We start from the raw sequence: 260,802 nt of genomic DNA, 5'->3' as shown, positions 1-260,802 counted from the left end.
TGGTATTTTTTTCATTTGTTCGGAATATTATAACGGATGGAGTAACTCACTGAGACGATGAGAGGCAAGCCTAGTTCAAGTGCGAGTGGAAGTTACTTTACACAATACAATAATAAGTTGAATTGTAGGGCGCTAACATCCCAGTGCAAATATATAGCCGGCGCATTTTCCCCTCTTTTTGGGGTAGGGCGCAAACATCCCAGTGCAAATATATTGCGAGCGCATTTTTTCCTATTTTTGTGGTAGGGCGCAAATTTCCCGGGCGCAAAATTCTCGCATTCAAGGAAAATATAATGTCCGTGAAGTTGACAAGCCACTTATGTCACACTCCAATTTCGACTTTAAACGTCGCTAGTGCTACGTTAGTGTTCGATAGTGACGCAAATCGTTAGTACTCCAACTGCATGCCAACACGCCCACTTCTAAGAATCATCTCAAAAATGAGGTTAACCGTTAGAGCAAGTAAGTGCTCATTAGTGCCATTAACATTAACGTTAATGCCTCCATCGTACGGCCCTTTGAGTAATAATAACACCACGTTTTCTGCTAGTCTCAATGCGTCCCTATATTCTCGCGAACATTCTGACGTGCCCAAGTTAGTTACTTTTTTTTTTTTTTTTTTTGGAACTATTGTTTATTTGTTATTGTTTATTGTTAGTCTGCAGAGTAGTCCTTACATTAATATGCCATTGTCCTTGATAATCATTGCGTATTTACAAGCAGTTTGTTATTACTGTTAGAAGATATCAAAAAACAACAGATAAAATCTACTACTTAACGGTTCATATTTTTCTTTTACAGTACATAAACGATTAATAATAATAATAATAATAATAATAATAATAATAATAATAATAATAATAATAATAATAATAATAATAATAATAAGAAGAAGAAGAAGAAGAAGAAGAAAGAAGAAGAAGAAGAAGAAGACTATTCCAGCATAAAAGTTATCAATTGCATCACACTGACAACAAGCGACGCATATTTTAACTTCATAAAAAATCGTTTCTCACGATTTTCTGGAAAACTACGTATGATAACATCTTCATTATGTCAAGTTGTTTATCTCAGTGTGATATATGTCTTACCTCTGGACAATATCACAGTAAAACAAAAATTAAATATTAGGAGTACATCGTACTTTTGGACTACATCTCATTAACCATGGGAAGATTGAGTAGTGTATACTTTAGGATGTAAGTTTCAGCTTAACTTGCATCATACATTCTTAGGATTACAAAAAGGAAATTTGTTCGTTTGCATTTGAACAAAATTCTTAGGATTACAAAAAGAAAAAAATAATTTTTCCGAATTCCGGAATTTTTCCGAATTCCGGAATTTTTCCGAAATCCGGAATTTTCCGAAATCCGGAATTTTTCCGAATTCCGGAATTTTTCCGAAATCCGGATTTTTTCCGAAATCCGGAATTTTTCTGAATTCCAGATTTTTTCCGAATTCCGGAATTTTTCCGAATTCCGGAATTTTCCGATTTTACTTTCCGGATTCCAGAAAGTAAAAATTCCGGAATTGGCCATCCCTACTTTATTTCAAACGGAAAACGGATGAGGAAATGTTATGAATAATAGGAGGGAGAAAAAATAGATGTGATTAGAGAGAAGTAAAATTGAACTGGTTGGAATATTGTCTGTGAAGGAACTATATCATGAGAAAGGTGTTAACTGTGGAAGGAAAAAGGGGAAGGGGCAGAAAGACTGCGTCAAGGCGAAGAGATTAGCTGAGACAGGGTCGGCTCTACCGTATGTGCAACACGTGCATTTGCAGGGGCGGCAAGTTTTGAGGGACGGAAAAATCTTTCATAACTATATTATTTAAAATAAATATTTCTTGTCGAAAGCAGACTTCATGATGATGGTGATTAAACTTACTAAGCTGACCTTCTATTTGACTATTACATTCATAAATCATATTTAGGTCGCGTTAGTTTAAGGTCGCATGGCCATTGCTAAAGCAAATGGTCAAATAAATGCCAGTATGAATTGCTTGTTTGTTGTCGAATACAAGAACTCAATTCTCGAACAGTATCGAACACCTGTACTATTTAGTTAGTTATCACAGTTTTGATATAAAAACTAATCTTGTCTTTGTCACAAACAAGTTCCTTATCATTGAAGGTGGAAATGTGTGTGTGTGTGTGTGTATGTGTGTGTGTGTGTTTTTAACAGCTGTAGAAGGGAAATCAAGAAATAAAGATAAAAGAGCTAATTGCACTGGAATTGCAAACTAATATGTTGAGATTGAAGCTCGATATTAAATCTATAAAAAGATTACCATCTTTCCTCTGCAGATGTGTTTCCTTTATTTTTCACTGACACAATAGATTATTTAAAGAAAAAAAACAGCCATAATGAAATTTTATTTGTAGCGTTTAGGACTTTCTGAGTTCGAGTGCTTTTCCTCCGTAGTTGTTTATGATGGGAGAGCATACTTAAAATCCTGGCTTTTAAGATCTGTTCTTTCTGGAGAAAGGGGGCGGCAAATTGCCTAGGGCCGGCCCTGAGCTGCGGACCGTAATGCACGGAAGCCTTTCAGTTTCCAGACGTCGTCTACCAGGAATAATAGAGTACATAGGATGGTTATGATTAGCGCATATCAATTCCCATAGTCTTCCTAAACCTGGAGGGTACAAATTTTTAATAGATTGTGTCCCTTTACTTGGTTATTCACGCGACTCCAATTAGATAACTAAAATGTAAGATATTGTGGCAGCATTCCCGAAAAACTCTAGAATCAACCTTCGTTTCAGCCTTCTCAAGAAATCGGATTGTGTTCATTTGGAATTATATTTAGCCTAATATTATGCGAGGAAAGGTTATCAATGAGTCTTCCTAAATTATCAAGTTTACATAGAAGAAATGACTTTTTAAGAGGTCACTCATTTTTTTCAGACATAAACTATGTTATGTAAGTGTCGGAAGTCTTACAGAACGTCTGTGTCCGTCTGTCGACGCCAGATGTCAGGGAAAACATATATATATATATATATATATATATATATATATATATATATATATATATATATTATAACATGCAGGGTTCGATTCTCGTTGGTCCCTGTTCGGGATGACATTTTTATAACATGCAGGGTTCGATTCTCGTTGGTCCCTGTTCGGGATAGGCCATTTTTGTGACCCACAGGGTCTGGTTCTTGTTCGGTACGCCTTTTATTATTATTATAGTACTGGGTTCGATCCTCATGTGTGCGTTGCCAGAGTAAAGACTTTAATTGCAGTACATAGATCCTGCAGATCTATTGGTGGGGTCGGACATCTACCATAGTCCGGGATTCGATCCTTTGTTACTAATATGTCTCCTTAAATATGTTATAACAATTGCATCATTCATTTCAGCCTACCATATAGCCACTGGACACACATCTTAGGAATTCGAACCAGAACGTTTTAGAGAACCAACATAAAATAAATTCTAATTGTACATTTAGCGCTGATGCAATTTACTAATACACGTATTATTAAGTTGCATAGGCGCTAATCACTCGTGCTGTAAGGAAAGAATAAATTACATTATTTCTTAAAATTAATACATGTAAATTTAGATTATGATTATTGTTTTGAAAGGATACTCAACTTTGGATTTTTTCTTTTAATTAACACTTCAACCTGTTACGTTTAGTCGAAAAATAAAAATATGTAAAATGTTTGTGAATAAAATCTCCGTTTTAAAATAGCAATAGTTTCGTGAGATACTCGTAATTGAGTGACCTTGGTGGTGCCTGTGGTGAAGTGCGCGAGCTTTCCGCTCTGTGTCGCTAGTTGTCGCTGCGGCCAGCTGCCTGCTGCTTAACTGGCAGACGGCACAATTTAACATAGGTACTGCTAGAGTGAAGTTCGAAAACTTGATAGTGGGAATTGTGAAATGGAGGTGTTAATATTTGAAGTTGATACTACAGGAACCAGAGGATTTTGGCTGCAAGGAGACCAAAGGAATATCTAACCACTAAAAAGGCTCTGTATAGAAAACAGGTTTGGAGACAGAAAAAAAAGTGAAATGAAAATGAATGAAATAGTTTCTGGTTTGTATGTTAATGATTCTTATTTCCATTAGAAACTTCCATTTCATTTTTCTTATTGTCTTGTTTGAAAAAGGAAATAATGAAAAGGAAAATAAATGAAAGAAACTTGGATTCAGTCAACTTACGTAACCATTAAATGCCTTGGTTAAGCTATTTGAATAAAACCCCTTTTAGATTTTGCTTTTAATTATAAATTAAGTTTCAGTAGCTAACCCTGGTCATTCTTATTGGGTAGAGAATTTCAATATCATTTAAAGTTTCGATAAACAGTGCTTTATTGCGTTTAAAGTGGGGATTTTATATCTAAAGATTCTAGTGTTAAACAACTCTTGAAAAAAAAAAAAAAAAAAAGTTAATGTGTGTTACTTTCTCATTGGATGTTGTATCTGAAAGTTTAATTTAGTCCACTGCAAGACTTTCTTTATTATTTTTCGTTCAAGTTATTTGTTACAAATTTCACAAAATAAAGTTTGTTAGTTGTTATCTGAAATTGGGATTTGCAGTAATTTGAAACTGATACGAACCTATTCTACCCTTCTATCGTAACTATCGCGCTCACTCGATGTGTGGACGTTAATTGTCAGTGCTGGTTGTTTTATTTTCAGGAATTATTTTGCAGTAAAGAATTTTAATGCTATTTATATTCCTAGTGGGTAAAACAGCTAGAACTGGGAATTGGCGGATACATGAAATTATATATGTGTATTTCATTACGCAACACATATATAATTTAAATAAGGTACCTATGTTAAATTGTCGAGTGCAAAAATAATTGAAGGGTTTTCATGAATAGGTTTTCTCTCTTTGAAAGTTTCTGTATAGCAGAGTTTCTGTGGAAGGATTTCCTGCTTAATGCTTTATTGGCAATTTGTTTATTGCAATTGGTACTGTTTGTATATAGACGTTAATGTGTTCGTGCCTCTTGCATTGTTTATGGCAGGTTGCTAAATGCGTAAAACTGATAGTTATGGAAGTCGCATGCTAATGTGGGAGGAAACTTTATGGAAGTATATTACAGAAACATAATAGATATAAAATTCCCAATTTATATTGTAGTGTTTATATGTATATATGTAATTCCTCTCTCCCCGTTATATTGTTTTGTATTTAAGAGTAATATGGCGCAGTTTAATGATATAAGGGCTGGTTTTGTACACGATAATGATCAATCTAGCTCTAGTGGCGATGAGTTTGTGGGGTATCAATATGAAAATCCCTTATTTGAAAATGACCTGAGCGGAAGACAAATTCCTAATTATAATAGTGCTTCTCCTAATATGGGAAGGGGAGCCTCCAATGTGAGAGGGGGTGGTCGGACCGAAATGGTACCTCCACTAACCCGTCAATTTCAATTCAATTTTTCAAGGCATGCTTCGGATAGCATGTATAAAGTCTTAATGGAGGAAATTAATAGTTTACCAGTAATTGATGGAGGAAATACAGACTTGACTTTCAAGTTTTTGCTTCGTTTAGATAGTTTTCTCAGGGGACGGGATTTCCCGTTGGATTTGGTGCTAATCGCTTGTCTTTCTCGAACAAAAGGGGAAATTCAGGAGATGGTACAATCTCTGATTGGAAGTTCCCTCTCATGGGAGACTGTTTGTAGGCGAATAATGTTGCGTTTCATCTCTACTATTGCTAGAACTCAATATATGAAGTTATATTTTTACACTACTATGAGTGAAGAGGAAACACTCTATGACTTTATTGATTCTAAATTATCTATAATTAAGGTTTTGGATATGAATTTTGATGAGCCTACCATTTGTAGTCTAATTGTAAATATGGTTACTCCTCGAACGCATGAATTTTTAGTTGAGCACGGATTTCCTAACACTTTTGAAAACTTGTTAACTTTAGCTGCTAGGTTTGATGCTTTGTTCCGATATAAAAGGGATTATTATAAGTTAAGTAAACGAACCTTAGGGGACAAACAAAATCTGGTCGCAACACAAAAGTCACCTAATATGTTGAAGGATCGTGGCATGCGTAGCTCAGTGGTTCAGGTACCGAAACAAAAATGTTATATTAATCATCCTAGTGTTCACCAGTTAGGTTATGAAGACGACTCAATTAGTGGAATGCAAATGAGGGAGAATAGTCAGGCTACAAAAGTAAACAGATCTTTGGGTAATAATACCCTAAAATGTAAATGTCCTCATTCAGATTTAGATAAATTCAATAGAGTAAGGGGTGTTCAATCTCAACCACGGTCTAATGTGAAAATAAATGAATTTGGGGAATCTACTGAATCAAGTATAGCTCATACACCTGATAAAAGATTAATGAATTTAATTTTGGTGTTAATTTATATAAAAGGCGAAGCTGTACCTTGTGTAATAGACACTGGCAGTAGTAATAATTTCATTAGTCAGCGATATTATCAACATCTAAGTAGTATGTGTCGTATAAAAAGTGAGAATGTGAACTTACGAACTACGGGTCTTGGAAATACTCAGATTCTCGTAAAACAGAGAGTTCGTATTTACTTCCGCATGGGACGTCAGCAGTTTTGTGAACTGTTTTATATCATCGAGTCGGATGACTTTGATATTCTTTTGGGTAACAGTTTTCATACAAAGTATAGTGCTGTTATAGACTTACCTAATAACTTATATAGAGTACAAAATCGAAGATTAAGCGTACCTATACAAGATGCCTCCCAGTTGTCGGCAGAAACTGTGCGCTCTTCCCTTTATACTTCTAGGGGAGAGGATCGTGGAAGGCAACCACCATGCAACCTAGGTTCGCTGGAAACATCTTCTACTCCTAGTACTTCTGCGAGTTTTCAACAACAGCATGGATTGCTGGAAGCTGCTGCATCCACGTCACATGGAGCTGTTCCAAAAGAACCAGACCCAGAGTTGGAGTTTTGCTATGATCATTCGGTTCTTCATCCAGAGAGGATTACCGAGGAAAATTTACAAGGTAATTATAAGGTTTCGCCTGAACTTTTACAAATAGATCCTAGTTTACAGAAATATGTTGATAAAATTTTAAACAATTATCAAGATGTGATATCGGATAAAATCGGTAGAGTCAAGAACTTTGAATATAAAATAGAAGTAACTGATAATACTCCCATTAGACAACAACCTTATCATCTCCCTACCTTTAAACAAAAAGAATTAGAACAATATATTGAACAACTTGAGAAAGATGATGTTGTAGAGAGGGTAGACTTTTCACCTTTTACTTCCCCATGCTTTCTTGTAAAAAACTCAGATAAAAGTAGTCGTTTGGTCGTAGCGTACGGAGAAATGAATAAGCGGGTGATTTGTAATAATTTTCCGTCTCCTAACATGGAGAACGTTATATCAAGTATTTCTAATCACTCTATATTTAGTAAACTGGATCTCCGATCCTCTTTTTTTCAGTTGACCTTGACGAAAGACAGTCGTTCTTATACTGCCTTTGTTACAAAAAATAAAATTTATCAATTTAAGGTTTGTCCTATGGGTTTTCTAAATAGTCCATTTGTGTTAAGTAATTTAATGAATAAGGTACTTGATGGGTTAATTGGAAAGAATTTGGAAGTATTCTATGATGATATTCTATTGTTTAGCTCTAATGTCGAAGAACATAAGAAATTGTTAGAGGATGTTCTCTCCCGTTTAAGAAAATGGGGTATAACAATTTCCCCTAAGAAAACATTCTTGTTTCAACAATCTATAAAGTACTTAGGGTTTCGTTTTGAAAAGGGAACTATGTGTATTGACTCCGACAGAATTAAGGCAATTCAGGATATTCCAAAACCTAAAAATCGAAAAGGAGTGAATAAAATATGCTCATTTTTTGCATTTTACTCTAAATTTGTAAGAAATTATTCTGAATTGATAGCTCCTCTACAGGAATTACGATCTCCTAAACGAGTATTTAAGTGGACCAAAGATCATGATATTGCACTTCAAAGATTGAAGGATGAATTTTGTTCTCATGTAATTTTGAAAGTTCCTGATATGAACTCAAGCTTTATTGTCCATTCGGATAGTAGTTTGCGTCATTATTCGGGAGTTTTGAGTCAATATGATGAAAATGGTAATTTAAGACCTGTTGCTATGTTCTCTAAAGCAATTCCCCCTACAGATTGGAGTAAAAATGTCTATGAGTTGGAACTTAAAGCTCTCACTCTTTGCTTAGAACGATTTGAATATTATCTATTCAATCCATTTGTTGTATACAGCGATAGTAAAAGCCTCTCTTGGCTTCTTACAAATCATAAAAGACAACGTCGGTATGGAACTCTTTTGGAGAAACTTGCACGTTTTAGGTTCAGAATAGTCCATATCCGCACTAAGGTAAATTGTATAGCTGATTTTCTCAGCCGTGTTGGCAATCATTTGGAATTTTATACGAAAGACGCAGATACTGTTGAAGTTGTCAAAGATCATGGTAAAAGTGTAAATGTGTCTTTTGTAAATTTTTGGAAGTATCCTGATTTCAGTATATCCTTGAAAGAACATCAAAGGAAAGATCCAGAGCTTCAAGAGATTATAACCAAACTCGAAAGTAAGCAGGAGGTAAGAGGTTACAAATTACAAAATAACATCTTGCTAAAACGAACAAAAGGTAAATCTGGTCAAGGTTTTAGAGCTGTCGTACCTTCTTCTTTAATTAATAGCATTTTAGAGTATGCTCATAATTCTTTAGTACCGGGAGGTCATATGGGAATTAAGAAAACGATACAAAAGGTTGCCTCTCGCTTTACATGGTCAACAATGTATTCAGATATAAAGAACTATGTGAATATTTGTGAAATATGTCAGAAATGTAAAGATAAAACTAAGAAACCTATGGGAAATTACTATACTAGAAATGTTAAACATCCGAATTACATTTGGCACATTGACGTAGCTGGGCGTCTTCCCAACAGTTCGGGATATGAGTTTATTTTGATTGTAACAGATTCTTTCAGTAGATTTGTGTTTTTAGAACCTTTGAGACAATTAAATTCTAAGACTATTTGTAATAAATTATTAGATCTTTGTCTGAGATTTGGATTTCCAGGTTCTATCTTGCACGACGGCGCGACATATTTTGTATCAGAGTACTTTTCTCAATTTTTGTACTCTTATGGTATTCAGGATGTAAAATTATCCCCTTATAACCCGTCGCCGAATAAGGCGGAAAGAACCATAAGGTCGGTGAAGAATTTAATTCGTGCATACGTTGATAAATCACAAAGAAAATGGGCCCAATTGTTATCTAAAATCGCGTTCACTATCAACATTAGCATGAATGAAATTACTGGTTATTCACCTAGTGAAATTTATATGGGAAGAAAGTTTTATCATCCTCTTGACATTAAATGGTTATTAGATCTAGAAATTTTGGACGATGACGTAAATAAAGATGAGAAATTTGCTATTATCTGTCATAATATTCAGAATTCCTGGAAACGTAGTGAAAAAATTTACTCTCAGAAACATATTCCCGTTAATATACTTGTAGGAGATCTTGTCTTAGTAAAAAGAATGTTAAAATTATCAGTGGAAAAGCACTTTAACCCTAAAATTGCTCCTCCTTGGGATGGCCCATTTGAGGTGTTAAGTAAACCTACACAGAACACAGTGTGGTTAAGAAGTGTAGAGAATCCTAATATTAGGTTGAAACGCCATGTCTCCTTTTGTAAAATCTTTAACGTTCCTCCTAATGCTCAGGGTAATAATAATTAAGATACCTTTATATATATTTGAATTGCTTGGTATTTGTATTGATATTTATTGTTATATGTCTTGTTATTGGAATACTTGTTGTGTTTGTTTTATTCTGTTTTTTCCTGCAGGAAAATCTTCATTGTTGTTAAGGGCTTGGAGTTGTGGTGGTAGAGCCCATCATCATCATCCGTGTTCGTCGCGTGATTGTCGTTAATATGTAATGGAGTGGATAATCTAAGTTTGTAAGAGGATTAACCATATAATATTGATCTTAAAGGAAATTTGGTAATGTACAAATTATTTTTATTTTTCTCCTCTTGTTTTGTATTATAATATTGTTTGCCTTCTACAGGGGAGGGGGAAATTAATGTGTTACGTTTAGTCGAAAAATAAAAATATGTAAAATGTTTGTGAATAAAATCTCCGTTTTAAAATAGCAATAGTTTCGTGAGATACTCGTAATTGAGTGACCTTGGTGGTGCCTGTGGTGAAGTGCGCGAGCTTTCCGCTCTGTGTCGCTAGTTGTCGCTGCGGCCAGCTGCCTGCTGCTTAACTGGCAGACGGCACAATTTAACATAGGTACTGCTAGAGTGAAGTTCGAAAACTTGATAGTGGGAATTGTGAAATGGAGGTGTTAATATTTGAAGTTGATACTACAGGAACCAGAGGATTTTGGCTGCAAGGAGACCAAAGGAATATCTAACCACTAAAAAGGCTCTGTATAGAAAACAGGTTTGGAGACAGAAAAAAAAGTGAAATGAAAATGAATGAAATAGTTTCTGGTTTGTATGTTAATGATTCTTATTTCCATTAGAAACTTCCATTTCATTTTTCTTATTGTCTTGTTTGAAAAAGGAAATAATGAAAAGGAAAATAAATGAAAGAAACTTGGATTCAGTCAACTTACGTAACCATTAAATGCCTTGGTTAAGCTATTTGAATAAAACCCCTTTTAGATTTTGCTTTTAATTATAAATTAAGTTTCAGTAGCTAACCCTGGTCATTCTTATTGGGTAGAGAATTTCAATATCATTTAAAGTTTCGATAAACAGTGCTTTATTGCGTTTAAAGTGGGGATTTTATATCTAAAGATTCTAGTGTTAAACAACTCTTGAAAAAAAAAAAAAAAAAAAGTTAATGTGTGTTACTTTCTCATTGGATGTTGTATCTGAAAGTTTAATTTAGTCCACTGCAAGACTTTCTTTATTATTTTTCGTTCAAGTTATTTGTTACAAATTTCACAAAATAAAGTTTGTTAGTTGTTATCTGAAATTGGGATTTGCAGTAATTTGAAACTGATACGAACCTATTCTACCCTTCTATCGTAACTATCGCGCTCACTCGATGTGTGGACGTTAATTGTCAGTGCTGGTTGTTTTATTTTCAGGAATTATTTTGCAGTAAAGAATTTTAATGCTATTTATATTCCTAGTGGGTAAAACAGCTAGAACTGGGAATTGGCGGATACATGAAATTATATATGTGTATTTCATTACGCAACAAACCTCATGAATAAAAATTACATTAACGGTAGCACTTCACTTTATATAACCAATATTTAAGCCCATTTAATACGAAAGACGCGGATGTCGCGGTTGACACGAATTATTGTTAGGTTTCGTCACATTGCTAATTATTTCACTTTCACAGGCACTGTTCACTTACTTCGACACTAGAAGGGGAACTGTATTGGATATTCAGGGGTGATGTTCTGTAAGTTGAGGGTTGCTCTCCTGTCATCTTCCTTAAGGTGAATTGAGTTGCATGCCGATCTCCAGCTCCTTGTCGGGAGGACTTTGATTTACACTTCTAAACAAACGTTTTAAATATTTCAAATCTTCATAACAATAGCACTAGTTCGATATTATTACATTTTGAATTTATTACGTTTCACACTTGACAAAATTCAATGTTGTTTAAGTTATTTCTTCATTTCAGTTATGCGCACCATACTCAACGTGGTTGCTTCCCCGTAAGTGTAAGTCAGACTACTGCACCTTTTCTTTCCGTCTCGTCGTGTTGCTAGGCAAAAGAATCGGTTTGCTACGCAGTTTGGTGATGTCAAGAGCTAAAAATAGCCATGACAGCCCATAGACAGGAATGTTTTGAGACGACGTTTGTCCATTGTGCTGAATTTTAGCTCCTTATATGGGGAGGAGAGAGGAACTCTGTGATTTCCGTTGGAGTCGAGACGTACATACATATATGCACATTCGTTTGTTGGCTGAGAGAAAAATTCTTGGAAGCACTTTTATGCGAGGTTCATTTGAAAAGTTAAAAATTTCTTCTTAAAAATTGACTAAGCTGAACTGTATGGTTACAATATATATATATATATATATATATATATATATATATATATATATATATATATATATATATATATATGAGAGAGAAATAAACAGAACTCCCGCTTTTCTTATATATTATCAAGCACACAAACGAGAAAATTATCAATTTCTTGCAGGTAAATATTCAAAATTTTGCTAGAAATGGACGACCAACTTTGGAACTTAACTCATATTTAATTTCTCTCTCCCTCTGCTGCAGCCCGAAGTTATAGATCTATTTCATTATTGAGAATGAAAATGAAATATTCTAGTTTGACGTCCCACGACTATTTCCTTTAGATAAGGGAGTCTCTCTCTCTCTCTCTCTCTCTCTCTCTATGGCCTATGGAACCCGGAGGTTTAATGCCACGTTCACAAAAGCTCTCTACTGACTTCTATCCTTAGCTAATTGCATCCAGTTTCTATTTTGTATTCCAATCTCTGCGAGATCCATCTTAATATTGTCCTCCCATCTGCGCCTAGGTCTTCCTAATGGTCGTTTTCCGATTGGTCTTCCAGTCAAGACTGAAAGCGTTTCTACTTTCTTCCATTCTAGCTACATGACCTGTTCACCTAAGCCTCCTAGACTTGACGACCCTAACAATGTTGGGTAAACCATATAACTTATGTGATTCCTCGTTATGAATTTTCCGCCATTCCACATTCCCGTTCCTTTTAGGTCCGAATATTCGTCTCAGGATCTTGTTCTCAAATACTTTCAGTCTATGTTCTTGCCTCAGAGTAAGTGACCATGTTTCGCAACCACACAGAACAACAGGCATGGTTATCGTTTTGTATATTTTAAGCTTCAAATTCCTCGAAAGAATTCGCGACGACAAGAGATTTTGAACCGAATAATAACACGAATTCCCTGCTTTTAGTCGGCATGTAATTTCTTCGTGAATATGATTTTCGTCTGTTAATATTGATCCTGGATATTTGAAACTATCCACTTTATCAAAAGTATTATTTAATATTTTAACGCATCCATAATAATAATAATTATAATGTGTGCAACATTCAAGTCGTTGAACTATATATTTTTAGTACGTAGAATCATGTAGCTGACTTCTAATCGAAGACGAAATGAATGGCGGGAATAAGTAATAAACACTTTCTGTTAGATTTTTGTAGTTTTGAGAGTTTTGCTATCTACATCTCTACTCGGCAGTGAGTGTAAACTAACTCTTGAACTACTTCGTTTGTTGAGGCCGCGGCATCTCAGTGGTATAGCGTTCACTTCCGGTACATGGGGTTCTTGGTTAGATCCCAGCTAGCGCCAAGTGAGTTTTGTGGTGGAAAAACACCGTGTGCGCGAGTTTTCTTGGTGTTCTCCCGTTTTCTCGCATTTTCTTCATTTCACCATTTCATTCATTTTTCATCATCACTGTCGCCTTTAGCCCAGCCGGCGTAATCGTGGGACGTAAGACAAAGATTTCATTTTACTTCGTTTGTCTATTTGTAAGGATCCGCATAAAGGTTGTATAGCGGATATGTTCGTCCGTCCGTTACTCCACACAACTTTTGAACAAAAGCTAATTTTGAAATTATTTCTGACAATAGATAACCAGAACGATTTCGTCGGCCGTAGGGAACGGTGGCTCAGTGGTAGAGAGGTTACCTCTGGTGCGTAGATTCCCTTGTTCGATCCCTGGCAAAAGTATGTTTGTGGTGTTAATCCAATGTTCTCGGGATTGCTGCCAGAGTGAGTGTTGTTGTGCTGAGCTTTCGTTACCATACAGCGGCACCATCTTCAGAGCTATGTGTTGGAGTGTGCTGGTCGTACAATTTATATTGTGGTCTTTAAGAATCGCTGTGTTTCTATTGGTTGTTTTTGTTGGCCAATGGCGTGCTCTGATTTTGCTGGTAGAAACTGCTCTCTGATTGGCTGATAGTTCTTTTCGTACTGAGAAGCTGGTTCCAGATGTCAGGTAGATGATAACCTTCGTCTCTGTTGATGGATGGCTTGTATGTACGGATGAATAAAGATTCATGTATTTTCCTGTCCCAGAACTGTTTGCTTTTTCTTTAGTACTTCAATTTGGTCCCACATGGCCGTATGATTATATTGTATGCAGTGTTCGGTTATTGCAGATTTTTCAGGTTGCTTAAGTCTGGTGTGTCGCTGGTGTTCTTTCATTCTGTCTTCAATGTTCCTTCCCGTTTCACCTATGTAAGTGGCGTTGCATTCACAGGTGATCCTATAGATGTCTGGTGTCTTTAATCCCAATGAGTCTTTTGCAGTTGGTAGTCAACTCCTGATCTTCGGTGGAGGGTCTTGATGTTGAATTTCTTCAATAGTCTTGCTAGTTGGTTGGAGGTTTTTCCCATATATGGAATAATTGCAATATTTTCCTTGTCTGCCGTGTTGTCCTTTTCTGTGGTGCAATTTGTGCTACTGTATTTTCTCATGGCTGTCTTGATCTGTTTCGACGAATATCCGTTGAATTTGAATACCGTTTCCAAGTGAGACAATTCAGTGCTTATATTATCTGGATCTGCTATTTGGTATGCTCTGTGTATTAGAGTATTTAACACAGGGTGCGAAATCATTTGAAAATGGTGGGGGGGAAGAAGTTCAGCGATCCACACTAATGCTTCGCGGAGCCTCCAAAAAATTGAAATATTAATGGATTACTATTATTATTATTATTATTATTATTATTATTATTATTAATAATAATAATAATAATAATAATAATAATAATAATAATAATAATAAATGTTCAAACTAGTCGTAATCGTTATTTAAAAATACTTTAATGTTATTTATTCATTTAACCAAAATTGGTAACTTATCTACTGCATTTAATATACACTTCGGTGCGTATGGTCCAGGGTTAGACTCTAGTGGGAGCACAGTACCCTTGTGTTTACCATCATATTGAAGACTGCATTCACGAAAATAGCGGTAGAGATCTATAAGTCAGAAATAATAGTCCCTGAGAACCGATGTCCTAACCAAGCATTAGAACTACTAACTTGAAGCGCTCCACCTGGCAAGCCATAGATCCTCATGAGCTGTAGAGTCAGAGTATAGTTTTTATTATTATTTATGACATTCTCGTTTCTTCGCTAAGTACGTAGTGTTTCAGTTTGGTCGTTCAGATATACGGTCACCTTTGTAAGTCTAAATAATACTATGTATCTATATTGTATTATTAGCAAGAATATATTATTATAAATAATGATTTCAATACAAATACTTGATAGACAACAAAAAAGCCGTGTTGCCTCAGTGGTAGAGCGCTCACCTCAGGTGCGTGGAATCATCGGCTGGATCCTAGCTCGCGCCAAATTCTGCTTGTGGTATACAAACAATTGTGTGGGGGTTTTCTCGGGGTCTTCTCGCTTCCTTCCACTATCCTAATCTGCCATTATAATTCATCTCATCATGACCGTCTTCCTTAGCCGTGGTGAATATTCATAGGACGTTAAACTTTAGAAAATAAAAGCACAAACACTATAATACGATTGATTTGCTTATTTAAGTTTAATGACCCTTTTCAGCAGCGACTTACAGTTGAAATGTGGACTTACAGTTTAACCCTTAATATACCAAGCCCAAATTACCAACGTAGTTTACCAAGCTGATTTCTTTTACATTTCTCAATATTTTAGTGTGTAAGGTAACTCAAGTTAAGTTCTTTGGGTGTCTAAAAATATATTTAAGGTAAATAATCATAGATGGCATGAAACGACTTGTTTATTTTAACAGTACTCATTAATTCATTATTATTTCTATTTTTGTATTTATAAATGTGATTACATGTTTTTAGCAAGCGTTTCCTAGCTTTCTTTAAAACTGAATCATCTACAAACTGAGTAGAAAGTACACGTACTCTTTTGCTTTTCTTTGGTACATAGCTCACCACTGCAATATTGTCTGAAAATATGAATTTTGATGAACACAAGTCTCTTCCTTTTGCAGTTTCCATCATTGCGGGAATGTCAGATATTTGTTGTTCTCAAAGTTCCTGTCATGGTAATATTGTTCTTCAGTAAAAATTGAGCTGTTTGCACAGATGTAAAGAAATTGTTTGTAGTTACCCGTCTTCCAGAGCCAAACAGTGGTTCCATCATTTCACATACTACACGGTGTCCCAAATTTTTCTCTCGTGCCCCTCCTGGAATCTTCCCAGTAAAGACTTGCATGTTGAACAAATATGACATCTTCACGTCTGAAGCTGCCCAGACCTTGATCCCATATTTTCCTGGTTTCGATTTCATGTATTGTTTCATTGGACATTTGCCCCGAAATGGGACTAATTGCTCATCCACTGTAATTTCCTCAAAATGTTCAAATAACTTCTTACAATTTTCTACAAACCAATTCCAAATTTCATTTATGGCTTCAAGTTTATCTTTTTCCTTTCTTTCAGCACGTGTTGCTTTATCATCAAACCTGATAAACTGTAGGATATGTGCAAATTTATTCCGTGTCATGGCAGCAATAAAAATTGCAGGAAGAATACTTTCATCTGCCGTCTACATTTCAGAAATTCGTTCCTTCCGGCAGCGAAGAGCTCCAGCGATCAGTAGCACACCAAAAAATGCTCTCATTTCGACAGAATCTACATTGGTCCACACTTTCATTTTGTTTGGAGGATTTTTTGCATTGAAACCCTGAATAACACGTGATGCTTCAGCATTAGTTTGGGTGCAAATTGTATCTACAATTTGGTCATCAAGGAACATATTGAAAACTTCAGACATTGTGGTTGCAAACGTAGCTGGTTGTTTTGGGCCGGGAGACTCTTTCATAATATTATGTTGACGACGGCGAGTCACTGGCAGCATTGCACTAGTCCATTTTCGTCCTGTATTTGCAATGAATTCCTCTTCATCAGTATCACAATCTGATGGTTCACTAGCAATGTCACTTTCCTCAGAATTGACTTCAAGGTTGTCTTCTGATTCTGACACACCTTGTTGTGGAATGAAGTCCTCATCAGATTCACTCAGGAAATCTTCTGGGTCACTGAGATTACATTCATTAAGTATATAAGCAATATCATCATCTGAGATCCGCCTACCAGCCAATTTTCAAAAAACTTCAACATTCACAATCTGTAAAAATCCAGTAATATAGTAATTAAAATATGGAACATAGTTTACCAAACGGGGTCCTGCCGGGACCCCAGTTAAATTTTTATTTTTATCTTTTTCCAGAATGAAAGCAATGTATGTTTAATTATACAGTATATGTCTCTAAGGCATAAAGGACACATACAAAAATCAAGAATAAATTGGTTCTTATAGTTGCAGCAAAATCACTAAAAATCATTCACTGGGGTCCTCGCTTGGTATACTAAGGGTTAAGGTGAAATCCGAACCACTGTAATCGTTCAAATTTTTGTCCTGCGGCATCTGTGACTGTCGCCATACTTTTAAGTGTTGCATCTGTAGATACTGAACACCTGGTAAAGTTCTCCTAACAAACATGCAAAGTTGTGAACAGCATTCACAACACCAAAAACTCTTTCAGAAACAAGATCAATTCGATGTGCCATGCAGTGTACGCTAATTAGGCACGGGTTGACATTTCTTCTAATTTGAGCAGCAACACCTTCGTTTCTCCCAGTAAACACTGCATCCCCGTCCGAACTAAATCCAACCAGTTTTTCTATAAGATTAAAAATATCTATGCCATCTTCGGAAAATGCTTGAATAATTTTCTCTTTAAGGGATTTTGCATCGGCATTTTCTACAGGCGCTAATTTATAAAAACGACAACAAGGTTTATTTTCTTCGTCCACATATGTTCATATAACAGCAAGTGCTTATCCGCAAACATGTTTGTAGGTTCGTCCACTGAAATTGAAAAACAATCTGTTTGTTTGAGAAATTTTACCAATTTTGCATGCAACTGGTACGCTAGAGAATAAAGGTCTTCATCTCGTCAACAACCGAACAACCGAAAAAGTTAAACACCTGATCCTTTTACAAATAAACTACGTTTTTTAAAAAACAGGCATGCATTTACAATTATTGTTTGTCTGAAAACTTTCATTATAGACCTACTTATATTTTCCTATTAATAGGGATGCATTCGAGTCGAGTCGAGTCGAGATTTAAGCCTGTCTCGACTCGTCTCGAGAAAATGTTGTCTCGACTCGAAAATATGTTTCTGTCTCGACTCGTGTCTCGACTCGACAGTCTCTGTCTCGACTCGACTCGAATTCGAGTCGAGACGTCTCGAAATTCGAGTCGAGACAAAATGTACGAGTTAAAATATACGCACACATCAGCCAGACCATCATGACTACCTACCTAATTGTCAGTATGTCGACTTTTGGCATGGATAAAAACGGCGACACGTCTTGGCATACACGCAATGATCCTTGATAGGTCGCTGGAGAGAGCTGGCACAACATGTGCTCACTCAGGTCACCTAATTCCCGTAAATTCCGGGAAGGGGGGCGATGTGTTCTGGCGTCACGTTCAATCACATCCCACAAGGGACATCACTCAAATGTCCGGCTCCAATTTCAATTAAACTTTTTTTGCTGATAGAAGGCATGTATGCATCATTACTTGTGATGACAAATTTTTGCCATGGTGCATGTTTTCTATTTTTTTTTAATAACTTTTAAGAGTTGTGATGTGGTTATTAGAGATTACCACAGAAGTCCCTTACTACCCTTTGTAAACGGAGCGTTAATGAAGAAAAGTGAAGAAAAACCATGTGGATACATATAAGTCCTGGGAGGAAGTTGTATGGTAGATATGACCTTGATGGCAGCCATCTTGAAATCCGCCATTTTGAATTAAGGTCAAGTTTTCAAAATGGGAATAGGGTAATATGATACATAATTTCGGGCTAGAATTTAATTAGAAAAATAATGGTGAGGTTAGTTTTAAGATACACCCATTTGGGGGAAAGTTACCGGCATATTAATTGTTTTTACTTACTGTGTGCGTAAGACCCTTCTCACTTTCGTCTCAAGACCTGTAAATCGATCGCAAGGGCAGAGCCCGGTTTCGCACTAGTGTTTAGAAATCTTTAAACTCACTTGAAGCAATATTTGTGGATTATTGTATTGTATTTTGCCTTTAATTAAATTTGAACCCACTTCATGATCTTGTGTAAAGTATCACTAAAAGAGAATTTCTGTTTTTATGGAGAACGTAAGCATATCAATTATAAAAGGTGAGTAAGGTGCGTATGTATTTATAAGAAAGTTTATTTTACGAGTCTTTTGTGGTTCCGCCAACCTATTCTTTACTTGTTGTTTTTTTTTTCAAAATACTCATATCTCATAAATAAAAGAGCTATTATAAAATCTCTTACCACTATTCTTTAATACTTATAAAATTTTATTTATTGTAAAAGCACTGGCGAGATATTTCTTATCGCCCACTAAAATTATGGTGGAGCTCCTTCGTGGCTAACGGTTAGCATACTTGCCTTTGGCGTGGGAAACCTGGGCTTGATTCCCGGTGGGAGTTCATGAGGTTCGGATTCCACGTTAATCAGTAGGTCCACGTCTCACATAGCCTCGCTGCTGAACGGGACGATAAAATCAGAATCAATTCAACTCAAAATTAGGGTTTTGACTTTATTATGATGTCGTTAGTTTAAACGCCCAACTGCCCAGTAATTATAAACATTGACTACATTATAAAATTGTAATTTGTGACGACTAAAATATCAGAAATTAAAGATTATTCTTTGGGTTTTGGAACATTTTGAAAAACGTGAAAAACTGGTACTGCACTGATACAACACACCTTTTGGATTTGTCATTGTGTAAAGTGATACAAACTAAAGAAGAATTACAACTTTATGAAATTGTATTAGGACTTATTATTTAGAAATAAACACCAAATAAGTGTAATAGTTCATATCCATATCAAATACCAAGTTTATGATGAATCAACTACACAAAGTAGGATCCAAAAACGCTCATTGCAATTTGTTCCATCCTTCAGTCGAACCAGGAACTGAAACATAAAGAGTGACATTTTCTTTTTAAAGATACTTTGTCCAGCTAAGTATTGTGAAGGTTTATGTAAGTAGAAGGAATTGCATTCCATTATACAAGAGCAATTTCACAACTTTATGTACACATTACTAAATATTGAACACCCTTGTCCATATGATTAGCGTACGCGTCTTTGGTGCGGGAGACCTAGGTTCGATTTCCGATGGGAACTCCTGTGGTTCTGAACCCACGTTAATTTGTAAGTCCACGTCTCATATAGCCTTGATGCTGAAAGGGACACTAAACTCTAATCTAATACTAAATACAAATATTTAAAGAATGATGATGAAGCACCAAGATGACGTGAATTTGGCTATCAAATCCATTTTGTGTTTTCAGTTATTTTCTAGTAGTATTTTTTCTAGGCATCCTTTCAAAAGACAGTGATGCAAGTTTCGTAACTGCGAATTCCTGTTAGAAGCCATGAAATTATCCGATTAGATGCAAAATTTCCCGTCCACTAAAATAGATACCGTAAATTTACAATATCTAACACTAAATAATTTTGAAAGATATCGCTTTCGAGGGAAAAAATGAAGTGAAATCTTTGAGTTTTACGTCCCACGGTTATGCCGGTTAGGCTAAAGGAGAGGGGTGATGATGAGAAATTAGTGAAATCGTGGAATGAAGAAAGTGGGAGGAACGGAAGAATCCCGAGGAAACCCACGCACACGGTGTTTGTCCACCACAAAGTTCACTTGGTACGAGCTGGGATCGAACCAGGGTCCCCAAGCACCAGAGGTGAACGATCTACCACTGAGCCACCGCGGCCCCGCTTTAGAGGGGCCATGACGTATAGTTGAACTCATTCTCGTAGTATGAAAGGCATTATTTATAATTATGCATGATAGGATCACAAACAAAATTTAAAAATATTATGTGCACTTTCTTTTAACAAACATTATATTGTCTTTTATGGTGTGGAAGGGAATGTTATGTTCGAAAAAAAAGTCCTTAACACGATTCTTGTTGCTACACACTGCATGTTTCTAGCCACAGAAAAGATGCAGCGATAGGTAGGCTATTTTTCAATTGCTTTACATTAGCTTGATGTTTCAAGTCTTTTGTGTGTTTCTGAAGTTCACTTTTACCACAAAAGAACTCAATATTAACATGTCTTACATAGCTTTGGTTCGATTCTCAACACGGACTGCAACTACCCGTTAAATTGTGCATCCGAAAGGCACTCTTTGTTAAACCTCGCTTATCACCGCTCATCTTAATAATATAAATAACTTCACCGCGAAGCAAATGTTGCATTTCTCTCTTTCATCCTAACACAAAACAAAACTAACCACAGCTGTGACACGAAGGAGCTATTTCGAAAAGAAACAAGCTGTGCTTCATGGAGATGTGTACCAAATGATAGAAGTATAAAGTATTGTTTTCTTTCCTGTTTATTGATATCAGTTGGTGTTCTTAATGAGTTTACTCATTAGTTTAGAAAGAGGATATATGGAATTTGGACATATGTTGTACGTATTCTCCTGAGAAATTGATGAGACCAGAAAAATTATAAGGACAGATGGAATAGGTTTAAGCGCATCTACGCGACTTTATCAAATATTTATTCTCCATAATGGTACCACGCGGAAAACTTGGTATAGGCCTACTTTTATCTTTGCCTCCCTCTGTTAGCTGTTTTGTATCATATATATTGGATGGTTTTGATATTTCTTCTGATCATTAAAACAACAATGGTACCTGTGTGCGTGCAGAAATGCAAAAGCACAAGGTAACTTCCTATTTGTTTTGGAAACAACAAACCCATTTCACGTGTGCAAGAGAAATTGAGCACAGCGAGATCGGGTGTTTACTCACGGTCAGTTCGCAGCAGAAGTCCATGGTAAAAATTTGGCTATCTCGAAAACACTCGCAAAACCTTACAAATACAAAAGACTGCGCTTCAAAGAAAGTTTAGACACAGATGTTTCAATTTTCTTTTAGCATCGTTCTTCAGCAAAAGAGTCGGTTCATTGTATTCGAAAAAGAGAAGGGAGAAAGGGTGAATTTATATTTTATGTGGGGGGTAACGTTGTAAGTAGTATAAACAATACATACCGTTTCCGACTCTGTACGCATACACTAGCCGCGGAGTTCACACACACACACACAGAATCAGAGTCCTCACACACCAAGGGTGAGAGCTGTGCCACTGAGTCAGAGCGGCCACGGGGCTAGGTCGAGTCCACTTTACGTTCATAGTTTCTTAGTAAGATTTTCCTTAATGAGCTGCATAAAAACAAAAGCTTTCGAAATGCATTAAACAATTAGCTCGATTTGAGTGTGAACTTAAAGTTATATCAGAGTGTAAATACGGATACGCACCAAAGCTCGAAAACTTAATACACTATTTCTCCTATATAGTCAGCATGTATCAAGCAAGCATTCAGCTTTCATTTGAGAGGATGGAAATCGAAGGCTCCTGAACAACTATGTTACTAATGTGCGGAATGTATTTATCTTACAGTGAACTGCTTTGATGCCAAGTGGCCTAACTCCAAAATTGAAATTTTCCAGGAGTGAAAGTTGAAGTTCGATATCTTATGGACAATCCATATTTCTTTTATGTTGGGAACCAAAACCATAACTACTGTATGTAGTTCATTGTTTTATAACTTAGTGTTTACAAAAATCCTTTAAAAAAATACCTATTCATAGAAGTGGATGGTACTTATCTGTACTAGTTCTTGGCATCCAAGCAGTCCATTTATTGTAATACTAGCTTAATATACCCATTCTTCGCATGGGGGCTGTATTTGGATGTCAACACCTGTGGAAGTATCACCATTTATTTCAGTGACCGCGAAAACTATGGATTTGACACTAGTATCAATCAATATGGGCTATTTATACATGTCTCGGTATTCCTCACCCGCTGACACTCGGCCCGCATACAGTAGTAGCTGAATTTGCAAGTCATCGCTGATGGAAGTGTCACCATTGATCTCAGCGACCGTGAAAACTATGGATTTGACACTAATGTCGATCAATTTGGATTACTTTTACAACATGTCTCGCTAAACGCCCCCCTGAGACCCCCTGGTTCCAATTTTGACAAAAACGCTTCGCCTTAGACTGGGACCTGGACCAAGGTATCTGTGACCAAAATTTGGTAACTCTCGGTCAACTTGTCTGGTCCCCAGGTCGGTCCCAGTAAACGCCAACCCCGAGACCCCCCTGGTTCGAGTTTAAAAAAAAAACCGCTTCGTCTTGATCTGGGGCCTGGACTAAGGTACCCGTGACCAAATTTTGGGAACTCTCGGTCCACTCGTCTGGTCCCCAGGTCGCACAGACAGACAGACAAACAAACAAACAAACTCTTTATTTTATTTATATTAGATAAGATATACTATGTAAAATAGTCTCGTATCATAATATGTGATGTACAACAAATGTTACATTATATATTATCCGTAGCTCGTGAAATGCTGCAACATATTAAAGCCTCAGAATAGTTGGGCAAGCGAATAATCCAGAAGTTACGTAGCCCTATTGCGTTCATGGGAACGAAAACACAATAATTATAACTATGCTAAATTACTATAGACTACCAACTGCTCATTCAGAGAATTTATGAAGTTCACTCTATCGCAATAGTTTTATACAAACTAGATTTAGACTACGGATAATAGTTTTATACAAACTAGATAATCAATTATTATTATTATTATCATTATATTTGCAGTACAACCAAATACAACGACATTAACTATTAGTTCTAATTAACTGAATTGAGCTGAAAATTAAATCTTGATCTTTAAAGATTAACTATTAATTTTATGCGTTCTGTACCTTTCTAAAGGAATAAAAGCTGGAATTGGTTTCAAGGCTGTTTCTGAGTGAATACTTTCTTCAAAATAATATTAAAAATTATAGAAAGATTTTCGAGACATTCGAGTCGAGTCGAGATTTTTAAGAGCCGTCTCGACTCGACTCGTGTCTCGACTCGAAAATTCGAGTCGAGAAATACGTTTGTCTCGACTCGTCTCGAATTTTACAAAGTGTGTCTCGACTCGAATCTCGACTCGAATTCGAGTCGAGTCGAGTCGAGATTCGAGACATGTCTCGACTCGAGCGCATCCCTACCTATTAAGGTGTCCCCCCTTACAGATTTTGGTGAGGGGGAAAAGCAAGTGTAAAATTTTTGGTGGGGGGGGGAAATCCCCCGGGATTTCGCACCCTGATTTAACACCCCCATCTTCTGTGCAGGATGATGAAAACTGGTCGCATCGAGGTGACCTTAAGTTTGTGGTGGTCAATATCGTGTCCGTGGCTTTTCTCAGAATTCTCCCGTTTCCTTCCATATTCTCATTCCACCAATTCTTCCATCATCAATAACTTGCTTTAATCACCGTTTCCCTTAGCCTAAAGGACGCAATTCCACCCATTCTTTACTATGTTTAGCAGAGTTCATTATTGTTATTCTTTTAATTAACCCACCTACTTAATTGTCTTTTCTTATTATTAAACCACCTACATGCAGTGGCGTATTTAGGATTTTCTTTCGGGGGGGATACTATGCACAACATGTGAATAAGCACATATTTTTCCTTTTGGGTACCGGAGTTCCTCCGTGGCTAAGCGGTTAGCGTACGCGCCTTTGGCGTGGGAGACCCCGGTTCAATTCCCGGCGGGAGCTCATGTGGTTCGGATTCCACGTTAATCAGTAGGTCCACGTCTCATATAGCCTCGCTGCTGAAAGGGACGCCAAACTAAAATCAACTCAACAACATACTTCCTTACTTTTGGTGTTACTGACGACGGCAGACTTAAATCATAACTAACAACAGTCGAAAGTATGATAGGAGAAACGAAGGAAAGTAACAACTAAGAAAAAGAAACAGAACAGAGCACCAACAGAGCAAAAGAAAGAAAGAATGCAGTTCTTACCTGGAATTGACAAATACAAAAGCATAAAGAAATGGAAAGTCAATAAAATTCTTAGAAATGGTAGGAAGGATTTATTGTTGTACGTGGAATGCAAAAAACTAAGAAACGAGCTCCTTCGTGGCTAAGCGGTAAGCGTACGTGCTGTTGGCGAGGGAAACTTGGGTTCGATTCTCGGTGGGAGCTCATGTAGTATGGATTTACGTTAATCAATAGATCCCGTCTCATATAGCCTCCCTGCTGAAAGGGACGTTAAAACTCACAATCAACTCAAAAACTAACCTATTTCGGAGTGGCTTGAGCCCGATAGCCCCGTAAATACCTCACTGCCTATGTGTTATGTCTATGGGTGTCCTCGATAAAAAGAAAAAAAAAAGAAAATATTGTTTGTAAATAAAGGTCTCGTATACATGTTACTTCTTTCACGGATGACGTAACGAAGAATCACCGACCTATCTGGTGATCCCGATCATAGTACAGTGTGTGATGATGAAATTAGCAGATACTTCGCATTTTTTCTCCAATGTGATCGTGATCCCGTGTGTCAACTCTATAGCTTACTTACATTTTGTTCATTTAGTCGCTGGGCGTCGCGACAAGCAGTCAGCAAGACTTATCTGCTGGTGGCTTTGCTATCGTTTGAGGGGCGTGGGTAGCGAAACGTTGTTGTGCTTCAGTTGCGATAGGGGATACCGCGGTGGAAAGGCTGGAAGTCTGCATGCGCTGTTGAATTGCAGGCTGTGTTGCTGGATTTGAACTGCGTGAATATAGTGTTTCCACCATGAATAGCGGAATTGCTAGGCTTACTGTGACTGCAACTGGGATTTTAATACTTTTAGGATTCAAAATTGCAGTTCAAGTGTACTTAGTTGCAGTAGCTAGTTATATTGTAACAGGCCGGCGGTATAAATGGATTCCAATTTTACGGAAAACACTTTGGCGGGATATCACGTAAGTACCTCTCTCTCTTTTTTTAATATATATAAAACGGGCGTACTGAAATTTTGGATAAGAAAATTGGGTGTATAACAATTGAAACTATAATACAGAAATACTTTGCCTAATTTGCCAGTAAACATGGACTTGTTTACAAACAGTTACTACGTTTTGTTTACAAATTTGCGGGGCAAGGTAACTCAATGGTAGGCCCAGGGACCTCTGGTCAATGTTGCCAGACTTGGTACAATTGTACCAAATTCAGCCCTTTTTGTCATTCTTCGGCCCGTTGGAAACCCAGGTTCGATTCCCGGTGGGAGCTCATGTACCACGCTGGCATTTTCAGCCCCTTTTGTGGAAAAGTTGGTACAATTCTACCCAATTCAGCACCATTTAACAAATGTCACATTTTTAAAAGTGTCAGTAAGACTTTTCTTACATCTCACGTTACTCATACTGTGTGTTGGATTCTTAAAAAAATGCTGTTGAACATTCGTTCTGTGACGCTGTACCACATAATACTACGAACTTTGTGTGGAAAATTCATAATCCGAAGTCTATAGGGAAACAAGTGAAGCTAGATGGGCGCATGAAGCGGACGAGAAAGAAGCAGGGTAGTGGACATTTTAGCTTGAAAAAAAAAAAAAAAAAAAAAAAACACGTTAAGTGTTCGCTATTCTGATTCTGGTTACTTTGAAATTGAGGCGCGTTTGGTTTCCTTATGAAACATACTAAAGATGATGACTGTTTTCCGTTTTAATTTGCGGCCTTACAAAATTTTCATCTACTTCCACGGTTGTTCGGGTCCTCCTATTTGAATGTTTTTTAAAAAAATATTTTTTAAAATGAACACTTTCTTGATTGGAACCCTTGAAAGAGGGGGAGTGTTCTAGAACTTTATCTCTTTTAGTTTCGTGTTTTAGAACTATGTATTACACTGGTATAAAATAATGAATTCAGCCCTTTTTTTTTTTTCAATTTGGTACTATTTTTCAGCCCACTTTAGAGCTAGGACTATGGCAACACTGCCTCTGGTGCATGGCGTCCCTGGTTCGATCCCGGCCAAGTAAGTTTGTGGTGAACAACAATGTGTCTGTGAGTTTTCTCAGGTACTACAGTTGCCTCCCACATTCTCATCCCCAGGGCCGTGTCGTGGAAAATCAGCGCCTGTGGCGAGAATATACGAACGGCGTCCCCATTAATATATTCCAAGCAATTTTTCCTATCTTTTTCCATTTTTCTCTCCCGAATTTTTCGCCCCCTTATTTCGGCGCACGGGGCCGTCGCCCCGCTCGTCTCCCCCCCCCCACGATACGGCCCTGCTCATCCCATAAATTCTTCCATCATTTACTTTAATCATTCGTTTCCCTTTGCCTAAAAGGCATAATCATGTTAAAATGGAAGGTTTCATTTTTTTTTGTTGTTGTTTATAACCTTCCTGTCTTTATAATGGGCTAACACATTGAAATGAAAACTATTTAAATTTTATTTTTTAAAATAGGTCGAATCCCTGTATATTTTGGACCAAAGGAAGACATTTTGGAATTTCTTTTCTTTTCTTGGTAATGGGGGAGGGTGGTTTAGCGGTAGAACTCTCTTTTTGGTTGCGAGCGAGGACTCCCGTTGTTGATCCCGGGTCATGTGCGAACACTTGTGTTCGCGGTTTTTTTACTCCTAGATTCTTCCGTTTCCTTCCACGTGACAAAGTAGTTATGGTTGCCCGTAGGAGTTTATTTCTTATCTGTAAGTAGAGTTTGTTTACTGTTTGTGTAATTATCACGTGGTGACATGTTCACCAGCGTGTGAGTGTGCTGATAAGCTGTTTCAGTTATTAAAGTCACTGATCCTAGCAACAACAAAAAAAGAAATCAGTTGTCATATTCAGAGATTCTGAAAAAAAAAACTGGTGTTCGTAGTAGTAGAACGAGTCGTAATTTTTTTCATAGCCTATAATAATAATAATAATAATAATAATAATAATAATAATAATAATAATAATAATATAATCCGTTTATAAACTTATACCTACTAGTTGACGATACAGGTGGATACTGAATTAATTTGTTCCCTACGATGCCAAACACCTTAGCCTTTGCCTTATACTTATAATAACGGCATTGAAGAGTATTTTTTGACCTTCGTTATGAGTACTGTTATTCTGTTTAAAAAAAAAAAATCTTGAAATATGTGCTTATGCCTCGAAGAGGCTAATCTGCACGTTTTTACGTTGTTTCCGGTGAGGCGCTTTTCTGAACGAAACGCAAGTAATGTTTATCGGGGATGTCCGCAGGCAGGTTTTAGAATGCAGGTCACTCCCGTGATTATTATTATTATTTTTTTTTTTTTTTGCGGGGAGGGGGGAAGACGATTTTTAGTGAAAATGATGCATTTGAACTGCAATTATGACATAATGCGTTTAAGAACGTTAAAAAACATTCCGGAATTTGACAAAATTTATCTTTGTTTTGCTAGAACCAACTCCGGTCTCCTCTAGTATTTGGGGGGGGAGTGGGAGGAGAGTATGGTAAATTTGATGCCATTACACTGAAGCACTCCAAGGGTTTTAGGACCCTATCTTGAGCAACAGGAATTACTTCACAGAAGCGTACCCATGCGGGTGATCCATTGTGTCCAGGACAACTAAACTTAGTACCTAATTCGACATTCATTTGTATGTTTTCTTAATAAAACTACACTTCTCTACCAGATAAATGCTTGATGGAGTATAAAAATTTGATCTTCCACTCCATTTGCACCCCTCAAACCCTGCTCCCGCCAAGTGAACTTTGTGGTGGACAAACACCGTGTGCGTGGGTTTTCTCGGGGTTCTCCCGTTTCCTCCCACTATCTTCATTCCACCATTTCATTCATTTCTCATAATCACCGTCTCCTTTAGCCTAACCGGCATAACCGTGGGACGTAAAACTCAAAGATTTCATTTCATTTTTTCCATTTGTACCCTTCATGTTCTTATAAAAGGGTGCACGGTGTCTCAGTGGTTGAGCGTTTACCTCTGGTGCATGGGGTCCCTAGTTTGAACCCCGGCAAAGTAGGTTTGTAGAGGATAACATTGTGTCCCTGGGTTTTTTCTGGTAATTTCTATTTCCTCCCACTTTTTCATTCCACCAATTAGTCCATAATTCATTTACCTTAACCATCGTCGCCTTTACCCTAAAGGGGCATAATCGCGGGACTTTATGCTCAAAGATTTCATTTTTGTTTTTATAAAAAGAATCTAGTTCTATATTTTTTCTGAAAATATAGATGGCGGTTCTTATCGATTACTTAAGTCTTTTTCAGGTGGAGAAATAGCACTACTTCAATACTATATAGACCCCAAACTGGGATCTCTCACAAAGAAATTTCTGTGTACGCACTTGCTTAGGCGGCGCTACAGTGGGTGCAGCTGCATCCACATTAACTTCGATTTTGGAGCCGCGGTGGCTCAGTGGTAGAGCGTTCACCTCTGGTGCTAGGGGTCCTGGGTTCGACCCCCAGCCCCCGCCAAGTGAACTTTGTGGTGGACAAACACCGTGTGTGTGGGTTTTCTCGGGGTTCTCCCGTTTCCTCCCACTTCCTTCATTCCACCATTTCATTCATTGCTCAACATCACCGTCTCCTTTAACCTAACCGGCATAACCGTGGGACGTAAAACTCAAAGATTTCATTTCATTTCATTAAAAAAAATCATTTTTTAAATTTCAACTTCGATTTTCAGATTTCCCACAATAATTATTTCTATTTTGTATATTTATTGTTTCCTATGTTTGGATATATTTGAGGGACTTCTTAAGTTTTTCATAAGTTACTTGCTGTCATACAGTGCTCTTCTAGTTTTTTTTTTCTTTTAAATAAGTAAAACGTATAGATTATTTTTGAGATCTTAAAGTTTCAATATTGCAGACTATTCTGGCAACAATGTTAGGATGTGTTGTCTCTTCCCAGCTTGCATCCACATTACCAAAGTCCTGGCCCTGCTTATGCACTTGTAACGTCACTCGGCCGACAAGGGATGGTAAGTTCCTATCAATGAACCAGTCCATTATAAGATAGGCTACTATATTGAAATTTGTCAGGTGTGAATAAATAAATATTCGAGATAGCTGGCTTCACTAAGATTATAACGGTCTGGACCTGGCTTAATGTTAGGAACACGTGCTGGTCTAAAGTAAAATTGCATTTGTTTCATTTAAAAATTATTGATTTCTTATTTAGAATTCAACTACTGTGAATATACAGGGTGTTTGAAAACAACACAGACAACATTTAGGAGGTTGTTCCTGACACCAAGATAAAACAAAAAGCATAGACCAACCTGGGTGCACAAATGTTTCCTTTCGGAGCTATAGGCCGAAAACATGAAGAAATGAATTTTGAAAGTCCATAGCCCCAATACTATGGGACCTATTGTTGTGCGGTCAAGACTGCACTTAGCAACTATGTGCCTTATCCAAATGTCCATGTTTCACTATCCTGCGGTACTTACGCAACAGTTTTTATAGAGGTAGTTGGTGAGTACTTCAAATTATATGCCCGTGGCCAAACTCCCTTTATAAAAATTGTGAGTACCTTAGGATTCTGAAACATGTACAGTAGAATCTTGATTATCCAACACAGTTTTTAAGCTATTTCTCAGCCTCTGTTCAACCGATCTGTTTCAAATTTTGGAGAACGTAACTAGATAGCAATAGAAGCTTACTCTCCAAATTTGCTGTAAATCGGTTGAATAGGGGCTGAGAAATATTCCGAAAACTGTGTCTGATAATAGAGGTTGTACTGTATTCTTGGATAGTGCACACACTAGTTCCTAGGTTGGTATATGCTTTTTGTCTTATCTTGGTGTAACTATTTACCTCCCAACCCAAACGTCGGTATTGTTTTGAAACACCCTGTATATAGAACCATAATGATAAAATGATACACAATTTCACAAAGATAAAATTACCAGTTTACCAATTACCAGTTTTACAAACTTTTCCCATATTTTGTCGTGTTGTAAGGAATTGTTGTTATTTATTTACACATATATTGTACCCATGGTTTCACTTACAATTGAAATTTCGTGGTGAATACGTTAATTGTATGTGCATGTGGTACATTATTAGCCAATTCGGCTGAAGGCCAGATTCTCAAAACATTATTCGCTTCCTTTTATGTTCGGAGGTCAACTTGTTTCGTCGAGGTTTTTTCGCTTTCTCTTAACCACTGGACTGGAGGATAGCAATGTGAGAGAATGCTTTATTTTTTTCATTTTAATCAGTGGAACGAAATGTTACCCACAAAGCTATCCATTGATAAGAAAGAACCTTTCTGAGTCATCCTTGGTAGAATGAGTATAGTGTTTCATCTTCTTTCTTTGCATTTCTGTTGGCGACTGCTGTGCCTGGATCCCAAACCTATTTATTAAATAGGTCAAGGTTTCGTGTCGCTTTTGTTTAAGACAAGTTCTGCAACAAAATTTCTGCGCTGTCTTGACCAGTAACATATTACCGAACGAAGAGTTTAGACATTCTAGTTTTAGTCAGGAGGTGGCTATATTCAGTGGCGAATCTAAAAAGTAAAAACGGGGGTTGCAGCCAGAACCCCTTCCAAAAATGAAATCTTGGAAGTTTTACGTCCCACGGTTATGCCAGTTAGGCTAAAGGAGACGATGATGATGAGAAATGAATGAAATGGTGGGATGAAACGAGAGGCCCCGAGAAAACCCCCACACACGGTATTTGTCCGCCACAAAGCTCGATTGGCACGAGCTGTGATCGAACAAAGGACCCCAGGTACCTGAGGTGAACACTCTACTACTGTGCCAACCAGCGGCCCCCAACCAGAACCCAGACTATGCTGACAGGGAACGGACATCCAAATCAAACCTAATCCATTCGATAAACATAACAAAGATATGTTCATGCACAAAAAATTAGGTGTCATGGACAACGTAATAAGTCCTGGACCCCATTAACTCTGTAATTATAAAGAAAATCGTAGACTCGCAGTGAAATAGCTATTGTGTCAACACTGTTCATTGGAAAGTCATGGTTTATAGTCCATTCTCTTTAGCATGAAACAAGCTTCCCAGAGGTGCTATGTATTGGGGCCCATAACATAGAACGGAATAAATATGAGGGAAAAGCTTGTATACCAATACACGATTTCCCCTCTTACCTATTTTGTCTACCAATACAAAACTTGGTACACGCATTTCTTATCCTCTATAGTATTTTTCGAGATAACACTTGGATTGTGTGGTTTTACCCAGGGTCACTCTAGAGGAGTCCAAAGTTGATGGGCTTTAGGAGATACAGCTACCAGAACATCACATGGAAGTACAGAATAGTCTTCATACAGTTGGAGGTAGAAGCCCTGTAGGACCTCTTATAACGACAAAAGGTGAATAACAAATATAGGGGTACATATTAAAACTAGGGGGAATAATCATTTTCCTTTTGGGTGCCAACAAATTTTAATGAATTTGACAAATGCAGTATTATTTTTGAACAAAGAGCATAAGGAAATGAAAAGTCAACGAAATTCTTAGAAATGTAAGAAGGATTATTGCTCTACGTGAAATGCGAAAAACTAAAAAAATATTTTGGGCCGATAGCCCCCCTAAATAGGCCAATGCCGCTTTGTATATCATTATTCTATTTTATTTCTTTTCTTCTTTTTTACCAGAAGGCTTGGAAGAAAAACAGAATATAGCCAGTGGCGGATCCAGCCCTGAACCGGGGCATCCCAGTTTTTGACCGACAAAAATAATTCAAGCTATTATTTATATAATTTTGAAAGTTTTTAGTAAGCGTTGCTTTATAATGTATTCTTTATTGGAAAATTTTTAAAACATTAGTTATAGCTTCAGTTGCAGTTTTTCTTTATGCAATGTGTAAAACAATACTTGATGACTACTGTGTCACCCAGGGGCGGACTGGCAACCATAGGGCCCACCCTGCTAAACTGAAATGAGGGCCCACTGTATAAAAACGTAAAAAATGAACAACAGATTATTTAAAATTATAAACTAGTTAATTTTGACATGATTTTACCCGTCTGCTGGAAATCCGAAAATAAAGACTGGTGTTTCAAAAAATGCCATCAATTTCAAAAAAAAGCAGTAGAGGAGATATAGACATTCGGGAAACGTTAATTAATTTTGAGGCAATTTTTATTGCGTTTTCATGTAAAATAACATATCTGAAACTTTTTTTAAAGTAACCAAACCTGCAACCACCCTACTTTACCAAGATCCGTATTTTGTCATAGCTGATCTGGGACTCCCCTCCCCCTTGATGCGTAAAAAATACCACTTACTTCAGTCGGGAGTCTGCTCGCGAATGTGCCTCAATCTCTCTCTGTACATCCATGTCCAAAATGATTGTCGCATATCTATAACTGTTTTCTTCGAAGAATATAATTTGATAATGATGTTGCAGGACACTTTTAATACTGATACTATGTGTATAATCAGGAAATTATATTTGTGGTAAATTTCACAGGGAAAGAATTATAAATACGAAAATTAGAATGAGTAAAACAAAATCTTGCTAAATGGAGAAGAAAGTTTTACTTTCGTTTTACTGGTTCCTGTCACCACGGCATGGCGCGTCCTCAGGTTGCGGATCGAGGAGAAGGCCTCTAGATATAGAGGTTAGCTGCGAATATACTGAATAAGCAGTCACGGACAGACGACTAGGAGTGGTCCTCCAGCTTGGGGGTTTGGGTAAGGCTAACACCCTCATCCTGTAAAAAAAGGTACTTGTTCAGAAACATTCAGAAAAGCCTCGGACAAGGACTGATAACTTGGCACGACATCAGCAAAAGAAAATGGATCTCGCAGAGATAGGAATACAAAGTAGAAACTGGTTGCAATTAGCTAAGGATAGAAGTCAGTGGAGAGCTTTTGTGAACGCGGCACTGAACCTCCGGGTTCCATAGGCCATATAGTTAGTTAGTTAGTTCTTATTTACTGCTCTTTTGACATGAAATTTGCCACATACATGTCTTTGCCGATTATACACATACTAACATTATAAGAAATACCGGGCGAATTCGTTATCAAATTATATTCCTAGAACAACATATTTATAGACATCCAACAATAATTTTGGACATGAGTGTACCTGTCTTTTTGGCGAGAAGAAAATGTTGTAACCCACATACACAAACTCGTCTAAATATTGCTGTATAATCTCGAGGAAGTACGCCCCGCTATTAGTAGACAATCCCCCCCCCCGCCAAGCGTGTCAGGTGAGTAGTTGTGGGCAAACTACTCGCCCAAATGAATATTCATGAGTGTGTACTTTTTTGACATTTTAGCACTTCCTAATGCACGTTTAAAAAAAATGGATACACCCTTTTACGCATACTAATGACACATAATGTATGCAGGTGCATCCGGAGGTAACATGACATATAATAAATGTTTCCGGTTAAAAGAAATGTTAATGGGACAAGCAGAATACAGAAAAGACCTTTTCGGAAATAAAATATGCAGATCACACACGTAGAACAAGGTAATTCATTAATATTCAGCACATGTAACGCGACAGCTGCTGGATCGGAATGAGTGAAAGAAAGCACTGGAAAACTTCCAGATCTTTTTAATTTATTATTGTTGGAATAGGGGAAAGAACACACTCGAACCTTCTGGAAAGATTTAAGGGTATAAAAAATACTGATGCATTTGCATGATGTGTACATTTAGAAAGAATACAGCAGGAACATCAAGTGTTAAGTTTGCGAAGAAGATATTTTACTACTAGGAGAGATTGGAAGATTGGTAAGTAATAACGTTGTAGTTTTCTTGTATTATACTTGTTCATTTTTATATGGGAAAGGGACATATTGTAATTGTTTGGAGTATAAGGGGGACGGAACTGTTTGGTTTTATCGGGAATTGATTGCGGATTTTCCGGCATTGAAAAATGATATGACTCGGTGTACTTTTATGGAATTATAACTTGACTAAGATATAGTATAATGTAATATGAAGGGAATCAACATTAATGATTGCACCGGGAATCGAACCAGGGCTATTCCACGTGAAAAGCCGTACGACAAACATTTTGCTTAGCAGATGTTGTTACTCATATGTAGCTATGAATTGTGTAAGACATAACAGGTATATAAAAATATATTGTACAGGAAGTTAGCAGAATGCGCCCCGGGAATCGAATGAGTATTCTCCCAGGTGGAGAACCGTACGCTAAATTTTATGCTTGAAGTGTGAACTTATTACTTATATGTAGCTATGAATTGTGTATGACATAACAGGTATATATAAATTATATTGTACAGAAAGTTAGCAGAATGCGCCCCGGGAATCGAATTACTATTCTCCCACGTGGAGAACCGTACGACAAACATTTTGATTGCAGTGCGAACTTGTTACTTATATATAGTTATGAATTGTGTAAGACATAACAGGTATATATAAATTATATTGTACAGGAAGTTAGCAGAATGCGCCCCCGGGAATCGAATGAGTATTCTCCCAGGTGGAGAACCGTACGCTAAATTTTATGCTTGCAATGTGAACTTGTTACTTATATATAGCTATGATTTGTGTATAACATAACAGGTATATATAAATTATATTGTACAGAAAGTTAGCAGAATGCGCCCTCGGGAATCGAACCAGAACTCTTCCACGTGAAAGCCGTAAGACAAACATTTTGCTTAGCAGATGTTGCTACTTATATGTAGCTATGAATTGTGTAAGATATAACAGGTATATATAAATTATATTGTACAGAAAGTTAGCAGAATGCGCCCCCGGGAATCGAACCAGGGCTATCCTACGTGGAGAACCGCACGCTTGCTTGCACTGTAGACTTTTCTCAGTTATAAATGGTATATTTTACAAACTTATATTGGATAGGTAGTTAACAGAATCTGCACCGCGAATGGAACCATGGCTCTCTTACATGCAAAGCCAATATATTTGTAATTTGAAAAGTCGTAATACGGTAACTAATTGCATTTTTTCTTTTCTGTTTTAGGTGCTGAAGCAAATAAGTGATAGAATCGAGAAAAGCAGAGAGCACGAAAGACGTGGATTGTAATTGGATCATCACTTAAACAGAGATAAACTAATATTTGGTAAGTATTATTATTATTATTATTATTATTATTATTATTGTAAACTTTTGTGTTTTGTTTCATAAACGCTAGTGTAACAATGAGGTTATATGGCGACAGAACGTTTTAACGTTACCGCAGATTGAACTTAAGGGTTTTTCATGTTGAAAGCTAATGCAATAAAAAGAGACCCGAGATTGTTTGAACATATTACCCAGGGCGAAATGTAGTAGTGAAGTTGAAAGGGAACTTATATTTTGTAATTGGAAGTCGTAATACAGCAAGTAACTAATTCTTAATTTCTTTTATTGTTTTAGGTGGTGAAGGAAATAAAAAATCTTAATAGAAATACTGGAGAATAAACCTTATTTTCCTGAATTGTATCCACGAAACTTGTGAAATTTGGCGAGTAGCAACTCGAGAAATTTCACTTCGTGGATACGAGTTTCTTCTTTTCTGGCTTGAGAGCAAAGCGAAAACAGTTATTCTGGCAAGTAGATATGAGTTTCTGCTTTTTTTCTGGCTTGAGAGCAAAGAGAAAACATTTTGTTCTGGTATGAGTCTTATATACTCATCTACTCGAGACATTTTACAAGTAGGCAACGTTGAATGGTTAATGATTGTAAAAATGTTGAATATGAAGAAAGTGGTAGGAAATGGAGAACCCCGAGAATATCCACAGAGTGTTGTCCATCACAAATTGTCACGGTCTTGGGATTGAACTAGGGATCTTCGTGCCAGATGGGTGCACTCTACCAATGGATCAAACTGTTTCCATTTAAAGAAGTATTCCGTACAGTGATAATTATGAATGTTGTCTAATATTTTTGTTGTAGGTTTTCGTGCTCATGTTGTTAAATAAAACATTTTTTCTACTAACATTACAATGGACAAATGATGAAAGCGAATATGTATAAGAAATAATAAAATATTAAATGGTCGTATAAAATAATCTCTAATATTAAAAGTTAAATAAAATTGAATTACTCGCACACAACTCGTATTCAAAAATCAATACATAAACTTTTCATCCACACCTGTATTGCCCTCCTATAATGCAACTAGATAGTTCGTTCGTTTATTATAGTTTAAGTTGAATGCTTGTTCCGATGAAATTTCAAAAAAGTATTAACAGTCCAGATAAAGAAACATTTCGTCTTTTGAAAGTTCATGCATCGTTAATTTTAATACCAACAGATGTTTCGTGAAGTTGTTGTTGTCCACCAGCCCCACTACCCATGGAATTTTTTGTCCATCACAATTGCACATGTTCTGAGATTAAGTCACACCAGTGGACAAATGTGTTGATGGCTGGCTGCATTAGTCTGTTGATACGTTGGATAGTACGAGCCGTTGTTAGAAATGCTGTGTCGTCAGCGAATTGATAGACTTGGACGTGAGGAGATACATTTTGCAAACACTACCTGGTTCACTTTTTCCAGTTTTAGCTACTGGCATAAGCATACAAACTCATCATCTGAGAAAAATAATCGTTATATTTGGTGGTCAATCTCAACCATGGATAGTCTCAGCTTGAAAACAGAGGCTGTTTTCCTTAATTCTTTTGCACGGTGGGAGTTTTCAAGTTTATTTCACCTCAGTATGTTCTTATTTTCTTCATTATGTTTAAAGTTTTACATTAAATTTTAAAAAAGGTTCCAGCGAAAACATTTATTCCAACAAAAGTCTACCCAGGTTCGATTCCCGGCGGGAGCTCATGTGGTTCGGATTCCACGTTAATCAGTAGGTCCACGTCTCATATAGCTTCGCTGATGAAAAGAAACGTTAAACTCAAATCAAATCAAGTCCAACAAGAATCTTATACAACCATCTAATGGCCATATAATTTTGAATGCATGTGTATAAAGCTGTAAAATTTAAAACTGTAATCCTTGAACCATAGGTGGTGAAGGAAATCTATCCTTCTGGTCCTCTTAAACATTAGTTCAAAAAGAACAAAATAAAATTCGTGTAACCTGTGTATCACATAGTATACTAAGAATCTCAAACAATTATTAATACTACTGTGGGATTATAAAATATTCTTCATCGTCTTCAAATCGTTCACCTCTGGCGCGTGATGGGTCCATGGTTCGATCTTAGCCCGCCAAGGGCTTATTATGTTTGGCACACAGCATGTAAGCAAGTTCTCATGATTCTAACATTTCCTCCCTGAGAAAACAATCCATCTCAAGCAAAAAATTTTTATTGTTCCAAAGAAATCATGAAGTAAATTAAACCTTCAATAAGGATTATTTAATAATAATTATAAGGTATAATCATAGCCTTGCAATGATTCTATTACAAAAGAGAAAGATCGGATAAGCTATTTAAGCCAATAAATAAATGTAGGAAATGGAAGTACCAGGAGAAAAGAGATGTCCACCACAAAGTTCACTTGCTCGGTTTTTAAATCACAAACATCAAAATCTCTTCTACCACTGAGTCACCGTGCCCTCCCCCATATCCGACTATACTTCACTGTGGGTCTACAAGTTTCAAGAGGTTACCGTACAATGTTTATTCTTTTTAAAATCATATACCAAGTAAGGGTCTGCACATCCTGAAAATTGTTGGAGGGTGGATTCTGCACTAACAGTGACTGCGTTTAAGCATTATTGAAGTAACATTATTCTAGTTGCAATAAAACGACACGTAATTTTACAATATTGTCATCTATATTCTCAGCAAAAGAGTACACTATCTTCTTTTTATAAGACATAAAGAGTACAAGCGTACTGTAACATCGAGTTTTCTCTACAGTATATCACACATTTCTCTCCTACTGCAACCATAATTCTCTTAAGAAAGTGTTGAAATGTTTGTTGGGTTATAAAGTTTTAAATGTGGTCCGCATCCAATGAATCCCTCGCGTAAGTATGCCCTTAATTCAATCCATTCTGCATACAAGATTATATGTAGTATTCATTTAAAAGTAACTGTGTAAACAAGAATGTTAAAGTCTTCATATCATAAACTAAACACAAGGTATCAACCTCAGTGATTCCCGTTCAATCGACAATAGTTCATCATTTACTTACGTTGGTAATGTCTCTAAAAATCTAAAATAAAGTATTAAATAGTTTCAGTTTCCTACCATATTCTTCTTACACTAGTTTCTTCATATAGCATACAAACAACTAAGATTATTTTTTTTTCTAATATCAGTTTATTTCTTTAAAATACATTACTCTCACTGACAATTCAGTTGCCAGTAATTCAGTATTTTAGCTCGTTATTTATTTACATGTGTTAGTGCAATGTTTGTAATCTATTAAATTCTTAATATTACAATACTACAAATTGATCCATTTATAAAATAATATAGATAACAGTTCAATTCTATGTAACAATTTGTAATTTCTCAACTTACATCAAAGTATTTAGCCCTATATATATATATATATATATATATATATATATATATATATATATATATATATATATATATATATATATATATATATATATGAGGTTAAATATGTTCTTCTATTCATACACAATCAAATGCATATGCTACAGTGTCTCAGTGTTCATTTACAGAATTAAATAATTGTTTATCTTTCTCTAAAAACATTTCTACTATTTCTTTGATATAACAATCACACTCTGTAATGTATTCATATACCAGATTAAATTTTTTCTCCAAAGTATAAGTGTTCTTAATATTATAACCTTTAAAATGCTTCTTTAAATAAAGTTTATAGATTTTCTCTCTCATTTCACGTTTAATTAAGATCGTCCACACCTTTTGTAATAATTCGTAATCATACTGCAGCAAACAGTTGTGATCTTTTTCATTTTCATTATGTTCAACACATGCTTCACATAATAATGCTGAATTTGGTGTGTACTCATTAAATAATTGTATAACACATGTATGACTAATAGTTTCACTAGTACACTCGCAGTCATTAGCTTTCAGTTCAAAACAGTTAATATTTAAAACACTGTCATCATCATCACTTTCCGGGAGTATTTCATCATTATATCTATTATAACGTCTAAAATAATACACTTCTTCTATTTCCTGTGTTGGATATATGATTCTCACTTTATCACGTAATTCATCTGGCAAATCGGGGTCAGACGGCTGAATTAACAGTATAGGTTTTTCGTTTTCACGCTGAATTTCTTTTTCTCTAGGTGAAACATAAACAGTCTCCATGTTACTCATTTTTCTGCTCTTCAGCAAAAACAAATCAAATAAATACTTTTTCAAGTGTGATACATCTATTTATATACCTACAATAAAAGCTTCTGCGCATGTGTAAAACACATTTTTTTCCTTACATTTAATAAAGTGTTCTATGCATTCTGTGTCTTATATTACAATCAAATAATATTTTATTCAAATTCTCTGTTTAATAATATGTTTCAAGGCAATACAAAATAAATCTTTCCCAAAATCTTTTTCTAGTAAAATTTTTAATAGAGTGGGCCTGTATTCAAAGTCACACACAAGATCTCGGAAACGTTCAATAAAATTCCATGTAATCAAAAACAAATGTCCATGCTTTTTTCTGTAAATTGATAATAATTCTTTACGAACCTCAACTTTTGTTATGGTTTCTATAGCTTTCCGTTCAAGACATTCCGTATCCAACATCAAACAATCATGCTTTAACTGTCCACCTTCCAAAAAACCGCATGCAATACAAATACAAATATCGTCTGGTTTCCAATATATTATACACTCATTTATACAATCCAATGATGTACGTTCCACAGTACACTCACATAGTAACTTCAAAAATTCTTCCAACTCCCAATTCTGCACCGGGGAATTACTCACTGTTGGTGAAGGTGTAGGGGGATATTCTTCTATTTCGTTTTCAACATCAAGTAACGGGAAAACTTCTGTTTCCAATGGCGGAGGTTGTGGGCTCACCACCGGTTGGGATGAAACTTCTGTTCCCGGTAATACATCCACTTTAGACGGAGTAACTTCTGTTTCCAGTGGTGGAGGTTGCGGGCTCACCACCGGTTGGGTAAAACTTCTGTTTCCGGTAATACATCCAAGTTGGCCGGGGTAACTTCTGTTTCCAGTGGTGGAAAGTGCGAAATCACCACCGGTTGGAATAAAACCTCTGTTCCCTGCAAAGATGACAATTCTGTAAAATCACTTTCACCTCTTGTACTAAGATCCAACGGTTTCATTGAATCCATGTTTTAAAACCAATCTATAACTCCTTTTCACTAAAAACACCGCTATATTTCAACAGCAAACAATTCAGGAAAATAAGGTTTATTCTCCAGTATTTCTATTAAGATTTTTTATTTCCTTCACCACCTAAAACAATAAAAGAAATTAAGAATTAGTTACTTGCTGTATTACGACTTCCAATTACAAAATATAAGTTCCCTTTCAACTTCACTACTACATTTCGCCCTGGGTAATATGTTCAAACAATCTCGGGTCTCTTTTTATTGCATTAGCTTTCAACATGAAAAACCCTTAAGTTCAATCTGCGGTAACGTTAAAACGTTCTGTCGCCATATAACCTCATTGTTACACTAGCGTTTATGAAACAAAACACAAAAGTTTACAATAATAATAATAATAATAATAATAATAATACTTACCAAATATTAGTTTATCTCTGTTTAAGTGATGATCCAATTACAATCCACGTCTTTCGTGCTCTCTGCTTTTCTCGATTCTATCACTTATTTGCTTCAGCACCTAAAACAGAAAAGAAAAAATGCAATTAGTTACCGTATTACGACTTTTCAAATTACAAATATATTGGCTTTGCATGTAAGAGAGCCATGGTTCCATTCGCGGTGCAGATTCTGTTAACTACCTATCCAATATAAGTTTGTAAAATATACCATTTATAACTGAGAAAAGTCTACAGTGCAAGCAAGCGTGCGGTTCTCCACGTAGGATAGCCCTGGTTCGATTCCCGGGGGCGCATTCTGCTAACTTTCTGTACAATATAATTTATATATACCTGTTATATCTTACACAATTCATAGCTACATATAAGTAGCAACATCTGCTAAGCAAAATGTTTGTCTTACGGCTTTCACGTGGAAGAGTTCTGGTTCGATTCCCGAGGGCGCATTCTGCTAACTTTCTGTACAATATAATTTATATATACCTGTTATGTTATACACAAATCATAGCTATATATAAGTAACAAGTTCACATTGCAAGCATAAAATTTAGCGTACGGTTCTCCACCTGGGAGAATACTCATTCGATTCCCGGGGGCGCATTCTGCTAACTTCCTGTACAATATAATTTATATATACCTGTTATGTCTTACACAATTCATAACTATATATAAGTAACAAGTTCGCACTGCAATCAAAATGTTTGTCGTACGGTTCTCCACGTGGGAGAATACTCATTCGATTCCCGGGGCGCATTCTGCTAACTTCCTGTACAATATATTTTTATATACCTGTTATGTCTTACACAATTCATAGCTACATATGAGTAACAACATCTGCTAAGCAAAATGTTTGTCGTACGGCTTTTCACGTGGAATAGCCCTGGTTCGATTCCCGGTGCAATCATTAATGTTGATTCCCTTCATATTACATTATACTATATCTTAGTCAAGTTATAATTCCATAAAAGTACACCGAGTCATATCATTTTTCAATGCCGGAAAATCCGCAATCAATTCCCGATAAAACCAAACAGTTCCGTCCCCCTTATACTCCAAACAATTACAATATGTCCCTTTCCCATATAAAAATGAACAAGTATAATACAAGAAAACTACAACGTTATTACTTACCAATCTTCCAATCTCTCCTAGTAGTAAAATATCTTCTTCGCAAACTTAACACTTGATGTTCCTGCTGTATTCTTTCTAAATGTACACATCATGCAAATGCATCAGTATTTTTTATACCCTTAAATCTTTCCAGAAGGTTCGAGTGTGTTCTTTCCCCTATTCCAACAATAATAAATTAAAAAGATCTGGAAGTTTTCCAGTGCTTTCTTTCACTCATTCCGATCCAGCAGCTGTCGCGTTACATGTGCTGAATATTAATGAATTACCTTGTTCTACGTGTGTGATCTGCATATTTTATTTCCGAAAAGGTCTTTTCTGTATTCTGCTTGTCCCATTAACATTTCTTTTAACCGGAAACATTTATTATATGTCATGTTACCTCCGGATGCACCTGCATACATTATGTGTCATTAGTATGCGTAAAAGGATGTATCCATTTTTTTTAAACGTGCATTAGGAAGTGCTAAAATGTCAAAAAAGTACACACTCATGAATATTCATTTGGGCGAGTAGTTTGCCCACAACTACTCACCTGACACGCTTGGCGGGGGGGGGATTGTCTACTAATAGCGGGGCGTACTTCCTCGAGATTATACAGCAATATTTAGACGAGTTTGTGTATGTGGGTTACAACATTTTCTTCTCGCCAAAAAGACAGGTACACTCATGTCCAAAATTATTGTTGGATGTCTATAAATATGTTGTTCTAGGAATATAATTTGATAACGAATTCGCCCGGTATTTCTTATAATGTTAGTATGTGTATAATCGGCAAAGACATGTATGTGGCAAATTTCATGTCAAAAGAGCAGTAAATAAGAACTAACTAACTATATGGCCTATGGAACCCGGAGGTTCAGTGCCGCGTTCACAAAAGCTCTCCACTGACTTCTATCCTTAGCTAATTGCAACCAGTTTCTACTTTGTATTCCTATCTCTGCGAGATCCATTTTCTTTTGCTGATGTCGTGCCAAGTTATCAGTCCTTGTCCGAGGCTTTTCTGAATGTTTCTGAACAAGTACCTTTTTTTACAGGATGAGGGTGTTAGCCTTACCCAAACCCCCAAGCTGGAGGACCACTCCTAGTCGTCTGTCCGTGACTGCTTATTCAGTATATTCGCAGCTAACCTCTATATCTAGAGGCCTTCTCCTCGATCCGCAACCTGAGGACGCGCCATGCCGTGGTGACAGGAACCAGTAAAACGAAAGTAAAACTTTCTTCTCCATTTAGCAAGATTTTGTTTTACTCATTCTAATTTTCGTATTTATAATTCTTTCCCTGTGAAATTTACCACAAATATAATTTCCTGATTATACACATAGTATCAGTATTAAAAGTGTCCTGCAACATCATTATCAAATTATATTCTTCGAAGAAAACAGTTATAGATATGCGACAATCATTTTGGACATGGATGTACAGAGAGAGATTGAGGCACATTCGCGAGCAGACTCCCGACTGAAGTAAGTGGTATTTTTTACGCATCAAGGGGGAGGGGAGTCCCAGATCAGCTATGACAAAATACGGATCTTGGTAAAGTAGGGTGGTTGCAGGTTTGGTTACTTTAAAAAAGTTTCAGATATGTTATTTTACATGAAAACGCAATAAAAATTGCCTCAAAATTAATTAACGTTTCCCGAATGTCTATATCTCCTCTACTGCTTTTTTTTGAAATTGATGGCATTTTTTGAAACACCAGTCTTTATTTTCGGATTTCCAGCAGACGGGTAAAATCATGTCAAAATTAACTAGTTTATAACCAGGGTGGGCCCTATGGTTGCCAGTCCGCCCCTGGGTGACACAGTAGTCATCAAGTATTGTTTTACACATTGCATAAAGAAAAACTGCAACTGAAGCTATAACTAATGTTTTAAAAATTTTCCAATAAAGAATACATTATAAAGCAACGCTTACTAAAAACTTTCAAAATTATATAAATAATAGCTTGAATTATTTTTGTCGGTCAAAAACTGGGATGCCCCGGTTCAGGGCTGGATCCGCCACTGGCTATATTCTGTTTTTCTTCCAAGCCTTCTGGTAAAAAAGAAGAAAAGAAATAAAATAGAATAATGATATACAAAGCGGCATTGGCCTATTTAGGGGGGCTATCGGCCCAAAATATTTTTTTAGTTTTTCGCATTTCACGTAGAGCAATAATCCTTCTTACATTTCTAAGAATTTCGTTGACTTTTCATTTCCTTATGCTCTTTGTTCAAAAATAATACTGCATTTGTCAAATTCATTAAAATTTGTTGGCACCCAAAAGGAAAATGATTATTCCCCCTAGTTTTAATATGTACCCCTATATTTGTTATTCACCTTTTGTCGTTATAAGAGGTCCTACAGGGCTTCTACCTCCAACTGTATGAAGACTATTCTGTACTTCCATGTGATGTTCTGGTAGCTGTATCTCCTAAACCCCTGGAGCTTCGCACCTACAACTTCACTGAAATACTGACCACATTTAGTACTACTTTCTCATATGTGTCTGTCAGCAACTCGATTCACCGAAACGTAAGGTTTACTTGTTAGTTTCTTTATTATTTATTCTTAATGTGTTTTTACTTACACCTTCAGCTGGGAAGAGCAGAAGCAAATCTATATATATAAAAGAGAACGTACAAAATCCTTTGTCCGCTCATCACGCTAATACGGCTGAACCAATTTCTTTCATTTTTGGGGGGTTGTTAGGATTTGGACCCTAGATGGTTTTTATCATATCACTTTAATTTTCAATTACCAGTGTCTTGAGATAATTGACCATTCAGGTGTCCATACGTACAAATCCTTTGTTATTAGTTCATCATAGGTAAAAATAAACGTATTTATATGCAACCCGCATGACCGTGTGACTCGGCGGGTTAACATAAATGACAGGCGCTATAATGTTAACATTTACTGCAATTTGAAAGCGAAAAAGTAAAAATTATCTAAGTAACAAAGTTTATTGCGTTCCGGGGTGACCGCAGCGAAGCGGGGCGGGTTAACATAAATGACAGGCGATATAATGTTAACATTTACTGCAATCTACTATGGTTTTTATCATATCACTTGAAAGCGAAAAAGTAAAAATTATCTAAGTAACAAAGTTTATTGCGTTCCGGGGTGACCGCAGCGAAGCGGGGTGAACGCTGCTAGTAAACCCATAAACTAAAATGTTATACTTGATCAATGCAGGGGTGTACCTACTTTTGGGCCACCCTGTATAATAAGAAGGTAGACAATTGAAAACTTATTGCAAAGACATAATAAAGAGCTTAAAAACTATGTATAGCACGTAAAGTAAATATGGATAGAACATTGTGAAAAGTCAAGTTGTTTGAGTAAAATCAATAATAATGATAAAGTATATGCATGTTCTTCGAATTACCCAGGGCGCCCCACGCGCAGGGTACGTACTTGAAGTATCTCTCATCTGGATTTAGATTCTCCAGATTCAATTTAACACGAAACGTAACTTTTGACCTGATCTTGTGACACAGTCTGGCCCTTAATGGCAAATCGGATAGGCCATTTTAATTTAAAGATGGCGTCGTTTGAACAGTTTTTTTTTTAATCAACTTGTTACATTTGTTCTTTTCGCGTGATTATACCTACAATTTGTTTTGTTCGCTGGAATTGGTTGTTATATTCCTTTGACTTCCTTCTTGCACTTCATGATAAAACGTGTTTTATCATCATCCATGATTAAGTAGAAAAAAACGTATTAGTATACCGTTTTAACCAAGACTGACTCAAAAACAAAAATTCTTGAAGATTTCTTTTTCAGTACCTGATTTCCCCCCCTTTTTTTAAAAGAAAAACAGAGAAGATATTGTATGAAGAAGCACAAGGAGAAATAATACTTAAAATGTCCTGACCATCACTAAAGGGAAACAGAGAACAACAATTGTGTGTAGTGTCTGTCAGCAATGTAGTATTTCATCCGTGACCAGCAGTTGTTACAAAGAAAATCAACTTTGAATTGAAATGAAAAAAAAAAAAAAATGCATTCAATCAGGTGCAACGGGAAACTGCTTCAGTTTATGGTTTTATAAACAATCTTCGGTTAGGAGGGCAAAGGATATTAGCTTAGCGTAAAATTTTTCTAAGACAATATATTTTTTAAAAAATATATAAACCTGTTTAGACTTACTTTATGAAACAGTTATATTGCCTATAACAATACTAAAATGTTATATATAACTGTTCCCTACAGTAAGTCAAAACAGGATTGGATTTTTTCTTCTTCCGTAATTAGTTACTGGAATACCCATTTTTTTGCACGGAAGGAACAGGTTTACGGAGAATAGCTATTTGAAGCAGCACCATTATACCAGATTTTGCTTCAGAGTGCATATTCTCCCGACCTAACAGTTTCAAGTTTCTAATTAATATATTAGTTGTACAATTTATTAAAAATAGATATTTAAAGGCATCGATTACCCGCTTTACTGGATAAAATTTAAAAAAAAAAAATACAGAACTCTTTATCTTATGTGTTTGGTACCCGTGAAATATGCTGTTTTTGTGTTTAGTGGCATGGATTTAAACGGCATCGGAAGTATCAGTGTTCATCTCATCGACCCTGAAAACTATGGATTCGATACTAATATTGATCATTTTTAAATACCTCCACCCAATGGCGTATTTAGGAGGGGTGGCTTCCGGGCTTAAGCCCCCCCCCCCCCGAAATCTTACTTAGTATAGTAAAGTAAATGAAATATCTTGCAGAATTTTCACATTTCCAGGCAAAGCCCCCCCCGAAAGTTAGCAAAGCCCCTCCCGAAACAAAATCGTAAATACGCCACTGCCTCCACCCCTCCCCTAACTCATCAAAGTGAAATAATAAAAACCATGCCAGGCCCGAGTCTCATCTATGTTGAAAATTTGATCGAGATCGGTTGGGTAGTTCAAGAAATTAAGAGCCACAAACATAGTAACTTTCAATTTTATAATATAGATTAAATTTAGAGGAAGCAATTGCTCCCTGCTTTTCCCAAATGATGGCCTTGATTTGAATCTCTCTTTTTCTTGTATAGGATGCTATTTGAATCGAAATTACGTAGTCACTAACGCTCTCGTCTTTGGTGCGAGCGGTCCCGGGTTCGATTCCCGGTGGGGGCACTCGGTAGAAAAGTGTCAAAAACTTTTTCAGGCCAGCGGTCCTGAATTAGGTTTTCCTGTGTTTTCCTCATTCACAACAGGCAAATGCTGGGATGATATCTAACATACCCAGGCCGCTTTCTTCCTGCCCTTTCCTCGGATAGTGTGATATCCGAGGGACGTCATCCCTCATATGTAACGGGCTAACATGGCCTTAGATGCCGAAAGCCCAGAAATCTAAATTCTAATCCTAGTGACGGGATAACATGCCCATAGATGCCGAAAGACCAGAAATATAATTCCTAATCCTAGTGACGGGCTAACATGGCCGTAGATGCCGAAAGCCCAGAAATCTAAATTCTAATCCTAATTCTAGTGACGGGCTAACATGCCCATAGATGCCGAAAGCCCAGAAATCTAATTCCTAATCCTAATCCTCGTGACGGGCTAACATGGCCTTAGATGCCGAAAGCCCAGAAATCTAAATTCTAATCCTAATCCTAGTGACGGGCTAACATGCCCATAGATGCCGAAAGCCCAGAAATATAATTCCTAATCCTAGTGATGGGCTAACATGCCCATAGATGCCGAAAACCCAGAAATCTAAATCCTAATTCCTTCCTTGAAGCGAAATTATTTGAGAAAAGGAAAAACTCGACTTAATGTTTGTTTATTTATTTATTTATGACTTCTTTTACGTGGTGAAGTTAAAGCTCTGCAGCCTTCTCCGAGCACTTAACCACGTGCATACATTCTTTTTTTTTTTAAGCACCAATACGTAGAAAATATTAACAATTAGAAAAGAAAAGTATTGAACCACATAAAAAAAAACTATACTACCTAAATAAAAAAATAGTTAAACACTTCAAAAACAAAAATTGAAAATAATATACAATAGAGGAAACAAAATAACATGGAGAAACCTAAATTGCATATTGCATATAGCGGTACTAGAAGTATGAATATATAAGCTGTACAAATTAGCATAGGTTACCTATTGGTTGTGTGTTCATATGTGGGTTAACTATGTTAAAGAATTAATTTGAAGCGATGCAGACATTATTCTTTTCTTGAAAAATTTAAACAAATTCTCCTCTTAGGATATGCAATAAGATCAAGGTGGAATGATAAAAACTCAAGTCTACCCAAGTGGTAACCATTTTTTTTTTTAAATGAGCGGTTAAACCCTTTCTTTTTTTTTATTTTATGAAAATAAAATGAGAAATTTAAATATGGAAATCCACTCCCTTGAACAGGAATTATCGAAAATGCTGCTGATAATTTATTTTTAAAGAGAAGTTTATACACGGACTTTAATCTCCCTAACTATAAGGACTTGTGAGAAACTTTATGTTATTTCTATCTACATGCATTTTGAACTCCTCAGCGTTTAGGATAAATGTTTCAATGAAAGTGACATAAGAGCGGAGACGGAATCTATTGTTGAGATGCTGAATCTAAATCGAAAGAAAAGAGGAAAGTCTTCCTATTCCTCTCTTACTATCATTGTCGTCCATTTGATTTTTTCAAGAATTACCTGATTTCATTCACAGAATAATTTTCTGAAATTATTTTGACTTGCCCTGTATATCGTACGAGTTTCACCGAACTCATCTGATCTGCATCAAACTTGGCATTCTAGTAAGCCTTGACCTGCTTTTATAAGGTTGTGAAATCCTATGATATGCAAACGTTGGGTTCCTAAGTTGCACGTAAAATTTAAAAAAATAATAATAAAAATCGATTTTCTTTATAACTCTGCGTTAAGTTTCAACTAGTTGCTGTGATATCGGTCGATAGAAGTATGGACAGCAAGAGTTCCCATACTTACGCATAGTCAGTGGCGTACACAGTGGAAGGAGGTTTCTGGATTGTTAACCCATCGTTGAGCGAGATATAATGCAAACATTAACTTTTGCTATATTAAGACATGTCGGCTATACATGCATTTGAAATATGAAGTTTTGAACTTAATCCTCCCACTTCACCCTCCTTCATGAAATTCTGCGTACACCATTACGCATAGCATAGCTTGTAAATGCAGAAGACTTAGTTTTCTTTTTGTTTTGTCTGCATGTATTAATTTAAATTTTCCTTTCCTTTTGCTACATTGAATTTCCAATGGGTAACAAGTATCCTTGAGTGCACACGATTTACTTGGAAATATTTTATTACCGAGTTCGTAGGTTATTAATTACTTTAATGATAATTGTTAATTAGCTTAACAACTACTATGACACATTTTTTGCACGCCTAAAGAAAATGACAGTTGCTTAGAATTAGCCACGGGTATTTGCATATACATTATATGTGCATTTTGTCGTAATTTCTCTTTTTATAGGTTGTGTTTTATTTCCAACTTACGCACACGCAAAAATACAAACTTGAGATTTATGAAGTTCTTAAATCAAAGTAAATCTGGCATTTAACCCATAAGTACTCGCGCCCGTTTTTGTGACAGCAGTACCCGCGCGGGGGTCCAATAGATATTGATATTTTTTGATAGAAATTGATATTTATTTCAATAAAGATATTTTTTTTAAAATAATTAAGGCAATGCAGCATAACTCTAGACATGTTTTTAAAAGTATTTGCTGCAATTAGACTTTTTTATTCGTTTTGAGAGACATTTTGTTATATTTTTTCATCAGGACTGTTTTTTTTACAGTAAAACAGTATATATATATATATATATATATATATATATATATATATATATATATATATATATATATATATATATATATATATACAAGTAATTACATTTATGTGAAAATATTTGTTATTACTCTAATCCTTCAAGAGAAGTAATCACCCAACAAATATGTCTACTCCATAGTTTCTTTTTCAGTAATTATCTTAATATGCTTACCACAAGTTACCGCAGATTCCTGAAACCAATAAACATTTTTTTAGGTATACAAAATTTTCACTCGCAAAATTAGTTATAAAAAAAAAACTTTTTTATTCACTAAACACATCATTAGTAATGAAGAACAGTTCAAAAAGTAGTTATAATAAACATTGCATATTGAAATGTTTTGCAAAAATAACCAACATATAAACAAATTAGTCCGATTCGGTTTGCTCAGGATACAAACACTCCTGACATTCACTTTCCATGTGGTTCAGATACATTGGTTTCTTACATTTCACACAGGAAGAGGTTGTTTTTATGTCCTTGTTCCTTGGGCATATCACACATCTATTCTTCTTTCCTCTCACATTTGCATCTCCGTTCTGTTCACACACTGTTACTTGTGTAATTTTCTTTGCAGATTCTCTGAGTGGTTTTCGAATACAATCAAAGGCTGATCCTTTCAAAGCTTGTGGTTTCTCAAGTACTAATCCACCTTGTTTTAGAAATAGTCTTCTCGGTTGATTAATTTCTACATTGTTGAACAGAAATATTACTTGTGAATTTATCCCTGCAATGTCCAAAAGTCTGTAGAATAACACCAAGGGCCATCTACTTCTTCTAGAAGTTGAATAAGTGCCGCACTTTTCATCTATGACATCAACTCCAGATTTAGTTGCATTATAGAACGTTACGATTTCAGGTTTTAGCTGGTTTCCAGTTTCAGGGTCGATTGTATCATCATGGTGCATACTTGAAATGAGTACAACACTCCTATTTGTCTTGGGTGCATAAGACACTATGGTTGCACCCTCTTGAAAACCAAATATACTGCTCTTGGGATCTCTCTATTTTGCTACAAATTCAGGTGGGAGTTCGTTCTTATCCTTTTTCATTGTTCCCACTTAAGATATTTGTTTTCTAATCAACTGATACACGAAAGGGTAGCTGAAGACCCAGTTGTCTGCCGTTATATACCGTCCTGTTCCTTCAATGGTTGTAGCCAAACGCAACACAACGTCATACGACTTGTTCGATACAACATATAGGCTCCCTTCTGGTTGTGCTCCAACATAGATCTCCATCGTCTTTACGTAAAACATCTTTGCATCTGTCATAGTATATATATTTTAGCCCATATTTGGCCGACTTGCTTTTCATATATTGTCTAAATGAACACATCCCTCTAAATGCAACAAGTTGTTCATCGACAGTAGCACAAGAACTTAGTGAAAAATTCTGCTCACAGTTGTGTACAAATATTTCGAAAACTTCCCTGAATGCCGCAAGTTTATCAATTTCACGCCTCTGTCTCCTGTCATCAACATTATCAAACCGAATGGCTTGCAAAAGGAAGTTGAATCTATTCAAACTCATTGTATCATAAAATATTTCAATACCAAAACCATCCTGCCTGAATAAGTCTTTCAAATTTTGATGGCCAGAACGAAAAGATCCAGCTAGAACTATCAGTCCTAAAAATGCCTTTATCTCCGTTTTGTCCATTGGTTTACAGTCTCTTTTTCTTTTATAAACATCACGTGTTTTGGCTATGAAAACATTTGTATTAGTCGTGATTATATCTACAATTGGATCACTTATGAAAAGTTCAAAACACACTATAGGGCTTTTTGCTTGCTTTGCTGTGTTCACCGGTCCCGGAAGTTGTCTTAGAAGATTTGCAGTTCTTGTACGAACATCATTTACAGGACGAGTTTTCTTCCACCGTGTAAGTTTGTCTTTGCCAATAAATTCATTTCTATTTCTACAACTTAATACTATATCTCCGCCAAGCCCTTCAACAACAGCTTCAATTGTTGCATCCACGGTACTACGAAAATTGTCATAAGTATTTGCAGAAATTACTGCCTCCGAGTCAATGTTCACGTCATTCACTATATTTTCAGGTACAATATCGCTAGCATTTAATTCTTCCTCCACTTCTATTTGTGTTGTCCCTTCATAGTTTGCAGTAGAATTGTGATTATCAGTAGTATCTTGCGCTTCATTGTTTCTAATAGATTTATCGTTCTCATTATCTGAAGCTTCACTTGCACTTGGAACATAGTCCGGATCTTTGTCCTCGTCATCTAACTCAGAATTAGTGTCATGATCGGAAGCACTTACATGGTCCTCTTCACCATTATCTGAATCAGGTACTTCAAATTCTTCATCACTCAAGTCCTCAAAAAGATATTGCCTGATTCTAGCTGCCCTTTGGTCTTCTGACTCCATTTTATATTACTTAAATATTAACTAAAATATCCAAACGTTAGATTAAATCACAGTTCTTACTTTCTCATGAAAATTAAACACATGTTAAAAATGGACTGAAATGATACGCTTGTACTCGTGCGGGGGTCTGCCTTCACCCCAATGTATTAAAAACAGTTACACTAATACTCACGCGGGGGTCTAGCTACACTCCAATGCACAATACTCAAAGAAGACACACTGGAAACTGCCAGAGACTGACGTGACAGCTACCTCACGTAGCCATTTGAAGGTAGTGACCTGCGCGTCAGTGCAGCCAAACTACTCTGACTAGTAACACAAAATTTATCTGCTTGGGGGTTTGTGTAAGGGTTTTAAGAGCCTGCTTTACTAAAAATAATACAAAATTTATCACTTTTCTTTTGCTTATTTTTCATAAGTGAAAGGAGATAATGAAGTGCAACTTACCACAATCGTAGATAATGTTATTCTACAACGGAAAATATAAACCTGAAGAATGTTGTCAATATTTTTCATCCTGAGCATTATACTTACCTGCTAATCTCAATAGCACTACAGGTAGTCTATCAATGAAGGATAAAATTCTCATAATTTCTCTCATACGAATAGCCTCCATTGAGGAAACAATTTTTGATTGTCCATGTCCTGAGAGCAACCGGATAGATCACCTCCAATAACGAAATTGATTCCTAATTTTTTACTCTTTATTTCGTGGCCAAGATAGATGGTAATCTATCAAGCAATTCTTCCCAGACACACGCATAAATAGAGTAAATATATAAAGCAGTTTTTGGTCATCCAAACTAGTTAATAAATTAACATGACAAATGGCAGATTTTTTTTTATTTTTTTATTTTACAATATTAGAAGGACTTCATTTCCCATTCATCTGGATAGGGCGGCACGATGGCTCAGTGGTAGAGTGCTTATTTATGGTGCGTGAGGTCCCTGGTTCGATCCACGGACAAATAAGTTTGTTGTGGTGGACAGCATCGTGCCTGTGGGTTTTCTCGGCGTACTCCCGTTTCCTTCCACATTCTCATTGCACCAATAATTCCATCATCATTCACTTGCCTTAATAATCAGTCTCCTTTAGTCTAAAAGGACATAATTGTGGGACGTTAAACTAAAAGATTTTTGCCCATTCATGTGCAACATCATTTTCTTCATTCTTAAGAGGCTTCATCCCGGCGAAATTAAAATACCGCTAATTTTACAGTAATTATGTGATATCTTCAAATAGATAAAAGATAACCGAAATGTGGAACAAGAGCGCCCTAGACAATATTATTTTGCGTGAGAAACCGTTATCACGACTCACTTATCTGCTTTCGATTTCGAGCCATTTTGAAAATCGGCATTTATTTTCGCGTTTCTAAACAGCTGAAAACGGAAAGCCACTAGGTGACTTCTGATAACGGTACCTCACGCAAAATAATATTGTCTAGGGCGCTCTTGTTCCATATTTCAATTATGTTTTATCTATTTGAAGATATCACATAATTACTGTAAAATTTGTGGTATTTTAATTTCGCCGGGATGAAGACTCCTAACTTTAAATATTTGTTGTAAATGCCTAATTGTTTTGTAATAATGCAATTGCAATTTTTAAAATGACGAGTGATGATAATGAAAGAAGCGGATGCTCCGAGATTTCTTCTTTTCTTTTGTTCGTTAAATTTACTTGATTGACTTCCTCCTCCTAAAAACTGGAGAGTTCTCAACACATTTTGCCTAGAACAGAATTCTTTGTGCTTCATTCTAGCGACGCCCGCCGACAGAAAATGATAAGTGATGGTCCAACGTCTGCTGGCTTGAAACTTCCGGTCCACGTCAGTTGGGGGGGAGGAGAAGAGTTATTTCACAACCCAGGCAGCTCAATTATGTGAATGATGTGGCCACAGGGTGGAAGACGAGAAAAGGAAATGATCTCTTCTCTACTTGCTGTCTGTAATAAGCTATCGTGGCGAAGTTACAGTTTACAGTTACTTAGCTTAAGTTACATGATTGAAAACAGAGATTGCTGTGGCTTTGTATAGCCTATTTTTTTTTTTTAAGAGTGCATTTATGGCCTGTGGCAGGACGGAATCTTGATTGATTGATTGGACTTACGGTATTTTGTTTCGTGCACTTCTGATATTCAATCAAATTCAATGGATGGATTTGAACTCCGCCCAAAGACAAATTAGAGGAACCAATCAATAATCAGATGACAGTGGCGTACGCAAGAATTTATTTCGGGGGGGGGGGTCCAAACTCAATGGGATGGTATTTTATATTAAAATTTCTAAAATTGCCCCTAAAATTAGGCTAAATTTACACAAAAGTCTAAATTTCGGGGGGTCCGGACCCCCAGGATCCACCCTGTGTACGTCCCTGTCAGAGGATTATACAGGCTCCCACCCAGAAAATTTTGTTGGGAGGGGCCCAAGTTTTGAGGGAGAGGGATCTGTACCGTGCCATGGAAAATCAGCACCCGGGGCGAGAGTATACGACGCCTTCCCCGTACATATGAGGTCGACAGACCAGCCGCGAAGCACCATCATGGTTGCCTCGAAGCGCAAGAAAATTTTCAAAAATAAACCCTGCTTTTTATTGATTTTGAGCACTTTTTATTACTTTTCCTTCGATTTATTATATAACTTTTAATTTTTTCTTCCCGAATTTTGCGCCCCCTTTACTTCGACTCCTGGGGCCGTCGCGCCGCTCGTCCACCCACGGCACGGCACTGGGACGGGTTCAATACTACAAGCCACTACGTCTATGTGGTTTTGAACGGGTGTTATTCTGCGCCCGAAATAGAGGCCTGCGCTGGCCAAATTTTTCGGCCCGAGCCCAATCCAGCCCGAATGTACGTAGGCCCGGCCCAGCCCGGGCCGAAACTTTTTGGAGATTTTCGGCCCGATAAGTTTTTTTTTAATTCTTGGCCCGGGCCCGATAAATTTTCGAAGTTTCATTTTGTAACATTTTTCAAGGGCACACTTCTTCAACGTTTGCCTTTATTCTAATTATCGTTTAACGAATGTCAATTATTAAAGAATTGCAATTAATTGGCCCAAGCCCGGCCCGACCTGAAAAGAAATCAGTGTCGGCCCGCCCAAGCCCGGTCGGCCCAAAGAAATAATAGAGTCGGCCCACGGGCCGGGCCGAGCTTCGGGCCAGGCCCGGCCCGTGCAGGTCCCTAGCCCGAAAAGACGATAAGTAATTGTAAAATACTTTCACCTATATTTTCAAAAAAAAAAAAAAAAAAAAAAAAAAAACTAGATTGTTTTTGTAAGAGGAGTACAGACGAAGGGTAACATTACGTTTTCATGCTACATCAATCATTTCCCTGTCAATAAATACAGTTTTATTGATAAAGTGTACAAATTTATGTCTAGTTAAGAAGTTTTGGAGGATGTCCGGACCCATTGGACTCCCCTCTGGGTATGCCCCTGATCATACACTGTTAAAAGGGGGGAAAACTTTTTCATTACTGAGAAAGATTTTTTAAGCATGATGCTGAAGTGTTCAAGTAAGTATCTCAATAGCGAATAAAACTACAGAACTTTTAAAATTGCAATATTGATTCAATTTGTCATTTGGGCAACGTTTCAACTCAACGTCCATATCTTTAGTCTGAATTATCGCGAATATTATAGCTTCATTAATACTCTCCTGAAACACCGAGTCAATCGTGACGGGCACATATCACCTCATTGCTGACGTCCCCATTAACCCCCTACTCATTCATTCATTAATACTCGTTCATGTATGGAATAATGCTGCCATCTCTTAGTGAATGTTTTTCTTTAACACACACTTTAAGTTTTAGTATTGATACTTTTCTATAACTATTAAAAGGTGTGTTGTAGAATGTTCTTTTTCGGTCTTAATAGTTCTTGGAACCTCCACATGACGTCACAGGCACCGAGTCTGAGAGTATTAAGCATGGGATGGGGCTTCTATGTTGCAATACTCAGTAGCAGTGTTTTTTTCTAGGCATACTTTCGGGGAGGGCAGTTTCCCTCCTGGAATTAAACTAAATTACAAAAAAATTAGTATATGTATACAATAAAAATTACTGTATTAGAGGGGACCACGGTGGCTCATTTGTAGAGCGTTCAGCTCTGGTGCTTGGGGTCCCGGGTTCAAACCCTGCTCCCCCAAGTGAACTTTGTGGTGGACAAACACCGTGTGCGTGGGTTTTCTCGGGGTTCTCCCGTTTTCTCTCATTTTCTTCATTCCACCATTTCATTCATTTCGCATCATCACCGTCTCCTTTAGCCTAGCCGGCATAACCATGGAACGTAAAACTAAAGTTTTTTAGTGTATTAGAACACCACCATAATATATCTCGAAGTGTGTTCTCCAATACAGCGCTCACATTTTGGTTTCTAACCCTGCTCCGAACAAAATTTTGTAGTCAATCTTCTCTCAAGGGAGCATTCCGATTTGGTGAATTCAATTGCTGGAAATGATTGCTAGCACTGGATTCAGTACCAAAAGAAACAGGGAAAAAGGTGTTTAGTGGCAGACCGTATACAGGGTGGGAGATAAGTGAGGGCAAAATGCGAAGGTTAAACATAGAAAATGTCTAGAAATGACATGTTATTTTGAAACGAGTAGAGAGATTGAGGTCAAATGTTGAGGAATGCATATAGAGCTGAATAAGTGTAATGTGAACAGTACTTTAAGTGCTATTTGTATGTAACTGGTTGTGAGAAGAGTCACCAGTGTTACAATCGCTACGTTTTGTTGGAGGGGGTCATTCATATATCAGAACGTTGAATGAGACAGGTGTCTTTGGGCAAGATACCATGCCAGCATTAATCGAGAGGTCCAGCCCTCATTTATTTCCCCCACCCTGTATACGGTCTGCCAGTAAACACCCTCTTTTTCTTTGTTTCTTTTGGTGCTAAATCCAGTGCTAGTAATCATTTTCAGCAATTGAATTCACCAAATCGAAATGGTCCCTTGTCAGTAGCTTGAAAAGAAGCGGGACTCGGCTCATACTGACGAAATAGCCCGGTCTGAACCGCAGTATAATTTAAACATTTTTTAGTCGCAAAGTTAATGGTGACTGTTGCGAGAGCGCAAATGATTATAATTTTTTCCGTCTTTTTTTTTTCTTTCTTGATATAATTCGATTAAATATATTTGATTTGTCAAGTTATGGACCATCAGTTTGGCGTTGTCTTTGATAGTTCACGTATTACTTTGGAAATTATCTGGAATGTATATTTAGTCTGTTAGGACTATCGTTGAAAACATAATGTGATGATGGTTTGGATATGATGAAAGTTCACATGACAAGAGCATGATGTGTTTAATGAAACTAATAAACATGTGCTGCGACCAGATGGTACGGACTTTGATAACATGTCGTAATTGAAATTTCTCTACTTGTAAGTTTTATATCGTCTGTGTTTATAGTTATTACAACTAGCACCCATGTCACTGTTAGAACAAGTTAATAAATGAATGCTTTTATGTGTGGTTTAAGGTTTGCCTAACACCATGTCCTTGTATCAATAAAACATAGTGATTTAATTGAGCAGGCTTCAAATGAATACATTTAGGTCTACTATTTTGGGAAAGAGGTATCGAGCTTTACGTTCTTATTATAAATGTAAATTGATTAATTATAATTAATGGTGGCCGAATCAGCATAGACTTCATACAAGACTAAATTGACTTGAGTATCATCACCGGAGATCGAACCTGAAACCACGCACCTTAGCTACTTTATCACGAGGGGAAACCGCAGCTATGGAAAGACCGTTTTCTTCGTTTCCTAAGGGAAAACTGTGTTAAATATACAATATATGTTGGGGAAGGCTTATACCCAGAAATGTTTGCTGGGAAAATTCCAATGCGTCTATATAATATTTAACCTGTCTTATTCTGCAGTCGAAAAGACAATAAATAATTGAGCTCTTTCGTGGCTAAGCGGGTAGCGTACGCGCCTTTGGCGTGGGAGACCCGGGTTCGATTTCAGTCGGGTGCTCATGTGGTTCGGATTCCACGTTAATCAGTAAGTCCCGTCTCATATAGGCTTGCTGCTGAAAGGGACGTTAAACTCAAAATCAAAATCAGCTTAACGATAAATAATTGTAAATTTATATTTTTTTAAGAAAAAAAATGGTAGAACTTCAGTAGATTATTTTTGTAAGAAAACAAATACTACAGATCAAATATAAAATCATATTTTCAGCCCATATCAATGATTTCTCTGTTAAATAAGTATAGTTATTTTAAGAATTGCTACAAATGTTATTTAAGTTACGAAATATGACGGGGGTGGACCCCGTGGTGCGCTCCTGTGTTGGGGAGAATCACTTTTAATCGGGCGGCCCTAATATTAATTTCACCAAAGGAGAATTAGGGAGTGAACATAGCAAACATAGGGGTAAGTGACGTTAAAATAAAACTCGATTAATTCTACCAGACAGAGAGCGTTACAATTACAATTTTAAAACTTACTCGGAAACAGGAGTGGATCCAGGGGGAGCGATCGGGGCGATCGCCACCTCCCGCCCCTCAGAAGAGGAACTTTCTTATTTTATATACTATAAATAAAACCCATCCCAGAGTTTGGAGCTTTTAAAAGTAGCTCTAAGTAGCAGTATTACAATTCTCCCCCCCCCAGAAGTTCGTCCTGGATCCGCCCCTGCTCTCGAACGGCAAATATTGTAGTTGTTGACTATGTTGCTAGATTATTCCATTACATTTATGGAAGTCAATTTTAGAAATGATGCTGATGTTGAATCAAATCATTTGACAGCTTTGGATGTAAACATATAAACAGGATATGCGCTTATCATCCAGGATGCAAAACTATTCACAGTTTGTTGACTTCTAAAGACATAAAAAAAACATGCGTGGAATACCTCCGTGCATTTTTGTTTGCAATGACGTGTTTAGCTTTCAAATACATTTTCCTTTTTAATTGTGCGATAGAGAGCAAAATTGCAAGCACGTTTCTTTTACGTATATGTTTCTTTGTCCCACGATGAGTGAGGATTTACTTCGCACTTTAGGGGCTGCAAGTTCGATTCGAGATAAGGCACAGTGACTTGGTACCACTGTGCTTACCTTTTATGCAAAAAAAAAAAAAAATCGATTTGATTTTACAGTTCATGAGCTTGTAATAACAATATTGTTCGTAAACTTTGTTACCTTATTTATTTTCAATTTCTCATTTCACCAATCCTATCATTTTCCATTCACTTTAGGCCATCATCCAGCTGCTTTTGCGAACGGAGCATAGCTGAAGAGTATTAAACTAATATTACGTTTTTGATCCGAGGCAGTGGCGCAACCTGCTATGAGCTCGAGGGATTCAACTCCCCCACAGCAGCGCTGCAGAAAAATTTTGATGAAATTTCCAAAAAGTCATTATTGCTTATTCTTTGTCCAGTATCTTTAAAAAAAAAAAATGCAAACTCTCACACGCGTATCATGCGTGAAGAGTGCTCTTAAGATTGGTTTAAAGGGACAAGTTTTGCCGATAGATGGTACTACAGTCTTCGTATCTCTCCCATGCATTTTTTACCTTTCACGAAAATTCACGATTTCTCTTACAAATTTCAACCTATAGACTTCAAATTCTCAGAAAAGGATCTTCATAATTTATCGAAAGCAATAATCTGTGCCGATTTTTTTGTTTAGAATTTTCTTCATTGTTGAAATGGATACCAAAACATTTAACAAAGGAATTGTTTCAACAATGAAGAAAATTGTAAATTAAAAAAAATCGACACGGATTGTTCCCTTTAATAGGTTATGAAGAGCCTTCTCTAAAAATTTGAAATATCTAGGTTGAAAATTGTAAGAGAAATTGTAAATTTTCGTGAAAAGTAAAAAATACATGGAAGAGATACAAAGACTGTAGTGACATCTATCGGCAAAACTTGTCCCTTTACACTAACCTTAATCTGCATTGAGGTATGAGTTGTCACGTGCAAAATATTATCTTGCGATAGTTTTCTGTTGTCTTTTTCGAATAACTGGACTTGCAAAGAAGCCAAGGGGATTTGATATCAAATTGTAAACATGGGGAAACTTCTCAAATTGTGAATTAATTGTTGAATATTGTTCTGAATAACTTTAGTGGTTATCAAAATAGGGTATATTTCATTGATTAACAAGAATGTTATGTATGAAATTGTTAATGTGTAGAGGTTTATGTTCCAAATGATAATACATTTTTTTAACCTTTCTTACATAATTTTGTGAAGTTATACGTGAACAATAATTGAAATTAATAACCTGTATGTTATTCATAATACTGTAGCATTTAACTGTAGCATTTATTTTTATAGCTATTAAAGTGTTTGATTTTGGAAAGCACCTGCACCTGTATCATAGGGTTTGAAAATTTTCATTAGTTCACGACTACATTTAAAAGTCCGTCGTCATAAATTGTAAACTGTATTTTTTGTACATTTTATTGAATATGAATAGTATTGCAAAGTTTATAATGTATCAATAAACCTAAAATAGATTGATGTATACATGAATATTGAATTAAGTCTAAGCACTTTACAAAGGAAAAAACCCACTAAAAATCTTAAATTAATTTCTTAAGAGTAACAAATGTTAGTAAAGAGTGCGTCATCATATGCAAAAATAAAGATGTACAAAATAATAATTGCAGTGCAAGTTTTAAAAATTGTAACCGTTAATAATAGGGAATTCGTGAATTTGAATTTTTATTAATAATAGCGATAACTATTTTTATTAATAATAGGGATTAATAATAGCATGTTAATAATAGGGATAACTAAATTTCTTGTAATGGGGAGATTTCAAACTTTCAATTTTGACCATGTAAGATGGTGCAGCACGTCGTTTGCAGACTATTGTATTAGATATTCTTGGCTCCTCCCGAAATAAAATCCTGATTGCACCTCTGATTCCAGGTCATAACAGTTGGAAACAACACCATGGCCCTCAGCCGTAACTATTTTCGCAAAATTTGTGAATCGCAGTGCAAGCAACCACAGTACGGTATTATAACTGTTACAAAATGAAATGAAAATTTTGCGTTTTTTTTTTTCGTCTAATATCCTTGTGGTGACGCTGCCCAGGCCCGTATCCAGGGGGAATCTAGGGGTGCCTCCCCCCTAAATTTTTGCTGGCCCCCTAAAATTTTTACAGTAGGCTTGCAAAAGAACTATAATATGGTTGGATCCCCCCCCCCCCTAAGTTTTTGGGCTGGCTACGGGCCTGACGCTGCCTCTAGCATGGTTTCATATTTTCCATGGGAAGAAGGGTAGATTCCTTACTGGTAGTAGTAGTTCCACATTTTTCACCTCTTGGCACTGCACGCGTTCCCAACACTTTTCGCTTCGAGGGGTTTTCTTTTTAAGATAGCATGTCCTCTTGTACTCTGCTGATTGCCTACGCAGCGTCGGACTTCCGACTAGGCAAACAAGACAACCTGCCTAGGGCCGCAAAAGAAAAAAAAAATCTTGTAGTTTAACATCTTACAATCAACAATTATATTCTTTAAACTAAGGGAGACGGATGAGTAAGTCAGGGAATGATGATGGAAAAATTGGTGGAATGAGAATGTGGGAAGATACTGGAGCATCCCGAGAAAACCCACGGACACGATGTTGTCCACCGTAAACTTATTCAGGGTTCAAACCAAGAATCCCACGCACCAGAAGTGGACCAATGTGAGCCATTGTGTCTCCTTTCTCCGCGCGAAAGAAAAAATCAACGTTTGGAAAATTATTTTTTCTAAATTATCATTGTAACGCTTTACATTTTGTTTAGTTTGGTATATCTCATTATTACTCTTAAATAAGAAACCTAAATTTTACCAGAACGACTTCATAGTTCACATTCAACTTTGGTTAGAAACGTTGCGTAGCGTCATCTGCTAAACTCCGGCCCCAATGTTCATTACAGTTAACGGGCACTGTTCGTAGTTTAAGGGAAATTTTGTAGGAAAATTTAGCAGAAGCGAGGTTTTGTGAGACATGCGCCTGCTGATTAACGTGGAATGCGAACCACACGAGCTCCCACCGGGAATCGAACCCGGGTCCCCCACGCCAATGCTCCTGAATCGAATTTGTGGCTACATGCATAGAAAACCAGTGATGCAACCTAGCAATTTGACTACGGTATATATTCGAACATAAATATTGATTATGGATAAAGCAGGGGAAAACATACCTTAGTACCACTACATTAAAGAAAAAGAAATAAAAAACCAAAACAAACACTTAAATGTTTCAACGTGTGTTCTGAGATTTCGCAGGAAAACTGTGTCAGGTGGCCTGAGCGAGTTTAGTTTGCTTTTGGCGAGGTCATTTCGTTGCAGATTTTCGCAACATTAAGCCAATGCTCTTCGTTCTCCTCGCATAGAATGTTTACATCACTGGTTCACCAACAAGAAGGAAGAAAATATGTTAATAGATTATAATTTCCATCCAATTAAAATAAGGAAAACTAGATCTTCCTATATGCTAAATTTAGTTGTGTATTATCAACATTATTATTATTAATATTAGTAACAGTTGTAGTAATTCTTGTGTGTAGGGTCAGTGAGGGTAATTATGGGACAAATTTCACAACTTTTCATGTCACTCAGCTTATAATAATTTTTAAAGCAGTTATCCTAGGCAGCAGTTTATAGTGCCAATAGAGTAACAATTTGCTGCCAAGAGACTTCCTGTCATCTCATAAGTTGATAGTAAATGTCAAATTTGTGCTGTCTCATAATTTCCCTCCAAAAGGGTAATTATGACACACCTGTTGTCCTTAGCTTTCTGTATGTGATATTGAAGTGTGAAGGAGTCCAACCTTGAGGCAAAGGAGTCTTCGTTATTTTGTGTTTATTACATAAAGATATACAAATATTTGGCTGAGTTACAAGGAAATAACTAAGAAAGATGTTATTCTATCATTTTTGTGAGTTGACTATAATAAACTAATAGGCTATATTAGCTAGTTTCAGGTTACAAAACAGGCTTATGAAACAAATTTAGACCAAGTTCTAGACTGTTCTGTAAAAAAAAAAAAAACTTAGGCTACTTCTATTTCTTTATGTTTTAGTATATTGATATGCAGGCTAGGCTATTTTCAATAAAATAATGTAGGTCTACAACTTTGAAAGTTAGTAAGAAACAAAATTATGTAGTTCTACCTAAACTACAGAATATAGCTTTTTTTGAAACTTAATAGGAGACAGGGATAGATTCCAGCATACGTCTCATAATTACCCTCACTGACTCTAATCTTTCGGTTTACAAAAAAAAAAAAAAAAAAAAAAAAAAAAAAAAAAAAAAAAAACCTACTCATGAGGATTTATAGTAATTAGTACCACTTTCTTCATCTTAATAAGCAGGGCCGCGCCCTGGGATGGGCGAGCTGGGCGACGGCCCCGGGCGCCGAAGTAAGAGGGTCGAAAAATTCGGGAGAAAAAAGGAAAAAAGATACGAAAAATTGTTTGGAATATATGTATGGGGGCGCCGTCGTATACTCTCGCCCCGGGCGCTGATTTTCCACGGCACGACCCTGTTAATAAGATCTATTAATCGGTATAATTTCATCTTTGGACATTCAATATCTTTCCGTTAAAGTAATAATATTGTATGTTTTTTTTTTTTTTTTTTGTTGTTGTTGTTGTTTGTTTTAACTACATATATGTAACTTTTAAGAGTTTGAGTAAATATTTTTTCTGGTTCTGCATTCTTGGATCTAATGCTATTTCCCACAGATTGTTATGCAAGACGAGGCTGCAACTTCATTTAGCCCATTTCTCCTCGCACGTGGACATGCATAAATGATCTGCTTTTTGCAGTGATTGCAAAGCGCAAAATTCACGTTATAGCAAGGTAATTACTTCTCACGTTAAAGTTTTTTTTTTTTTTTTTTTTTTTTAATCTCCCACTCTCTCGTACACAAGCAACTGTTCCTTATGGTTAAGCAACCAACTGGAAAGGGCATTATCAACAGCAAGTTCATCAACTTGGATCAAATCCAATTTGTCCTCAGAAGTTCCTGTTTGCTCAGGCACTAAGAGTGCATATGCTTCAGAGGTTATAGGTGACAGATTTCTCTACATAAACGATTACTAATTATCTAAGAATTGCTTTGTCATTTGGCTACCACTTCATACGCTTTGTATCCTGGATGAGGTTGAACTTTCTTCCCCACTTTCAGTTGATTTGATGCACGTAATTTCTTAAGAGTGCTTTCAACCATTTGGTGACTGTAATCAATTTGAGACCGCATGTTAGACATTTTATTTCGTTATGGAAAAAGACACAATAACCAGTTGAAAATTGCCAGAACGAACTTAAAAAGAATAGAGAGATGGAGCGGGAAGGATAACTGTCATTGTTCCTAGATGTAAAAGTAAATATTTTTATCTGCACCTCCTCCTCTTTCTCGCAAAAATTAGCAAAATATCATCTCTCTATGACTTACAGTTATCGGCGAGATATGGCTGCTTAAATATCTAGAAATTCGAACTTTTGGGGCCAATATCTGGGGAACGATGGCCAGCTATCCAGTAGACAATTAATCAGTGGCCACCGGTTACTATTTGGTACCAAGATGTTCACCATCCTCTTAAGTATTGATCAATACCAATATGATCTCTGTGTGACTTACGGTTCCCGAGTTTTGGCTCCTTAAATCTCCCGAAATCGGAACTATTTTTTGGCGAATATCACGGGAACGGTAAGTCATAGAGATGAAATTGGTGTTAATCAATACCTAAGAGGATGGTAAACATTTTGGTATCGATATTAATTGGCGGCCGCTGGCCAACTAGCCATTGGCCAAACCAGTGACCAGTTGAACAGTGGCCACCGGTTACTATGTGGTACCAAAACATTACATTTACCATCCTTTTAGATATTGATCAACACCAATATGATCTCCCTATGACTTACAATTCCCGGGATATGGCTCCTTAAATCTCCCGAAATCTCGGGAACAGTAAGAGTGACGCGAAAAGTTTATAACTTTCTCTGATAGTTTTTGATGCTGTGTCGAGTGCAGGGTTCAAAATTGAAAAAATCGCAAATAACAGACAGAAGGACAGACAAACAGACATAAAGAATTCAGTAACGAACTTTTAAAGTTCGTTGAAAATTACGGACTGTTTATTCCAAAAAAAAAAAAAAAAATGTATTCCTCCAGTTTCTTTCTTTATTATGGCTGAGGAACAGAACTATAAGACAATTCCAAACAGAAGAGTTCTCATTGATTAAAGTTTCCAGTTGAATTGAATTTCGATTAATTTCCGGTGATGTCACAATTATTCGATGATGTAACCCGATTTTCAGAATAAGAATCTGGTCAGGCTGTTTTGAACAGAGGTGATAATTTATAATACGAAGCCTGTCTGGAAAGTACGTACCGTTTTGAAAAAAAAAATATAGTAAAACAGGTTTGTTCAAGCTGAATTTATTTTTACATGAAAGAGCACATCTTAAACTATTTTTCGACATAGTTTCCACTAATGCTCAAACACTTGCCTTTGCGGGTGACCAAACTTGTCCAAATCTTCCTCAAGGAAACATCTCGCCAGTATACGGCAAACCATCAATGCGGAACGATACTATGAGACTGTGAGGCGTGCAATCCAAAACAAAAGGAAAGGAATGCTCAGTAAAGGAGTTGTGTTGCTTCATGACAGTGCTTATCCCCATACTGCTAGTGCCAACCACCCGTCGTACAGCCCCGACTTGGCGCCCTCTGACTACCACGCGTTCCTGTATCTGAAGCTTGAGCTTCGCGGTAAGCGCTATGAAAGTGACGACGAGGGGAAAAAAGCTGTGGAGTTATGGTTGTCTTGACTGGCGGGATGTTTCTTTGAGTAAGGTTTGGACAAGTTGGTCAACTGCTATAAGAAAGTGTTTGAACATTGGTGGAAACTATGTCGAAAAGCAGTTTAAGATATGCTCTTTACGTGTAAATAAATTTGGCTTGAACCAACCTGCTTTAGTATCTAGTTTTCAAAATGGTACTTACTTCCTAGACATCCTCGTGTACATATAATTTTGCGAATTTGAAGGTCAACCTAGATTACAGCATCGCCTTGTAGAAGGCCTTTCTTATACTTGTAGGATGGCTTCTTCAAATTTTTATTGCCTTTTCTTAGTACATTTCTTCACGATAAAGTCGAATTAAAATGTTTTATCTTCAAAGAAACATCCTGTAAAATATAAATAAAAATATTTGGTAATACAGTTTGAGTCATCCCTATGCTTAGATTCAGGGGCGTAAATAAGGGCCCCGCAGACCCCGCATTGCGGGGGGGCCCAAGCCATCACGGGGTCCCCAAATCGTGATGTAGGACGTAGAGAAGGGGCCCCATTCCACGTTGTCTGCGGGGTGGCCCCCAAGCCCTTAGTTAACGCCATTATTTAGATTGTGCTCATGAACTAACTGGAAATCAGTTTCTTGGTAAACAAATGAATACGGAAATTACTCTTTAAAAATCAATGAGCATTTATCTGCATGATTAATGAGTACATATTATATAATTCTCTCTTTCTTTCTTTTTTTTTTCATTTCTCTACTTATAATAGCAGTGTCATTCTAATACATCATTTATTCTATACGTGCGATGTCTCAATGTCAAGAATGCCCTCTCGGGGAATCTTCCATTTAAAAATGTGCGACACGTGTGTTTGGATTACATGAGTGCCCAACTCGAAGTCCAACAGTCTGGCGTGAGTGACTCGTAAGGAAAATAGCAAATATAAACAGAAAATGTGTCCGTACGTTAAATCATAAAATTAGTTCAATTTGATAATTAAAGTAGAGATGTACACAGGAAATGGCTTTTAACATTGTAACTGGAAACCCAATCGGAATATAAGACTATTAGAACCTATTGATCTTGCAGAATTAGGAATACAAAGTACAGGGTAGCCCATAATTATTAGGGATGGCCAGAACCGGTTCCTGGTAGAACCGGTTTTCGGGTCTGAACGGATCCGGTTCTAGAAGATCCGGTTCGGAACCGGTTTTTCGGATCCAGGTCTGGAACCGGATCCGGTTCTGAAAACCGGATCTCCAAGAACCGATTCCGCTGGAACCGGAACTTCGTGACCATCCCTACGCTAAACCCGAGCTGCTGGCAGGCTGTGAACAGTATGCTAGATGAAATGGTGGAAGCGACAGGCAGGCGTCCAGGCGGCGGCAGCTTGTCTCATTTGGCTAAATAAACTGGGTAACTGGCAAACTCATTAGCTAAACAGGCAAACTGGCCAACTCATTTGGCTAAACACCCACTGGTGGACCAAAATTTTTTTCTGGGGGCATAAGCGGGTCTGGGCGGGGAAGGCCCAAGCGCATGGTCCTCTTTGCATTTTTTTTTTTTTTGAAGGTGAACTTTGTGCCTCCTTTACGGGTCTTTGGGGGCTTTCGGATCCAGGTCTGGTACCGGTTCCTAAGTTCCGGTTCTTGATCCGGGTTTCCAGATCGAACCGGTTCCTAAGATCCGGTTCTGTAACCGGGTTTTCGGACCCAGGACCGGAACCGGTTCCAGAACCGGTTCTGAAAACCGGATCTCCGAGAACCGGTTCCACCGGAACCGGAACTTTGTGGCCATCCCTAATAATTATGTATGTGATGTTTCAAGGATTGCGCTTAAGAAAGTACCAACAGAACTTGAACATAAAATTGAACATAAACACATTAGTCTCATACTTTTTCTTACAAGAATTTTAATTTCTGTTCTCCACAGCATGGTCTACCAATGCACCATCCAAATCGCAGGGCTCATAGCAAGTCACTTTTTTTTTTTAACTAAAAGTTACTTTTTTCAAGTTGGTCACTAAAAGTTACTTTTTTTTTCAAATTTGTCACTAAAAGTTACTTTTTTGGGAGGTAAACTGACTTTTTCATGTGATTTATGTTTTGCATTGGCAATTTTCTAAGAAAAATATTACAAAAATAAATGTAAAAAAGCAGAAACTTGTTACTCATTACTCTTCTGAAAGCTTCAGTACTTGCTACCACATGTGAAACAGTCAGCTTTTATTCCTTCTAAAGCACAGTGGATGGTTGGTGGATGCTTAAGATCTCAATGTGGGGTTGAGAACCCTTCTGTATTTATTCTTTCTTCTATCATAATAGTCTTTTAGTTTTCTCTCGTAAATAGTTAACGCTCCGCTCAGCGTTGTGTGTGTGTGTGTGTGTGTGTGTGTGTGTGTTTGTGTGGTTCATCGTGTTCGTCTTCTGTTATACTTCTTGTATGTTCTTACGAGTAGGTAATGAATTTGAATATTTCACGGCTTAGAGAACTCTCAATGCTAAGTTAAATAAAATGTCTGGGATGAAGAAATTCGGAAATAGGCCAGAACTGGTTCCACTTACTCAGAAGCTTCTTACATCTGTTAAGTCTGCTTACCGTAACTACAAAGCATGCTTAGAAAACCTAAGAAAGGAGTAAGCTCAAAAAGAAGTAAAGAAGAAAAGATGAAACAGAGCAACAAAGAGAGAGGTGATGGAGAAATTGACAAAGGAAAAAAGGAGCATGATGAGATTTTGGTCAGTTTTTCGTGTGTTTTTGGCCACTTTTTCGTATGTTTTTGGTCACTTTTCAACTATTTACAAGAGACCAGACCTGGAGACGAATAACAACGTTGTCACAAGCAGCTTGACAGACCCATACTGGTATCCTGTGGAATTCTTCTGTGATAGGTTGGGCCAAATTGCGTATGTGATATTGATGCACTTTGTCCTTTGAAACACCCCATAAGAAAAAGTCAGGTGATGTTAAATCGGGAGATCGAGCTGGCCACTCTACAGAATACAAACGCATATAACGCGCATGCTGTTCCAGAGATAACCGTTCCGCCATCCTGTCTGGCATATACCAAGGGTTCTAAGTCTAGTGACTGTTATACCCAGTATCAAGTTACACAGTGTTGCCATATCGAAACTTTTTGTCCAGAATTACAAATACTGGACAGTCAAACATCGTATACATAATTGGGAGTCACCATGTAGAAACTGGGCCCAATTGGCTAAGGACAGAAGCCTTTTACAGGAGAGCTTACGTGAATATCGGCGAGTTCCATGTGCCATAGTGTGGGTCAGGGGCGGATCCAGGACGGACTTCTGGGGGGGGGGCGGTGGGTTGTAATACTGGTACTTAGAGCTATTTTTAAGAGCGTCAAACTCGGGGATGAGTTTTATTTATATATAAAATAAAAAAGTTTCCTCTTCTGGGGGGGACGATCGCCCCCCGGATCCGCCCCTGGTGTGGGTTAAAGTAGAGACTAAACAGGAAATTGATCCTGGGGTCTGGAATAGTAGTTCATATCTTAATACTAAAATAAAACGTTAATATATCACACATTTATTTTATACTTAGCATGTATCGTATTAGTACACCATATGTTAAGCATGGAATAAATATTAAAATTGGAAAAACACAGAATCTCGAATGTCTCCCTCGCCAAATAAAAGACCCTGTGTACGTGTCTGTAGTTGAACGAAACTACTCATATGATCAATACGGTGTTAACAGATGAAGACTTAACTAACTAACTAGCTAACTCTATGGCCTATGGAACCCGGAGGTTCAATGCTGCGGTCACGAAAGCTCTCCACTGACTTCTATCCTTAGCTAACTGCATCCAGTTTCTATTTTGTATTCCTATCTCTGCGAGATCCATCTTAATATTGTCCTCCCATCTGCGCCTAGGTCTTCCTAATGGTCGTTTTCCGATTGGTCTTCCATTCAAGACTTCGAAATCATTTCTACTTTCTTCCATTCTAGCTACATGACCCGCCCACCTAAGCCTCCTAGACTTCACGACCCTAACAATGTTGGGTAAACCATATAAATTATGTAGTTCCTCGTTATGAAGTTTCCGCCATTCCCCATTCCCGTTCCTCTTCGGTCCGAATATTCGTCTCAGGATCTTGTTCTCAAATACTTTCAGTCTATGTTCTTCCCTCAGAGTAAGTGACCATGTTTCGCAGACATACAGAACAACAGGCATGATTACCGTTTTGTATATTTTAAGCTTCAAACTCCTCGACAGAATTCGTGACGACAAGAGATTTTGAACCGAATAGTAACAGATGAAGACTTAAGATACTAAAACTAAATTAACCTTAAACATAGAGTAGAGTATCGCTTAGAGAGGAAATAAAAACGTAACCTGTTACATTTTGTCTCAACAAGTTACATCGTTAGGTTACATTATTAACAGTGTGTACCACCATATCGGACCGTGGTGGCTCAGTGGTAAAGCGCTCACATCTGGTTCGACTTCAGTGGACTTTGTAGTGAACAAAGACTATGTGCGTGGATTTCCTCAAGGGTCTCTTGTTTTCTCCCACTTTCTCTATTCATCATTATCATCCCCTTCTTCCTTAGCATAATCGCGAAACGTTAGACAATAAATAAATAAATAAACAAATAAATAAAATAAAATAAAATAAAGATCATATTGAAAATAGTATTTAAAAAGGCAAATCCAACGTGACTTTCTCTCAAGCTGAATTTCGGACACAGTAAAACTTTATGCTTATTGAATTAGCATAGCGTAGGTAGAAGCATGCATGTCCTTTAATGAAAGAAAAAAAAAGCGAGTATTCATTAAGTAAACTAGGTAGATACAGTTTGAGCAGAGAATCAAGTGAGTATATTAGGCAGGCCGTATATTAACCAGAGGACAGGACAGCCGAATGTGGGAATGCAACAAACCTAATTCAGGCCTCTCTCTCTCTTTATGAATTCTCTCCTGCTTCCCTGTCTTGGTTTCGTTGGCCTTCTGGTCAATATGCACCGGGTCTTATAGTAAGCAATTAGAAAGGAGGCGCTGGTTAATATGCAGGCATACATCGTCACGTCCGCGAGAATGGCGCGAAGTTCAGGACACAATATTCTGTTGGAGGCGAATAATGTTGTGGGTAACGGCTTGTACTGTAACGGCTAATTTTGCACAATGGCATGCACACCCGAAAACTAGAACCGACCCAAGACTTAGTCATGGTTCGAAGCCAACGTAAACCCCGACCTTCATAACTTCGGTATTGTAAAAGGACACAAAACAATCTCGCAAATAAAAGCAAAAGCAGGGAGGGGATGAAGCAAATAAAAGTGTAGGGAAATATTGGGAGTGTACGAACAGTCACGGATTAACGGGTTGTGTGTCGGCGCAACTATCAGCTCCACCATCTAGGTCGCTGTTTGTCATCACTGTCTTTATCAAAATTAGTTTATTACTATATTCCTTGTTCTCTCCATCTGGTTTGCTGAGAATGCGAGAAGCAAATTTGTTACATCACAGAGCAGGGCCGGATTAAGGGCGGGCTTAGGGTGGCTGTAGTTCCGAGCGTTCAGGCGGACGGCCTCCATTCTGATCAAAATTTCGACTGGCTGTCTAAAAAGAATCATACAAAATACAATAATCATCGTAAGATAAAATATGACCAAAAATATGAAACACATTCACTTTAACTTTCCTACTGTGCTTTCACACAAATGTATTAGGCGAAGTGAGCAGGGGCCACATACTTTTTCCACCTCCGGGCCTCCGGATGGGTTAATCCAGCTCTGTCACAGAGTATAGGGCTGGAAAAGGCTTCTGTAAACGGTGAAGAAATATTGTTTACAGTATTTACGTGCTTATTCTCATAGTTAAATAATATACGTCTTTTGGAAAACGAGTTATAACTTCAAGGTTGCAGATCCAGACAAATGTAACAGTCAGCTGGGTAGGAGGGCTTTAATTAAATAGTTTAAATGCTTGGTGCTATTGTTATAATTACATGATGAAGTTGTTTCTTGAGGAAAACAGTTCTAGTAAAATAATTAACTAAGGAAAAACATGAGAGGTAGGATCTTTTTAATGTTGTCCTTGACTTTTGAAAGTTTTTTTTTTTTCGTATTTTTCCGTTTCTATATTTCGACACTTCAACGTCTACTTTTCCTACAACCTTTTTACCTTAATTCTAGTGGCAATACCGGAATCGTGACAGAAGAAAATAATATGATAAAATTCGTATATCAGACGCACGGCCAGTTCACACCACTCGCCTTACTTATGCACCAACGATCCATAGGTAGTCGTATTTACTAGGAAATGTGTTGTTGTTTCAGGAACGGAAAAACATGCCATGACTAGTATGCAATGATGCACCCTTCTTGATACAATGTAAACACAACATCCGTAACTTGAGTTAAAATATATATATTTGCACAGACAGGACAACAACCAGCTGTTTGTTTCTCTTTTTCGCACGAACGTCTTGGAATACATTCCCTATCAGCAGGAGCATTCGGCTCATCTAACGAGTGACGTCATTCTTGCAAGAAAAGGTTGATGGAAGGGCCGTGATCAGTTTTCTGCGATGCGATTCATACTTCTTCAATATGGAATTTAAAGCGGATTTATCAGCAGAATTTTCCATTACGCCTTTGTAGTACTGCTACATAAAAAAAAAAAAAAAAATTAAAACTTGTTTATTATCCAGATTTTTTTTGTAATGAAGAAAGTAAATTAAAAGCCATTGTAAATAGAGCTCGAACAACGCGCTTTTGTGCAAGTGTTAATGTGCACGGTTAACAACACTTGGGAAGTGAATTTACTCATAGAAACAGGAAAAAATGCCAGTAAATATTTCTTTGGAATTGCTTGGTTTCAGAGTTACAGAGCTCCCATAAGCATGGGAAATGATTTTTAGAGATGAATATATCCAAAACTACTACCCATTGGGCTGAAGCGACATGTTATCATCATAGACGTGCAATCTGTTCTATCCAAAAACGAATCACACACAGAAAATGAGGGATTCATGGATATTTCGTTAGGATAAATGAGTTCATGACGCATGGGACGACGTCCCAGCAAGAAACTCAAGTTCGTTGACAGAACATCGATATCTTGATCAGAATCAAGATGCAGAACGATTTTTAATGTGTGTGGGGTTGCATAACCACTGAAGGGAATAATTAAAAGTTTATAAAATGAAACTAATTTAAATGATTTAAAATCTATTGGATCTGTACCAATATTCCCATATATTACGAGCTTGTTCGTTACTTTATTTGCTTGAAGTGTAAAATTTAAAATGTATTATAAAATTTATATATTAACCTTTTTAGGATTTATGGTAACTTGTTACCATAGTGTAGTGTTGCCTTTGACCGATTGTTTAGTCCCTATAACAGCACATAAGCCTTTCTTTAGTTGGTCAAGTCAAGCATGAACCAAAGAACACCCGAGATGAATTTTGGAACCAGATGGTCAACTTGGCAGCGCCAAGTGGGAACGGAGGAACGTGACTTTCCTTTGTTTCTTAAGGCAAATTTCAAAAATTTTTCACACTGTTCAAGTTATCAGATGGAAATTTTGCATATGGATTGTGTGCACCTTTGAGTATTTCTCAATTTTTGGAAATCCGTACGTGAACCTCGGTCCGGGCCCGAGGGGGTGATTTTTTCAGAAAAAAATCCGGCTTTTCCCGAATTTCCCGGTTCAGTTTATGATACGGACATGAGTGAAACCCTTGGAAAGGGCTCGTTATACTGAGAAATAGGCGTTTGAACCATGAGGGTTTTATAAAGTTGGACGATCTAAAAGTGACATTTGCAAGACGCTACAAAAGCCCCACATCAGTCGTATGTTTGTGTATCATATCATTGAGCCCTTCAATAAAACCGGGACTGTGAAGGATCGTCCGAGAACGGGTCGTCCCCGCAGTGTCAGGACCGCAGCAGCCAAAAAGCGGTGGCGGCTCGTGTGCGGAGAATTGCGATAAGGAAGAAGGGTATCATCGCCCATGACATGAATATTTCGAAATGGTCAATGCTCAGGCTTCTGTACGAGGACCTTGGACTACGGAATTATCGCCGACGTACAAGACATTACCTGCACGTAGATTAAAGAAGCTTGAGTGTGGCAAAACGTAGACGTCTTCAGTAGCGGTACGCCCAGAATTGTCATCGGAATATCCTCTTCACAGATGAGAAAATATTCATGAACAGTCGTTCAATCAGCAAAACGATAGTGTGTATGCATCAACCTCTCAGGAAGCTCATAAAAAATTTCCAAACCTGCAGAGCCCAGGTGATGGTGTGGTGCGGGATGAATTATTCCAGCACCACCAAGCTGCATTTTTGCGAAAATGGAAGTTAAGCTGCATATTGTTTCACAACCAACTCTGGACCTTCCAGTGGGACTCTGCTCCATAGATGTTCATTTTACTTCGACCTCACTCACCCTCGTCCTCGCAGTAGCAGTTGGCCCTCACCCTCGTTCGCCCTCGCCGTCGAAGCTTGTCCTCGCCCTCGCGCACCCTCGCCCTCGCGGCCAAAACTTGTCCTCGCCCTCGCGCACCCTCTCCCTCGCCATCGAAGCTTGTCCTCGTCCTCGCGCACCCTCGCCCTCGAAGCTTTTCCTCGCCCTCTCGCACCCTCACCCTCGCCATCAAAGCTTGTCATCGCCCTCGCGCACCCTCACCCTTGCTGTCGAAGCTTCTCCTCGCCCTCGCACACCCTCGCCCTTTTCGTCGAAGCTTTTCCTCACCCTCGCGCACCCTCACCCTCGTCATCGAAGCTTGTCCTCGTCCTCGCGCACCCTCGCCCTCATATCATTGAGGGCGAGGGTAATTGAGGGTGAGGAGACCTCGAGAGGGCCTCCTTCGTGAGGATCAGAGCATCAATTATTCAACCTATTTGTTGAATTATTTCCTTATCGTCAGTGGCGGATCCAGGGGGGGCGATCGCTCCCCCCCAGAAGAGGAAACTTCTTTATTTTATATATACAAATAAAACGCATCCCAGAGTTTGGAGCTCTTAAAAGTAGCTCTAAGTAGCAGTATTACAACCCACCACCCCCACCAGAAGTCCGTCCTGGATCCGCCCTTGCTTAACATACGTCCTAAAGAAAGGAAACTATTGTGCTGCCAAAATGTCTTGAGCCGTGGCAAAAATGCGAACTAAAGCTTACACCCTCACACACCCACGCGTTGAGCCAATAAGGGTTCAGCTGTTGCTAAGCGAGAGAAAGGGAGTGGAATTCCGTCAGCCGATAGCAGCGCTTGCAACAGAAAACTAAGGATCAAGTCAATGTGGTATATCTTTAAACATATGATCGTATAACTTACTGTGGAACACCTAAAATGGAACAACTGTTACAATGGAGATCTCGGTCGATAGTGACGTTTACATCATTTATCAACAGTATCCAATGCCTTTACTTCAAAATGTTCCTTGAACTACCATGCAAGCATAAGTATTCAGCCACACAAGGGCGGCTCTCATGAGGGTGAGGGTGAAATCAAGGTTTGATGAGTGGCGGTAGAGTGACTGCCGCGGACTATCTGTCAGAATTTGACAGTCAACACGTTGGCCATCCCTGATGTATGTAGCGTAACTGAGGAATTTGAACAAATTCATAGGGAAAGATCTAAAGAGCTTAATTTTGAAACTTCGTCAGCAAACAAATAAAATACTTCAGAACACTATTGTTGAATTATCACTCGGAAATATATACCCACTCTAACCTATAACATGAATGACTTCATTGATTTGAATGTGAATCTAAGTTAATTGGTATTTTAAAATATAAACTGAAATGTGTCAACGTGCTTGTAAGGTTAATTTCGATGCTCAAATATTGTTAATATTCACCACTAATAGAGATACATTTGTCCTACCTTAACAATGTTAAAATTTTGAATTTTTTTCAATAATTGCCATAAATATGAAACTTTGTCTTAAGAAACTACCCTAGGGGCCAATTTGTGCACTTTATCACTTTGGTCTTGGTTCATTTTTGGCAGCTATCATTGTTGGAAAGTTTATTTTCAGTAATTCCCACAATTATGAAATGATATCTTTCAAACGTTGTCTCAAGGATTCCTTACACTACAAATACGTAAAGGCAAATGAAAAATGAAATCTTTAGTTTAAGATCCCACGATTATGCAAGCTAAATGCTAAAGGAGACAGAAGTGAATGATGAAAGAAATAGTTGAATGAGAATGTGGTAGGAAACTGGAGAATCCCCAGAAAACCCACGAACACGATGTCCTCCACCACGAACTTACTTGGACGGAAATCGAACATGCGACCCTTCGAACAAAGGTAATTTCTCTATCGCTGAGCCACCGTTCCTCCCTAAATGGCACGCTCAGAGCTTAGCGCCTCCAGGGACCAGTGGAAAGATTATCGAGCCTAAAATGATTTAGCACTGACTTTTATAAATCCACCAATTCAACAATTAATAATGTCATGCAAACTTTAATACGTGCAAACTTTAAGATTGTAGTAATGAAAGAAAAGATGAAATCTTTAGTTTAGCGCCCCAGAGTTATGTAACTGCTAAAGGAGATGGATGAAATTGCAAGTGAATGATGATGAAAGAAATGGTGGAACGGGAAAGTAAGAGAACAAACCTTTATTTTCTTTAGCACAAATAATTAAATGTGTAGATTAATTGATTTCCAGAAATTTTATTATAATTAGCAATTAAAAACTGAAAGGGCGATCACAAACTTTTCTTGCCCAGGACCTCGCAACAATTTGTTATACGCTGCCATACGGTACATCATTAAAACAGGAGTAGAGTGACTGAATCATTTTGCTCTGTGGTTGAAAAGTAATAATGCAAAACAGACAATTATTGACTTGAAGAGATAGGATAGTTTAAAAATTCTGACTGGGGAATAAAATCTTCATTTTTACGTCCTACGATTATCGCAATCTTGTAGCCAACCTGGAACGAAAGAGATTCAGCCCACTGAAGATTCTTTGCGAATATCATTTCAATGTGAATTTCGAACAAAGATCTAAGCTTATCTTCATGCTTACGTTACGTCAAACAACTAACATATAAGGTGGAAATTATTCAACTTTTTTCATAAGATGTAATCCAGCTGACTAATTAAAATTTTATAAGCTTTATGTGTTATATATTGATTGATTAAATGTTGCACCTGATAATATGTAGTCGTTACTGCTTGTTACATAGTATTAGCGTGTGTAATGGTTGTATGGGGGAGAGGAGTATTTAAACGCTAATATTCTAAAGTGAAATATTTACATAAAAATTAGGATAATTAAACATTTTCAATAACTCCCTCTTAGACTTCGACTCTGGTTATAGGTCGATTACCGGTGATTACTGAAAGTTAATGATATTGAAATATACAAAGGAAGTTAGTATAGTGTCTAGCAAGCATGTCTGCTTTGCAGCAAAAGTCTCAGGTTTGATTCCCTTGAGTGAAGTTTGAACGCATTATGGTGGTTCGGATCCTTCCATAAACTATAGATTCACGTACCATTTAGCATCGGCATCGGTGATGAATTATAAAGGGACATTAACTCTAATACGTCAAAATACAGACAGATCAACTGATTCCCAGATATTAATAAGTAAAACTTATATTTTCCAAAACAGCAAATTACGTTAGTAGAGTGCTATTTTTTTCTAAATATAGATCATGAACGGTTTGAAATTGTTTATTCTGTTATGTGAGAACGTTTCTCTATAGTTAGAATTGAGGACATCCTCGAAAATTCCCCTTCGGGAGGATGAACACTAAGAATCATGAAATTATAGGTGTAAACCTGAATGCAGTTTTACCCACTTATCTCAATAGTAATCTATGTAAATGTAAGGTCACTTGACAGGTCCAAATGTAAGGTCACTTGACCACAGGCTTAGATAATGTCCCCACAACTTCCACGATGCGGGGCCACCAACTCCAGGGATGTAAAATATATAGAAAATGTTTAGAAAGTAGAGGCGAATAACTAGGGGCTGCAGCGGGCAGGGGCTGTGTTGCAATAATAGACTATCAAAAACTTCCTGCTCAAGTCCTAAAATTTTACACGGCGTACACCATAGTCTTAAAATTTTCACAGAGTATACGCTAGTCTTCAAAATTTCACAGGTTATATATGCTAGTTTTGAATATAGTATTACACCCCTTGAAGCAGAAAGTATGCGCAAATGACTAAGATTGAGCAATACACCTTCGTATACTCTCGACTACACCCCTGAATATATGCTTTTATTTTCTTAGTTTGCTTACATACGTGTGACGAAAATCTGGGAGGAACGCGACCACCCAAGCCCCTCATTACGACGCCCATGATTAGATGAACCATAGCCGAATACTTCAGGTAGTTTTGCTTCTTTATTTCTAAGTTTTCCTATGCTTTGCTGACTAAATATCAGTTGTCAGGGAGCTTTAAAACTTGCGATATAGAACCAAATCATTCTATTTTAATATCCTATTTAGCAAAAAATAAAATAAAATAAATAAAAAATAAAAAAAATAAAAAAAATAAAAACGTCGATAATGAAGGGTAACAGATGACAGAATGAAGCCTACTGGACGCCCAAAATAGTCTCCCTTTCCAAGACTGTGCGCTGCATATTCTTACACTATATTAAAAACGCTTTCAGAGATACCAATCTTTAAAAAAAATAAAATAAAATAAAATAAAATAAAAATAAAATAAATCTTTAGTTTAACATCCAACGGTTATGCCATCGATGGCTAAAGGAGACTGATGGAATTGCAAGTGAATGATGATGAAAGAATAGGTGGAATGAGAAAACGGGAGGAAACGGGAAAATCCCGAGAAAACCCAAGTATACGCTATCGTCCTCCATGAACTCACTTGGCCTGGGATCGAACGAGTGACCCCTGAAACCAGAGATTGGCTGTAGCACTGAGCCAACGTGCTCCCGTCCAATAATACCAATCGTGTTAATCGTTTAATTGCAATAAATATTTTCGTTTTTAGTTTTCAGTATTGACTTAATAGTTTTGCAACTGGGTACTTGGAAAACGGATAGGATTTCAATTAAAAACAGTTTGTGGGCTGGTCTAGATAGTTGCGATCTACACTTAACGTAATTATCTTAGAATGAGATTTTATTTACAAAATTGACAATTCAATTAAACCATTAACAGTGATTTATAAGATAATCCTAATTTAAGATCAATTAAAATTATTGATCAACTAATAACTGACTTCGATGAAGTGGATTACACTAAGTGTTATCAATTTACGGTGTCTACATTTAATTCATTTAAAAAGTTCGTTATTGAATTCTTCGCCCTCGCTTTTCCTCGCCCTCGCGCACCCTCACCCCCGCCATCGAAGCTTGTCCTCGCCCTCGCGGATCCTCACCCTCGCTGCCGAAACTGGTCCTCGCCCTCGCGCACCCTCGCCCTCTTCGTCGAAGCTTTTCCTCGCCCTCGCGCACCCTCACCCTCGCCATCGAAGCTTGTCCTCGCCCTCGCGGATCCTCACCCTCGCTGCCGAAACTTGTCCTCGCCCTCGCGCACCCTCACTCTCTTCGTCGAAGCTTTTCCTCGCCCTCGCGCACCCTCACCCTCGCCATCGAAGCTTGTCCTCGCACTCGCGCACCCTCGCCCTCGCGGCCAAAACTTGTCCTCGCCCTCGCGCACACTCACCCTCGGCATCGAAGCTTGTCCTCGCCCTCGCGCACCCTAGCCCTCGCGGCCAAATCTTGTTCTCGCCCTCGCGTCACTGTGGGCGAGGGAACTTGAGGGTGAGGATGCCCTCGAGAGGGCCACCCTCGCGAGGGTGAACATCTCTGCTCTGCTTCCACCCACAAGACTAGGTCCACTCAAGGGTGGCTTCAGCGTGTGTCCCTGACTTCATTTCGCCAGCAGATTGGTCCAGTAGCAGTCCGAACCTGAACCCTCTGAACTACCAACTGTGATCAATGCTGTACGGCATTGTCTGCATTCCACCATTGACAATTTAAAGCGTTCCTTGTTAGCAGCAGTTGCGGAGTTTTCCTTCATGTATTTCGTTCCACCATAGACGAATAACCTCACAGACTGAGAGCATGTGTCCGTGCAGGAGTGACCATTTCGAACTATGATTAGTGCTGCGTGTTATGAATGCATGTATGAATAACATATTTGAAGCAAATTAAAATATCTCATGATAGTTGCGTTATTCAGTTTTTCAGTTGTAACAATTTATGGCTAGACTAGGTATATATACAATATAAAATGGATCATTTTCAGACTTTCAAAATTTTCTTCCGCCTTCTGTTTTCAAGATACAAGATTGAAATTTTGCACACGCATTGTGTACATAACAACGCATTTTTCAATAGAGTTTGAGATCCCTATGTGAAACCAAGCCCGGTCAAGAGGGGCGCAAAAACTTTGAATACAATTTTTTTCGAAAAAAATCCCGATTTTCCCCGAATTTTCCGGTTCTGGTGTATAATACAGACAAGCGAGTGGTACCGTTGGAAAGGATGCTCTATTCTTTTTTTTTTTTTAAAAAAAAAAGTAGGATCAATGATATTACGATAAATAATAAGGAAACAGTACCTGTTTGACTGAAAGTCTAAAATTTATTCAAAGTCGAAATCCCGAAAGAGTTAAAACTTCTTAAAATTTGAGGATACTTTGCAATATTTGCAAAAAATGACATCATAAAAAATGTGATCCTGACTATTCATATTATTAGGCTTCTTTGGTTATGGTGCTACGTAGGTTGTGATACCACTCACCAATAAATAAATTTAATCAATTTTCGTAAGTGTATGAAGAGAGAGATTTTAGTCGGAAACTGTACAACTTTAAAATATGTGTGTGAATATATTACTTTATCCTCCGTTCATGAGGTCAGAAATATGTTTTGTTCGTCTGTTTATTTGAAAAAAAGAAGAAAAAAAGAAAACATATTTTGTGTTTACTGCGGAGTATAATAGAGCAATAACAACGCACTTCCTGTATATTTGATCATCAACTGCGTGCTTGTGGAAACTAGCTGAATAATGATCGGAATGGAAATTTGTGGGAAAATCTTAATGACAAAATAATGATCAACATTATTATATATGAATGATTATCCAAAGAATTCCTTTGCTGTTGTTAACATTATTTTATTTTTTCTTTCTTAAACTAATTGGCATTTCCAAGAAATAGATTATGAGCACTACTTCACCTGGTTTAGCGTTGTATTCAGGGGCCTCATTCCGTACCAGTCTTCGCAGAAATTGCGGAGTACGTATAATATAATGCAAAACCTGTAAAGATTAATAACATACATTTGAATTATGAATTTTGGCTATTTGCTGAAGTCATCTGAACAAATAAACAGAATCAACCCGTCAGTAAGCAAACAATTATACATACGAATATTTTGTTATTTCCCCCCTTCCCCTAGTTTCACTTCCAAACGATGATAGAAGAAAATAAAATATTGTAACTGCAAAAAATATATATTCTCGTTAATATCTTATTTAATATTCTAAATTTCTATTATGTTTCATGTATTTTTGTGTATATGGAAAAATACCTGTATATTTTCAAATTCAGTATCTACACAGTATACTATACTTTTGAGTAATTTTTGTGTATATGCAAAATATTCTATTAAATGTTTTTCCTACTTATCTACATTATGTAGCTAATTATTCTGTACAAATTTAATTAGTGTTACTGTATTTGTGTATCTGTTTAGTGCATTGATGGAGATTTAGTGATGACCATTTTTCTCCTTTTCTGATATATATATATATATATATATATATATATATATATATATATATATATATATATATATATATATATATATGAGGTATTCACACAACAATTTTTATAGAGGGAGTTTGGCTACGTGCATATATATAATTTGAAATACTCACCAACTACCTCTATAACAATTGTTGTAGAATTACCGCAGGATTCTGAAACATGGATATTTGGATATAGCACGTACTAATTCGTAAGTGAAGTCTTGTCCCGACTACAGTAGGTCCCATAGTTTTGGAGCTATGGACCTTTTAAAGTTCATTTTTTCATGTTTTCGACAGCCTATAACTCCGAAAAAGCTTTTGTGGATCTAGGTTGGTCTATACTTTTCGTCTTATCTTGGGGTGAGGAATCACCTCCCAAACGTTGTCGGTGTTGTTTTGAAACATTCTGTATATATATAAATTGTAGTTTATTTTCATTGTTCACTTCAAAGCGAATCGAATTTTACACTCAAGCGACTGTGAATAATAAAACATGACAATATGTGCTTGTCATACACTTAAAAAAAAAAAAAAAAGAAAGAAAGAAAGAAAAAGAAAGAAAGAAAGAAAGAAAGAATATTTTAGTGTATGACAAGCATGTTTTTTTATTGTTCAAATATGTACGTAATGGTATTGTACTACCCCTTAATGTAAGCGTTAGCTCGTTGGGGCCAAGGGAAAATCAATTAAATAATAATAATAATAATGAAGAAATACAAATGCAAAATCGAATTCGAGGTTTCAACGTGTTTACCTGTTTCATAGCCTCTATGCCGAATAAGTTCTTTTTCAATGTCTACCCATTTGTTCTTCGCCATATGTGAACACTGGTGGCCAGTGGCGTATTTAGGGGGGTGGCTTCCGGGCTTAAGCCCCCCCTGAAATCTTACTTAGTATAGTAAAGTAAATGAAATATCTTGCAGAATTTTCACATTTCCAGGCAAAGCCCCCCCGAAAGTTAGCAAAGCCCCTCCCGAAACAAAATCGTAAATACGCCACTGCTGGTGGCCATATTGTTCAACGGTTGCAAACCAAATTTTAAAGGTTTTATGTACGAGATTCTGGAGGAGAAGGGAGAGGTCGAATTGTTTTACGTATCCCCCAAAATGAGGATCGTTTACTGTAGCATTAAAAAAAAAATGCGAATTTCTTAAAAATGACTAACGAGTTTATGTTTTGCAAATAATGTTTCATTTCCAACCCTGTATTCTGCAATGTATTATATACAAATGAAAGTAACTATATTTGTAACTTTATAACTCTTGAATCACGAGACCAATCTCGATTAAATTTTCAACATAGGTGAGGTTCGGGCCTGAGATGGTTTTATCATTTCACTTTCACGGTGCAACATATGGGATAAGGAGGGGGATATATATATATATATATATATATATATATATATATATATATATATATATATATATATATATATATATATATATATATATATATGATCGAAAAAATCGAAAATAACCTATATTAGTGCTGAATCTATAATTTTTGGTGTCGCTGAAACAAACAATGACACTTCCGATGCCGTTTAAATTCAAATTCAGCCCCGCAACATTGGAAGAGGGGAAATATATCAAAATGATCGAAATAACAGGAAATAAGGGTTAGATGTATGAAAATACATGAGGCGTTCCGAGTAGTAAGGGCAAACTCAAAAAAGATTTGTTTCCTGAAAACCACTCTCTTACTAATATACTCTAAGGCCTGCTAAACACTGAGATAAGTCCTAGGAAATATCTTAGGTTTTGTCTGAAGAAAAATGTTTACGACACATCTCGTAGGAAATCCTGCTCTTTTTTGCCATACACGTAACTACACTGCATATCCTACTGATATTGATACCAGGCACTATGTTGTTAAATTGCACACCTCTGAGAAAAAAAAAAAAAAATAAAAATCAGAAGATAAATTAGCAAAACATATCTCATAAGTCTCTGAACCACTCTTAATATTGTTAAGTATTTTTGCTTTTGCCCCCACATACGGTTTGGGGAGAGAAAACAAATACATTTTCACTTTCTCTCACCTGATGTCGCTTAAGTCGAAATCTTACAAATTTTCTTTCCGAAATAGAGTGCTCTAAACAAGGGAAATATCGTAGGATCGTTCAGAACATAACAAATGGAATGCGATCTGATGCCATAAGCGTTGAGATTTTGACTCTAGGAAAAATCGCAAGACATTTCCTAGGATCTATCCTAGAGTGTATGGCAGGCCTAAATGATCGAAATAAATGTAAATTTATTTTGAAACCATACTTTTTTAAAAGTGAAAGACGAACGAGAATCTATACAGTCACGGGAATATCTGCCACAGGTCAGGTGTTGCTACTCAGAACACCTCAGATTGCAGAGCTCACTCATGGCTATGTGCTCAGCGCAAGCGCATTCGGCGCGGGAGTCCTGGGTTCGATTCTCGGTGAGAGATCATATGGTTCGGATCCCACATCTCATATACCTATAGATCCACAGCTTATATAATGTTTCTCTCTCTCTTTGCTAAAAGAGAAAGACACTAAACCCCCAAATAGCAATGAACCAATTAACCTCAGATTACAGACAGTAAGTAGCTTTTTGTTGAGTTCACCGTTGCTACCCGGTGAAACCTTGACTCATACGATTTTCTCTTCCTGAACAAGATTGGATTTTTTTTTTTTTTTTTTTTTTGTGCTATGCATTTCTATTCGATTATCGTGTTTCATATTATGTACGCATAAATGCAGCTACGTCATAACATTGTGGCTTAAAGAGACAACAAGAAACACTTGTGCATTGTTGACAACAAGTTAGACTTTGAACTATTGACGTAACACAATGGATGACATCACACCCTGACCCCCAAGGAAATGAGGAAACAGACAGAGTTGCAAAGAATAGCAAGTCATCCTTCTGATCACAAATAATTGTTTAGGAATTTATGCTCTTTGAACCCTCAACATGCTGTATACTATTTCTTCTGCGCAGATTATACATTCCACTTTCACTCTGAATAGTTGTTCTAAGTGCGGAGTTCACTGGAAACAAATAACTAATGCAAGGTCACTCAAGACTCAACCAAACCATACTTTGACCCAGTGGCGTGTTTCTCTTTTAGGAAATAACAGAACCAAAGGTCAAATCATGAGCTACTTGTACGAAAGGCTAAATTGAGTACGAAGCTACGTGATAAAATATTGAATTGCGATGCGAGTAGTGTCCTTTCTTTGATTAAAATGTCTTGATTTGTTCAAAAGTTAGAACTTCTAACCATTTTTATGTGGTTTATAAAATCAAATTCAATATGTAAGGTATTTAGTACCAAATTCAGTATGAGGCCACGGTGGTTTAGTGGTAGAGCGTTCACCCAGGCACGTGACCAGGATTTCGTGAAGGGGAGAGACCGTGACATGAAATATTGTTGTCATCACACCAGGGACTTGATCATTCTAAACTATTTTACTGGAACATATATTGGCTCGTTTAGCCAGGATTTCGGGAAGGAGGGAGGGGTGACATGAAATTCTGAAGACCCAGGAGCTCGATCAATCTAACAACATACAGTATATTGGTTTGTTAGGACAATAAAATGAGGATATGTTGGTAAGTATTTTAATAAACTATGAAGAAATCTCAAGTAAAATAATAAAAAAAAAAGTATTTATTGAAAAAGATTTTACAGTATTTACGTCCTTCCTCTGTTCATTCAAATATAACAATTTTCCTTTCATTATGACTTCAACTATTATAAAAAGTAAATATTCACTATTATGAAAAGTACATACTCAATAATATCTTGTAAAATATTTTACAATGTCTGCGTCCCTTTCTCTGTTGAATCAAATGTTAACAGAACTTTCTTTCCACATAAATTTTTGTTTTTATTTTTCCGTCAACTACTGTCTGTTCCAAATGACAGGTTAAAGGAGCAGCAGAAATTCTTTTTGAAATAACATGTTTAATACTGCAAGGATGCGATGACGAAAAATTATGATAAAAAATGTCCACGCTATCACACAAAAGCACTATGCTTTCGGAAGCTTGAAATCTCCCTGACTAGTAGCAGAAATTCTGAGAATTCCGTAACTTTTCTAGAAATTTCAAATTCCGTGACTTTTCCAGGATATCTCGCTCGCCTCGCCACCATGTATTGCAAGTAATACAAATCTCCTCAAAAGAAAGAATAACCAAAAGCTTGCTGTAGCTTTTTATTTTTAACGCTGATCCTTCTTTTTCTCATTTCATTTTGCTTCATCCTTCCTTAATCTTTTTCATTTGTGGTCTCTTGGGTGGAAGGTCCGGCTGGTCCATCTTTGGTGCATGGGGTCTTGGGTTCGATCCCAGCTCGCGCCAAGTGAGCTTTGTAGTGGACAAACCGTGTGTGTGGTTTTCTCGGGGTTCTCCCGTTTCCTCCCACTTTCTTCATTCCGCATTCTTCATTTCTGACCATTACCGTCTTCTTTAGCCTAGCAGGGACGTAAGATTTCAAATTCAGTATGTAACTGGAGATGCTATACCCTAGTAGTCGGCCATACCCAGTAGTGGTCATCCTTTAGTAGTCAGTCATACCCCAGTAGTGGTCATCCTTTAGTAGTCAGCCATACCCCAATAGTGGACCATACCCCAGTAGTGGTCATCTTTCAGTAGTCAGTCATACGCCAATAGTAAACCTTGACTTGTTCATTTTAACGTCCCGTTCAGCAGCTATATGAGACGTGGACCTACTGATTAACGTGGAATCCGAACCACATGAGCTCCCGCCGGGAATCGAACTCGGGCCTCCCACGCCAAAGGCGCGTACGCTAACCGCTTAGCTACGGAGGAGCTCCCCAATAGTGGACCATTCCCCAGTAGTGGTCATCCTTCAGTAGTCAACCATACCCCAACAGTGGACCATCCCCAGTAGTGGTCATCCTCAGGGCCGGATTTCCATGTTTTGCGTCCATGGGCCCTAGCGAAATTTTCGCCTCTAACCACCAATAGGACGCCCCTAGCCGCCTACTGCTGTCCTTTTCAGCAGATCCACCGACAACTGATCGAACTACCATAATAACCAACTAATTTATGATAATATTTGCTACGACTGATCTGCTACAATATTATCTAGTCACAGCCATTAAAAGAATGGCTTTCGCTTACTCTATTGAGTCGTTGGTGAAATATGCATTTTCAGTAGTTGTATCGTTTTTATTTTTTGTTTTGATCGACGCCCATCAAAATTTACCGCCCTGGTGCCGGGCCGATGTGGCCCATGCCTAAATCCAGCCCTGGTCATCCTTCAGTAGTCGGCCATCATTAAGTGATGATTTATCGAAGAAACAAAGCATAGGTTCTCAACAGACGAACATCTAAAAGAAGAGTTTAGGTGCTTACCCAGAATCTGGTGGTACTGTAGAGCAGGGCGCAAAATTTCAAAGTCAGACGCACTCGCCAATCCAAAAATGGTGGTCGCCAGTATCTCTCACGTACCTAATTATGAGAGGTCCCCTCCCCACCGTGGACTTTGGTTTGACAAAGAAAGAGATTACATCAGAGCTTAAAATTTCAAAACCAGTCAATTAGATTCAGAATAATTAATTTTGAATTGGACAATTCATATATACGTTAAAAAATATCTTAACCTTCACGTTTGTATGTGGCTCTCTCTCTCTGCACTGAAGTACCAGTTGTCGATTGCAGATTTCTGATCAAAGTCCTTAAGTGAAGGATCATTGATATAAATTGTCAGCAAATCATCCTGTGTGTCAGTCTTAAGTGGATTCCTGTAGGCAGTCGTAACTCTGTTGAGACTGTTGAAGCCTCTCTCACATGAAGCAGTACTCACAGGTAAAACTGCACAAAATGTGACAATTGGAAGCAATTTGGGAATCTCGTAATGAAGTTCTTACTGTAAATCTTTTTCAGTGTCTGATTCAACGTCAATGAAGAAAACAGAAGTTTATATTCTGCCCACTCTGCTAAGACAAGATCCACTTTTTCACTATAAATATGGTTGCAAGTTCTTAAAAAGCAGTTTTATTTCTTTCACACCAAGGATTTTTCCTTTAGGAGACCAACCTAAAGTGTCAAATATATGCAGAGACAGAACTACCTCTGATGATACAGATTGCAAAGGGTAGGGCGAATTACAACGTTGTGAAGACTTCACATTCCGTGTTTTCTCTCACTCAGTGACAATTATTTTCGTGCGAAACAAAAACTGCGCAGCCCTGGTCGGCAGAAACCATTCCTACTGAATACTGGTCGCCAGCTCTAAATTTCTAGTCGCCGGTGGCGACCGGAAATTTTGTGCCCTGCTGTAGAGTGTATCAAACAATGACCCCTATCTATGTTTGAATAATAGGCGATTAAGTTTCAGCGTTTTTTGTCTATAACTCAAGGTGACCAGAATTTTCACTTGCGAAAACGGGAAACATACGAATCGGCTACGGGCGGAAGGGGGGTATATCTGACTTCCAGATTGCATTTTGGGACTCAGCAGTGTTCTCAATTTACAAAATACACAAGTAAGAGTGATAACACACCGTTTCTAACTTTACGTGTACCACACAACAAATAATGGTTCCCGATTACAAGTTTTACCCAACAATTCTTTTAACTAGTTGAACACTCGAGAATTCTCACTCAATTCCCACTTCAACCACGAACACTCAATTCCCATTTGAAAATTCAGAAGTTCTAGACACGGCTGAACCTTAGCAACGAGTGTCGGTACGGAAGAGAGTAGAATTTCTATTGACGATTTATATTTTGAATAATAATTACGGGACACCTAGGTCATTTTTAGTTAAAAACGGGACATTTAGGCGTCCCATTCGAGAAACAGAAAAAACGGGACAACGGTTGGAAAAAGGGACTGTCCCGGCTAAAACGGGACCTCTGGTCACCTTGCTATAGCTTCAAAAAGTACAATGATATTTGAAGATAAGAGGTCCACCTATAGGTATCGCGACGTAGAACATGGAAACGTCTTTAATTTCAAAGATCAGAACCTATTTACGAACCCAAGATCAACATGACGGAACTGACAGAGCAAAGTGAATAGATTATAATTCAAGCTGAAATTGATTTATTGTGCATCGAAATATGATCCTTTATCCTTAGATAAATCAAATGACCTTCCACATCTGGTTGAAACGAAGTTAATTGAAATCTGGATTATGAATTGACGGAAACTGGGAGTAATAGATTGTTTATTTTGTACTTTGAATAATGACTTTTCTGTGGGAGAAGCGTGTGAGAAATTCCGGCTTAGTTCACACATGGTGAATAATAAAATCTCTATTTTTTAAAATGACAAAATGTTGATTACTCATGCCACAAAATAATCTGCTGAAAATCTTGATTACTTATGTCACAAAATAATTTGCTGAATTTTGAAGAAGTTTCTCTAACGTTTTTTTTTTCCTCGTTTTATTACTAATTTATACGAACAGTTCGCAACTGACATTTCATCACTTCAATTCGTGGGTGAATATTAACAGTTTTTCCCTTCAACTACATCATTACCTTCTTTCTTACCTTTAGACTTACAACATATACCGTATTTTATACATACATATATAATATAATATGATAGATAGATAGATCTAATACTATCTTTTATGTTATAAGGAAAGAAACTATCTGTTACACTTTTTACACGCTTAAATCAAATATAAATTATGAATCAGGATTCTTGTTGTTTAGGGATAGTTCAAAATAAGGTCTGCAGCGAAAGAGGGGCTTGTGGACTGCTCCGAGTCTTTCCTTTTCTTGTGCAAATATAAAATTATACATATATAAAAATATGTAGTCCCCCCTCTGGTGTAATGTTGATGGGAGATCATTCTGCAACGCATTACAATGGTGTGGATCATAAATGGACATTTTGCACTGGACGCGCTCACTTCTTTCAACTGGGCTTATGCTCACTTCTGTCAACTGGACACATGCTCATTTATTTCATTGGGTCTCGGGCTCACTCTGGTTCGCACTCAATTATTGACCCTGAGCCCGATTGAGCGCTAATGCCGAGCTGACGAGTTTGGACACCTATAGTGTGGATTCTATTTTAAATACTAGATCAACATCTCGAACATAGCCGCTCTGCTTCAAAGAGACGCTAAATGTCAACAAATAGACACAAAATAATAAATATATTCTGGTGAAGACGGTAATTTCTAGCGTTCTAGAATTATACCTTTTTGTTTCAATAGAAGCAAATGGAATATGGGTAATTATTGTTAGTGACCATTGTTCGGGAAGGTGGTAAAGGATTGTCTCCATCACCAACTAGGCCCAGATAATCGCTTTATCTATCTGTGGCATAAATAAATAAATAAAATAAAATAAAAACAAATTCAAAAATTCGCTTTTGTTCAAGTGTTAGGCCCGTTACACAGTCACGCGGAGCTCCGCGCGCGGAGTCCCGCGTGGCAAGATTGTTCTATTGATTCTTATGGATGCATACATAGTCACGCGGAGGCCTCCGCGCGCGGAGCAGCCTCCGCGTGGCCCTATCCGCGCTCCGCGAGGCAGATAAGGCCATTGAGCAAATGGGTGCTTACATAGTCAAGCGGAACTCCGCGCGCGGAGCAGCCACTTAGTAGATGCGGGACAACTTTTCGACATTCATGAATATTCATGAGTGTCGATAATTTTGACATGGTAGCACTTGGTAATGCACGTTTTAAAAAAATGGATACACCCTTTTTTCCCGCATACTAATGACACATAATGTATGCAGGTGCGGCCGGAGGTAACATGACATATAATAAATGGTTTCCGGTCAAAAGAAATGTTAATTGGACAAGCAGAATATAGAAAAAACCTTTTCGGAAATAAAATATGCAGATCACACACGTAGAACAAGGTAATTCATTAATATTCAGCACATGTAACGCGACAGCTGCTGGAGAATATGCTAGAAATTTTGATCGTCGGAATGAGTGAAAGAAAGCACTAGAAGCTTCCAGATGTTTTTCTAAGCTTATTATTGTTGGAATAGGGGAAAGAACACTCTCGAAACTTCTGGGAAGGTTTCTTGTAGTATACTTGTTCATTTTTATATGGGAAATGGACATATTGTAATTGTTGGAAGTATAAGGGGGACGGAACTGTTTGTTTTAATCGAGAATTGATTGCGGATTTTCCGGCATTGAAAAATGATATGACTCGGTGTACTTTTATGGAACTATAACTTGACTAAGATATAGTATAATGTAATATGTAGGGAATCAACATTAATGATTGCACCGGGACTCGAATGAGTATTCTCCCACGTGGAGAACCGTACGCTAAATTTTATGCTTGAAGTGTGAACTTATTACTTATATGTAGCTATGAATTGTGTAAGACATAACAGGTATATATAAATTATATTGTACAGAAAGTTAGCAGAATGCGCCCCGGGAATCGAACCAGGACTCTTTTACGTGAAAAGCCGTACGACAAACATTTTGCTTAGCAGATGTTGTTACTTATACATAGCTATGAATTGTGTGAGACGTATAACTGGTATTTAGAAAGTATATGGTAAAAATTAGTATTGTAAACTATTGTGTTTTTGTTTTATAAACGCTAGTGTAACAATGAGGTTATATGGCGACAGAACGTTTAACGTTACCGCAGATTGAACTTAAGGGTTTTTCATGTTAAAAGCTAAGGCAATAAAAAGAGACCCGAGATTGTTTGAACATATTACCAGGATGAAATGTAGTAGTGAAGTTAAAAGGGAAACTTTATACTTATAGTTTATAATTGGAAATCGTAATACAGCAAATAATTAATTTTTAATTCTTTTATTGTTTTAGGTGGTGAAGGAAATAAAAATTTTAATAGAAACACTGGAGAGCAAACCTTATTTTCCTGAATTGTTTGTTGTTGAAATATAGCGGAGGTTTTTTTAGTGAAAAGGAGTTATAGATTGGTCTTAAAATATGGATTTACTGAAACCGTTAGATGTTAGTTGTATGAAATATCGAAAATATTGGATAATGTGTGATATGAATATTGAATATTGAAATATCGACATAAAAGTTATTGTAAGTTTTTACATCCAACGAATATACTGGCTATACTAAAGGAGACGGTGATGAGAAATTAATGAATATGGTGGAATGAAGAAAGTGGGAAGAAGCATGAGAACCACGACAAAAACCCACGCACATAGTGTTTGTGCACCAAAAAGCTAACTTGAAACAAGCTGGGATTGAACCAAGGACTCCATGCACCAGAGGTGAACGCTGTATTGCGTACTCACCATAGCTTTTTCTATGTATTATATTTGGATGAATAAAAGTACGCATGTATAAGTTGGTGGAACGAGAATGTAGGTGGAAACGGGAGAACTTTACACTTACACAATGTTTAAACTAGAAATACACTTTGATTAAGGTCAAGCATTTTGTTTTAGAAGTGACTTATTTTTATGATCAGCGCTATTTAATGTTTATGAACGAAGAAAGAAACTGTAGCAGTTATTGGAGAATTATACTAGTGAAACTCTTTATACAAAAATTAGGTGTTTATATAACTTCATACATACTAGTAAAGAAGATATATTTAATAACATGTATTGTATGTTAGGGACAATTTTGACATTATTTAAACAGTGTAGGTAACGACTCTTAAGGCAATACAAGAGACGGACAATTATTTGACAGCGCAGATTAGTTTTATATGCAGATGGAAACAATTGCTTTAAACAAGAGATAGCACTTTGAACGTATAGTTTGGTTAAAATTGCTTTACTTTAGAACTCATAACATTAAGTACAAGGTAACCAACACCATTGGCGATAACTATTAGCAGGACTGTGAGCGATGGGAATTAGCGTGTTGGAGAGACAGATACATTTTGCATACATAATAATAATAATAATGAGTATGAATATTTGACTTTGGCACCTAGAAGATTATGCAATCAACATTTTATAAATGTTTGAGGATTGCATATAATATTTACAGACAGTCTGATACGATTTTGTATTTATTTGAAGTGTGATGAATGTTTGTTGAACTAAAAAGGGTATTTTATTTATAGATCTTGTTTGTAAGTTAGAAAAACAAGAAAATATTCTTGTAATGGTGTTATGACCATCAGAAACGAAATAATAGCTAACATGTCCTTTTTACAGTTGAAATAGATATCTGTCAATTTAAACTTTAATAAAAAACTAGTTTGAATTTCGACAATTTAAACTTTATTGTAATTGTTACAAATGCATAAGAAAATAGTATTTTAATGTTTTAGTTGTCTGCATATACAGCGCAGATATATTTGTGAGTGAATACATGACATACAGTTATAACATATCAGAAGTGTTGTGCTCAAGAAAATTAGATTTTTCCTAAACGTTAAAGAGATTATATTGTGCAGTTTGCACTTACCTTGGACTTGAAAATCAAACACAACCCTTTTGTTAGACAACTATAATGAATTGACACACACTGCAGACGCTGTACTTTTTATTGATTCCTGTAGTAACCATAGTTACTTATAACAAATGGATGTAGAAAAGCGATGGGGTGTTAGTGGTTTACTTTTGTTGCGTGTGATCCATGGTTTAACCTCCGACAAGATAAGTTCGTGCTGGGTGTGGGTTTACTTGGAATCTTTTCTTTCCCTATTTGATTTTACCGATTTATGCATTATTATTTACCTATTTTAATTGTGGACTAAACGATTTTATTTATTCTCTAGTAAATAGGTTGAGTTAAACACAAAAGAAAGGGAAATAGAAAATGTAGCTTTAAAGCAGATTTCCCCTTACTAACCCAACCACTTTCATTTTTTTTCTTTCTCTCTCTCCTTTCACACTCACAGACAAAGAAAGAAATCATGATGTACATCACGTATTATGTTGGACTTAAAGGTATTTTATTATTAGTTTGAAAAGGGTGAAATAATCAGCAGGACGACATCATTTTGTTAGGTTTTGTATAATAAAACAATTAAGTGGATTTATCGTGGGTGTGTGTTGAGAAAAGGAGAATTATAGGTGGATAGTTGATTTAAATTTATTGCAGGGAGACAGAGGTGGAAATTATTGCGTGTTGGGGAAGGCAGGTGTATTTTATCAATGGAAGGGTATAAAGTGAAAATATTTATTTTCGGAGTGTTATCTTCTCGCATGCTAGGGGAGTAAATGTGTTTCCTGTCTTTTTGAAAAATTGGATTTTCTTGCATGGACGTGATGTTGAATTTAAATGGTTAAATACGAAGAGAAATCAGATGTTTAAGAGGCATTTTAAAAACCTTGGACTGTGAAAAACATGTTGTGGTAGGAAGAAAACAAAGAAGGCTTTCTTTTCCTTAAGAAAAAAACATTATGTTTTTGATACAACATGCATTATAGTTAAGAGAAATATATGCGGTTTGTACGAAAAAACGAAATGCGTATTTTACAGAAAATGGAAAGCTTTGTAAAAATTAACATAACGGGTGGAGTTATGTTTTAGGAAAAGTAATGTATATGTATCGTTAAGTGGTAAAGATTGTTTGTTGTTAAAAATCAGAAGGAGGTCTGACATGGGAGTTTAGAAGAAATTAATGAAGGAAAATATACTGTAACTTTGATTTAGAACGAGAACTAGGAAAGTGAGGGAAAACGGTGAATACGTGAGAAGAAATTATATGATCAGAAGGGTAGAAATGCTTTTGTTTTCTATTTAGAAAACCTCCCCTGCTAACAAGCTTTGAAACTTATATATACAAGTTAGAAGATGGAAAATTATCATTTTAAAACTACGGACGAGGTGGGAAACCAGAAAAAACTAAGAACTCCCATCGTTGAAGACAAATTTGCAAAGGTAAGTAAAATTGTAATAGCATTAGATATTAGAAAAAGTTGAAAAATATATGATTTCAGTACAGTAATAATACAATTCTAGATTTTTTATTGTGCAACGTAAATGTTTAGATTTTCATGTTATATAACACACATTTCTTAATAGATTTGGAAAACATTTGGTTTAAATAATCAGTATTGATATAAATACATTAATGTGTTAAATGTTTACTACATTCTTCATAATATTAGAATGAGTTTTAATATTATTGTTATTTAGAGGGATTTTAGGAAAAAATGATATACAGATTAGCCGGACTTATTTAAAGATATTTGTGTACCATGCTTTTTTATAATCGATAAAAAATCGAAATAGGATTTTCCTAATTTAAAATGTGGACACTAAGTACATAATTATTATACTGCCCGGAAATCGTTAACGAAATTATAGAATTGAAATATATTTATGTTTAGAAATATAAAAAGATTAAAATATATTATCATTGAGCGTTTAGAAGTAATACACATCACCCGAATAAAATGAAATCTGTTAATTTTACTTGCAATGATTATACCAAGTAGGGTAATTGAAACGGTAATAATGAGAAATGAATAAATGAGTAAAGTGGGAGGAAAATGGGAAAACCGCAAAAACACGCACTTACTGTTTATTTTACATTTAGCTTTGTAGGAGTATCGTTTTAACATGATTTTTTCTTTTATGAAGCTATGCCTTTTCTTTAAGATTGCTAACAATAACATATTTGGTTTTAGTTGAACAATTTGTTACGGATTACCTATTCTAAGCGTTTTTTTTAAAGTATCCTTTAAGACATTTTTCAGAAATTAAAATCCTTGTTTTGCAAGCAACTCAAACACAATTTTTTTTTTTTTCTAAAGTTACTATACTTTGAGTTTACTGAAGTTTTGGTGTCCCCCCTTTTCTTTGAAGGAATTTTTACTCCCTAGTTGACGTATCTTGAAAACTGACACTAAATTACACTGATGCGTAATACTGTAACGCTAACTTCACACAAAAGGAAAGTACTTAATCTATGATATTAAAATTATTAGTAAGAAGGTTCATAAAGACGTTCATAATCTGGGAAACCCCCAGCGAAAGGACTATATATAGAAAAATCAAAATAACAAATACTGGTACAACGAGTTTTCTATAGATAGAAGAGTTTTCGTTTGACAGATGAATACTATGATCTAAAGTGAAGTTAATTCAGCAATTAAATTTATGAAACACCTGCAAAACTCGAGTGTAGAGTTATATGAGAATAAAAACCCATTATCTGACAACGTTCATATATAGTAATACACACAAAGAAATATTCCTTAATGAAGTTTAAGAGACCCCAGGTATGAAAACTTAGAGTACTGATACAAAATAAGAGAAATCTCGGAAACTGTTGTTTGTACAAGGTTAAAATTAGTTGATATACAAAAGCACATTACGATATTAGATGTCACAAAAGATGAAGATTTGATTTACATTTATTATATTACGAGGTACCTTAATTATGTTTTGAGTCTACTATTTCTATTTGACAGAGCGCACATATGCGTTGTATGGTTAAATGGGATACTGCATTGACATAACTTGAGAAAATAAAACTTTTACCTATAGATGTTAGTTTATAAAATGATATTAGTCGTAAGACTAATTAAATATATGATTTTGATAATTTAGTATTGGGAGCAATAATTTTATACACTGTAATATATGTATGTACTTCACACTTGAAGTGTTGGATTTGGAAATTCATATGGTGTCTTTTCATTGTTGCAGAAATAATCAAGAAAAGAAAAAGAATCATCAGACAAGGATAAAAGAAAAGTGAGTACCATGTCTCATTTATTTGTTTTTATATTGCTTAACAATACTTGGACGGAAATAGTACATGCCTTTGTAGTATAAAACACACAGAAAAAATCCGTTATCCGGATAGTGGTATTTTGTACTAATATACGGAATACTTTTTTTGTTACTACGGACATTAGTACGGAGGATACGTTATTCATATGTTGCGTACGCATTGCCTTTAGATGTTACATCATTCCGTATATCACATGCATATACTTATGTTACCTTTTGTCAGTTATATGTTATATACGTCTATTTGTATGTGAGATCCTGACCGCCTACATTGTTTTATACGGAAAGTACGTTTATTCGGAACACTTATACGGAAAATATGTTTAAAATATACTTTTCAGTTATACGTTTAGTGTACGTTAAGTCCAAAAATTACAGGATTTACACATGTAACCTAGGTACGCCTACATTTTTTTCAGTGTGCACCTCCTCACTTAACATGTTTTAAAAATGTGTCTGTCTTGTAAAGACTTTTGCAATACACTTCTTTTAGTATCGTTCAGTTAAAACATTTTTTTATCGCAAAAACAAAAGCGTATCGCTATAAATACCGTGTTTTTATTAAGTAAATAATGGATTTGAGAAACATTTTTTCTTGTTACCAGCAAAAATAATCAATCTAATAATAATAATAATAATAATAATAATAATAATAATAGACCTATTTTCACTTTTGTGTCGTTATTAAATTATATAAAAAAAATGTTTTCATGCATATTACGTTACAACACTGTGCATTTGTTCATACAATTTGAAAGTTAGTTTAGTTGTGGTATCGTACCGTGCAGGTGATAAACTGAATGTTATTCATTATTTCTTTTAAGAAACATTTCTATCGCTCACATTACATACTACTTATTTCAATACTGTTTTACTATTTTGTATTCAATACATCGAAATAAAAGAATTTTCAATGATTCGAATCTATATATCATTAGAAGTTCCGTACAATAAATAAAATCATGTAGTCACGACTTTGTTCAATGGGTAGTACAGCGAATTACACCTCATTTGCAATTATAAGTTGAACAAGCCTAAAAATTATTTTCAATACCATAATGGATTTTTAAAGCTTTATATATTTTGAAGTAAAGATGAAACTTACTATTTAATTTGAAAATGTTGGAATAGAAATCTGAGCAGCCCATTTGCTGTGGTGGAATTCTTGCATGTTACCCTTAGCACAATAGCTAAGCCATGTTTTGTTAGCCAGCAGCAAGCATAGACATTAATAATTAATTATTTACGTTCCACATATGTATCGTTTAGTAATCTTAGTGTAATAACAGGTCACATAAAAACACTTTCTCAAGTTCAAAGACCCACCAGAAAAAAAGAAAAAGTGTCATACTGGGAAACATAAATGTATCTGATATATTGAGAAAAAAAATAAATGTAATTTATGGTTTATGGAACAGGGAGGTTCAGTGCCGCGTTCACAAAAGCTCTTCACTGACTTCTATCCTTAGCCAACTGGATCCCATTTTTTACTTTGTGCGAAAAGATTTTAATATTGCCTTCTCATCTGCGCCTAGGTCTTCCTAATGGTCGTTTTCCGATTGCATTTTTAAAGTTTAAAATTTAAAAGCGTTTCTACTTTCTTCCATTCTAGCTATATGACCCGCCCACCTAAGCCTCCTAGACTTGATGACTAGAACAATGTTGGGTAGACCATATAAATTATGTAGTTCCTCGTTATGAAGTTTCCGCCATTCCCCATTCCCGTTCCTCTTGGGTCCGAATATTCATCTCAGGATCTTGTTCTCAAATACTTTTAGTCTATGTTCTTCCCTCAGAGTAAGTGGTCATGTTTCACAATTATACAGAACAACAGGCATAATTATCGTTTTATATATTTTAAGCTTCGATAAAAATTTTTATAAAAAATTTTTTGAACTGAATAACACAAATTCCCTGCTTTTAGTCGACATTTAGCTTTTTCGTGAATATGCTTTCGGTTTGATTCTAGATATTTGAGTTTCCACTATGTGGAAAGTATTATTTGGTATTTTAAAGCATTTTTATAATTGTAGCATTACAATTTGATGAACTCTCATGTACTTATTAGTAAATTCATATCCCTGCAAGCGTTTTAATAATGCCTCTGCATTTCTTTTATTGTTTTCCTATCAAATTTACATTATAAGCATATACCATAACCTAGTTGCTATCTTTGATTTCCTTATAGCGTACTCCAAGACAAAGTTAAATAGTAATGTCGACAACGCATATCATGGTTTCATGCCATTCTCACGTGAAAGCTCGTGAACAAGAATTTTGCTACTCGGACTTTACTTTGGAATTAATTAAAACACATTTTAATTAATGTAATGAATTTTCGATATTTTAAATTTTGTAAAAATATTATAAAATGTTTCTTTCCTACCCGATTCGTAAGCAATTTAAAACCAAATTAACGTACCGGGGTATTGTATTCTCATTTTCCCTTCAAGCATTTGGCGAATGGTAAATATTTGATCAATGTTGTTGTACAAAATTTGTAACTTAATAATATTAGTATTTTAAATGTAAAATAAAAAGGAAAATATGTCTTTATTGACACAAACACAACAATACTTGCAAATCCTATTGGTAATCAAAAAGCAACATTTAATTTGTACCTCAAATACCGCGTATTACTCCGTGCTAGCTTGCTCTAACTAATATTTATTCTTGAAACTCTTATTGTATAAGATTCCATATCTTTGCTCACCACACATATCTTAGCTATATCAAAGTCACACCCGAACATTTTAGTCTTAGAATGTAATTGTATTCGCATTTAATATAGAATGTTTTATACCGTTATTAAAATTATTATTTCCTTTTTTCATAATACTGACGGAAATACCCGAAGTCAGCCGAGGTTAAATACCCGAATTCATCCGAAGTTAAATATGACGAAATTTACAAATGAAGTTAAATTATATTTTTATTTTATTATTCATGTGCTTTGAAGCTAATTATATATCTTTTTCAGGATGAAGTTTATAAGAAACCAGCAAAAAGAAGTACTCAGGGTTATTAGACGAACAATAATAAGAGGTAGAAGAATCTTCATCTACTTAAATGAAAACTTTATACATCTGTATGAGGAATATACGGAGCAGAGGATAGAGGAGGTGGAGGTCACTCTTCATCTTTCTCAGTTTGAGGAAGAAGAAGAAGAAGATAGGGAAATGTGGAGAGAGGAGGTGGAGGTAATTCATGGTCTTCCTCAGTTTGAGGAAGACGAATTTAGAAATCACCATCATGATGAGGTCGAACAGGAAAATCCTCAAGATGAGGAGGAGGATACTACTGATAATGAGGAGGAGGGTATTTTTGGCTTATAGACCTCTTTTCTCTTGTAAATATTTTTTCATTATTATTATTATTATTATGTATTTTTAGTTTGTTTTTTAAAAATAAATACTTATATACATATTCTAGGTATTTCCATTTTTAAATACTTGTTTATAACCCCTATATTTGATTCTTAACAGAGTTTAAATTTTTTCATCTAATTATGAAAACGTGTTTTCTCTCTTTTCTGAAAAACAAAGGTAAAACTTGATGATACCCATGGTTTAAATTGAACGCTAAAAACGTTTCGCATCAGGGGTAAGCACTCTATCAATGCCCTGTAGTGCGCCTAAGTAAAATACGTTTGCTACTTTTGTGTGTAATATAAGACTTGATACGTATGTGATTGTGATTTAGGAAAAAATGGTTCTTTATTCTGTGTTTTTTATTCAGCGATTCTGTATTAAAATATGATACTAATACTGAAGACCTAAGGACAAATGATGGAAGAAATACAACTATCAAATGAAGACGTTAAGCACAGTGTTTTTCAATTAAAATAAAGTGTTACATTCAAGTTTATCTTCTTTCTCAGCATTGAGGTTATATGAGCTGGTACTCTATAGTTTAACGTGAAATCCCAAATCTTTGTATAAAATGTTCAACGATTTCTCAATGGGATTTAAAACTTGGACTTCCTGCAGCGAAGGTGAGCACTCTACCAGTAAACTCAAGCACACTAAAATATAAATATTATTTTTACTTTAAAGGTTAACCACAGAAAAAAACTAAAATAATTATTTTACAACTGTTTTTTATCTTCAAGAACATCCTCATAATACAAACAAAACAAGTTCCATTCTGTTTTTTCAAGGTCAATGATGTAAAAGAAAAGTCTTCCTTTCTTTAGGGGGTGCTTCAAAAATGTTTTACGGAAACAGGTTTTTTTTATGCAGGTAACAGTATCCGTTGTAATACATTAGGAGGTGGAGGCTTTTCAGTTTTCCATTCATCCATTTTTTTGTGACTGCCTTTTAAAACCTTGGTGAAAATCATCAAAGAAATTTAAAAATCCTTTTACTTTCGTTTTACACCGCTGAACGAAACTTAACGCTCGCGCGTGTATGTGTGTGTGTGTGTGTGTGTGTGTGTGTGTGTGTGTGTGTGTGTGTGTGTCTGTGAGTGTGAAAGGAGAGAGAGAAAGAAAAAAAATGAAAGTGGTTGGGTTAGTAAGGGGAAATCTGCTTTAAAGCTACATTTTCTATTTCCCTTTCTTTTGTGTTTAACTCAACCTATTTACTAGAGAATAAATAAAATCGTTTAGTCCACAATTAAAATAGGTAAATAATAATGCATAAATCGGTAAAATCAAATAGGGAAAGAAAAGATTCCAAGTAAACCCACACCCAGCACGAACTTATCTTGTCGGAGGTTAAACCATGGATCACACGCAACAAAAGTAAACCACTAACACCCCATCGCTTTTCTACATCCATTTGTTATAAGTAACTATGGTTACTACAGGAATCAATAAAAAGTACAGCGTCTGCAGTGTGTGTCAATTCATTATAGTTGTCTAACAAAAGGGTTGTGTTTGATTTTCAAGTCCAAGGTAAGTGCAAACTGCACAATATAATCTCTTTAACGTTTAGGAAAAATCTAATTTTCTTGAGCACAACACTTCTGATATGTTATAACTGTATGTCATGTATTCACTCACAAATATATCTGCGCTGTATATGCAGACAACTAAAACATTAAAATACTATTTTCTTATGCATTTGTAACAATTACAATAAAGTTTAAATTGTCGAAATTCAAACTAGTTTTTTATTAAAGTTTAAATTGACAGATATCTATTTCAACTGTAAAAAGGACATGTTAGCTATTATTTCGTTTCTGATGGTCATAACACCATTACAAGAATATTTTCTTGTTTTTCTAACTTACAAACAAGATCTATAAATAAAATACCCTTTTTAGTTCAACAAACATTCATCACACTTCAAATAAATACAAAATCGTATCAGACTGTCTGTAAATATTATATGCAATCCTCAAACATTTATAAAATGTTGATTGCATAATCTTCTAGGTGCCAAAGTCAAATATTCATACTCATTATTATTATTATTATGTATGCAAAATGTATCTGTCTCTCCAACACGCTAATTCCCATCGCTCACAGTCCTGCTAATAGTTATCGCCAATGGTGTTGGTTACCTTGTACTTAATGTTATGAGTTCTAAAGTAAAGCAATTTTAACCAAACTATACGTTCAAAGTGCTATCTCTTATTTAAAGCAATTGTTTCCATCTGCATATAAAACTAATCTGCGCTGTCAAATAATTGTCCGTCTCTTGTATTGCCTTAAGAGTCGTTACCTACACTGTTTAAATAATGTCAAAATTGTCCCTAACATACAATACATGTTATTAAATATATCTTCTTTACTAGTATGTATGAAGTTATATAAACACCTAATTTTTGTATAAAGAGTTTCACTAGTATAATTCTCCAATAACTGCTACAGTTTCTTTCTTCGTTCATAAACATTAAATAGCGCTGATCATAAAAATAAGTCACTTCTAAAACAAAATGCTTGACCTTAATCAAAGTGTATTTCTAGTTTAAACATTGTGTAAGTGTAAAGTTCTCCCGTTTCCACCTACATTCTCGTTCCACCAACTTATACATGCGTACTTTTATTCATCCAAATATAATACATAGAAAAAGCTATGGTGAGTACGCAATACAGCGTTCACCTCTGGTGCATGGAGTCCTTGGTTCAATCCCAGCTTGTTTCAAGTTAGCTTTTTGGTGCACAAACACTATGTGCGTGGGTTTTTGTCGTGGTTCTCATGCTTCTTCCCACTTTCTTCATTCCACCATATTCATTAATTTCTCATCACCGTCTCCTTTAGTATAGCCAGTATATTCGTTGGATGTAAAAACTTACAATAACTTTTATGTCGATATTTCAATATTCAATATTCATATCACACATTATCCAATATTTTCGATATTTCATACAACTAACATCTAACGGTTTCAGTAAATCCATATTTTAAGACCAATCTATAACTCCTTTTCACTAAAAAAACCTCCGCTATATTTCAACAACAAACAATTCAGGAAAATAAGGTTTGCTCTCCAGTGTTTCTATTAAAATTTTTATTTCCTTCACCACCTAAAACAATAAAAGAATTAAAAATTAATTATTTGCTGTATTACGATTTCCAATTATAAACTATAAGTATAAAGTTTCCCTTTTAACTTCACTACTACATTTCATCCTGGTAATATGTTCAAACAATCTCGGGTCTCTTTTTATTGCCTTAGCTTTTAACATGAAAAACCCTTAAGTTCAATCTGCGGTAACGTTAAACGTTCTGTCGCCATATAACCTCATTGTTACACTAGCGTTTATAAAACAAAAACACAATAGTTTACAATACTAATTTTTACCATATACTTTCTAAATACCAGTTATACGTCTCACACAATTCATAGCTATGTATAAGTAACAACATCTGCTAAGCAAAATGTTTGTCGTACGGCTTTTCACGTAAAAGAGTCCTGGTTCGATTCCCGGGGCGCATTCTGCTAACTTTCTGTACAATATAATTTATATATACCTGTTATGTCTTACACAATTCATAGCTACATATAAGTAATAAGTTCACACTTCAAGCATAAAATTTAGCGTACGGTTCTCCACGTGGGAGAATACTCATTCGAGTCCCGGTGCAATCATTAATGTTGATTCCCTACATATTACATTATACTATATCTTAGTCAAGTTATAGTTCCATAAAAGTACACCGAGTCATATCATTTTTCAATGCCGGAAAATCCGCAATCAATTCTCGATTAAAACAAACAGTTCCGTCCCCCTTATACTTCCAACAATTACAATATGTCCATTTCCCATATAAAAATGAACAAGTATACTACAAGAAACCTTCCCAGAAGTTTCGAGAGTGTTCTTTCCCCTATTCCAACAATAATAAGCTTAGAAAAACATCTGGAAGCTTCTAGTGCTTTCTTTCACTCATTCCGACGATCAAAATTTCTAGCATATTCTCCAGCAGCTGTCGCGTTACATGTGCTGAATATTAATGAATTACCTTGTTCTACGTGTGTGATCTGCATATTTTATTTCCGAAAAGGTTTTTTCTATATTCTGCTTGTCCAATTAACATTTCTTTTGACCGGAAACCATTTATTATATGTCATGTTACCTCCGGCCGCACCTGCATACATTATGTGTCATTAGTATGCGGGAAAAAAGGGTGTATCCATTTTTTTTAAAACGTGCATTACCAAGTGCTACCATGTCAAAATTATCGACACTCATGAATATTCATGAATGTCGAAAAGTTGTCCCGCATCTACTCCACTTCTCTTTAAAATTTAAAAAGAAACGTGCATGGTAGCAAAAGCAAAATGCAAATTGATCCAGATTTCTTTTCTTATTTTTGATAGTGAGTTGCTAAATAATATTTTATACTGTTCTATAATACTATTTTCATATTGTTTAGTGTTATTTTTAATTTAGCTACATTGTCTTCGTTTAATTGGAACTTTCAATTAATGTCTTTGCTTAATTGGAACTGTACATGTGGTGCCTCTAATATACCACTGTTAACAGTACGTGACTATTGTAATTTTTGGACTTTCAACAAATTTCAGTTTCAGTTTCAATTATCATGGAGGTTAAATTAACACCATATTAATGGGATCCCTCTTGTGAGGAATACAAAAAGCGTAACATTCGTGAACAGGCATGGAACGAGATATGTAAAAGATTTTTTTCCTTTGTAAAAATGAAGGTATGGGCAATGAAAAAAGATAAATTGAGGCAAATAATTTATCTCTACTATTAAATAGTTGATTGGATGTGAAGTTCTAACCAAATGTACAAACATAGGTTATTTTCATTTGTTAAAAAACAGTATCTGTTAAGTGCTGTATTTTAAGAGCGTGCATATGAATTTTATATAAATTGCATTTTTATAATTTCGATGGATTTTTTTTTTTCAATTAGGTCATCGAACGACTGAATTGACGTATGGAAATTATTGAAGTACTTCTCGTCTTCTCGCAAATCTATATACACAGACGTAAAGCTCCCTTCAAACTTCTTTGAGAAACTAAGGGATGAATCTTGAGACATTTATTTTTTTGTGTTCTTCGTTTTCTCTTCTTACAGAAATATTAAGATGCCACTATTGTCGTTTCGAACTTTTTATGTTGACTCGCAACACTGACTGAGAAGAATCCTGTATATAATCACGTGACGCGTAGCGCGTAGCTACGGATGACTGTGTAAGCACACACGCGTAGTGCAGAGGGCGGAAGACGGGACGCGGAGCGCGGAGCTCCGCTTGACTGTGTAACGGGCCTTACCGTGTAAAGAAACTAACGGGCTTAAGTCCCCGTTATGTTAATTTGTGCGTAACGTTAATTCCCAATAGTAGAAAAAAATACACAGTTAAGCTAACAGATCGCTAGCTGCCTAGCTGATGCCAATAGATGCCGCTAGCGTGCAGGCGTTTTTTTTAAGTCAATTATGCCGCCCTTAGGCTGAATTCCACTTTAGGCTCCAGCCCAGTCACTCTAGGCCTTAATCTGGAGGCGGGCCTGTCTGTATTTCAAACGGCTAGTTATTTGATATAGGTATTCAAACTACAAAGAGCAAGTAGGTGGTCTTATAAAATTATGCCTTAAAGCTCAAGGAGATTTGGGTTTATATAAATGGGACATTAACATACGCATAGAAAAGAAGGGCACCTATTGTGTTAATGTAGTCAATTAAGTCATTAAATAAACAACCACGATTGTATGGAATTGATAGTGAACGAATATTTTATGGACGTGAGTGAGTGTCCTTGCTTCAATGTGCTTTGTTTGTATACATAGCATAGTTTATCAGACCGCTGTTAGAAATCAAAAGATCATTTCAGATATTCAAAATAGACAATAAATGAAGAAACCTTGAAAAAGATATATTTTCAATGCTGTTGTGAACGTCCTGTTTCTCTGTATCTTGAGATAACAAGGTGATTACAAATTGAACTTTCAACGAAAGGTCGTGGAACAGTATATATTGACTAATAATAAAGGCATTATATAATAGAAATATTTCCAAAGAAATTGTCATGCTAAATAGTAAGTGCTTACATACTGTATATAACATCTTTTTATAAGTAATAATATATACTCCATTTAAGCGTTAGCATGTTTTTCATCAATGCCTCTATCATATTTAATAGTCTGCATCCTGTTTATCTCACACGATTCTGGTATCAACAATGTATAAGTGAGCTTCAAAGCTATTTTCTTTATATGGTTATCCGTCACTACAGAGCATTTGCGCCAAAAAAAAATTAATTGCCTGTTGCTATGTTGATCGACATGTTTATTATCGACACATTTATTATTTATTTTTTCATATTACCGTAGATTGACTACACGTCCTGATTAGTCAGGATTGCTCCGTTTAGAGAACAGAATTTTTTGTGAAGAATATTTTTGACACAGATTATCTGTCTGTACAAAACATCATAATGAAGTTTTATAGTAATACAGTGAAACCTCTCTAAAGCGGACAGCCGTGGGGAATCAAAAATTGTCCGCTATAGAGAGGTGTCCGCCTTAAAGAGGTTTCAATATTTTCTTACGTAAATTAATAAACAAGGTAATATGCAATTAGAAAAAAATATTTTGCATGAATCACGTATTTATGAATATCTCTAAAATGTTACTGAACCTGCATTATCTTGCGTCATCCAGTTCCCTATGTTCGAGACACAACATGGGAATAAGATGTTATAGTTCTCTGCACTTTACAGTTGTCGCTACTTACTACGTTTTCGGTGTATTGCTTTAATTCGTGAGTTAATTGCAGTCCAGAAATGACTTTTTAAAAATACAATATGTATACCTGTGGTCAAAAATACTAAACTTGTCTTCTGCTTGGTTACAGATTTCACCCACCGGGACAGTAGAATGATATGTCATTCCAAACAGTGGGCAACTATCAATCACTTTTGTTTCTGAAACAGGTTAGGTGGAAGTAGAATTAAAGCAAAGGACATAAGGATGTTGTGGAACAGAGACCCTTCCTCACGGTTGCTGAACAGACAGTTGAGGAGGCAAAATGTCACATCCTCATGTTTTGTGTATTTTTACTGTAATTTTCAACTTGTTTCTAGATAAAGTGTGCGTAAAAGGAGGTAAATAATACTTATAACAGACAAGAAAGACTGTCCGTGTCCGTACTAGAGAGTGTCCGCTTTAGAGAGGTTTGCCAATATGTTTTTTTCCTATTACAGTGTTTGGGGATTACAAAATATGTCCGTTATGGGAGGTGTCCGCTTTATAGAGGTGTCCGTTAGTAGAGGTTTCACTGTATATGTTCATTGGTAATACTCTTAGGGGGCAAGGTGGTGGCTCAGTGATAGAGTGCTTGCCGCTGGCGTGTGGGGTCTCTGGTTCGATCCCCAGCCAAATGAGTTTGTGCTGCACAACATTGTGTCCGTGGGTTTCTCGTGTTTCCTCCCACTTCCTCATTCCACCAGTTCTTCCATTATTATTCATTTACCTTAATCATCCGTCTGTCTTAGCGTAAAGGGCGTAATCATGGAACTTTAAACTGAAATATTTCATTTCATTTTCGTATATCGATGGACATTCTTCTTCTTCCCGTCTGGAAAACTACAAATAACGTTACTAATTCACCTTCCATACGTAATTATCCTATATAATATATTTATGTACACTCATGTCCAAAATTATTGTCGCATGTCTATAAATATGTTGTTGTAGGAATATAATTTGATAACGAATTCGCTCGGTATTTCTTATAATGTTAATATGTGTATAATCGGCAAAGACATGTATGTGGCAAATTTCATGCCGAAAGAGCAGTGAATAAGAACAATAAAACGAAAATAAAAAATTCTTGTCCATTTAGCAACATTTTGTTTTACTCATTCTAATTTTCGTATTTATAATTCTTTTTCTATGAAATTTACCACAAATATACATTTCCCGATTATACACGTTGCAACAGTATTAAAAGTACCCTGCAAAATCATTATCACATTATATTCTTACAAGAAGACAGTTATAGATATGCAACAGTCCTTTTGGACAAGCGAGTACTTTTTTTTTTTTTAACATTTCCAATTGTCTCTTCAACTTAAAAAAAAAAAATAGTTATTCATCAATCATTGATAAACGTAAACGACCGATATTTACGAGTACTTTACTCATAAAATGAAGAAGATATATACATTTAAAAAAATGAAATTAGTATAAAGTGGGAAATTCGAGAGAAAATGGGAATTTCTGCCTCACGAAATGGAATTTTATTATATATCAGGTTAGCATCACTGAACTTATATGAGTGGGATTTCACATTAAGTTGTAGTATACGTCTCATAGAGTCTCGATGTTGAACGAGACGCTAAACTGTAATCCAGCCCCCCCAGGACCGGCCCTAGGTAATCCGCCCCCCCCCCCCCGTGCAGTGACATCATTTGTCACATGTCCTTTCTCCAGAAAGAATAAATCTTAAAAGTCGCGATTTTAAGAATGCTACCCCATCATGAACAATGAAGGAGAGGGAAGGGCAGTCGCACTCAGAAAGGCCTGAACACTACAAATACAATTACATTCTGTGTTGTTTTTCTTTAAATGATAATCTATTACGTTAGTGAAAGATAAAGCAAACACCTGCAGAGGGAAGATAGTAATCCTTTTTTAAATATAGAATTCAATATCGGTCTTGAGGGGGGCGCGGTGGCTCAGTGGTAGAGCGTTCACCTCTGGTGCTTGGGGTCCCGGGTTCGATCCCAGACCCCGCCAAGTGAACTTTGTGGTGTACAAACACCGTGCTTGTGGGTTTTCTCGGGGTTCTCCCGTTTCCTCCCACTTTCTTCATTCCACCATTTCACTCATCTCTCATCATCACAGTCTCCTTTAGCCTAACCGGTATATCCGTGGGACGTAAAACTTAAAGATTTCATTTCATTTCATTTTTCAATATCGGTCTTTAATCTTAATGTATCGGTTTCTAATCTCAGTACAACTAGCTCTTTTATCTTTATTTCTTGATTTTTCTTTTACGCCTGTTAAAACATTAAAAAAAAATGTTTCCACGTTCAATGTTAATGAACTTTTTTGTGACAAAGTTGCTTTAGCAATGTCCCTTGTTACCTAAAACTAATTCGACCTAACCATAATTTATGAATGTAGTATTTAAAAGGTCAGCTTAGTAAATTTAACTACCATAATCATGAAGTCTGTTTCCAACGAGAAATATTTTCGGGCCGCGGTGGCTCAGTGGTAAAGGATTTAGCTCTGGTGCCTGCGATCATTGGTTCGATACCAGCTCGCCCCAATTGAGCTATGTGGTAAACAAACACAGTGTGCATGGGTTCTCCCGTTTCCTCCCACTTTCTTCATTCTACAATTTCATTTATTTCTCACCATTACCGTCTCCTTTAACCTAGCCGGCATAACCGTGGAAGATTTTCTCCAACAAGAAATACTTATTTTTAAATCATATTAGCTGAACCTGCGCTCTCTACACAGCGCATCATTCACATATGAACACGAATCATCTTGCCATTCCTCACAACACCTGTACATGTCCCTTTCCAGACACAGGTGAAAGACGTCTTGATAGAAATCGGCAAGGGGTACCATAAAGGGGAGATATTTTCAATATCTCGCTCCGTTTATAAGATTTGAGCCTACTTCCGGTTGGAGTTTCTAATTCATGTATGATCAGTGTTTTCTTTCTTCTTGTATGCAATATGTAATAAGGAAATACATTACATATACAATTAATTATAATATCAGTGATATATAGTGTTCATTGGGCAAAACACTCCAAATAATACAGATTCATCTTAGCCTGAAGAAATGGTTATCCTTCATTTTTCATTGTCGTTTGGCCATGAAACAAACGCCTGAGAGATATGCAACCCCTACATACAATTACGTGGTGTTGGAATGTATAATGTGTATGATGCTTTAGTTTTAGCTTTTTTTTATTTCAACACTTCCAGTGTACCCGTAAAAGTGTAATAAAGAAATGATGGCCATTTTTTTTAAATATTCAATTAGAACTGGACAATCTACGCAAAATTTGCAATCGATCAGTGAAATCGTCATCTTTCTAGAGCCTGTAGTTTCCGAGATCTCATTGTCGAAAGGATTGGCCACAAACATATAGTTTAAAAGAACTCCCAAGATGGCAGCATAATTCATTTGCATTGATTTTGGAGAAGTCTTATTAAAATACAAAAGCTTTGAACAATAATTTTAGAAAATAAACTTTGTGAGAAAAGATCTTTTTAATAAATAATTTATTTAAAGTACACATACTTTAAAATATTTGTCTTTTTAAAACGTGAAATCACAAATAAATCAAAGGTTTGAAATCCAAAGTTAGAGGTTGGAGCTCAGGCGCTCTTATTGCTATTGTAGCATTTTAATAGATAGATATATATGTCAGATTTTGCTGGCCCGTGCAAATAAACGTGTTGCATATAATTATGGTAGCGCTGAGTCTGTCTCATCCCCAAAAAATCCGTATGTCTTATATAGCCTTGACACTGAAAACGGCCATAAAACGGAATAGAGTGAATGGATACTATGTTGCACGAATTAAAAAATAAATCAAAACATTTTTAGTCTTTCTTCCTCTTTTTGGTGGAAAATGTGTTCGTGTTTGGAATCGTTTGAAGTGCTATTATTATTAAAGGTTATTATGTAATTACTCTATCATAAAAGATGTGAGTCAACTCGCATGCATGCGGGTATTCGTGTTGCTTCTACCCAATTAATGTTAAACTATGAAATGAAATATTCTTTTCAAGTCCATGGAAGGGACGAAGCATACCCATCTATAATGCTTTACTGTACCAATCAGTGGCGTATTTAGGATTTTGTTTCGGGGGAGGGGGTTCTATGCACACGACGTGAATAAGCACTTATATTTTTTTTATTTTCACCTTTGAAACATAAACACATAAGGACGTCATTGGAGTAGCATCGGGGGGAAAGGGGGCATGAGTTTGAGAATTAAATATATTTTAATGGATTGCCTACTAATATACTAGGAAGAAACGTGAAACTCGTATGTCGGTGGAGGATCTTCCCCCCCCCCCTGCCAAGGCAAATCTGAAATGACGCTTCTGCAAACACACGTTGAATATTTGTAATCTCATTTCGACTTAACTCATTTATTTATTTATTTATTTATTTATTTATTGTTAATGGAAAAATTCAGTTTTATCAAAGGATGTTATAAATAGAGGATCTGCCCATATGTATCTTCATTCTATTAAATCGGCGAAGCCAAAAAGCAACAAAGCATCGGCACGTCTGATTGGCTACTCTCGTTTCTACCATCGTCTGATTGGCTACTTTCGTTTCCGCCATGATTGTTGGCTCAAAACAATGCGATCCTATTGGGCGGAGTGGGCAGAGTAGGGGCGGCGAAACTCTGACGTATGGCTTCAAGATTTTGTTGTAAGGGCAGATCCTCTATTTTATAAGATCCTTGGTTTTATCTGTGTACGTTTTTATCTTAAAGAAAATGTTGAGACAAGTTGAAGCGGAAATATACTGATTGCAGTTTTAATGGCAAGAATTGCGGACTGGTGAATCTTATGTGATGTGATACACACAAAAATTTAGCAGTGAATCTAACCTTTTATTCTATTCATAGAAGAAAACGGAAGCATCCTTTTGGCCTACACAATTTCCCGGGCTACTTATCCCCCCCCCCCACTCTTGATTTTCTTTAATTCAAACATTTACTTTCCTTTAGAACTAAACGATGTAAATATTCCTTTGCTATAATAATTACAAGTTCCATGATGTTGATATCCCTTCAAGTTTTCGCTTATCGCTTATCACTCCTTCTACGGTATTACTGACGACGGCCGACTGAATTATAACTAACAACAGTCGAAAGTGTGATAGAAGAAAGGAAAGAAAGTAACAACCAAGAATAAGAAACAGAAGAGTAGAATGGACGAAAGAAACAAAAAAAGAAGGCAGTTCTTACATGAATTTTTTTTTTTTTTAACAAATATAGTATATTTTCTGAACAAAGAGCATAAGAAAATGGAAAGTCAATGAAATTCTTAGAAATGGTAAGAAGGATTATTGTTGTACGTGGAATGCGAAAAAGTAACAAATTTATTTCGGGGGGACTTGAACCCGATAGCCCCCTAAATACGCCACTGTTACCAATATATATTTACTCAGTAGAATGAGGACAATTTGGGAAGCGATGTATTGGATCGAAGGTAGAGAATAAGAACACATGTGTACGAACGAATATGTGACATTTGTCAGGGCAGGGAAGACAAATGATATCATTGATTGACCCGTCCGGTGATCATAAGGCGTTGATGAGCTTTCTAGGTCAAAGGACTCGGTCATTGGACATGTGACGGGAACAAAGGGTAGATGAGTTTCAGCAGCATGTGCACACGTGTCAAGTACAGTCATATAAGTATGATATTCATGCTATGTATAGGGTTGGAAACAGACCTGAAGCTGAAATCAGTGCTTTTATTTATAATAGAAGAGACTGTGCCAGTGGCATCAACAGATTAGGGTTTCGAGTAAAGGTAGATTTTCTTTTAGTAATGCACATTTCTGAGTGCTCTACCTGCAGGTTCTACCCCATTTACCCGTAATGGTCCATTAAACCAGTAGAGCAGAGGGGATGTCCAGTTTATTTACCACGTGGTTAAACAAAATTTTAACTTCGAGCGATGGTAAAAATATTGAGATTAGAAGTACCACGTACGTTAATATTCTTCCCATGTGTGTCATAATTTATATAATAATAATAATAATAATAATAATAATAATAATAATAATAATAATAATAATAATAATAGTCGTTGACAAAGAAGGTTTTTATCCTCCTTACGGAGGCTATGAATTTTATTGTATTTTATTTGATAGGTGCTCACCCAGATATACAGGGTGGCCCAAAAGTAGGTATACAGTACCGTACTAATTAGCTCATTGCATTTTATATAATTTCTTATTGTTATCCATCAGGTAGACTTAGTTTCTTTATTATTTATTTTTAATATGTTTTTACTTACATCTTAAGCTCGGAAGAGCCAAAACAAATAAACCAATAAACTACAATATTATACTTGATCATTGCAGGAGTGTATACCTACTTTTGGGCCACCCTATATATTTTTTTAAACTATCACCAGATACATTTTATACTGGATATCTAACAGCAACAATAACAATGGAAAAGATTTGGGAAGGTATCGGCCAATGCCTGTTTAGTAAGTAGCAACCCAGCATTTGCCTGGTAGGACTGAGGAAAGCCCTGAAAAACTCCAGTCAGGATGGTCGGCAGCGGGAATCGAACCCACGATCTCCTGAATACGAAGCCAACGCCTTATCACTTGAGCTCCTTCGATCGATGAAGGGGGCCAAGATTTTTGGAGGGTCCAATAATAGCAGACATGTAATATCGAACGGGTGTTATTCTACAGCCGAAAACAAAGTATTGTTTTAAGCACTGACATGTATATTCTCACGAAAAATGATAAAATCAGATTGTTTTTAGACTGTCCGGACCCGATGGACCTCCTCCCCGTGGGTGCACCCCCTGTTTATAAGAATACATGTTGAAAAGTTACATGGTCATTCTCCATCCAGGCATGTTGTTTTCTGTAAATTCAAATAAATTTTCTCTAGGAATGGGTTGACAGTTCCGATATTTGGTGTTACAGTGAGCGATTCTTGTCCATAACAAATTGAAATTGTGGCTAATCTAAGATATTTCTAACATTACCAAAGATGCTTGATGTGTCTGCCACGGTATGGAGATGGAATATTGCACGACATCGCAGTTTCCACTGCAGCAGACTTCGTTGCAGATGTAAATACCACGGATATACTGTTTGTCCTGTTAGCAGTATTTACAGAGGTCATTTACGTGCTAACCCAACGCGATGAAAGGCGCTATTTGACAAGTCAAAAGACACAGGAATTTATGAGATTTGCATTAGACTCTTAACGACAATAGCATAAGCATAAATTACAGCTGCCATGCGTCAGTAGAAGGACGACAATGTTTTGAAGCTTATTCTGGCACCACAGTTCAATGCTGGTATTTAGTCTGTGAGAACTGGGGATAAGAAATGGTCTTGGTAATAGGCAACACTGAGTTTTACAGTTTTTTCGACTTTACGAATCTTGAGCTTCCCACTTACTAAAAGCCACTAACATCATAAAACCTTTCGAGAAATTTTCTTTGCGTTGACGCACCAAAACAACATCGCTTCTTTATCATGAACACTTGTGTAGGTGGGGCCCCAACTTCTCTACAGTCACTCAGATAGATCCGTGCTTCTTTCATTGTGGTTTAGTGGTCAAGCTCCCGCCCCTCGTACGTGAGGTTCCTTGCATCAAGTGGACTTAGTAGTAAGGGGAACAGCTAAACTAATATTTGGGGCCCCTGGATTGCTGCGCCCGGGTGCCTAGACCAATGCCCTAGAGGTACTTAGGACCACCCCCTCTATCTTTTGGCAAGGGTACGTAGGGCCACCCCCCTAAGTTCTGTATATTGCCAAATTTAAAAATTTGGTATGGTAGTATATGGCCAGCGTATGTATTATCTCTATATGTTTTTGGGGTTAATCTCGTTCCCTTTCATGAGTTAAAAAATATTGCCAAAAGTTCAAATTTTAGAAGTTTTTAACCCAATTTTTCCCCTTTGAGTCTTTATTACCTTGGGGGAGTATGGGGGTCCATTCTCTTTGATACGACCAGGGTACATTGTAAATTCTGCTGATAAAGCAATAATTCATAAAGCAAGCTCTATAGGACATTTGTTATGAGTCGAGTGGAAATTTTGAACAAGGTTCATGCCATTTAAACAAAAATTTTTTCAATGAATGAATGAACTTTCAAATAAAGATTTCAAACAAAAGTATTGAAACAAAAAAAAACTAAAAAAATCAAAACAATATTTTGAAACTAAGAGAAAATTCAAACAAATTTCTCCCGTACCAAAATTTAGGAGGTGGTCCAAGTTATCCCTCCCAAAATACAGAGGAGGTGGTCGTAAGTACTCCTGGGGCATTGACCTAGGCGCCGCAATCCAAGGGCCCGAAGTTAGATCAGCTATTCCCCTTATTACTGGCTTTATGATGAATAAATACGTGTACGTGAGTTTTCAGGTTCTCCTATTCATTATCTTACAACCGTCTTCCTTAACTTCGGAGCATGATCGTGGAACTTTAGAAAAGGGAACAAATTCCGGTGTAGAAAGTCAGAAATAAAGGCGACAGGAATAGACTTCCTGATCCATGCCGCTTCGCCGGCCACAACCCTTCTTGGACTGTCATATCAATGAATTTCGCTTTTAGTTTAGTGAGTACAATAAAAAAACAGATTATAAATTCAGTTCTTTTAATTGTGTTCCTTTGCTTTTGTTGCAGAGCTGTTATAAGGTTCACTAAATTAAACCTTCTCCTATGGTGGTGGGCGAAAAAGAATTACACAGTTGCTCAGATTTTTAGTAAAGAAATTGTACCTCGAAATGCAAAGAAAGTGGCCATATACTTCGAAGACGAGGAATGGACGTTCCAGCAAGTAAGTCTACGCTATTTTCATTATTAAAAGTTTTACCGTCTTAAGAAATAGTTAATATCTTAACATTGTATTCTATTAAAGAATTTCGTTAACCTTAATTGTATATTTTTTTTCTGTAAAGGTTTAATAATTATAAGAAATAAATATAGAATAATTTTGGAATTATATTTTAAAACTTTGGTTCTGCTATTGTATTACAATTGAATTACATCGTAGTAGAGAACAATAATTTCAGTACATAGCAAAACATATGAAAAATTTTTGTCAAGTTAGTGTTTTTAGTTATTACCAATTATCTATGGCTAATAATATTTCGCCTTTGGTTGTAAATAGTGTATCTTTTTCATTTTTTTTAATATAACTTTCAATGGTTCAACCGTGTCCTTAAACCTGGCAACCTTCATTTAACAATAGTTCAACTGTGTTCTTATATCTTACAACTTTAATTTAACAATGGTTCAACCGTGTCCTCAAACCTTGCAACGTTAATTTAACAAGGGTTCAACTGTGTCTTTATATCTTACAACTTTAATTTAATAATGGTTCAACCGTGTCCTCAAACCTTGCAACGTTAATTTAACAAGGGTTCAACTGTGTCTTTATATCTTACAACTTTAATTTAACAATGGTTCAACCGTGTCCTCAAACCTTGCAACGTTAATTTAACAAGGGTTCAACTGTGTCTTTATATCTTACAACTTTAATTTAACAATGGTTCAACCGTGTCCTCAAACCTTGCAACGTTAATTTAACAAGGGTTCAACTGTGTCTTTATATCTTACAACTTTAATTTAACAATGGTTCAACCGTGTCCTCAAATCTTGCAGATTACAAAAATTACATGTTCCAACTCAGCCAAAACTCGAATAAGAAAGTTTAATAAATGCTTCAAAAGTAAATAAAGTTATTAAATTCGAACTCCGAATTGCTCAGTTTCACTTGAGGTAACCACTTAGAGGTTGTTCACATCTCTGACGAGCGACGAGGTCATAATCTTAAGAGTATACGTACTCCAGGAGGGTATCCGCTATTTCCTTTTTCAAAAGTTGGCAACCCTAATTTTAATGCATGATATAAGTAAAGTAATAATTAGTGTAAAGTTTAATAATTAGTGCAATATCAATAGTTTATAAATTAATGTAAAATAAAATGAAATCTTTTGAGTTTTACGTCCCACGCTTATGCCGGTTAGGCTAAAGGAGACGGTGATTATGAGAAATGAATGAAATGGTGGAATGAAGAAAGTGGGAGGAAACGGGAGAACCCCGAGAAAACCTACGCACACGGTGTTTGTCCACCACAAAGTTCACTTGGGGGAGCAGGGTTTGAACCCGGGACCCCATGCACCAGAGGTGAACGCTCTACCACTGATCCACCGTGGCCCCTTATAAATTAATATGTCGGAATAATTTTCATTTAAGTACTTCCCTTTGAAAATTTCGAAAACAGAAGATTCTACAAAAACAAGTTGTCATCCTGATTCAACGTGCTTCGACAACTGTATCATTCCTTGTCGTCGCGAGTTTTCTTGATAGTCGCTAACAGTTCATGCAATTCGCATTAGACAACAGCAATTACTTGAGCCAATGGGCAATTACTTGAACATTTACATTCATATAATATACATTGCCCGCTTTCTTTTCCGAGTTTTTATAACACTAACTACTGTACTATGTTCTTTTTAATCCCATCTGTATCTGTGGCTGAGATCATGTTAACCGGGTAACAAAGGCGTTGTATTAGTATTCGGAAGACGTGCAGTATGGCGTGTGTCAATCCAGTTGCTGTGAAAGTGACAGCTACTTGAAAATCGCAAATAAATGGCCAACAAAAATTAGAGAGTACTTCTGGTGGCAGTCACTCAATAGAAGTTCTGTTCTGTAGCGAAGATAATTGAAAGGCACACTGATACCATAAGTGGTATATAGAAGAATGCTTTATCCTATAGAGCAGTAGTTTCAACTGGCTCTTGTAAGTAGTTGTCTGCTTACTCAACTTCTTTGTCTGTGTATAAGGAGAGGAAACGTCCACTTTTAGAGTTTCAAACAGTTATGCATAAGTATCAGAAGTCTTTTAGAACCGCCATATCCGTCTGTTGACAGGTGTTAGAGCAAAAAGTAAGATTTATCGAGAAGCGGTTTTCTGGAATCGACATGAATGGTTGCTTTACTCCAACCGGAAATGGTAGAAATTAACCATTTCCGGTTTCAACATTTATCGTCCTAGAACAAAAACGGTAAAAGAGAGCTAGCGACAAAATCCTTTTAAAAAAAATCAATTCAGCATCACCACCTACACCTCTCTGTTAAAAACCGAAAGTGGTAGAAATTGACTACATTTGGCAGTGGCGGATCTAGAAGGTGAAAACTGGGGGACAGTTAAAATCCAGACTATGACAGATATATCATGAGTTTACTATAAACTTTCAAAAATATATTAATAATACATTAAATTATTGTTGTCACTAAAAAAAAAACTGGGGGGCTTAGCGCCCCGGCCTTAGGCAAGACCCGCCACTGACTTTCGGTTTCAACGTTAATGTAAAAAGTGCAAAAACAGCGAGAGAGAGAGAGAGAGAGAGAGAGAGAGAGAGAGTGAGAGAGTGAGAGTGAGAGAGAGAGAGAGAGAGAGAGAGAGAGAGAGAGTGTGAGTTAGAATCGGATTTTTGGAATCTATTAATCGTTCCAAGGACAAGTCCTGTCACCTCCCTTACCTGCTTATCCAAACTTTCCATCTGCAACCTAATCACTCTCTACTTCTACTTAAACCAAAAATAGTAGAAGTCTGTTACCACTTCCGGTTTCAATGGATTCTGCGTTCCAAGAAAACAATCTCGACCGTTATCCCTCTATTCATACCGGAAAGTTGGAAATCTTATTTCCGGTTTCAACACTGGTCGCCATAGACCTAATGAAAAACTGTAATAGACAGAAACATTTTCTTAATATGGATTTGGTTTCCCATGAATATGTTCCATTCTCGGCTTTATTTCTCTAGTGCGACCGGAAATTGTAGAAATCTATGACCACTTCCGGTTTGTATATTAATCTTTATATAGCAAAAACGCATCTCATTATCTTTAGATAGCAAGAAATGACTTTTTGATATGACTTCAGGTTCGATAATAAGTCCCAGCTCTGACTGTATTTGTTATTGTGAGAGAAATCAAACATAAGTATATACATATATCTACGAGGGTGATTCAGAAAGTAATGCCACCACGGTGATACCTTTATCTGTGTTTGACAGATAGCACCGATACAGGTATCAGTGGAAAGCTTGCAATGTCAGCTATAAATGCTGGTATCATTTTTCAACATAGTCCTCATTAAGGCAACACACTTGCACCAACGCGAAACAAGGTTTTTTCGTGCCGTTGGCGATACCATTACCAAACTGCTGCTTCCACCTCTGCGTCACAACTGCAGCGTTGGTCCTTAAGAGTCTTCATCCCGACGAAATTAAAATACCGCTAATTTTACAGTAATTATGTGATATCTTCAAATGGATAAAAGATAATTGAAATGTGGAACAAGAGCGCCCTAGACAATATTATTTTACATAAGAAACCGTTATCACGACTCACTTATCTGCTTTCGATTTCGAGCCATTTTGAAAATCGGCATTTATTTTCGAGATTCTAAACAGCTGAAAACATAAAGCCACTAGGTGACTTGTGATAACGGTATTTCACGCAAAACAATATTGTCTAGGGCGCTCTTGTTCCATATTTCAATTATCTTTTATCTATTTGAAGATATCACATAAGTACTGTAAAATTAGCGGTATTTTAATTTCGCCGGGATGAAGACTCTTAAGGTGATCCTTAAGTTTGGGGAAGAGACAAAAGTCGTACCAGATTATAGGCATAACACTTTGCCAGCAGATAGGACAACTTTGAATCTTCTGGTGGAGGAGAGGACATGTGGCGGTACTCCATCGACTGACTCTTCGTTTGCGGGTCGTAATGGTGTGTCCACGACTTGTCGCCGGCGGTGAATGTTCTTGGGCGCGTAACCTTCTGCAGACAGAAATTCAATGACAGCCTGCTGTTTCAACCGGACATCACCACTGGATGCCATAGATTGCTCCATTACTCTGGAATGAAAATAGATAGGAAGGTAAGACAAGTGGCATTCTATAGCTTAAACATTAGTGCATTAATGCTAAACAGTTCAGAATGTTTGCTGTACTATTGGCCAAGTAGTGGCCTTGGAGGCATTACTTTCTGAATCATCCTCGTATTATCTCAAGTTATATCTCTCGTGGAAGCATAAAACTAAGAGATATACAAAAAGTTAAATCGAAAAATACATAATTTTCATTTTTTCCCCTCTCAATTTTATATTTTAATTTTATTAGTTATGAGGTTTGAAACGTTCACTTCACAGTAACATGAACTCCCATAACTCAAGACAATTCTTATTGCTTGAAAATTTGTCGTTTTTAATTTTAACTTTAATAGATTAATCTTGGAGTTAATTTTGATTTTAATCGCTACTTTTTTTCTGACATTAGTATTTAATTTATCAATTATTTTTCAATTAATCCGTTAAATTTTTCATTAATTTTTCCAACTAATGGAAACGTTTCAATTGTAACGGCTGAACCAAGATGCCAATTAGACGGACCTCTCTAGTTCAAGTGGCAGCAAAGAAGAACGGAAGAATTGATTGGTTGCTGTATTTAAGAAAGTTTTTTTTTAAACAAATACATATTTCTGAGTTGTTAATTTCTCTTTACTTATTTCATGTTTTATTATTTGTCTTCCTATTTGCTGCTTGTCTGTGGACACGATTCTTTCGTGAACTTAATATAGAGGACCTATACACGAGATCCTTGATTTAGCCTTAAAAAAAACTAAGTTAGATCAGGTGACGCTCCTGGCCGGATAAGGAATAAATATGTCGTACGTCTCTGTATTCTTTTGAACAAAAACGAAGCGATATTTCTGTATCTAATAATCATGGGCGCCCGAATGGGAGGGCAGGGTGGGGTCCAGGCCCCCCTCTGGCTTACGAAAATGTATACGTAATGTAGCAAACCACGTATATTAAATGCCAGAAATGCCAGACGTAATATGGCAACCATGGAGATGGGCTCCCCTCTAGAAAATTTTCTTTGGGCGCCCCTGCTAATGATCCTTCTGGCGTGTCTTAGTTGCCTATCTCTTTCTCTCATATTTATAACGGTCCGGAGCAAGTTTTGACTTAGTGGTAGAAGATGTAGAATATATAACATAATATTTTTTTTCTTTCTTTCAGCTTGACGAGTACAGCAATCGCGTCGCCCATTACTTTAAGAGCCAAGGCTTTAATCATGGTGACACAGTGGCGCTGTTTATGGAAAATCGGCCTGAATATATTTGCATATGGCTTGGTCTATCAAAAATCGGTGTTGTGACAGCTTTGATTAATTATAATCTTCGTCGCCAACCTCTCATCCATTCCATCACTGTTGCCAAAAGTCAGGCGATTATTTATGGGGCAGATGTCCATTCAGGTAGATGTTCATTTATTTTCTTAGATATCCTATTTCATAAATGGACCAAGTAAAAATTATAAATTGTACATTTTAGCAATTAAGTCTTTTTAAAGTAAAACAAAACAATATAAAATAATCGGTTGATGCAGAAAGAACAGTGTTTACGTTTGATAGTCTAGAAATTCTGGGTTTAAATCCAGCAGTCAGAGCTCTGACTGAAGTTTTTCTGGGATTTTTCTGTTCTACCACTCGATTACTGACGTGGTAACTTTAACATATAAAACATTACTGCTTTTTTCCCAGAAAGTAGTTTCCTCTTCCTTTCGATCTTCTATTGTTTGAGCACAAAGTAGAAGTGCTCACAGGAGGTTTCTAAGGCGCAGATTGACACCATGAGATTGTTTTGGGTAGAGAATATATATCATTGGAAACGGCACTATCGTTGCTTTTAAAACGAAAATTTCGAAATTGAATAAAATTTAGTCTACAACCAGATGATCCTGGCTTTGTCATAACCAACAACTCCGGTCTCTGCTATTTTTCTTGGGGGTAGGGTTGCCAACCGTCCGTTATGTTACCGGACAAATCAGTTTCTGACCTCCTTGTCCGGTGTCCGACCTCAAAATCGGATGAGAAATGTCCGGTAATTTTTTCCTCTGACTAGTCTTATTCTCTATTTTATTCACATTATTTTGGAGTGACGAAAGGAATCGTTTGTCGGTGAACATGGTTAAATGAACAGAGCTTATAGTTCGCGTTGAAATCGACCTGTGGTGCGCGGAGTTAGCTGAAGAATTAAGGTTAGTGTAAAAGAACAAGTTTTGCCGATAGATGTCACTACAGTCTTCGTATCTCTCCCATGTATTTTTTACCTTTCACAAAAATTTACAATTTCTTTTATAAATTTCAATCTAGAGACTTCAAATTTTTAGGGAAGGAACTTCACACCCTATTAAAGGGAACAATCCGTGCCGATTTTTTATTTAGAATTTTCTTCATTGTTAAAACAGTTTCGTTGTTAAAGGTTTGGATATCCATTTCAACAATGAAGAAAATTCTAAATAAAAAATCGGCACGGATTGTTGCCTTTGATAGGTTATGAAATTCTTTCTCTAAAAATTTGAAGTCTCTAGGTTGAAATTTGTAAGAAAAATTGTGAATTTTCGAGAAAGGCAAAAAATACATGAGAGAGATACGGAGACCGTAGTGATATCTATTGACAAAACTTGTCCCTTTTAAACCAACCTTAAAGGCAGGAAAATCAAAACTGCCAAAAATCAACAAAAATGCATTTTCAAGAGCGCGGCTAGCACTGCTTCATCCCCAACTACATCTTCCAATTAAATAGTGCATCCACATACAGTAAAAGTATCTAGGCATTATGAGACATTACCAGCCCCAACAAAGCTGGTAAGACTTATTTTTCAAGTGTATTTTTTGCATGTGATAATTATATTGTCAATAGTATTTACTTTTCTGTTTTAAATACAATGTACGTATTATTGATGGTAGACTACAAAAATTACATATGCCGACTCAACTCAGACTGGAATAATAAGTTAAATTAATGCTTCAAAAGTAGGTAAAGTTATTAAATTTGAACTCCGAATCGCTCAATTTTATGTCAGTTAACCACTTTCAAGTTGTTCACATTTTTGACGAGTCATGATGTCACAATCTTAAGAGTATTCGAGGAGGGGTTCCGGTATTTTACATTTTCAAAGGTTGGCAACACTAATTGGGAGGGAGAAAGAATGGTAATTGGCAGTAGAGGAATACATGCGGGAATAGAGAGATGGAGTATATACATGCTATGATCTATTTAATTTAGAAATTACTTGAAAGTTTTGGTGTTTTATACATGAAAAATGGTTAAATCAAAATCACGGATGGACCTTGATCTGTTGTTGATAAGAATCTTAATTATCATTATGGTATCTAATCATTATGTAAAGCAAAGAACAAACCTTGAATTAGATACACATATTTTTTTTTCACTATTGAAAACATGATTGGACATTTTGTTGTTTCACTTTGAGATTAGCAATCCGATCCAAAGCAATGTACACTCATGTCCAAAATGATTGTCGCATATCTATAAATGTCTTCTTGTAAGAATATAATTTGATAATGATTTTACAGGGTACTTTTAATACTGATACTATGTATATAATCGGGAAATGTATATTTGTGCTAAATTTCATAGGAAAAGAGTTATAAATACAAAAATTAGATTGAATAAAACAAAATGTTGCTAAATGGACAAGAAAGTTTTATTTTCGTTTTATTGTTCTTATTTACTGGTCTTTTGACATGAAATTTGTCACATACATGTATTTGCTGATTATACACATACTAACATTATAAGAAATACCGAGCGAATTCGTTATCAAATTATATTCCTACAACAACATATTTATAGATATGCGACAATAATTTTGGACATGGGTGTACGTTACGTAGTTGATTTCATTTTGATGAAACAATGAAGCTTCCACGCATAATCTCTTAAAGTTCAAAAAAGTTGCAAAGATATAAGTCAACTGAATCTTGTGCCAAAAGTATCCAATTAAATTTTGTATGAAATTCATATGTGGAAATAAATCCACTCATAAATAAACATGTATTCCTTAAGATGTAATATTTTTTATCAAATACGATTGAATCATAGTGTAATATAAATAGTAATACATATTTTAAAATATATTTTCGTGAAATAATTAATTCTTCGTACTTAGCTTGTAGATATATACCAGATAAATTATCTGAATAAATATCAACATAAATAAACTGATATACATAATCATAGGAATAGCATAATTTAAGTATAACTACGACCTAAGACAGACCTATTAATGTGTTCCAAGTGTCTTGATGGTTAGCACACGTACTTTTGGCGCGGAAAATCCGGTTTCGATTTCTAGTGGAAGCTCATATCTCACGCAGGGCCAGCTCTACCATATGTGCGAAACGTGCATTTGCACGAGGCGGTAAAATCTGTCATAACTATATTATTTAAAATAAATATTTCGTGTTGGAAACAGGTTTCATGATGATGATAGTTAAATTTACTAAGCTAACCTTCTATTTTGAACACTACATTCGTAAGTCATGTTTAAGTCGCATTAGTTTGTCACATAGGCAACTGGTCAAACAAATGCCAGCATGAATAGCTTTATTGTTGTCATATACAAGAACTCAATTCTCAAACTGTAGCAAATAACTGTTCCATTTAGTTAGTTCTCACAGTTTTGATGTGAAAACTAGTTTTGTCTTTGTCACAAACAAGTTTATCATTGGAGGTGAAACAAGTTTTTTTCTTTTTTCTTTTCTTTTTCTTTTTTTTAGAAAAAAAATTAATAGTAGTAGAAGGGAAACCAAAAAAAAAAAAAAAAGAGCTAGTTGCGCTGGAATTGCAAACTGATATATTGAGATTGAAGCTCTATATCAAATAATACATTATTATGTAAAGAAAGAAAAAAACAGACACAACGAGACTGTATTTATAGTGTTTAGGCCTTTCTAAGTGTAAGTGCTGTTTTCCTCCCCTTCGTTATTCATGATGGGGTAGCATACTTAAAGTCGTGGCTTTTTAAATTTGTTCTTTTTTGGAGAAAGGGAGGTAACGGCAAACGATGCCATTGCACAGAGTGCAAAATTGTCCACGGGCGACCCTGGTCCCAGGTTAACCTGTAGGTCCACGTCTCACAGAGCCTTGGTGCAGAAAAGGCGTTAAACTAAAAAAAAAAATAAAAAATAAAAAAATAAAGATTTTCTTACTTAGGAATTATACAATGATTTTATCAATAATAATAATAATAATAATAATAATAATAATAATAATAATAATAATAATAATAATAATGAACAAGAAAGATAAATTGTATTTTTTCGAAGAAACTACTTTTGGTTATTTTATTATTAAGAGACAGCAAAATACTTCGGAGAGAAATACAGTGGAAAATGTTTACTTTTCTTGGACGCTAACCATAACGTAAGATAGCTTAATAATAACGTAATCACACATTATTTGTTTTCTCGGGGTTCTCCAGTTTTCTCCCACTTTCTTGATTCCATTATTTCGTCCATTATCATCATCGCCCGTCTTAGCCTTGGAGCATAATCGTGAGAGACAAACTAATTAATAATAGTGCCTTAGGAATTAGTGCTGCCATCTGTGAGTTATTCCAAGAAATCGTCAAATCACTTTCGTATGTACTGTATATTGGATATACGTATACGTGGTAGATTATTTATATTGAATACGTTTGTAAATTTTAAACTAGAGTCTTTCTATTTCAACTGTGCCTCTTCTGGCGCTTCTGTCGATATGCGATTTCCCGTAACTCGCTCAAAAGAGGAAGGATAAGTTGCTACGCCCGACATGCTGGATGCGGAAGCGTTGCCACAATGAATTATTTCACGGACTTGGCTGTGCTCTGTCTTATTAGCCACTCTAAGTTGCTTACGATCTTCATTCGTCGAAACCAACCGACTGAATGACAAATTGGCAACACAGCTGAGGTCGTTGATTTCTTTTCCCTAAGCAAAGGGAGGGTTTCATCCGCCAGAGGGTTGCGGGGGTGGGGGCGAAGTATAGTTCGCATATTTTCCGAGGGCACAGATGGAATAGATAGGCTCTAATGGATTAAAAATTAAGCGGTGCGATGCAAATATTAACAGTGTTGCCAACTCAACATAAAGTCTGTTTCAAATAGCATTACGCCAGATTATATTATTATTATTATTATTATTAAGGTGGTCCAAAACACAAAACTAACGGTGGTCTGGCGTCCACAAGGCTTATTTCATTCCTTTTGATGTATACAACGAACGAACGAAATTTCAGTAGAATTAAATCATATTCACAGGTCGCTCCATTTTGTCATTTTTTAAAGAAAAAAATGTCACTATTTGTATTCTCAATTTACAAAAACGCTTTCTGCAAGTGGAGCAGGAAAATTTGTATGATGGTTTTCAACCAATAGAAGAATGATCTGTTTGTTCCTCATCTTTTGTCAAGGCTTCATTATACTTTTGGATGAGTCTTATACATCATTCAGCTAAATCGTTCACCACAGCCGTTTGTTTTGATAATTCGCAAAATTCTTGAAAAAAAAAGGATTATCTCGCCGATGTTGTGGAGTTTGTTAGAGAACAGTCTGAGACCTCTCTTTGTCTTTTTCTATTAGGACATCACATATCGACAGTGTTCTCTCTGTTACAAGATCCTCAAAATTAAGTTCTTTAGGTTTCTTTGTCAGCTTCAATCATCGGTAACGTTGGCCGCTACAGGCTTTGGATCATCTTTTCCTTTGTTTATTCTGATACTCTGTCATCAAAAAGTGCTAACCCTTTTAAATATTCAGACACAAAAGTCTTGAAAATGATGCATATACATTACTGGAAGTAGATTCGTCTGGGTAAGTTTTCAGAACTGACAAAAAGTTAATGCCATTGAGTGGGGCTTGGTTGGCAAGTGGAGCTTCATCAACTGTCGCCATCTAGTGATCATATTGAAAACTTCCAACTTATATCTATCCAGTTATTAGGACAGTGACTGCGTTAAATTACATTGTAGTGTTGGCATCTATAATATAGTATACAGGAATACACGGTGAGTCAAAAGTCCTTGGACACCTGCATAAGTTTGAAAATCGACGGGAAAAGTAAAAAGTGATGATGGGAACAGAGGTTTGATGAGGGGCCACAACTTTTGGAGTGTATGTGATTCATGGCCGCCATCTTGAAATCCGCCATTTTGGATTCAAGTCAATTTTTTTTTAAATAGGAAGAGGGGTGCATGACACATCAAATAGCACTAATTTGAGCTCAGGAATTTAGTGGTGTAATTTGTTTTTTTCTATCTTGTACAGTTTAGAAGTTATTAATGTTCAAAGGTGGGAAATTACCTTGATGACAACACGTAGAACATGTGTATCATTCAGTATCAAGGTAATTTCCCACCTTTGAACGTTAATAACTTCTAAACTGTACAAGATAGAAAAAAATAAATTACACCACTAAATTCCTGAGCTCAAGCTAGTGTTATTTGATGTGTCATCCACTCCCCTTCCCATTTTAAAAAAAGACTTCAATCCAAAATGGCGGATTTTAAGATGGCGGCCATGAATGACATACACTCCAAAAGTTGCGGCCCCTCATCAAACCTCTGTTCCCATCATCACTTTTTACTTTTCCCGTCGATTTTCAAACTTATGCAGGTGTCCAAGGACTTTTGACTCACCCTGTATAATGGGGAATATACCCATTACCCACCGAATACTTTTATAGTGCAGCATACATTTACCGTAAATTTACAAATAAACGAGTATATATGGAGGTGGGCATATGCTTATTTTTGTAAACGGTCTAGGGTATACCTTCCGAAAACTCGAGCATTAGATCATTCATAATATTACATGAACAAAAAAGTTTAAAATGAAGCAACCTGTAAATATCGAGCAATATGGCTGACATTTAGCAGGTAAGTAGCTTATGACTAGAGGAACAAAATAAGCCATGTGGAGGATTATTTTGAACAAGTTGATTTTTTGCATTTGATTTTGGACCACCCTAATATATATATCCATCCCTTCTCCCTCCCGTACGTTGTAGCGTCAAAGTGAGATGATAAAACACCCCAGGCCCAACCTCATCTATGTAGAAAATTTGATCGAGATCAGTCGGGTGGTTCAAGAGATATGAAGTTACAAATATAGTCACTTCTTTCATTTTTAGATAGATTTCTGCTACTATATCCTGATTGCATTTATCTTTTTCACCTCGCTTCGCGATCCCCAGGTTGGGAAACCCCGTTGTAGAAAATGTCAAACTATTTCTCCCCTGTTACTATTTGTATCATACAAAATTTTAACGTATCTTATTTGTTACTTTAGAAGTTACAAGAGAAATGGTCCAACTTTATATATACGAGAGATAAACACTGTATACGAGAGATAAACACTGATTAGTAATAAAGGCATTTATAATTTTAGCTGTGCAAGAAATCACGGAAGAAGTGCGTTTGCCTCTGTATGAAGCTGGAGGGACTTCGGAAGCCCATATTCCTGGAGCCAAACTCTTAGACCGTGGACTTCAGTCTGTGCCTAACTCTCTACCGTATGAAATCGATATGGGCTCGCATCGTGACAAACTTATTTATATCTATACATCAGGAACCACGGGACTCCCTAAAGCTGCTATAATCAATAATATCAGGTAAGACATACAATATCAAATTAACGGCGTTATTAGGAATTCACTTCGACTTGAGATAGTCGTAAGATCAGTGAGTGGTCTCCTTTTGATGTATACATATTAATTCAAAACTACTATTGTACTACTACTATTATTATTATTATAGTAGTAGTAGTAGTAGTAGTAGTAGAAGAAGAAGAAGAAGAAGAAGAAGAAGAAGTGATAGATGTACACATTAAAATTGCTCCTTTTCATTGCTTCGTATAAAATGTGTATAAAGCAAATTATCAAGGACAATGTTCATTATGTGTGCCTTAGTTGAACATCCCTCGCAACAGGACGAAACGAAACGAATGTTTCTTACAAAGCATAAAAGTCGCAATACCAATGAATTACTTAGGAACCACTTATTTTTTCAAAGTATATTAGCGTATGGTTTAATATTTTGGGGTAACAGTAATCATATTAATGATGTGCTATACTTAAAATAATAATAATAATAATTTGTGGTGTGTCCAACAATGAGCATTGTAAACTAATGTTTCCAAAATGGTTTAAACGTAAAATATATTTGCATATAATACTAGATCGTGTAAACAAATTGATAAACGATACTGTAGATATTTAAAAGTAAAGAAAGCTATGTAAGTGTAGATGTAAGATTTATAAATATGTTACCAATCTACACGCATCATTTGCCTATGGATAAATTTAAAACTAAATTACTGTATATCAGGGCGCAAAATTTCAGGCCGCCATTGTCGACTAGAAATTTAGAACTGGCGACCAGTGTTCAGTAGGAATGGTTTCTGCCTAAACTCACAGGGCTGCGCGGTTTCTGTTTCGCACGAAAATAATTGTCACTGAGTGAGAGAAGACACGGAATGTAGTTTTTCTTTGTCAAACCAAAGGTCGGGGATGGGGAACTGTCATAATTTGTACGTGAGAGATACTGGCGACCATTTTAGGATTCACGAGTGCGTCTGACTTTGAAATTTTGTGCCCTGCTGTATATAATAGTCTAGTGGCCATGCTTTTGTACAACTTAAATGAATTCGTTGAATCTCAAAATTGATGATACCAGAATGTAACTTTTATTGTTAACACGAATAAAGTATGGTAATGCAGTGATATAGTGATAGTGATTCATAAACTATAGGCGTATCTTTCAATTGATGTTGTCTATTGCCTACTTCAGGTGCTATATTTGAAATATTGGATCGTATGGTTCAGAGACCTGGACATTACGGAAATTAGAGAAAAAATATTTAGAGGGCTTCGAAATGTTGTGTTGGAGGAAGATGGAGAAGAGAAGATGGACAGAGAGAGAGAGAGAGTAACAAACGAAGATGTTTTAAAAGAGAATAGGAGAGAAGAAGACGCTTTTAGCCAGCATTCTTCGTAGGAAGATCAATTGGATTGGACAAATCTTGCGAAAAAAATTTCTTCTTTATACCGCCATTAAAAAAAAGATGGAAGGAAAGCAAGGAATAGGAAGAAGAAGAACACAGCTGATCGATGATTTGAAAAATAGAAGAAAATATTGAAAGTTAAAAGAGGGAGCTGAAGATCGAGAAACGTGGAAGAAACATTTCCAGATCCAAACATCTTAATAATTAATAATAATAATAATTAATAATAATAATAATTAATAATAATAATAATAATAATAATAATAATAATAATAATAATAATAATAACCTGCCAAAAGGCAGAATACTCAATAATAACATAATAATTGCCTATTATAGGCTTAATGACAATAAAAATACTTTATTATATTCTATTCTATGGAGTGTGGTGCTGTGTGGATACGAGGCATGGACTCTAAGAGAAGAGAAACAAAAGCTTCTAACCGACACAGAACTGAAGATAAGACTGGTAAAAGCATATGTATTGAATGTGGGTTGAATAGGTGAAGGCATGAACTCTAGTAGAGAAGAGGTGGAACGAAGAATATGACGCTAAAGAGTATTGGAAATGGTAGGAGAAAATGAAAGTATCCTGAAGAGTATTTCGAAAATAAGAGAGATGATAATTTGACACATTAATGAGACATGGAGGAATCAGTCTACGAGTTGTGGAGAGGATGGCAGAAGGAACAGTACCTGGAGAATGGCCACGGTTGAACTATAGGGATCAAATAATACAAGATGTAGGGAAGAAAAGGTACATGAAAATGAAAAGTCTGGCTTAAGATAGGGAAGAAAAAGTACATCGAAATGAAAAGTCTGTCTTAAGATAGGGAAAAAGAAGTACGTGGAAATGAAAAGTCTGGTTTAAGATAGAGAAGAAAGAGTACATGAAAATGAAGTCTGGCTTAAGGTAGGGAAGAAAAAGTACATGGAAATGAAAAATCTAACTTAAGGAAGAAAAATGAAATGAAATGAAATCTTTGAGTTTTACGTCCCACGATTATGCCGGTTAGGCTAAAGGAGACGATGATTATGAGAAATGAATGAAATGGTGGAATGAAGAAAGTGGGAGGAAACGGGAAACCCCGAGGAAACCCACGCACACGGTGTTTGTCCACCACAAAGTTCACTTGGCGGGGGCTGGGATCGAACCCGGGACCCCAAGCACCAGAGGTGAACGCTCTACCACTGAGCCACCGCGGCCCCAGGGAAGAAAAAGAAATGAAAAGTCTGTCTTAAGATGGGGAAGAGAAAGTACGTGGAAATGAAAAGTCTGTCTTAAGATAGGGAAGAGAAAGTACGTGGAAATAAAAAGTCTGTCTTAAGATGGGGAAGAGAAAGTACGTGGAAATGAAAAGTCTGTCTTGAGATAGGGAAGAAAAAGTACATGGAAATGAAACGTCATGCTTAAGATAGGGAAAAAGAAGTACGTGGAAATGAAAAGTCTGGTTTAAGATAGAGAAGAAAGAGTACATGGAAATGAAGTCTGGCTTAAGGTAGGGAAGAAAAAGAAATGAAAAGTCTAACTTAAGATAGGGAAGAAAAAGAAATGAAAAATCTGTCTTAAGATGGGGAAGAAAAAGTACGTGGAAATGAAAAGTCTGTCTTAAGATGGGGAAGAAAAAGTACGTGGAAATGAAAAGTCTGTCTTAAGATAGGGAAGAAAAAGTACATGGAAATGAAACGTCTGGCTTAAGATGGGGAAGAAAAAGTACATGGAAATGAAACGTCTGGCTTAAGATAGGGAAGAAAAAGTACATGGAAATGAAACGTCTGGCTTAAGATAGGGAAGAAAAAGTACATGGAAATGAAAAGTCTGGGTTAAGATAGGGAAGAAAACGTACATGGAAATGGAAAGTGTGGCCTAGGAGAGGGAAAAGTAGAGAGCTATATCAAACCAATCGGAAGATTACTGACTCGACACGAACATAAACAGCGAAATATTGACTAACTATAAATTTATCTTACAATTTTCAATTTTTAGATATTTCAGAATCTCTGAAAGTATGTGGCAACAACACTGGATTGAATGTATCACATAATATTATGAAGTAGAAATCGATATCAGGGAAGAATGTGTCACTTGACAGGGTTGAAAATAAGTTAATAAAATAGTAAGACATGGATTATTGAACATTCTTAAGTTCAATAATAATATATTAGTTTTATATAAATAAAATTGTGAACAGAACACTGCATTGAAAAAATCAGATTTTTATACAAAGTTAAAATATGAGAAACAAGGAAAAAAGGCTAATACTCACCGCAAAAAAATAGCAGAGGTTTCTTAAGAATCGCTTTAGGAGGAACCTTCCTCCATCATCAGCTTACTTAAAATTCAAAGAGGATTGAAAACATGAATGAGGATATGGAAAGGTTTCTTTTCTTGCTTTTCAGATGGCGAAAGTATGTAGTAAAAAGATTGATCCAAATCATATTCATATTTATTTCTTTTTTATCTAAATTAAGTATGGGGTTCTCTTTATGGATGTAATATGATTCTTTGGTTTTTCGTTCCGCTGCTGTTTTTGCTTTCTGAATTAAACATGACTCCGCGATGTTATGGTTATAATCTTTAAGATGCGTTGCTAGACCAGACAGCTGTTGCGAGCTCCGAGACTTTGAAGTACGAACACGTTCAGTTTATTCAGTTCAGTTCATGTACGAACATGTTCGGTTCAGTAATGTAAATTTATATTTTAACTTCGTTTAAAATCTTAAAATAAATCGTATTTTTTGTCAGTGTAATCCTCTGTTAATAGTTTTTTTTGTATTATTATTACTACTACTTATTATTATGTATTATTATTACTACTTTTATATTATTATTGAACTTTGAAGATTCGCAACCTCTCTGCGTGCTTTGTACAGAATTATGTATACACAATGATTAAAAAGACATTTATTATGAGTTATTCCTATACTTATTGCATCCAAAGTTTGTCATTTAGATGCTATTTGAGACAAAAAGACGGATCTATGCGTACGAGTATACCGGTAGTAATTTACGACTTCTGTTTTAAGGATGGTTCTGATGAATGGAATGTTAAATTTACTGTTAAATACTGATTATGATCTGTAATAGAGAGATATATAAATTATATCGTGCAATGAGGATTGTACCTCTTTGTAATATCGTTATAAACATGTTTATAATTAAATTGCTGTACTGGATTTTATATTTATTTGATAAAAATACTTTCGTTTTTCATTACAGGTATATGTTTGTAGCAATGGGTGTGAACAAAATGCTTTGTGTGGAGGAGACTGATATTATATATGACCCGTTGCCCCTGTACCATTCAGCTGGAGGAATGGTTGGTGTAGGACAATTGCTCCTGAGAGGGATCACGCTGGCTATCAGAAAAAAATTTTCATCTTCAGGGTTCTGGACTGACTGCGTAAAGTACAACTGCACGGTAAGGATTAAGTAAACTTTCAAAAACGTCCTGATGTGTCAGTTTAATCTTTGTGCTGTTTATGTGAAATATATAAGAAGTTAGTGAAAGACAGTAATCATATAACTACTTATTGTAAGCCCAAAATACATTTATTATTTAGTTCTTTCTTTCTTTATTTATTTATTTTATTTTATTTTATTTTTCCGCCTTACGAATTACAGTAAAGTATCCTGTTGTGAGAGAACAGCTTCAAATTACAGCAACATCTAAAGAAAAAGAGGGCATAATAGTACTTGGCAATTTCTGTGTTGACGGGCGTTGCACCCAAACCATGATCATCTACAGCAACCAGCAACATACGACTTAAGCAAATTATGAAGAACAATGTACCTGAGCTGTGAATCTACGAGAAAACAGAACATGGCTGAATGAAGACCACAACATTTTTTACTTACTTCCAACGGTTTAGTCTGTGGCTAGAGACTGAGAAAATCACACTTCCTGTTATTCTCTTTCTTGATAGGCACAGGAATCATCTATCACTTCCAGTCAGTGGATATTGTCACGATCATCGAATACAGATGTATTGTCTTTTCCCCAATGCCACTCATCTTCTGTAACCAGCAGACGTAGGCGTATTTTCACCCTTGAAACGAGCATTGAAGAATGCTCTTTACGACGAGAAAATCAAAACTCTCGGAGCATCGGTAACGATGGTAAATTTTGCACTCCAATTGAAGAAAGTTTGGGGTGGTTCCGTCAAACCAGAAATTGTCAAAAACGCATTACGTAAGTGTGGTCTTTATCCATTGAGTCCTGCTGCTGTGGACTATAACATGTGTGTTGCCGGTATGTGCTGAAAACCACAGCAAGAGAGTAACTAGAGCACCCCTTCATCTTCTCAACAACTGTTCCCTACTCCTCATCCGAAACTGAAGTTCGTGCTTGATGCTCGGGAAGAATTGATGCATCTTCGTGTTCTTAATATGTTCCGTGACAAACTAAGATGTGACCAAGAGGAACAGAGTGATAGTGATTCAGAGTTGGATGCTTATTGGAAAGTGTTAAAACCCGATACAGTCTGATACATGAAACTAAATTGTCTGTTAAAAAGTAAACAACAAATGATTCAATCTTAGAAGAAGAAAACGAAGAGTAAGAAAGTGATAATCGCGAATTCTCATGGAATAATGAACGCTTAAAGTGTACGCATCTTCACCCAAGAATGATCTTCTAAGTGTCGTCATTTCGAAAACTGGAGTAAGAACTCACAAGTCAAAATTATTGCATCAAGATGAGATTGCTTCGGGATTATTATCCACGCCTTCCTTAAGTAGTAGTGATGATTTTTCAAAGAATTTCTCAAACTTCCTGAAGCCACGGAGAAACCCCATCAATTTAGGCTGAAGAAAATGTATGCAATGTCTTCCGAGGAATACCGGGAAGAACTGAACAAGAAGAAAGGCAACAAGAAAAGATTAACGTAAGATGCTCCTCTCTGTGCTGAAGAGTGACGACATGAAACAAACATATTGTAGCTTAGAACATTTTAATATGTATTTCTCTTTGCATCTGTTATTTTAGTTTATATTTTAGAATTATTGAAATGTGTTTACAATGTAACTATATCCATATTATCCTTAGTGACCTTGCTTAAAAATAAAATATTCTGTTCGATATTTAAACTCCGCTGTTCAATATATAAAATATTCTGTTCGATAATTAAAACCTTATTGATCGATATATAGCAGAACCCGTTCGATACAAGAAGTAATACAACTTTACTATTTAAAGGTTCTTTAAATTAACACCTTTACAGTTTTATCGCTCAAACAGTGCCCTGTTCCTCACTGATAGAAAATAATGATTAAATATTCATAGGAATGTCCTTAAGTGTTTGATATATAGTGCCATAACCATATCTAAAATTGTTGTTTGCTCTCCCACCATTTCTAATACCCTCTCATTCGTTTTCCACTCTACCCAGCTAATTCTCTCAGTTCTTCTCCACACCCACATTTCGAAAGTTTTCCATCAGTTTTCTTCCTTTTTGCGCAATGTTCAAGTTTCTGACCAACACAGCAGAATACTCCACACGAAGCATTTTATAAGTCTTTTTCTCAACTCTTTATTCAAGGTCTTACAAAATAATATTTTCTTGCTCCTAAAGGCTTTTTTGACCATTCCTATTCTTGCTTTTATTTCATGTTCACAGACACAGTTCATATCATTACTAATAATACTACCCAGCAAGCTTAGACGAAAGTACATGTCCGTGTATAAAGAGTGTATATTTCTGCATTCCAAAATATTGGATCATCTTCTACACGAAAATAGAGATGTGTTATTATAACCGAACTTACGTCATGGTAAATAAGCATTTAACATTTCTCAAATGTCCATATAATTAATGATTAAATATAAGGCAAGATAGTAATTGTTTCAGCTGTATCATTATAATAATCTGTATAAACTACTGGTTTCTTTCTTTCTAGGTTGCTCAATACATCGGGGAAATCTGTCGCTATCTTCTGTCAGTGCCACATAAACCAGAGGAAACTCAGCATAAAGTTCGGTTAATGTTTGGGAATGGACTTAGACCGCAGATATGGAACAAGTTTGTCGAACGATTTAAAGTTAAGCAAATTGGAGAATTTTATGGAGCCACAGAAGGAAATTCCAATTTAAGTAAGTGACAAATTAACAGATACTTGAACGTATAGAATATATTATAAATGAATACAATATTAACTTTATATTTTCCACAGGCAATGATGAGTAATATGTACTCTTGAACTTTTCATCGATATTTCAGGTGGAAATCTCTGACGCTTGTCATTGGAATGTACGTAGTACGCTAAATCCTCACGGTATTAGTTATTCACATCTTATATATAACGCTTCAGTGGCATTCATTTTTTAAAGTTAATGTATCACAAGTCTTTATAAACAGTAACCAGACAATCTACAGCAATGTAATTTATTAATTTCCTATGCTTCTTCTTCTTCTTCTTCATCATCATCATCATCATCATCATCATCATCATCATCATCATCATCATCATCATCATCATCATCATCATCATCATCATCATCATCATCATCATCATCATCATCATCATCATCATCATCATCATCATCATCATCATCATCATCATCATCATCATCATCATCATCATCATCATCATCATCATCATCATCATCATCATCATCATCATCATCATCATCATCATCATCATCATCATCATCATCATCATCATCATCATCATCATCATCATCATCATCATCATCATCATCATCATCATCATCATCATCATCATCATCATCATCATCATCATCATCATCATCATCATCATCATCATCATCATCATCATCATCATCATCATCATCATCATCATCATCATCATCATCATCATCATCATCATTATTATTATTATTATTATTATTATTATTATTATTATTATTATTATCTCCCTTTTGAGTAGGTCCTGGGACTAATAAGATTTTTTTTTTCATATTTAGATTTAGGCCTGGAAATGTTTCTTTCACGTTTTTCGATTTTCAGCTTTCTCTTTTAACTCCCAATATTTTCTTCTATTTCTCAAATCATCGATCAGTTGTGTTCTTCTTTTTCCTATTCCTCGCTTTCCTTCCATCTTACCTTCTATGGCGGTATGAAGAAGACAATTTCTTCGCAAAATGTGTCCAATCCAATTGGCCTTCCTACAAAGGATGCTGGCTAAAAGTATTCTCTTCTCTCCTACCCGTTTTAAAAACTCTTCGTTTGTTGTTCTCTCTATCCATTTTCCATCTTCTCCATCTTCCTCTAACATCACATTTCAAAGCTCTGTAAGTATTTCTTCTCTAACTTCCTTAATGTCCAAGTATCTGAACCATACAGTCCAGTGCTCCAGATATAGCACTTGACCAACTTCTTCTTAAGTCCAATATTGAGTCTGCTAGTTAAGTAATCTTTTCTTACCCTAAAGAAAATACCCTAAGTACACTTATGAATCAATATGAGATTAAAACTTTCTATTTCAGTTTAACGACACCAGCTTGAGGAACCTGTCAATAATTTGTTGAAGCACGTGTCTTAAATTGAACGATCAGCACCAGAAACTTCTATGTATTTAAATGCGAGGTAATGTTGGAGAATCAATGTTGTCATAACCTACCATTGTATATCCAATTTGTTGTTCAGTGATTTATTTATCTTTTTCTAATGTACAAACAAATATAAGACTTTTGTTGTCCTGAATATAATAAAATTTACTTCTGTGTAAGTCCATTATAAAAGTTCAGTAAAGTTGATATCTATGTACCAAAATTTTGTACTATTGTCCTCAATCCCCTATACATAAATATGATCTCAGGTGTAAGAAGCCTTGTATGTGAGTTGATAAATTTTTGTTAACAATGTCTGTAACATTTTCCCAACCTTTATTAAGATTTCCTCTTTTCAAATTGAGACCTGAGTTCTTAACTCTAATATAATAGACCTCAACAAGTACATTCCTGTCATTTTGCGAGGTGGTACGATGTAATATAGAAATTTCGTGAGTTATATGTTTAGAATTTTGTAGGTATTTTCAAAGTTCTGAAATTGCATCTTTACATATCATCTTTAGATTTCCTAATATGCTCCTTAACTCGAATATTAATACAGTGAAACCTCTACTAACGGACACCTCCCGTAACGGACATATTTTGTAATCTCCAAACACTGTAATAGGATAAAACATATTGACAAATCTCTCTAAAGCGGACACTCTCTAGTACGGACACGGACAGTCTTTTCTGTTCTTTATAGGTATTATTTACCTCCGTATTACGGACACTTTCTCTATAAATAAGTTGAAAAGTATTGTAAAAATACATTTTTAGTAATTCATACATGTGTCACCAAGAAAGCATCGTAACATTTTCTCTCCTCAATTGTCTACACAGCAATTCAGACGAAGAGTCTCTGTTTAACAACACTCTCATGTCCTTTGCTTGCATTCCACTCCCACCCAAGCTGTTTTAGACACAAAAGTGATTGACAGTTGCCCGCCGTTTGGAATAACACGTTTTTCTACTGTCCTGCTGGAATCTCTAACCAAGCAGAAGACAAGTTCGGTAGTTTTTGCCCGCGGGTACACATATTGTCACAAAAAAGACACCACTGGACTGCAATTAACCCACCAATTAAAGCGACATACTGAAAACGTAAGTGTAAAGTGCAGAGAACTATAACATCTTATTTCCATCTTGTGCCTCGAACATAAGAGTATTGAACAGCAGAGGACAACACAGGTACAGTAACATTTTGGTAATATTCGTGAATACATGATTCATCCAAAAATATTGTTACTAATTGCATATTACCCTCTTTACTAATTTACGTAAGAAAATATCAAAACCTCTCTAAGACGGACACCTCTCTATAGCGGACAAATATTGATTCCCTACGGCTGTCCGCTTTAGAGAGGTTTCACTATATTCCTTTTAGTCGTCGGTTTGATTATTCTGGTATTTTTTTTTTAAACTTAAGATTTTTATTAAATGTCATAATCTGTTGTCCAAAAATGTTTTAAAAAGTCAAAAGTATTACTCTCAAGCCCGGGGCCCCGAGTGGTTGCCTGGATCTCCCTACGTAAAAGTCGGTACTACCTATTATATTAGAGCTAAAAACTCAGATCTCAATACAGAAAGAGGAACTCTTGATAAAGGGTACGAAGGACATTATTAGTAATTTTATTAACGAAAATTAACCAACTCACGTACAAGGCATTTTACACTCGGAACCATAATTTGTTATGTATGGAAGCTTGGGGAAAATAATACATAATTTTGTACGTAGATATCAACTTTATTGAATTTTTGATAATGTACTTACACAGAAGTAAATTTTATGTTCAGAACAACAAAAATCTTACATGTTTGTACAGTAAGAAAAGAGAAATAAATAAATAAACCACAAAACTGCAAAGTGGATATACAATGGTTATGGCAACATTGATTCTCCAAGATTTTTTCACATTTAAATACATAGAAGTTTCTGGTGCTGATGGTTAAATTTAAGACACGTGCTTCAACGAATTTATTAGAGGTTCCTGGAACTGGTGTTGCTAAACTGAAATAGGAAGTTTTAATCTCATATTAATTCATTAGTTATATATAATACATAGGAAATAGATGAATTACGTTGCCATATATTGTCTGGTCACTGTTTATAACGATTTGTGATAGATTAAGTTTAAAGAGAATGAATGCCACTAAGTGTTATATAGAAAATGTGAATAACTAGCACCATGAGAATTTCTCCTACCACATCCCGATAAAAGATGCTCAAGATTTACGCCTGAAATATCGATGAGAAGTTTCTCAATATTGATATATTCTATACTTGATGGTTATAGGATTGCTTATTTCATCGAGAGGTTGCAATAAATATCCAATATAAATATTACGTATCGATTATTAACTTTCGCTTGCTGAAACTACGTAATCATAGAAGTTTTTCCTCAGTACTCCTGAAGCTATTTAAATTAAATCGAAAACGTTTATCAAACTTACTACACATGTTTAGATATAATTATAAAGACTACAAACTACATGATTTTTTTTTTATTTTTTTTTGTCGTCTCCAAAACCGCGGAATGATTTACAGAAATGTAAAAAATGGGTTCATGCATGTGGAAAAACAAATTCTGAGACTGTATACAATAAATGTTAACAGATTACTTGGAAGTGTTAGACGTGCGTGACGTCATCTCGAAAATCGTCCATTGGAAAGAAAAAAATTCCCCAACTTTGATTATTCAATAAATATTGGAAATATGCTTATTTTCGGATTACGTACCCCCAGAATTATCTTTGCGTACCCCCAGGGGTACGCGTTACCCGGTTGAATAGCACTGTTGTAACTGCTCTGTTGTACAATATACTGTTGTTGTAATAGCACTGTTGTACAATATACTAATATGGAAACGGAAACTACAACCAGCCAAATATTAATATGTAGCTCAGTGTGAATACTCTTTATATAGAATTAGGAAATAGAAATGTAGTTTTGGTTATTTCTTAAATCCAATTTAAACTTCTCGCTGAGCAAAACGATACGTTTACTGTAAAAATTATTAATGTGTAACAGTTTCATCAACTCTCCACTTGGCTTCATCAAACACTATGAATACACAGGTAATGACAGATTCAATATAAGGGATAGCGAAAAAATCCCTGATTGGCTATCATAGACTACAACAGCCAATCTCCTTTCACCAGAAACCAAAAGATAAACAAAAATCATTAATTCCCTTTCCCTACACTTCACAAATAATTTGTTTTATATTATATTCTGTTTTATATTGTAGTTTTGTGATTCTTGATCTGTTGACTTAAGATTAAAGAAAAGACTCTTAAAAGACGGGAAATGATTTTTTTAAAATGAATGATATTTCGCAGCCTTCTAAAAAAGAAAAAAAAAAGTACATTTCCAAAAGTTGCCATGTTTTTCTTTTCTTTTCAAGAAATCGCGACATTTTCCTTTTTAATTAGACAGTTTGAGGAAAATAACTACAAATTTCACTTTGAAGAATACCATTCATCTACTCTTTATGTTCATTTTATGTGATTTTTTTTAAACATGAAATGTATAACAAAGCAGTGACTCTGAGAAAATTAAAACTTTTTGAGAAACTAAGTTGTTAATAAGGTATGATTATCTTATGTTTAGATCGTCATTATTGAATGTTTAACAAATATTTTTCTTCAATAGTTAACATCGATAACAAGGCAGGAGCCGTAGGTTTTATTCCAAGATATGCTGGTCGCCTCTATCCTCTCAGATTGATCAAAATTGATGAAGACACTGGTGAACCAATCCGAGGCCCAGATGGACTTTGCGTTCGTTGTCAACCAGGTATTATTCTCGATTTTTTTTTTAAGTGCGTGTTTATTATTACTTCTGTCTGTGTTTGTTCGTTTGTTTCTGTGCTGTGACAGGTGAAGTTTCCATTCCCGGTGGAAGTGCATGTGGTTTGGATCTTACGCGAAACTGAATGCTCATATATCATATAACTCTGTATCTAAAAGGAACGCTGAAATCTTGACGTAAAGCACGTGTAAGCATTAAAAGAAGCGTAGTCGTACTTAAGTTAAAAATGAACAAAATTTTAAAGGAATTACCAAAATTGAAAAAGTACAAGTGCTGAATAAAAAGTACTGTCAACACTGCTAAAATTCTTACCTGACTTTACTGCCAAAGTAAATACTAGTTACAATGCTTCAGAAAATAATTACCCACCTTGTCTGCATCCTTCTGCCACGAAGAAGGCATCTTACCTCGTCAGCACGTCCATCTTTGTTCAAGTTTTGGAGAGACTGCTCTATATGTTGTAATGCTTCCCACGAAGTAGTTCGTTTATCGTGGTGATGAGATAGTAGTCGCTCATGTCAGGAGAATATAGTCAGGGGCGCCATTTCAGACTTCGCTTGAGGGAGGGCAAGAGCTCGACCGACATAAGACCTTCACGTTTTGTAGTAATATATTAGTAGACAACCTATTAAAGTATATGAATTCCTCAAACTCTTTGGGGGGGGGGTAATTGTCCCCTCCTGCTCCCCCCATAAATGACGCCCCTGAATATGGTGGATGTTTGAACATCTCACCAACATTTACGCAGAATTTCTTGTACAGCGTTAACTGGAGCTTCTTTCTCAAAAGCATTAGTCTTGTAATATTGATGTAAACTTTTGCTAAATAAAACAATTCAGTTAGGTATACCATAAAATCATGACAAATTAGAAGTATCAGCATTAGTATTTAGAAATGACTTCTACTGTTATTCTAATGTTTCTACTTCCTGATATTTTTCGACTTGTACGAAACATATTACAAGACTAGTAGCTTTGGGTAATAGGCCCCTGTTTGATAGCCGGTATTCTAATGCAAGATTATAGGTGTTGCAAATCTCGTCGCTTTCTCCTATGCGCAAGACGAATGTAATGCTACAAGGAGTTTCAGTAGTAGGCTGCACCGACCGTTTGCCTGTTAATGTACAGAATGGGACAAAATTGCCCAATGAATGTCACAAGCCACAGTAAGACTTAAATCTTATCTGCACGTCACTTTGCGTAGGACGCACGATTTGTGAACAAAGTGATCAGGATACTTCCATTCATTGGATTGCCGCTGCGAGTAAAGTTCATACAATCGAGCCCAGGTTTCGTCCGTCAAAGCAAGTTCTCACCTACCCTCTGGTAGCAATGCGCTACGTCTTGTGCAGTTGCATAGCGTTGTCATTTTTGCATATTGGTGATTTGAAGGGGTATCCACTGAGCTATAATTTTCCAGAACCAAAGAATGCTGTGGAGTGCAGTTTCTGAGGTATACTCATACTTGTATGGCTAACTCATGCGCCATCCACGCGACCCAACTTCAACAGGGAAGAATGGAGGTGAAATGTGTAGTTGTCAATTTGAAGCTGTGCTGAACGGGAGCTATTTTGAACATTTCTGCCTTCTCGAAACAATTTCAGCCGTCGCGCTGCTGCAGTGCTTCCTCACCATATGCTTCACACAGTTCTGTGCACTCTGACTACGTGCCACTTCAATTATAATCCAGCCACGTTATTCTACTTCTCGTCAGGACTCGTAAACATGTCGTCAGGACTCTTGAACTCTCGATACGGAGTTTGATATCTCTACTTTTACTTCATGACGCTGCAGTATTTGACTTAAAATAACACACATTCGTTCTCAACTCACTCATCCAACTTTCGTTCTTACCTACCGAATACCTGACTGACGCTTCTCATGTGATAGCAGTGTTACCACTTTATCTAGCCAATATTGATAAACTTGCAGAGTTCTGCATTATAAAATATTCGTATGATATAGTAATTATATTAACTTTATTTACTATATTTTATTATTATTATTATTATTATTATTATTATTATTATTATTATTATTATTATTATTTCCGATGCTGTGATAAACCTTCAGGATTCTGTAACCAATTGAATTAGGTACAGGGAATATGATGCTGGCAAGAAAATAAAGGGTAGAAAACGCCACATTATTTTAGGTACTGTAGGTCATGTCTTAACAGACCAAAACCATTCACGAAGAAATTAAATGTCGACTAAAACCACGGAATTCGAGTTATTATTCAGTTCAAAATCTTTTGTTCGGAATTCTGTCGAGGAATTTGAAGCTTAAAATATATAAAACGAAGCTTAAAATATATATCATGCCTGTTATTCTGTATGGTTGTGAAACATGGTCAGTTACTCTGAGGGAAGAAGGTAGACTGAAAGTATTTGAAAACAAGATCTTGAGACGAATATTCGGACCCAAGAGGAACAGAAATGGGGAATGGCGAAAACTTCATAACGAGGAATTATATAATTTAGACTGTTTACCAAACATTGTTAGGCTCATCAAATCTAGGAGGCTCAGGTGGGCAGGTCATGTAGTCAGGATGGAAGAAAGTACGAACGCTTTCAAAGTTTTAACTGGAAGTCCAATCGGAAAACAACCATTAGGAAGACCTAGGCGCATTTGGGAGGACAATATTGATGGATCTCGGAAAAATAGAAATACAAAGTAGAAACTGGATTCAGTTGGCTAAGGATAGAAGTCAGTGGAGAGCTTTTGTGAACGCGGCACTGAACCTCCGGGTTCCATAGGCCATAGAGTTAGTTAGTTAGTTAGATGTTGTAATTGCTATTAACTCTTGAAGTAAGGGAAGAATACTGATAATCCTTGTTCATTCCTGTAAGTACTTTAAGTGAATCTTATCTAAATGCTTTGTTTATATTTCAGGTGAAACCGGAATGTTGGTAGGGAAAATAATTAGCAAAAACGTAATGACTTCTTTCCAAGGTTATGCTGATAAAAACGCTTCGGAGAGGAAGATCATTCAAAACGTGTTTCATTATGGCGATTCAGCTTTTAATTCAGGTAAACATCTGATATTTTTTTATTATTTTTATTTTAAGCATCTGGCTACTAAGAAGGTAAAAATAAAGCTTGTTATAGATTGTATTTAATATTAAAAATATTTATTGTTTAGGTCATATTCTCAAACTGAACACAACAACACACTGAGCAAGGCAATGTGATAAAAATACATAAAGAACACAATCACGTAATAGTTTCAACACACTGTCCCCATCTGACTTCCAGAGAAGGAGTGGAACTCTGATGAAGGCACAGTTCGTGTGTTGAAACTGTTACGTTGTGTTTTATATATTTTTATCACATAACCTTGCTCAGTGCGTTGTGTTTCGATTTTTAAATAAAATCTTTTGTTGAAGATTTTGAGTTCTTAACTATGTATAGGAAAGCATGTTTTTAAATGTACAGGGACCTTTGTGTCTTAAATAAATTTTACGAAATAATTCAGCATAATGAACGTTAAGGACAGTATTTCGTTGCGTAATTCGACTTGACAATAAACGCCCAGGGTCTTCAAAAGAAGAAGACAGTGATAAAACTAGAATACAAATCCTTGCTTAGCGCTTTATCAGTGTAAATATTTTTAGAAAATACTATGTTAGATCCAGTAAGCTGTTTTGTCCAAAGTAAAATAAATTCTTTATATTTTCACATCCGTTTTGTACAGTTAGATGCTTTATTTTTTCTGGTGCTGAAAAATATATATTTGGAACAAAAGATGTAATGTGTTAGAAGTTTTATAAGTTTCCATGTGATCAAATTTGTATGTTAGCTGAAATAATATGCCCTATATTTCGTATGTTTTTATTGAATTTATGAGAAATATTAATATTTCTTTAGTTTCTGTAAATGTATAGCATTAGAAAAGGAACAAATAATTAAATGAATCCGTAAATCTTTTATAGTAGCCACAGACAAATTTATCAAATTTTTATACACTATCTGTTTGAAATCAAAGTAAATTTAAGTCTGATTATCTCAAGATAATGATTTAAAACAGTATCTAACGAACGATAAAGAAAGATTTAAGAATAAGTAAATTTCTTCCAATTCTTTCTTTCTAAATTTAATTGTAATTAGTAAATTTCCTTTGGTAACAATCTAGAAGGCGTTTACTTGACCTCCTGTCCCAAAACTGCCGAACTCAACATACATTTGTACACTTTCTCAATAAAGCCGTACTTGTCTAACAGGGAAATGATTGATGTAGCATGAATATTTGATCTTGTACTTCATCTGTACTTTTTCTCTGATAAAAACAATCTAGTTATATCATTTTCTCCCTGAAAATATAGATGGAAGTATTTTACAACTACTTATTGTCTTGTCGGATGCAGAATAATACCGTTTAATATTACATAGATGTAGTGGCTTATAGTATTAGAGCCCCGTCCCCAAAGCTTGAAACCCTCCCAACAAAAATTTCTGGGTACGCGCCTGGTTCTCTCTTTCTGTCACATGGAACACAGTTTGTTCAAAAAAAAAAAAAAAAAAAAAAAAAAAAAAAAAAAAAACTCTTGGAACGACTCACAAAATTCTTCACTTGAAACACAGACAGCCATCTTGCAACTTGTCACTCTGCCGTCTGGCGGAAGAATTTCGAACTACTATGACCTTGCTAAACAAAAAAAATGGAGTTTTGAAAAATGCAATTTAATTTTCAAATCCTCGTTTAACATTAATATGTTCTTTTCACTCGGGGCACTCGAAAGGAACACAGGATGTTCATTTTTGTAACAGTTTCATACAGGGCCGGCTCTTCCATATGTGCAACATGTGCGTTTCCACGAGACGGCAAATTTCGAGGGGTGGCAAAATCTGTCATAACTGTATTATTTAAAATAAATATTTCTTGTTGCAAACTGACTTCATGATGGTGCTTAATTTTACTAAGCTGACCTATTTGAATACTACATTCATAAATCATGTTTACGTCGCATTAGTTTAAGGTCACATGGTCAGTGCTAAAGCAAATGGTCAAATAAATCCCAGCATGAGTTGCTTGATTGTTGTCAAATATAAGAACTCAATTCTCGAACAATAGCAAACACCTGCTCCATTTAGTTAGTCATCATAGTTTTGATATAAAAACTAGTTTTGTGTTTGTCACAAACAAGTTCCTTATCATTGAAGGTGGAAACGAGTTCTTTTTTTTTTTTTATTTTTATTAGGTGCAGAAGGAAAATCAAGAAATAAAGATAAAAGAGCTGGTTGCACTGGAATTGCAAACTGATAAATTGAGATTGAAGCTCGATATTGGATTCTATAAAAAAAAGGATTGCCATCTTTCCTCTGCAAGAGTGTTCGCTTTATCTTTAATATAATAAATAATCATTTAAAGGAAAAAAACAGACACTAGATTGTATTTGAATTGTTTAGGCCTTTCTGAGTGCGAGTGCACTTTTCCTCCCCTTCGTTGGTATGATGGGATAGCATATTTAAAATCGTCACTTTCAAAATTTGTTCTTTCTGGAGAGGGGCGGTAAATGATGGCGTTGCACGCAGCGGCAAATTACCTAGGGCCGGCCCTGGTTTCATATCTTATCACTAAGTGAATAGTCTTCTGGAAGAAGATATTTTAGAAATCAAAAGTTCATAGGAAACTGTCATTCTTTAATTTTTATTGAATCTTGATGATATTTTTACATTAGCAACGTCTAGAAATTAATTACAAATTGCAAGAGTAACTATGTGAAACTGCAAACTTCAAATTTATAACAATTTTTCCTAATCTCTTTATCTAATAGCTCTTCAAATGTGAATTTTGTTATGTAGAGGCATAAAAATTTTGTAAAATATTAATATATTTACATTATTTTTTACTAACATTGTTTTCAAATACAAATCGATTATTTATTATATTATAAAACAGTATTTAAAAATAAAAAAGTATTTTATTGGTGTTATGGAAAGTGTGTTCGATATGTATATAAATTTATATAATTTAAATTTGATAATGCATTCTGTAATCTAAAATTGTGTATTTCTGAAGGAGTAAGATACAAAATCATTGACGTAACCCCGGGCAAGCAGAGAAAATGAAATTAAATATTTAAATTATGCCGGCTAGGCTAAAGGAGACGGTGATGATGAGAAATGAATGAAATGGTGGAATAAATAAAGTGGGAGAAAACAGGAGAACCTCGAGAAAACCTACGCACAGGGTGTTTGTCCAGCATAAAGTTCACATGGTTCGAGCTGGAGTTGAACCAAGGATCTTATGTACCAGAGATGAACGCTCCACCATTGAGCCACCTCGACCTGGGCAAGCCGAGAATATTTCAGAGAAACTGAACTGGGGATCGAATCCGTGGTCTTACTATTACAAATCCCAAATTATTTTATATAGATCTCGTTATTTGTACATCATATCCAGTCGGCATATTAACCTCTGCCCCGCACCCCTTCCGTATGAGCTTTCGGAACGTCCCTGCCTTATCATAACTTTTATGCATATGTATATCTATAAATGTAGCATTCAGTACTGACCTTCTATATATAAAACTAGTAACAGGTTCCAAAATAAAAATTCTGTATAACTTAGACATTATCACAAAATACACAATCCAAAGAGCGTGCAGTTATCAGATCGTTGGAAGTCCCGTTACTTCTATTGAAATGATAAATACGCACCACTATCTCTTTTGAGTCATTGAATATTTTGTAAACCAAGCAGAGGTCACTTTAGGTTGAAAAAGATCACAACGATTGGCAATTTGATAGACTGTTTCTGTCAAGTGAAACTGTAGGAAAAAAAAAAAAAAAAGGTTAAGTTCATACAAAATGTTTGCGTATTTTCGTCCGTGGGCGCTGGGACACTCTTGGAGATGGGCCGCCTATCTTTTTCAAGCAAAGACGGATGAGTGTAATATTACCATTCATACACGTAGAATAAGGAGTCAATGCGTGTTGCGTGAAAATGCACAACGGAGACCGATGAAAGGTGAGTATGATCTAAGAAGGAGTTAAAATAGAATCTTCACTATGCTTTCCAGCACATGTTCGTATTTCTTATGAATATCTCAAACTAATATGACATCTTTTAAACTATTTCGAGAAGGGTGTGGTCTATAAACACATCCGATCGTTCTGTTGAGGACGGGTGTGGATTATAAACATTAAATCTGGACGTAAAGGTTGGGTGTGGTTTGTAAGCCTGATTACTTTAATTTGTCAAATAAGTAATTCAATACCCAATCATAGGTTTGGATTACTTTTTATGGTGGTTTTTTTTTTGCATTCTGAAGAAAGATGGGATAGACATCCCTAAAAGATGTTTTAGAAACAGGCTGGCATATAAGCACACAACGGTCGTTCTATGAAGGACAGATGTGGTATATAAACAAAATCTGAGCGGAGGATAGATGTGGTTTATATACCTCATTAATTTTAATTTGTTAAATAAGTCATTTCATACCCAACCATAGGCTTGTATGTATTTTATGGATTTTTTGGCGTCTCTAAAGAAAGACTTACAGCCGTTCCTAAAGAATTCTTTAGAAATAGATGTGGCATATAAATAGATGACCGATCGTTCCGTTGAGGGTGAGTGTGGTATATAAACAGAATCTGAACGGAAAAGATGGGTGTGGTTTATAAGCCTATTATTTTTAATTTGTCCGATAAGTCATTCGATACTTAATCGTAGGCTCGGATGACTTTTATGGCGTTATTTTATTTACTTACTTATTTATTTTTTTTTTTTTTGCGTCTATGAAGAAAGACTGATTGCTGCCGTTCCTAAAGAATCATTTAGAAACGGATGTGGCATATAAACACATTTAATCGTTCCTTGAAGGCAAGTGTAGTATATAAACAAAATCTGGACAAAAGAATGGGTGTGGTGTATGAGATAATTACTTTTAATTTGTCAAATAAGTAATTCAATACCCAATAATAGGCTTGGATGACTTTTCTTTCCTTTATGGCATCTCTGAAGAAAGACAAATACCTCTCCCTAAAAGACTTTTAAAAACAGGCTGGCATATAAACACACAAGGGTCGTTCCGTCAAGGACGGATGTGGTATATAAACAAAATCTCAACGGAAAAGCTAAGTGTGGTTTATAAGGGTCTTAATTTATCAAATAAGCATTCAATACCCAATCATAGGCTTTGGATGGGTTTTGGGGCATCCGTTTATTTATTTATTTATTTATTTATTTTGCCTCTTTGAACAAAGACCGATAGTTATTTTTTCTTTTTCTTCTTCTTAACCCATTGATTTATATGGGACAGCTTTCTTAACTTTCCTTTGAAATGAACCCGAATTTTTATTACTTTAATAGAATGCATATTCAACTATAGGATGCGGTCAACAAGTGAGACTAGAAATCATTGTTTCTTGCATTATTATTATTATTATTAATAATAATAATAATAATAATAATAATAATAATAATAATAATAATAAGCTATATATAAAGGTAACCAAGAAAGTTCTGTCTTTTTTTGTGGAGGTCTGTGTTCAATTGGCCCTCACACCGTGAATTGAATACGAATGGAGATAAGGCGAAGGTCAGTTGTTAATGTGGGTATATCCAACATTCTACCTGGTTGTGACAGTTCAATTACAACGTGAACTTGCGTAAGGACAGAGTAAACATGGGACCTCCACAGAGCGTCATAAGAGCGTGTGTGCTGTACGAGTTCAAACAAGAGTCAAACGCCTCTGCAGCGGGGTGGAACATTTGCCAGGCCTTTGGTGAGGGTGTCGTGACTACGCGGACAGTGCAGCGGTGACAAAGTTTAAGGACGGTGACGAAACACTTGAAGACACACCACGTGTCGGAAGACCAACAAATGTACAAAATGAAGATCTTCAGGCAGCAATTGAGGCAAACCACTACCCTCGGAAGAGAGAAGGCCTTCGTCGTAGCGAGTGACGTCACACAAAGTAGGGACAGGCACGCGCAGTGTGTCGGGCAGAGTTGGGCAACTCTATACGTGAGCTAAAGACAAGTTTATTACAAAAATGATTTTTAAAGTATATATATATATATATATATATATATATATATATATATATATATATATATATATATATATATATATAGAGAGAGAGAGAGAGAGAGAGAGAGAGAGAGAGAGAGAGGTAAAGTAATTTCAAGCGATACGCAATACGCATTGAGTGCTAAGGAGCAATACGAAGAGATAGAGAGACATAGAACTTTGAACATATTCAAATTAAGGCTATTATTATTGAGAGGATAATGGTAATAAGAAAGTTATTATCAAGAAAATTATTCTTAAATATTATATTTCTGGCATCGAAATTTTAACAGAATAATAGGTTAGAAACATTTAAAACTACAATTTTTTCCAAAATCTTTGTATCATGTTAGAGCGCATAGAGAAAATGTTCATGAAAATCTTTCGAGAGCATATTTGGCAATTAGAAACACATTTAAATGTATTACTGCCGTGCACGCATATGTTGTTTTGTTTTACTTTTTAGGTGTGGTTTGTGCTTGCTAGGGATTAGTTGCATTTGTTTTTAACTAACAATTATGATCCTAGTCTAAGGGAGGCGGTGATGGTGATAATGAACGAAATGGTGGAGTAAAGAAAATGGGAGAACTCCAAGACACTCACCCATGCGATATTTGTTCACTATAAAACTCACTTCGAGAGAGCTGGGATCGAACCAGAGACCCCATGCCCCAGAGGTGAGTGCTCTACCACTGGGGCACCACGAACCTTTTGCAAATTAATGTTGTTATACCAAGGAAATGAAAGTCGCACTACTACTGCGACTAATTCTTCTTCCTCTATATTATTATTATTATTATTATCATTATTATTCCCCGCTTTCCACGTCACCCAGGAGATACGGTGATCAAACGCGTTTACTACTTCAGCTTGGTATTATTAGCTGTTTGCATTTAAGAAAATGTTTTTGGTGTATTGCAAGATACAGTCCTCGCGTTTGCGAGACGAAAATTTAAAAAAAATGATTAGGAAGAAATTATATTTAAAAGAGAAGCTGAATTTACCAACGGACACGAAAGGTGACTGAGAAATTCAGTACTTGGAGAAGCTCAAGAGTAATGTTATTCACGATACAGAAGTTTCTTGGAAACTAGACGAGAAGTGTATGTTCAAATTAGAGACGAGCCTACAAACATGGCAATTCTCGTCTCATCTTCGAGACAAAATATTTGGTCAAGTCTCGTGGGCGACACTGGTTCACTCAAGTCTTAGATCTCAGTATTTTAGTATTACACGATTCATAGTAAAAATTCATAAATTATTAAAGTGGTTGTACGAACACACTGAAGAGCATTCATCACCATTTGAAGATATGCAAATGATTACATAATCTACTTCAATAATCAATATGATTTAAATGTTGTTATATTATCCTCTTCGTGGACCACGAGAGTAGTAAATCTTTCTCAATTTTTTGTAGGATTCTCGTCTTGTCTCGATTTACGAACAACTATTTCTCGTCTTGTCTAAATTCTTTAAAAAGTTTTTCTCGCCTCGTCTCGTAAAGTAATTTCTGGTCTTGATACAGAAGAAATAATCTGCTAAATTTTGTTGCTTAATGGTAATTGTTGAGAGATCTTCAAATCTGTTTTGAGAAAGCCTTCTATAATTGATTATGTAACTGAGAGAGACACGAAACCAAATCAAACAAAACCATACTTTTTCAGCACCGAGTCTATATGAGACGAGGACAGTAGATCTACAGTTGAGGGTGGAATTTGAACCCGAGACCTGATGCACAAAAGGTTCACGCGCTAGCCACTGAACCAACAGCTAGGGCGAAGATAATAACTGAAATCGGAGAAGTCAATAAAATTACATTCTGTAACCAACACTTAACAATTAGCACGGACAGTGCCAAATGATCACAATCGAATTTGTGTGTAGGAGTGAAAAAAAAAAAAAAACTTTCCACTGGAATGCTTTGATAAAGATCACATATATGAACATTCGTAATTATTACATAATGTGGAATTATGTATACAAAGTTGTCAGATCATAATAACCCTAGTTGCTTTTTGTCTTTCTTTAATGTTTCAGCCATTTTCTTCGTGAAATTTTGCATACACCACTGACTTCCCATACCACTAGTTCACCCGTTAATTACATATGAATTACTGTAATTAATTTTCATACTACTGACAATTGTGTCATTTTATTCATTCCCCTACCCAGCCCCAATAACTTGCTAATGGGTGTGGAATTTAAACAAAAACTATTAAGTGAAGGTAAATTTCTTTCGTTCTCCCACCAAGATTTCGCATCCTGAATTCGTTCTACAAATGAAGCAGGCCTATCGACATAATCACATTTCAACTCACTGACCCTCTTAATCATATAGGCTAAATTACTGAAGCTTGTTTCGAAGAAGATACAGGCTCCTTATTCATATTTGATGCTATTACTTCTTTTTATAATTAATGTATGATAAACAAATATTGCTGCTGTCTGTTAATTGGGAATGCCCAAACATTAATATAAAATGAATTACCATTCTTTTTTTTTATTATTATTATTATTTTTTACAACCATAGGCATTGTTGATACTCGCAGATACATGTTTGCCATTTTTGCCATTGATACAGTAAACAAATTCTATAATTAAACTATAATTACGTACGTATGGTACTGATTTATTGATCTGGTACGTATCATAATTATCATCATTGAATCTGAGGAATATGTCAATGTCTGAGGAATATTGACTGTTGCCTACTTCCAGAGAAGACTATATGATATTACTATATATAGGTAGCTCCTGGTTTAATGAATTTGCTCAAATTCTATCTATTTTAACCACTCAAAAAAATCTGAAAGTTCTTATTTTTATGTAAATAATGCTGCAAACAAGTAAGTTAATATCGTACTTAAAAACTAACTAAACAAATAAATAAAAATACAATTCTTTTAGATTATATCTTAAGAATCATTCTTATGAACTATCCTGAGAAAAAAAAAATACAGCCTTACCCTGCTGGATTGGGTGACTATGAAGTCTTTTTGTACATTTTACGGAGCCATTTTTTCGTCGATTGTCTTCAACTGGAAATATAGAAACCTTTGGACCGTTTCCGTAATTCCTTTACAATTCGGGACACAACAAGTATAATGCACTTTTGCCTTCAAACTATAAACACTTAAAACACTTAAATTAAACACAAATAAACATTTAAAATAAGAATTCACTTAGCGCCACCGCATACACTTTCAAAAGACGCGCTCACTGTTTAACTAACCACACAAGTGTCGTTCAACCTCGCAGGAATCTGTCGTCTTTGTTTGTACCTACTCGTTGTGACGTCACGGCTGAACCTAAACGTAGCCCCATGGCCTTGTGATTGAGAAGGTCGTGGGCAAACAGTGGCAAGACATGTGAGGAACTGGGACCACAATTCAGTGTGAGTGGAGAAACCATTCGGCAGCACCTCCATCAACTTGGGAAGCACTACAAGCAGAGTGTTGACATGTGATGAGAAGTGGGTCCTGTACGAAGCTCCACTGCGCCATCATCATTGGTTTGCATCCTATGAACCGGTTCCAGAACAGCGGAAACCAGCATTGCACCAGAAGAAGGTTCTCCTGTGTGTTTATTGGACTGCTCGCGGCATTGTGCATCGCGAACTGCTACCAGCTGGTCAGAGCATCAATGTAACTGCATACTGTTAGCAGTTGAACCGTGTTCAAGAAACTCTCAAAACTCTGGAGCCAGCACTTCTGAATCGCAAAGGGGTCCTCCTGTTACAGGACAACGCTAAGCGCCACGAGGTTAGGATGACCCGGGACACCATTCTACGCCTTGGATGAGAAACACTATTGTTTTTGCACCACTCCTCGGACATTGCACCGTCCGCTTATCACTTGTTCCATTTTTTGGACAATCACCTTAGAGGACGCCAGCTCAAATCCCTAGGAGAGGTCAAAATGCACTTGATACTTTTTTTTTTCCTTCACGACCCACCAAGTTTTACCGCGATGGAATCCATGGCCTTCCAGAACGTTGGCAGAAGGTCGTCGATGCTGATGAGGACTATTTTTGATTTTCCAAGTACGTCTTAGGTGACATATCGATGTTCGAAGGTGGTGGGTGGAAAAGCGACAGAATCCTCTTGGTTACCTTTATAAAATACCGTTAGTGCTCATGAAGAATAATATTTAGGTACAAGGGAAATTTTGTGAAGGACTACTGGAATTGAAAAAAAGTAATTCTGTTAGAAGAAAACAATCACTGAGATGTAATTTTACAGACAAAATTAGTTTTCTTAGAAGATAGTATGTGCTGAAGAGGCATTTTTTTCCTCCGAAACGTTCACATTTAGGTAATTTTGGTTTAAGTATTTTTTAATGGAATTTTAATTAATTGTTCAGTTTTACTGATTTTTAAAATCTATTTAAATGCTCCATACATTGTGAATTTCAAATTCTGCGATATGTATCGGGTGTTCTAAAAAAGGCGTCCACGGAGTACAGAGCATTATTCTACAAGTCAAAATAAAGAGAAAAATATATATAATTGTACATCTTTCGGATCCTCGTCTGTACACGCGAATTCAACTATGCGGCAACGCCGCAGATAAAGAACCACAGAGATCTATCAATCTTTCAAATTATTACATCGGCTCTTTCCAGATGGCAGTTAAAGTCGATGTTGACGCTAGCTCGACTTATTAGCGTAACAATCGGTGTAACTGCTTAATGAGTACGTAGAGCAATGCTAATGGTTTCAAGTTAATCTGCGACGTTCCCACATTGTGAAATTTTGATTCCCCATAGCGGCTAAAGATGACCCCAGAAGGTAAATCATTATATAGCATTTTCGCTTTATTTTGACCTGAATCATAGAGTTCTGTTGTCCGTGGGCGGCATTTCAAGAACAGTCGATGTAACGTTGACAAAAGGATGTCAATGCTGATGGGGACCATTTTTGATGTTCCAGGTACGTGTTAGGTGTAATATCGATGTTCGAAGGTGGTGGGTGAAAAAGCGACCCAACTTTCTTGGTTACCTTTATAAAATGTGTACCCCTTAAATGAGTTTGTCTTACTATGTCAAATGCTGATAGCGGCTTATACTGATAAGAACTATGTCAAATGAGTAGAAGAAGGCATAGTCACTAACGTGAGAAAAATAAAATATGATGAAGTAGTAAGATGGAATTATTTTTAGAGAAGAAGTATATATTCTGATGGAAATTGTAAGATACGTCTACCCGTGAAATGGGATTTACCCAGGAAAACCTAAGCCAGTATGGCCGATTAGCGGTAAACCTTAAATCGCATGATTGCCAAGCAATGAGGCTATCTACTGTGCATGGATATGTTGTAGAGAATGCAGAGGTTGGCAAGCCTAATTACGCATTTAGACCACAAATTTCTCAAGTCGGCAAAAGTGGTCTTTTTGCTGACAAATTTCCGCAACTAGACCACTTGCAGATTACTATCTATCTATCTATCTGTCTATATATATATATATATATTCCCATTCGTTCCCACGGGGTTCTCCCATTTGTTCCCACTTTCTTCATTCCACCATTTCACTCATTTCTCATAGTCACAATCTCTCTTAGCCTATGCGGCATAACCGTGGGACGTAAAAGTCAAATATTCCATTTCATTTCATTTTTTTTTTCAAAGCAAGAGAGATTTTAAAATGACTTGGAGAAAAAAGCAATAATAATAAAAAATAAAACAATTGCAGCTCATTTCAAAGAAAAAAAGAACATGTTCTGCTATAAATCAATTTAATAAGAAAGAAAGATAGCACGGGCACTCAGCTGTGTAATTGAACTAAAGATAAAACCAAAATCTGACCAAAGCAAACACTTATTATTATTAATAATGTGTTACAGTTTCGGCAATGTATCGTTGCCTTCATCAGACATATTATTTCATAAAAGTAATAATTTTACATATATGTAAAACATAATATAATATTACTGAAACTTAGCACATTTTTTTTCTTTCATCAGCTTTTATTTTTGTGTAAGTTATACTTAGTTCCAAAACTAGAATGAGCAGTAATTCTTACACCAGTGGCTCCCAGCTTTTTTTGACTGATCGCTCATGACATCAAGACAGACTTGATTTTTTTTATTAACAATAATATAAATTATAATGGTTTAGATTGTAAGTTTCTATGAAGTAGTGTAACTATATGTGGTACTGAACATTGTTGCACTGTATAGTGGTCCAAAGGCTTAGGAGGGACAACTAATTTATAATACATCATAGACTGCAAATAATAAAATTATTTTTTAAGATTTGTTTTTCATTTTCCTTGTAGGTGATATGTTAGAAATGGACGAACTTGGTTATTTCTACTTCAAGGACAGAACTGGAGACACTTTCAGGTAAGAGAGCATCATGTACTTTTGATATTAATCATAGAACATCCTGTTTTTGAAAAAAATATATTGAATTGAAACAGTAGCGTTGCTTGACTTTTTCAAGACAGCTTAACCCCTGCAAACAAATTTGAGATCTCCCAATTGGCAGCAAGATGATATTTATTAAACTAATCAGCGTACACAGAATGGAAATCATTACGTATCTTACATTGAAAGTATTGATATCCCTCACTACATTATTTTGTATTATGCGGCCGAATTCTCTTCAGCGTCTGTGAGTCAATATAGTAACATTGGATATTTGGGCACCGCGAGTATCTAGTTAGTGCTGTCCTCTGTTGAGTAATATGAGTATTACGGACCCGAGTGTGCAATAGGCAAGATGTTGGTGGTACAAAATGGAAGCCACTGTGCCTAAAGAGGATATGGTGGCTGCACAGTTAGAGCAAATCACCCAAGAGTTGAATATCTTACATGTATCGAAAGCAAATATCTCCAAGGTGATGTGATGAGACTCAGAAAGACATCATTACGAAAGAGAATATCGGATGGAAACCACGCCTAAGAGACACAAAGATCCACACAACTAATGCTCCACAATTGAAACAGAACTCAATCAGCATCTCAAACCAATGACAGGCCAAAAAATATCATGAGGGAGGCCAATAGTAATTATTGCCCTGTCGAAGTGCATGCACACACACACACATCTATATACATATGTATACCATTGTGTGGTTGTAACTATTATGACATATTTTTAATAATTTTAACTTAACAAAATTACTCTTAAGCGAAAAGGGCATTTAATTGTTAATAACTATTTAAAAAAAAAAACGTACTGATAAAATGACTCGAAAATTGGGTGGTTTTCACTGTTGGGTAAATAACTTTGCTGAAATAAAACAAGTTAGTTTAATTGTTCCTTGCGGTTGATACATAAGTAGCACTTAAGCAACATGGTTTCTTAAAAGAAAAATCAACTGAAACTGCAATATACAATTTCCTAGAAACTGTACGTGAAAATTTAGATAAGAGAGAGAGATGTGTAGGTGTTTTTCATTGATCTTTCAAACGCATTTGACTTATTGTTACATACAGATCTTGAAGTTACAAAATTACGGAATAAGAGGCAGCCAATTGGTTTAAATGGTATCTAGAAAATTGGCAAGTACTGGAAACAACATACATTAACAGAGAAACAAGCCAAATACACAGTACATATCGGAGAAACAAACAATAACATGTGGGGTGCCACAAGGATCAGCACTAGGGCCATTACTGTGCTTGATTTACATTACGATCTATCGAGTAATATTCCACAAGCAGAAGTATCTCTTTATGTAGATGACACTAATATTATAGTAAAATGGAAACTAATAATGATATTAAAGGAGGCGCATGAGATCATGTATAATCCATCCCATTGGATCCAAGAAAATAAACTCAAACACCGAAAAGACGCAAGCAATCAACTTTCATCAACTTGCGTAAACGAACATACAGCCGGTAAATATAATTGAAAATAAGAAAATGGACTACATGAACTCGACGAAGTTCATAGGAATTTGGATAAACGAATAACCTCGTGGGATGAACTAAACTTAGCAAAAAATAAAATCAGGTTTATATGACATTACATTTTGGTCAAATGCATACAAAACTAAAATCGTTTTTACAATATAAAAAGGAATAGTAAAAATGATGATAACCGCTAAGCCAAAATATAAATGCAAACCAATAAATTAAAAAAAATCGTATACTTCCAGTGCCTTGTTTGTATCTTTTAAACTTATTGTTATTTGTAAAAATATGGTAGTTATTATTATTATTATTATTATTATTATTATTATTATTATTATTATTATTATTCTTTTACATACAGTGTTCATGAATATGAGGACAAAAGGTCCCTATCAATCCATATCTGGATATAACTAGTTCTAATGAAACTCCCTTCACATAGTTGTGAACGAACAGGGTTCTTACTAGTCACAGCAATCAGGGAAGTCAGGGAAAATGATGCAGGTCAGGGAAACTTAGGAAAAAAGACTGAAAATCAGGGAATCATCATCATCATCATCATAGGTATTCTGCCTTTATTGGCAGGTCACTTGCCGCAGCTGAGAAGCTTCCATGCTCCACGGTCCTCCGCTAACCTTTTCGTCGTCGCGTATGATCTTTCTGTTTTAATATCATCCATTAATTGTAGTCTCCTTCGCCTCCTCCCTCTCTTTCCCGCCACCATACCCTCTAGGACGTTCCTCATGATACAATCTCTTCTTAGGCAATGTCCCAACCAGTTTCTCTTTCTCTTCCTAATAATATCTAAAAGTGTTCTTTTCTCACCCACCATTTCTAACAATCTCTCATTCGTTTTCCGCTCGGAGGGCCGCGGTGGCTCAGTGGTAGAGCGTTCACCTCTGGTGCTTGGGGTCCCGGGTTCGATCCCAGCCCCCGCCAAGTGAACTTTGTGGTGGACAAACACCGTGTGCGTGGGTTTTCTCGGGGTTCTCCCGTTTCCTCCCCCTTTCTTCATTCCACCTTCATTACTCATCATCACCGTCTCCTTTAGCCTAACCGGCATAACCGTGGGACGTAAAACTCAGAGATTTCATTTCATTTTCCGCTCGACCCAACTAATTCTTTCCATTCTTCTCCACACCCACATTTCGAAGGCTTCCAGTCGATTTTCGTCACCTTTACATAATGTCCACGTTTCCGCCCCATACAGTACAACACTCCACACGAAGCATTTTATGAGTCTTTTCCTCAACTCTTTGTTCAAGGTCCCACAAAACAGACTTTTCTTTCTTTTAAAGGCTTCTTTCGCCATTCCTATCCTTGCTTTTATTTCACGTTCGCATTTCATGTCATTACTAAGAATACTACTCAGGTATCGAAAAACTATTCACTTGTTCTATTTTCTCCCCTCCTACTTTTATATTTGACAGACCCATTCGTTCCAATCGCAATGGCTTTTGTCTTTCTAACATTTATTTTCATCCCATATTGTTCAAAGCCCTTTCTCATTTTTTCTAACATTTTATTGATTTTCTTTTCAGATTCTGCAACAAGCGCCATATCGTCTGCAAATCTTATGCATCAAATCATTCTACCTCCTGCCGAAATGCCATCATAATCATGTAGGCTCTTTTTCACTATCTCTTCTAGATAGACACTAAATAGTGTTGGCGAGAGGCAGCATCCTTGTCGAACTCCCCTTCCAATTTGCACTCTTTTCCGTCAGTTCTTCCCCTATCCTAACACTTACTTGTTGGTTCATGTATAAGTTTCTTATGAGTCTTCTATCTTTACATTCCAACCCTATCTTTGTTAGAACTCCCAACAACAATTCCCAATTCACGCGGTCAAAAGCCTTTTCTAGATCAATAAATACAACATACACATCTTTCCTTTTTTCTATAAAACCTCCACCGATCTGTGCCCTTGCCTCTTCTGAACCCGAACTGCTCTTCCTCAACATCTTTATTTGTTCTTCCATATAACCTTCTGTTCAGTATTCGGAGCAGGATTCTAGCTGCATGAGATATGAGACTAATAGTTCTATAATCCTTACATCTCTTTGGGTTCGATTTCTTAGCCATCGGTATCATGATCGTTTTCAGAAAGTCTCTTGGCCATTCTCCTGTTTCATATAGTTCATTGCATAGTCGCCACAATTCTTTCTTTCCCTTGTCTCCTATATTTTTAATGAATTCGATTGGTATGTTATCTATTCCGGTTGCCTTTCCATTCCTAATCTCGGAAATAGCCTTTTCAAACTCATCCCGAAGAATACTAAATCCTTTATCATCCTCGCCTACTTCATTTTCCACTTCAACATTTAGGCTACACGGTCTATCCCTATTCTCATATAAGTCTTCAACGTATTCTTTCCACCTTCCTATGACCTCATTTCTCTCGCTGACTACCTTCCCATTCTTATTTTCTACTGTCATCATAATACTCCTTGTTTCCTCCGAAATTCCATAGATTTAAATCAGGGAAAGTCACAGAAATTTTATGAAATACAGTATATTTTTTCTAACATTATTTGTACACCAATTTTAGCTTAGCCAACCATTATAATACCTATTTGGTAAGGTAAGTGGAATGTACATACAAGCAATTGATTACTATATGTCTCTATAGAATAAATGTTCTCATATATAAATATTCACCGTTATTTATTCCTGATTTATGTGTCAACGTCATCCGACACCTGCCATGAAAATCAGGGAATTTCCTGTCAAAGGCCAGGGAAAGTCAGGGGAGAAGTCACAGAAATAGATTTCTCCAGATGAGTAGGAACCCTGGAGGAACACTTGGCGAGCTAAGGCTGACTGGCCGCACATTAACCAGAGGCAAGACAGGCAAGCCGAGGTAGAGGGAGGCAAGAGAGGATACGACGCGAAAAGCCTGAGTGCACTGTCGTATTTTTCAGTCATAACGTTGCCGAAGGCTTTCGTTAGCACGTGCTCGAGTGGATATGCAATACAAAACTTGGTTGCATTGTTCCCAGTACTGTATCTCTGCTCGGTTGTCCTACTCTCTGGTCAAGTTATGGCCAGCCTAACTGTTTTGTGCTGATTCCAAGCATCGAATACACAATATGTAGAATATTTTTTCTTCTACTGCCTGGCATCATAGAATGTGGCAGTTCTCATTTAGGAACACGGGATATACACTATCCATGTTCATATAATTGACGGTGGTGCGAATCTTTTCCTACCGGAACTGCGATGATACGGGAACTTTTCACGTACAAACTACGGGCCTGCTTCTTCTTCACTTAACTTCTAATTTGAGTATATGATCTACACAGCGTCTATGTCAATGCTAAACACTCTGCTCGTGTCGGTGGAGTTGTAGGTTCCCAGTTGTTGTCAGCCGGTGGTTTGTGATGCACGCAAGTAACTGCAGACATTTGTTTTTACAACCATTAACCCAAGCATGACCGTACTTGTTGCTATGTTCATATTGTTGAGTACTCTACGAGGGAATCCGTTCTTAAGTCCACACTCACCCAATATCAGCATGTCTATGCGCGGAGCGAGTCCAGCACATAAATGTTCCGCCTGTATTGAGACAGGAAGGTCTTATTTTACATATTTCCTATAGGATTCTGTGATTCATTGTCATGTCAAGTTCTCTTTGTATCAAAAACGAAGTATTTCACAGCATATGCTCATAAAGACTGTTTTGCTTGTGTACGCTTTACAGACATCACTTTCGAATTTGGCGACTATTTTGGGGCATCCTATTTTGTATAAATTGATTCTTTAGAACACATTTAGATGCTAAAAACACTTAGCTTTCAAGTCACGAACGCTCATTGTCAGAATAGCCAATGCATAACTCAAATATTGGGAACAATTTTGTAACTTATTACGAGGAGTGAGGCCGCATATGTTACAAAAGATATATAAGTTAGAATTTCTAGTACCCACAAAATACACAAAATAAATTAAACATTGTACATTAAATCGACTGATAGTCAGTGCTGCGGAGTTTCATGCTCCAATAAAGAAAATACAGTAATATTGAATTTGTGTAAGTAGCATGAGTCTGCCTGATTCGATGTAGTTTGTAAAGGTCTATGAAGAATTACAGTATTCACCAATACAAACGTGTTTAAACCCTGCTGGACTGGTATCATTTGTGGAAAAAGTTAGAATCTGCTGATATAGGACTTTGCCAATTCTGGTACGCTGGATTTTATTTTCAGTTTAGCGTTTCTTTCAGCAGCAAGGCTATATGAGACTTGGACCTACAACTGAACGTGGGATCCGAACCACATGAGCTCCTGCCGGGAATCGAACTCGGGTTTCTCACGCCAGAAATGTGTATGCTAACAGCAAAGGAACTCTCTAATACATTGGAGGCAAATATATGCTTTGTGAATAGGAATTATTCCGTTCTCTAGTTTTAAAATTACGTACTTCTGTCCGGGAAAAAGTTTAAGTAATGAACTAGTGAAGAGAAATGAACTAAAAGTACAATCACGGACAAAAGTTTAATAAATTAGTTTAACGTAAGCTGTAACAAAATAATCTGAAGTTAGTATTTTAAGGTTAGTGTTGAGAATACTTTATATAAAACTTTATCTTGTCATTAAAAGAAAAAAAAGAAAAAAAAAAAACTTTGAGAAAAGGAAATGCAATACTTGAAACTTTTACCATAGATATTTGGTTTCAACTTTGTATCCCAGGCTGAGACGGCTGGAGGACTATGAACCATACATTTTGTTACTAATAGGTTATTATATGAGTATTTCAGAATATGATGAAAAGTAGTCATATTTCAACAAGTATGGGCATTTGCTAAAATACTAAATATAAAAGTTCAGTTGAAGGTTACAAGATAATGTGATTGTTCTAATTTCAAATATATTCTCTTCTCACAAAATACCATTGTGCTATTGAACTTTTGTATACTAATAAGTGTTTGCTTTTTCAGATGGAAAGGGGAGAACGTGGCAACGTCAGAAGTTGAGGCTGTGATTAGCAATGTGATAGGACTGAAAGATGCCATTGTTTATGGTGTAGAGGTAAGAACAAAATTAATATTTATCGTGAAATATGTTTCAAATTATTGTATTTTTTTTTTTTTTTTTTTTTGTCAAATACTACTACACTCCAGAAATTAAAAAAAAAACAAAAAAAAAACAGCTAACACAATGGAAATTATTGATTTCTCCAACTCCAAAGACCACATATGTGAAATCTGCTGGAAAGATCATAGATTATTATTGTTATTATTTAAATGGAAAACATAGTCAATGAGAAGGATATCTTCTGTCTGCGGTTTCGCCAATGTAGTTCTATAATTCTCATATATTTAATTTGATTTTTTAGGCAATGAAGTCTGAACTCTTTGTAAGAAGTTTTATGATGACCCCTCCCATTATTTGATTACAAATGTCTAACACTTTTTTCTCTTCTTTTCCTATATTCGTAAAATACGCAGTAAGTATATTACCGACCTTCTCATTCATTTCGCAATATATTCTTAATCTTGTCCCTCAGTATCACATATTCGGTTACTTCGTTTTGTTTTTGAATGTCCAAAGCACACAGTTGTTAGTTTGCTATCTTTGTACTGTATTTCCATTGAATTTACCACCAAATAAATTTGTGGTAAACCTTTAAACCTCTGTAAACTTTTACTTCTATTGTATATTTCCCATCTTTGTCAATTTCCCTTTTTAATTCGTATTCAACTTTCCAAACATTCTTTTACATTCTTCAGTGCAACTTTGTTTCCACGCTTTTCTTTCTCTAGTTTTCAGAAGTTTCTTCTAATATTTGTGCTTCTTAATTTTGCTACGTTCATAAAACCGTATCTTTATTCACAAAGTTCAAAATAACTTTCACAGCTACTTAAGTTCCTGTATCTACTTTCTCTCAACGCGTATATATATTTCTTCGAAATTCTTCCAACAACTCTGTTTTTACTTCCCTATCTTTAAACTTTTCAGTATCAAACTTGTTGCTTTCTACTTTTCTTCCTAAATATGTTTTTCGGTGAGATTCCATTTCAGTAAGCACAAGATTGTGATCTGACAACTCTTGAGTTTTTTCTTACCATTCGCGTTCAACAATTTTCCCTTAACATAGCTATTATCATATGTGCTTTAATACAATCTATTAACTGTAAGCTTTCCTTTCCTCTCATGTTTAATTTCATTATACCACGGCACTCAGAAGACAATTCCTTCACAGAAAGAAAGTTTCATATAAATATAAATACAACAAACACTACTTTTTAGTAACAAATAAAACATTCGTGTGTTTCTACCATTTCTTTACTTCTTCCATATAAGTTTCAGCCTTCATCTGTTTCCTTTTCTACGCAAAATTTTTGGGGAGACGCGTTCCTTCTGCCAGAGCCGCCCATGCACCCACATATCCCTCGGAGTGGAAATAATATAAACTCCATGCTACACACAGTTTAGGATATGTAGAGAATATTCGAGCAAAAGTTCAACTTCCTAAAAGAAAGTAAATAAGTTGTGTCTCTTTCCGTCCTCTTAAATGTTGAGTTTCAGTAAACCCTGTCTTAGGAAAACATTGGCGTGGGTATATGAAATTCAGCACTAAACTGTTCCAAATATCTCGTGAACGACAGAGAAACTTGTTCGAATCCCCGTTTTTTCTTAGGAGTCACATTTTATTTAACTCCTTCATATCCTCAGCTTAAGATTTAACGGGAAAATTTGTATAAAATTTTCAAGTTCTTAATTCCAACTACTTCAGATATCTGTTAAATGACGAAAAAACTTTCAAACCCCTTTCCTCTCTGCAGAGTAGCTTTCCTTAAAACTCTGTGTTATCCTCCGTCTAAGAGTTCAATGATTGATAACATTTGTACAAAATTTCAAATTTCTACACCCAAGAGTTCACGAGCTCCGGTAAAAGTCGTAGAAACAAAAAAGTTAAACGCTCTCTTCTCTCCCAGTAGGAGATGCATTCCGTAAAGCTCAGACCTATCATTCCTCTATGATTTATTGACAACGGTGTTTTTTAAGTTTCTACATGCAGTGAATAGAGTACAATCTTTACATGAAAAAGGGAGAAAAGGAATTGAAATCTGCAAATTATATCTTGTTCCTCCTTGTTCCCAGCCTAGGGTTCAGGAAAGACATTATATCGATAAAATTCTACATCTAACAGTTTTGGAGATCCCATAAAGGGCGAAAATATTTTCTAGTCCACGCGCTACCATCTTCCTCGTAGGAGCCGCATTTCGTTATATATATATATATATATATATATATATATATATATATATATATATATAAAAGTACTGTTAGCCATAGATAAAATAACATTTCTACAGAACTTAAAGTTCTTACTTCCAACAGTTTCTACAGGACGATGAAAACTACATTCAACATTCCTCCCCTCGTGGGTAACATTTCATAAAGTTCTGTGTTTAATCGAAGAGATGAGATGAACAGCAAATAATATTTGAAGACTTTCTTTTTCCCTTTAGCCATCACGTTTCGTAAAACCTCCTTATACAATCAGACGGTGGTACGTGAGATTCCTACAAAATTTCAGGGGGGAAGGGGCACATCTATCGAAATCATATTTTACGTAAACGCTACGATGCAAAGAAAATATTACACAAAATTTTCAAGGTCCACATCTAATGGTTTCGGAGATCTGAAGAATGCTTTAAAAAAAATTCAACTTTAAGGGCTGCATTTCACAAAATGCCATCCTATCTATGTGTATAGCCTAGCACATAAGAAAAAAATATCTGTAAAGGGAGCGAAGGAACTCGAAAGTTGTTTCTGTAGGGGCATTTATCCGATTTCCGAAATTGCGGCCTTTCCCCCAAAATTAGTTTCTTCACCCCTTACGGGGAACGTATGTTTGCAAAATAGTTTTATCTACAGCCTAGAACTCAATCACTTTTTCACTTTAGAAGTCCTGAAACGTAAGTGCGTTGAAATCTCGAATTTCGTTCTCTACACGATCACCACGTTTCATTATTGGTTTAAAGTTTGTAATTAGGTTAAAATGTTACGAGATTTTTTTTTTTTTAGATTAGCTTCTATTTTTAAAGTTTGATCAAAGTTTTATTCATTTTCTTTTTAAACCCAGGTCCCTGACATGGAAGGCAGAGCGGGAATGACAGCTATTGTTGACCAGGATAACTCTCTCGACCTGAAGGCGTTGGCAGACGGCATCAGAAAGGATCTCCCATCCTACGCTCGACCAATCTTTGTACGGGTTCTCAGCGAAGTTCCTCTCACGGGTAAGAAAGCATTTTCTTTTAATTATATGACATTAGTTAACTTGCCTTATTTTTGTTTCAACGATTTCTTGCCAAGGTCTACCGATACTATTTTCTTTAAATTTTGCACTATGTCTTACATCTCCATGCAAGATTTCGTAGGTTCTAAACTACAGTAGAGCACCGATTATCCGAACTAACTGGGACCAAACCCGATCCGGATAGTCGAAAAAAGGGCAACAAAGGCTATATTGTACACCATACTAGAAGAACTATATAGAGAGCTTCGAAATGTGGTGTTGGAGGAAGATAGAGAAGATAAAATGGACGGACAGAGTAACAAAGATGTTTAACACAGGTAGGAGAAAAGACGTTTTTGGCCAGCATCCTTCGGGGAAAGACTAATTGGATTGGACATATCTTGAGAAAAAATGGAGTTCTTCACAACGTCAAAGAACGAAAGATAGCAAGGAGTAGGAAGAACACAATTAATCGATGACTTGAAAAACAGATGATTTCGGGAATTAAAAGCTGAAGATTGAGAAATGCGGAAGAAACATTTCTAGATCCGAATAATAATAATAATAATAAAACGTCTAAAACAGAAAAAAAAGTTCCAGGACTTGCCCGGCAGACTACTTAATAAGCTAGGCTGTAATAAAGTGCTGTACTGCACTGTACTGTAAGACATACGTAATTTTACAAGCCATACAAAATATACAGTGGTATAAAACAATAAAGAAAGAAAAAAAAACGTTTTAGGTAGAAGTCTGACAGTTGCCACCAGAGTGCACCATTGCACCGCTATACACTGTCCGCAGTAAGATCACATTGACGAATTATTATACCGTGTTCTCGATGATTATACGATTTCTCGCAGCGAAATTTTTATTTTTCTGAAATCGATCTGGATAATTGGCAATCCGGATAATCAGCAGTGTATAAATAGCTGTTTGACAAAATAACAATAAAAAATAATTATTTTGTGTGGAATTGTTTGTTCTGCCACCTCTTAAAAAATATAACTTCTGAAACTAATTATACAAACAGATTACAATTCTGAGAATTCAGTATGTCAAAACGTTTAAGTTGCGGGTTGCATAAATATCTAGGAAAAAACTTATATATTATTAACTCTTATTAAGTTATTATAAACACAAGACGCCTTAGTCTCTCAGTCACGCTAATAAGTATTCATCGCTACCTGCACTGCCTCCTACCGTACGCCAATAGCTATCGCTACCGTGACAGGCAATTTGTAAATGAGCCGAAGACATGGGAACTGCTAATAACAATAATATTTGAGCTATTTGAACCCAAAACAAACTAACTGCATTTTCGTGCTGAGGGATATTCGTCCTTATGGAAACGATGGCAGCTTCACACAATTTGCTGCCAAGAACAAATAATATATACCTAATAATGGTTTGCTTTTGTTTTTTCGTATTCTCGTGAAACCGGAAAACAAATAATAATAGTTACACTCAATGATACTATGACAACTGGAGCTGTCTGAAACCAGAGTACAGTAAGTATATTTTCACTGGTTTCTAAGTTTTAAGTGTGTTATCGCTCGCGTTTTGCGTATTTCGAACCGAACTTTATGCCACAACAATCACATGAAGTCCATTTCCGATGTCAGCAGTTTGTGTTAAGTATCACTGTTCCCATAGCGGCTAGTTTCCTACCATAAAAAAAGTTACTTCGGTCTTCCTTCAGACAGCTGATATAGATCGTTTTCTTCAAATAAGTAAATATATATGAGGGAAAATTAAAATGTAAAGGGACTTGAGAAAAGGCACATTTATTCTAATGATAGAAAACTGAAACATACATTATTTTTCTACGTAATCTCCCTGCACTTCAACGCACTTTTCCTATAAGTTTCACACGGTTTTTGATTCCGTCGAAAAAAAAAAAAAAAAAAAAAAAAAAAAAAAAAAAAATCGGTTACACCTGTAACCAATTCTGCACAGCATCAATGACTAGCTGATGGTTGGCGTTTAAATTAACTTCTGGTCATGATAAGTGTTTCAAAAAAATTCTCGGAGCCTTACTTTCCGGTTCGTGATGATGTACCCAAATTTCATCTACAGTAACTATTTGCTGTAAAAATCCATCTACCTCGCAACGATAACGGGCCAAATATTTACGAGCGATCTGCAACCTTTGTCCTTTATGCCGCTCTGACAATTCTTTCGGGACCCACCTTGCAGCACACCCTTTCCGGTTGTGTTTAACACCTTGCGCAAATAAAAAGCGAATCACTGCTCCTCATTTCCTCCTTGGTGCAGATTGACCTGGAGCTGCCATGTTTAACACTCTGCTACACTCCAACGAATAACGCGGGAATAAGAGAGACACGTTGCATAGAAGTGTTGCAGACGACACTAATTCAGCGCTGGATACTAGCAGTGTTATCAAACTCTAGTGCGAGAAATTGCGGAAGTCCTTTTACTTTTTGACTTCTCCTCGTATATATATATATATAAACTATAAGAAAAATTTCGCTCACAGATCACACAAAACTCTTCTAAGGTGAAAATACTATATAATAGAATATCTTCTGCGGGTTCCGAACACTACAGCCAACCACAAAGTTAGTAAATTTGTAGATAAATCTTGAGCCATAGCATTGATCTACGAATCCATCAAGTAGTTACAATGATTCTTTCCACGTGTCTGTTAAAGCCGGTAGACATTGATACTAGCCCCATCTATTAGCATCGATATATGATTAGAAATAAACACAGTTTACTTGCTGACAGAGAAGCAACGAACATGCATAAATGTTACTTAAAAAAAATCATTTCTTTAGAACATCATTTAACTTGTATCGATGTAAATAAATAGGATTAATATCAACGTTTACCAGATTGATTGAACCTATATGAGTAATGACATAATAACCGTTTTAGAAATTGTTGAATGGGGTAGTCTTTTGTTTCGGCGTCATTCTTGATTAGAGAATGGGTTGTCAATACTCGTACAACTTTCATTTAATATATGTTTACCGTCATATATCTGGCTAGAATCGTACTATTTTATGGGTTTTTAAGGCAATGCAATTGTTCCAAGTTTATTATATGACGTTGCCATAGTGACAAATTTTTGATTGGCCCTAGCACCTGAAAGGCGCCCGGAGGGTATACCAGTATATAGTGTTTTTTCTTTTCTTTTGACCTGTAGAACTTATTTTGCTGCATTCCGTGAGTGCTTTTACACCTGATATATGTTTCTTGGTTATATATTTTATCCCCTTGAAATTTAATTCTAAACTTTATAATTTAATGCTGTTTTCCGACACCGAGGCTGCATGAGATGCGAACTATACTACACTGCTTCAGATTACTGTACTCTATTCCCAATAGTTCTTTACAATGAACAAATCTGTTAGTCCTCAATGTCCTTATTGCACTTATAGTTCCCTCCAGATAAGGTGATAGCAAATCGAAACAAACTCCCCTTCTTTCTACCGCTTCACCGTTGCAGAAAGGAAAACAAGGCGCTAATCTTGACAGGAGAGGTATCTTTTAAAGATATAGTATCTTTTTTTTTTTTTTTTAATCCGATTCACTTGCATTTGATGTTGAGAGAAAGCGCTGCTGTTCCTTTTAGACACCATCAAACCCTGCTGCCAAGAATTATCATTTTTAATTTTTCTTTAAAAGTAGTACTAATTTCCTGTTCTAAAGGATTGACTATATTTTTTAAAATTCAATTTCTAGAAGTAAGAACCCATTCGTTATAACAGAATTATAACTAACCTTGTTTTATATTCCTAAGAAAATAAAGTATCTGAAATATATTATTTCCTTAGGCATACAAAAAGATTGGTATACTAATTATATTTGGCAATATGTGATCGATTCGCTTTATTGGTCATTCGTTCTTAAATTAATTTTTATGATTTTTCCATTAGAGTCGGAAGAAGTTGTGAATCAAACCAACTCTCTTGAAATTCTTTTTCTTTTCTTTCTAATGTAAGAACATCAGTTTATACGAAAACTGGACGAGATACGAATTATTTTTCTTGTCGTTTCAACTCCCCCAGTTAAGCGCTCTGATGCTTTTCCCATACAGATTGTATTTACTCTTGGATTGCATATTAAATTATTGTATGAATACATAACTACGTAACTCAATTCTTAATCCTGTCATCGCTTGCAATTCTAACATTTCACAACCCCAACTACCAAAAACACAACTGTTCATTTAAATTTATTATTATGCTTAAAAAAAGTGTTACTTATCTCATGAATACAGATAAATGTAATAAAGTGTTTAAAAATATGTATAGCTATTATGTTTATAATTAATTCTTTAGATATACAGGGTGGTAGGTAATTCCACCGACAAACTTTGGGAGGTGATTCCTTATATGAAATGAAAGAAAAAAGTTCTAATAAACATGGGACGAAAAACGTCTCCTTTCAGAGTTATGAACCGCCCAAAATTCGAAAATTTACGTTTCCAAACGCTCTGCTTTAGAAACTACAGGACCGATCCCAAGCGGTTTAAGGAATTACAAAGGAACTAGTATGCGAACTATCTAAATATCCATGTTTTACCATCCTCCGTTATCGGCGAAACGAACTGTAAAAAGGAAATTGAGGTATAGAGATACTCCTTTAAGTACTAATAACGCGTTCGTTTCGCCGATAACGGAGGATGGTAAAACATGGATATTTAGATAGTTCGCATACTAGTTCCTGTGTAATTCCTTAAACCGCTTGTTAGAGGTTCTATAGTTTCTAAGGCAGGGCGTTTCGAAACATGATTTTTCGAATTTTCGGCGGTTCTTAACTCTGAAATGAGACGTTTTTCGACCTATGTTTATATGAACTTTTTTCTTTCATTTCATATAAGGAATAACCTCCCAAAGTTTGTCGGTGGAGTTACTTACCACCCTGTATATTTTCATACATTCTATACCTCCACGTGCAAGGGTTGATGGTTGAAAGAGGAAAGGCAAAATGCATGTTTACCAGACACCGTATGTGAACATCATGCGGAAAACAAAAGTTTTTTTTTTTTTGATTCCTGTCATCTTATCCGGAATGAACCATAATGCTGAAGTACGAGGTGTGTTTAAAAACTATCGAACCTTTGGTTAGCAAAAATACATTTATTGATTTGGAAATCCGAAACACTAATCCTCCTTCAAACTAGTCTCATTGGTTATGCACACACTTCTCCCACCGCTCTTCCCATTGTTGAGCAACCATGCCGTCGCATTCCGCATGATGTCTTCCTGAATCAAATTTCGCGGACACTCTTCTCACGCCCAAATTCTGTTTCAAAATTGAATGTACCGATTCGATTGAATGGTTTCCACTTGGGTATCGGCAAGCTTTTGGCAAAATTTGATGCAATATCGCTGTTCGTGTTTTTCTATTTGGAAAAAAAAAAAAAACACGACTGTGCATGCATAAGTGTCCCCTTTACATCTACACTGAAGAAAGTTTCCTGCGCTTCATTGGTTTACGCGGAAAAAATAAGGTTTAATACTTTTTGAATACACCTCGTATTAATAGTAATAATTTTTGGTATCTCATTTGTAGTTTTGTTTTAGTAATATTGATAACATAGCGAAAATAGTGATAGCTTAAACTTCACAAATTTTTGTTATAGTTAGTTTTTCCTTCTTCTAGGTACGTACAAACTTAAGAAGCGTGATCTTCAATCAGAAGGATTTGATCCGTCTAAAATAACGGATAAACTGTATTATATGGATAAATCAGGATACTATATACCTCTAACACAGGAAATATATGGAGACATTGTATCTGGAAAAGCAAGACTATAAATGAAAAATTAGTGCGTAGATTACAAAAAACTATATACAATTATCGTTGAAGTCGAACTGTGAAGTTCTTGTTTAAATGGAAGTTTAGTGCGTTTCGTGGTGTGAAGTTAAAAGTGGTGACATAAGTTTCTTAAGCTCCAACACTATTTTTATACAATGCACGTATTTTTATCAAATGTTAAAAAAATATTTTGTTAAACAGAAATTCTTCCAACTACATATCACTGTATTCTTCTGATTTTATATGTAATAAGATGGTTATTTTGTAATCCTTTTCCGAGGCTGATTGTAAATATTTTTTTGTATCAACAATGATTTGATCGAAAAGTGTCTGTGTATTTTTATCCAATAACCAAACCATTTTTTTCCTGTATGAGATTAGCGTGTAGCAGTACACTAGCCTTCAGTATTCGACAAAAACTAAAATAAGCTAATTAAAATTGTAATGGCGTAATTTGAAACGCCTTCTATTTTAATTTTTGACATACTACTGTTCAAACAATTCAAAACAATGATTTCGTGTATACCTCCTAACAGTGATGTAAGCAGAATTTCAAGGGAGATTGATTCAAGCTTCCTAGTTCACATACCATTTCAAGTGTTGGTATGCGTATCTTAATATGCTCAAAGGAGAGGTTAGCTTCTTAACAGACAGATTTTGAACAGAAAGGGGTTTCGATTATTTCGACCTTGGGTTGTAAGAAGCACCAGTGTATACTAAGTCTTAGCTCTGAGTTCGATCTAAAACATCGATCCTTTAACACGCAGACTGTCATGAATATGAAATGTCATACACATGCCTTTTCAGTCCAGCGCCGCGTGTATTATTTTCCATACACAAACAGAGATCAAAATTTAATATCCACGTATACAAAATCATACACAGAGGAAAACACACACACACTACATACAGTATGGCACTAAATTGTACAAAAGCAGAGGAGTGATTCCTGGGAATAAAACAAAAAAGTCCCAATAAACATAGGGCGAAAACCCCATCGTTTACGTGTTTAGGCTGCCGAAATCATGAAAAAATGAACTTTAAGGGTTAATAGCTCCAAAACTATGGGACCTATCTTGGTCGGGTCAAGACTTCATTTAGGAACTAGTATGTGCCCTAAAGGGAGTTTGACTACGGACCTATGGTATAAAGTACTCTCCAACTACCTCCATAAAAATTGTTGCGTGAGTACCTTAGGATTCTAAAACATCTATTTTTGGATAGAGCACATACTAGTTCCTAAATGAAGTCTTGACTCGACTACAGTAGGTCCCATAGTTTTGGAGCTATGGACCTTTAGAAATGTTTTCATGTTTTCGGCAGCCTATAACACGTAAACGATGGGGTGTTCGCCCTATGTTCATTGGAACTTACTCGCAGGAATCACTCCTCTGCTTTTGTACAACTAATTTAGCGCCATACTATTATATATATATATATATATATATATATATATATATATATATATATATATATATATATATATATATAGGGCCCAGGCTGCTTCTTTCCTTACCTTTCATCGGATAGTGTGCTCGCCGAGGGACGTCATTTCTCATATATGTGATGAGCTAAATGGCCTTAGATGCCGACAGCCCACAAATTTAGCTCATCACATATATGAGAAATGACGTCCCTCGGCGAGCACACTATCCGATGAAAGGTAAGGAAAGAAGCAGCCTGGGCCTTATATATTAGGTACCAAACCGGCATTTGCCTGGTGTGAATGAGGAAATCCAGGAAAACCCTCACTCTAGATGCTGGCCTGAAAAAGCTGTTACACTTTTTCGACCGAGTGTCCCCACTGGGAATCGAACCCGGGACCGGTCGCACCAAAGGCGAGAAAGCGACGTGGGTCCACTTTCCGCAATTAGGAATCTATCACAACACAGTACTTACCGTTGGTATTGTACGATCGAAACATCATGATATCTTCATGAATTCACTACACCAACAGTAAATGGAAGTTGTACGAATAATGACAACCCATTTTCCAATCGAGAATGGAATGACCTATAAAGAACATTGAAACAGACGATTACCCAATCAAGACGTTCCAAACCATTGGCAGATACCCCCAAAAAGGTTGCTATGTCATTACTCATATAATTTCCATTTACTATGACTACAAACAATTAACACCTCCCTCCACCACGCTTTCTACTTCCTAGTCGTTTATCAATTCCTGTAGATTACTTGATTTGATTGTTCCATAGCCTGATGTGTATTTCACAGAATTCTCATATCTCAGGTTTCCAATTCTCGTACTTTACGTCGATTTCATAGCTAGCAGAACATAATCACAAAAATTTTATCTTTAAACATAAAAAATATTTATTTTTGTTATGTACAAAAACCAATGAACAGGATCGTTAACAAGTATTTATAATTGACGCTGATGATCCTATTCAAAGAATTTTTACTCCCTGAATGTTCCTCTTACTGTTGACCAATATCTTTTCCTGTTTTTTCTTTTCCTCCTTAAAGGCTAATGTGTTCACCTTACGCTCCACTCTTCGCTCCTGAAAATAAAAAATAAAGAATTATGTAACTGCTAAGATCAACTACGTTTTACAAACTATGTAACTTCACTTTCGTACAATATCAATTTTGTACGGTTTGAAATGCTCTTCGATCACAGTTTCGTATCATGACAATTTTGAATCTTAAAACAGTCTTCAGATGTTAATTCTGGGTCGCCACCACGTTAATATTAACGTGGACAAATCAACGAATCTGACAATATTATATGATCAGGAGAATCAGGTAAATTTTGAGGGAATACCAGCAAATACAACGGAATGAAGATCACACTGCACAGGACATTTAACACCGTGACTTTGAAATTTCTATGGATGAGAACAATACTGCCAAATTACAGTATTAATTTAGATAAAATGAAATTCCATAAATATCATTCGGTTTATGACCAATTATTATTATCAAAGTTTAAATCAAATAGATACACACACATGACATCATTTCTTCAAGTCACCTAACTTTATCCATTACATACGTTATATCGAAATTTTACGGTATTTATTATTATTATTAACAAACCTTACCAGTAGAATCTAAGTATGAACATTATCAGTTGCATTCTTGTTAACATACCAGTTTAGCAGTATAGAGAGAAAATATAATTTCCATTCTTCTATTTAATGAAGATTATGCGTCTTGCTGAAGAAATTATCATTAATAACCAGTAGCCTACTAACTCGACACCTAACAATCCATCATAATTATTATTTGAATATGTCATATCATCATCTTGTTCACCTCAACCACAGGTTGGTGGGCAACATGGAAATTTTAAAACTTTTCTCTTGCTTGGGAGAGCTGTTTTATATTTTGATAAGCCTCTTCGTAACTACATCTAGATAATCTATCCTTGGTCTTCCTCTTCCTGGTTTTCCTTCTATCAGCACGGTGATCCAATCGGAGTGCCGAATAAGATGGCCAAGCATGCTGTTTCTTCTTTTTCCTATTATCTTCATTATCTGTCGTCCTTCATTGACTTCCTTTAGTACGTCTTCATTCCTTTCCCTTTCGGTCCATGATATGCGCAGCATTCTGCGCCAACACCACATTTCTAGTGCTTCCAGCTTGGATATTTCAGCTTTTCTCAATGTCCACATATCTGATCTGTGTCTTAATAAATCGTTTACAAACGTCCAACGACACATTTCTTGATGTTACCAGTCCTCTTTTCCTATTGAATGCTTGTTTAGCCTGTGCTATTCTGGAACTTACGTCTTTCTCACTTCTTTCGTCCGAGGATATTAGACTTCCTAAACAGTCCCATCCCACATAGTCTAGTTTTATTTCATATAAATATTCAATTCATTAACATAACACATCAGTATATATTTATAGCATACATGCGTCTTCATGAAATTCATAATAATTAATTTCCTTAAAATATAACTTAGGATATCTTTTCCTTAGTACTATAATAGGATTGGAACTTCAGTACAGAGTAGAATACGCTGATATTGATAAAGAAGAAATATAATAAAAATGCTACTTTGAGAGTTATTTCGTGATATAGTCCACTATTAAGTAAGCTGACCGTCGAATATATGTTCATACTGATAAGGCCATGACAAAATTTTGTTTTTATATACAATTGTAAGTTGTACAAGAATTTTGGCATTGTGTGTGAATTAGATCATATAAAATTTTAAATTATTATTTAGTAGCTTGTGGAAGAAAGAAGGCGTAAGCCTCTAGAACGAACCTTCTAGCTAGACATATTAATTTCTCTCATTTCAACATTCAAAATTTAATATTTATCTTTAGAATAGTTATAATGTTATTCATAATTTCGTTGTAACTATTCAAAATTATTTAGGTTGGATAGCTTTTCAGATGTTGGGAGTTTATCTCTACTAAAATTCACAAACAGTTAACTTGGATTGTCAATTTTGTTTACAATACAAGAATGTCATAAATAGAGGATCTGACCATATGTATCTTCATCCTATTAAATCGATGAAGCCAAAAAAACAACCGAGCATCGGCACGTCTGATTGGCTACTCTCGTTTCTGCTATCGTCTGATTGGCTACTTTAGTTTCCGCCATGATTGTTGACTCAAAACATTGCGATCCTATTGGGCGGAGTGGCGAAACTGACGTATGGCTTCAAGATTTTGTTGTAAGAGCAGATCCTCTATTTTATAAGATCCTTGTTTCAATACGTAACTTTTAATAATTTCTTTTACTTTTTAAATTCGAAAGTCTTCTTCTTCTTCTAAGAACGTAATCAATCTTTTAAATAATTAATATAATAATCCGGCACAGATCAATAATACCCTAGCCAGTTAAAGTAAGAAAATTATAGGTTTAGAAAATCAGGTAAACATTAAACGTAACGAATAATTACACATATTAACCTATTAAATACCACAAAAGGAGTAACTACACAAAATTACAATTAACAAATTTGAAACATCCTGTTAGATCTAATGCTGGGACATAATAGGTTGGACAAAACACAAAAATCTGATCGTTAGATGGAGTAATTTGAAACTCTATCATGTTGGGTTTGAATGATTCGTCTTTACACGTGATGCGTCAGATACGTTGCTCACGTTATAGGTCGGCACCTGATCTCTAAACCAAAGCGTGAAATTTCAGCCCGCCATTGGCAACCAAATATTTTACTTTGGCGATAGGCATTTGGCCTTTACTTTGAACTGCAGTATTTCGTGGGGACGAAACTTGGGGATCTGGGTACTGGATTCAGACCTGCAATTTCGTGCCCTGCTTTAAACCGACTCGTATACAAGTGAGTAATATCCTACGTTCAAAACTGCCAGTACACGAGTGAAAACTCATCTGAAGAAAGCCAATGGGATACGCCGATTATACCTACTGGTGTACTTAACTCCTCAACGACAAGAAATCTACCAGCATCTCCAGTGTTGGCATCGGAGCGTTTTAAGGCAACCTGAAATCTTTTAGTGCCAAGAAGTGTTCTGACACTGGGATAATCGAATCCCACGCTATGACCAGAACTTGGCAGAATCCTACTGAAATCCGAGAACCTCCTGGAAACCGGGAGAAGGAGAACTACAATCCCAGTCCTGTCTCCCTGAGATTAGGACTGAAGTACCACCTGCAATACTGGAACCAATGACTCGTGGAATTCGCCCATTTGGGAGTGGAATGACTCCTCTCTTGGCATAGTCTGACTATTCCTGTAAGACGTGGGAAAAACTGGTAGCGAAGAATTTAATTGTAGCCCAGTTTCGATGTGACGCCACATTTTGACTAGCGATTGAAGCGCCAATGGCATTTTGGGGGAGGATCCTCCGTCAGAAGAAGAGGCAGAAACTGATGCTGGTGGTAGCTCAAGTGGTAGATAAAGCAACAGCTGAAGGATCAAATTCAAGTCACTCCAGCCCACATTATTTTTGTTGTTACATAAGACAACTCAAGTGTTAAAAATCGTAACCATGAACATTAATAGAACTTAATTTCATATGAATTTCTTGTATTTAATACCTGATTCAACAAATTACATTTTCTATTTGTAAATAACTATGGCGAAACTTGTCCATAACTGAAACATACAATTTCATATTTTTATATCTATTGTAGGTATATTTCGGCTTAATAGTTTTTTTTTATAAACATTAATATTTCTTGGCAACATCCTATATTAAAGCAACTTTACAATACAATTCGTTGATACAATTCGATTTACACTATTATTTAAATAATATATACATAATAAGGGTTTAAGTTTGCATATATTACGTTAGTGCGAACAAAATTTGCTTTGACGCCCGGTGGGAAACTCACTTCAGCAATACAACATAGGGATGAACTAACGTCACGAACTCAGTACACGTCCAGCAGACTCAGGTACCCAGTCAGGAAGCAGTGTTGTTGGGAAGTACACCATGTAAAACACACAACTAAGACTGATTTTTCTTTACAAATTCAAACTGGGACATTCTGCATAAGAAAGAAAGAAAGAAAGAGAGAGAGAAAATATTATAATGCATTGAGCCAGGAATGAACAAACCATTCGCCACTAGTCTGTCAAATTTCTCTCTGGTAAGGGTACTGACCAACATCGTGCTCGAATAAGCTCCTCAGAAAAACAGCTTGGAATTGGTCCTCGAAAAAGTGTTCGTGATGCAAGACCGGCATACACTATACCATTGTCATTAGGTGCAATCGATATACCGATAGAAAAAATGTTTAAAAAACGAAATCTTTCAGTTTTAACATCCCACGATTATGTCCTTAAAACTAAGGGAGACAGATGATTAAAGCAAGTGAATGATAATGGAACAATTGGTGGAATGAGAATGTGGAGAAAACGGGAGTACCGTACGGAGAAGAACTACTTCGTATCGCATACAACGTACGGATGAGAACTTCTACGTATCGCATGCAACGTACGGAGTAGAATTTCTTCGTATCGCATGCAACACAAGGATGAGAATTTCTTCGTATCGCATGCAATGCACGGATGAGAACTTCTTCGTATCACACACTCCAGACTTCTCTCGTCTAGAGTCCTATCGTTGGTTGAGCGATGGTAAAAAGTTCTGGCTACACATGGCACCTATTTCGATTAACCAGGCAGTTTTTAGTGTTCTTCGACATTTTATTTGCATCAAGTCACAAATGAATCTACATTTAATATACGAGCTATGAAAAACTAACAGCAGAGTAGTTCGAACCATCATTATAACCAGAACAAATTAAAACCATTACTACTAGTATTTCCTAATTTAAATAGAGGAAATATATTTACAAGATGGCACCTTGAAATACACTTGTCATATATCTGTTTCCTTTTTTCCCGAAAATTCATAGTTTTTAAGAAACTCAACTGAACATAGTAAATTTTGATATAACAGCTCAGGTAACTTGAAGCCACAGAATACTTACCTTCCTATATTCCTTCAACGCCTTTTTCCTTGATCTTCTCTCTTCGGGAGTTTCATTCTTTGGCCGCACAGAAAGCATCGACAGAGCACTAACTACAGTCTCTGCTCCATCGCCATCGTCTCTTGAATTGTTAAAAGCGTCCAACTGCTTCAGGGCACGCGCTGTCAGTCCCCTTGTGTTGTTCAAGACATCTAAAGGAATACCAGTCTTCTGAGATACACGAATTGCTCGTGGTTTCTACAAAGAAGGGAAAAAAATCAATTAATTCCTTTCAGTCTTTTAGCCGCCTTGTCACTAATTTCATCAACATTTGGTTGGTTGGTTTAAGCTTTGCCTTTTAGTGCAATATTTATTTTTAGCATCCGTCACTAGTTCTTTTATCCTCCTTTTTATATTGTTCAATTTTTCGGTAAATTTCAGTTTTCATTAATTTTGTCTTCCTGGTTCCATAATACAAGGTGTGATAAAAAAAAAAAAAAATATGGTGATTTCTTTTTAAGCAGTAACTGCTGACCACAACCATTTGATATAATTTATCCAATAGCCTGATCCATTGACAGGCAACGTCAAATTGGAACATGTTCTGACTTGTCAGTCAGCGTCCAGAGCTGCTAGAGTGAGGTTGTGTTTACTGTGTCTGTCGCGCCTCACGGATTTCGAACAACGCGTGAACATGAAGTTCTGTTTCAAGTTGCAAAAAGAGTGCCAAAGAAACTCATAAAATGTTGAAATTAGTGTATGGCGATAATGCTTTAACTCTGGGCAATTTAAAAGCGGAAATGAGTCGGTAGAAGACGAGCAACGTTCGGGACATCCACTAATCTTTAAAAAGAAAAAAAAAAAATATTCATTCAAACAGGCAAATAACTATTTGCAAGCTTACCAAAGAACTTAGCATGTTGTACGGATCCGTGCAAAGCATTTTAACCAATACTTTGGAAATGAGACGAGTGAGTGCAAACTTTGTTCCCAGACGTTTGAGTGGTAAACAGAAGGAAAATGGAGTTTTTGGCAGGAAAAAGTGTTCCTCCTCACCAGATATGGACAGGAACACTTTTCTGTCATATTTGGTGTTCCGCCGCCGGATAAAAGTCTATTACGGATTTTTTTGTGGTTCATTAATTGTGTTAATAAAGAGAAGAAAGACAGTCTATGCAGTGTGAACTTCCAAATTAATGAACAGGCCTCGTATGAAAATTTTCCAAGAACTCGCTCTTCGCAAGCATATACATATATGTTTGAATGTGTGTGTGTGCAACTAACTTCGATCAAATCGTCCAGCAATCCTTTTAGGGCAAGAAAGAAAAAAGAATCGCTTCACAGAGCATTCCAGCAAGAAGTCTCATCGCTAAGTTTAGCCATTGCATCAGTTGGTTGCGTTTCAAGTCAAAACCGGGATTTTCCCTTTGGAGAAGCAACACAAGAGGTTGGCGAAAAAAGCAAGTCAGTCTATTGAAGAGACTCGGTTAGGTAGGGGTGCGTCCTGCACGGAGAGTAGGCTTTTACACGGGCTCGCACCCAGCCCGTCGACCTGACTTTAAGTTTCCAGAGCTTTGTGCCCGTTGTTGTTCTTAAGAAGTTGAAGTAAAAGGAACCAAGTGTCGGTGTTGTGTAACTATAGAACGAGCCTTGCATCTAAATAGATTTTGTAATTTTATGAGTTGTTGTAGCCGAAAAGAAAAAGGGCTAGCAAGCTAGTTTTAAACGTAATTCGATGCAGTCAGTGTACCTTGGCAGGAGCACTTCCAAACAATAATCCCGTTGTGAGCAGCATAACTATTGGATGCTTTCTTTCTTATGACACATAAACTACTGGATTGGATTTGAGAACCTGATTTCTGTGGAGAGGATAGCCCAAAAGAGGAAACTGCGGCTGACTTAATCCCCACCCTCCTTGTGCAGTGCATAGTGAAGCGTGAGTATTATATAAATTATCCCCTACTCTCATTCGTTGCCGCTAGCGCAAACTAAGTAGAATTGAGAAAGAATCATTCCTATAAATCGAAAAAATCATCTGATCAAAGTAAATAATTTTAAGAAAATAAAAATTAAAAATAAAGTAATCGTTTTTGAGCGCTCAGGTTGTTAAAATATATAATTTGCTTGTAGTTTACTTATTGTATATTGTTTGTTTAATCATAATACATAGTACTCGCAATTTTAATCTCACGTTTAATTCTTAGTCGTAATCACTCGTAACTTTACAGTGTGTTGTAACGGTTTATAGATTATTTGTTTTAATTTGTTTTATTCATTAATTTTTACGGCAAGCACTCTTCTCTTCCCCCATATCTTTCCAGCGGTCGGTGGATACGGGGACTGCTTGTATGGTTTATGATGACTTTTTGTGGGCGCTGGAAGTCACGAAGCCAGAGTTTGAAGCAAGTGGTTAGAGCGAGAGCGAGAGAGAGAGAGAGAAATGCCGTCTGTTAGCAATTCAGAATAAGTCGTCCTATTCGCGATTTTTTTTTTTTTTTTTTTTTTTTTTTTTAAAGTTTTGACGCCATTCCTGACATTGAGAGGGCCACAACAGAGCAGATGAACGCCCTTAAAAAGCTTCCAGTCATGGGTTCAACGTTGGGATAGTACATTGCTAGCAAGGACAGTACTTTGAAGGTGATTAAGTCAAATTCCATGTAAGCTTATTACTTTGATTCTAATAAAATTATTCACAGTATTTTTTGATTACACCTCGCACATGACAATATTCATTTATCAGCATTATCGGTATCTATGCCCTTAAGACCGTCATGTATGAGAGATGACCCTCAACGAGCACATTATCCGGTGAAGAAAGGAAGCGGTCTGGAACCTGTATGTTAGGTATAATCCTGGCATCTGCCTTGTGTGAATGAGAAAACAACTTACTCTGTTACACCTTTTCGATCGAAAAAATTGAAATGAAATCTTTAAGTTTTACGTCCCACGGTTATGCCGGATAGGCTAAAGGAGACGGTAATTATGAGAAATGAATGAAATGGTGGAATGAAGAAAGTGGAAGGAAACGGGAAAATCCCGAGAAAACCCACGAGCACGGTGTTTGTCCACCACAAAGTCCACACGGCGCGAGCTGGGATCGAACCAGGGACCCCAAGCACCGGAGGTGAACGCTCTACCAATGAGCCACCGAGACTCCCTACCTTTTCGATTGAGTGTCCCTACCGGGAATAGAACGCGGGACCGCTCGCACCAAAGGTGAGAGCGTACGCGACTACACTACGCGGGGCCACATGGCAGTATTTAATCTCTTTTACACAAGGAATACCGAAGCATACGAATTATGTGATCCAAGTAACTGTAGAAGGTATGGATAATTCAAGGGATGACGAAATCTAAGATATAAATCACTTTAAAAAGCGTTAGATAGAAACAACTATATGCTTCAAATTTATATTCAGTATGGTAATTACGCTACGCCTAGAGTCCGCATATGTGACCAATAATACAGGTAATCCAACTTCTTTTGATATTTAAGTACTACCTTTATTCAGAACAAGCAGTATCATACCTGTATCAACCGAACTCTAGGGTTTTAGACCATATTATTATTCCGATAGCAAGAACTTGATATAATCCCCGCTAAAATATGTTTATATTTCAAGTCTCAAACAACTGCCTGTCGAATGAGTGGTTGAGCTACTTCTAACCAATGTATGCATACATTGATAAAACAGTTGTCATTCTTTTTATAATTACAATTACTTTTAACCCACGACAATAATTAGCATATAAATTAGGGGTCAGTCCATTTCAAATCATCCAGCTAAAATATCAAATGAAACCCATAGTCTCAGAATGGCATGAAAATTTTTCTGTTTACTCTACTTGCCATCCTTATTGATCACACCAAATTTTAATTTGATATCTTATATACTTTTTTAGTTAATTTTTTTTTAGTTTGGTAAAATATACGTTTTTGTTGTTGCCGAGGGTTAAAGAGATTACGACATTGATATACTAAAAAGATCATAACTTTGTTAATTCTCATCATATCACAATGATTTTTTCACTAAAATGATCACAATAAGATACAGAATAAGGTAAAAATACATTCAGTTACTTGTACTTGAATTGTTGTAGTGAATATTAGTTCAAAACTGGATATTACGATTTTTTAAAAGAAAAAACATAAAATTTTAAAATACAGTAAAAACTTAAAGGCACTACATAAACCAAAGTATTTTATATGTATTTATAAGCCTAAAGGCATGAGCTAATGTGTTCTGAAAGAAAAACTGTGGGTTTTTAACTGCAAATATTTTTAAACCATTTATCTTTAGAGTACGGCCAGGTATTTTAAGAAAATCGTAGACCTTCAACGTTGGCAGCCCTAGCGTTGTCCCTAATTGTCACAGGGACATGAACCATATCTCGTTACAAAGCTTATGGAACGCGGATTCCAACAAGGTAACTTCAGTGCCCCCTTGTTTCCAACCCACAGAAGAAGAAGAAAAATTGCTTTTTTCAAAAAAAAAAAAAATATTTTGTCGGACTCTGGCAACACTGTTCATTGTCATACGCAGGGAAAAAAATTCTCGCATACACACCAGACATTGGGTGGAATCATATAAAAAATAAAGGGCCTAGGTACAATAGCTTGCGAGATAAAAAATTCGAAACCTCGTATATACTATGGTCAACCTGTATATATTTTACGAAGGATCTGTGGTCTACCCTCAGGTTGGCAACCCTGGTGACTTCCCTAATTGTCACAGAGACGCGAATGATACCTCGTTGTAAAGCTTACGGAACACTGGTTCCAATGAGGTAACTGTTGTGCCCCCCCCCCCCCCCGGCTCCCAACCCACAAAAGATGAAAATAATCTTTGACTTTTGTGGGACTTTGGCAACACTGTATTTTGTCATAAAAGAAAAATCACTTCCTCCTACGGATTCGGCATGGGGAGGCACAGTCTAGGTTCATTAGGAGCCGAGCAACAGAAGTTTGAAGTACTGGCGCTAAGAAAAATGAAATGAATTGAAATCTTTGAGTTTTACGGCCCACGGTTATGCCCGTTAGGCTAAAGGAGACGGTGATGATGAGTAATGAATGAAATGGTGGAATGAAGAAAGTGGGAGGAAACGGGAGAACCCCGAGAAAACCCATGCACACGGTGTTTGTCCACCACAAAGTTCACTTGGTGTGGGCTGGGATCGAACCCGGGACCCCAAGCACCAGAGGTGAACGCTCTACCACTGAGCCACCGCGGCCCCCGACTGGCGCTAAGAGAAAGGGATGAGCCAGGCATCTTCTAAGGGTTAAAATAGTGCACATTTTACTTTCTGAAAAACTCACTGAATGATTTACATGTAAGGCGTAATGAAATTATGACATTTTAATCAAGCTGAAGATGTTAAATTATTTAAGCTGCAGTAAATTTATCAATGTTCTAGAACTAATACAACTGCGCATAAGCTTTTACAGTAAACTTTAAAATCAAATAACCAAAATATAATTTTATTATTTTAACTCATAAGCGCTTTCGATAACTGTCTTAGTTTTTAATAAATTACAAATATATTTAATGTATTTAGAAAGTAAGATCGTTTCACACAGTATTTCACAAATCAAAACAGTTCGTTGGAATCTTATATCAGTTTAGGTAGCAATTTCGTTCGGTATCTTGAGGAGTGCGAATCCTACAGCCCTCAGGTTCATGAAAAAGAGTTGAGTTGATTTCAGTTTAGCGTCCCTTTCAGCAGCGAGGCTATATGAGACGTGGACCTACTGATTAACGTGGAATCCGAACCACATGAGTTCAAGAAAAAGACTTTGGATTAAAAGCTACATGGTGTTTTTTTGCCATCAGCCATGGGAAGTCTCCTTGTGACGGTATAGATGGCACTGTCAAGCGCATCGTGACAAAAGCAAGTCTCCATCGTAGTCCTGGTAATGCTATTGATAATTCCGAAAATTTTTTTATTATTATTTTTGCAAGGAAAATATAGAAAATATAAAGTTCACAATGATTAGAAAAGAAACATTGATAGAGGCACGAAAAAACTTAGAAGGGCGTTTCACTTAATCCAGGACAGTACCTGGAACACGTAGTCTTCATCACTTTGAGCCCAAATCTGAAGACTCCACTGGAACAAAACGAGTAAGTTTAGATGACAACTTTTGCACAATATTCAACTTTTCTGGAGAAAATCATTCGGTGAAAATGCCTGTTGTGGGTGTGCACAATTACATTGCATGCCTTTATGATGACCGGTGGTATTTCGGATTAGTTTTGTCAAAACATGAAGATGAAGGAGACGTTAAAATTAAATTTATGCATCCCCATGGGCCTGCTACATCTTTTCACTGGCCCCCAAAAGAAGATGTTTGCTGGATTCCTATGAGTAACATAATTTATGTGTAACCCCCCCCTCCTCCCAGTCACAAAAGCATCCGGAAGAATATATTATTTTTCCGAAAAGGAAATAGGTTCAATCAATCTTCAGTGCAACAAGATGTTGAAACACATGCAAGTCCAGAAATAAAATCTTGTTAGTGTTTTATTTAAACATTTTCTGTAATTCTACTTCAGGACCTCTATGGTGTAAATAGTAAATGAACCACTTCAGGACTTTAAGATGATTTGGTAAATTCTTTTTTCGTTCACTGATTATATTCAATCTGTTGTATGTTATGAATATTTATAATTCATTAAACTCATAGTGAACAGCAATTTTCTTCTTTTGTGGGTTGGGAACCGGGGGAGGGGGGCACAAAAGTTAACTCATTGGAATCAGTGTTCCGTAAGCTTTACAACGAGGTGTCATTCGCGTCTCTGTGACAATTAGGGAAGTCACCAGGGTTGCCAACCTGAGGGTAGACCACAGTTCCTTCGTAAAATATATACAGGTTGACCATAGTATATACGAGGTTTCGAATTTTTATCTCGCAAGCTATTGTACCTAGGCCCTTTATTTTTTATATGATTCCACCCAATGTCTGGTGTGTATGCGAGAATTTTTTTTCCCTGCGTATGACAATGAACAGTGTTGCCAGAGTCCGACAAAATATTTTTTTTGAAAAAAGCAATTTTTCTTCTTCTTCTGTGGGTTGGAAACAAGGGCGCACAGAGGTTACCTTGTTGGAATCTGCGTTCCATAAGCTTTGTAACGAGATATGGTTTATGTCCCTGTGACAATTAGGGACAACGCCAGGCCTGCCAACGTGAAGGTCTACGATTTTCTTGAAATACCTGGCCGTACTCTAAAGATAAATGGTTTAAAAATATTTGCAGTTAAAAACCCACAGTTTTTCTTTCAGAACACATTAGCTCATGCCTTTAGGCTTATAAATACATATAAAATACTTTGGTTTATGTAGTGCCTTTAAGTTTTTACTGTATTTTAAAATTTTATGTTTTTTCTTTTAAAAAATCGTAATATCCAGTTTTGAACTAATATTCACTACAACAATTCAAGTACAAGTAACTGAATGTATTTTTACCTTATTCTGTATCTTATTGTGATCATTTTAGTGAAAAAATCATTGTGATATGATGAGAATTAACAAAGTTATGATCTTTTTAGTATATCAATGTCGTAATCTCTTTAACCCTCGGCAACAACAAAAACGTATATTTTACCAAACTAAAAAAAAAAATTAACTAAAAAAGTATATAAGATATCAAATTAAAATTTGGTGTGATCAATAAGGATGGCAAGTAGAGTAAACAGAAAAATCCTCATGCCATTCCGAGACTATGGGTTTCATGACCTGGATGAATTGACATGGACCGACCCTTAGTCCATCAATGAATGTAATATTATTCATAAAACGGGTTAGTCAATGTTGAATTTCAGCTGTTTTACTTCAACAATAAAATGTTCCTAAATACAGGGTGTTTACTAAATTTCCAAAATGAAATTTCGTGACCTTTTCTTTAGCAAATCATAAAATTTCCTAATATTTACAAGAGCGAATTTGGGTGCGAATTAGGCCGAATTTTCCTCCATGCGATATAAATGTACTTTGCCTGCGATTTGGTAGCGTCTAAAGCCGACGATAGACATTTTTGGTAGTGAAAGTTGACAATTTATAGAACAAAATTTTTGAATCTGTACTTACATTTGTACAATTAAAAAAAAAAAAAATCGCGACCCAAAAGCTAAATTTCATGACTTTTTCGTGACTTTCATGACCGTTCTCTGATTTCGTGACATTCGTGGCTTTCGTGACCGATATACACCCTGTAAATACTGTGTTCTATGAGTATTTGCTTCCAGCATCATGGTTAAATTTTTAAAGTGATTTGCAAAGCCTGAAGTGGACGACAATTTGTCCACTGATCATCTGGGTCACATTATCTTATATTGAAGTGTCGTATTCAGTTTCGAATTGAAAAGCTGATAAAGTAAGTCCAGGATATGATTCTTTGCTTTCCTCCGTTCTACTCGGGTATTACAAAGGGAATTTATCTTTTAGAAGAAAACTGTCTCCTCTAGCTTGCATATAAAAGAATGTAATCTAAAAGATTGTAATTATAATTTGAGACAGATATTGAGTGTCCCAAAATTCACGGAAGATTTGAATTTTGCGCTATTTGTCCGTAAGGTGTTGCCAACGAGAAAAACAAATAAAAGCGTGACAGCTGGCAGTTCAAGGTTAATAAGAATGGAGCGCTACACGAAAGAACAACGCGTTTTTATTGTTGGGCAATGTTTTAAAAAGTTCGTTGAATGGATTCTGGAACAACAAGTGGATGCTGATTTTGCCGAACAAAATTATCTTCCGCATTGAGGTTCATCTTAATCTTGATGCCTTTGTTAATCGACAAAATTGTCGTATTTGAGGTTTAAAATCCACAAATAATTTTTGAGAAACAAATGCATTCACAACGTGTCACTGTTTGGTGCGTATTTTGAGCTGGAAGTATCATCCAACCATTCTTCTTCGAAAATGAGGCTGGTCAGGCAATAACAGTTAATGGTGCTCGCTATCGCGACATTATAAACTAGTTTTTTGTACATAAATTGCAAGATGAGAATGTGGACGACATGTGCTTTCAACAAGACGATGCCACATTCCATACAACCCAAAAAATGATTCGAGCACCGCACGAATCACTCCCTGGTCGTGTAATTTCCTTAGACTGTTTTCTTTGGAATTTTTGAGAACTAAGGTTTATGCCAACAAGCGCACCATCATCCACGCCTTGAAGGAGGAAATTGAGCTTTGTACCAATAAAATTCAGCCACATTTATGCAAAACGGTCATACAAAATTTCAACAAAAGAGTGCGTATGTGCTAGCAAAGCGTGGAGGCAATTTAGCTGATATGCTATTCCATATATTGCATTCTTTATGAACCAATAAAAAAAATCAGTTATAAACCTGTGTTTTTTGTCAAAATTACTTCTTTCATGAATTTTGGGACACCCGGTAGAAAAGTATGACTGACTGCATAACTCTACAAGTCAAAAGAAGAAAGGATCTAGAATTTAGATTTCCGAGCTTCTCATTTAGGTATCTAGGCCATTTAGCCCGTCATGTTTGAGGGATGTCGTCCCTCGGCGGGCATACTATCCGGGAAAAGGGAAGGAAGAACCGATTGGGGACGGAAGGGAGCGGCTTGGTGTGAATGAGGAAAACCCAGGAAAACCTCATTCAGAGTGGCTGGCCTGGAAAGCGCTTTACACTTTCGACCGAGTGCCTCCACCGGGAATCGAATCCGGGACCGCTTGCACCGAAGGCGAGTGCGTTAGCGACTACGCTACGTGGGTCCACTGAAAGAAAAGAAGAAAGTATAGATATACTGCTCGCAAAAGACAAATAAGCGCTTTACAAACATTCGAAACTTCTACTTACTGTCGGTGGATCCTCAATCAATTTGGGGTGATTATACAAATTGGAGTAGGTGGAAAGAATCGACTCACAGTCCCATTTCTCTCCGGGTTCCTTCACTTCTATGGTAATTAGATCATCGTCATTGCTCTCAGACTCCCCGTAGTTGTCCTGAATAACTGCTGATCCTGTATTTGTTTCTATCTTTTGTTTATCGGCTGCCATCTCCTTCTCAAACTCCTCCACACACTGCATCAACAACTCAGAATCCGGAGCCACATGACCCTCGATTTCTTCACAATCCAACGCTCCAATCTCCGTGTCGTCATACGCTTCAAACATCTGCAATTTATAACAAATATTTAAAATTCCTGTACTTATTAATGTTAAAACGGTGTAAAGAAACAAACTGATATCATGAATAAAATTATAACCATGTAGCTTTTATTCTAAAGTTATTGGGGCATCCTTGATATATCATTTCTTAGTGAAAACCTGTAAGAGATAAAAACATAATGCAAATACACGAAATATATACACGAGGGCTCTCCAGAAAGTCCCAGACATTTTGGCCTATCCCAGCAGTGGGCGGGGCTAGTCGCCATCTTGTCAGAACGCTACTCAATACGCATCCAGCTATGGTAACGTGAGGAAACGCTCTTACTGTGCTTTCTGTGACGTGTTACAATATGCGTTGCAATAGAAAATCCCGCCGCTTATGAGGTGCGTTCTTTGACTAGGTTTTGTGAGGTATTGTGAAAAACTGAGAACGTTAAGGCGCGCAATTCAAAACAAGCGCCGGGGAAAACTTAGCGCGAAGATGTTGTGTTTTCACAACAACGAACGTGCACACACAGTCGAACGTAACCGACAGCTCTTGGATTTTGGATGCGAGGTGTTCGATCACTCACCATATAGCCCAGATTTGGCGCCAAGCGACTACTACCTGTTACCAGCAATGAAGACATGGCTCGCTACACACAATTTTGATACTGACGCCGAACTGCATGCCGGTGTAACCTAGTGGGTGAGATTGCAGGAGGCAAATTTCTACGGCGACAGTATTGATCAATGTGGCCACGGTATGATACGTGCCTTAATTTGCATGACGATTATGTGAAAAAATTGGTTAAGGGTGTACCTTTCAAATGTATAATACAATTTGGTTTGTTCATTCTATTGCTTTTTTTTATTTCAAAACGTCTGGTACTTTCTGGAGAGTCTCGTATATATATATATATATAAGGGATGGCCAAAATTTTCCGGAATCCGGATTCTGGAATCGGAAAATTTACTTTCCGGATTTCGGAAAAATTCCGGATTTCCGGAATCCGGAATTTTTTCGAAATCCGGAATTTTTCCGAATTTCGGAATTTCCCGATTTTACTTTCCGGAAAGTAAAAATTCCGGAATTGGCCATCCCTAATATATATATCAAGAGAGCATCATGCCACGCCTTATTCTTATTTTCAACATATACCCAGGGGCATCGTTAAGGGGGGTAAAGGGGAAGCTTACCCAACAAAGTTACCAATTTCTTAACAAGTTGGCAAATTAAAATACCTAGCTGGCTTTTGGAAGAATGCCGTTTTGTTCAATTGACTTATTTGGTTTAACATTTTCTTAGGAACCTAGTTGCTGCACATTAAATTATTTTATTATCAGTTCCTTTACAGACTTGGCATAAATTTTGTGTTGTTTCCTATCTTGAAATAAATTGGCGGGTGAGTGTGTAAAGTGCGTTAAGTCAAAAATCAGTTATCTGCAGAAATCGCATTTGAAAGCTCAGACATAAATCCAAAATCCGGTTTTGGGTTTCAGTCATAAAACCAAAAAACAGTCTTATTAATATGAAAAGCTACCAGAGCTAATTTTTTTTTTTTCTAAAAGCGAATTTTGGATTTATGTCTGAACCCTCAAATGCGCCTTCTCTAAAACACTAATTTTTGACTTAACACACCCACCCGCCAACTGATACGTATATTCGTTTAAGGCTTCTTTACTTGTTGCAAGTGATCATACTTCACTTTTGTTTTGATTTGATATTCCTAAACATTTTGAAGAACCTTCAATGAAAATTCGGGAAACTGTACCACTGACAAAAGCAGAACAGAAGTGGCATGCAAAATTAAAACAAAGACAGACACAAGAGGTGTTTCGGTGGCAGGTAGAGCATGGACGCAAGAGTTGTATACAAGAGCGTATACAAAACAACAGGCAGAGAATAATAAAAACCGATATTAATAAAACAAGAACAAGGCAGTGACTGGTTAGTATAAACTTTTTACTATGTACAGTATGTAAATTTGACAAGTTTAAGTTTTTTTCTAATAGTAAAATGTCAAAGTGAAGTAAATTTTGATACCAGAGTGAATACATTATGTAACCGTGTCTGCTTTGTGTATGAATATACTTTCGCTTCGAAACAAAAGGTGATCATATTTATACAGAGGACAACAATAGCTTATTTAGCTTATTTCCGTTCTGTTTTGCGGTAAGACTTTCTATTTACAGGAAATTTCGAGTAGAGAGAACTAACAAAAGTATGTCAAATAGTTTAGGAATAGTATCACAGTAGGTTTTTGGGGGTGTTTTTTGGTGAGGCAGGAAGCTACAATGGACGAGTCAAGTCATTTCGTTGCTTTCGCTGTAAACCTAAGTGCCAGATTCCAAAAGTCATATTTTTGGGTTCCAAACAATACGTCTGCTGGGTGAAAGCATAGACCGGTGTTTCACTTCATTTTTGTACAAATGTGTTACCTAATAAATATGACATACACGTTACTTAGATATGAATTACTGTAATTATTTTGCAAACTTCTGACATTATTTCACTGTATTATCCCCCCCCCAGCAAGGTTTTAGTGGGGGGAATTTTGTCAAAAAATATTTAATGGGGGGAATTGTCCCATTCCCCAAGGCTTTCGCACCCTGCTTTTCATTATAAATTCCACTATTTCAATTCGATAATAAATAATGAATTTAATGTAGAATCAAATCTCATACATTAAAATACATATTATAGTGCATTTTTCTTCTCTAACCACAGACATTATTCATATCATTCTACAAAGACATCCTGTCAGGCTGTCTCCCCCTTCTCTGCCAGAGCCTTGTTCCGTACCCTACCCAACAAGCTCCAGGGTTTTACCAAACGTCCCTAATGATAGAACGTACAAGCCTCTGTCCTGTCGGAAGGCTCTTCTGGAAGGACTTCTGTACACGAGCCGCCGTCCTGCCGGCAGGACGCACCTCCTCAATGGAAAGAACGTAAGTTTGTACATCTGGAAGGACGGAAGCCTTTCAGCAGTACGCATTTTAAAATATACAATAAACAATATAAGAATAGGTTTAGGTGTTTCCCAGTTATCACCGAAGTTCGCTCTACTCCACACATTATTAGTGTTTGCTGGATCAAAATAAGAAGCGTAAACGTACAGACGATCACCTTTAGAAAACATCTCGCCATTATTGAACTAACAGTAATACCAACATAATTCTCTCTTGCGCTGAAACTAGAGTTCATGTTCTTTCGACTAGGAAAACTCTCCGTCCTGCTGGACGTACACAAAGTATTCTAATTTATAGATAAACATGGTAGAACTTAGGACGTTACGTCCTGCCGGAAAGACGTTGTACGTTCTAAGATTAAAATATGAAGTAGATGAGCTAAGGAGGTATTTGTGTGCAACATTATTCCGTTGTGAACAGCACTGGCCTTTACGACGCTGTTAACTAAAGGGTGGGACGATCAGATTTAGTTTAATGTCCCACGATTATGCCGGGTTGGCTAAAGAAGACGTAGACCTACCGATTATAGTGGAATCCGAACCACTTTGGTCGTTCAACGCTCTCCCACCGGGAATCGAATCCGGGACCCCAAGCGCCAAAAGCTCGCGTTCTAGTCACTAGACTATCAGGGAGGGCAAGATTGTTTGTTGGTGACGATTCAAAGGACGAGGTATGTTAAAAAAAAAATGTAAAAGTGTGTCAGAAAGTGCAGAAATATTTCCAGTGAATATTAAATATATGCTTAATAGAAATTTCATATTTTTCATTCTTAATTCAATTCAGGATCTTCCCCACAATATCGTCATGGGTTCAGATTAATTGACTGGAGGTTGTAATGGGGACGTCATCATTAAGGGCACTTGTCCCCATTCCAGTAAAAAGTGCTGAGATGGTCGGACTGCCAAATAAAAGATAAGCATTTAAAATGCTACATGAAACAATAAAAAGCCAAAACAAAGCGAGTCAGATGGTGTATTCTCTTTAATGGAAAATGTGTGGAGAAATACTTTAAAAAATTGAGTCTTTTATTGTGCAATTATCCTCACACGCCTTATACAGGTGATGATAATGATCCTGAGTTGAGGTGTGAAATTGAAGTGGAACAACGGCAGTTCGTATTCGCATCTCAGACGGGCATGAAATGGGACGATTATGAAAATAAGGTTGCTGTAATCGGTAAGTATTTATTACATTAAAAGCTCGTTCTCACAGCAAAACTTAGACTTGTCAAATCCTAAGCTTATCGTACTAACAAGTGATAAGATAGCAATAGTCACCGTAAATTCAGTATAGTAAAACCTGCTTTCAATGGACCTTTTATTAAACGGAAACTTTTCTTAAACGGAAATGTTTCACAGTCCCTTAAATTTAGAGGTGAAATATGTATTAAATTTCCTTCATTAAACGAGAACTGTGTTATGTGGACAACCGAACTCAAAATAAGGCTTTCAACGGAAAAATTCAAGTTCTACAATGCAGCGTTCAGAAAGTTCTTAGACGTTCTATGAGAGATTATATATATATATACTACATTATCAGCAAACCAGCAGTGATGTGCAAACCGAAAAAGACACAACAAATATAGATGTCTTAATTGAGAATTATACGAAAAATTTGAAGAAAAGTGCAGATGGAGTTGAGTTGATTTTGAGTTTAACGCCCCTTTCAGCACGAACCCGGGTCTCCCACGCCAAAGGCGCATACGCTAACCCTTAGCCACGAAGGAGTTCTCGAAGAGGAGATGGAATGTGTCATTCAGTTGGAAAAAAGTGTAGGCTAAAAACTTATCAAGATGCTGTTAAAAGTTTACAAGAAATGCAACAATTTGCCTTACGTGGAACTGACACTGATATGCTTAGTGTGGTTTCTCAGACTAAAGTGTTTGTGAGAAGTCGAGCAGCCATGGAGCAATTTGTACAGAAAACCCTTCTTGACTATTGGAAAAAAATACGTTAACGTGGTAGAGTATTTTTGAGTTTTGCATGTGTTAATTTGTAGTAGTAGTAAATACTGTAAACTGACTAAGTAGATACAGCGTTTTATTTAAACACAGTATATCTATTATATACATTACTTTTACCATAGGCCTACCTTCCTTAATCAAAAACCTATTTTTAACGGAAAGAGAATCTCCAGTGACTCCTTACTTTCATGATCGGTGAGTACCAGTGTCGATATGGGTATGTACAGAATCGGTAGACTCTAGTGTTGTAGTCACTTCTCGAGTCACCGTGAGCCACTGGAGAGGCTTCCGGTGGAGATCTTTGGATCTATCCTCATCTCCTGACTCTGCTGCGTAATTCTATGCCACACATTAACCATGAGACCACAGAGATCCAGCAGAATTCTCACAAGAAGTGACGAGAACAGGCCCAGAAACACGTATTGTTTACTTGTGGGGCGAGCGTACCTTCGGTGACCGACGGCTCCCTAGGCAATGTGGGTATGGGGGGAACGTGGAGACACGTTAGTTTCCGAATATGCGAACCGCGATGTCGCATTTGAAGTTGTTTCAGTGCCAGGGCCCAAAACAGCCAGACAATCGCTCTTGGCTATTTCGACCCATGCGTCAGCAGAGCTTGGTGTGTGTGTGTGTGTGTGTGTGTCAGGGTACAAGTTGAACTAAGCTTTCACCATAGTACACTCCTAGCTACGGGCCTGCTGGATATTACAACTAAGCGCAAGAATGGGTTCCACCTGGAACCAAAAGCAAGCTCAGCTGACACATGGGTCGAAATAGCCGAGAACGATCAGCAGTGTTTGGCCATTTTGAGCTCCGGAACTGGAACAACTTCGAATGTGACACCGGGATTTGCATATTCCGAGACTAGCGTGTCTTCCCGTTCTCCCCATAACCACAATGAGCACGGAGTTCGTTGGTCACCGCAGATACGCGCCCTCATAGGTAAACAATACGCGCTTCTGGGCCGGTTCTCATCACTTCTTGTGAGATCCTGATGAATCTCTGTGGTTTCATGGGTAGTATGCGCACAGAATTACGCAGCAGAGTCAGGAGATGAAGATAGACCCAAAGATCTCCACCGAAAGCCTCTCCAGTGGCGCACGGTGACCCGAGAAGTGATTACATCATTGTCGGTTTTCCGACTCCTGTTCGAACACACCTCATTTCGCGTCATCGAAACTAATGTATTTGTGACTTACAGTGTCTACCGGTTCTCTACATACTCATATCGACATTGGTACTCACCGGTCAAGCAAGTAGAGAGTCAACAATGAATTGGGTGGAGATGCCCTTTTTGCATGTCCCGTTACAATCCGCTAAAGGCAGGTTTTACTGCAACTGTATTAAAAAAAAATGAAGAAGGTATTACTGGTTTCTTTAACAAAAGTTGGTCTTTTACGAATAATTCCACTAAAAATTGCAAAAAGCACTGTCATTGGCTATTCAGAAGCACTTACCTGTTCAAATCTAGCGTCGAGAAGTTTCAGCTGCTCATTCCTTCGAATCACAGAGCTTGAGAGGGAATAATTAGTAAAACGTGATTTCGTTTCTTCCTCCATGAACGTGTGTTGGGGGCCTTCCAGACTTGCCACATCATCATTCTCTTCTTCCTCATTTTCTGCACCTGATGATACATCACCAAATTCATCTTCTTCATCGCTAAGAAAATAATTCAGAAATTTGGAATAATTTAATACTGGTCTATGATATGGTGGTAAAAGCCATCGGTAATTAAATTAAAAGTAAAATCTTTACGTTTGACGTTTATGACTGAATGGGCACAATTTATTAAACAGAGTAAAAACTTTTGTTATCTTATTGCGTTTAGTTTTTGATTGGTTCAATATGATTTGTCCATCTATTACCCTGTGGATATCATCGGAGACTTGGTTTATTTTTTCTGTGGTTAATTGCGTAGGACGGACTTCTGGAAGGGGTGGGGGGGCGGTAGGTTGTAATACTTATACTTAGAGCTACTTTTACATGCTCCAAACTCTGGGATGGGTTTTATTTATATATAAAATATTAAAAAAGTTTCCTCTTCACCCCCCCTCCCCCGATCCGCCATTGCCCTACACCTTAAAAACTTGCGGATACATACTGCACTTTCTATTGAAAGCAGAGTTGGCAATTTTTTTTTAATTTTTTTTTTGTTTAAACCAGGTTTTTTGTGTGTAAATAATTTGCTGTATGTATTTATATTACATATGGAGAGAAATGTTTGTTTCGCCTTAGCAGCAACCGAGTTATGCTGCAAGGGGTTACATAAGCTTAAAGCGAAATCCAAACCGCTTCTCGGCTTACATCCAAGAAAATTGTCCATTTGGACACGAAACCGGCACTAATTGGTCACAAATGCGATGAGTTTGCTGACTCATTCACGAAGGACTTCTGATAAAAACACGTTGTACTGATCTTTACATAGGCCTACTTGTCAATATAATTGTCAAGAGTCATTTCAGAAGGACAAAAATATAAACAGTTACACAAGCAAACATATTATACAGAATTATATATATAAATTCGAAATATATAGCTATATATATAGAAATATATAGTTTGGTTTCGTTTCGTATGTTTAGGCTTAAGATCCTTATGAAATACAGAGGTTATCAAGAAGACTCGCTTAAAGGGACACCCGAACCGCTACTTGGTTTACACTTGAAAGAAGGGTTGTGGTTCGATCGAGAATTGAACACGGGACCACTTGATTAAAAGATGAAAGGTAGACAAAACTAATGTAGATGGTTTGATATGAGGAAACGTCATCATGAAGTTCACCATTTAACGCATTATTCGTTTTTTTTTTTTTTTGTTTAAACCAGTTTTTTTTTTTTAAACCAGCCAACCCTGGCTGAAAGTAAATAAAGTGTATTCAACGTAAGAACCACACCTGAGATAAACAAAACAGTTTGTATCACTCCGCGTCAAGCACGTGCTTCACGGCGAGATTTCTGCTTCGGTCAGCTGTTCCTTTTCCGTGCGTTCCTCGATCTCAAAAGCAAGATATATCTCGGTTATAAAGCAAGCATAGCTAGAAGTTAATTTCGGGAGATGGGTGTCCGAATGACGAATATTGTTTTTCCACATATCTGGTGTCACTTGAGTCAAGCCAGTTTCAAGCAGCAGCCGAACGTCACATAACTTAAACGTGGTATTGTTTCTGGCTACAAAACCCTTAACAAACGCCCACACAGTTTCTATAGGGTTCAAATTGCTGTGGTAGGGGGGCAGTCTCTCAATCATTCTCCCAGCCTGTTTTGCGATGCTGTCTACTACATATAGGTTTTCGTTGTTGAGAGCAATGCTTTGCGCTTTATTCAGTAGTTCCACTTTAACATCGGACTCTGAGAAAGACACTTTCTTTGCTGTTAACCACTCAATTTCTTGTTTTCGCCATGAGAAGTTTGGACGTCGTTCGAGCCTTACGCTATGGTATGAAGCATTATCCATTACAATAACACACCCGGGATCAAGTTTAGGCAATATTGTTTCAAAACATTCACGAAAAACGTCACCATTCATGTCATCATGGTAATCACCACCGCGCTTAGATTCAAACATATGAGCACCACCATCTACAAATCCACTATCACTGCCTATATGAACAACTATTAGTCTTTTCCTTTGCCCGTAGGATTTTTTTAGGCCGGTTGATTTTCCAGACAAAAACGCCTGTTTTTTAGAACATACAGTTGTGTCTACCCATACATTGGATGTAGTGTAACCTTCGTTCACGCAGGTTTCGTCTAAGTAATATATGGTTCTATTTTCCGCTCTGTGTTTACGAATATTTCTCAAATATCGTACGGGGACATATAGCCTCGTTGCTGCCGTCCCCATTAACCCCCATCATTCATTCATTCATTCATTCATTCAAATATCGTCGCCGCCATAATGCAATGTCTTCCCTATCTAAAATAACGTTCACTTTATTTCTCTTGAGAAACTGAAAACCAATATCCAACAACAATGTGTAGAACGTAGTTCGTTTGAAACTAGGCAACATAGGGTCACTATTTACGGAACTCAAAATTTTGTTTAGTGTAGGTGGTTCATTTCTTAGAAAGAAATAATGCACTTTGCTCCGAATAGCACATTTCACAAAGTCTCAGACACACCAGTATATTCTGCTGTTAATTTCACTATTATTCACTAACACAGTAGGATTGTTTTAAAGCAGTTTATTGAACACGTTTAAAACAATTCGTTTTTCCCCGCTCTTCAATGGTTTTCCTTTTGAATGTTTCATAACTTGACACTGAACAGAAGCACTACATGTAGCCGCTATGTTTTCACATTGTAAGGTGACTGTTGGGGGCGGGACTTAAAATGACTGTTGCAATCTCTGCGTTTCTTAAGGACAGCCATTACACTTTTTTAAAAACGGTTTTTCTTTATAATGGTTGTTAAGAGCAATTCAAAATATATTAAATTTGTACCGAAACATACTATAAAAATGTTTATTCTCTACTACATTTACTATCTACTCTCTCTCTCTCTCTCTCTCTCTCAAGTGTTTAACATTTGTTGTCATTTGTTTATCCCAAGTGTGTTTCTTACATTGAATACACTTTAGTTATATAGTAGCTGGAGGAATGAGAATGTGGTAGGAAATCGGAGAATCCCGAGATATTCGCCAGGAATTCACATGAGCTGGAATCGTATCAGGAACCTTTTGACCAGAGATGAATGTTCTACAACTCAGCCGCTATACCTCTCTCACCGGTGCTTTTTTTTTTCTCCCGAAATGATAGTTTCTGGCGACCATCAACATAACTTCACGGGACTGTCTCGAATTGGTCTTCTCGGCCAGACCCGCCTCACTACCCGATTTACATCAGTTGACTCAGAGTTAAATATTTTTCTTCATTTACTAAAAATTAGTTGGACTGGGGATTTATTCAAGAATTGAATTGAACCGTGTTCTTACATTTAGTCAATTTCACATACTAATAGGAAATTTTCATTTAACGATTTTTTTTTTAAGAAACAGAATTTTTCTCGTCACTTCATAATAACTAGCAAGAATATAGCGACCCTTCATTTAGGGATTTTTAACTAGTTTTTCTCAACTTTTGTGATCGAAAACTATCATAGAGGAGATAGACCATTAAAAATTATGGATAGTAAAGATAAATATTATTTAATATTTATTCTCATTGTCATTTTTATTATTTTCTACCTTTCGTTGTTCACTCTCCCTCTCTCTCCACTTGACTTCTGACATTTTAATAAGCATACTAGACGGAGAGCCCTTGTACTACTTTAGATCCATTGCATATATATACCATATTGGAACACTTTGGGACCTTCCATGTTATGCACTGTGTTTCAATGACTATTACATAAAGTAACTTCAATGAAAACCAAATGAAGTGAACTCTTTCAGTTTAACGTCCCACGATTATGCCCTTGCGGCTAAGGAAGACGGATGATGAAATAATTGGTGGGCTAGGAATGTGCGAGGAAACGGAAGTACCCCGAGAAAATCCACGCATACGGTGTTTATTCACCACAAAGCTCACTTAGCGCGAGTTGGGATCGAACCAAGGACCCACATGTTATGGTTGAAACACCGCTGGTAAGATGACTACCGATGCTCATACTATCTGGCTATATGTTTTAATAAAAATTACCAAACCTGCTCTACCACATTATTTCTGGGTGGCTCATAAGTAGTAGATACTTTGGGTTCGATTCTCTCTGAGTGAGTTTTCTCACACTTATGTTAGTTATTTAACGGCTCGGACAATGTCCTGTCAGAGTCTGTAGGTTTTGGATAACCAATTTCATCCTCTCTTCCAGTCTTCACTGGAAAACTAGTGGAGATGTGCTTTTCCAGAAATCTCTCTCATTCGTCCGACATAAACGCAAATCTCCCTATCCGGATAGAGGATTTGAGTGAACGTCGAAGCTGCTATCTGGCTGAAGGACTCAGCTTATTTATTAAAATAGCTCCGCTCATTTTTACCCACTCTGCTAGGTACAGCTTGGCCATCTTTGCCCGCAATGGCCGGCTACCCTAATAATAAATCCAATTTAATCTTACTACTGTTTTTACTACTTTAACCTTTAACTCATTAGATATCTGAAAAATGAAATATATGGACAGGAAAAAAGATAAGCGAACTATTTTACTTTAATCCTTTCATTCCCAAGGTACATATACCCAACAAATAGCATTCAAGAAATTGATTATTAAGGTGGATCACCACCCGGAAGTCAGTACATATTTTAGCTTATTTCCTTAACTACTGCGCAATGAAACATTACATATTATAAATCTTGTACTATAAGATAGAGTAATGTTTCAGCTACAACACAGGACACTGATTTATTTGGTTGTGTCTTCTGATACCGAAAAATGTAACAAATAAAAGAAAATATTACATTCGTTTTACAATGAGCACAAAAGATGGCACTTGCTGTTCGATCTTACTAGAAGTGCTCATTTTTATGAAATGTTTATTTGTATATGTAAAGTATGTTAAAGTAACAATCTTATTATGAAATAGATATATTGTTTGACCGTTTCTCGTGTTATGTTTCACATTTTATTTAAATATTAATTTACATTTAAGGAAAGATTTTGAGAAGAAACTTGAGCCGAACGCCATAAGGCGTTGTTGCCAAATTTGTACGTTTAATTCCTGGATGCTAGCGTTGCAGTTCGAGAAGCAAAACTTAGCTGTAAATTCCGGTAAGGGTCTAACATTTTCTCCAGTAAGTATAGAAGCAGAATTCCATGATAACTTCCTTTATTATCTGACATAAGTAAACACTGGACACTATCTGGCAACGCCACACTATACAACCAGCATTTAGCATAGCACCGAGAACACCTGGTGATCCACCTTAACCTTCATAGCTTGTATAGAATGATAACTGATTAGAAAAAAAAATAATACAAGCAATAGTGAATGATCTTTCGTTTCTAACTCCATCTCTAATGAGTAAATTTTTAGAACTTTTCGATTTTTACACTGAGTTAATTACAGTTATTTAACTTATGTTAACGATATTAGTGTTGTTTTTATATTAATATTTAACTAGACATTTAAGTCTAAGTAGTCCTTTTTCAATGTAACATACGCATGACTACTAATAAAAGATAACTATAATAATCGTACGCAAGACTCATCATTACCGTGTGTTCCTTCAATTGACATTACAATGCGGTCATAATATATCTCCTAGTAAAAGTGTTATTTTACACATAATATTCTTGACTAATTAACAAGATTTAGTGACGTTAGTGCCAAAGGATCGAGAAATTGTAATGTACACGTGCTTGTGTTTATAAACATCCAACATGTGACTGTGTTTACAAAGCATTCAACACGTGTCAGCGATACCTACAATCACATGACGATGAGGGAACAGCAGCGCCATCACTTCACCTGGAGGGATATTTAACCAAGAGAATTCCATGGACAATCACCAACCTCGGCTGGTCAATCCTTCCTTTAGCTTGCTCGGAGCTCTAGGAGAAACCCAACTCAAAGCTTCTAGTTTGCCTCGGAACTCTAGGCTTTTCTTTCTACTGCTTAGCTTGCTTCGGAGCTCTGTGGGGATTCCTAACCTCAGTCACTTAGCTTGCTTCGGAGTTCTGTGGCTTTTTAACCCCCGCCCCTCTCTGCTTGTTTCGCAGCATTGGGTATTCCTAATTCACTCCAGCTTGCTGCGGAGCTCGATGGAGATCGTGCCCTAGGCTGTTCGGGCCTTGGGTCACCATTCTCTACCTTGTATTAGAGAAATTACATTATTGTACTATTCTTGTAGAATACTGTTTACAGAAGATTTTTATAATAAAACCGGTAGTGCAAGTCGATTCCGGACTATAATTTACTCTACCAAAGCTCTACCTACCCCTACACAGGGAGAACATTAGAATATGTACAAGATATTTTTCCTCTCAAAATCTCGCTTGGTCTCCCGTTAAGAAGATCCCAAAGCAGTGATTGAAATTGTCGAGAGATAAAAGTATCTAAGCTCGATTACAGAAACACATCATAATGTTAGCAGTAGTGCATTTGTCGCATTTTACGGCTAAATTAAAACTAAAGCTTTCGGAAAAACTTCGGCGGCTCAACTTGGAATAATACTTCGATACGAACACTATAATATAATCGTAGTTAATCTTTGTATATTGTTCATTGCACAAAATCATAAACTCAGTCACCTGAAAGCATTGTCTAAGCTATACTCCGTGTCACCCGAATTGGTACATGATATCAGCCAATAAGCTCGCAGTGCACTGTTACTAAACTTCAGGAAGGAATCTAATCATTCATAATTGATTGATAATTGGACAATTATGAATGATTTGATTCGTCACTAAAGGTTCGGTAACAGCGCACTGCGAGCTTATTGGCTTACGCCACACACCAATTCGGGTGACACAGAGTATAATAATTTACTCGTATGTATCAAAACACACATTATCAAATTATATACAATTCAGCAGTGGATGAAAAAAGAATGGTCTGCTAACTTACTATTCGTCCACATCCGATCCTTCCGGTGTGGCATTTGCCAATTCAATAAAATTATCTTCCAATTCGTTTTCTGGATCATCGAAGTCGAAGTCATCGTCCATTGCTGCCACTACATCAGGATCCAAATTAAGTTGAGGCCCTGTTTGTTTTAAAGAAATCGATGTGTATAACTATACAAATAACCAAAGAACAAACCTAGATTATTTAATAGAAAATAAAGGAAATAATCATACATAAAGCACTCTATTAGCGCCTTTGTTGAACATTAAATCAAAGAGGGAAAAAAAAAAAGCTGTGACGCATCCTCATGAGTGCTGTTTCATATACCCGTCACCCCCACTAAAAAATGGAGTCGCCCAACTGGACGCATCACAGCTGCTTTTCTGCTATTTTTCCTTTTCTTTCCTCTTCTCCTTCCACCTTGGCTATCTGATTTATCATTTAGCAAATCAGTCCATCACGTAACCTTTTAGAATCGAGTAACGTTTCCACTATTCTCTCCTAAATAAATAAGACCTTTCAGTTTAACGTCCCATGATTATACCTCTTAGGCTAGGGGACACGAATGACTAAGACAAGCGAATGATGATGGAAAAACTGGTGGAATGAAAAAGTGGGAGGAAATGGGAGTACCCAAGAAAACCCACGGACACGATACTGTCTAGAAACTTACCGACTGGGGATCGAACCAGGGACCCCGCACACCAAAGGTAAGAGTTCTACCACTGAGACACCATATCCCCTATATTCTGGTAAGAATTCGTTTTCCACATCCACTTCATGGTAAGTATCTCGAAGATCTCTCCAAAATTGTTTTAGGTAATTATTCTTCATGTTACTTATGTAATTCTTCTCTGGAATGCTTCTTTATTTCGACAGATTAGTTTCTATAAAGTCTGGAGAAGTTGCTGGACTCCCACCACGCGCCCATCTGGGTGGTAGTTACGGCGGATACCGGTGATTTGCGGAGAGTATCAAAACTGGCACTGTTGTGTTGCCTTGCAGTTAATACAGAGATTACAATAGTTAAAGGAATAAATAACTACAGAAAAATCCCGGCCCTCCAGGATAGGGACTGGGCGTGAGGAAAACAACCGCACCCGAGAAAATAAACGTAAGTTCTGGAACCTCAAAATGAGCGTTGGGTAGATGGATTACACAGAGGAAGACCAATGCAAGGAAAAGGACAAGAACAATTGAAGGAAATGAGAAACACATATACTACTCTAGCAATATGGAAGATAAAACGGTGAAACAACTCGAAGAATGTAAGAAATAGCAAATTAGATGCTATATTACAAAACAGATTTAATATCTCTTTAAGAAATAAGATAATAAGGTAGGGGCAAAACAGATAAAAAATAAATTTAAAAAAATGAAAGTTTTACGTCCCACGGTTATACCGGTAGGCTAAAGGTGACGGTGATGATGAGAAAGGAAATGATGGAATGAAGAAAGTGGGAGGAAACGAAAGAACCCCCACGTACAAGGTGTTTGTCTACTACAAAGTTCACTTGGCGCAAGATGGGATCTAACCAAGAATCCCATGCACCTGAGGTGAACCGTCTATCACTGAGCCACCGCGGCCCTAGAGAACAGATAAAAAAGGATGCACGACAGTATATAGTGGACCAGAAGGGAAAAAGGACAGCTAGAAATGCAACTAATGAAAATGAAATTAAAAGAGGGAATGCTAGGTTTTGAAGCCATCAACGAAAAAATACGTAGAATACAGTTCAAACGACAATTTAGAACCATAACAACAGCATATACACACCTAATGAAAGGAAAGAAGAATCCCAAAAAAAGATAAATGCTTTGGGGAACTAGAAAGAGTATATCAGAGAACACAAAAATACGACTTAACTATTGGAAAATTTTAATACTAAAATTGGAAAAGAACATTTTAAGAACGTGACTAGAACTTTTACTTTACCCAATGGGCCTAACGGAAACAAGATAGCATAACATTTCCGCTACACAAACATACATTTCGGAACATTGCTGGAACTTCTCAATCAATTCTGGTTCCAGCAAGACGGAATACCAACACGTTTTGTAATATTGTAAGAATGTATTAGCCATTTAATTTGCGATAGATGGATTGGGCTAATAAGTTAATAATTAACTTTATACAAATAGTAAAATAATTAACTTATAAAAATCCCATAATACACACAACAATAATAATAATAATAATAAAAATGATTCAACGAACCACCGAACGGTACAAGTTCCGGACAGTTACCAGTATTTTTGAAATGACCACCACGAAATTTTGGACCTGTCATCGTATTGTAACGTCTTGTAAGAGTACATCAAAGAGATGGTACTTCATTTATCGTGACACAGATGACGATTCGATAACACTGTTATAGCGTAGTCGCTAACACTCGCATTTGGTGCGAGCGGTCCCGAGTTTGATTCCCAATGGCGACACTCAGTCAAACATGTATAAAAGATTTTTCAGGGAGAGGGCTGGTCAATCCTTCCTTTAGCTTGCTCGGAGCTCTAGGAGATATTCCACCCAAGCTTCTAGTTTCCCTCGGAACTCTAGGCTTTTCTTCCTACCGCTTAGCTTGCTTCGGAGCTCTGTGGGGATTCCTAATCTCAGTCACTTAGCTTGCTTCGGAGTTCTGTGGCTTTTTAACCCCCACCCCCCTCTGCTTGTTTCGCAGCATCCTGAGTGAGGTTTTTCTGGGTTTTCCTCATTCACACCAGGCAAATGCCGGAATGGTACTTCACATAATGGTCCAGACCGCTTCCTTCTCTTCCCATTCCTTTCTTCCTCACGAATTTCTCGGTCAGTGTGACCGCCGAGCGACGTCATCCCTCACACGTGACGGGCTAACATGGACATCGATGCTAAAAGCCCCGAAATCTAATCCTAATTCATAACGCCGTTAAACATGCATTTGCCTTGATCAAGGCAGCACGGATAAGGAGATTTTCAAACGGCATTAAGAGGAATACAAATCTACCTCTTCAAAATAATCAGGAATATTCCGTAGCAAATGTCCTTATGTGTTGTCTACGATCAAATATTCCCTTATTAGTATTATAATTTTACCTGCATTCCTATCTTCCATACATTACTGGGACTTTTTTGTTTACCTTACACATTAAGAGAGCTATCCCATAAATTACACAAACAAACTTAAATATAATCGTATTATCTTAAAACCCAACTATTTGCCTCATTTGAGTGGAATTTATCGTTTTTTCTTATTTACAAATGATGAAGAAATGTCGTCTTACCTGTTATAGGTGCTGCCTTATTCAAGAGACCAACCTCCTCTTCCACCTTGGATGCAAACACTGATGAAGGTAATGTAAGTTTTGAACCCTCTTCTTCCTGAAATATATACAACATCCACTGTATAGTACGAGGCACACGGGGCTGTAATTCGTTGTTAGATCATTAGCAGCAGCAGCAAAAGCAAGTCGCTTGCTGTAAATTTAGGAACTTTCATGCATGACACTCGTCCGTTACAATATACAGTATATACTGGTTGTTCTAGAATGATGCCCAAGGATCATAAACAGCTACTGTACAGATGAAAATATAACTGTAATGCTACCTATCTATCGATATACAGGGTGTTTCAGATAAAACGTCCAGTGCTTATAAATCCGAAATGGCTGAGAATAAAAAGATGAAACAAAAACTGAGATAGGAAAATGTCATAAGGCGCATCACATGGTGTTGTTGTGGTGACCCACAGGGCCCTCCTTCAAGGGGGCCCAGGGTCCAACTTCAAATTTTCAAATAGGAACATGTATTGAATCATACCTCATTCAATAGTACTTGGAAAACGAAACAACTTTTGTAGGAAACAATTTTCGATTTGGGCCACCGTTTTTAAATGGCCGCAAAAAGTGAGTCCTATATCAGATAAAACGTCCAGTGCTTATAAATCCGAAATGGCTGAGAATAAAAAGATGAAACAAAAACTGAGATAGGAAAATGTCATAGGCCACATCACATGGTGTTGTTGTGGAGACCCCCAGGGCCCTCCTTCAAGGGGGCCCAGGGGCCAACTTCAAATTTTCAAATGGGAACACGTATTGAATCATACCTCATTCAATAGTACTTGAAAAACGAAACAACTTTTGTAGGAAACAATTTTCGATCTGGGCCACCGTTTTCAAAATGGCCGCAAAAAGTGTCCTGTATCAGATAAAACGTCCAGTGCTTATAGGCCTAAATCAGAAACGGCTGAGAATAGAGAGATGAAACAAAAACTGAGATAGAAACGATGATAAACCATATCAAGTGGTGGTGTTGTGGTGACCCTCAGGAAACTCCGTGAAGGGGGCCCAGGTGTCAACTTCAAACTGATACAGGACTTTTTGAGGCCATTTTGAAAACGGTGCCCCAAATCGAAAATTGTTTCCTACAAAAGTTGTTTCGTATTTCAAGGACTATTGAATGAGGTATGATTCAATACATGTTCCCATTTGAAAATTTGAAGTTGGCCCCTGGGCCCCCTTGAATGAGGGCCCTGTGGGTCACCACAACAACACCATGTGATGCGCCCTATGACATTTTCCTATCTCAGTTTTTGTTTCATCTTTTTATTCTCACAAGTAGACCTCACCACTTCGCCGTTGCGTTAGCAAAAGGAAACAACTACTGTCCTAGAGTAGGGTTGAATATAAGATATTGACAAAAATTTTAGCTGCTAATGAGCACTAGAAATATGGGAAAACGAAATAGAAACACGAATGTGGGAAAGCCAAGTACAATATAATTTGATAGTTGCAAGACCGATATTTTTTCGAAATAGATGGAGGAACAATAGTTATGACTTCTACTATGTAAATCGAGTTAGGAAGGATGTTTTTATGGCATTCCAGATCATGGTCGCCATCTTGAAATCTGCCATATTGGATCGAAGTCAACTTTTTTAAATGGAAAGAGGGCCATGTGAGGTATCAAACAACAATGATTTTTTCCACCCAATCTCATACACTAATTGGTTTGTCCATATCTGGAACGGTTTACAACTTACAGTTCTTTCAATGTTGAAAAATTCGTTGTTTGCAGCAGATAACAGATAACTATAGTGACAATGACTATAGCTCCAGAGATAGCATTCTTACTGGACAAAATTACGGCAATGCAAGAAATGAAAGTCCTCAGCATTCATAAAATGGTCAACACAGAATTTTGCAGAGTACCATGAGCACCGAATGAAAAATGAAGCATCAGAAATATCACAAAAGTTAATGCCGGGAATATTGAAAGCGTGCTTCTTCGGCACTTCGAACCATTCGATCGGCTCATCAATATATACTGATTTACAAAATAATAATTGATTCTTTCCTGTGAAGCGAGGAGACTGAAATTGATTGTACACAAGGGAATGCAGAGTGACAATAGTATCTCTGTCATGCAGTTTTGAATGGAAATGTTCGTCCTTTATTGCATAATCACATATAGTACGCCAATGTTTTGTATTGTCTAAAAGAAATACATTCAAAGGTTGAAATATGCCGGTGGTACCTTTTGGAATTTGTCACACTTCCACTGATTTCCTAGGTGGAATTGTACTTCGCACCTCTTCATTATTAAATAATTCTCAGGTATCCAGCATAAGTGAATTCCTGCTCCCTGTATTCGACCAATAGCAATTCACATACCGTTCCGCTTCCACACTAGCTTCTTGATTGTTTATCTCATGATGTGCCACCTCTAGAATATCCAGAGTGTATTCCATTTCAAATTCCAATTCTTCATCCGCTAGGAATCTAATTATGTCATCTGCGATTACTCTTTCCTGTTCTGATATATTTGTTGCATTGTGCTTGAACCGTAATGTCTGTAACTGCTGCAGGAGGTACATAGCAATGTTTTCCTTATTTAAATCCATGGTGTGTCGTTTTTTAGTGTATAATTGTTGCCTGCACACATTCTCCCTAACATACACACACGCACGCACCTCACAGAATTACAGGCTTAATGCAATAAACGAAATAACTATTTCTCAAGCACTTCCAAGTTCACGGGTAGAACTCACAGTGAGAATAATATATTTCCTGCACTTGTCTCCTTACAAAGAGTTTGTCGCTGTAGAATGGTACACGATGCACGTAAGCTTCTACATTATACTGTAGCTGCTACGACCAGGAATGCCATTGGCAACCAATATTGCTATTCTCTTCATCGTGCTGCACCAACTGCTTATAGTTTCAGTTTGAATCTACAAACGCACACACGAAGTGGCGAGATCAGAACCACTTTATGAATGCTGAGGACTTTCATTTCTTGCATTGCCGTAATTTTGTTCTGTAAGAATGCTGTCTCTGGAGCTATGTTCATTGTCACTGTAGTTATCTGTTATCTGCTACAAACAACGAATTTTTCAACATTGAAAGAACTGTAAGTTGTAAACCGTTCGAGATATGGACAAACCAATTAGTGTATGAGATTGGGTGGAAAATATCATTGTTGTTTGATACCTCACATGGCCCTCTTTCCATTTAAAAAAGTTGACTTCGATCCAATATGGCGGATTTCAAGATGGCGGCCATGATCTGGAATGCCATAAAAACATCCTTCCTAACTCGATTTACATAGTTGAAGTCATAACTATTGTTCCTCCATCTATTTCGAAAAAATATCGGTCTTGCAACTATCAAATTATATTGTACTTGGCTTTCCCACATTCGTGTTTCTATTTCGTTTTCCCATATTTCTAGTGCTCATTAGCAACTAAAATTTTTGTCAATATCTTATATTCAACCCTACTCTAGGACAGTAGTTGTTTCCTTTTGCTAACGCAACGGCGAAGTGGTGAGGTCTACTTGTCAGCCATTTCGGATTTATAAGCACTGGACGTTTTATCTGATATAGGACTCACTTTTTGCGGCCATTTAAAAACGGTGGCCCAAATCGAAAATTGTTTCCTACAAAAGTTGTTTCGTTTTCCAAGTACTATTGAATGAGGTGTGATTCAATACATGTTCCTATTTGAAAATTTGAAGTTGGTCCCTGGGCCCCCTTGAAGGAGGGCCCTGTGGGTCACCACAACAACACCATGTGATGCGGCCTATGACATTTTCCTATCTCAGTTTTTGTTTCATCTTTTTATTCTCAACCGTTTCGGATTTATAAGCACTGGACGTTTTATCTGAAACACCCTGTATATATAAATGAAAGTGACTATGTTTGTGACTTAATAACTCGATGGTTTTTATTATTTCACTTTGACGGTGCAATTTAGGGGAGGAAGAGGGGAACGATATATATATATATATATATATATATATATATATATATATATATATATATATATATATATATATATAATGATAAAAAATGACCGATATTAGTGTCAAATCCATAGTTTTTGGGATCGCCGAGATAAACAGTGACACTTTCGATGTCATTTAAATCCAAATTCAGTCCCGCAACTTGGGGGAGGAGAAGGGAGATATATAAAAATGGTCGAAAATGATTGATATTAGTATCGAATCCAGTTTTCGTGGTCGCTGAGACGAATAGTGACACTTCCGATGCCGTTTAAATCCAAATTCAGCCCCCATTAGTTCTCCTAAGGTGGGATGATATGAAAAAATAATTGAAAATGAGCGATATTAGTGACGAATTCATAGTTTTTGGGATACCTAAGTTGATTGGAGATAGCTTTGGTGCTCTTAACGTATTCTCCCAGTGCAAAGAACGGGCTGCTAATATTAACTAATACTCTCCTATGATGTGCCTGGAAATCTTAAAAGAATTTTTATATGCCTAGCGTAATTTCGGCAACCAATCGTATTGCATTCGACACTAATCAGTAATGAAGAGCTTCGGCTTTACAAATACTTCAAATACTTTCTTTTATTATTTTTTTGTCTGATTCAACTTAGTCTTCTTTCTATACAAAACATTAAAATCAATAACAAGTTATACCAAACTCAAGCTCGCATCTATTTACCTCAATGCGCATGCACTCGCTTTGTTCAATGGGACTCTTATTAATGCTTAACTACTGAGTTCGAGGCCTGCTAAAAAAAGAAAACAAAGAAAAAAAGAAAAAATATGCTACTTTATTACAGCTTTACTACTGAGTTCGAGGCCTGCTAAAAAAAAAAAGAAAAATATGCTACTTTATTACAAATAGAAAAAACATCTAATTTAACCAGAAGAGGCAAAAACAAACATATTTTAAAATTTACACCGTAAAAGAAGGCAAAGAGGAAAAAATGAAGCTGTAAAATATTCAAGCCCTAACTTAATTAGAAAATCATTTTACTTAGTTGTAATCAGAATCCTAGAAAATACTTTGCACTTCCTAGCTTTCGACTCTCCCCTAGAACCTTGTTCACGTAGGATATATATAAAATTGAAAAACGTTGGGGAAAATGTAAAGTACCGGACTCACTGAGGTAGTGCAGTGCGGAGAAAACTTTGTTTTAGCTGCTAGAAACACGACTTAGCCTTGTTCTTCTTTTCGCCCTCGTTGAACAAGGTTATAGGGGAGAGCCAAAAGCCAGAAAGAACGAAGTATTTTCAGGAATCACAACCACATTTAACATGATTACTAGAATTTCTGAGCAGGTTAGCATCTTGTCTATAATTAGATAATTTCTCTTCACGTTAAGTCCTAATTAATTAATCAAATATGTGACTGTTTAGTTAACATCATTATCTTGTTTTGAAATGACAACTGTTCATTATGTTATCAAATAAATGTTTGTATACTGTTTCACCGTAAGAAGTTTTTTCTTTCATTCACTTCCGTTATTCTTTTTGTGCATTGGGTGTTAAAACCCTCTCATTTACAAGGTTGAGTCATTAAGTCTTGCAATATTCTGATACATAACATACCTATATTTATTACAATACAATGAAAACAGGTTGCCAATCAAAGTATAGCCTCTCGTGTTGGACTGTCTGGGGACACCTTTCTCGATTCCACGCTGATACCACATCTTGCTGTTAGAGGCAAAAGGAGCCAGTCACTGCTGTTTCTACCTCCTGCTGGTTGGTGAAGCATCGTAGTTTTAGAAAGTGCCCTATGGACGAAACCGGAAGAAATCCGAAAGGACAAAGTCAGGACTATATGCCGCACAGTGGGGCGAAAACGAAAAAAGCTGGCCAAAATATGATAACTATATTCAAATTGAATGAAATTTAGTATTACGGGGTTATTGAGGTTGCTGATTACGATTCTGCAACTAAAGTTACAAAAAGGCGGAATAAAATTAGCAAAAGTCGAAAAAGTCGTAGAAATGTTCTCAAAAGTGCGATAAAGGGGTTATTGAGGTTGCTGATTACGATTCTGCAACTAAAGTTAAAAAAAAAAAAATGACGGATCCAAAATGGCGGAATTAAAAGGATGTCAATATACTTCGTAATTTTCACAATGTATCTTTAATAACATTCACTTTTTTCATATATTTTGATGAACAATTACTTGTTACTTACGTTCTTATTTATTAGAAATGTATTATTACTTAAATGACACAAATTATTGGTATTTGATTCCGTCATGATAACTACAACGGCTTGTCACTGTAACATTAAATGAACAATTATTAACATCAACATGCTTCGTAATTGGCACGTTTTGGCAGCTACGTTTTTGTCGACAGCATTAATTAATATTCAGACTACCATTCTACAAAGTATGAACGTGGTACACGAGGGTGCAGATAATGTTTTCAACGCTTTAAGTTAAGAAAATATATAAACAATGTGAAAATTTTGCCTGACTTGCGATTCCAATTATAAATTATTACATCATTACTATTAATTTTTCACTTCATACACTTATTCTACTTACCAGTACGATATAGGAAAACTTTACAGATTTAAAGACTATGAACGCGTTCGGAAGTTACAACCGTTTCAACGGACGCGTCACAATTCTTCTATTGGTCTCTACGCATTTGACCTGCTGAAGGGTCTACTTAAGAGTGGCTCAGGTAGTCGGAATAAAGTAAAAACCTTATTCTATTTATGGATTTGGGCCCTTCTAACATCACTCTAGCCAACTACATAAAAAAATCCTATATTACTAACTTTCGTTTTTTTTTTTTTTTTTTTTTTTTTTAAACTTTTGGCCAGCTTTTTGCGTTTTCGCCCCACTGTGTGCCGGGTGCAGCATCAATTTCCTGAATATTTTTGTTGCGTTTCTCGGGCCAAGTGTAATTTTGCATTATCCTGTTGCAGCAGCGCGCGCTTCCACCAATGCAGGATATTTTTTGGCAAAATGCAGCATACCAACTGATAGTAAGACCGTTAGGAATGAATTTAAAGTGAATTACCTCCTTGTAGTTCCACCACAGACATAACATGTCTACACTCGAAATGAACTTGTTTGACGACATGTTCTGGAAGTTGGCCCTTGCTTAACCATGGATTCTGAACATTCGGATTTCAGAAAACACCCATTTCTCGTCAAGTGTGACAATCCGTTCCAAGAAACTTACATCACGTAGATTTTGCAGCAGTTGTCGGCACACATCCATTCTCCTCTGGACCTGCGCTGAGGTCAATTCATAGTTGCTTTGACAATCGACGTATGCTGGTGGATGGATTTTCTCAATGACGTGTTGTATGACATCAGAAATCTGTTACCCTGGAGTGGCCGCACCTTTGCTGATCTTCGACAACCTTTACGGAATTTCTGGAACCCAAGAATTGTTGTGCTGTGGTTCATTGCGCCTGCCTCTTTCGTATAACAGATGTTTTCGGTTACTCTCACAGCATTATGGCCGAATGCAAACTCATATGAGTACCAGCTGAACTCACGTTGACTGCCACTAAAAACTGACTGAATATACTAACCAAGTGGTGGCCTCGTATTTAATAGTCCGCTTGACACACTACCCTTTGGACCAGTTTGACCTTGTACTTACGGTCAAATACACCGTATAAAGGCGCCTGCTGTTTGAAATGTGGAAATATTGCAAGACTTATGACCCAATTTTCTAATACAGTCATTCATTCAAACAGTTGATCAAAATACGAGGAAATTTAAACATACCTTGCAATTATTGTTTGCTGAAGATAAGCTTGGCCTGTCATTTTTATCGATGCGGACTCTTTCGACAGGTTCCCAATCAACAGAAACTTCGTTGACATCTCTCAAGTGTTGTAGGTAATTGTAATCATCATCAAAGTAGATGCCAAATTTTCTTTGTTCTTCTTTCCGCTTTTCGTCTTCAACCTGGACAATAAACAGAACATACAATTACTTACCAGAAAATATGTACACTATAGGTTCCATCGTTAAACATTTCATCACATGCGGAGGAAGTTGGGTGAAATAAAGAGAAAAATGAAATGAAATTAAATTTTTCAGTTTAACATCCCACGATTATGCCCTTTTAGGCTAAGGAAGACGGGTAATTAAGGTAAATGAATGATAAAGCGATTGGTGGAATGAGAATATGGGAGGAAACGGGAGTACCTGAGAAAACCTACGGTCAGGATATTGTCCACCACAAACTTATTTAGCTGGGGATCGAACCATAGACCCCGACACGAGGTAAGCGCTTTACCACTGAGCCACCGTAACCCCCCCCCCAAACAGAAAAATTAAAGAACAGAAAGACAATTGCTAAAGCATACGTGATGAATGATTGAAATATAAAGTCTACCTTATACCACAAAGTAGCTGTATTTTTAATCAAATAACTTCATAGTGCGGTTACACCTTCGTTGATTTCTAAAAATTGCTACAATGGACACGTGTGGAAGTTTCTGCCTACCCCTGTGAACTTTCTCTAAGAGAAGTAAAAATAGCACGAAATCTCAAAATTATAACGAACCAGGCCTCTTTAAAAAAAAAATTAAAAAAAAAAAAATAAAAAAAGTGCGATGCACAGATTTACAGCCTTAGCAATGATATTAATTAATTGTCCTTCCTATTGTAACTGTAACTCACTTATTCAGAATTCTCGAAGTGCGAATTCAATAATACATAAAGAGTATAAAAAACGCACGACTCGTCCGGGATATGTACTCAGGTGTCCGGCTTACTGTGCCGATGCGTTGACTACTACGTTATCCAGTCCGTTCCCGGAACAGCAATACATTCTATTCCTGATGTCGGAGCTCAACCATTCACCCCATACGGACAACCCAATGTTCATATTAAAGAACACGTCTGACTGTTGAATTGGTGATATAAAATTCCTCAATGTATGGAATATAATATAATGACTGAGTGACATCAGGAATAGAATGTACGAGGTTTGTTGAAAAACTGTCCAATCTTTTTTTTTTTTTTTTCAGCGTAAACAAATGTAGTGAAGCAGGGGGAGGGAGTGTACGTAGGTGACCCTAATGCACATGCTTTTTTCCAGCCTCCACAAGCAGTTAGTCGCCGGCAGACAGCCGATTAAGTAAGAGGTGTGAGAGATGTCGGAATTTCACTTTTGACAAAATGACCGAAAAATTTGAACAACGCTACTGCAATAAATATTGTGTCAGGTTTGCAGAATCCCGAGTAGAAACCAACCACAAGATGAAACAGGCTTTGGAACAACGAGGGGGAAGGGAGATGCTTATAAGTAACTCACGGATCAAATGTGGACAGTGAATTCAAACTTCCATGGTCAAATACAGCATTCTCGTGGTTTGACAGGCTCCATAATCCCCCGATATGGCTTGTGTAATTTCTGGCTTTTTCCCCAAGCTGAAAATGTCCATGAAAGGAACTAGATTTCAGTGCAAAGAAGACATTGTGCAGAATACGACAAACAAGCTGCGCGTAATACTAAAAGAGGCGTTCCAGAGCTGCTTTCAATTTTAGAAGAATCGTTGGAAAATATGTGCGGCAACCCAAGGGGAATACTTTCAAGGAGATTAAAGTAAGACTGGTATTAACCAAAAATTGGCTACTTACCAATGAATTCTTCCTTGAAAAATATAATTATTTTGACGTTTCGGAACTCTCAGCTGGTTCCTTCCTCAGTGGCAGGGGAAAAAGGATTAAAACGGAAAGGAGATAAAAGGAGTAAAACCAGGAATACATACCACTATAAAAAAGTAACGAACAAAAAGGATCCTGAGATGACCAGAGCAGAGTGAAAAAAGAATGAACTGAATCAAAAAGAACACGGTGTCTATGTTAGGCCACCAGAGCCAGATCCAAAGTATGCATCAAAGGTAGGTACCCAAGTTCGATCGATGTTGCCAGTATCAGGGTTCAATGTAGGTTTGTATTTATGAATAAAGAACGATTTTTTAATTTTCCGTTGTTTTATGTATTTATTTATTTTTGCTAAACGTATTATATTATGTGAATGTTGTTTTAGATGAAGCGCCAAACCCGACATGCCTTCTTCTTCTTGTGACTTTTTTGATTGTCTAACATGTTCCTTCACACGCGTGTTAATATTACGTTTAGTTTGGCCAATGTATGAGGAATCACATTCGCAATGGACGCGGGAAATACCTGCCTTATTTAACGGATCGACAAAATAGCTTTCAAATCCAGTGAGATGTTTTTGTACACTTTTGGGGGAGAATACTTGAAGCAGATGTGTTATGCTTTGCAAGAATATGTTGAATTTTTGTTGAAAGTTGGGGGAAATAAGGAATTCCAATCCAAGTTTTTGCTTCTTTTGAAGTTACCGTTTTAGGAACTTGCAGCGATCTACGTGTTTGATTAAACCAATTTTGTAAAATACACAGCTTATAACCGTTTTCTTGTCCTATTTTATATAAAAACTGTATTTGTTCATTGAGATTTTTTTGACGGTCACAAATTAATAATGCTCTACGAAAGAAGTTCTCCCAAATATTGGCCTTGTACATTGGCGGATGAGCTGACTGTTGATGTATGTAAGTAGTGCCTGCATTAGGTTTTCGGTATACTTTTGTAATAAATTTATTATGTGATCGGGTAATCAATAGGTCATATTCTTGCAAAGCATAACATATGTGCTTCAAGTGTTCCTCCCAAAAGTTTACAAAAACATCTCACTGGATTTAAAACCTATTTTGTCGATCAATTAAATAAGGCAGGTATTTACCGCTTCCATTGCGAATGTGATTCCTCATACATTGGGTAAACTAAACGTAATATTAACACGCGTGTGAAGGAACATGTTAGACAATCAAAAAAGTCACAAGAAGAAGAAGGCATGTCGGGTTTGGCGCTTCATCTAAAACAACATTCACATAATATAAAACAGGTTAAGGTAATAGGTTCAGCAAAATAAATAAATTAAAAAAAAAAAAAAAAAAAAAAAGGAAATTAAAGAATCGTTCTTTATTCATAAATGCAAACCTACATTGAACCTTGATACTGGCAACATCGATCGAACTTGGGTACCTACCTTTGATGCATACTTTGGATCTGGCTCTGGTGGCCTAACATAGACACCGCGTTCTTTTTGATTCAGTTCATTCTTTTTTCACTTTGCTCTGGTCATCTCAGGATCCTTTTTGTTCGTTACTTTTTATAGTGGTATGTATTCCTGGTTTTACTCCTTTTATCTCCTTTCCGTTTTAATCCTTTTTACCTTGCCACTGAGGAAGGAACCAGCTGAGAGTTCCGAAACGTCAAAATATTTAAGTTTTCAAGGGAAGATTGATTGGTAGTTAGCCAATTTTTTGTTAATTTTGAATATCCCCAATGCGCCCATGTAATTATAAGACTGTGGTAGCCTATCTGAATACTTAATTATTATTTTTTTTATTATTATTATAAATAAAAGACGGATCCTTTTTGAAGAAACCTCGTATAGCTGCTAAGGGACCGACCTGGAAAGAGTAGTTGTTAAGACATTGGAACGATAAACAGAAAACCTGGTTTAAATTCCGGTCCAATCATGCTTTTTTTTTTCATTACATAATATCGGCGCGCGATTCTTGATCTGAATCGAAAGTGGAGTTACGCCAACATAAAAGCCTGGACTGTAGTTGCATTTAAGGATTAAATGATGTTGGAATACTTGCTACTACTGGAATGATGAAAAGTCAGAGGGTATAGTATATTAGATGAAATGCCTGTCCTTCGCACGGCGAGAATAGGTATGCGGAAAGGTATTTGAACCCTTTTCCCCTCCGACCTATCCCGTTAGGATACGCTATTTTAAGCCTTAGCTTTAAAAAAAAGTATATTTATTTATTTATTTATTGAACAAATTCCCAGATACAGCATAACTTTGCCATTTTACACAGGGACATGCTAACAAAAGAAAGAAAAAAAAAACAAGATAACAATAACAACAACATAGAAAAAAGAGTGTAAGAGTAAAACTATTCCGTCAAAGCTCGCTTAATTGCTCTTTCAAACACTGGGTAGCTCGAAAATATGTCCACATCAGTTGATACTTGATTATAACAGTTTGGTATTCTATAAAAAAGAGACCTCTGTATAACAGCCAACCTAGGACGGGCAAGATGGAATAGGTGGGTATTCCGGGTGATGCGGGAAGGGACACGTAAGGATAGTTCCTGAAGTAATATTTCCGATCTTAAGTTTCCATTAACTATTTTATGTAGATATTTCAGGTCAGAGATAGTTCTGCGTACTTCAGGAGTCTGAATATTAAGATGTCGCAAGAGTTCCTTCTTAGATAATATTCGAAGTGCAGGAACACGAAAACGGACTATAGCGATGAAGAAATTGAGAACAGAATCAAGTCTGGAGAGATGTGTAGGTGCTGCCATGGCCCATATGGGAGAGCAGTATTCGATCTTGGGCGCTATTAATGTCTTATAAAAAGTTGCTAGTGAAGAAACAGTGCGTAGTTCGGTGAATCGATAAAGAAGTCCCAACATGCGCATTGAATTCTTTAGTATTGAGGAGATGTGGTCAGAGAATGTGAGTTTTGAATCAAAGATGACACCAAGATCATTATGACTAGCAGAATGTGTGATAGGGGAATCGTTGATATGGTATGTGGAGGGAACAGGAGACTTTTTCAAAGTAATAGTAATACTGTCACATTTCTTACTGTTGAGTTTCAAGTGCCACATTTCACACCAGCCTGTAAGGTAGTTTATGTCTTCCTGTAGAGCAGTTATGTCATGGAGACACGATATTTCTCTGTATAACTTACAATCGTCAGCAAAAAGCAGAAGGCCACTAGGTTTAGCTGATAAGTGCGTGTAGAGATCATCCATATACAGGACAAACAGCAGAGGCCCAAGTACACTCCCCTGAGGCACCCCTGAGATCACGGGTTGGGGGTTAGAAGTTGCCCCTGAAAGAACAACTCTCTGTTTACGGTCCTTCAAGTAGCTTGTGATTAGAGAGAGAAATTTGCCATGTACATTAAATCTATTGGAGAGTTTATGAAGAAGATGAATGTGACTGACAGAATCAAAGGCCTTCGAGAGATCAAAATAGATAACATCTAATTGAGTATTGTTATTCATACATTTGACTGCACAGGAAAGAAGAGTACTTAAGTTTGAGAGACTTGAGCTTTTCGGTAGAAAGCCGTGCTGAGAACTATGGATGTAAGGTGAGGTGAATTTAAGTAGCCTGTCTTTGATTATTTTTTCGCAGATAATTGATATTACAGAAAGAAGAGATATTGGCCTATAGGAGGATACATGATCTTTAAGTCCTGATTTATATATTGGGGTCACGTGAGCTAGTTTCCAACTGGTGGGATAATACCCTTCCTTGAAGCATCTATTGAATAAGATAGATAGAGGAACCGTAATAACTGAAGCAGTTTTGTTGAGAAAGAGAGGACTAATTTTATCAGGTCCTAGTGATCTGTGTGGAGATAACGATAGCAAGAGAGCCAGAACTTCGCCCGGGGTGGTAGAGAGATTGGATAAGGTGTCCGAACAGATGGAGCGGAGAGGGGGAAGATGGGTTGTAGAGGGAAGGGAAGTAAATGTTTTGCAGAAGTAGTTATTGAAGATGTCGGGTCTTTGATCATCACTCGCTTCAGTATTTTCATCTTGAACTGTTGCCGGTATGCCCGGAGATTTTGTTCTAGATTTAATTACAGACCAAAAGACTTTAGGGTTACTAACAGTAAAATTACCAATTGAGTCCATGTATTCAAAGTATTTACGCCGCTGTACCTTCTTGGCAAGACTTCTAATTCTAGCAAAGTTTTTGTATGTGTAGTCACTCGGATGTGATTTCCATAGAGTCCAGGCAAGCTTTTTGTTTTTAAAAAGTTCACGAAGTTCATTGTCGTACCAGACCGGAAACCTGTTCGATTTTGATGCTTTCACCGGCACAAAGTCCTTTATGGCTGAGTGGACAACAGATGTAAATAAGTCCACAGCGTCGTCAACAGTTCCTACCTCTAACAAACACCAAGGAAACAGTTCAATAGCCCGGCAGATGTCACCCCAGGGGGCTTTCTTCCAAAGAAGTTGTGACCTACTTTTGAGGGGCTGGTTTGTAGTAGTGGAGGGGAGGAAATCGAAAGAAACAATGAATTAAGATTAGCGTGGGTAGTACGTGGGTAGTACTAGAAATATCAGCTAAAAATACATGGAAAGGAACATTATTCAAATTAGTCGTTATATAAATACGGTATCAAATTTCCTAACTAAACCCTTTTGATTATTATTGTGAAGGTGTCAGTTTAGAGTTACCGAAATTATAAGGAACTAAATAGTGACCTAGTACTTAATTAAGGTGAGTTTGGAGTGATTATAATATGTGTTCTTTTGTCACCGACCCCAGGCTCATTTTATTAAATTTGGAAGAGATTGGAAAAGACATTGATAATTTGAACTTTATTAACCGAGCCTCGTATATGAAGGAACAATCTCGAAGCTTCTTTCACCAGTTTGGTATGTTATACATTTGTGTTAGTAAGCCTAGCTTCGATTCTACGGCCATATATGGTCAAGCAACAGGGACACTGATCACGTGACAGCAACATGCTTGGTGACTGTTTCTTTGTGTTTGATTTTCGGGACTCTTACCCGTCACCCACGCACTGTTGAAGTTGAGAGAGTTAATTGGACAATGATCCTCTCTATATCTGATTTTCGGAACTCTTACCATCCACCCACGCAAAACTGTACTTAAAATCTATTGTCAGCTAAGGGAAACTCCAGTGCTTCCTCTGTTCGTAACGACGCACGATTCGTGTCGATCAGTGCTCGGTAGGCCGCCCTTCATTACAAGTCGGGCGTGCCATTCTAAGTTGATACGCGCCGTTGCTTTATATGTGCTCCCCTGAACGGGTCGAGCATCAAAGACTAGACTATTAATTATATAATAATAATAATAATAATAAAACAAAAAAACGAGGGATCAAATCCCAAGTATAAAAGGGAACTCAGTGTTCATGAGAGTGAACTTCTCTTTCGTTGGTAATGTTGTGATTACTGAAGTACTACACGTCGTGTTGTGCATACTATTTCTCGTGTACTAGGATACTAGCGTACACTCGTATGTGTTAAGAAACTGTGCGCCAGTTGGACCCCTCACGACTGAAATTCTGGGATAATTGTTGAGCAGCTGTGAGCGTATTAACACGGATCAGTTCAAATTCCTATTCCTGAAGCCTACTGTGGACCTTTGCTGTCAAATGGGACTCGACACCGGAACCACGACGTTCCTGAAGGAGTTGACCGGTCGAAGATTATTGTGAGTAAATGAAAATGTATTGATCGTGCTGCCACTGTGATTACGTAAAAGCCACCGTAAATATGTAAAGTAAACGTTTATTTGTCTGCTTGTAATTTTTTAATGATATTTTTAATGTAGTATAAATTATACTAAGCTTCATTGTATTCTTTGCACATTTTAGTTAGGTTTTCTGATTTAATCCTCAAGCTAATCTTAATTCATTGTTATTTGTGCCTAGTTCAGTCATTTGCACATATTTTCTTTTTACGGTAGTTATATTTTTGTCTGCCGACCTTCCAGCTTCGGATACGACAAGAATGTAGGTAATGGAAGAAATCGTTCTTCGCCGTGGCAGAGCTGGGATAGACACGCGAGAGAGAGAGCGAGGCGTAAACTCTGTAGTGAGGAAGAAAACAAACGTAAATGTTATGGTCATATTAACAAAATTCTAACCACGACGGAGATCATGGTTTTACTTTCATAGCATAATGTACAACAATATAACATATCTGAATACCCTCCTGCAACAACATTCTTTTCCCCTATTGTTAAAATAAGAACAGTTGTCGCTTACCTTTCTCTTCTTGCCCGCAACAGGCAACAAAACATGTTGGGGTGCCTTCTCATCTGCAATCAACGGATCTTGCTGACTTCGATGCACCAAATGAAAAGTAATGGCGTTCTTCTTGTCTATAAACTTCTTCTTCCTCGGCTAATACATAAAGAAAGAATGTTATATATTATATTCAATTTTATATAACAAAACAACGCAAAGTATTCAATTCAATTACCAGAGTTTTTCAACCGATCTATATTGAACATATAATATATATATATATATATAAATGTGAGAAATTACTACAATCAACAAAAGAATATATGGAACAGAGAGAAAAAAAAACTCAAGGCATGGTATACCCTTCTAACATTTTTTTTCTTTTTTCAATTTTATATACAACAGTTAAATGGAACCAATTCTGCTGTACGCTTTCTAAAATTAATCTTAATAATTAGCTCAGATAAAATAAAATAATTACAGACCACTACGACCTGTCTTGGAACATATGCTTCTGTTTTGATGAAAAGGACAATATTGTACATCAAGTTTATATATATATATATATATATATATATATATATATATATATATATATATATATATATATATTTAAATATATAATTATTTTATTTTATTTATTTATTTATTTATAGTAGTTACGATTTAATTCATATTCGATGTAGTTTTAGGACTAAAAAGAATTTCTTATTTTCCTACAAAAGAATAAAAATAACATGTAAAAAGGACAGAAGTTCACGTTTTCAACCATGAGAAACTTATACTTCCGAAGAAACTCACAAAAGCCGAAGAAAGAAATGAAATCTTTCAGTTTAACGTCCCACGATTATACCCTCGAGGCAAAGGGAAGGAAAAAATGGTTAAAGCAAGGGAATGATGATGGAATTAGTGGAATGAAAAGAGGGAGGAAACGGGAATACCCCAAGAAAACTGACGGACACGATGTTGTCCACCACAAACTTACTTGGCCGGAGACGGAGCCTGGGACCCCACACACCAGAGGTAATCGCTCTACTACTGAGCCACCGTAAAAGAATACACAACTTAAAATATTATTTATTTACTTATTCGTAACATAGTTCAGTAAACATGAAATCTGTAACACAGTATACTACTTGATATTTCACAGGACTCCATATTACAGACAGGTTCCACCATGCTGTCATCTTTCTGTTCGTGCCTCCCTTCTTAACTATGTAATTCCCCTCTCTTGCTGTAAGTCCGTGTTATTATTATTATTTTTTTTTTAATTTCTTTCAAATTCCACTTTATTTTCATAATATTTTCCAGCTCTCTCATACCTACTCTCCTTGTCTCTATCCTAAACTCGTACTTTGTGGATTGTGACTTAGTGATGATGACTTACGCAGAGTTACTAGTTAGTTGTTCCTCTTTTACATTGAACGATAACATCCATATACAAACAACATTATTTATAATTAAGATCGTCATCTTATCAAAACAACAACAAGATCAGAAGGCAATAATTACATTTAAAGGCTTCAATTTAAAATCAATGTCATAGATTTCAAGTTGGCATAATCAAATCTCTTTTGAACATGTAAAGTAAGATAAAGGTAAACATAACACTCAAAGTTAATACAAAGATAAAATAAATTAATCACATCATAACATGTTGCAGAAATATAAAGTCCAAATGAAGTATTCACAACACAACTCGTAACATCTGAGAGAATAAATTAAGAATTGTTATCCAAATTTAATTTAGTTAACATATCAGGGTTGAAATTTTAACCAGCTTTAGCCGTTTACCTGCTCCAGCTTTTCATATCTAAATTATATTTATCATCAATATTATTCACAAATAAATTAATAGACGAATTTTGCGTCGAATAACCGTGGGAACCTTCGGCTGGTATGGGATTAACCCCAACCATATCAGCGGGTTTTAGTTTAAATTATGATTAACAAAAGGGTCAATCAAAGTACATTGAACACCACAATCTTGGTTATTTTCACTTGATCCATTTCCTGTTTCATTCATTACTTCGGTCCTATTCCGACAGTTCCTGCCATCTCGAGATCTCCAATTGCATCTGTTTTGGGTCACACTGGTATGCATGACATTGTTGCTGTAATTACGTCTTCCACGAAAGTTTCTTCCGTTCGTCCAACTGTTCCTCGGATTATTATAATTCGTTCCATTTCTACCGCTAGAATTGAATCTTCCATTAGCTCCAGTTCCAGTACGTATAACAGATCTTTCACTAATTCCAATGCCAGTATTGTCACGTGACCTCTCATCGCTGCGAAGATTTTCGGTATTTTCATTGGTTATATTCAGGTTTCTGACAGGAATTGGATTGGGTGGATTACGATTACTTCCGCTAGGGTTCGGGAATTGATTCTCGAAGTTTTGAACTAAAATTATCAGATGATTGAAGTTTACGCATTGAGCAGACAACAGAATCTGTTGTAATTTATACGGCAATAAAATGCGTACGGAAGCGATTATTCTGGATTCTGGCTGAAACGGATTGACGAGTTTAAGTTCATTATATGCATTGATTGTAAAATCCGTAAGAGATTTATCGACCCGAGGTGAATAGTGTCGAGTTCGCACCATCGCATCACGGTTAGCTAACAAGAAATCATTTTCGTAATTAGCCAACAGGGCCCGTTTAAATTCTTCGTAGGATTTTATATGGTCGCGAATAGCTTTAAACCACAAGGAACAAGGAGGAAGTAACAGATGTGGTAACAACTTCATAAATTTAGATTGATCTACACCCATAATCTCGCACTCTGCTTCAAATTTTTCTAAGAACGAGCTTGCGGTTTCGTCACACTTACCGCTGAATTTAGTCATGGCCTTAATTTCACTGACCTTAACGTTTATTTTGCTATAGTTATGTTTTTGTTGGCGTTGATAATGGTCTGGAACCCTTTTGTACTTATTTATCTCCTTTCTTCTTTTGCGATCTGGACTTTGGAATCGCCTACTGTGGTTTTCCACAACTAAACCATCATCAGTAGAACTCTTAGAAGAAGATATCCCGTCAGTTTCTATTAATGGAGTTCTCGGGCAGTGATGCAATGCTTCCTGTTGAAGATGCAATGTTCCCTGTTGATGATGCAATGTTTCCTGTTGATTGGGAGTACCCAAAGCCTCCTTATACATAGGATTATTGTAGTCACATTCCCTCTCTTGTAACGATCTGATTTCCTCTTGTATGTTGGATATCAGTATGCTATGTGAATTGACCTGGGCAGTAATATTCACTATCTGATTTTTTTGTTGGGCTGTCGTCGATTCCACGGCTTCAACGGCTTTCTTTATCGACTCTGTTTCTAGAGCTAGTTGATCCTGTCTATCTTGCCATTTGTTACTAAATTGTTGAAACCTAGTATCAACTTCTCGCGTCATATCATTTGTAATTTTGTTGGTAACTTCATCAGCTAATACTTGCAAATTTTCTTTCAAATTGTATTGCAAGCGATCAAAATTTTCTTGCACACCTTGTACTTTATCTGAAAGAGATTTATGCTGCGCTAGTATCTGTTCTAGCTTTTCATCATTCAATTTTTGTTGTTGATCCAATTTAGTTTGTTGTTGATCAAATTTAGTATCAAGTAGTTGACTAAACATATCAATAAGGTTAGAATAGGAATGTTCAGACAGAGTTACGGCATTTCCAGGTATGGTTTCATTTGAAATGCTGGGTACTTCTTCAATCTCGGAATTCTGCATATTAGCAATTCTTTGTATTCTCTTCCCACTTCTCAAAGTAGTGAAACTCATAAAATACGTATATACATAAACTCAGTTCTTACTATTCTTCGGAACTAAATAGTATAGTATAGTCCCGTGTCTTCGGCACCAGATAAAACGAAATATATATATAAACACTTCGCTTTAGCCCTGATTCGTTTTACGTATCTTAAAATCACTATGTCATTATAATAAATATACCAACTATTAATCACTAACCATAAATATGAATTGCGTCCTGATATCGTCGATTTATTCTTCTGTTTTATACGTACATTAAATATCAATAGCAACCATATCTTTCGTATACGTATCCTCTAATTTCGTGTGTATATCTCCGTAAAGAGCTTTCCCATAGCAACTAATAATCTCGACAATAACAACATGTTCTATCAATAACAAACTAATAATCTTACTCATGACAACATGTCCTGTCAATAACAGCGTTCTTTCTTTTAATTATATCTAAGCTATATGCTTAATTATTGCGCCTCTGATCAATGTTGATAATATAGGTACAGATTAATTATAATAGGGATATATCGCTGTAAAGTATCATTCCTGCATTTGCCTGGTGTGAATGAAAAAGTACAGAAAAGACCTCACTCAGGATGGCGGCCTGAAGAACTTTTTCGACGGAATGTTATGTAAGTAAAAAGCGAATAGAAAACTACTTTTTCGTTAACAAATTTCATGGAAACTACAATGTTTCATATGCATGCAGATCAGGGTTGGCAAAAACCATGGTTTTTATTGAAAAAAAAAAAAAAACTTTTTTGTTTAAACCTTTTTTATTTATTTTTTTATTTTATTTTATTTTATTTTTTTTTTTTTGTTTAAACCAGGTTTTTTTGGTTTAAATAATTTGCTCTATGTATTTATATCACATATGGACAGAAATAAGTTTGTTTCGCCTTCGTGTTATATTACAACAATCGGGTTACACTGGAAGGGGTTACATAAGCTCAAAGCGAAATCCAAACCGCTTCTCGGTTTACATCCGAGAGAGATTGTCCTCTATTTGAACTCGTTTAAACCAGCCAACCCTGATGCAGATTAAAAAAGAAAATGAAATCTGTCAGTTTTATGTCCTACGGTTATGCCCTTTAGGCTAAGGGAGGCGGTGATTAAGGCAAGTGAATGATGATGGAAGAATTGTGGAATGAGAATGCGGGAAGAAACGGAAGTAGCACGAGAAAACTCACAGACACGATATTGTCCACCACAAACTTACTTGACCGGGTATCGAACAAGGGACCCCCACGCATCAAAGGTAAGCGCTCTACCACTGGGCCACCGTGTTCCCGTCGCAAGCAGATGAAGTCTGTGTGTAAAGAATATAATGTGAATAAACATTATTCAATTGTATGTGAAAGGATGAAGTTACATTTCTACTTAGCGTCCCATGTTTATGACCTTCAGGATAAAGGAGATGGATTATTAATGAAAGCGAATAATTATAAAACATTTGGTGGAATGAGAATGTGCGGGAAAAGGGGAAAATCCTAAGAAAATTCACGGACATGATGCTGTCCATCACAAACTCACATAGTTTGGGATCGAATACGGGACTCTCTGCATCAAGTACTAAACGTACAAGACTATTTGGAATTTAATTGGAGTTTAGCGTCCTTTTCAGCAGTGAGGCTATATGAGACATGGACCTACAGTGTAACATAGAATCCGAGCCACACAAACTCCCGCCGGAAATATGTGCATGAGTAGTACCTATTTGAAATTGGACTCAGGTTGATTCAGTCCATGACATCGCGGCCACAAATATACATTCTCTTTGTAAAAATTAGCTTTAAATATTTTAAAAGCTTAGTTTTATGAGCGCATATACATTATAAGGCAAGTCTCTACTTTAGGCATGTCTTTCATTGTTGGTTCAGTCATTCAATTCTTCCGTCAACAAACCATACGAAGAACTGGACAACACTGACAAAGATGACGTCAAATCCTATCCATACTTCCCGCTCAAACAAAAGACAATCAACAGTACGACACAACTCCCACGTTACTCGATACCAGTAATGAACGTAATGAAACAGATACGTATCGCATAAAATGAATTAAATGGCTGAAGTAAAAACTTGTCCACACGAACATATGCTAGGTGCTCACTAAAAGAGAATGCTATCCAACCGAATCATGGCAGAAGCGTAGCTGGGGGGCAAGCACGGCAGTGCGTTCGCATAGATGATGCGCGTCAGCGACGATTAGTGTACGCAAAAAGGAGAATAGTGAAAAAAAAAGTTGATACCACTGAAAATCACATAGGTTAGATCAATTATAATTGTTTCACCCTGGTAACTATATACTTGTAAACATGGACTATACTATTCCTACACCGCATAGAAATACTCCACCGGTGGAAATTAGTATGTTACACAGTCGTCTCTGATATGCACTCACTCATTTTAACTATAAAATATCCCTTTTGATAGTTTCACACTTCTAAACATAAAATAGCCTACTAGTTTCCTGCATTATGAAAACTTCCTCCACCAATGGAATTTAATATCCTTCTCTCATGTGCACTCACTCATTTTTACTGTAAAAGTACAATTTCTGTGACTACTCTTGGTGCAGACTTATTATACGGATCCATACATTTGTACAATTTACTAAAGATTAGTAATAATATTTTACTAGAGTAGCGTGTAAATAATGGAAATATGATGTGCACTTACCTCTGATATGCGTATTTACGTGAAAATAAATTTAAAAAAAATAAAAAAATGAAAGTCGAAGGTGGCATCCACGTATTCTTCCATAAGGTAATAAACACGGCTGTGTAGTTTACAAAAGTTTATGATAAATTACAACTAATATTGTATTATAGTAATTTTTAAGCAATCGAAGCAGTTTGTGTTTTTACGTCTGACACGGATTGGTACGGAAAAATGAGTGAAAATAAAGTGTGACAGTTAACACAAAACGTTCAGGTAGCCATTATGCCCAGTGCATATTAAATTGACTGAAACCGAATCACGGTATAGGAAAGTGAAGAGTTACGAAGAGGAACCATTGAAATATTGGTGATGTAGTATGTATACACTGAAAGATTAATAATTGTGTCCATTCTGGATTTGTGAATGATAGCGGTAATGAGCGATGTAGTGCAGAAGTAACAGTGCAAATTGAGGGGGAAATTGGATTATCTTGATATTGGGAGAGAAAACGTTTAAATTTGACAACGAACAGAGGAAACAACGAACCCTGCGGGACTTCCAAACCCCTTCGCTCGGCATTTAGCTATGTTTTATGAAGATATTATTAGTGCATTTTAGTGGCCACCTAGCACAGGTTGGTTGGTGTCTTTGCAGATCTCTCAACGTGAATTTGCACCGGAGAATGCATATGCAGACCTTAAAAATTATTCCTGAAAGTATAGAAAGTGAATGTAGAGAAGTCTTTGATGAATTTGTGTATGGATCCATATAATAAATCTGGACGCTGTTCTTAATCAGTACTCTAAATTTTATGCATTCGGAAATGATTTGGCTTCTTCCAATTTATTAGACTTCTTACAGATTTAAAATTTCTTGGGTCTAGGCGAAAAGATGGTATATCTCGTAATGATGTCAACGCCACACATTCGAACGGTAAATACTTTGATCATGTTATTGTCTTTACTAATTAATTTTCAATTATTAGAAATCTTGTGAGTCTTTTACCCATAAAATAAAATAATACCACCTTCAAAATTTAGAAGACTTACCATTTTAAGTAAAAATACAACTATATCACGTGTACATCTACCTTATGATCACACAAGCAACAACAGAACGCCTTATGTTATGCTTTTGTTCATTTCTTGTCTTATCTAGTCTTGTCTTGTCGTAGACCATTATCGGTCAAATAGGTAGGTGCACCGGTGCACAATTCATATGTGCTACTAATGCAAAAATGGTCAAATGTGTACCTCAAACAGAGGATTTATGATTCAAAACAAAATAGAATAAAATACAGGACACAATCGGGAAAAGAACACAAGTTGGGAAAAAAGTCAAAACCAGGAAAAAGTCAAAGTCAAAGTCGGGAAAGGAGTTCAGACAGTGAAAGAGGGCGAAAAGCCAAGGTGAACAGGGCAAAAAAGTAGAGGAAAGTGGGAAGTATAAAATGAAAAGATAAAGGAGAAATAGAAAGTGTAGAAAAAAGAAGGGAATGTATGTACGTGTAAATGGAACAGAAAGTGTAAGTGTAGTGTAGGTGTATCACTGGGCCCACTTAATCTCCTTCCTCACGGAGCACAATCAGCCACGATACACACACTCACTAGCACAGCACTGTGAACCACCTCCCAATGTCACGAAAAACAACACTCCATTTCTTGTCTTGTCATGTCTCGTCGTAGATCATTATCGGTCAAAGAGGTAGGTGCTATAATCATGTGTGCTACTAATGCAAAATTGTCTCATGTGTACCTCACACAGAGGATTTGTGATTAAGGAACAAAATTGAATAAAATACAGGACATAATTGGGGAAGAAAAAGGACACAATCGGGAAAAAGGTCAAAACGGGAAAGAAGTTCAGGCAGTGAAAGAGGGCTGAAAGCCAAGTTGAACAGAAAAAAAAAATTAGAGGAAACTGCGAGCGTCAAATGAAAAAAGAAGAAAGAGTAGAAAAAAGAAGGGGATGTATGTACGTGTAAATGTAAAAGAAGTTGTAAGTGTAGCGTAGATGTATAGGAATTCCCACTTAACTCTCTTCCTCACAGATCATACCCCACATGAGGCACTCGCCGTGACGGTCACTGTCGAACTCCATACATATTTCTCCACAAACTTTGATAATATTCACCATTACCAGATCAAGTTCAAGGGTCTTTTTCCGTTTCAGGTAGTAATCACTCAATCCAAAATTCTTATAGTTGTGATAATCGGTATGGCATTTACAATTGCTTGTTACAGTTTTATCGCTGCACTGTGGTCCGCAATATTTTGCGAAAACTTGAATGGAACAGCACCAAAGTAGAATTAATAAGAAACGGGACCGCATTCCTTAATGCTTTGAATCAGTGCAACGCAAAATTTCTATTTTATTTTTGCATGTTTTGCATTGCGTCACTCTCAGCAATTAGTGCGGGGACTGATACAGAAGACTCTCACATTCAAGAAAAGAAACGGTTTAAAAAAAGGATATGTCGTACCTAACAAGTTTCCCGATCATTCACTGCTGTTTGAGGCACTGAAATTGCCCAAAACTTTGAAGGTCAATTTATGCCTCTAAACCAAAAATTAATAAATGAATTTTGTAAAAGGAATAATAATAAATAGGAGAAATATGTAGGAAAAATATCAAAAATTTGTATTTAAAAAATTAATATATGCACTGAAATATACACTAAGAAAATAAAATGTCAGTTTCTCACAAAAATATCTTATCTTAATTATCTTTGTTACAATGAACTATTAACATTTTCCTTAGGTTTTCTTCTGTCAATTCTCTGTTTATCAGTAAGAAACGTTTTGTAGGTCGAAAAGTTTGTTTCTACATCAGCAGAAGTCACTGGTACATGTGAAAAACACCAGTCTTCCTGTGTTACGTTCTCTTCAAATTCCATGTTCTCACCATTAAGTACAAAAAATGAAATGAAATCTTTGAGTTTTACGTACCACGGTTATGCCGGTTAGGCTAAAGGAGACGGTGATGATGAGTAATGAATGAAATGGTGGAATGAAGAAAGTGGAAGGAAACGGGAGAACCCCGAGGAAACCCACGCACACGGTGTTTGTCCTCCACAAAGACCATTAAAAACATTTGCAATGTCACAGATTGTTTTGTACTATTGTCTAATACTTTGCAAAGTTTATCTGACGCTATTTTCGCAAGACGGTTGTAAAAATTAAAAATTTAAAGAGAGAGAGATATGTAAAGGGGGTGGTTGTTCGGAGCGCCAAATGTGTAAAAGATGAAAATTATTTGAGTGGGGTGTTGGGTTCCTGTTCCGGGTGCCACAATTGCTATCATGCGCACCACTGTTGAAATCTCCGTTCTTTAAATTAACTGGTTTATGACTCGATCAAGACTGATTTCACGGTCTGGAAATCCTATCTCCCTGCAGTATCCCAGGGCTTTAGGGAAATAAGATCCCCTAAACCGAGAGCAAACGAAAATTTATTTCTTTGCATCTGAGTCCGTGTATTCACATTCTGCAATGCTAAAAGGGAATTCATCCTTTCACATTTTGCTGTAATTTCTGCTTTGTAGGGACGAACTAGACTGATTTTCACTTTCCATGAAATTTGGATAGTAATAATAATAATAATAATAATAATAATAATAATAATAATAATAATAATAATAATAAATAATAATAATAATAATAATAATAATAATGTAAGAAATAAAAAATATCTTGAATTTAAAATTTTGATTGAAAGTCATGAAAATCAGTTCAATTCAGTCCATGGTGGATAGAATTAGAAAATTGCCTAAATTGCCTAAATTGCCTTAATAGTTTAGCCTAACAGACTCTAAAAAAATGTTATCCTTGAGGTTAGGGATGCAATTCGTTTATGAAAGAAGAAGTTCACGAATTTAGATTAACAAAAATAATAAAAGCTTTAATGAGTAAAATCAAACAAAAATGTTTAGATAAAAATATTTTTAAAAAATCGAGTATGATGAAAATTAACACTGAATTTGGAGTATTGTGATAACAGATATGAAGAGTAAGGCAGAAGGCCTTAGCACTAAAATTAATTTAAGTGAATTACATCTCTGTTTTCTTTATTGACCTACAGTTTGAATCAATTATTATAAGTAACTTAACATACATAAATAAACTAGTGAAACCGATATCCGTAACCAGTCCTACCTGAAATTTACGATATATTATCCTTACATAATGAGCTCTTATAATTATGCACAATACAAACGGATTCATTTACAACCTTAGATTTATTTGTGTAAGATACTTATTTGTGTAAGATTGGATAATAAATATATGATTAGCGTTGATCAGCTGATACTTTATGACTAATGATATTCCTAAAATTATGAATTTAAGATTTGTATTGTTTGATGGAATCTGAATTGAATTACCTACGATTTAAGTTAAGCGAAACAAAAAAAATAAATTATATATATATATATATATATATATATATATATATATATATATATATATATATATAGTGGAATAATCCAGAATAAGTTGGAATACGTTGAAATAGGTCATAACTTTGATTTAGGATTTAGTGAGAAATTTGAAAGAAAAGTAAAATGACCTAAAGAAACTAAGCAAGCCTATGCCTGACTTCCAATCGTCTCTAATCATAACTGAGAATTGGAGATAATTACACCTGATATTAAATTTGATATTCACCTAAACAACAAGAATACATCGTACATAATATCATCGTGAGTAATATTGTTATTTAACCATGCATAACATATATACACATATATTGGCGAATGTAGAAAAATATCAAGACACAAATATACATAGATAAATCATAAATAAGGGCATGCATACATACACAGAATACAAGTTATACTCAAATATACATAATAAATGCAAAGACGTCTTTTAAAAGAATTTTTAGACAAATGTGTCTATTTTCCATGGTTTTCCTTATGTTGCAACAGTAACATACGCATATAGCCGTAGGTTGTCGTCATTAGCGTGATCTATGAGCATAGACTTCTGATCGCTCTATTGATTGGAGGATCAGAATAATTTATTAAATGCGGCTTTGCTTAGCCTACTTCACGGTTATTGCCAATACGTAGTCTTCATGACAGAATATATCTGTTTCGTTTTATTGACGGATCCCGTATTTCTAACACAAAAATGACTTATCGTGAGATTATCCGCGTTTTTCTAATTACTAATTACCCTTTAAGCTTTCTGGGTCGAATACTTTCATTGAGACATGACTGCAGATTATTTATTAAGCTCCTATTACCATATTGATTGAAATAAATTCAATCAGTTACCAACTCCTATGTAAATGATTTTACAAACATAGTTACTTCATACAATTTAAACAATACACAGATGGCACTTCAAAAAAATATCGCGCTTTCTTTTTAATTATCTTATATCAAAAGAGTGCCTGTCAATAGCTTACATGACGCACTTTCACTTCATACAATTTTAAATATTCTAATTTCAATACTTAGATTGTCATCTTCTATCAAAAATTGCACAATTCGAGCCACTAAAAGTCTACATGTTATTTTGTTTGCATTTAGTTTATCTCTTTTTATCCGCAATTATGCTTCATAAATGACAACAAAAAATTATAGGAATTAATATTTCTTTAATGAGAACGATGTGGTCACTAATATCACATGCTATATAAATAAAATTGCCGAAGTGTCTCTATAGTTTAATGTAGGCTGACTTTAGGATAAAAATTCTAATCTTTGATAGCTAAAGTTCGGATTAAAGTATCTATTCTCAATGCGATTAAATTATGCTTGGAAGTCTAAACTATTTCCGGCTTTAATTTTCGTACAGAGAACGTCTTGCATTTTTATTTAATGCTGAGAATTTTCCTTTTAACACCAATAAATCATTTAGATGGGTCCTACCTTTCGTTGTCATCACTGTCTTGACCACACTTGTTGTTGCCACAGCTCTGACCACTTTCGTTGTTGCCACTGCGCTGACCACTTTTGTTGTTACCACTGCGCTGACCACACATACACAAAGGTCCTTACGTTTCCTTGCTTCGCGCCTGCACGACGAATCTCTTGGGTTCTGAGTTCTCCCCTCGGATTTCTCCTGGGCCTTCCTCCTAAACTGCTACTGGCGGCGCTCTTTGGTCTGTCCATTTCCATCGAAGTAAGCTCAGTTCCGTCGATCCACCTCTTCAACAACACACTTTTCTGCATTAACAACTTCAATTACCACACTGCACCAACATCACTCTTTGTGTCGTGAGTGTAGTGTCGCACTTACTAATTATATTAAATGGTTTTATGAAGTGTTCATGATAATTCAAACTGATCGCTTATTGTTAGGGATAGTCTAAGTGCTGTCTGAAAGTGTGTAAGCAACGTTCAAGTTTGTTTTCACGACTCGTTAGTAATCTTAGCGAAATCAGTTCGTTAACGCTCGCTGTGCGGAATTTTTCGTAAATATATGTACGCGTGTTAAAATGTATTACTCACATAAAATTCTGTAAACGTTTTACGGTATTTCGGAATTTCAAAGTTTTTCTTAGTTGAAGAAAATCTACGTATAAATGCCTATAATTTAGTGTCACCGATTAATCGTTCACTGGGCTACTTTTTAACCTAGCCTCGCATACTGTTTCTTAATTAACGTGTGAGACTTAGTGTAATGTATGTGTGTGTTTTCCGGGTATGAATGTTTTAGACGCACTGGTTCCCGGTTTTTCGACTTGACTAAGACTGACTTGGAATTTTGAATTCTCAACTCGCCGATGTTTTAAGACACGCCCCCAACTATGTTTCTACTCTCCCTAATTTTCTTCTCATTCGTCAAATTATTTTGTTGTCCTCATTTTTATTTTGTTCGTATCCGCCCATTTACGATGCTCTAGCGTCGTCTCTCCAAAGTACGTGATTTCTTTAAATTTCACAAGTTATATCGAAAATTTTTATGGGAGTTCATTTGGCGACTTTCAGTCTCGTTCGTACTTTTGGACCAACTTACAGACCTGTGTCAAAATTTTATCTAGGTTCTACGTGGAGACATTCTGATGAGGCTGTGAGTTTAACAAATTTATAGAGATTATTTTCCACTTCGATTCTATTCAGTTTGTGCAGACCTTACTATTTTTCTCCTTTTTCACAAAAAATTACTAAAAGCTCTTCTGTTTCTTTCCTTGGACTCACGAAGGGTCCTCTGCATGTGTGGTCTTTGTGTGGTTTCTGACGTTCAGCGAGTATTAAGAGACAAAAGAAGGGTGGTTTAAATGTCGTTGCCGCAATGACAGGTATACAGTATAAAAAAACATCTTACATTTGCATAGAAAAATAAAATAAAGAATGCTATTTCAGTTAACTTTGCTTTTTAAACACACAAAATTTAAATGATATTCACTAACGTTGTTTTAATTATATGTATAATTGAATTAAAAGATTTTATTTAAAATCAAATAAAAATTAATATGAGGCAAGTGTCACACGGTGAATTGATTCACTGAACGAAGTCTGCCAGGATTCGCCAAACAAAGAGAGTGAATGCTACAAAGCCTTCTTACAGGATTCCAACTATCTGATAATTACATGTAATCTCGAGAAGTGGTTGTGTATGTACTTATTTTTGTTCTCAATGTCATTTATAGAGAAACATTTTTGAGACACGTAAGTAGCGGCTGTATAATCGGGACTTTGTGCGTCTACAGCCTTCACTTGATTTTAAGGTATCTGCATAACACGGCACAGCTTCTAACCACGAGCTCCACTGGTTCAAAAGGTACTGGAAACTTTTTCGGAACTTTTCGAAAGATACGTACGAGCGATGGATCTTTTACAAACACTCTCTTTACATTTGATACAAGTGCATCTACTGCTAGATATTAGCATCTGATTGTTTCTACTACGCAATGGAGACCTTGTGTAAGACAAGTTAGGTGGACTAATTTAGGATAGGATACAACACTGTCTCCTCTTATTTTATACATTTTATTCTACATCTGCGTTATCAAGTGAGTCAGTTCATTTTAAATATAACCTACTTTCTTGCGATATACTCTCTAATATGCTAGTATGCAGCAATAAAATTCGGAAATATGCAGTATCCTGCAAAGTTTACGAAATATGCATGCACATCTAAATTCACTCAAAATATGCACTATTATGCACCAACCACAACATATGCGTCTCAAACGAATCCTTGCAAATCCGTCGGAAAGAAGAAAACATTTTCCATACGTTTCTGCATGTTACTCTAAACATGCGTTTTGCATATAAATCCGGGCTGTAATAATAAGTAAATAAATACCTTTTTATAAAACAGGGCATGCCCTCTATTTGAGACTAAACTTACCATTACTGCAAATTTGAATTTCCTTTCCACTCTATATATTTCAGACAGAATTTCAAATTTTCATGAAGCATGATGCGTGCTTTTATCGAGGTTTACCCATTTCCAATAGAGGTCTCGGATTACCATCAGTCAGGCCAAGAGATGAATTTACTTTTGATTAAGCATAAAATCGCTCAAAAGGGAAAGAGTATATTCTTCTTACATTTTAAAGAAAATATATTTTATAACAAATTCCGTAGATTTTTTTATTTTTCGTAGACCTTTCTATTTTTGTGAATCGTTACATGCATTTTGTTTAAGATTTATCATTATTGTTGTGATTGAAATTAGTCAGTAACACAACGGATAATTTTTAACTTTTTTCCCATAACATTCTTAGCCATCTTTAAAATTTCATGAAACAGTTCGTGTTGTTTGATGTTACCCAACGTTGACTATTGTTTGGTGTTGAAATCAGCATGAGAAAAGGAGGTGAATTCCCTCAATTTTTTTTTAAATATTGAAATATGTGTTATTTAGGAATAATCAGATCAGAGGCGGTTCTAGAAGCCTCAAAACTGGACCAGAACCAAGACTATAGCATATCATGATCTTAATATTTGTCAAATCCTTAATATGGCGCTAATCATAGGTAAAATCGCTTCTGAATATGGCCCTTTAAATTTTCTGATGAGTTTCACGTAGAGACCTGCACGGGCCGAATTTTTCGGCCCGAGCCCAATCCAGCCCGAACGTACCTAGGCCCGGCCCAGCCCGGGCCCGAAAAGTTTTGGAGATTTTCGGCCCGAGCCCGGCCCGGCCCGATAATTTTTTCAAAATTCTTGGCCCAAGCCCGGCCCGGGCCCGATAAATTTTAGAAGTTTTTGGCCCGACCCCGGCCCGATAATTTTTTAAAAACTTAGCTCGAGCCCCAATCTTTCTCAAAATTTTGTACTATATTTGACCGAACCCTCAGAAACATTTTCTAAACTTTGGTTCACAACCTGACGCTTGCCTCCCGAATGGTACCATTGCCTCCTAGAATTTTGCCTGTCATCGAGAGAACAAAAACTCCATTCCTTGTAATAAAAATCTAACCTTATTGATTTTTAGCATAAAGTGAAGATGGCAATATTGTTGAGCGACAGGCAAAACATTCCCACCCCTTCTTTTTATATTTTGAGTTCAGTGAAGGTCATGGTCAGAGCTCAATTTACCGCATAATGCCTGCAATCCTCTATAGTGGAAGTGGAGCCGCTAAGCAACACAAAATGTAAATAGCTATTGCATTCTTTGTAACATTTTTCACGGACAAACTTCTTCAACGTTTGGCTTTATTCCAATTATCGTTTAACGAAAGTAATTAATTATTAAAGAATTGCAATTGATCGGCCCCAGCCCGGCCCGACCTCATGAGAAATTAGTGTCGACCAGCCCAAGCCCGGCCCGGCCCAAAGAAATAACAGTGTCGGCCCGCCCAAGCCCGGCCCGGCCCAAAGAAATAACAGAGTCGGCCCGCCCAAGCCCGGCCCGCGGGCCGGGCCGGGCTTCGGGCCTCGGGCCAGGCCCGGCCCGTGCAGGTCTCTAGTTTCACGTAACATGTTTAGAATTGCGATTAATTCTGTCACTTCCCCAACCCATCAGAAGTTACGAAAAATATATGTGACTGGATTTCATGAATCGTGTTAGCGTAACATAAGATGATGGACCTTACTCAGAGGCAGGGGCAGATCCAAAGGGGGCGATCGAGGCAATAGCCTTTCCCCCAGAAGAGGAAACTTTCTTATTTTATATATAAATAAAACCCATCCTAGAGTTTGGAGCTCTTAAAAGTAGCTCTAAGTACTAGTATTACAACCCGCCGCTTTCCTGAAGTCCGTCCTAGATCCATCCCTGCTCAGAGTAGTTTTTAACATCTTATTAAAGAGTTTAACTGGTGCGTGATGGTAACTTTGGTATTTAGAAACACGTAAATTAACGATATATATATATATATATATATATATATATATATATATATATATATATATATATATATATATATATATATATATATATATAAGTCACGACCTTTCCGCAGGGTTGTCCAAACATTAGGAGAAATCAAAGTAAAAGACAATTAATCTCATACCATGAATTTTTAAGAATGTGTTTTAGTCCACGCTAGCTAGGAGGCTAGCTAGGTAAACACCATATTAAACAGCATACATGTAGCTATTATAAACTACATTTTCATATTCATATGATAATTATTTTCTATGTAAGAAAACTTTAAAACTAAAATTACCTGATATATTTTGCTACTCAACACAGTTTGTGCTTTCATACAGACACAACTAAAGGGATTTATGACTTTTCTTTAATATTGTTGAGTAGAACACTTAGTTTGCAAAGATTATAATTTTGTTTCATGCTGATAGGCCCATTAGTAGCTGAATTACACGTTTTTCATAACGTGTTACAAATAAGCAATTCACATTCAAAAAACGTTAGCGGTCGTCGACATGCCCAGTCTATCTAACAGTTTATTTTGCACATAATTGTTGAAGTCACGAAATCTTGCACACCGAGTCTTTACTATAAATTTAATACCGTAATAAAAAGTCCTCATCTCTGCGATGTTTACTTTATATAATATGGCAGCCAGTAAAACTGTGTTATCCGATCTTTTTTTATCATTTTCCCAAGCTGCAATATTGTAACTGGGTTCATTTCTATCTAAACTGAAGAAATTGTGTAGTTTTGTGTGTGTGTGTGTTTTTCTGCACATTTTGCATTTTATATTATGTACGGCATATTTTTATTGTATATTTCATATAACATGTTTTTATTATTGTACATATATATTTAGTAGCAGGCTACATTTATTTTAATTTTGTCTTTTGCAGGTATTAATGGACATCAGGTTTACATGAAAACTATTTGCAAGTAGGAAGTTAGATTGAAGATGTCAGCATATACAGGAAGTACATGTATTTTGTGTGGGAGAGCCCTTACAGAGTCACTTACTGTTGTAGTAAAGAGAGGTCTGTCAACTCTAATTGCATCAAGTGAGCAGAGGAGTGATGGCTTGCGTGAAGAATTATCCACATATACATCTATAGTAGTGCACAGTGAGTGTTGAAAACGATATACTCGGCAAACATCAATCAAATACGACTTGAGAAATAGTGATTGTGATAATCCAGACACTGTTTTTCCTGGACTGTCCACTCGTTCCACATCCTCTCAGTTTGACTTCAAAATTCATTGTCTTTTCTGTGGTGAAGAAGCAGATATAGAGAAAGAAAGCAAGAAACTAAGCAAGAGAGAAAGTGCATCAGTAAAGTAACCCTCTTGAAAGTGAAAGACAATATTAATAAGTATGGCACGGCTCGTGCAGACAAATGGGGAGGTGCTGTACAGACACGTGTCAATAGTGCTATTGATCTCGTTGCAGCAGAAGGAAGATACCACCAGTAATGCTATAAGTCATTCTGCAATCCTAGATCAGTGCCTCCACCACCGTTTGAGAAACAAGTGATTCCTTGCATAATCCTGGGAGACCATTACTCACAGAGAAGCATCAAAATTTTGTAAAATTGTGCCGTTTTATGGAAAGTGAAGATGAATGTCAGTATTCTATGAAAGAGTTGGTAGAAAAATTAAATGGATTTGGACGAGAAGGTGTGACTTACAGTGACAAACAGTTGAAACGAAAATTGAACGATTACTTTCAGGATCGTGTAAAATAACAGATATTCCAGGTAGAAGAAGTATTGTTACTCTAAAAGATGTAGCATCAAATATCTTAAATGAGGCTTGGTACTGTGAACTAGAGACCTGCAAGGGCCGAATTTTTCGGCCCGAGCCCAATCCAGCCCGAACGTACCTAGGCCCGGCCCAGCCCGGGCCCGAAAAGTTTGGGAGATTTTCAGCCCGAGCCCAGCCCGGCAAGTTTTTTAAAATTCTTGGCCCAAGCCCGGCCCGGGCCCGATAATTTTAAAAGTTTTTGGCCCGACCCCGGCCCGATAATTTAAAAAAAATAGCTCGAGCCCCAATCTTTCTCAAAATTTAGTACTAAATTTGACCTAACCTCAGAAACATTTTCTAAACTCTGGTTTACAACCTGACGCTTGCCTCCCGAATGGTACTATTGCCTCCTAGAACTTTGCCTGTCATCGAGAGAACTAAAACTCCATTCCCTGTAACAAAACTCTAACTAAATTGATTTTTAGCATAAAGTGAAGATGGCAATATTGTTTAGCGACAGGCAAAACATTCCCACCCCTTCTTGTTATATTTTGAGTTCAGTGAAGGTCAAGGTCAGAGCTCAATTTACCTCATAATGCCTGCAATCCTCTATAGTGAAAGTGGAGCCGCTAAGCAACACAAACTGTAAATAGCTATTGCATTCTTTGTAACATTTTTCACGGACACACTTCTTCAACGTTTGGCTTTATTCCAATTATCGTTTAACGAAAGTCAATAATTATTAAAGAATTGCAATTGATCGGCCCCAGCCCAGCCCGACCTGAAGAGAAATCAGTATCGGCCAGCCCAAGCCCGGCCCGGCCCAAAGAAATAACAGTGTCGGCCCGCCCAAGCCCGGCCCGGCCCAAAGAAATAACAGAGTCGGCCCGCCCAAGCCCGGCCCGTGCAGGTGTCTACTGTGAACGCAACAAAGATCCAGAAAAGGAGAAGGAGCGCATTATTAGAACTGCAGCAAATCTAATTCGACAGGACATACAAGAGTGCACATACACAGTGGATACATATCCAACTATTGAAGGCATGAAAAAAGGAGGAGTTTCTTACATTCCAGACTCTCTTCAAATATGCCTTCAGGAAATAATAATGAAGATGAAGAAAGAAAAAGATACATGGGAAAGAAAATGCGTATCTATAGCGAACTGCATAGTAAAAGCAACCAGGCCTCGTTCATTTATATCACCATTACTTCTGGCTGTAGGAATTCATGTTCATCGTCGGTACGCACCCCGACAGCTGGTAGAGCTTCTTCATAGCATTGGTTTCAGTGAAGATTACAGTGAAATTCAACGTTATGAAACATCTGCTCTTTCACTTCCTGCAGAAATCACTGTGGAACCAAAAGCATTTATGCAGTTTGTGTTCGATAATGCGGATTTCAACGTGAGAACCATGGATGGTCATGGAACATTTCACAGCCTTGGCGGTGTGCAATGTGTGACGGCAGCTGGTGCTGTTAAGTTTTCTAGTATTGTTGAGCGCCCAAGAAAGGTAACACCTAGAACCAGCATTGGTCAATTTGGTGCTATTCCCATCTTGGAATGCAAAAGTGTCTCGCAGAAACCAGTCATCAAAATTGAAGAATATCTATTTTGGAGATACTTGAACCGCCTACTGTATCTATTGGAATGGCTCTTGACTTCTTGCGGATTTGGAGTTTTTCAACAAGACCACAAAAGCTTCCTGGATGGAGTGGATACATGCAGTGTATAGAACAGCAACAAAGAATATTCCCCTTCCAGCATTTTCATCTTGCCATTTATTAACCTGTCTCCCTCCAATCCCAGTTCATTGTATAGTGCATTGAGCTTTGCATCATATATATGTGAAAAGCAAGGACGCAAGTGTTTTGTAACATTCGACCAACCGTTATATATTAAATCTCGGTAAATTGTTGAAGTTTCTAAGAAAAATGTTGAATTACATAATATTGTAATTCGCTTAAGAGGATTTCATCTTTTCATGTCATATTTGGGAGCAGTAGGATACATAATGTCTGGCAGTGTAATTGAGGAATTGTGGAGCGTAGTGTATGCACAATCATCTATTATCAAAATGTTGTCAGGTCAGTCGTATGCCAGAGCTCTTCGTGCAAATATGTTAACTCAAACAGCAATTGTGAAAGTAGCAGCTCACAATTTCGAGATTGATGAAGGTTTGACATCTGCACTACAAAATCTTGGTGTGGAAGTATTCCAAGAAAAACAACTACCATCTTCAGCCGTATCATCAGACATATTGAAGCGGGTAATGCCACAATTAGAGGACAAGTTGCACTTACTGGCTGCCAATAGTCGTACTAGCAAGCTCTGGCTTCAGTACATACATCAGGTGGATCTCATGCGCTTGTATGTCAGGGCAGAACGAACTGGAGACTGGGATTTGTATTTGTATTGTGTACAGAAAATGTTACCACATTTCCATGCTGCAGGCCACATACACGATGCCAAATGTGCCCAGCTGTATTTGCAAGAAATGCTTCAACTCAGAGAAAATCTACCTCCAGAGGAATTCTCAGGCTACTCAAATGGTTACTTTACAGTGCGCCGATCACAGAAGACATGGGCAGGTGTGTGGACTGACATGATTATAGAGCAAGTTCTGATGAAATCCATGAAGACTTCTGGAGGTCTGACGCACGGCCGTGGTTTTAAAGATAGCACACTTGCTAAATGGACTTTGTCAGTATCAACGTGTTCTCAAGTTTCTGCTGCCCTTGAAGATTTCAGTAGTGTGTCCAACATCACATCAGATCAACATGTAGAATTAAGAAATTCTCGCATAGGGCATGACGAAAAGGCTCTTAACATGTTTCAGAATTGGCTATTGGAACATTATCCTTTTCAGACCACAGGAAATAAACTTTTATCTATTTCTACTGGAGTTGTAGGAGGGGTTGAAATTAACTGTGATTCTGCTATTGAATGTGGTACAAAGGCTATGTTAGTTATGACAAGGAAAAATATTTTTACCGTCCAGCTGCAAAGACGAGATAAAGTGAGACCATTATCATCAGTTACAAACCAGGTTGTCAATACCCGAGGAGAAGAATCTCCAATTAATCACTTGCAGCTCTTCCACCGAATGTTGTGTGTTGTAAGGAGTGAAGAGGAATTACGTCAATGTTTTTCACATGAGCTTTCACAAACTCCTTCATCTCTGTTTGTTAATGGCTGCATGAGGAAAGCCAACAAGGCTAGCATCATACCAGTTCTTGAAAACAAGGTGCCTTGTGAGACTTCAGTGCCTTGCTCTGCTTATGTCTGTGATGGTGGTTATTTACTTCATGAAGTTGTCTGGCCACCAGGATGTTGTTACATTGATTTATACAATCTTTATGTTCAGTATTTGCAAAATAAATATGGAGACAATATAATAGTAATTTTTGATGGTTATTTAGACAGCCTGACAACAAAAGGGGAAGAGCGAAGAAGACGACAGCTGGGTAAGAAGTCTGCTGATATCGTGTTTCATAGTAATATGATGGTAACCACAAACCAATCGCAGTTCCTTGCCAATGAACACAATAAAACAAGATTCATTTCCAGTCTCACAGATATCCTAGAATCAAGTGGCATTCATGTGAATCAAGCAGATTCAGATGCTGATCGTCTAATTATTGACACTGCTATAGGTCTGTCTACAACAAATCACTGTGTAGTAGTAGTTGGAGAAGATACAGACTTGTTAATGTTGTTACTTTCCAAGGCAAGAGCAAACTCAAATATAATGTTTGTAAAACCAGGCAGTACTGAGCGGTCTGAGAATGTATACAACATAAACAAAATTCAGAATCAATTGTGTGATGTGCAAAACAGTCTCTTATTCCTGCATGCTGCTTCAGGCTGTGACACCACATCAGCACCATTCAAAAAAGGAAAAAAGTCCTTCCTTTTGTTGTTAGAGAGAAGTGAATCTCTTCGCCAACTTGTTTCAGTATTCACACAGCCAGATAAAACACAAGAGGAAGTAGCAGCTGCAGGGGAGAAATTTCTATTGCATCTATATGGTGGTTCTTCTGACGGAATATTGAACTCTCTTCGTTATTTGATGTACGTGAAATATGTAGCAAATCAACGTTTGACATCACAATTTCACCTTTCCACACTTCCTCCAACATCAGATGCAAGTAGATTACACTTCATGCGTGTGTATCACCAGGTGCAATCCTGGTTAGGATACAATCTGAATCCAAATGAATGGGGATGGAAGGCTTTGAATGGAAAGCTTCTTCCTATTCCGTGTCTTCAACCTCCAGCACCAGACTTGCTCCTGAAATTAATTTCATGTGCATGCAAAACTGCTGAATGTACGTGCTGCAAATGTAGGAGTGTTGGTCTTCGATGAACAAGTATTTGTACCTACTGCTATGGCCTGCAATGTGGAAATTCATATATTACTGATTCTGATACAGACAATTCAGATGATGAGCTTAATGATGAAACAAATGTGCGTTCTCAGAAAGAACCAAACGTTAAACGATTTAAGCTGACTAATCATTAGTGTTCAGAAATCACAGACAGTATTTGTTATTGTTAATAGCATAGTGATCATCGCAGAGATGAGGACTTTTTATTACGGTATTAAATTTATAGTAAAGACTCGGTGTGCAAGATTTCGTGACTTCAACAGTTATGTGCAAAATAAACTGTTAGATAGACTGGGCATGTCGACGACCGCTAACGTTTTTTGAATGTGAATTGCTTATTTGTAACATGTTATGAAAAACGTGTAATTCAGCTACTAATGGGCCTATCAGCATGAAACAAAATTATAATCTTTGCAAACTAAGTGTTCTACTCAACAATATTAAAGACAAGTCATAAATCACTTTAGTTGTGTCTGTATGAAAGCACAAACTGTGTTGAGTAGCAAAATATATCAGGTAATTTTAGTTTTAAAGTTTTCTTACATAGAAAATAATTATCATATGAATATGAAAATGTAGTTTATAATAGCTACATGTATGCTGTTTAATATGGTGTTTACCGGATGTTAATATGTTACGTAGTTTAGGAGCAGGGTGTTTTTATTTCAAACCCTATGTACTTATACTCCTTGGCGGCCATATGGGATTAGCCGCCATTTAGGATGACACAGGCATGGGAGGGGCGGGGACTTTTAATATGTTATTACATTCACATCAAGGACTCTGTGGACGAAGTTTCAGGAATTCAACAATTATGTCCGGGTTTGACCTAAAATTATGCCAGCTAGACTGGACTATTTGGACAATTCTGAACCCACCCCCCTTGGGTCCTGATTTCGATTACTTAATTCCGACTATGGTACTTCGCATTTAGAAAGCCAACATCAATTTCTGGTGTTTCTTTAGGGTTGGTTTATTATTGAATTGCATTGAAGATCCCATTTCAGCACCTGTTATATTGGACATGATTTACTGTATAAAGTGGGACCGTAACCTCTACTCAGGTCTGTACAGGTTCAGAGTCAAGTTTTTCCCCACCAAGAATCAATCCACGCGTATGAGCCAAGAACAAATATAATTATTACACTTCTAAGCTATATGCTATGCGCAAGTATCTGAAGTGTTCGTCTGTTGCAAGGTATCAGAATAAAACCGGCAAGAACTATCAAGAAGCGGTTTTCTGGGATAGATTAAGTATACCAAGAATAGGTTCTATCTGATAAGTTCGAGTTTTTCAATCTGGGGATCGCGAAACGAGACGAAAAAGCTAAATGTAATTATGATGTAGTAATACTTTGATAGACATTATTATATACAGCATAGATTAAACAAAATTATAAAATATAAAGAACCATTTTAAGAAAAGTGGGAATAAAAGCGGAAAGCGATAAGAAACAATGATAAAAACTCTTATTACAAACTGGCAATTAATTATGAGTATCGCTGTCAGAGTATATGATATGAAACATATCGAGAAAGCCTGTCATAAGTTAACTCTATTGGAATCAGCAGTGGCTGAAATTAACCATTTTACATTTCAGTATTGTTCGCAATAGAACGAAAACTAACAGACAGCGAATATCTGCTCTTATGCAATGGATTCAGCGTCTGAAGGAAAGGCGCCATCTTCATCTCCATATCTACTGACTAAAAATAGATGTAATAGAAATTTACTATTACTTTCGGTTTTAGTGTAATCTCCAGCAGCATAAACGGAAAAAAGTACCAACAAGCTGTTTTCTGGAATCGATTGTGTCCCAACAATAGCTTCCATCTACTTCGCTCGCTAACCCACTATTAAGCAGAAAATGGTAGAAATACCCCATTTCCGTTTTTAACCCATTTGGTGCCAATGTCCTATATATAGGACAGTGACAAAATATAACGGTTTGCAACACCGATTAATCAATCGAATGTTGTTCGGTTTTTTGCATGCTCAGACAAGTACATGCTTTCTTTGTTCGTCGTCTGTGGAAGATTTGTACATTTTGGAGAGAATTCTGGTAACGTTAAGTATCTGGAATTTGGATTGTTGATGAACGTTTCTCTTGTCTTCGAAACAGAAAATGTAAAAGGCCGAGAAATCGAAGGTAAGCATTTGTTTTATATTGTTAAAATATAATTCTTTTTGATACATTAGTTGTTTAAACTCAGAAAATAAAATAATGTGATAAAAATACCATGATTCTTTAGTGTCCTATATATAGGACATCGGCCACTTAGCCTACTGGTTTCAAGGAATTTCAATGTCCGGGTAATATAGCAACGAAACTCTATGTACAAGTAACTTTGAAACGGATTTGCCATTTATTTACGGAAAATTTGAAAACAGAATTAACAAACCGAACGCCAATTCAGATATTTGAACTTTTCATTGAAAAGATTATTGCACACATCGTTACTGAGACAAACCGATATGCTGCTCAACATAATACAGACTTTTCCTTATGTGAAAATGACATCAGGCATTTTTTTAAGGAATTTTGTTGTATAGTGGTTACGTTTTTGTTCCACGTCAGTCGATGTATTGGCAGACATCAGCTGACTGCAATTTTCCAGTAATTGTGCAAACTATGTCACATTCACACAAAAAAGTTCATTCACTTCAACAATAATGACGTTATAGACAAATCTGACCGTTACTTCAAAGTCAGACCCTTGAATAATCTAATAAATGATGCTATTCAACAGTTTGTGGTATTTGTCCTTGAACTAACTATAGATGAGAGAATTGTACGATATTATGGTATAAATAGTTTGAAAATGTATATGAAGGGTAAACCGGTGAAATATGGGTACAAATTATGGATGTTAGCAACACACAATCGTTACCCACTGCATATAATTTCCTACCAACCTGGATCTCAAGGGGATGCCATATTATCCGATTATCTTGTGAAATCTTTGTTGTCCGTTGTGGAAAATCCAGAATGCCGTTCGGTATATATGGACAACTTTTTATCGTCATATAATCTTGCTTCCAGTCTGAGACAGAAAAAAACATTTTCATGACTGGAACAGTCAGGGAAAATAGAACCGGAAAATTTCCTTTGATGCCGTCAAAAGAACTAACAAAAAAGGAGAGGAGTTGTGGACACAAGGTTTGATCGTAACTCAGAAGTCAGTATGGTTAAATGGAATGATAACAAGGCTGTGACTGTTGTAACGAATTGTGAATCCGTTGGTTGTGTGGAAACAGTAACACGAAATAACAAAGGGCGTAAAGAAAACATCAAAGTGCCTTCATGTATTGCTTTATATAACAAATTCAAGAATGGCATAGATTTATTTGGCAAATTGATGAGCTTATACTCAATCAAGAGCAAGGGCAAGAAGTGGTATTGGAACTTATTTACGAATATTGTTGAAACTGCTTTTGCTGCTGGATGGAAACCTTTATCAGATCTTGGACTTAGGTAATTTGGATCTTCTAGAATTACACAGAAGTGTTACAATGGCATTGCTCTCACAGTCTGCATCGACAAGACTTCGTCCGGGGCTACAGGTATTGTACAGAAAGTGTTCAGAAGCACGGAAAGCTAGCAAACATACCCTAATACGAAATGAGAAAGGAAAGCAAAGATGTCAATGATGTCCAAAAAAGCCTTTAACATCATGTCAGGAATGCCAGGTTGGCTTGTGTGCTGTTCCGTGCTTTGATAATTACCATCGTTAGTGTAACAGTGCTGTGTAAAGGTGCTAAGAAACATTGTACAGGTATGCAATCTTGCAAACGTTGTTTAATAAAACTTAGTAAAAATAAGATATAACTGTGTTTATTTTTTTTAGAATTGTCAACCCAAAAGGCCAATGTCCTATTTATAGGACGGGCTGTACCGGACGTACCCCGGTACATACAATCAAAACTTATTTTTCTTTTGTATATGTGTCCTATGTAAGAGAAAATATGCAGCACTCAATCAAAAATATTCACTAGAAAAATTATGGCTCCAAATGGGTTAACGTTGATCGTCAAAGAGTAGAAACAGTAATAGATGAGAGAAACAGTTTGTTGATATAGATTCAGTACCGCAAGAATACGTTCCCACTATATTCTTCTGGTGCAACTGGAAGTTGTACAAAGGTACTTCCACTTCCTGGTTTGAATATTAATCTTCATACAGCAGAAACGGTAAGAAGTGGTAAGAAATGTCTTTGATACGACTTCATTGTCTTGAGAATAAGCTCCACTCTATCTTCGACCGTATCCCTTTATTAGAACTGGAAATTATACAGTGACTCACAAAACTATTCGGACACACAAAAATTCCATACATTTGTGTTGATACTATGGAAAATATATATGCAATTAGTGATTTGAAAAGTGGGATATGAAGAATTACATGTTATACACCCGAAAAGCATAAAACCTTCCATTTTAGTATAAGAATAAAATATTCTATTAAGACTAAACATCAAGATAGGAAAAATATGACACCACAAAATTATTCGGACAGCGATCAGTGGCAACAAAATGCAGAAAAAGGACGCAAAAAGTTACTGATACTGTCGAAAACAACTTCCTGAAATTAGTCGATGTGTATGTGTGTGTGTGTTTCGGGGAGGACAGGTTTACACTGTCTTTGAGGAGGACGCCCGAGGAATTTTCCACTAGAGAAGAACAGTTCATAGTAAGGAAAGTGACGAGGATTCACCGTTGAAGTGCTCCGAAAATTAATGTAGTAGTTGGAAAGCAAGCCAGCGTAGAAACTGTTTGCAAAGTAGTTAAAAGGACAGATTCGCGAAAAGAAAGCAGTATACATGTAAGGTCAACAAAAGTAAGAGGCATATATTCACTAGAGAGCATATAGAAAAGAACGAAGAATCATGGAATCCGCTCATGAATCGAAGTTGAGTATCAATGGATCATATAGAAGAATTACGGTATGGAGAAAACCCAATGAAAGCTTCTGGAGAGGAGTATGCAAGCCCCTGTGAAGCGCAATGGTGGACATCCCATAGTGTAAGTGAGTTGGAATTTATTGATTAGTCAATGAATATAAACGTCTGTCTTCGCATCCTGAAAAATAATTTTAAAAAAAGTGAAAGAAAAACAGTGTACTCAGCACATTTATTTCTACTAACAAGGGAGAGTCACGAAGTTGCTCCGCTGGGATCCGAACGACACAATAGTGTTTGCATTCGATGTGTTAGACAAATCCCAAAGTTATACGTGCCACCGGGCGGAATGTTGTGAGTTACAACATACGAGAAATTTTCAAATGACAAGGGGGGTTAAGTAGCACATCGTTTGAAAGCTGTTTAAAATGAAAGAAAATGGAGCAAGTCTCGACTCTCTACGACAACCCTGTACAAAATGTAAACAAAAACTTAATTGAAAAGTCCATGGCAACCCCTATAAATCGGAAACGATGAGACAAATGTAAAAGCAGGAAAGGAAGTATAGTATTATTTTCAAGGTACAACGATTTAAGTTAAAACGTCTTGTCCCAGGGCCCCCACAGGGTTCCATGTGGGGTCCAACTAAAATGTTTCATATGGCAAGAGAGGTTTAGTAGCACACCGTTTGAAAGCTGTTGTTAAATGGAGCAAGCTTCGACTTTCTACAACAACCCTGTGTAAAATGGCGGCGAGTAAAAATGTAAACAAAAGCTTAATTGAAAATCTATGGCCACCTTGATTCCAAGATGGTCGCTTAAAACCTATATCGAAAGGATAGGCATACTAAACTGCTGAAGCTGAGGAAACCAAATTTCGCATGAATGTTAATCAGTAGGTGACGATAAGATGCGAAATTTTCAAAAACGCGACATCTTGAGTTCAAAATGCCGCACTATATATCGAATGCATGTCAGTTCAAATCACTGGTGTTGCAGAAGCGAAATTTGGTATTTACGTTTATGGTTAATAGCAAATATCCACAAAATATGAAAAAGTATCATCTGTAACCCAATATAGCTGCCAGCATGAAAAAAGAGTTTGTATATTGTAATGTAAATTTAACTTATTAATGTATATATTAAAAACTTTTAAAATTAAAAATAAAAGAAACAAATAGGTTGAAGTTTTATAAACGTATTTTTAAGAAAGTAAAATTTAAAAATGAAAGTAAAAATGTTAAAGTACAAAATCTCATATAGGTAAAAAGCCAAAAACAGGGTATTTAAACTAAACAAATAGTAAACAAAGGGTCAGTTATTTGGTCAGTCATTTTGACAATCGGTTCGTGAGTCAGAACAACATAATTAGTTGACCACTAGAATTGGAACCTTGGCAGTATGGACTTCAGCCTATACCAACAAACTTCCCTGTAAGTACTTATTTAATTATGCTAAGAAGCAACACATAAGAAGTTTGTGCATGGAGGTCTTCCTCCATGACAGGCGTAAATTGTTAAAATTTATAATTTCTATATTTACACTCCAAAGTATATATACAGTGGCAGATCCAAGGGGGGGCTATAGGGGCTATAGCCCCCCTGACGCTCAGGTATAATCTGGATAAAATGGGTTTCAATCCTGCTTTACACTGGATAAAACGGCAAAATATGGTTTAGCCCCTCCCTTGATCATATTCTGGATCCGCCCCTATATATATATATATATATATATATGGTAATCACCAATAACTTAAAAAAAGCAGTTGGTATATTTTTCCAGAAGAGGCAATGTAATGTATATTCAACTCATCAATTTATATTAAAAACTTTTAAAATTAAAAATAAAAGAAACAAACAGGCTGAAGCTCCATAAACGCACTTTCAAGGAACTAAAATCTAAAAATGAAAGTAAAAATGTCAAAATACAAAAACAAAATAAAAGACTTATACATGTAAAAAGTCAAAAACAGGGGGCCTTATGCAGAGTCGTTTTGACGTCTGATTAAAACCTTACTACGGGGTTGACTAATGTATGGTTATCAAAATTAGAATTAAAGTATTGTGTAAATATTAGTATTGAGAATATTACAGAATTAGAATTAAATGATGCTTCTGGTCTAAGTTTAAATATTTCATATGGCAAAGAAAACTATAATTTAATGTGTATTTATAGAACGCCAAGTGGTAATGAAGGAGAATTCTTACGCTCCTTCGAAAATGAACTTAAAAATGTCAAAACAAATGGGTTGGTTATTGGAGACATAAATTTCGACATATTAAGTAATAGGTACGACGAAAATGTAGACAACTACTTAAACATACTTTATAAAAACGGGTATATTTCATGTATAAATAATTGTACAAGAGTAACTGAAACAACTAAAACATGTATAGATCATATCTTTTTAAGGCAAAAATATAATCAAAATGTCACTGCAGCAATATTGCATACGGCAATTACAGATCATTATATTACTAGTGTTAACTTAAATATGAAAATTGCCGATAAATCAATAACAAACAAACCTAGAACTATTATAGATTACCAAAGACTAAAAAATGAAATAAAGAAGTGTAGTTGGTTGAATGTGTATCAAAGTTTGGATGTAAATTTAGCTACTTCAGCTTTCATTTCAACATTACAAAAATGTATTAAAACTTCACAAATAGTAATTGAAAAAACTATCCCAAAATATCGTAAGTTAAAGCCATGGATAACTGATGAATTGATATTACATATACGAGAAAGAGACAAATTAAGCAAACTTGTAATAAAAAATAAAGATAATCTAGAAATAAAAGAACACTATAAAAATATAGAAATAAGGTAACTCAACTGATAAAAATGGTAAAAAATGAGTACTATAAAAAGCAGATTGTTAATTCTGAAAACAATACAGGTAAATTATGGAATGTAATTTGGCGTCTCTGGCATGTAAAATTTGGGGGGGGGGACATCAAAGGAAATGATCTAACTGCTAGTATCTCAGCGGAATTTTAGATTATGTCACTCAAAATATTGGCGGGGGACGCGTCCCCCCGTCCCCACCGCCAGAGACGCCCATGTGTAATATCAAACATTATTGACAAAAAAGAAAACAAAAGCATGGACATTAAAGTAATACAAACGGCTACGGGTAACATTAACTTTCAGCAATACCCTAAACTAGTAGTTGACACATTCAACAAATATTTCTGCAATATAGGTGAAAGGTTAGTAAAAAATGTAAATTTAACCAAAATAAATGAAAATCTAGGAAACAAAGCTAAAAACAGTATGTTTTTTTACGCCAATTACTGAACAAGAAATCTCATTTTATATAAACCAGCTAAAAGCAAAATCGGCTCCAGGACTAGATGAAATGACTGCTAAAATATTGAAAAATGTAAAAGAAGAAATAACTAAACCACTGTTGCATATATATAATATGAGTTTAGAAACAGGTATTTTCCCTAATCAATTTAAACTAGCACTCGTGAAACCAGTATATAAAAAAGGGTCAAGAATGGATCTCAATAACTATAGACCAATATCGCTACTTAGTAATTGTGCTAAAATATTAGAAAAATGTATTAAAAAGAGATTAGTTTCCTTTCTTGAAACTAATAACATACTTGCATTAAATCAGTTTGGTTTCAGAAAAGAGAGAATTATATCTGATGCAATTTATAAACTAACGGAAATAATAACAAATTACATTGATCATAATGAAAAAGTAATAACAATATTTTTGGATTTAACCAAAGCATTCGATACAATATCTCATAATATATTGTTAACTAAGCTAGAACATTATGAAGTAAGAGGTGTAGTACTCTCGTGGTTTACTAGTTATTTAAGTAATAGATTGCAAGCTGTTAAAATTGGAAATGTTATGAGTGACTTAACACAGGTTAGCTATGGAGTGCTACAAGGATCAGTATTAGGTCCAATTTTATTTATAATTTATATAAATGATTTGTACAATATAGGCATTGATGGCTATATTCAATCTTTTGCAGACGACACCACTATAACAATAACAGGGAAAAAGTGGGAAGAAACTTATAAAAAAGCGGAAATAACAGTAAAGAAAGTAAAACAATGGCTTGAACAAAATTCCTTAGTACTAAACTTAACGAAAACCAATTATATTGCTTTCTCACCAACAATAACCGGACAGCCACAAAATTTTGTCTTAAAATATCATAACTGTATTAATACTTTAGACTGTAACTGTAATACAATAAATAAAGTAACTGAACAAAATTATTTAGGAGTGAAAATTGATAAACATTTAAAGCGGACATCGCATATTCAACATGTAGCCAAGACATTAAGAAAATTGCTGTATAAATTTGTACAATTAAGAGGGTGTTTAGAATTAAAAGTTTTACGTATGGTATATTATGCACTAACACAAAATATATTACAGTATGGTATCTTAAGTTGGGGATCTGCCTATGAGACGCATATAAGACCTTTAAAAGTTCAGCAAAATAATATTATAAGAATATGTTTAAATAAAAACAAAGAAGACAGTCTAGAAAACCTGTATAGAGAATTTTCAGTCTTAACTGTTGAAAAATTATATATAAAAGCAGTCCTACTCTATGTAAAAAAAAAATGAAAATGAATGGAATAAAATTTCTCATGGGTATGGAACAAGAAAAGTAACTCAAAAAAGATCTTGAAACAATAAAAGTAAATAAGGGTATATCACAAAATCAAACATATTATTTGGCTCCGAAACTTTATAATAATACTCCAAAAGAAATTAGGGAAGAAGGAAAAATGCATAGATTAAAAATACTAATAACTAATTGGTTAAAGGAAATAAAGAATGATGACTTAAGAGCGTTAACGCATTAAATTAACGTATTAAATTAATGTATTAAATTAGTAAATAATCGACTAAAGTCACTTGAAATATGCTTATCTACAACTACTTGGGGGTTCATTTTTTATTTTTTATTTTTTTAAAAAAGGAAAAATAGAGAAGGGGAAGGGAAAAGAAAAAATGGAGGAGAGAAGGAAGAAAAAGAGGAAAAAATGATAAAACTTCACTTATATATACTTTATGAAGATGGTTTCTCACTCACAAGCGAAAGCTTCTGTGAAGAGCCATCTATCATAATCATATTATGTCATTAGGTTATATTATGTATGTGTCTTCTTGTTGAAAGATAATGTAAAATTAATAATAAATTAAATGATAGTTAATTAAAATTGTAGTAAAAAAGTAACAGCTATAAAAATGATTTATAATATAATATTGATTAATATTAAAGAAACCCTGCCAAGGACTGGAACCTCAAGGAGGTCCGGAGGTTGCCAGTCGTAATGCTAATAAATGCAAAAGAAAAAAATAAAATAATTTTATAGTTGTGGTGTGTGTATTAGAAGTGTTGCCACCAATATATATATGTATGTGTCTGTCTGTCTTTATGTATTTCATAGTATGTGTTTTAATGCTTTTTTTTTTTGGCCTCGTGGAATACCGGAGGCCATCCAACCATATAGGCTGGTATGTAAATTAAGTTTTTTGTATAGGCCTGATAATAAGTCTCTGGAGTACCGAAGAATTTCCGGCCTAAAAATAGATATACTATTTGTGTATGCAGTGTGTGTGTCCACTATGTCTGTATTGTTACTTGTATAAATAAATATATAAAAAAAATTGTATTCAGAGTCTCTGATTAGGACGTAGTATTGGACGAAGTTAATCACATTTGACTAATTAATCTAGAACAGAGTCTAATCTTTTACCCACGATTTAGATTGCGACAGAATATTTCGTATTTCGTAATTCATGTATTTTCATTTTTACAGACTACGCATGCTCTCATCTACTTTTCCGTAGTTGCCACATTTATTTTACTCACCGATGCATTGGGGTTCTCTAAGTTAATCATACCCAAATCATCATTTTAGTTGTACTAAAAGTGACTCTGAATACCAAAAAATACACCTTCCTAAGTAAAGAGTTAGTATGCTAACTAACTAGTCTGAGACTAACCTTCGATTAACGAATTCTCTCTGAATACCGCCCAGGGTATTTAAACTAAACAAATGGTAAACAAAGAGCTGTTATTTGATCAGTCATTTGACAGTCGGTCCGTCAGTCAGAACAACATAATTAGTCGACCTTTAGAATTGGAACCTTGGCAGTATGAACCTCAGCCTATACCAACAAACTTTCCTGTAAATACTAATTTAATTATTCTAAGAAGCAACAATTCGTACATAAAGGCCTACCTCCATAACAGGCGTAAATTGTTAAAACTTATAACTTCTATATTTATTATTTTGTAACCTTCTTCTCTATGCAACTTGTTCAATAATAATCAAAATGCATCTAAAGTAATATTGTCTTTCAACCAAAAATAAACAGTAAACAATATCCTATAATCGTTAATTCAATTAGCAACAATTCTCTGCATTTTAAAGTTACGAAACAATATAAATATGCTATTTCTTGGAATATTGTGACAAACCATCAAAGTTTGCGCAGCTCGATGCACTGAAATGATTTACACGTAGTTTGGTGCTGCTCGCCAATCTTGTAAATTATTATTATTATTATTATTATTATTATTATTATTATTATTATTTTGTATTGCTTGTAATATTTCGATCAAACCAACGAATGGCATACAAATGTAACCATTACGAATACGTTACAATACAGCCCCCAACCTGAGCAGCAAGTCCTTTATCTATGAACTACGCATTACAAAATTATAAAAATACCCGAAGGTATTCAACTTTTGTTTAGCAGTATGAATAGGAGGTCAGAGTTCTGTGTTCATCGCATATTCGTTATATTTAAGTAAATGATATCGAGAGAACCATGACGAACGTGCATTAGGAACAAAACATGTATGTGTTGTTACGGAATGAAATAATAGTTGAAGTGAATCGAAATCCAATTATTCTTTATGCTTCCTATTGTTTCTAAATACATAATAGAGAAAAATGAAGATTTAGATTTGTACTGATATGAATGACATAGGTTTTAAGGTGGCCATAGATTTTCAATTAAGCTTTTGATTACATTTTTACCCGCCGCCATTTTGCACAGTGTTGTCGTAGAAAGTCGAGATTTGCTCCATCTTCTTTCATTTAATAACATCTTTCAAACGCAGTGATACTTAGCCCTTATTGTCGTTTGAAACTTTTCAGTTGGACCCCACCTGGAACCCTGTGGGAGCCCTGGGACAAGACGTTTTAACGGAAAACGGAAAAAAAGAGAAACAAAAAACCAAAAAAACAAAAAACAACTGTAGTAGTTAACGAAGAAGAACTGCATGTAGTGTAGAGGAGTCGCTAAAATTAATTTTTAACGAGGGCGATGCTTCTCCTCTTAGTCAGTCCATTTACAAATTTATTAATCAGATAATTTTAAGTTACTTGTTCATCACTAGGACACGTCATGAGACCTTTCATTTATCCAGGATCACTTTTGTGTATGTATATATATAGTTCGGATTTGAGATGATCTTCCACAGGTGTAAGGAGTATAATGATTTAAATTAAGGACAAACACTGGTCGTCATAGGATACATATGCAGGTGAGAGGGATTAAAGGTACACTTTCCACAATGGTTTTAGGTTGGTAGCTCAGGAATAATATTCATTATGATGTGGGTTACATTTAGACCTGCCGTTACTTCTTAATACATGCCATTAAATAATGATTACATAGGTTATTATTTACATCTATTCAGAAGAAAGGAAAATTATTTGAGTGCACGGCGGTATTCTTGACAAAAATCTATATTATTATATTCGTCGGAAACTTACTTGTAAACTATAGCAACCAATACACGTTTGGGGGACAGACACGAGCGCTCTTACATATATCCATATAATACATTTAATATCATACTTTTACTTTAACATCATATTCACATACTAAGCACATGTACATTTCGACGTATTCATTTATCTCTCTCTCTCTCTCTCTCTCTCTCTCTCTCTCTCTCTCTATATATATATATATATATATATATATATATATATATATATATATATATTTATATTTAATAAATGCGCACACATTTAAAGTAATAACCCCAACAATAATTTCAGAAAAGGTTGCAAACATTGTACAAGAAAAACAAATGACTTCCGACATTACATATGAAAAAAGAATTGATTTTTTTTCTTACCTAATACCGCGCGTCTATAAATTTCAACTTTCATATAGTCAATTCGTGCATGAATCGTAAAAAAAAAACTTTGTGAGGCAGGCACGTAACACAGAACATTCCTAAAGATATAAATAGATAAACCAAAATACAATTTCTGGGCCCAGGTTAACTACAAGATAAACGAAAACCAAAACGGAAGGAAAGTGACCAATGGATTAAAAAAAACTTAGAGGGACGACGGTGAAAGAACGTAATTGAAGTGTCGTCAAATATAAAGTCGTTATTCATTTTGGCAATAGGTCAAAATGTGATGGAGGACCCAATCACTATCTAATCTATCCATGAATTGTGTCTTGCAACGTCTCAGCTGGTAATTTCAGATCAGAGTTGTACATTAAATAAATTGTAAGCGACAAGTTCAAAATCGGGGGGAGGGGGAAGGTTGAAAATTTAAAAAAAAAACTCTAGAGAAGAAGTGGAAGAAGTATAGGTAAAGAGAGAGGAGACAGAACACTACAACTACGAAAGATAAGTGGTCGAATTTACGTATACAACATACTATAACCAAATATTCTCTTTTGTGCCAAAAAGGGTTGGTTTACTTAAATACGTAAACTCAAAAGTTATCTCCAAACACACAACTAGTCTGTGCCCGCAAGGGAATTTTCAGAAAGACGAAAGCTTTAAGGAAATTCCCCTCCTCGCTGTATCCGGTCGAGTCCTTGGAGATCCCGGAAATCCACCGGAAGGTTAGAGAAGGCGTTAATTTAGAATTTCAAAAAGGAAAAAAATCATCCGACCTCTCGGAAAGTAAAAGAGTCCAGAATAGTAATGAAACTAGAGGGAAAAAATAGCTAAGATGTCCCTAATTAGTAATTTACCAAAATAAGAAAAAATTAAATAAACTAAATTTTGGATCGGTGATTTCAATTACCAAAACATCACCGATAGCTACCCTGCGTAGACATGCCACAGTATGGGATGTCGTTAATTTCCCTCATCTAATTAAACTAAGAAAAGAAATGAAAATACTTAAGGGGACTAGGGGTCGACATCCGGGTACGCGAAAATAAATTTCAATAACTAATTGTTTTGATTCTGTAACCCTGTCAGAGCTGTCGCCTCCATGAATACTGTAAGCTAGCCCGAGTAGGTAACGTGAAGAAAGAAAAAAATCTCACGGAGCAGGATATTCTATTTTAAGACCGACCCAAAAAAATAAAAAATATAATTCACTACAGCCCCGTTGTGTAACAACTATTGTCTTTCCATAATTGATTATTAAATATGTCCAGTCAGCGATTATATGATGCTACAAATATTATTAAACGAGATTATTATGAACGAATACGACTGCAATAACAAATTAAGCTATTAAGCACTAACATAGTCCGGCAATATCTCACCCACATGTTCGCAGGATGCTCCGGTGTAGGGGCCAGAACCTGAGATGTTGCTAGCTATACATGATCCTTAAATATATATATATATTCTTTTACCGAAACGTGACTAATCATAAACTGGGCTTATATATATCTATATGTATATCTATGTATATGGGTGTCCTCTCATTCATTTCGTTTTACAATATATTCATACTATCATTTTATTCATTTATTACGACACCGTATTTCATAACCACCCTATTTCTTTAACTACACCCAGACTATATGCACACTTCGTCATATACTTCTAAATCTATAAATCATTGCCAACGTTTCATGTTCCGGCCACCACACAAAACATCCCTCGAACTCAAGACTCCCTTACCACGCAAACAATACTATGTTATACTTCGTACCTTCATGTAAAAAAATATGTATGTATGTTCACAGAAAGTAGAGTTCTCCGCGATATTATTCAATTTTATAAAATTCTGACAACAATGAAATTATTCTGCAGCCACAGAGGAAAAAAATGAACATTTAATATAATTTCAAAGCGAAAAACTAGCATCATATCGCCCGACTTCTGTTAAGAATTTACGTATTGTTTATTTACTTAAATATTTCGATTTCTAGACTAAGTAGAATGTTGTAATTTTCAGAAAATATTAATTTTGGATCACTTAACCTAACTGTATATGCATTTGGGCTGGGAATTATATTTACTAGGTTTTATTTCGAAAAGAAAGGTCAATTCCATGGAAACTAAATCACTAAGAACATCGACATAAGGATGACGGTTAGTATTGATTTTTGACACTAGGGGGCTAGCGACGATATGATCAACCCTTGAACCACTGAATGTGACCTTGTACACGGAATTTTGATACTATGACACTCATTTTCTGATATTACTATAGATTGATATGTTGCGTTTAGCTATTGATCGAATACGAATGATACACTGTCCATACTTCATTATTTCACACACTCTTTCATCACTTAACTACAATTGCTACTACTGATACTACATTATAAACACATACATGCCACATCCATAACTACAAACTACATTAATACATGTTATAATACATATTAATCATTACTATTTACTCACATAAACAACATTCAGATTTTACCATTTTCTTTAAAATCGGCTCTATCGGTTTACGAAAGGAAAGGGAAAG

At 36.3% G+C, this 260,802-nt stretch overlaps 3 protein-coding genes across 3 annotated transcripts; 2 read left to right on the top strand and 1 right to left on the bottom strand.

Moving 5' to 3' along the window:
* Positions 1–25,482: 25,482 nt before the first annotated feature.
* Positions 25,483–172,650, top strand: Fatp3 (Fatty acid transport protein 3). Its single transcript, XM_081738509.1, has 12 exons — positions 25,483–25,870; positions 115,825–115,978; positions 121,243–121,480; positions 128,461–128,683; positions 133,295–133,496; positions 135,974–136,166; positions 141,241–141,384; positions 144,294–144,431; positions 156,698–156,764; positions 163,224–163,314; positions 166,379–166,532; positions 172,166–172,650. Exons 1-12 carry the CDS (start codon positions 25,701–25,703, stop codon positions 172,318–172,320), a joined length of 1,929 nt encoding a protein of 642 aa, XP_081594635.1. The 5' UTR covers positions 25,483–25,700; the 3' UTR covers positions 172,321–172,650.
* LOC145670139 (uncharacterized) lies at positions 93,843–100,447 on the top strand. The gene is made up of 3 exons (XM_081738511.1): positions 93,843–95,158; positions 96,935–96,982; positions 100,002–100,447. Exon 3 carries the CDS (start codon positions 100,003–100,005, stop codon positions 100,354–100,356), a length of 354 nt encoding a protein of 117 aa, XP_081594637.1. The 5' UTR covers positions 93,843–95,158; positions 96,935–96,982; position 100,002; the 3' UTR covers positions 100,357–100,447.
* Positions 172,651–174,630: 1,980 nt separating the features above from the next.
* On the bottom strand, positions 174,631–229,999 carry LTV1 (LTV1 ribosome biogenesis factor). Its single transcript, XM_081738507.1, has 9 exons — positions 229,841–229,999; positions 222,378–222,515; positions 214,271–214,453; positions 206,529–206,625; positions 203,271–203,409; positions 196,227–196,428; positions 189,540–189,857; positions 179,736–179,972; positions 174,631–174,843 (listed from the first exon to the last, which is right to left on the bottom strand). The coding sequence occupies exons 1-9, from the start codon at positions 229,841–229,843 to the stop codon at positions 174,730–174,732; spliced, it is 1,431 nt and encodes a 476-aa protein (XP_081594633.1). The 5' UTR covers positions 229,844–229,999; the 3' UTR covers positions 174,631–174,729.
* Between the last annotated feature and the right edge of the window lie 30,803 nt (positions 230,000–260,802).

This window comes from Thermobia domestica, chromosome 2 (assembly GCF_964235325.1).
Source record: "Thermobia domestica chromosome 2, izTheDome1.hap1.1, whole genome shotgun sequence".
Classification (NCBI taxonomy): Eukaryota; Metazoa; Arthropoda; class Insecta; order Zygentoma; family Lepismatidae; genus Thermobia; species Thermobia domestica.
This window is presented reverse-complemented; position numbering and strand designations above follow the sequence as displayed.

Bases quoted from the DNA above. Each gene is read 5' to 3' on its own strand.
- Fatp3 (XM_081738509.1), top strand. From the start codon at position 25,701: ATGAATAGCGGAATTGCTAGGCTTACTGTGACTGCAACTGGGATTTTA. The intron at 115,979-121,242 runs GTAAGTCTACGC...TCTTTCTTTCAG, and splicing joins AGGAATGGACGTTCCAGCAA to CTTGACGAGTACAGCAATCG. The intron at 144,432-156,697 runs GTAAACATCTGA...TTTTCCTTGTAG, and splicing joins CGATTCAGCTTTTAATTCAG to GTGATATGTTAGAAATGGAC.
- LOC145670139 (XM_081738511.1), top strand. From the start codon at position 100,003: ATGAAGTTTATAAGAAACCAGCAAAAAGAAGTACTCAGGGTTATTAGA.
- LTV1 (XM_081738507.1), bottom strand. The intron at 203,410-206,528 runs GTAAGACGACAT...TAAAACAAACAG, and splicing joins TAAGGCAGCACCTATAACAG to GGCCTCAACTTAATTTGGAT. The intron at 179,973-189,539 runs GTAAGTAGAAGT...CCTTCTTTGTAG, and splicing joins TGATTGAGGATCCACCGACA to AAACCACGAGCAATTCGTGT.